Raw genomic sequence first — 285173 nt, forward strand, 5'->3', positions numbered from 1 at the left:
TTCTCAGTACAAAGCTCCTAAGACCGGTTGTTAGCATTGGAGCGTTGTTGTGAGGTGGTCTGTCAGAAAGTGCAGGAGCTCCTTAAAGAGACAGAGACCCAATATTAAGGCGTCGAATTGCAAAGTCAATTTTCAAAATCTTATTTTTGTCATGTGCAGCATTTTGATAACAACTAGTTACGTGATTGTGCTGTAAAATGGCACTATGTGCATGGAAAATACATACTACTGCCCCTTTAAAACAAATGGCAGATTCTCATTGCTGATAGGGTGTGAGCTAATGACATGAATCACACTGACCTATTTTGTGAAAAGACAGAATAGAAGAAAGAGTGGAAGATTAGAAATTTGGAAAGTGTAAAAAGACTCCATCTGAGTGGATGTGAGTCTGTTTCTCCTCAACTTCACACCTACATAGTAGCTTCAAAGGTAAGCCACCATGCTGGTCATACCGGCAGCCAAAGTTGAGCTCTGTTAAGCAGAGATGCTCTCTACACATATAGATGCAAACTTTTCTCCTGCATTCACTCTGCGAAACTCTTACTGTTTGCTTTTTTGATAGACATCGTTGCCCTGATCTGCTGCACGTCCTTGTTGGAACCGGACTTTTGCAAACAGAAAACGGAACCAGGCGCAAGACCCTGTAGGGGTTTTTTTGTTAGCGTGTATTTGTTTGTGAGCCTCACATGACTCAGTGTCTGCTTCTTTTAACTGCCTCTAGAGGTGCATGGATGTGGAGCGTTGCAGTGACTGCTGCAACGCAGCCAAGTTTCTCTTAGTTTCCTTCCAGATCTGAACTCTGTGTGACTCTGATAACATTGAATCGAGAAACAATTTCATGCTCTTGTACTCGGGGTGCTTTTTATGGCTTCAACTGTTCCATTAAGGCGCTTCAGGGTCTGGGAATGGTTTTGTGAAAGGTGTGTGTGCGCGTCTCTTTCTCTCTCTCTCTGCATGCGTGTGTGTGTGTGTGTGTGTGTGTGTGTGTGCGGGTGGGTGGGTGGGTGTGTGGGTGTGTGTGTGTTTTAAGTTAATGCCCTCAGGCTCATCAGCCTTTCAGTTGATACTGCAAAAGGAATCCAAACAGCTCAAGCTCTTTTATTTTTTTGGTTCCCAACCAAAGCCACAGAATGAGATTACCCAGAATGCTTATCATTTCCTGTTTCTGAGGCTGTCATGTCACCAATGGGGTTCAAGGAAATTATTCACACTAACAAATGGACAGAAGACATGGGTGCAAAATATGAGGTATCCTCGTCGTTCAGATTTTATTTTACCTTTATGACATATCAAACATCTAAGCAAAAGTTTTAAAAGTTTTTTTTTTTTTTTTTACTTGGTATTGTAGACACAAATAAAAAAAATATTGTGACCATCACCATGTGTTGCTTACTGATCTTTATATTTCCAGTTAACTCGTCATAAACAAGTTTTACAGAAGAAACGGTTTTACAGTTTCTTCCTCAAAGAAAGAACAACGTGTTTATAGGTCGCCCATAGTTTTGGATTGTTGTTTCGCCGTGTGTCAAAGTGAGCAAGCTTGTCTCATTTGTTTCTGTCTTGGCTTCAAAGTGGTATCCAATCATAGATAGCGTGGGGAAGTAATGTTTGAAATGGTGAGCAGGATTAAATGGGTTTTGAACACGGATGGAATAAAGTATGAACAAAATAACCTTAAGGTTTCTGAAAGGAAGCCATCTTTTGGGTCACTAGCTGCCCACCATCATGATCATTGTTACATTCAGAAGAAAAGTGGGAACCTTAGACTACGAGCTTTGCAGTGAAGAATGGCGGGTGGAAGTAGTGCTTAATCGAAGATAACATATGTTAAAATTTTTCTTATCTTTTTTTAAAACACATGTTGATGGTTTGTAATTTAAAAAAAGAGATTTTTCTAGCCTGATGAAGGGTCTAAAACTGCTTATGCACCAGCACCTCAGCTTCCGAGCTGTCATTTTGACATTAATGAGGGGTTAAAGGTTAAACAATGAGCTCACAGCTTCGACAAGCTGTGACAGTCAGCAGGCCTCTCAGAGTCGACAGAATGGCATCACAGAGGAGGTCATTGTTGTTCTTGGTGACACTTTCTGGGAGAGGTTCCTGTGACTCAGAGAAAATATGCGAGGATAAAACCGAATCAGTCAGTCTGCTTCATTTCATTTCACATTTTGTATTTGTAGGTCTTATTCTTAAACTTGAAACCCCCGTGGATCTTTGGACCAACTAATTCAAATTACGCTCACACTGTGATGAGACTGAAATTGTGCATTAAATGCGTAGGAAACACAGGAGATAACACTTCAAGCAGCTCCACTTCCTGCGCTATCGGATGTTCCGCAAGTTTGGGATTGTGAGGAAGTTACGAATGCCCTGATAGCATCTCACATCTTCAGAACAGAAAGGCTTCAAGTGTTTGTTTTTTCTTTCACTAAGATACCCTTTCAGTATTTATCTTTTCTTGTACCACTCAAAAGAATATCAGCTGTTGGTTCTTCCTTGGTCTCACCCTAACGAGCTTTACTCAGGCTGATTAGGACAGGAGAGACCTCCCAGGCTTCTCTCAGTCACATGAAAGCTGTTAAAATTTGCGTTTTTAGCACACTTTAGCATCTTTTACTGCTATAAGGTGAATAAGTAACAGGCAGCAGAAAACTAAAGCCTAGTAGCAGCTATTGTAAGCTGGTGATAACCAGCTGTTTTTACTGTTCCATCTCGCACACATCTGTTTCAGACCAACAGATTTGCTACAGAAACGAAGGGAATTATTGTTTTTATTTATGTCTGTCTTTTCTACAAACTTGCATTGGCTCCTTTTCATAATAAGACGTAATATACATTGCACAAGAAGGAAAACAAATACTGTAGTTTAGGAAACCCTAGCAGGCTTCATTCTATGTATCATTTCCTTTTAAACCCGCTCTTCCTGTCCGGGGTCATGGAGCGGCCGGAGTCTATCCCAGCTGTCACCAGGCGAAAGATAAACTACCAGCAGACTGCCAGTCCTTCACGAGACCATTTGACCAATCAACAGGACATATTTTATATACTTTCAGGACAGAGGCTCGATGAAGACCCACAGCACCATCTTGTGGTCAACAGTGGCTACAACAGTAACGAGCCACATACCCTGATGCAACCTTTTAAATTCGATGGAAAACACAGCTGCAGTTTTGAGTTCTGTGGAGTTGGTCCTCCACGGGACCTCAAAAGTGAAAGAAAACATACAAATCTAAGTGTCAATATCCACATTTTTGCAATTTCATTTCCAGTTATTGTTTCGTCATTCGGTTCAATAACCGAATGAGAAAATGCAGAGGTGGAGCAGAAAAAACTAAAATAAATGATTGAACAATTGAAGAGGTGTCAATAATTATAATACAAATGAAAAGCTTTGATTAATACAATATAAATAATGTCATATTAAAACATAATGGACATATTCGGAACAAAATGCAGAATGCCCAATTATTTGATTCTTCTTTCTATGAAAATGAGTCAGTTGGGGTGTGTTGGGCATAAAATTTTAATGCATCTTTTCACCTGATAACGCCTTAGAAACCCTCCATAAAATGGATGGACAGAAGGACAGACGGACGGATGGGGTATTAAGATGTTTAAAGATTGATGAGAGTAAATAATACAGAAACTGCAGAGGTTTTATGCAAAATAACTCTAGATTTATTTTTGCTTCACAGAAAACAGAATATCTTAACATTTCTCAGCCATTTATCTGATAAAAACGAAACATGTCATTTTGGCACGTTCTTTCTGTTTCTATGTTCTTAATGCAAAGAGAAAGTGAAGAAAGTGACAGCATAATATGAGTCAGGCACACGAAATCAGAACAAGAAATCCAAAAGAAAAAAAAAATTTAACACAGGTTAAATTTATCATAAAAAAGAAAAATGATTTGGAAAAGTAAACCAGCATTCTGGTCATTTCCTCCAGGCAGCAGAGATTGTGCTTAAACTTCGAGTAAAGGCCAGCAAAGTCTGCATGGAGGAGGCCGGATGTTCCGCAGGCGAGCAGCTGCTCTCAATGTGGGACGGAGGGGCTGACAATTTACTCATGACGGACAGAAACAAATGGACAGGAAGTTAGCTCAAGAACTGTACACGCATTTTTCCGCCCCTCAAAAAGTCACAGCTCACTGTAATTCTGAACTTGTGAATTTACAGTTTGTTTAATTTTATCAGGCTGCTAAATGTGACGATGAACCTTATTTATTTGTTGATTTTTAAAAAACTTTTTTTTTTTCATTTTTGGGGCTCGAATCTTGTATTTACATTTCGTAGTCTCTCGGTGTTACTGTGATTGCAGGATCGGCTGCTTCAGACGCAGCTTGCTGCTTCCAGAGAAGATGGGCGTCTGCTTCTCCATGTGGAATTGGACCAGGTGACCGATGCTCTGGAACACCTGGTCCCGTGTTCGCACCTGATTACACAAAAACAGATGAAAACTCAGAAAACATCAACAGTGCCTCGAAAAATTTTTTATTCCACTTGAAGTATTCATAAAAGAAGATTATCTATTTCATTGTAGTCTAGACCATCCTAAAACATAAATATGTCATCATCTAAACTAAGTATTCCCACAGCATGATGCTGCCCCCACTGTGTTCCACCATGAGAATTGTTTGTTTAGGGCAGGGATGTCAAACTCACTTTCATTTCGGGCCACACAGAGATTATGAATGTCCTCAAAGGGCCTGCGGTGGGGATTTGAGTTTTTCTGTGTTTATTTTAGGTTTTTGTGTCTATTGAGTCTCTGTGTTGTCCTGTCTACCCCTTGATTGTTCCCAGGTGTGTCTTGTTCCCTGATTACCCTCTGTGTATTTATACCCACCTGTGTTTCTTGTTCTTTGTTGGGTCCTTGTCGGATCTCTCCTGTCTTACTTGCTGCCCATTTAGTTTCCAGTTTGCTACCAGTTATTGAGCCTTAGCCTTCTGCTCTTGCTGTGCTGCCTGGATTGTTGGACTTTGTATTTTTTGGTATCGATATTAAAATCATCATTTCACTTCCTAAAGCTGGGTTCGCTGCGTCTGCCTCACCACCTTCACCGAATTTCATGACACCTGCTGTGTCAGAATGTATTAAAAATAGCCTGTTAAACTGTTAAAATATTAAAGCTTTTCTTAAAATTAAATAGTTGAACATATATCTTCACATTAATTCCATTTGGCACTATACAAACTGAATTGATTTGACTGATAAAATAACATCTAAGCCCACAATTGTTATCTTGAAGGGTTATTTATGAGGCTGTCTTAAGGGCCATATAAGTAGCTATGGCGGTCCGGATTTGGCCCATGGTCCTTTAGTTTGACACATGTAGTTTAGGCTAGTGTGGAGTATTAGGTTTCTGCCGCAAATAGAGGTAAAAAAGATAGATCCACATATTTGCTTTGCCCCCTCCATTGCTTGAGGCCAACTTCAAGCAGGACTTTCTTTCGTTTTCTTTCCACAATTTGTCAATCTCATCTGTTATGCAGGAACTGTGGAGTGTGCAGCCAAAGCCTGCCCCGTCTTCAGATTGTCCCACCTGAGTGGTCTCTTCTTATAGCTGCAGCTCCTCCAGATACGATATGATGCTCTCGATTAATGCTCTCCTTGCTGAGCTAAGCTCGTCAGGTTGTGTGGATCGCCTCAACGTTTTAGGTTTGCAACTACAGATCACCTTCCTTTTACTTCACATGTATGGCTTACCTTTTGTCGCTCTGTCACTTAAAATCCAGATAAAATGCAATGAAGTTTATGTCTGTTTCGTGTCAAAATGAGTTCAATTTAAAGAGGTAGGATAACAGCACACTACCTGCCCGTGTGAATCCACCAGCAGTATATGTCGCACAGTGGCGCCCTCCATCCCACTGAGGACGTATTGACCGGAGGCCGAGCTGCTTTCTCTGACCAGGAAATCCCCGCTGCAGGTGAGGAGAGACTCTGCCTTTTCTCTGTCCAGCCTGGAAACGAGGGACATGAAGATGCTGTGAAATAATGGGGAAAAAAAATCTGAAACCTGACAATTTGCTGGTATGATGATTCTCCCCACCTGCCGTGGAACCAGACTTCCTGGTAAATTAAGCTCTGGACTGGGGTGTCGAAGAGGGGAGGGTGTTGTTCTCCACTGTCATCACACTGCACAGAGTCTGGTGGAGACAAAACCAAGAGGAAATACAGGAAAAAAGAGAGCTGAATTTTAATGGTGTGCAGTACATTCCTACAAGATTTACAGGATATTATCAGCTGCAATACACACGTTTCAACTTGCACAAACTCTTCATGTAAAGGAGCTGAAGCTCCTGCTTGGGATTCAAAATAGTGTTTTAAACTAAAGCCAATAATGTCTATATTTTGATGGCCTCATTTTAATGCAGTGAAGTAAGTAGATTCACCACAGAGGAAAAACAGATTTCACTCAGCTCCTGTGTGTCATAGAAGGGCTATCCCGAACAATCGCCTGAAGAAAAAAATGAGGATTTTAAATTTAAACACACAAAATTGAATTTATATCCTTTTTAAGAAGCACATCACTGACAAAAGTTTAGTGTTAGCAGCTGGCGTGAACATATTGGTTCCTGTTTTGACTATGTTTGGACATTTAATCAAATCACACTGGCCTGGGCTTCCCTGTTAAATCTCAAGTGTGCACTCACTTACACACAGCCGTTGTATAAACAGTGATTTATTTCAAGTTGTGAATGAATAATCCTGCAAAACTCTCACTGCTACTATACAAAAAAAATCAAAAATAAATACTATACTAAATTATGAAAAAATATATATTTTAAAGTACACAACAGATTGCACCTTCACATATTAATCAGGCAGTTTAAACAGATCAGACACCAACTGATGTCCACCTGTTAAGTTAATGTCTAAACTAGTTAGTCAAACTCTGCCTTTGACTTTTTAAGTGAATTATTTGCTCCTCAAGTGACCCAATTCCGATTTTTTTTTTTTTACGTAATGCGATCTGTTTCTGATCTTTTCATGACCGTCTGAACAGCACAGGTCGGATTCTTTTCGAATGCGACCCATATCCGTTACGTATCCGATTCAAATGCGGCCTAACGTTCAGGTCGCATTCATCCGAACTGAACGTCACTGATACTGGACAAATCTCACTATTCTGCGCCCTGATACGCGCAAGCGGGACATATAACAACAACCACGACGGACTATAATGAGGATTAAGTTGTTAATATGCAGCTCCGGTCGGACAACAATTTCAAATATGTACGCTTTGCTCCACCGTTAGCCTCCATATTTACTTCCGCAAATACTGAGCACGTCGTCTTTTTATGGTGGCTGGCAGAACACTGAGAACTCTGACGCCATTGCGCCCTCTACTGCGCATGCGGGACACTTTCAGGTCCTTTGCCCGTTCAGACTGCAGAACACATACAGGTCGCATACTGTATGTGTGGCAGTGTGAACGGCCCTGGCAAAAAACATCCGATTTGACAAAATATCGGAATTGGATCACTTCAGTCTGCAGTGTGAACACAGCCTGAGAATAAGATTATTGAGTGTTAAGGAAAATGTTGAAAACGTGTTAGGAAACTTTTCTATGCGTCAGTCCTGTGTAAGCCTACACCGTCCACAGAACTTTCTCTCCTGCAGCCTCATCTCTGACATTCACCTGCAGATGGAGCTGAAGTTTCTTCTCTGACTGAGTAGTCATGGAGCGAAACCGGCCGAGACAAGCAGACCTGCAACAGATGAGTCATGCAAACCAAATGTAATAGATATCTTTGTCAAAGTGTGTGCGTGGGGTGTGTGTGCGTGTGTGTGTGTGTGTGGGGGGGGGTGGGTGTGTGTGTGTGTCCTGCGTGAGCAGCTGTTTATGAACGTAACAAGACCCATGGCCTGTAGGTTAGAGATGTGAGGTCGTGACAGGAAAGTCGCTGATTCAATTCTCACAACGATTGTTGGAAGTGACTGAAGAGCGTCCTCTATTACAAACTAGTGAGAAAGGCATTTCCTGTTCAGTTGTTCTTCCCCAGTGACCCACAGATGGAGTTACGCTGTGCAGGGCCACCCCGAGGTGTACTCGTATAAATGACTGGCTTTAATGAACTAATTCAGAACAATTTGAAAAAGGAAACATTTCTTGACTTATATTTTTCATTCTTAAAGTTTGTTTTAAGAATGAAGTGTTTTAGAAGTGATCGTGTTTCAAATATTACAATCTATTGCTTAAATTGAAGGACAAAACTTTATTTATTTATTTGTTTGTTTGTTTTTTTAACTCAATTGCTGCTGAATAAACTAACCCTAAGGCTTTCAGCTACATCCTGCAGCTTCCATCAGGGAACTGAGTCACTGAGCTGCTCAATTATACAAAAGATATTTATCCCAGATCAATATGTTAAATTACAAATTATCACCAGGACGACAAATGTTTTATTTAGTTTTCAATTATTTAGCTAAGTGAAAAATCTATATCTCCTTACTGCTACTTACAGATTATTAGCTTTTAGTTTTAGACTTACAGCATACATGGTATTAGGAATCAAGTACAGGAGGAAACGGCATCAAAATGAGTCACAAAATGTTAGAAAGAGCAAAATATGACCCAAGACAGTTTTGACTCATGATTGTGTATGGTAAGATAGCTCAACTCAGCACATAACAGATTTTAAAGCACTCTTACCTCCTGAATATCAGGCTCCTGTTTCTTCTCCTCCTTTGACACCTGCTTGCCCTCTTTGCCGCCAACCAGTGAAAAAAAGTTTTTTCCCGTGGTGACGTTATAGTAGTCCGGCTGCTCGGTGACCTCTTCCTTCTGCTTGGTCTTTTGCTCCACTGATGCCTCTTTGGGGCTCCATCTTGGACATATCCTAACCACAGACCTGAATAAAAACCACAACCGTGATGTTCAGATGTTGCCGTGTCTGACAACACGCTGACTCACTAATAACTTTATGACCTTGGGGAGAGGAGCGTTGATGTCTGGCTGAGAAGCTGCCGGAAGCGCGTCTCAAAGGCCAGCCCGATGGTGCTGATAATTTCACCGGCCCGACCTTGGGGACACTCCATGATATGGCACTCTACCCGATAGTGAAAAGGAGACGCATCATTCCCATAATTCAAATATCTGGAGCTTTTTGTGGCCTAAAAAATGAGCCCTACCTCTATTATTAATGACGTCCTTCGCAACGTATGCAATATAGTCTGACATGTCCTGTGAATACATTTAAAGAGGCTAAATTAGTCATAAATAGGAGCATAATTATGACACATTAAAGTCCAACATCTGTAGATGGAGGTAAAGTGTGTAGAGTAAGATTTAAGTTAAAGTTAAGATTTTTGGACCTGACCTGAGTTAGAGTTAGACCAGTGAATCTAAATATTCAGTCTTAGCACAACTCGAGCTCAGCTAATAGATTGACTTTAATCAGGAAAGAAATTTTAATTCAAGCTTTCTGGCCTAATTCTACATTTTAAAAATAATAGCATAAGCAATACAATACATTGTATAAAACCTAGTAAATTTTTTGCATTGCTATTAACCTGAAAATGTTTGTTCATGTGGAATATTCGAAAACAAAAAACATACTGGGTCTCCTCCGGAGGCAAATGAAATGCCCTGCATGGGATGGTTGACAATCATCTGTGGAAGAGAAGGGAGGGACACATAAACAGTTTTTTTATACTGTTGTTAGAAAAAATAAAAATTATATATATATATATATATATATATATATATATATATATATATATACTGTATATATACAGTACAGACCAAAGGTTTGGACGCACCTTCTCATTGAATTCAATGAGAAAGTGTGTCCAAACCTTTGGTCTGTATTGAGTACAGTACACAGTTGTGTCCAAACTTTTGGTCTGTACTGTATATATATATATATATATATATATATATATATATATAGTTCGAGTATCTCAGGGTCTATATATATATATATATATACACTGCTCAAAAAAATTAAGGGAACACTTAAACAACACAATATAACTCCAAGTAAATCAAACTTCTGTGAAATCAAACTGTCCACTTAGGAAGCAACACTGATTGACAATCAATTTCACCTGCTGTTGTGCAAATGGAATAGACAACAGGTGGAAATTATTGGCAATTAGCAAGACACACTCAATAAAGGAGTGGTTCTGCAGTTGGGACCACAGACCACTTCTCAGTACCTATGCTGTCTGGCTGATGTTTTGGTCAGTTTTGAATGTTGGTGGTGCTTTCACACTCGTGGTAGCATGAGACGGACTCCACAACCCACACAAGTGGCTCAGGTAGTGCAGCTCATCCAGGATGGCACATCAATGCGAGCTGTGGCAAGAAGGTTTGCTGTGTCTGTCAGCGTAGTGTCCAGAGGCTGGAGGCGCTACCAGGAGACAAGCCAGTACACCAGGAGAAGTGGAGGAGGCCATAGGAGGGCAACAACCCAGCAGCAGGACCGCTACCTCTGCCTTTGTGCAAGAAGGAACAGGAGGAGCACTGCCAGAGCCCTGCAAAATGACCTCCAGCAGGCCACAAATGTGCATGTGTCTGCACAAACGGTTAGAAACCGACTCCATGAGGATGGTATGAGGGCCCGACATCCACAGATGGGGGTTGTGCTCACAGCCCAACACCGTGCAGGACGCTTGGCATTTGCCAGAGAACACCAGGATTGGCAAATTCGCCACTGGCGCCTTGTGCTCTTCACAGATGAAAGCAGGTTCACACTGAGCACATGTGACAGACATGACAGAGTCTGGAGACGCCGTGGAGAGCGGTCTGCTGCCTGCAACATCCTTCAGCATGACCGGTTTGGCAGTGGGTCAGTAATGGTGTGGGGTGGCATTTCTTTGGAGGGCCGCACAGCCCTCCATGTGCTCACCAGAGGTAGCCTGACTGCCATTAGGTACCGAGATGAGATCCTCAGACCCCTTGTGAGACCATATGCTGGTGCGGTTGGCCCTGGGTTCCTCCTAATGCAGGACAATGCTAGACCTCATGTGGCTGGAGTGTGTCAGCAGTTCCTGCAAGATGAAGGCATTGAAGCTATGGACTGGCCAACCTGTTCCCCAGACCTGAATCCGATTGAGCACATCTGGGACATCATGTCTCGCTCCATCCACCAACGTCACGTTGCACCACAGACTGTCCAGGAGTTGGCGGATGCTTTAGTCCAGGTCTGGGAGGAGATCCCTCAGGAGACCATCCGCCACCTCATCAGGAGCATGCCCAGGCGTTGTAGGGAGGTCATACAGGCACGTGGAGGCCACACACAATACTGAGCCTCATTTTGACTTGTTTTAAGGACATTACATTAAAGTTGGCTCAGCGTGTAGTGTTATTTCACTTTAATTTTGTGTGTGGCTCCAAATCCAGGCCTCCATTGGTTAATAAATTTGATTTCCATTGACGATTTTTGTGTGATTTTGTTGTCAACACATTCAACTTTGTACAGAACAAAGTATTCAATGAGAATATTTCTTTCATTCAGATCTAGGATGTGTTATTTGAGTGTTCCCTTTATTTTTTTGAGCAGTGTGTATATATATAGTTCGAGTATCTCAGGGTATATATATATATATATATACTGTGTATATATACAGTACAGACCAAAAGTTTGGACACACAGTTGTGTCTAAACTTTTGGTCTGTACTGTATATATATATTATATGAGGGAGGTAAGTTGTACCTGTAAGTTGGAGGCTGTGATCAGAGACAAACTGTCTGTGGACACTGTCAGGATGGCTCTGCTCCCAGAAAACTGCATGTTGATCTGACCCAAAACAGCAGAAATCCCTTTACACGGAGGCTGATGACGACAAAAATCCCAGTTACTCCACCGATCAGTCATCTGAATGCTCTCCCTGCTTGTTTATACCGCACTTACCCTCTTAGTTCTCAGCAAAGATTTCACTGAAGTCCTCTCACACAGTCTGCTAATTGCCTCCCTGCACATAAACACAGATATGAAGCATGTAAACAGTCGAGCGCACAAGCACAGAGATACCTTTGTAAAGAAGGGATTCGGTGCGTCCTGTGACTTGTGATGCATGTGACAAAAGGAGAAAAAACACATTAGAAGCAGCCAGTGTACAACAAGCAGGGTTACATTTGTTCCTTATAGTAACTTAGACAGAGGAAGAATACAAATTAATATTTTTATAGTAGTATGTGAAATAAAATCCTACCTTATAAAAAAATAAGAATAATGTTGTATTATATTGCAAATCCACCACTTTTCAGAAGCTAAAATTGCATATGGTTTCAAAACAATTCATTTAGCAGTTGTTTTATTTATCTAAAATTAATATTTTAGGCTGAACAACTCAAACATTTAGTCTTGGTAAAAATACCCCATGGCCCCCCACCCAATAAAAATCAAATTAAAGGATTTAATTCAAGCTCTATTGAACAAAAACAAAGACACCAGATAAAGCCAAGTTGTAAAGGCTTGTTAACATTCAGTGCACCATAAGTTCAAAGTTTATGTCCCAAACCTTTATATGATTTTCTTAAAATTAAACTCACAAAAGTGCATCAAAGCTCCTGTTGTTGGCTGGATGTGTTTACTGATTAAAAATGGCTAAAATTCCCAGCTTCATTCCAAACTCTGGTCAATTGATTCATGCATCATTAGTTTTTCGTTGTTCTGAAAAATATTGTTCTTAATAGAAACTATTTTACCGAAGTTAAAATGATTCATGATCAAGACAAACTCTAAATATAATAGAAAATAGTTCCAAAATTTCAGCAGTGTGTTAAAGGGAGTAAAAAAGAAGGAAGGAATTCAACATTATTGTAGTGAAACACACATGTGCTCTGGTGCACAGTTATAATACTAGACAGTTTATCAACTAACTAAATTATTTGCTAACAAATTGGGAACACTGAGCATGAAAGAATTTAAAGAATCCAGGGGGTAAAAATCTAGTTACATGAGGCATGAACAAGGCCTCTGCACAACGCAAAACTCATCTGGACCTACTTAAGTGGATCGGAGTGATGCCGTAAAGTTTTCCTAGTTGTCTAGCAAATCAAAATCTATCATAATTTGGTAAAACAGTGTTAAATATTTCACTAAACTGCAGACTGAAGAAGGAACAGGGAAATGCTGGGCAATATTTGCACACAGCTTACAAAACAAATATGAAATACCACCCGGCATGTCAGTGGGGGCAGCAGGACTGCACTGCTGCTTTTTGCAGATGATGTGGCGCCTGCTGGCTTCATCGGGTCACGACCTCCAGCTTTTTGTGGAGTGGTGCGCAGCTGAGGATGAAGTGGCCAGGATGAGGACCAGTGCCTCCAAATCAGAGGCATCCTGAGCCGGAAAAGGATAGAGATGGGGACATGGTCCACCCCCCAGTGGGGGAGTTCGAGTATCTCAGGGTCTTGTGCACAAATGAGGGCAAAATGCAGCAGGAGATCGACAGGTGGACTGGTGCTGCGTCTGCAGTGAAGCAGGATCCAACAAGCTTTCATGGCCGACTTGATTTTTGTGTCTGGGCGTGTGTTTGTGTGTGTGTGTGAAAGCGTGTTCCTACCAATGTGTTTGGTAAGAACTCTCAGAAGAAAAGTCCTTAGATGTGTTATTTTATAGGCTAATTTTTCATACAAAATTATGGTCAAGAGAATAAAGATGGTTACATATAACGGGATTCTTGTTTTACTGCAGCAAAAATGTGTTCCCCGAAGAAGTTAAAAAGCTCCATCCGAATGCCCAGATGACTTCTGAGAGCCGATGCTCAGGTCAGAAATGCAAAAGCATAAAAACACACATAACTGTGTAAGCAACTAGGTTGTTTTCCTGGAAGAACATTTATCCTCCTTGAAAACGGGTTTCATGTAATGGATGTGTTCTCCCTCTCCAGCTCGCTTTTTAATAAGACTATGAGAGATCATTAGGAGGAAATTCATCTAATTGGATTTTCTGGCCCATCACTCAGCAGCGCTGTTGTTAACAGAGGTTGCTGTGTGTTGGCATTCTGCACTAGGATGTCAATATCAAATGTTGACGAGAAAGCCCCGGTTTATGAAACATTATACATTTAATTTAATTTCCCCTCTTTGAAAATAAATAATAAGCTACACATGCCCGCTTTGGCAAATGTAACGTCAAGCTTGGAGTGAAAGGGATGTCGCTGCTCTCTTAAACACATGCACAAAATCAGCAAATATATCAATAATGCATTAGACGAATGCTTAAACGTTCCTGTATTTTGGTCTTCAGCTTTCTCTTTTTTTTGATAGCATTTAACTAAGCAGGATAAAGAACTCAAAGTTTTTTTCAAAGTGTCTCCAGTAGACACCGGAGACCAGTAGAACTATATATTGACTTTGTTTTTCTAAATACTCAATTTGAAGAACTGTTGTTTAATTTTCTTTCAAACTACACGATCTTGTGGCGTGCCGTGGTGGCGTAGTGGTTAGCGCGACCCGTATATGGAGGCCTTGAGTCCTCGACGCGGCTGTCGCGGGTTCGACTCCCAGACCCGACGACATTTGCCGCATGTCTTCCCCCCTCTCCTTCCCCATTTCCTGTCAGCCTACTATCATATAAGGGACACTAGAGCCCACAAAAGACCCCCTGGAGGGGTAAAAAAAAACTACACGATCTTTATCTCGTTGCTAGATTTGTTTCTAAAGTACACAAGCATTTCATTAACTGCTGATTTGGAAAAAATATATATCTGACACTTGAATTTAGATACTGTAGGTCTAATGTAAAAATGCAGAACATGTCTGGTGAATTTCCCTGCTTTTCAGCTATTTGTAATCAGACTTTCTGGAATCCTTCAAGCTCTTTTCTCAGAATGATTACTGGTACTTGCAGACCTCACCATGACCTCTTCCTGTCTGTCTATGTGGACAACTCTAAATCACATTACTGACAGAGAAAACATCTTTTCTCCTTTGAGCTTCTCCAACTTCATGGCTGTTGATTATATTGTGCGCATACTTCAAAATCTGCATTATTTGCGTTTGCAAAGCAGGCCTTTGTCCCGAAATTAATACAAACCACCCAAAGCTTAAGTAAGGCAGTTTTTACTTTAAATTTGTACTGCTAAAAAAAGAAAAAACACTTTCAGTGTTGGGGAAACGTTTACCTTCGTCTTCAATTTCAAAATCCTTATGGGCGAGTTACACATTGTTAGACAGGAGGTTGGGATAGATACGGTCACATTTTTTGACGCTTTCCTTGGCAGAATGGCAGAGCTCGATTAAATTCGTTGGCTTCCTGTCATGGTGCCAGCTTTTAAATGTAGTCAATTTCATTTCCAATAGATCGGAGCCAGAAGCTAGTCTGCTTAATCCAAACACGTTTTAATGTGTTTAGGATTACTGTCTTGTTGACAAGCTGCAAACACGTTACCCAAATCCTGTCATCCTCAGACAAAAGTAAATTGTTGAAGAAGTCCAGAAAAAAACCCAGAGGCCGCTGAAAGGGTCCAGTCGATCATAAACTGGAAACGGCTGGAACACCTTTGTTCCCATCAGCAAGCAAACCAAATTTTAGACAGAGACCCAGTTAAATACTCTGACTGTTCTCCAGTGGGATAAAAATAAAGTACAGAATACAATACAGTCCTCCAGAAAGCAGCAAGCTGGAGATGCCTTTAAGCTGAAGAGCATTGTACCAACCAATCCAAAATAAATGGTCCCACATAATAAACTGGTTTGCTGAACTGGTAAAGTCCATTGACTGAAACAGACACTGGAAACTCTACTGGAAATTTGTGGAACAATTTAGAAGCAGAGCCTGCTGTCCCATATCCATCCAGGATAATGACAAGTTTATTGATGAGTGCAAAGACTTTTGATCAAGGAGTAGCTAAAGGGACAATTAACCGGACATTAGAAGGGGCTCCTGTAAGCTGCCCATCTGGAAAGCATTCGCAGCACTTCACTTTTTGCACATTTTGTTGTTACGGCCCTTATTCCAAATTGCACTAAATTCATTCCTTTCTTGGAAACTCACACAAAACTGTGGAAGAAAGTTTTTGAGGGTTTTGAAAATGTACTGAAAATAAAAGAAAGAAAGAGAGAAAGAAAGAAAGAAAGAAAGAAAGAAAGAAAGAGAAAGAAAGAAAGAAAGAAAGAAAGAAAGAAAGAAAGAAAGAAAGAAAGAGAGAAAGAAAGAAAGAAAGAAAGAAAGAAAGAAAGAAAGAAAGAAAGAAAGAAAGAAAGAAAGAAAGAAAGAAAGAAAGAAAGAAATTACGTAGGTATTTACAATCTTTGCCATGGGTGAGTTATCGTACCGTGTGACTTGCATTCTTGTATCAACGTCGAGTGTCCTCATGGACTGGACCACTTCCACGCTACCCATGTACTTCAAAACACAAGCAAATAAACAAAACACAAGTTACTAAGTAGATAGAAACATGATCAAAAACAGCATTAGGCAGAGCTGTTGTGACTTTCTGTCCCATAAATCCACTGTATATATCCACAGTGTCATTAAACAGCGGATTTCACAACTTGATAGTAAATACGTGGAGATGATTGTAGAGGCATTAATGCCACCATGCGACAATTTGCTCACTTTTTGCAGCCCTTCTCCCATTGGTCATGAGTTCGAATAAAACAGGCCCTATAGGCCGGAGCTGGGATGAGTAAATCCATTGATGCAAACCCAGCTCAAATCAATAAGTGTACATGTGGGTGGGGTGAGTGGGCAGAAGTGTGATACGTGTGTGTGTGTGTGTGTGCTTGTTTATAGAGGACAGCCAGACAGTCCGTTCTCTTTTCCACTATCGGTCAGTTCACAAGTCCTGGTCCTAATCACCCACGAGAACACACCTCTGTTTATGGGACAGCATGAGCCCTGCTAATACCAAACACACACACAGACACCCCCACAGACACACACACACGCACGCAAGCAAGCAGAGTTGATCTAGAGAGGAGCAGAGAGCCAGGATGAGTCACTACTGCCTACACAGGAAGCTGTACGTGAGAACTGGAGGGGGGGAACGTATGAAAGTGAGCATGATAGTGTGGAAAGAGCAGAATGAGTCAAGGGTCTGTGTGCTTTCTTTGGCTTTCTTTGTGTCCGATTATCCGAAAACTGTTGATCAAAATCAACACAGACATCCAGAAAACTCAACTGTGCTTCACAAAGAGAATATGTGGTGATGCTTAAACCCAAACATATGGAATGGAAATTCTCCTCAGCATTAGTTGTTGCTAGATTTTGAGTGTGCAGGCATGGAGAGTGGTCAGAAGTGTACCTTCACGTGATGGTGAACTGCTTTGTTCGATGTCCTCACCACTGCACAGTCGTCTACTGTCTTCAAGCGGCAGAGCCCGTCACTTTGCTGCGAGCACGGGGCGCAGGAGAGGCTGGCCATCTGGTGCAGTGTGATGGGACGCCTTGTGGAGAGGAGAGCCGGGTGAATCGGGTCTGGTCCAGAGGAGAAGGACCCACCGAGGGAAGAGCTCCAATCTGCTCTGTCGTCCCGTTTACTGACAGTTCTGATTGTGTTCGCTTGTCCCTTCAGGACTCTCCTCAGGCAGTTTGGACTTTGCAGCCGGATGCTGGCCACACGGGGCATGAAGTTCCTCAGGGTGGATGATCCATGGGGAGATGGAGTCCCGGGATCAAGCTGAGCAAAATCAGAGTCTAGGGAAAGGTCCCTCTTTGAGGGTAGCAATCTTTCAGGGCGATCCTCCAAAGAGGTCAAGGAGTCGTTACGCAGTGGGCTGTATTTGGTGCGTTTCAGCATGCCTGCAGACGATTGAGAAAAGTGTAAAGATGCAAATAAGCAGAAAATGTCTTCTCATTAAATGTCACTGAAAGAGACCCACCTGGTAGAAGTCCTGTCTGTGGTTTGAACTTGAGTATGGTTTGCTCTCGCATAATCAGGGCACTGGAACACTGGCAGAAGGAAGAAAAGAGAGAGCTGATAATATTAATGACAACATTGAGAAAAGCAACAAAGTTCTGATTTTTAGTTTTCCATGCCAATCAGCTGCTCTTTACAAATGTATCCCCGTGTTTGGGGGGAATCATCAGTTCATCAGATGTGATTCCCACCCCACATCACAGCAAATTCAACTCACCCTCACCGGTCTGGGTCTGTCCTGTGTAGATTACAATCCTGTCTGCTCCGCTGCAGTCATGCCGAGTAAAGTCTCATACCTCCAGACTGAACACTTTTACAGTCAGTTTACCGGGCATCCAGGGTTTTCTCTCTGAGGCATGGATCAACTGAGCAGCTTTTATGAATGAAGTCACTTTTTTTTTTATGAATGAGAGACTCTGGCTCAGTTCCTATGTCTCTCTCTATGACGCTGCAGATGAATGTATGAATGAACCAGAGGAGAGATTGACAGACGGACCCTAAGGCACTGTTGCCCCTCCCTCACCGATAAACTACCATCCAATCACAGAAAGGCAGGGTGACTCATGCTCTGCACACACACTCTCTCTCTCTTTTTCTTTTTCTCTCTCCTTCTCTCTTTCTCCCTCTCATGCACACACACACACCTACAGTTATACACTGAAGCAGAGCCAATAGAGTGCATTTGTCCCTCTCTGTTAACATCATTTGCACCTTGGAGATGCTTTTAAAGCGCATTTATTAATGCATTACTAGCTCGGCTTCCTCCCTTCAAAATGCTTCCTATCTGATTTCTGAATGAAATGAACTTTTTACCATCTGCTTTGCAGGAACATGGTCGGGCTGACTTGATCTCTGCGATAAAAAAAAAAAAAAAAAAAAATTGTAGTGTATCCAATGAAGGTATTATTCAAATGACCCGCATGAGCGCACAAACGGAAGGGGATTAAATGAAACATTTGCATTTCCGTGTGATTCAGATCGGAGCGTTATACCCGGCGCCAGTGTTGAGAGTATTTTACATAGAGAGTTTGCTGCCGATTAAAAAGATCCTCACTTCTATTTTTGAACTGTTTTCATGACATTTTACTCGGATGTAAGCAACGCGGCACAGACCTTTATACAGATCAAATGAAAACATGCAAACAAGAGATAAAAAACACACATGAAAACATGCAAATCTTGTAGTGATAATATAATACACTAAATATTAAGAACTTAGTGTAAGTAAAGTGTAAGAACTTTACTTAAACTGTGTAAAAAGATAGACACACTTGTTTTGTTTTTTTTTTGTTTGTTTTTTTCTTACTTTCCGAAGTTAAATCAGACCAAACTTCTCTTGTTTTAGGTCAGATGGAATATATAAAATTGCTTCTATTTGCTACATGTCACAATAATGAAAATATACATATATCACATATTTATTCATTAATGTATTCCAGATCAGAAAAATTACATACAGAAAAAGTACAATGTTAAACAAGGAGGAAAAGTCATGGATGATAATCTTATGGCTTTGGAAATCTCTGACAGGTTAACTGAGACATTTGTGTTAACGGGAGACACACCTGTGGATGTATTGTAAGACTACACCTCAAATACACTGCTTGCTGGTTTGAATCAATGGGAAAGTAAAAAAAGAAGAAGAAGAATATAGAAAATCAGCCACTATCTAAGGAAGATAATTGTGGCGCTGCACAAGTCTGGTTCATCCTTGGAAAAAGATGTCCAGATTCTTGGAGATGCCGCATTCAGCTGTTCAAACACATGTAGACACGATGGGAAGGTCCAACCATCATCATCAGAAAGGGAACGGGTTCGGTGGCCAGATGGATGTGTTAAGTTGAAAAATGAGCAATGAAAAGCTACTCAGCAAGGAAGGAATCCATTGCTACAAAAAAGCATGAAGAAGCAATATTTCAGTTTACAGGCCTTCGTTATTTGGGGGCATGTTCATGCCATTGCTGTTTGGCCATTGCTACATCTGCAGGAAAAAGGGGGACGCTTGTAAGCCTTGAAACAGCATCCCAGCTGTGAAGTATGGGGTGGCATCATCATGTTTTGGGGCTGCTTTGCTCCAGGAGGAACTGGTACACCTCATAAAATAGATGGCATCATGAGGAAAGATCATTATGTGCAAATGTTGAAGCAACATGCTGAGACATCAGCCAGGAAGTTAAAGCTCAGGCGCAAATGTGTCTTCTAAAATAAGACAATAGCTCTCAACATACAGTCAAAGATTTTTGGTATGGCCATCAGGCAGGACAGATCTCGATGCTCTAGACAATTTGTGAGCAGATCTGAAAAGTCGTGTGTGAACGAGGCGGCCTACAAACCTGACTGAGTCACATCAGTTCTGTGAGGAGGAATGGGCCACAACTCCAGTTAAACAGAAGCGTGTGGAAGGAAACCCAGAATGTTTGACCCAAGTCTTACAGTTCAAAGATAATGCTACAATATACTGTAGATATGCATGTAACCATATGATGAAGAGACATTAAGAAATAAATCTCACAACATATTCCTTCTTCCATTATTCTGGTATTTAGCTAATAGAAATAGTTCTGGTAATTCTGCCAAGAAAAACTTTACCCCAAACAGCATTGAAGCAGGTAACACAGGTAAATGTCCCTGTGTTACGCATAACATGCTGTTTATTGAAGGATAGCTTCCATATTCTGAATTTCCCTTTAACCAATTAGGGAAAATAAATTATTAAGTTAATGTGGTTATTATCTACAGCACAAAGTAAACAAGATATGTCCATGTTCAACAAGTAAAATAAAAAAATGCGCCTCAAAAAGCATTGATTTGTGAAATACTTTGTAAAAACATATCTAAATTTAGCTCATCTTAATATGGGATATCCCTCTAATCCTGTAGATTTGGAAAATACAAACAGGAAGCGTCCAGCCATTTACCTTTCGGAAGTAAATGCACTTCAAAAAATACATTTATGACCAATAAAATAGTGGCAATAAATAAAACAGTAACAAAATGTCAAATAGATATTTGTTTTTTGGGGGGGAAAAAACAAACAAAAAAGTAAAAAACATGCATCAATTAATGTGTTTCTGAAAATGTAAAATAAAAAAAATTAACATAAAAACACAAGCATGAACTTTACTGGAAATAAAATGACTGGAGACAATGGGTAAGTTATCGCAATTTAGCTGAAACGTCATTTAGACCTTAAAAGGTGAATACTATTGGAAATAACTGAAGACACAATACAGTAAAATACTTTGTATATACTTTCGATTAATTTTAACAACAAAAAAATAAAGTGTTGCAAGACGACATTTAAATTAACTGTTTCAAAGTAAAACAGTAAGTTCGTATCTTTTTGTATGAAGTTTTGACTGGTAAGTTGTCAGAGCTTTTTCTCCACCTAGTGGTCATTTTGTAAAACTACACTCTGAGTATGTCAACCTCATGCTTAAACTGAGACTAAATTTCTGTTAAAACAGCGGCGAAAACCAATAAAAATATAAAACTTTTATGCAACACAGTAGTTATTTTCCAAGGAAGAATGAGTGTATATATCTTTTAATAGCTGTGCAAATCTGGTGGTGGATATGGCAACTGTGATTACAGGAAGTGGTAGTATTACTTTTGGAAGGTATTGTATGTGTGCAAATCAACTGACTTGCAATTTTAACAATAAATAAATGAATAAAAATCGGAGTTTTCAGTAAAGAGTACACTTCAATCCCACCCAGCATCTTTGGAACCAGGTGAAGACGTCATGAGTCGAAACGCTGGAGAAAGACCTAACTGAAGCTCCGGAGTATTTGTGTTGAAGCTGCAGGCAAAAAAAATGAGGCATCAGTCCAAATAATTTACCTAAACAATATTTTAATGATGTTAATCATCAGTCCATATAGGTTAAGAGTGTTAACATGATTATGAGAAACAGCCTCCAACAGTGTCACACGTGAAGTACAGTCAGAGGGAGACAATTTTAAATATCCATAGAAAGACAACACACTCAAAATAGAATTACTTCATTGAACCGTATTTTTTTGTTTGTTTTGTTTTTCTTTTTTTCCTTCTGTTTTTGTTCACATTAGTTACAAGACTTTAACCGGTACTGTATTTACATAGTGCAAAAGAAGAAAGAAACACACACACACACACACATTAGCTTTCAATTAGCACATCAAAACACTTTGATGGAAGTCATTACACACACTCACACACACACTCGGCGTACCTTTAATTAAACCAGAAATACTTTCATTATTTCAAAGCATGAAGTATACAGATAACCCCCCGGCACAGGGCCTCACACATTGCATTTACATCTCTTAATAGTCTAATTATTGATCAAATACCATTATCAAATTGGATTCCAAGTCTTCACATGTTCAAAGTATTAAATGGCTTTAGAAAAAGGATGATTGCGTTTTTTTTTGTTTTTTTTTTATACAAATCTGAATTTTGGGTTTTCTTTTTATGCCTGTATTTACAGAAATAGGTTCATAAATTTGTGTTAGACTGGAAACTTCTTATCTTTACTGGTGCTTGAAGTTGGGTGAATAAAAAAGAAAAAACTGCTTATTAAATCTGGAATTGCTCCATTGTGATTCATTTCAGTGAAACAGAAATGGATATTAGGGGAACTATCAATGCGTTTCGGTTACCAGTAAACTGGTAATTTCCCAAATTTTCTAGACGGTAAAGTGGGCGTTTATTTACCCAAACACTTGTAAAATACTTTTTTTTTTTAAAATGGAAAAATTAATCTCAAGTGTTCATAATAGAAGAGTTGTGTGGATGACAACCTCTTTCCCGTTGGGGGAAAATAAACACTTAAGAAAACAAATAAGGATCACTTTTCTTTCTCTTTATGAAGCACAGGTCAGGGATTTTACATTTCCAATTCATTGGAAAACCTCTAATACTTTCACACAAGGCAAGATCAATATGACAAATCATTAAATGCTTTAGTAGAACCACCAAGACAAGGTTATATTCACAAATCCTATTTTGCGTCTTAGAAGTAAAGTTATTCAAATAATCTAGGTACTCATTGTTTAGACGTTAAAAACACTCTGTGGAGACTGATGGATGGGAAGGAGGAGCCATTTTGGTTCCAACACAAAAGCCCCCGATCCTTTAGAAGCAGATGACAAAATTGATTAGGTAGTAAATGCAAATCTCTCTATCCCTTGGTAAGCAAAAAAAAAAGAAGAAAAAGAATGAACAGGAGAAAAAAACAAACAAAAGAAACAACGTATTTAATATACAGATAAAGCCAATAAAACAGCAAAGTGAATCGAACGCATGAGTCTGTAAAGCACACACACGCAGACGAAATATATGTAGAGCTGTAAACCTCGTCAGAGCTCTGGATGAAGAAATATTCCCCAAACTCCACGTCGCTCCCAACACTTGCTCCCAGAAAAAGTCTCTATAAAGAGTTCAGCTTCAGAGGTGAAGGGAAAAAAAACAAGTATCAAGTTTCCCCCCCCTCTGGATTCAAGTGTTGCAGGTTCTGGGTTGAATAAGGGAGGGCACCCTTGTTGTAGTGTGAGGAGTAGTTTGGTCTGTGAGCTGGTCAGATCTTCTGCGACGTGTGTGAATGTTGGTCGACGGGTTGATTCCTGAGATAATGCCTGGTGTCAGAGGTCACACACGGAGGAGACGGAGGGATGAAGGACAGACGGGATGAACACTGGAGTGGCTTCAGACTGAGGCTTTCTTAGCTTCCACCTGTTCTTTTTCCTCCACCTTCGGCTCCGTGACGTCTGCCGAGTCCAGGTCGTCTTCGTCGCCGCTCTGCCCCCTCTCCTCTTCGTCCTCCTCCTCGTCCTCTTCCTCCTCCTCTGTACTTTCTTGGCTTTTCCCAAGGTTCAGGTTTTCCAGGGTCTTTGACACCCACGAATCGATGCGACTGCTCAGGGTGGGCACTTCGACAGAAATAGGTTCCGGAGTGTAGTCTTCCTCCTCCTCGTCTTCCTCTTCGGCCTCCTCCAACATCCCAGGGACCAGGGTGGAAGTGGTGGAGGTGATCGAGGAGGTCAGCGGCCCCCTGCAGCTCCCGTCCAACGATCCCGTCTCCGTGCTCTGAGAGGCCAGCTCCAGCCGGTCGTCGGCCCGGACCTCGTCTCTCTCGGCGGGACCCTGCGTCGGGGGGCCCGTCCTGGGCTGGGGGGCAGTGGAGCCTGGAACGACGCTGCTGCTGCTGGTGGTGTTGGTGGTGATGGTGCTGGTGGCTGCTGACGTCTCACTGTTATTACTCTGGGAGGCTGCGGAAGCCGCGGGGCGACACGGCTCCGTCTCTACAGGCTCCGGCGCATCTGATGATTCCATCATGCTCCTCCAGTTCGTCTCTGAAAGAAAAAAAGAAAAGAATTTTGTTCCATTTTTTGTTTTAAATTATTTATGTAGTTTTTAAACAGGAAAAGATTAAAACAAAAATAAATCAGGCCTGGCTCAGCGCAATTGTGGTTTTACAGCAAGTTCCTGTTCTCCAGATACCCAACATCACACTATTATACACTACACACACACACACACACACGACAGGTTACAGAATAGAAGAAAAGCAGCGTTTACGCAATGGACACCTAACGGTGATTACAAAAGAAGGTGTGTAGATGGACTTTATACATTGTGGAATGTTATTCCATGCTTCAGTATAAGCAGAAAAATTGTCTATGGCTGTCACAACATATTTAGAATCAGACATTAAACCGCATAAACCTATTAGAAAAACTGCAAATGTGCTAAACGTCAATGTTACACTCAAGTTTTTAGGATATTTCCCCATTTCTGGCAATAAGAGATGGGACTCCAATTATAATCGCTACAATAACCTCACTGTGTCAGCAGGTGACAAAAGCACACCAACCAATTCAAAGCAAGATGATTGAGAATATGTTCTCCATTTTTGTATCCTCTGTCCGGACCAAAAATAAATGTATTCTTCCTGTCACCTTGTGAAGGAACACATTTCTTTCCTCTATTGGATTAGTTTTGGCTCTTCTGTGTGGATTTGGAAATTCAGAAGAATCTTCATCATTTCAGCATTATTAGTCTGACAGGCTGCTTGCCTGTTCCAGAAAGTTACATTTAAGTCCTTGATTTTTAAGACTTCTATGAATGAAATGTAAGACCAACATGACACATTACCAGATCCATTTGAACATTTTAATTAAAAAAAACATTTTATTGTCATCAATTCTTCATGGGAATGACCGAAAATAAAACTTGAATAAATTAAATTTAAAACCTCGGACGAAAATCTAGTTGTTTTTAAGACCTTTTATGTTCTTAAAATCAGATTTTTCAAATTTTAGCCTGTTTTTTTAAAGACATTTAAAGACCCCACGGCAACCCCGCTCTGACAGAGACTGGGACTTTCTGCAAAACTCTAAATTGTGAACAGACATCTAGCTAAAGAGAAGTCTGCTCTCATTCTTGTCTCTCTAGACAAGAGAAAAAGTTAGCATAAAATTCAAACATAACCCAAAAGCCAGACATGAAACATGAGCTCACCATACTCCTTTTCATTGACCTCTGAGATGGGCTCAGAGAAAATGGAGCAGAAAGAGATGGCGGAGGCAGCTGAGTGGTTGCGTGAGTGGCCCATGTGATGTGGGACCTTCTTGTCATTTTTCAGAGCCTCCTCGGCCTGCTCCTGCTCCAGGGCAGACACCATGTCCTTGTAGGCCTTCCTCGCCTCTTCTGTCAGTGACACCAGACGATTGAAGAGACCCTGAGAGAAAGAAAAAAAGTATGACAAATAAAAAAAAATCATCACAAATAATCTTGTTTCCAGGATTCCTGAAGATTTTTTTTTTTTTTAGTCCAGAATAATATTTCAAGAGAAACTTTGAGAAATGAAGGATTTTAGAGTGATAGCGATGCTCTACCTCGGCCCCAGAGTAGTTAAAAATTCCCACAACGCTAACAGGCACCAGCTTGTTGACGCAGCGTCCAAGTGCTTTCCTGCCCAAGGCAAACACAAACGGGATCTCTTGCTCTCTTGCCATGGCAATCACATTATACAACGCTTCATCCAAACCACCTGCAACACATAAAACAGTTGGAACCTCAAATCGCCTCAATAACAGGGTGCAACAACACAGTAATTTGGCTTAGGAGCATTCGGTATCTATTACACTGCTGGGTTTTAAATCCCTTTGCATGCGACTAATTATTCACACACCTGGTATTAAAATTATTTCATGACTTTTCTAGTCATGATTTTTGGACTAAGAGGGAATTTCTCTCCATAAATATCCACATCATTGCAGCTTAGTTAACATGCAGTCACATTAAAAGGATTTTCTTCTGTTAAAACGGATGAAAATGATCCTCAAATTACTGACTGGATTTATCCCTTTTGCTTGAGCGTCCTACACATCCCGACTCTCACCTTTAGCTTGGATCTTCTCGCAGTTGGGAGAAATGATGACACACTTGATCTTGTGCAGCTTCATGTGCTTGGTGACCTCTCTGAGGCCCATGACCAGCCGACGTTTAGATTTGGCTTTGGTGGGGTCTTTCTGGTAGACCCGCTCCTGGAAGCGAACCAGCTCCTGCAGCAGCAGAGTCACGCTCTCATCGATCTCCTTACTCAGGACTTGGTTACAGTACCTACAATGAGGGGGGAGGGGTGAAAGGTTATAGGTCGTCGTTACGTTAGTGGGAACTACTGATGCCTCAAATAGCACCATAAAGGACGAAGCTGCCTAAGATAATCTCAGTATTTTAGGCCAACATATAATTCAAGAGTCGATCTTTGAACTTTTTAACAAAACAAATATGTTCCTCCAAACTGGTGCCTGGCTGCAGACCCCAGCGGTGCATGAGATCACATTGCATAAGTCAGCTAGGTTTAGCGCTATCTGATCAAGTGTCAAATCTACCGTGGCGGATAAAAGCTCCTGCGTCAAATGAGCAGAGTCATAAAAGGTTTCACTCTAAAGTTAGACAAATTTTCTGTCTGGTTTCCTGTTCAATGAATATCTGTTTATGAAAACATTTTGTGGCATGCTAATCTAACTCTGCACCTGCGTGTGCTAATGAGCCGACTCAGCCAACCAAGTCCACTTTACTTCATGCTGCTTCAATCACACTTTACTGTGACAATAATGTCGATATCTAAATGAATGCGTTTTAAATAAGACGCACTTGTAAATGGAGAACAAGTTATCTGGAAGTCGCATGAAAACGTTAGTTTCCACTAAGACATTTTGAACAAAAGGGTGTAAGAGTTTTTCTTTGGCGATGCAATCACGACTGAAAAGAAGTTTAATGCCATTTTCGTCAATATTCTGAAAACCTATGTAAAATGAAATCAAGAAATCGGAGCTTTATAGTACATATTTATGTTTTGCTACAGGTATCTTCATACACTTTAAATGGCTAATATATGCTAACATTTCATATTGATTTAACATTAACTTTTGTTCATTTTTTTCATAACAAAAGATAATTTTGTTAAACTTTTGTTTGTTAATTACCAAGAGTTTAATTTTTATTTTTTACAATTAACAGAAGTTATTTGTGAAAAAGGTACTAGTTGTCATAGTGACTCTAATAAAGTGCAAAGAGAAACAATAATTTTAGACTTAAGCAAATTAGCTGCTAAAATAGCTTAAGAAACATCCTTCTGCTTTCACGTCAGGCTTTCAAGCCAAACTGTGGTCGACTTTTGCAGCTGGTAAAGAAAGCTCACACAGCTGCTCAAAACAACCTACACAGATAACTGCGTATCTTTGCTGCAATTCATTTTCAGAATGAATTGCCATTTTGAGAAAGAGGAAATGCCTTCAGCCTTATGGTAAAGCACAACAGATAAAATTTTTTTTAAAAAATCAGAAATATTCATCAAAAGGTCAACATGGTGTGATGTGAGGATTCAGCGTCCTGGCATCTGGATCTCAGAGGAGGAGCTTTGGCCACAGAGGCCTTTTGGAGACTTTAAAAGAAAAAGACACAGACAGCTAGAAAGCGGTGGGTTGGGACAAAGGGCCTTTAAGTGAGAGCATGGAGGAACAAAGCTGTGTTTGAGACGTCAGGCATCCAGTTTTACTAAGTGCTAGACATTTGTGCCACACTCTACAATTCTTTATTGTCCTTTCCCACCCATTGCTTCTCACAGCCAAGGTGCTTTTGGAGTGGGACATACATTTGCTGAACCAACAAATTCTGCCCGCCGAGTTATGAATATATCCAGACATCCAAATACCAGAGATTGCTAATAACATTTCCACGTGGGGTCGGAGCGGGCACTCACTCTCTGAAACGTCGGCTGTGGATCTTGGTGATGGCGTTCGAAGCCATCGGGCTGCCGATTCCGGAGCTGGCAGGAGAACCCTGTGACACCGGAGTGATGCTGTACGGGGAGTTCTGGCTGGCCGGGGACAGGGAGCCGTCGCTGGGGACGCTCAAGCCGTTTTCTGTCACACAAACCACCAGCAGAAAACGTTTTATTAAAAACATTTCAACTTAAAAAACTCATGCTAACAGCCCTAGAAAAGAATTAAACATTCCTGAAACCTCTATCGAACTTTCAAACCAATATTAGAGAATTAGATGAGCCTATGGCAATAGTTGTATGTAGTTTTATAATTGCTTAAAATGTGTAACATGCGAGATATTTTAAAGAACCACTTGCAAATAACGATTATTTTAGTAATAGATTAAACTATCAATTATTCTGATGATTAATCAGATTTAAAGAAAGGCACATTCGAGAATTAATTTTTTTATCTAACCACTTGAGCCTTTTTAGACAATCTTAGAAATACATTAAAATATGCAAATGTAGTAAATTCTTCCTAAATAAGAAAAAATATTTTATAATACATCAATCCTTTAGTAAATTTGAACCAGGTGAAGCTAAAACTGCCACTCAATTAATTTTGGCTAAAACCTATTTACAGACAAAGGTTTGTTTTTATTTTTATCTTAAATGCTAAATTATATATTTTTTGTACAGTCTTAGCTTTATTGCTACTCTGACCATGTTGGTTTTTTTCCAGTCTGTATCCTCTAATGATTAATCGACTGCTAAATTAGTTGATATTTCAACAATCGCTGATCACAATTAATCTTTGCAGCCCTAATTCACAATATATTAATCAATTTTTTGGGATTTCTCCAAATTATTCTTTCTATGATCCAGTATCAATGCAGTAAAGTCTGCAGCATTTAGTCGAAGAGCAAGTTCCCACAGAAGGAGAATAATCTGTGTGTTGATGAGCTCACCTTCCTGGGACGCCGGCTCACGTGACAAATCATCGGTAAACTGGAGGCACTCGTCTCCGTGCTCGTCAGGGCCTGCAGAGTCTTGCTCTGCACATGACTTTCCTTTCTTCCCCTCACGCTCTTTTAAGATAATCTAGAAAACGCAAAGGAGGGAAAGGAGAAGACTGTCAACGTACTGTATAATTCCACAAGAAACAAAAACAAAGAAAAACAAGTTTTGATTTCTCTAAGCAGCTGCAGATTGTTAAGTTTAATTTGCTAACTTTTTTAAGGGCAGTAGGGCGTTTCACTTTGGGAATTTCTCTCTCCTTCCCCCTCTTTACTCGCGGTGCAGTGGAATCCAGAGCGTTGTGTGGGGCCGAGAGGGCTTGCTGGTGACCCCTCAACATGGACGGCACACTGGTGGAGCCTGAGCTGTGGAATGGAGTGGTCGTTCCAACTGGGAAGAGCAAGAGACAGGAAACATGCCACCAGTTATTCTAAAATAAGGGCATCATGTGGAAAAATCCAAGATTAAGCCGCTGACTTTCTGTCATGTTTTTATTGAAGTATTTCCTCTGCAAACACAACAAATACCTGTAAAGGATAGTGGCTTTGTATTTGTGAGTTGTCTGGCCTTCATAGCCTGCTGTTGTTTTTCCAAAGCAGCCAACATGTCTCCCAAGTCGAGCTCAACTGAGGTTTTACTCTTCTTCCCCGCTGCTTTGGTGAATGCTTCCTGCAAGAGCACATGCTAAACCAATTAGAGGCCGCAGAGGAACAAAAATATTATTGCACATGCGGCGCTGTGGATCAGAATGTTTTGTCCATACCTGTAATTTCTTCTGCTCCATGCTGATTTCAGAATACTCCTGGGCGGTGGCCAGGGCAGCTGCCAGAGCCTTCTTCCTCTGACTCTTCGCCCTCTTGGGAACGGAGGTAGTGATGGGAATGGGTGTCTGCACAATGTTGATTGGAGAGTTTTCTGGTAGGTCATCCAGCTGCAATGCGCAACCATGATGATCTTAGTCAGAAACACTTTTTTTTTTTGCTACTGAGCAAAGACGTTGGGCACACCAAGTCCAGAGCTCTAACTCCGAAGACGACTCAAAAGCAGAAGGCTTTCTCCAACATGATAAAAAGACTCATCTGAGGCAGTTTTGGTCGATGAGATATTTGACTGTAAACCTACAGATATGTAGAAAGACATTTCTCTCACCAGATTTTTAGGCAGTTTAGGTTGTGTGTGCGTCTGAGCCAGAGCAGGCTCAGGTTTAGTGCTGCGTTGGACAGATCCTCCAGCTGCAAGATCTGGAAACTCATCCTCATCCTAGAAAACACGCGGAGGTCGTATTAGTTTAGTTATTTTTGAAACACGGAGGCTGAAATGTCTTTGTCTTGCTAAAATTCACACAGAAACAGACCAATGCTTCATCTAACCTCAAAGTAAAGCGGCTCTGGAGTGAGATCCCCACCAGTGGCCACTGCTGACTGGACTATTTGCTCTGATTGGTTGGATGTTAAATGTCCGGAGTAACCATTATGGAAATCCTGGTGGGAAAAAAGTAATTCAAGTAAATAAAAGGTTTACCCATCACTACTTGTGGATCTACTCTGGTAAGAAGGGCATGATAGGAAAGGAGCCGATATAAAACTACAGTCATAACCTTCGTTGTTTAATTTAGATGCAGTGTAAAAACTTTACTTGTGGCAAATTTCTCTGTTCAGGAATCTTCCTCTGATCGGCTCGGTGGAACTGGCCATTTCGGTCCCTCCAGTACTTCGGAGTGGCCTGAGATGCTACATTTACCCAGGTACCTGCTGGCAAATAAAAGAAAATGTTAAGGTATAAGAAAAAATACCAATTAGCAGTGATGTATTATTCCTACATTATAAAAAAAAATCTGAGGGACTAAACGTACCTGTCACCACACCAGTTTCCACTCCCTAGGAAAACAAAGACATAAAAGAATTTAATATGATGGTTAAAATAATTTCAGGTGTAATTAAAAAATGTTTATAAGATGATCTGTGGGAATAAAAATATTAAGCTACATGATCTCATGGTTATCAATAGCTATTTTCTAGAATATTTTGTTAAACATCTGCATTTTTAAAGCAAATTTTAAAGCAAGATCTGCCAACGCGGACGTTCGTGTTGTCTTCCTTTGGAGATGACGATACAATGCGTCCTAATCACACACACTCACCTAAAACTCCCTCTCCTATTTGCTTAATTTAATATTTCAATAATCCAGGAGAGTTGTAGATGTTCTCACATGTGTGCCTCAGAACATAAACAGTTTTAAGATTTTTATATTTTGAAGGACGCTTTAAGCACACTGTGTGAAACTTTATTAATGTTAAAAGCTAACAGACAATTTGAGTTATAGGTACATTTAAACTGGTATGATTGCAGTCACATAAAACACAGCAACACACCAGGATGCACTGGGCCAGGTTAAAGGACAGAGGTAAAAAAAAAACAAAAAAAACAAACTAATCAGTTCTGTATAAACGTCTAGATTTTTTTTGATCTTCGGCTAAGCACAGAAAACTCAGCATACCATCGGCGTAGCGGTGTTCTCTGGAGTTCGCTGTGTCACTCCAGTGGCCTGGTTGTGTTTGGGACTACAGTAGCCGCTGTCGCTGTCGATATCTGCCTCGCTGGCACCCTGCTCGTTGTAGCCTTCTGCCGGGTGCGAAGCCCGTCTTCTCTTTGTTCGGTTTTTCCACATCTGTGGACTAACCTGCTCAGAGGCACAACGCCCCGTCACTTCACCTGGGAAGTCTGAGGGGGGGGCGAAAAAAAAAAAGACAAGCATGTATTTCTCATTAAGAGACAGACCCTGAAGACCTGGTCCAACTAAACAAACACTAAGAATGACTAACATTTACAGGGTTTGTGCACTTTTTCCCGCAGAGTAAAATTCAAGCACTTTTCAAGCATTTTCAAGGTAGCTTTCAAACTTTTACACCACAACAGAGAGGTTCAATTCAGTAATATAAGATATAATTTATTACTTTTATTAATAAAATCTTGTGATAGTATTCTATAATGTATGGACGTAGTAAACAAAAGTCTCTCACACACCCTAACTGCTGTAACAATGCCATGATAAATTTAGGCTTTTAATCAAATGTTCGATTGCACTTATCAAGCCCTTTCAAGGACTTTACACAGAAATCAAGCACTTTCCAAACCTTGAAAACACCCAATTGAATTTCAAGAACTTTCAACGATTTCTAGCACCCGTACAAACGCTGCATTCAGAAAACCCCAGCTAAGATAAGCTATTCACATAAGGTCACTCTCCCAGCAGAGACTTGATTGGTGACATCATGCGCTGCACGCATGTTCCCATCTCACACTGGAATCTGAGCGTTCCAGTTCTTCTCGAGGTTAAGCCGAAGCATCGTCAACATCAACAATAACAGTAAGAGCAGTACCAGACACCGCTCTTACTGTTATTGTGTCCTTGGCAGCTGACAGGAAAAGCGCTTTGTCATGATGTGAAAAGCAGCAATCTTTTAATAACCCTGGAATGTGGTCATCGCACGCTTCAATCAGCAAGAGGACTGAAGACTAATCCTGGGCTCACATGAGATTCTCATGAACAGCATGATAACCGTCAGGAAAAATACAACACAGGTAAATCAAGCTTTTATAAGCTGGTTATAAAGTACGGTTATCTGCTCATGTAGTCAGCTTACAGTTAGCTGCTTAACAAATAAGTTAAGATGGCCAACTTTAGCTTTGCATAAACTTTAATAAACAGTTATGGGCAGTGCTCCTTTAGATACCACCCAGTGACTGCCTGTGTTTCCAAACAGCTGAATTTGTCATTTTTCTCACCAAGGGAAATGTGTAATCCCTCCTTCTGCCAGCTGACAGGTAGTGCACAGCAACAGTCTGCATTCTGGACTGAAATGGACTTTGTATGTACTGGACGACATAATTCGAGGTAGGATTTAGTAAGCATTTGCTTTTCCCTACTCCCTTTTGAACCAGATATGAATATTTTGTATGTTTTATTTTTGTGTTTTCGCCTCATTTTATTTCTCTCTGATATTTTACATGTTTGAAATAAATATAGAGAAGTTGAGGTGGCGTGAGATCACGGCGCTGGACTTAATGTGTCCAACCAACATCTCTGCTGCATTAGTGATATTCAAACTAGTATTTACAGCAAAGCCTCCAAAACATAAAAACAGTTTAATTCTAAAATAAGTGTAATTATTGTCGTATTGTTCTTACCAGTCTGTTGAGCTGCGTCCACCAACATAACAGTCTTGGTCCGACCGTCAGGCGTTAATGTGCACACCTCCTTTTGCACGGCAACGTGTCTAGTTGGGGGCCGACGACCTCTTGGAGCCTGGCAAACACCTAAATGTGGCTGCTGGAGGAAGTGAAAAATAGATGTTAACCGTCCGTTAAAGCTACAACAAAATGGCCTCAATGCAGCAACAGAATGAGTGGAAAAACCTTGTTGAAGCTCCACACCTTAGTAAGAACATTCGATCGGGGAATGCCCCTCCCTCTCTGGCCGGCCATCCCATACGTAGGCCCCAGCGGCAGAGGCCTTTCACCGACATCCGCTGACACAGGACTGACCACCCCGGCTTGCACTGGACCGGCGTACGTCCCAGGGAAGGGCTGGTAGAAGCCCATCACAGGAGGGCACGGTGCAGGCATGATCTGGTAGTAAGCGTAGTCATTGGAGACGGGAGGCTGTGGGGAAGACAAGATGGGGTAGGCCAGGTATGGACCTCCAGGGCTGGGGTTAGGCTGCGGCCAGCGAAGCTCCCCTCCATTGTACATAGGATGCTGCCTGTAAAGAAGCAGATGGTGAATGTCCTGTTTTGTGATTTCACTAAAGACGCAAAATTGAATTAACTCAAGTCCAGGCTGAACAAGGCCCAGATTCCTTTAGCCAAAGCGGTTAATATGCATGATGTTTTTATGTGTGGTTTGATCCAAGCATGCACACAGTACAGGCAAATGCTGATAAAGATCAACGTGACATTTCCACAGCCTCAGTCTACTATAGTGGGCATTTCCTTGCATTCAAATAGTGGGAAAGGAAACAAAGAAACGGATGCGTGCAGGATACAGACGATCAGTGTGGACAAAGGAAGCGTCGGTGGAAACATTAGTTTATTTTGGTTCAAAATAAACACCAAAACTGGTGAGGCGTCCAGTTCTAATTAAGGCATTTTGGAGAACAGAGGAATCCGGTGGTTCTGACTAAGTAAGATGTTTAAAAAAATAAGATAATTCTGTTGTGAAACATAACATGCTGGAAACAATGTTCTGCTTTTATAGCAGCAAACCTCATTCTGAGAAAACATTAAATCCAATTGTCTTAGGTCAGCCATTTTAGGGCTTATAGAGTTTGGACATTAAATAATAAAAATGAACTACATGTTCTGGTGCTTTTTCACCCCCACAGTGAAAGCAGCATGGTACCTGTTGGGTTGGTTTTCCTGGACGAATGGGTAGCAGGTGATGAGGTAGCTGGGTATGGGTGCAGCCTCCACCCCTCCGCTGCCTCCCCCTCCTCCGCCGCCGCCGCCCGCCTCGCCAGAGAGACTCATGCTGACCAGTGATCCTTCAAAACCTTTCCTCAGTGGGATAAATGGTTCCACTTCAGGTGAAAGCTTCACATCCTGCACAGACGCAAACGAGCAACCATTACTGCCCCGAGACGAGCGAGGTCGAGTAATCACCAGCTGCCAAGATGCATCTGAGAAACAAACAGCTGTAAACAGCGGAGATCCACTGGTCAAATTGCTGTCGGGATATCGACGAACGGCTTGAAGAGGAGGGCTCTTTTTCGTGGCAGCACCCAACTCTAGAGAGGTTATGGCCTCCCGTCACATTTGCCAGTCATGGGCTAAAGTAATAAACCTCGACAACAAAAGTGAACACCTAATTTACAGTGCTGGGCAAAAGTCTGAAGGCAGCCCTCAAATATTTACACTTGGAGCCTCATTTAGGAATAATTCTTTCAAAACTGGGTCAAGCATTAGATTCCCAAGCTTTCTGGCAGAATTTCAAAGTTCTCAGTCCTTGATTTTTTTATTATTTTAGTAACATACATATTTTGTATTTTTTTTAATAAATATACAAATAATCATTATGTCTGCCAGTCAGTCTAAACTGAAAGACCACCAATCCAGACATTACTAACCTTGGTGGCAAAAGAAATAAAAATGTGTTAAAAATTATTTGATCTTATTTGATAATGGATCAAATAATCATAATATTAATTTATTATTTTATATCTGTCAACCCTGATCAGTGGTGAGGAAATGATCAATTCAGTTTATAAAAAACTTAAAAACAAATTAAAAATATTATGAACAAAAGTAAAGGAAGTCTGAACACCTGAAGAGAGCTGAAAGACCACACAGAACTAGGCTCCTTAAACATTTCAATTAAATAAAATTAAGAAATAAACACTTTGCTCTGTAATTAATATGTGTTTTAAGTCTGTCATTAAAATTTTTTTAGAGACAAGAAAATTGTTTTTCCAAAGTCAGCTTACATAATGCCGCACGTCAGAGATAATCAGTCAACGCACCTTTAGGTTTATAACTTTAGTGTGTCGAGCTGATCAAATCTGGAGGTATATTTACTCTTAGCGATGCCGTCACTTTACAACCCTACTTGTCATTAACCATAAAAAAGTCACATGATACAAGGGTCACAATTTCTTTTTTCCATGACATAATGCTCGTTTTTTTTCCCCATGACGCATCACTGACAAAAGTTCAAACCAAAACTAAAAAACTAAAACAAATGCCTAAAAATAACACTGAAGGGAGGAAATTCTGGCTTTAGTCAGAGCAAATATATTCTTAGAAAACTCTTAGCCAACCTAGATTAATCACATCTACTTTTATCACCAAAAAAAGATATTATTTTATTAGGGGCGAATGAAATACTCTCTAATCTCTAAAATATGACATTGCGAGTGATAAATGCCAACTCTGTAATCATTTTCTTTCTTCTCAGAATCATAAGACCCTGTTTTAGACTGACGTGCTAACTCCAACGTGACATCACCTTTGCTGTAAAAAGTTAATGACCGGTCACAAAAATACTTTGAATGCGCTTCTTAATTATAGTTGTTACTTAGAAAACGGGATCAGCTAATGACAACATTGGCAGGTCGAAGCTTTATAAGAACAAACGCTGGGAAAATGGGCCACAGATTTCTGATTGATCCATCGCTACATTACACTAAGGGTAATTGTAAACATGCATTCAACATGCTCCTAAAACTGAATTACCTCATTAAGAGAAGTTGGTTTGCTTTATATCTGCAATTATTTTTAAACTCTTGCAAAATAAAAAAAAACATCTAATTACACCAACTAATCATTACCTTCGCCAGCGAGGCGAAAAGACCATCAATCCAGATTTTAGTAACCATAGTAGGAAAATGAGCTGCTATTTTTTTCCTTTATCTTTTTAATTAATTTTTATTATTTTTTCCTTTTATCCTTGGAACGTTTTCTCTCTGAGCACTTTAGTTAATGACAAGCCTTTAATTAACAGACATTACAAAGTATTCACTTGATCCGAAACCAACCAAAGCAATGGTTTTGACATCTGGAAGCATCATTTGTTATCTCCTAACACCCTTTGCTCCACGTCGTGGTGGCACTTGTTGTCAAACTGCAATTTGCCATTTTGCAAAGAAAGAAGAGGTGACAGGGTTCAGCGTACAAAGATGTCCCCTCTCTCTGAAGCCGTGGTTGTTGTGGTGGATGAATGGAGTGTCAGTGCAGCCACTGGATGCTGCACAGACAACTATTGTCTCCCACTGCTGGTGTTTGTGGGTGGTTTCTTCACTTTCCCTTAGGTGACTCTGAGACCTCAACCCATCCAGTGAAGATAGAAGTCTACCAGATCACTCAAGAGGCCCAAATTATGTTTAAAAATGGAGATTTCTTTCTTAAACTTCTCAAACCCAACATAGCGGTAATAGTCTTCAAATCTAAAGTGATGTGGCCACAGAGTTTAACAGTGCAGTAGCTCTGGAGTTGTGCGATCTTATGCTGTTGCTGATAGTGTGCCGTTACAGGATTAAGTGTGAGAGGATAAGGCAGGCACTGCATCACGGGATTAGCTAATTATCCAAACGAACGCTGCATGGACTTCTCATGTTAATTCTGAAAAAAACAAAAACAAAATAACACCACCACAGGGGGTAGACAAACATGACCAAAGAGAGATATGTGGAGAAAAACCAGAGGATTCATCTTTCCGTTCCAACCATGGGTGGATCAGTGGGTATGTGTTAGTTAGAGGGAGGGTCGCTGAGAAAAGCTGCGATTGTTAAAAAGGACAATGAGGTCAGACCCAGATGTGCATCCGTTTGGGATGACAGAACCAAGCTAAAACGACCGGGCTTCTCTGAGCTCACTGTTTGTCCAAACATTCTGAAACCATGGGAGAGTATCTGATTCTATACTGGAATTGAGCTATGTGGTTGCCACACAGCATACTACAACTTTGTAGACATTTTTTTTTTTTTTTTTTACAAAAAGAGCTGACATCTACCATGGCATTGTTACAGCAGTTAGGTTTTTAGGGCAGGATTAAATATAAAATAAAGTAGATTACTTCCTTAAGTGCTTAAATCGCCTAGTGCCACAGTATCTATGAGTCCTGTTAGGTTCTTGTAATCCAGGCTGCTTTCTAAGATCATTGTGCCGCAAGTTATTAGGATTTGGAGATTAAAACTCTACATGTCATTACTGTTATGGGTCTTGTTTTTACAAATCTAAGAATCCTTAATCCTAATGTCTGCAGACAACGTCAGAGGTACTAATGTGTTTACTGCTTAATTCACTCAAGTCAGCCATTTATATAAGACGTGAAAGTTCATTTAGCACGACTCGTTTGACCAGCTGTGAGTCATGCAGGACTACTATGTAATGCTTTTAGTGGCAGGCTGAATTGAAGCTTTGGCTTTTAAAAAGGGAGGAAAAATCCGATCGCAACCAAAGTGAACTTTCTGCATAGCTGAGAGCTGCAAAGGAATGACAGACATGCAGAAGAACCAGACATTCCTCTCCTGATGGTCCACGCACTGAAACGTCTCCGCCTCTCATGACAACAACACTCATGCAAACACTCCTTTCTGACTGAAACCTTCCAGATCTGATTTGTCTACATCCAAAAACTGATACAAAAGTGAAGATATATATATATATATATATATATATATATATATATATATATAAAACGAGGTTACACCAAGAGGCAGCCGCGTCTTATGACAGCTGAGAGATATTAAGTTAGCTTCTGCTAGCCAACAACGCTAGCCTGCAACCACGGCGGAATAAAACGCAAAGGAATGCGGTTATAATTATCACTGGTGGTTTGGTGACATAAACCAAACACAGTCCGTGGCTAAATAATAATACGGCGTTGCGGGTTCGTAAGATACATTAATGCCGTTTTTTTAGGTTAGCTTACTTAGCTGTCGCCTGTCTCCAAAACACCTAAACCTCTATCTCTGGGCTAGTATCGAATAAGATTCAAGAGGGCATTTGAACGCAACAAAAAGTGACGACGCAGTTGTTATTAACAACAACAGTGGTTGTTTTTTTTTTGTTGTTTTTTTTGAGGGGGGCAACTGCAAAAAAGTCAAAATTTCGGCCTCGATAACCTAAACTAACGTTGCCCCGTTTCTTTCCACGGGCTAAAGCGTTAGCCATCAAAAACAGAGCAACAATAAACCGTACCTTAATGTCACCAGCGTCCATGTCAGTCACCGACTCCGCCACAGACCGTCATTGATCACTATGCGGACACTGTCAGGACGGAGCCCATTTTAGTTTCTTCATTGTAAATAATATCAACCACTAAAGCCTAAGAGCAACTCGCTGTTCACACGGGCTCCACCGTTAACTGTTGCTGCTGCGTCAGCTGCGAGCGTGAAGCGCCGTCTGGCTACAAAGGGAAAACTGCTGTCGATGAGGAAATGGGAGGGGCTCAGCATCATTTCCCAGCCGGCGAGTCAAAACAGAGAGCCGGAGTTTACGCTTCAATTCAAGATGTATTTGACATGCAGGATTTTAACCTACTAATACACATTGCAACCCGCTTACATTCAACGACAACACTCACACTTTAAGGCAGATATAAACATAACACGGTTGTTTGGATGCCGTGAACTATCTAACATTCTTCAAACTTAATACATTTAGCTTCGTCGTGTCCTATGCAGTACATTTGTCAACGTGTTAATGACGTGTTTATCCACATTCGCACAGACTGGTGTTGCATAACGTTACAAGCACCTTTCTGCGCCAGTAGACGGATACCACCTAACAGATAAATTCCCCCCCTCGCTGTTTGTCACCGCTCCCACCCAAATCATTCGGCGGCTGACTGTGAAGGAATGGACCCAGTTATCTGAAACGGAAGCTGTCAAACTTCGGATCTATATAATCAGAATTATATAAATAATTCAGACCTCGCACCATTTACAGACATTAAGATGTTTCAATTTGTATTGTATTTTCATAAGTACTAAATCACCCATGAAATTTTTAGGTGCTTTCTAAGGTTTTAAGTCTACTTAATACGTAATTTAGCTATGTAGTAAAAGACCGCATAAAAAAAAACACAAATTAGTTTTGTGATGCAAGGAAAAACACAACATGAAGTTAGATATTTAAAATTCTAATTTCAACTACACCTTATTAAGATAAAAATGCTTCAAAAGTGAATATCTCATTCGCAATTCCACATTTATCTTAGGACACATTTTAAACCTTACTGCTACCCGAAAGCAGCTCAGACCTTTTATAGTGCCGAGGGAAATCAAGTTTATTAACAGGCAACAGTATACATTAAAATGTTGTGTACAGACTTTCATACACATTTTAACTTTTTATACAACCAAGATATTTGTCTGCTGCACCTGAAAGACACGGCCAATCAACATTAAAAAAAAAACCCAAAACAACAAAACAAAAAAAAAAAACAGGAGTCTGTGATTTCCTCTCATCAGAACAGAAAGAAACATGTTCCTGGGGTTCATGGAGTCCTCGTGAAACTGATGCATTCTCAAAACCCGAGCTGTGTATCTCGTCTGAGCAGATTTACTCGTAGAAGCACATAAGCATACATTATGGATGTATTCAAACATGCCATTTTCCTTTGTCTCTTTATTCGATATGCCATCATGTGAGCTTGCTAACAATGGCTTGGTTCAAGGAGTTCAGCTGATTTGTCCATTTGTCTAACGCTGTGTAGCGAGCGCCTCCTCTTTTCTGGTAGTCCAGTTCTAGAAGCTGGTTGACCTGGTCGATTCGTCCATGGATCGTGCTGTGGAAAACCAAAGAAAGGGCATTTATTGCGGACACAATTCAAATCTGTGAAATATTTATAATTTAAAGATGAATGTTTAGTTCATTTACAGGCAGGGAGATCAGGTAAACTTATCACAAATACAACAAATGACAAGAAATTAGTTGGCATAAACAAAAGGAAAGTTACATCAAACAGGTGGTTTCACTTCCTACTGTCTCAGTTATTGTTCATTTTTACAAGTGAAACATTACAGCTTGAATATGACGCTGTATGATGATGATGAAAAGGTGTATATGGTCTGTAACACTGCTTGCATAATTAGCACAGATCAATATAACATGCACACGAATGGCAGAAAAGAAAAGAACCTTGTACATAGCATCACACTGACTTCACTGGTTTGCGTTCCCATAATGCATCCTGCTGCAGTGTGTTTCCAGCTAAACTAGTGTGACAAATCTGCAATTTATTTATTTTTCTTCTGAAAGTATTACATTTCAGTCTTTTCTTCCGGTAACTAATGTAATATTTTCTTACCTTAATTCACTGAGCTTCCACTGTACTTGTCTCAAACCCTTTTTGAAAAGGAATGTTTAAAACCTACAAGCAATTAAGCCTTAATTACCGATGAAACAATTCGCATTGCTTAACTCTTACAGGTCAAGGGATTCAAACTATGAGGAAACATTGATATTTACAGGAAAGCAGGTGTTTGTTTTTTTTCTTCTTTTGTTCTTGTTCTCAGCACACAAAGGCCAAACTTACTTATCCAAGATGCACTGCACCAGCAAACTCTCCACGTCGCACACGTCAATGTTTAACTCCTGAAACAACACAGAGCAGACATGTTCTCAAACTGGTTAAAGATGTATGAGTGAACACAGAAAAGCAACACATAAGAGGTTCTACATTGTAGACACTCTATAATGACAGCGACAGGGTAAACAAAACATCAAATATATCATCATAGGAAGACTGCAATTCTGAATTCCTGTATGTAATTTGTAAAAATACACATTTGAGTAAGTAGATCAATCTGAATTCACAAATATTGATTTGGTCAGGTAGCAATAAGTTTGAGCGTCTGACAAAAAATCTGTCAAGTCCTAAAAGTTATGGTGCCAGGAAATAGGCACATATTTTCAGACTCACCTTAGAAATGAAGGGGATGTGTATTCTTGTGTATGGTTTGATGAGTTTGATAAGGACTTGAGTTCTAATGTTACGCAGGAGCTCTGAAATGTCACATAACATCACACATTTTAACGACTGTTCAGGCAAACTTGACTGTGGTCACGTCCTCGACTCACCCTCTATGTGCTCTCTAATGAACGGGTCGTCCATTATGTTACTGTGATTTGTCTTCAAGATTTTCTCAAACTCGGTGATGTCATTGTTCTGGTAGGCGCTGAAAAAGGAAAACAGTCTCAGTTGTTTAAATAATTCCCATGTTTCTGGGATCTCTGGGACCTCAGTTCCCCTCCCCAGCCACCCCGAAGGTCATCAAACATATTGAAAATTATATAAATATTTCTTCTAAACTCTATTCTTGTAATAGCTTTGGGTTTCCATTCTTAGTTTCTTATTTATCTTACTAAATCTTAGATATGTTCTCGGAAAATGAGACTTTACTGACAGTATCTGGTATCTGTGTAAACACTGGAACAAAAGCTTGCAAAAAAGAAAGCAGGAAATGTGTAAAAGCTTCACATTTCTACAAATTCTATCAACTGAGTTGATAAAGAACTGTTCGGTCATTTGCAGTGAATGGTTTTATAAACATTACTGTTCTTGCTAAGGCTAAGCTATAGATGATTTCCACAGAGACAAGAAAAGCTGCTCAAACTGGTTGTACGGTGCTTACAGAAATATTCACATCCCTTACATGTTTTCATGTTTTATCTGATATACCGACATAAAGCAGCAAACACCAAAAGCAGAAGGAAAAGGTGCATGGTTTTATTTTATTAAAGTCTAAAAAAACTGCTGTGCTTTCAACAAATAAGCAATTTCCCCTTGGGTATCAATAAAGTCTATTCTATTCTATTCTATTCATCCCATTAGACTCACATAGGACAACTTTTTATATCATAATTTTTATAGTATCATAATAAAAGGGACTGAGTGCATATATACATCACACTTCATTTGCATATTGATTCTTTGGGAAAATTTGTAAATCTGGTATATTTTTTTTTATATTTCACATTCATCTGTTGCTTTGCATTGAGTCTGTCTTAAAAAGTTCCAATAAATTTGTTAGCTGTAATGTGAGAAACCCAACAATGTGTAAATACTTTTGCAAGGCGATACAAAAGTGGCACGGTGAGCATCTGTCCAAAAGACAAAACCTTTGCATGTGAAACATTGATTCATATTAACTTCTCTTCTGATCATTACAAACATATTTCCTCACCGAACTTGCTTCACTCTTAAAATTTCTTAGAGCAACATGTACAACCAAAGAAGTAAAACTCTTTTACTTCTTCGTGTGAAGAAGTGTGAGTTCGACAGACTCTAAGATCCACATCTACTGTCTGTAATTCTTAAAGCTTGTCTAAATCTCAGTAATTATTCCAAATTTATCCGTAAATATTAACATTTCAGCCCTCTTATTATGGTTATGCGTTCATAGATGGACACTCACCTTACTAAGTTTGTCATAGCTAGGATCTCTGGGTCGTTTTTGTATGGTTTGGCCTTAGGGGGAGAAAAAGAAGTTAAAATTTGCAAAAAGTAAACGTTAAAGTATACTTTATTACCCTGATTAGAATTGTTTCTGCTGGGTTTTAAAACAAATGTGAACTGTATGATCTGGTAGTGCAATCATTCCAGCTCCCACTGGCATTATTTAACTGAAGTTCAACATGCTGTACAAATAAATAAACATAATCTCCACACCTCTTGAGAATCGAAAGGGTTTATCCCCGACTTCATCAGCATGTTGGCCAAGACCAGGTACTTCAGGCACGTCGTCCTTCGTGGGCTTCCGGACTCGTCGTAGTTTTTGAAGGCCTCGAAAAAATCCGTGTGCGCTTTCTCGAACTCGCCCTCTCTTAGATGCATCTTCCCTCCACACTCTGGCAGGGACCAATCGAAGACGAATTATTCCACAAACAGCTTTAGGATCGCAAAGTGTTACGGCGCACGCAGCTCAAATTATTGATCTATTTTTTTTTAAAAAAAGAGAGCAAACCTCTAATAACTCCCATTATGAGAGGGTGAGGGATAGCAGACTTAATGTGAAGCGACTGCTCATAGAGCGCTTTCAGTTTCTTGTTGTTTTTCTGTGCAGTGTACATTTGGATTTCCAAAGCGTAGATCTCCAGCAGCTGTGTGCCTTTTTTCAAGTCATCCTCTCCGTCATCTGTCTGGATTTAAATACAAATACGAACAAATAAAGGAACATCTACTTAATCAGTCAATGTATGAGTCAGACCTGCGTTAAACTAGCCTCTGACCTTAAGAGAAATATTATTTCATGCACAATATTATTTAGATTTATTACCTGACATGACTGGTGAAGTTGCCTAAGTATCTTCTGAAGTTTTCCATACTCTTCTCTCTCCAAGTACAGCTTTCCCAACTAAAGAAATGAAACAAAAAGGAATTGTAAAGGACATTTTACTAGTAATTGGCTGTGTATGACTGAGGATTGATGCTTGTGTACCTTTGTGTTGGTTTTAAACCACAATCTGTCATTTTTTGCATCCTTCAAAGCCTCCAGTGTGGTTTCATAGAACTCCTGCAGCAAGTCCATCTGTGTTCGGAAGGGCAACAATTTAAGATGCACAGCAATTCAAACAGCAAAAACGAGATAGAGTAGGAAAGTGATAAACGTGTATCTGTATATTTTTGTAAAGATTGGCTGCATACAAAATTATTGAGATCTTTGCAAAAGTCAATATGCAAATGTTTTCTCTTTTTAATTTTAGGGAAGGATTAGTTAAATAATAAGTTGGCACGTATCTATCTGCTACTGTAGAAACATACCTGTTTAGAGGTAGAAATGTAGTCCAGAATGGAGTTGATAGACTTTTCTGAGTAGTTCCTGGTAACAGCACTTCGGATGTATGTAAGGAGCTGCTTGTACCTGTTCATCATTTCTGGAAAATTGGTCTATGGTGTTGAGAAAAAAAAAACAAACCCAAAAAAAGACCATGACAACAACCCTGATTTAATGGAAAGGAGTAAAATAATTAAATTAAGCATGCGGTACATGACTTACCAACTTAAAGTTGATTTTTATCATCTGCTTAAGAGCTTTGAAACCCCATTCCCCCTTTTCTCCCTCTAGTTCCAATACCTGTACAGAACAAACATGAAGAAGTCTATGCATATTTTGCTCTAACGACACACGTAAATAACAAATTGCTTTTATGGAGCTCAACTGCACCTTTTGGAAACTGCTAAGTGCTGCTTTGGGATCGTCCTCCTTCAAGGCTTTGGAGTTGTAGTACTGGTTCTCCAAGTCCACATTTGGCTCTGAATTGCTGTCCTCTGAATATTCCTGAGTTTTTAAGAATCAGTATTGATCAGGGTATCAAACTGTTCCCTTCGTGAAGCAGAGGTAAGCATGGTAGGTTCATTGGCTAACGTGCAGTTAGCTAACAACATGACTTCGTAACTTCCCCTAAAATAAATTATCGTAACGCGACGTGTTTTCTCAAGCACCTCTGTCAGTGACAGCGTTAATGCTTCATGATATTTCTCTTATGTCAGCCTTTACTAACAATAACACTAGCGGGGAAGCTAACGTTATTTATATAGTGACAGCTTCACGTTAGCTAAGAGCTAAAGCTAACTAGCCCCGTGCTGTCGGGACTTTGGTAATAGCTCTCAGCGGATAAACGATGTAAATTTAAAAGTCAAACAGGTGATAATAATCTTAATTACCAGGTCGTAATCTTCTTCATCATCGCACATGAAATCATCTTCCATATCAGACATTTTGATGGGGTTTCTTGTCCTTTTTCAGGGACAGTCAGCAGCCGGGGCCTGTGGTATGTTTTGCAGAGAAGTGGTGAGGAGGTGCGGTAAGAAGCAGAGACACACTTTCGGGCATAGATGGCGCTATTGCACCGCCTCAGGTGTCCTCAGATGTTTTTATGTTTTTTTTTCTAACAGCATGTCTTCTCCAGAAACTCATGACCAAACATAACCAAATCAAATCTAACCAATTCGTAAATACATATTTTTGTGTGTCATAGTAATTCATTTAAAAACATACTTAAGAATTAAAAAAAAAAAAGTATCCGTATTTGTTTCTCTATGTCCGTTATGTATTGAATAAACAGTTAATTTATAACTTGGTAATGAAAGTTCTGATTCATTATATGTTAAAATGATGTGATAATTTCAAAATTTATTGAACTTTTCACTATTGATTGTACTTCAATCCATCATTACATAATATATAATCATATAAACATTCATCACTACATTTTAAATAAATACTGGCATTTGATTGGTTAACCTGCACAGCAGTTCGACTGCAGACCAATCAGCTTCTCCATAGCATTGTTGATTACACCGGGTGACATTGATCACTATAAGCGACCAAATACATAAATTCACCATGTATTACTTCATAGGCTAATATTTATCAAATTCTGGTACTTTTTCAGCTCTGAAGGGTAAAGTATTATTTAAAACAATTTGATTAAAATTCACTTTCGAGTTGAATGCCATGTTTTTTTTTGTTGTTTTTTTTTGCTGTGCAACAGCTCAGATGGAAATAATTAGTACTTTTTTCCTTTACCGTAATATTTTCATCTGAGATGCATCTCAGTATGCAGTTCTCCAAAGAACCATATTAACCTTAAAGATGGTTATTGTAAGAGATTAGAATATCAAGGGATCAAAATTAACTTCAGCCAGCATTTTCTTATTAATTTATAAATCACTTATTAATTCGTTATCTTATAAGATATAGCATTTTCTGTCTTTTTTGTTGCAACAACTTCAAATTGTACAATGTTGTACAACTGGTATTAAGAGTACACAGTAAAATTTCCAGATTAAAATGTACTCAATTTGAAAAAAATTTTACTCTAAAAAAGACAACATTTGGTCCCAGTCTAAATAGAGTAAAATTTACTCTCATGGAAGAGTTGAAATTACAGATTAAAATCAACACCATTTAGTGCAAAAATTTTAATCAATGCCAAGAGAATTTACTCCAAGTTGTTTAAAAGAAAAAGTACTCTACCGTATTTTAACTCCAAGTGGAATATAATTTACTCTAAAGAGAATTGCATTCTATTCTAAGTAGAGAAAAATTTTAGTCTAACTAAAAATAAATTTTACACAAAATAGAACATTTTATTCCATATAGTGTAAAATTTACTCCTAATTTAATTTAATTTTAGTCCATATTGTGCAGTTAAACATTTAATTAAATTCTAAAACAGTGCCAAATTTAACTTTATTTCACTCACTAAGCAATTGTTTTATAGCTATAATACACAGCTGAGTTTGTAAGAGTACAATGCAAAGACCAGAAATCAGTATTTGAACAGCCATTTTTATTGTTCACAGGAAACAGTATGGAACAATATAAACATTTGCATCTTCATGACTGTATGACACCTGTAAATCAAAAGCTCTGTAACAGTAAAGCTCTTCTACATAAATAACATGAGGTCCGTCTCTTGTATACAAAACTTGAAAAGCACTGAAATGCTCATTCAGACACACTGTTTGCAGAGCAAATGTAACAAACAGTAACCTCTCATCTTTCACAACAACATTGTAGATCTTATGGAAAACTGGCATTTCACAAAAAACTTCTTTACAAACAACTAAATCTGCACGATACATATTTCCATGATGTTTGGCCCATTTTACATTTAATACCTTGGTGTTGATTGGTAACTGAATCATAGCAAAACAACTATTTAACGCAGCATCCGAGCCCTCAACTCTGCAACCCTTGGATTCACTTTGGTTGTCTCAACATCTATCTCAAAAAGGCGGTCTGCAGAAAGTTGTACACATTGACCAGATTATGATCATATGAAGTGCCGAACACAAAGTGAGCTTTAAAAAGCTCATCAAAACAGGCAAGAGAACCTTGTGATTTACAAGGTATGGCATGTTTGTCAATCACAATGAAGTACTTGTGAATCACGCTCCTCTGAGTCCCTACTGCAAGCAGGTATGGTTGACGGCTTTCTGCGATGCCATCAAGGTGCTCCTGGATGCTGGTTCCTGTCTGTGGCAAAAACAGAATAAAACATGATTAGTCTTGGGTTTCAAAGAAGAGAGGGTTCTAATAGATAAGGCAAATTACTTTTCAGCATCTTTTAAATGTCACTTGAAATTAAATTTAAGACCAACTTCACAAGAAATACAAATAAATAAATATATATATATATAAAAAGGGAAAAATAGAAAATTTTGATCAACATAAATGTTCCCTTTACTGTAACCTTACCTTGACAAACTTCACAAGATGTTCACTGGCTTGTCTGGCTGAGAGTTTTCCTGGTCTCTTGCGCCCAAGAGGTGACGGTGGCAGGAGGTGCACTAGGATCAAAATGGATGACATGTCAATGTCCCATCCTAGAAGAAAAAGTAAAATAAACATAAGTTACCAAAACTTCTTATTTGCAACGATGTTAATACTTCCAGAGTAAGCTTACCAAACACTGAGGGCAGGAGAAGGTGCACTTATTTTGAACCAATTCATATAAAATTCTGTTACAGTAAACACTTTCTTTATAAGTCATTGCAACTTACCATTTTCCTCTTCTGTTGTGCCTTCAGCATTGTCAAGAAGGTTCTTAAGGTCATCAGACTGTGTGAGACCACGACTTTGTTTGAGGAGTTTCTGCTTGTAGACAGTGGGCCACTTCTCCAGGAACTTTGCAGAGATGGCTTCCCCAAACATCAATGTAAAATCTTGCTCAACCTAGATGAAGTGAAGGTTTTAAAAATCATTTTGTTAAACTTTCTCACATCCATCTTAGGATTTAATAAATAAAGCTTGGGAACTTATTGTGCAGTTTGGTTGCAGGATTTACTTGAATTTAGCCAATTACCACAACTAAAACGGAAAAAAAACATATCAGCTCCATACAACTCGATATAAACGGGGTTTATGGACAAAATAGTAAATCAAAAATGTTTTACTGACAACTTACACAGTTTGCATACAAAGCACAACTTTAATTCTTTTTTTTTTTTTAATCGTTGCTCTACGTTCAAGAAAAGTTGCTAGCATAGTCCTCCCGCGCCATTTTCTGGGCGGAATACTGACTCCACATGCTAGCAGAGCTAGCTCCAATAGTACAGCTCGCTCCTCTTTTAAACTCCGTTTCTCAGCTTAAAAATAGCGGCAGCCTTGACTTGTGAAAATAAAATAATGGACGTAGAATTGTACAACACTGATGTTTTTTTCTGCTTACATTGTTGTAAACGGCTAAATTAAGTTAGCTGAAGCACACATGCTAACTAGTTAGCCAACCATGTTAATTCCTCGCTGCACCCTCCTTCCCCCACTACCAAACAGCAGCACGTCATCATAATTAGTGTTAATAATTAAAAAAATCATAAAACCCCACGTAAAATATATCTACAACCCATTTGGGGACTTACCTGGCACACAGCTAATCGTTGCCTCCGTTTCCACTGCAGGATAACAAGATGGTGGAAGAAACGAAACTTAAGGAACTTCAGTGGGCGTGTTCTTGTTTTACTCCGATATAATTTCTTCTATTTTTTTACTCCGATTCTATTGACCAATGGAAATGATTTCACTCTTTAATGTATAAACAGGACTCTTTTAGATGAAAATGATGTTAACTCCGAAAAAATTACTCTCCTATTTTTCCTGTGTAGATTATTTGTTTGCAAACGATCTCAAATTGTCTCTACTGAATACAATTTGAGGGAAAAGAGCTTATGTACAAGCTGCTAAGGTACAGCACAAGGTGTATTCACAGTTGTTGAGAAAATACACTGGTGATTTCCATCACTGTAAATATCCCAGGAACTCCAGCTGTGTGTGTCAGATGTTAGTCAGCCCCATTAATCAGGTTCTTGTCAAAAGGATTTCGTGACTACTCAACGGCGCTGGCTGCCACACAGAGAGACCATTGGCAGCATCACTTCGACAACCTCCCCACCTCTCTCTGGGGTTCGTTCCACATTGGACACTGTGAAAAATTATATTACAAAAAAAGAGTCTGAGTTCCACAACACAGACTTTATGCAATCATCTTTTGTGTAATCAACATGTTTTCTACGTTTGAGGAAAAAAGCAGAAGAAAAGAAAAACCCGATGAGTGCTGGTGAAAAACTCAAGCCTATGATCTGATGCAGTCAGCCTGGCCATAATATTTACAGTCCCCAGACTCAAATCACTAACACCATTAGAAGGGAGGAGGCTGTTTTCACAGACCGAGTAATAACGCTAATCGTTAATAATGTTTAGTATTCTGGGTTCTGTGATTGTGTTTATTCCTGTGCCACAGACAGAGAGTTTTCCTTACCCATATCATCATTCTTGTTTGCCCTGACAGAATTATTATTTACAAAACGGCATCGCTTTGTTGTGTGCCAGCTTCACGTCGAAGTGAGAACAATGGGATTACTCTGGGAAGGTGACGTCTTTGCTTCTTTAGTGACACGATACAGTCTATTTGCACCAATTAGTTGGCTGCGTGAGAAGCTTAATATGAACAATGGTGGCGTGCGCTTTGTCTGTCAACATGTCATTAATTGCACAGCTCAGCGTGAACTTGGAACACAAGAACTGAAGCCTGGAAATCTGTTGGTCTAAGACAGAGACAAATAGGTGATAATTTACTTCAATGTTTGATCACAATGCCCACATAATCCTCCTAAAATTATATGTTATTAGGCTTTTTCCTAAAATCTCATATTGACTGTTATCAGAACGGACTTGTCTACAGAGTGAAAATCCTCAACAAAAAAAAAATGCTTGTCTCAGCTGTGAAGAGGGGAAAACTACAGTATTCAGAGGGAAAGGAGCGATCTTCCTGGCTGGTTTAATACGCCTCCCATTATTACTGTTAGAAGAAAACATAAAGCTGGAACATCTGAAAATCCCCTAATTTGATTAACAGTCTTGGTTTTCGACAGAAATGGACTGATTTGCACAGATGCAGCGAGCTTAAAATGTGAAGGATGGGTTTTATTTATTTATTTAATGTTATTTTTTTGGGGAACTGCTGTTCAGAGATCTGTTGTGAGTCTCACTCAGAATCAAATCCCAGCGAGTGACAAGGAAGCATCAACACATTTCAGAGATTAGTGCAATGCTGCTGAACATATTTACTTCTGAAAATTGGGTGATAAAAGTAAAAATAAAGTTAACTATCCATACCTGTGCATGTAAATCTACTCTGTAAAACAAGAATCAAAAAAACCAACCACCTGACAACAGAAGTCTCTTTTTGCTTCATGCAAAATGATGCAATTTAAAAGCTATTTTGGGCGAAATTAACATTAGCCAAAAAAAAAATATGGAAAATTTATTTGAGAATATTGTGTACATGTAATATTCAATAGTTGTTAAATTGTAACAAAATTCACAACTTTATTCTCTTCTATCTAATAATTTTATGTAGACTTGAGATCAGCCATAGTTCTCATTGGTTGTGTACGATGTCCAGCAAAGAACAATAAGACTGTTAGTTTTAGATGTGCTGTATTATAAAAAAATAGATAAAATTAGAAAAAAATAAGAATTGTGAAATTAATTGAATTCAAGAAAGTTTATTTCCATTTTTATCTTGCTTAGCTACAGTGCTAATGCTGTCGTCAAATTTGCTAGCAAGTTGAGCTTCTTGAGAAGGGAAATGTCCAAAACAAAATGAACTGAAATAAAAGAAATACAAATTGTCTAATTTATATAATTTTTCTAATTGTGAAATAACCCTGGACATCCTCTTGATGAGACTATCATGGAGCGTCTACAGTGAGAGGTTTCTTCAAATTCGCTATAAATTCACTATGGGAGATCTTTCCTGCCCCCAGCCATTGGTATCTACAATAACTCATTGAAGAGTCTTGATTAATGAACTATATAAACATTTAATTTCCCTTCTGGATCAATAAAGTATTTTTGAATTTGAATTTAATTGACCCCATGGATGTTGTTTCACTAATGTTTTATGTCTGCACTATGACCAATTCCTATTTTTTATTTATTTTTTAACATGGGAGAGCAAACCACTTGTTCTCCCATCTTAGTAATCATTCATATTTTACAAAATTTAGTTGAACAAGTATATTTTAAAAATGGTTGGAATTTAACTTTTTTATTTTCAGTTTTTAATCCTAATTTCCCCTCCTAAATATCGATGAAATCGTACCCACATAAAATGCATGCATGTTTTATCAATGCACAATCTGGACAAAACAACTACGCTTACTTTCAAGCAACCATGCAGTTTTGCTAACCCTGGTTGTCCCACTGCCAACTCACTTGTACGTCATTGCTCATACATTAACAGAAAATGCACATGCAGTCAAACAACCTGCAAAGTTGGCAACCTTGCACAACCTTCCCTCAGGCCATCATGGCTGCTTTCACTTTTCCACTAATGCAAGATGCGTGACTAGCCGGGTTGTTTTTTCTCTTGCTATTTTTTTGTTGCTGTTTTCATTTTTACAAGGTATGTTGAAGCGTGTCTCAATTTTATGTAACAGTCTCCTTGATGTGGGGCTGAGGCTCAAAATGAAGTCCAACTTCCAAGGGCTGAAATAGTTGCTCTGGCCGCCCACACGCACTCCCTCTGCATCACACGCAAACATATTTTGGTATGTGAATTGAACGGGTTACGCAAAGTTTGCAGGGATGTCTTGGGAGTCTCCGTGTGTTATAAATGCACACAGAGAGCAGAAATACTATCAACTGAGCAATTTTGCTCTAACTTTGGACAGGCTCATGACACAACACCGTACTGAAGACCATCCAGTACAAACATCAGAGAGACAAAAACAGCATAAACAGAGTTTGACAGGACTGATCTGGACTGAGGTCATCGGGACGTAAAGGTGTATTACTCGACATGTCAGTTTAACTTGTTCCGTCACGAAACAAAATCAAGTCAGTACTGGACTGTTTCTTGGCAAGTGATTGTGATGGGACAAAAATGAAAGGTATTTTTTTTTATTTTACACAATTCAGAAACTCCTCTTACTGTAGTTAATTACATGGTGATCAATCGAGCCGTTTGGAAAAGTGGAAGCCAGAATGGAAGTCGATCATATTATTGAAACAGTTCTTGCACATAATTCTGGAGATGAGTGAAAAATCTAAGTCATCCAAAGTTTTTTTTCTGAACCACTGAGAATTTGCATTCCTGTTCCCCTCAATGGGATGATGGGTAACAAACTTTAAGATTCGTAGTTTGTTCACTACTCTTTTACAGCTATAGGATTAAACAGGCACAATACATTTCGGGTGTGGTTTTTCTAACAAAAGCTCCTCAGATGAACCAAACTCCTTCACAATCAAAGGTATCAACTAAATAAAAATAAATAAATAAAAAAACTGATAATAAGTAAGCAACGAATAGAGCTGACTGAAGACGTCTGAAGGTCTGGCCCGTTGCTGCAGCAAAATCTTCAGGCAAGGTAAATGGTAGTGTGAACCTGCTGAGCCCACGGCGATAAATTCACCTACACTTATCATGCTGCCAACCTGTCAGAGTGAGCAGTGATTTATGTAAAGGTTCTTATAGCCAGGCACAGATGAGCCACTCGTGAAAGAACCTGACAGAGTGGGGGGGAAGCGTCCGCTTGCCATAACTTTTCTTCTCTTGAGTGGCTTGCCTGAGTTCATACATACCATGGTTATATAAATCCCCCACTTTTTTTCAAGAAGCAGATGTGTTATCATTTTCTTCCGATTTTCCCCTGTCCTAAATGAAAATGTTATCGCGCAGCTTTATATGCTGTGTTAATGTTTTTGTTTAGCAACACTGAAAGGAAAATTGCAGATGCACTTTACTGCAAAGATCTTTTCAGAAACCCCCCAAAACATCTGTAAACATTATATTTATCTCACATACTGTGAGTATATTGGCCGTGGAAATATTTTCAGAGCAGTTTCTTTCCAATAAGACAAAGCAGGAACCCATGTAAATTAAATTCTCTTTAGTGATAATTTGATGTGTTGTTTTCTGTAAATTATTTGACACTTTAGAGTAAAAGCAGTGAATATTAAATTTGTAATATTTCTAAAGTAGCAGACATCATCAGCAATGTACAAACACGCAAAGTGTCTGTAGTGACCAAATAGTTTTCAAACAGAGCACTTTGCTCTAAAACTGTGTAATTCATAGAGTGGGGCAGGATAATCAGACCTTTCTCTTTTAGACTCAGCTGCTATATTTTGATTGAAATATTGTCAGGCACCTTTTCTACTTTTAAAACTTGGCTTAAAACATTTATTTTAGATAGATTTTACTGTAGCATTTGACAGTGGCAAAGGTTTCTACTGCTTTTTTAAACGTGTGAATCTTCCAGCGAGGGCTATTGGAGTTAAATGGAAAGACCATCATTTTACCATTATACCAAATACAGCCAGATGTCATTTATGATATTTCTGACAAAAGAGTTAAAACGCTCATCAAAAGACTTCTCCAAGAGAAAAGCAGAACTCACAGGCCACGACGCCAAGACAATTCAAATAGTAGGTAGAGTTTATCCCATGAAACAATAATTTATTAAGTTATCTAAAATGGTCTTTTCGCACACTCACAACACAAAACTCCACTCCTAAAGAAAAAGCATTTTGTAGCTTGTGTAATGTTCGCTGCAGAAGATTTGGATGAACGAGCAAAACACTTGGACACTTGAGCAGACTTTGCATTCAAATCAAAATGATATTTCCAAACACACAGCCTGTGTAACTCCTTACTGGTTTCAGATAAAGAAAGTAGAACCGATACAATGGCGCAGGCAATAATCTCACGTTTAACCAATAAAAAAAAAAATCTGGGGAAACAACTTAAGTGTATATGAAGCAGCCCTGAAACCTTTGCTATTTAAAGACGGTTTGTATGAACTTAGAGCTCAAAATCACACTTATTCCCTGTGTCATTCCAGTTGTTTAACAATGCACACCTTTATTTGGGAACTAATTTGCTTTGATTTCTCTGTATGTGTGTTTAAAATGGAATATTGCTGATCTGGTAAGTGAATTGTATATCAATGACCCATTTAGAAATACTTAAACAAAAAAAATGTTGATGTTTTTAACATGTTTTATTAGTTAAATTATTTGAAAATTTCCTAAAACAAGATAAAAAAAACCCCATATCTATTTGGATGTCCATTGTTCATACTCTATTGCATCGTCAACGCTGTGAATAGAGACTATTGGGGGAGGCACACAAAGTTTTCCAAACACTAACAACACAAATAGTAAGTTTCCATTGCATGAAACCTGGGTAGTTGCTGCGAGATTACCGTATCTCTGCCCTTAGAGTATTACAGGGAACTCAATTACATTTGTAGGAAAGACAATTAAATAGGAGGTCTGTGTACTCCGCATGAAGTGGATTAATGGGCATTTATTGGATTTAGCCTCACATGTCTGTGGACAGCAAGTGGCTTGATGAATGCCTTTGTATTGGTGCAGAGGTCTCTCTTAGTAAGTCATTGTGTTGATGTAAAAGTTTATCTCTCTTTGTTGCACAACCTCCCATGAGACGGATGATCTGCTGTTAATTTCCATTTCCCACACTTGATGAAATCACTGCTCAGATGAGATAAAAAGAAAAAAGCTTGAGCAAAGGTGAAACGCATACCTGTCAACACTCAGACCACTGCTGGAAATGATTCCACTCATTATCATAAACAGAGACGGTAACAGGAAGTTTGATCAGATGTCTGCCAAAACCACGTTTGTTTACCTTTGCATAGGCAGAACTTTCAAAACCTACTAAAGACGAGGGCGTTGTTCACAACCTTTAAGCAAAGGAGCATAGAAAGGAATGAGAGGGATATAGTGGGATGCAAATGTATTTATACCCCTTTATATATATATATATATACTGTATATACAGTACAGACCAAAAGTTTGGACACACCTTCTCATTGAATTCAATGAGAAGGTGTGTCCAAACTTTTGGTCTGTACTGTATATATAGACAACCTGTTTGAGACCTGCTGGCAGAACACATAACCAGACATGCAATAGAATAGTTTGGATCAGCATATTTATGTAAAAGTTCAGACAAAATACATTTATAGACATGATTTTCCAAACAAAACAAGGGGAAAGATTCCTTCAATGTCTGCAACTCCAGTCCTCAAGTGCCATTGCCCTGCAACTTTTGGATGCATCCCTGCTCCAACACATCTGTACCAAATAAATTATTAATAACTAGGTCTTTGCACAACTTGCTGACCTGCCAAGGAGGTAAATTGAGCTTTTTGATTCAGGTGTGTTGGAGCACGTTTGCGTCCAAATGTTGCACAGCAGGCGTACTCAGGGACTGGAGATCCTTGACCTACATGTTCAAAGCTCATCCAAATGCATGCTACCCTTCTTAGACTTTTTCTGGATACATGACACATTGTTGCATGGCTCTTGAAAACCATGCATTAATCTCACGATCTTTGTATTGGTCTCTGTCCCAGGAAATCTAGATAGAATGATTTAAAGTTTGGAGTTGGAAAGTGAAAATGTTGCTTTTGCTAGGTACTTTAAATAGTGATGTAGGATTAGGCTATTTGTTTCTTTTTTTATACTCACAGGACAAAGACTAAAAGACAGATGAAAGCCTTAAAAATGGCACAAGTTGGAGCAAGACCTGAGCTGAAACCTGGAACTAGGGTAGGTGTTAGACCCAAAACTGCATTGCCTGCATTTTGCATGCAGACATTGCAATGTACTCAGACTCTGGTGTCAAATTTTGTGCTCAGTATAATAAAAATCAATAGTAATGCTATTACCACAGTCTATTATTGATTTGAAGTAGACATGGCTCACGTTGCGCTATGACCACACACAAATTGTGGCTGTCTCCCAATTCCTCCATGTTGTAGATTCCCATCCTCAGACAGAGAAATCATAAATTTTCTTCATGAGAAACTTCTCAAGGGCTTGATATATAACATATAATGCAATACTCTCTGTATAGTTCAGCTTTGTCTACATATAAATTGTCAACACTGTGTAAAAGTCTTGCCGCATGTTTACATCAGTATAGTGAAGGCTGCAGATTAGGTTCTCCAATACTTTTGAAATGCATACATTTGAGAAAACACGTGGATGTAAGCCAGACACACACAAAAAATGTGATTGCCCCTTTTATTTTAGTCTGATGTGACCCATAGAAGGAAGAGTTGAAAACTGCAGCATAGTAACTTAATATAGAAGTCCTCAACTACAATCTGTAAAGAGTTAGGAGGCGGCGGAGGAGAAGGGCTTACAAATGGTTCTGGGCATGTTTCCCACAGAGGCGGGAATTCCACCTCACTTCACATGTCGAGTTGTTTGCCTACAAAATGTGGAAGCAAGGCGTGATGCAGGGTCTACATCTATGTCAGTGTGTGTTCAAGTATGCGTGGGGTGTGTGTGTGGGTGGGCGTGTGTGTGCGTGCGTGGTCAAAGGAGACCCTTGGCTGTCGTGACTCTGGCTGGGGTTCGCGGGAGGGAGTCGGGAAGATCCTATCAGGCCCTGGTTTCTGTGGTCGTGATGACATCCAGATAATAGCAAACACGCACACAACACAGACACATAAAAAAACAGCTTTTCTGCTTCATGTCTGCCACCAATGGCCTCTTAAGCACACACACACATACACACCCCAACAAAAGGAACTCCTTCACAGACACACGCACACACACCCCAGTCTGAAAATTACAGCTTAGCATGCAAGCGTTCAACAGATAGGTTTCCTAATGACTGTTGTGTACAGTGCAGAGGGAGTGTGCTGCTTTCCCATTACACATCCATCTAGCAGCCCTCCAGACCCCAGATCACAAGTATGGCTTTCATTTACTTTATGTCTTAACTGGCACAACTGTGACACAAGCAAGTTGCAGGTGGTCAGACCAAAGCACAGTGGAGACTCCTCTGCACTTGCTTTTCTGCATGAGGGAAGGGACTTAGACAAGAGGCAACTATTTGTGAGCAGCAGTATGGTTTTATGGCAAGGAGGAGAACCACAGATGCCATCTTTGTTCAGGAAGAACTTCATCATGTCTTTGTGGCTTTAGAAGAAGCATGTGAGGGAGTGACGAGGAAGGAGCTGTGGTGTAGGGAAATCTGGAGTGGCAGAGAAGTATGTTAGACTGATACAAGACATGCATGAGGACAGCAGGACAGTGGTGAGGTGTGCTGCAGTGACAGATAGACCACAGCGCCCCTTCTTATTTGCTCTGGTGATGGGGTCAGGCAGGAATCTCCATGGACTATGATGTTTACAGACGGCATCATGGTCGTCATGGATCATGGATTTGTGGTGAGAGCAGAGAACAAGTGGAAGGCAACCGGGAGAGTTGGAGGTACGCACTTGAAATACGATGAATACGATGAAGTTAGCCATAACAAGACAGAGTACGTGTGTGAATGAGAGGTTACAAGGGGCGGAGGTCACAATGGTGCACTATCCAGGAAATCGGGGATTGTGGTAGAGAGGTGAAGAAGAGAGTCTAAGTAGGACAGACTGGATGGAGAACAGCTTCAGGAGTGATTTGTGACAAAAGAGTAAAGGCAAAGGTCAAAGGAAAAGTTTACAAGACAGTGGTAAGACCAGCTATGCTGTACGGTTTGGAGACGGTGACACTGACAAAAAAAAAAAAGAAACAGGACACAGAACTAGTAGTGGCAGAGCTGAAGATGCCAAGGTTCTCCTTGCAAGTGATGAGGATGACAATGTCCCATTATACAGGAGGTACAGCACAGGTTGTACAACTGGGAGATAAGAGTTAGTCAGTCAGAGAGGCCAGACTGAGATTGTTTGGACATGTGGGACAGTGGGTTTGGGACAGAAGGATGTTACAGATGCAGCAGCCAGGAAGAAGACAAAGGAAGGTCAAAGGGGAGATATATGGATGTTGTTCAAGGAGACATGGATGTAGCTGCATTGAGGACAGAGAGAAGGCAGAGAATAGGTTTACACTGGAGGCGAATGTGGCAACGGCTGAAAGAAAAAATTCGTTTTAAGAAAAACTTCTGTTCCACCTGCAGAACATTCAAGAACATAATTCCACTGAATCTATGTTTTACAGAAGGCATGATTCTCCTTCAGTGATGTTGTTGATGCCAAGCATCCTTACTGGAACAAATCCTTTTGGATTTGTTACTCCATGTAAGTTTTTTTGGCTTCATCAGACCCAAACACATCTGTTAACATGGTTTTGGTAGATTTTGACTAAAAATGAATGTTGTCTTTGGAAGACCAGAACTCCTGCTCCAAACCCATTCCTTACTCGAGGCATGCAAGGAGAGATTGAGACTGTTGTACATTTCAGATTATTATTATTATTATTACGTTTTCCTATCAAATAGATTTTCTTGTTTTTCTGTTTCATTGAACATTGCAGATGTCACATTAGAAATGGAAAAGGTTTTAAAATGATTTTGTGTGATTTCACTTTTAACGTGACAGAAACCTGGCAATTTGAAACTGCAAACATGTTTAAGATCCATTCTGTAAGAATATGGTATTATTTTTGCATTCAGTATATAGAGTAGGGTTTATAAGCTCAGCACATTAGCGTGCGCCAGAGGTAGACTGTTCAGGATCTCGCATTATAGCTGTCAAGACATGATTAGTTAAAGATGAACTAATTTAATGATCTAATATTTCAAGAATTGTCCTCCATAGCCCAGTTCTTAAAGCCTTACAACACCTTTGATTATCAACTGGGCTCATTTTCTTCTCCTTCTGTTGTATTTGGATACATTCCTTGGGTTTCTGGAGCAGTGGTTCTCATCCTGAGATCGATAGCAGAAGGTGTGCAGGGTTTTCACAGCACAGAGATGCTGACAAAAACTGACTTTATTACATTGTCAAATGTGCAGGTGGAGAGCGGAAGCACCACAAATTCATGATATTTGTGTTTTTTATTGGTCAGAAGAAAATGAGAGAAAACAGATTTTGATCTTTGATGAAACAAACCTATGTGTTTGTGATTAAACACATGAGACCTCACTGCTTTAAGATCAACAACATCGAAAGCCATCTGTAAACCTGAGCAAAATGTCTAAAAGCTGTCAAAAAAAAAACCCCAAAGAAAAGCAAAAAAGCATCAGTATTTGATTAAAGCAATCCTGTGTGACTGTGTGACTGCCTTGCTCAAGAGTGAAATTAAGTAATGTACCCAAAATTCTGTCACAAAGTAATGTTAGACCAATACAAGACCCATGCTACTCTGCAATGAAGACATCGCTCCATGTACAGTTTAATTTTGTTATGCCTTGCTTAAGTGTTCTCACAACCCCTGAAGTGTTACCTAATTTTTAAAAATTGCAATCACATCACAAAATGTATTTTAATAAGATTTTATGTGGTGAATTGTCAGGCTGGGCAGTGAGAGTTTGACGTTTGCCAAACGCCAAAGTAGGGAACAAACACGAAGAAGAAACTGTTCTTCTTCTTCATGACTTCTGTTGTCAGTGAAGACAAAGAAGGTGGAAAATTTGAAATTGTCTTTACTGCATCTAAAGCTTTCTCCAAACATAAAATACTGAGATTTATTCTGTGCAAGATTTGATGAGATACCATCATGCTGTGAGGTAACAGCACTAAATATTACATCACAGAGCTGTTGAGTTGCAAGAAAAATAATAAAAAAAGGTTTATTAAAATCATAATACAGACTTCAAACGCCTATTGCCAACTGAACACATATGTGAACAGAATAGAACAGAGTGTATTCAGTCAACCTTAAAATTATTAACTGGGCGTGCCGTGGTGGCGTAGCGATTAGCGCGACCCATATTTGGAGGCCTTCAGTCCTCTACGCGGCCGTCGCCGGTTCGACTCCCGGACCCGACAATATTTGCCGCATGTCTTCCCCCCTCTCCTTCCCCGTTTCCTGTCAGCCCACTGTCATATACGGGACACTAGAGCCCACAAAAGACCCCCTGGAGGGGTAAAAAAATAAATAAATTTTATACTCCCAGCAGATTCTGATCTGCGGAGGAAGCTGAACCCAAGATTCTGGCTCGGTGTTTCCAAACTGTGAATATTACCGCAAGTCAGCAGAACCATGTTTCTAAAAGCAAAAGAGCTGTTGTGATGATTAACCGTGACAACAAGGCATTATTTTGCATGGGAGCATCATTAAAGAGGAGTGGCAAAAGCAAATAACATGGATTAGCAGTAATTGACATCAACTGATACTGTTCTCCAGGACACGTTACTGTGACATATCATCCCTACCGCCCAGATACTGAACTGTTAGCATGTCATGACAGTCATGACACCATCACACGACAACATCCTTCAGATTTGTTGCAAAACCGACTGGTTCCGTAAATCACCATCCACAACGACTGCAGACACTGGGATGAGTTATGATAACGTTTATTTTTTCAGTGGGGTAAATACAGTATTTTTGAATTGAATTGAATTTAGCAGCAAATGCTTGAACTATAGAGAGAAAAGGGACACTGTCTCTCACAAAGTGATTTTAGAAATGATTAATTTTGATATTTTATGTAATGATTTATGACATCGATGGTGTTATGAGTCATAAATATGGCAATTAACCACGACTTATGGCCTCAGTAAAATATACTATGCCATTTTATTATGATTGATATTAACCACATGGCTCTTATAAGGATCAAAATATCCTCTACCCACTCCTTCCTGCATAACCTCTTTCTAACCTCCTCCTTCCTTAATCGCCTAAGTCGCCCCATGCTGGTGCGCTACTAAAAATGTAGAGGTTTTACGTCCAATAACATAAATTACCGGTTTGTCAGTCCGATATTTTAGTAGCAAATTCAGAATTCATTCTGATTGATCTCCTAGACCACAGGTGTCAAACTCCAGTCCTTGAGGGCCGGTGTCCTGCAGTTTTTAGATGTGCCACAGGTACAAAACACTGGAATGAAATGGCTTAATTACCTCTTCTTTGTGTAGATCAGTTCTCCAGAGCCTTGCTAATGACCTAATTATTCTATTCAGCTGTGGTGCAGCAGAGGCACATCTAAAAGTTGCAGGACAGCGGCCCTTGAGGACTGGAGTTTGACACCCCTGTGACCCCTTAATTATCTATGTTGCCCCTGTAAGTGGTGCTATTTTGGATTTGATCCTGTTAGGTGCAATAGAGCCCAGGATTTATTTATGTCAAACAGATGTTTTAATGCCAGCGATAAATCTAAAATCATCAAAACCCATGACCATTTGCTGGCTATGGTAAACATTAATAACTAAATCATCACTCGGACATAAAAAATGTTTTATTGCACCTAAATGGATAAAAGTCTTAATATCCAGTCGTTACACACACAATTTAGATCCTTAAATATATTAATCACAGGGGATTTAGATCATTATTAACAATGTCATAGGGACCAAAAAAAAAAGTTTAATTTGTGGTCATAAATCCCTTTGTGAGATATGATATAAGTTTATGAAAGACACATCACTAAAAGAGATTTAGATCAACCAAAGTATCGTGCTGAGACGTCTCCAAGTTGTGCAGATGCTGGCCCACCCTCCTGACAGGGATCAGAAAGCTGCCATTAAAATGGATTTGGAAATTCCTGCTGATAATTTCATAAAAAACCAGAGAATAATACATTTGAGAAGTACCAGGGTTTGCAGGAAGAACTCGAACACATGTGGTTGGTGAACTTTTAAAAAAAAATTATTCCGGTAGTAAAAATGATTTATGGCAAACGTCTAAAATTTCTATTTAAAAGTGCAGCCCTTTAAGATAACGAGATAGGAATTTCTGGGCCTTCAGCATGAGCTTCCCATACATCAAACCTGCTTAAAGCGAACAACTGAGTAGCAACGCAGTGCGATTCTCAGCTGCCCGCAAACATTCGATCCTTGAACCGTCAGCATGTTAGGGCACAATGAATTTGCAGTAATCCAGCCTTGAAGGCACACTGTGAAGAAAGGATTAAAAAAGAACACAACCTACCTGCTTCCCAAATACACACACACACACACACACGCACACACACGCAAACAAACATTTGTTGAGGCAAACCAGCTGTAAAGAAATCCTCATCATATCCCATTCACATACTTCCCCTGACACACACACCTATCTTTGTTTCTGCTTCTTTTTCAGAGGGATCAGTCAGCGCCTTGCTGTGAGCCATATGAGAGAGCGATTGATGCTGTCTTCATATGCGTGACCCCTCTTTATGCATGTTCAGTGAGTGCGTGTGGAGGAGACAATGGAGGAGAAAACCCTGTCTGCAGGCCTGTCTTTACCTAATCTGTAGTTGCATGCAAAAAGTGATGTGCCAGACAGCCATGAAGGTACGGCCGCTCCGAGTTACATCACTCGCTCAGGATGCCTTTGTTTCTCTGAAACCAAACACATCTGCACGAGTGACACGGCGAGCTGGCTGTAACTGAGACGTCTCTGGAAGAGGGCACACTGAACTTGTGTGAGTCTCAGTTTCTCCTCTTCTCGCACGATATCTTATCCGTGATACCCCTTCCCTCCCTCTTTACCTCCCTCCTCCTCCATCTTCGTCCTCATCACTCTGTCTCTCTGTGAGGCACACCACGATGATATCCTATACAGTGTGCACTTTTGACCAACTGTCCTGGGTAATGGTTTTCAGACTCTTCAAGGTGGCCTGAATCTGTGCCAGAGCAGAAAATGGAAAGCAAACATGAACCCGTCACCCCTCTGTTCCTATTTAGCTCCAATGTAAACTCATTATTCAGGTTCTTAGAAAATTCTGTCCTGCCTTTTTCATGTCAGACTCCCACCCCTCAGTGACAGCACAAGAAGAGCATGAGGTTCTGTTTGTTTGTCTTCTGCTGAACCTCCTTATGTAATGCAGTCGGCTACAATACGACTGGTAATTAGCTTTAGACGGATCCAAAAATCGGTTTACTTGCGTCGCTGTCAACCGTCCATGTGTGAACCATTTCTGTGCGATGAAGCTGTTGCAGTTATGCAGGTTATGCACACAGCGATGTCGAGCATCTCGTATGAATTATTCTGGGTGGTTCAAAAAGCTTTCATTTCTTCCCACATGATCTCAGTGTGTGGTTCTGCAGAGCCAAGTTTACTCTACCAACCTCCCTTCTTTGGGCCTGTACAATTATTGTGGGCTTTGACCTGCCAAAGACTTGTCAGGCCACTCCACAATTCCTCCTTGTTGTTACCACCAGCACTGAAATTCCGAATTAAATATTATAATAGTAGCATCTTGTCTTTTATCACTTCGGAATTTGATGTGGAAACTGCAAATGACTCAATCGGATAAATTATTCCTGTGAGGTCCTGGTGACCAAGTTACAGGGCTGTGGAAAAGTAGACTCCTCATTCCATATTTCTTTTCTTTTCTTTTTCTTTTTTTTGTCACATTTAAATGCATCAAATCATAAAACTAAATTTAATGCAATAAACAAACTGCAGCTTAGAATAAATTTTTTTTTAACGAAAGCATGATCTCGGTAATATGCGAAAAAGTAATCAACCTCTTGTTCTACCCCTTTGAGTATTTTATATGTCTGGGGTATTTTTGACATCTTTTTCTTTTCTAGAATTGATGTAATTCAGCCATATTGGTAGGTTTTCGAACACGAATGACCCATCTAAAGTTGCGCAACGGCAGCTCAACTCTGGACTTTGAGGTCTCTCTCCAACCTGGATTTTAATTACATATTCCCAGCCATTCGGAGGCATACTAATAGGTGTATTTTGAAACACTATTAGGTTGCTTTTTCTTCAGGATTTTCTTCTAGTGGCAGAAATCACTGTTTGACATTGTTCTGTTTCTGAAATGTTGTGTTACTTTTATGCTATAATCCGCATAATCTAAAACACTTTCGGCTCATCAGACCACAGAATACTTTCCTCAAAGTCACAGCACTCATCAAAATGTTTTGGCAAAAGTGAGATAGGCTTTTGTCTTCTTTTTGCTCTGCTTTGGTTTTTGCCTTGAAACTTTCCCACTGATGCCATTTTGATCCCATCTCTTTATATGAAACATGAACACTGACCTTACCTGAGACAAGTGGGACCTGTAGTGCTTTAGATGTTGTTCTGGGTTGTGTTGTGACCTTTTGGGTCAGCCACTCTAACACTGTCACAGCTGAGCCATGTTTTCTGCATTTGTGGATGTACTGTAGTATCTCACTGAGACTTGGAGTCCCGAAGCCTTAGAAATGGCTTTACAGCCCCAGTCCAGACTAAAAAAATGACAGTGATTTTAGTCCTCGTCCATTCTCGAATTTGTTTAGATCAAGCCAATCGTTTAGTTGATCTAAACCAGTAAACATCCAACATATTTTCTCACTGACAATCATATACTGGATTAAGGTTTATTCATCCAGTCTCCTTGTCCATCTTGGGAGTCTGGAACCGTTGTCATCTTACATGAACACTTACTGATACGCATGGAGGAAACAGTAACTCCACAGAGGAGCCCACCTGCTGAAGCAGATACTTCCACGCTGTGACACAACAGCGTTACTCATTGCAACGCCAGAAGAAATAAGGAATTTATTACCTTTTATGAAAGGTAATAAATGTTGGAGCTGTGTAGATGTTTATCAATGTCTTAAAAATGATTCAGTAACAAACACAAACTCATAAAACGTGTTGGCTCTCTGCTGTGTGAAACAAAATGGAAAAAACTCCTAGCTGAGCGAGATGACGGGAAGGGAGAGAACACATATGGGAAGTAACATAAATGAATATCATCCAGCTGTGAACCAGATGCAGTGACTGACACAAGTATTTATATCTGAAAATAAAGTGGGAGATAGATGACAACGTCTGATTGTTTTTTTAACAATAAATCTGAAACGTGTGGTGTGCATTTGTGTTCAGCTCTCTGAGTCAATAATTTATGCTACCACCTTGTGCTGTGGTTCCAGCTGTTGAACTTCTGAGATATGATTCTACTAAGCTGGAAGCTGACATTTTTGCTCACTCTTCTTCTCAAAACCCTTAAATTTAGTCAGCTGGGATTGAACAGCTTCTGTGAACAGTCATGGACGTAGGCTCTCAATCAGGTTTTCAGTGATAGCCATCATCCTGCTCTTTCATAAAAGCCAGGTTTGTGAGGTTCATGACAAATAGTTGTCCCATCAAAACATTCTCCTACCTGGGCAGTGGACTTCTGCAGCTCCTCCAGAGCTACCATGGGCCTTTTTGACTGCTTTTCTGATTATTCTCCCCCTGCCTGTCCTGTCACTTTATGTCTGTGGTCATGTTTTGGTAGCTTTGCAGTTGTGCTATACCATTTCCATGTTCAGAGAATGGACTGAACAGCACTCTGTAAAATGTTCAAAGGTTGTGATGTTGTTCATTACACTAAACCTGCTTTAAACCCCTCCACAACTTTAGCTCTGTCTTGTCTTCTGTATCCTTTCATCGTCATGATAAACAGTTATATTGGTACTGAGGTTAAATTAAATGCTTGGAGAGGAGCAGCAATGTACTCAAACAGGCCAATTCACTTGGAAAAATATACTTGAGAGCCAAACAGCATTTACAGGAACTGGATTATTATTGGTTTTAAGCTGTACAAAACTGTTTCTACTCTTATTTTCTTCTCCTTTTGGTATCAAATTGAGTCCCAACTACAGTATTTCGATTGTTCTATGTCTCTCTAATCATTTCTTTTAAAATGCTACTCATAGACCCCCATGCCCTCCATTATGAAAGCTCCCATTCGCAAGATTCAATTCTGGGATACAGTGATAGCTTCATCAAAAGTGTTCATAATGACAATCCAGAGGCTCTCTTACAACTGTGCACATTTGTAATGTTACTCTCATATGTCGTCTTACTGCTTTTAAGCTACATTGAAAAGATGAAAATACACAGTAAGTCTTATCATGGTTAGCTCTTTATTTTTTTCACAGGTGTGTCCCTGGAAGAAGGGATAAGAATTGAAATTCCAATATATTAATATTTTTCCAAATACACTGTAGTAGGGATTTACACATTTAGCTGAAAGGATAAACTGGGAATTACAGCCAATAGAGGTTTTTGTTTTCTCTGTGTCTCAGCTGTGTGTGTACTTGTGGGGGTTCGGCATTATCACCTCCAACACCTTCCAACCAAACCCCAGCTATAGGTGTCAGACATCTGTCCCAGTGTTATGAGAGCACGGCCGACGCTCCTGCAATCTTGAGAGGTGACGAGGCCTGTAAATTCGCACCGAGGGGGTGGTCTCTCTGAGGCTGCCCCAGCCTTGGCAGGAACCCTGGTCCCAAATTGAAAACAGTCTTGTTTGGAGTTCATTCTCTGAGTTACTACTGTTCAATTGTCATTTACAAGAGTGTGTGAGATATGGAAATCTCTCACGCAACTCAAGATATGGGCTGAGTAAAAGCACATTGTGAAACATGCCTGTCCGCCTGGTGGGAAGGACTAATCTGTAAACTCATGCTAGCCTTCCATGTGTCCAAGGCTGTGTGTTTAGTGTTTTCATCGTCATAGCACCCAAAACACGGGAACGTTGTCATACTTCTCTAATTAAGTGGACAAAACATTAAGAGCAGGAAATTCAGGTGGTGTTCAAAATGAATCGAGCATTAAAATACCTGTCAGGAAAAGATAGTGAAGGATGAATGCATGTCCCCACTGTAAGTGACCTCAGCCGGTGGCTATTATCTCATTTGTTGAGCTGTGCTTGTCCAGACTGATGAGACCAACAATCATGACAGTTCACTGGAAATAATGCATCACACTGTAATATATTACAAAAAAATATTAAGTTACAGCTCCATAACATTGAGCTCCAATCTCTTGTATGGCTCCTGGTGTACTCAATCCAGAGCCTAGGTAAGGGAAGCATAAAGGAATTGGTCAATCCTATGAGTACAGTGAATTCAACTGGAGAACTATGATACGATGCCACCTGCAAAAACAGTTCAGCTGGGAAACTTCCTGGTTGCTAATTATTTTACAGTCAACTCAAATTAACTTTAACCTTAAGAGACCTAAGTAGTTATAGAAGTGTGGTCCAACTCAACATTTTATATGTACTGGGAAATTGTGTCATTTAAATTCACGTGTAGGGAAATGTAGCTTAGTACTTCTGGTACTGTAGTGTACGAACAGGCAGAATATTGTGATATTTTTGTGACATCAACACTTTTCATGTTTTCTCTACAGTGGCAACATTTGTGATCGGTTTCCATGAGTGATACCTGGTAGAGTTCAATAACATTTAATATGTTGCTTGTTTAGTTTTAGCTCACACAGTGATACCAACAAATTCCACCGCCCAGCCCCAGTGTTTGTTTTTCTACGTTAATTTAGAAATTGTTTTAGCAATTTCACACAAAAATGTTAACTGTGCATCCTTTGTTACTAAACAGAATGGGCTTTTTGTAAATATATAAAGTACTTACTATGACTAATTGTCTTCCACAGATGCGTCAGGTAAACAGAAATACATGTTGTCTTTGTGATTTAGCAGTTTTCTTTGTTGAAGTAGATGCCTGTAACACATCTTGTTTCATTAATCTGGGCAATTCAGACCTTAGCTGTTCAAAAAAGTTATTTCCTTCGACTGAAACAGGGTTTAATGCACACACACACGTCTCTCTGCTCTAGACGACACCTGCTCTCCACACGTGTAACTCGAGATATTCATTTCCGTTCGACTCTCAATTTTGTGACATGACTCAGCTTTACAAGTGACGCAGAACTTTGATGAAACTCCAAGACGTTCGAACATAGAACAGGAAATAACTGTAAGCAGTGTGAGCAAGATAAAAGTCATAAAAGGGGAAAAAAAGACAAGAGGAAAGGATAAAACCCTTGTATAGCTCACGGCCTTGTCATGCCGAAATCTAGTAGCTGATCCCACAAGAAGGATGGAGCAACACAATTTATAAGGGCAATCTGTTAAGTTCTCCATCCAACATAAACTCCAATTCTCCTGCTTTGCTCTGTTTCTCCTACCTCCGCATTTAAAAAGACATCTATCCTTACAATGAGACAGGAGAGGGTGCACAACAGAGGCAACGCTACCTTCGAAATGTCAACAACGGTGCGCTGCCTGTCAAAAGTAAAGCCACACGGACAGATCACGTGTACATGGATGTGCCTCAGCATCTTCTCGTATAAACAAACACAGATTTACTCACATGGCTCTGCGCACATGAAAGATAACCTGCTTGCAAATAAATGTCGGTGATTGTCTCACATGTTGAAACAAACAGATGTAATCTCGATTTTAAAAAAAAATGTTCATCTGGCTCAGAGTTATTAGAAATGTTTGCCAACAAGAGCCTTGCCTGTGTCCGTAGCTGTGTGCTCTCACACCTCAATGAACTTTACAGCTCTCGCTAATAGAGAGTTGTGAAAATAAAACAGATGAAACAAATATTGGCACTTGTTAACTTTAGTCATAACACATGACACAGACATTCCTCTTAGGAGCCAATGGACATTTGAGTGACTCAGTGTTATGGTTATGGCTCTACTAAAGCCAGTAGCTATGAGAAGATTAGGGAGGACTTTGGATCGGCCCGAAGCAAGTTCTTCCCAGTCGGGGTTTAAGTGGACTTTAATTTTTGAGAAGACTTATTCTGATCATGGTTTTCTTCTTGTCTTCTGATTACTTTCACTAAGTGCTACAGCAAATACTAGGGGGAAAAGATTAGATTGCTGTAAATAGAAGGTGGTTCAGCTTGTATACAGGTCTACACCAAATACACATTACACTATAACTCTATGCAGTGTTGTGTCTTTGTCTATCCTTTCTGCATAATGACATAAGTCAGTGGTTCCCAAAGATTTTCTGGGCCCCCCTTTAATAAAATCTCCCCCAAAAAAGAAAACGAAAATCAACTGGGCAAACACATCGTTCAACCAGACATAAACCTATACACATATTTTGTTTTCAAACACCACTGAAGTTTATTTGACACTTCAGGTTCCAACAAAACACACTACAAACCATCTTTACAGTGAAACACTTTTGTGTAACTGTTTTTTTTTTTTTTTCATTCATCCATACTGCTTCCCGTGCAATGCCACTGCGCCCCCCTGTAGGGCGCGCCCCTCACTTTGGGAACCACTGATATAAGTGAATGAAAAGGGGTGGAAAAAATATCAGAAAGTTGAAGTGAATCAGTTGTTGTTCTTGATGGTTGCCCCATCAGCTGTCTGTCTTCAGGTTGTGCTAAACTCGTCATTTTGACTGATGGAGTCAAAAAGTCCCATTTTTATTTGACAATCCTTTGAATGGTAATAATGGCATATAAAATACAACATTTTATTCATCTTAACTAATATTCAAGTCAAACAAACTGAACAGAGAATCAGAAGCAGAATATATGTAACTTTCTTCTCCGCTGTGGATGCTGTAACTTCATATTATAATAAAATAAAAAAATGTAACTTAAATTCTGAACGATTCACCTACTGTGACCTGAACACGCATTCTCACAACTTCCTCCTAGTCCGAAGGGACCTGACTTGTACACTCGCTTGTGTGTAATCTGAGGTCTCAAGTGGGATTGCTGCAGGTGAAAATGTCATGAGGTTTTTTGACTTTTTTCTCAGAAAGATGACTTTCATGGGGGGGGGGGGGGGGGGGGGGTTGGTGATAATCTGGGCACAAATCTATGCTCTGCCAGACTGGAACTACAAACATCACTTCAGCCAAAATTTTTTAATCACAGAACAGTTCTCCTCTTGAAGTGATCAGAAGTTGACAAGACTCCAAACGAGGGGTTTCCTGATCCTGCAAGCACTGGCTCCATCGGGAAGGGATTTATGATTTAGTAACCTATACTCTGTGCATAAAATGACAGTTTTTCATGCTCTTTTGCTAATACTATTAATACATGTTTCAAGGTCTGATGGTCGACTGCCGGATTCTTCAGCTGACCTTTTTTTTTTTTTTTTCCAGAATGCATGACGCAGACAGAACCACAAGGAAAGGGACTGATGCTTAATGTGACTGGGCCTGGTCAGTGTCAGTGAACAGCTCAACTCGACTACTAGTTTTGTGAACCTGTAAATAAAAAAGGACTGCCAGCTCTGATAACACGTTGATCCACCAGGACCATGGCCAGTCTGCCCATGCTATGTCCTGAAAGTATAACATGAGACAGATAATCTGTGAAAAAACTGAGCTCCTCTGCCTTCTCTCTGTGGTCCTACTGCCATCTGTAGAAATATACTGCGCAGCCAGAGATAACCAATTAGCACCCGGTTCTGTTTGACCAGAAGCGATATATTTCTGCAGATGGCAATGGGACCACCGGAAGGAACTAGAGGAACTTGACCTCATATTAGGACCTGACCTGTTAGGACATGGTGCCAGCTTGAGCAAATATGTAAACAACACATCTTTAAGTTACTTACTGCTGCTTTGAGATGAATACAAATAAAGATGGATTAAAGATTTAACACAAATGAGTAATATGTGAACAACCGGGAAGGCTTCAGTGATACAAAATGCATTGATGAATGTCATTAAGCAACTGTTTGGAGGACTAGACAAATTATTTTACAGCAAGACAATTAAAAATATTGCCCCACTTTGCACTGAACATATTTAAAATATTAAGCTCTCTTGTCCACAAAGCTTATCTCAGCTTTTAAAAGAATCCTCCCTCCCTCACATGTTTGTAGATTACTGAGAAGTGAGAACTACATATACAAGTCCCTCAGACAAATCCCACTAGGCAAACTCCAAAAACAACATATAGTTCACTTCTGTCCCAACAAAACCTCCAACCTTTGAACTCTGTCTTGTGCAGCTTCGTGCCAGCTTCATTAAGTCCCCTATTTAACAGCATGAAGCTCCATATTTGCATGCTTTCATGAGGTTAACACACTTGCCGTGTTTGAACCTTCTCCCTGTTATTATCACTGCACCCTGCTGTTTGAAACCCCATCATACTGTTTTCATGTTGAGACCAGAACATAAATCGCTGTACCTACATGAGCCATGATATTTTATTAGCTCGCTATTCATTGGCCTGTTTTTAAAATGGATGGTGTGTGTTAAACCCTTTTGAGTTTTTAAACTGAAATGCAAAAAAAGAAAGAGAGAAAACAACCTGTTCCCCCAGGGAGTGTGAGTGGCCACACAGACAAACACACCCCGAATGTGAAAAGGGCGATCTGTAATGAAACGAGGAAAACAAAAGCTGTGACTGGGACACCCATCTGGAAGTATTTTGAGTTAAAGAGGAAGGTAACTTTAGCTCTGAAATTGGTCGTGACAAGAATCTCATAAAGTACAAGCTGTTATCTGGAATATTAATTTCAGATAATTATTTAAATGCAGCTCTTTTTGGATCACTCTCTGCTGGCTGTGGTCATTATCTCAATTTGTTTACAAGCTCCAGAACTGAAACTTAGCTTATCATCTTATCGTTTCACCTTTAAAAAAAAACTAAAAAAAAAAGTCAACAAAGTGCACAGATAGGAATTTGTAGTTTGCAGATTTGAAAATGTAGGTTGTGTGAATAAGGGACGATAAAAATACACCCAGCCATCCATCCATCCATCTTCTTCCGCTTATCCGGGGTCGGGTCGCAGGGGTAGCAGCTTCAGAAGGGAGGCCCAGACTTCCCTCTCCCCGGCCACTTGTTCCAGCTCCTCTGAGGGAATCCCAAGGCGTTCCAAGGCCAGCCGAGAAACATAGTCCCTCCAGTATGTCCTGGGTCTTCCCCGGGGCCTCCTCTCGGTGGGACGTGCCCGGAACACCTCACCAGGGAGGCGTCCAGGAGGCATCCTGACCAGATGCCCGAGCCACCTCAACTGGCTCCTCTCGAAGTGAAGGAGCAGCGGCTCTACTCTGTCCCTCCCGGATGACTGAGCTTCTCACCCTATCTCTAAGGGAGAGCCCAGCCACCCTACGGAGAAAACCCATTTCGGCCACTTGTATCCGCGATCTCTTTCTTTCAGTCATGACCCAAAGCTCATGACCATAGATGAGGGTGGGAACATAGATCGACCGGTAAATCGAGAGCTTCGCTTTTTGGCTCAGCTCTCTCTTCACCAAGACGGACAGGTACAGCGCCCGCTTGACGGCAGACGCTGCGCCAATCCGCCTGTCGATCTCCCGCTCCCTTCTTCCCCAATTCGTGAACAAGATCCCGAGATACTTGAACTCCTCCACCTGGGGCAGGACACCCCCCCTGACCCGGAGAAGGCACTCTACCCTTTTCCGGCTCAAGACCATGGCCTCGGATTTGGAGGCACTGATCCTCATCCCGGCCGCTTCACACTCGGCTGCGAACCGCTCCAGCGAGAGCTGCAGATCACGATCTGATGAAGCCAAAAGGACCACATCGTCTGCAAAAAGCAGAGATGAGATCCTAAGGCCACCAAATCGGATCCCCTCAACACCTTGGCTGCGCCTAGAAATTCTGTCCATGAAAGTGATGAACAGAATCAGTGACAAAGGGCAGCCCTGGCGGAGTCCAACTCTCACCGGAAACGAGCCCGACTTACTGCCGGCAATGCAGACCAGACTCTGACACCTGTCATACAGGGACCTGACAGCCCGTATCAAAGGGCCCGGTACCCCATACTCCCGGAGAACCCCCCACAGGGCTCCCCGAGGGACACGGTCAAACGCCTTCTCCAAGTCCACAAAACACATGTAGACTGGTTGGGCGAACTCCCATGCACCTTCCAGGACCCTGCCGAGGGTGTAGAGCTGGTCCAGTGTTCCACGATCCGGATGAAAACCAGACTTCTCTTCCTGAATCCAAGGTTCCACTATCCGACGGACCCTCCTCTCCAGGACCCCTGAATAGACCTTGCCAGGGAGGCTTAAGAGTGTGACCCCTCTATAATTAGAGCCCACCCTCTGGTCCCCCTTTTTGAACAGGGGGACCACCACCCCAGTCTGCCAATCCAGGGGAACTGCCCCCGATGTCCATGCGATATTGCAGAGTCGCGTCAGCCAACACAACCCTACAACATCCAGAGCCTTAAGGAACTCCGGGCGGATCTCATCCACCCCCGGAGCCTTGCCACCAAGGAGCTTTTTAACCACCTCGGCGACCTCGTCCCCAGGGATTGGAGAGCCAACCCAGAGTCCCCAGGCTCAGCTTCCTCAATGGAAGGCATGTTGGTGGGATTGAGGAGGTCTTCGAAGTACTCCGCCCACCAGGCCCACAACGTCCCGAGTAGAGGTCAGCAGCACACCATCCCCACTATAAACAGTGTTGGTGCCGTACTGCTTACCCCCCCTGAGACGCCGGATGGTGGACCAGAATCGCCTCGAAGCCGTACGGAAGTCTTTCTCCATGGCCTCTCCAAACTCGTCCCACACCCGAGTTTTTGCCTCAGCAACTACCCGAGCCGCATGCCGCTTCGCCCGCCGGTACCCATCAGCTGCTTCCAGAGTCCCACAGGCCAAAAAGGCCCAATAGGACTCCTTCTTCAGCCTGACGGCATCCCTCACCGAAGGTGTCCACCAACGGGTTCGAGGGTTGCCGGCGCGACAGGCACCGACAACCTTGGGGCCACAGCTCCGATCGGCCGCCTCGACAATGGAGGCACGGAACACGGTCCACTCAGACTCCATGTCCCCTACCTCCCCCGGGACGTGTTCGAAGTTTTGCCGGAGATGGGAGTTAAAGCTCTGCCTCACAGGGGATTCCGCCAGACGTTCCCAGCAGACCCTCACAACACGTTTGGGCCTGCCAGGCCTGATCGGCTTCCTCCCCCACCACCGGAGCCAACTCACCACCAGGTAGTGGTCAGTGGACAGCTCCGCACCTCTCTTCACCCGAGTGTCCAAGACATACGGCCGCAGATCCGATGAAACGATGACAAAGTCGATCATCGAACTGCGGCCTAGGGTGTCTTGGTGCCAAGTGCACATATGGACACCCTTATGCTTGAACATGGTGTTCGTTATGGACAATCCATGACAAGCACAGAAGTCCAACAACAGAACACCGCTCGAGTTCAGATCGGGGGGGCCCTTCCTCGCAACCCCGCCCCTCCAGGTCTCACTGTCATTGCCCACGTGAGCGTTGAAGTCCCCCAGCAGAACAAGGGAGTCCCCAGGAGGAGCACTCTCCAGTACCCCCTCTAAGGACTCCAAAAAGGGTTGGTAATCTGAACTGTCGTTCGGCCCGTAAGCACAAACAACAGTCAGGACCCGTCCCCCCACCCGTAGGCGGAGGGAGGCTACCCTCTTGTTCACCGGGGTAAACCCCAACGTACAGGCGCCGAGATGGGGAGCAACAAGTATGCCCACTCCTGCCCGACGCCTCTCACCTTGGGCAACTCCAGAGTGGAAGTATGTCCAGCCCCTCTCAAAAATACACTTTATTCATAAATGCAGCAAAACATTCTAAGCCTAAAAAAAATAGTAAGTGAAGCAAGAATAAGACAATTCAGTATTTGTCTTGTTAGGGAATCGATCTTGTTGTCCACATTTTTCTTATCAGATTCCCCTCAAGGCATGTTGCATCAGTGAAGCCTTACTGATGCAAGGCTGTTGTTAATGTCTTCCTTTGCTTTTCCAGTCTTTCCAATCTTTCGTATTGCAGTTGGCAGGAATTGGAAGAAATCATTTGTCGATTTAAACTTTAAAACTTTATTTATTTTTTTATTTGAAGTTGATTTTCCCAACACAAATGATTTGACAACCCTCATAAATAATTTGGTAACAGTAAAATCCTACAGTTCATATTAAGATCACATTCACAGTTCTGGATGTCCAAATGCAGCAAAAAGAGTAAGCAGATTACGTACACATATGTGTACACAAAACCACAACTTTTACAGATTCAGTATAAATTATGCTCAGTCTCCAAGTAAATTGTAATCAGACAGGAAGTGGCAGGAACGAAGCCCAAAGTTGAAAAAGTATTTTTCTTTAAAAAATGAGTGAGGGCTACAGAAAAAAATTACAGAGAATAAAAGAAATTTAAAAGTGCTTGTTTCAGAGTCTCCTTTGCTAAAGTAGAACATGTGTTTAAAGACAAACCAGTGTTTTTTTTTTTTTTGTTATTCAAATTGTGATTATGAGTGGTTAAATCTTGCATCCCTAACAATTGTCCCTAGAATAAATGGGATCAGTGTATTCCCCAGACAGAACCACAACACCACTTCACAGGACTCACTGCACTTGTTCCAGGGCACAAAAACTGATGAGCCTCTTCTGTCCCTCAAACGAAGAAAAAAACCCACAAAAACTTCAACCACGATGGACTATTAAACAACTTCAGATACATTTTACTATTTTTTATTTAATATTTATTTCTATTCTAATTTACATTCATTAGAGGTAATAAACTAGCATAAAATCATGGAAAAACGACAACGGGGAGCTTAAGTCACCATTGTTTTGGACGTGAACTTAGCCATACCTGAGTCCTTAGAAACAAGCAAACACACAGGTTCTGTCACGAATTACCTGATAAAATATTTTTTGTCTGAAGTCTCTCAAGTTTGGTTCAGACAATAATATTTACTAGCAGACACCAAGCAACAAGTTTAAATCTCTCACTTCAAACAAGGCAGAGGAACAGGGTACATCCTGTTGCCATGTGTTGAATTTCACAGCACTAACTTAGAGAGTAAGCAGGACCCAGTTAGAGACGGGTACAACTCAGAGTGGGAGGGAAGCCTGTTACCGCAGACAAAACTTCACAATTCTCTGCTGCACAGTGCATAACAAGGGAAGAATGCTTTTGGGCTTTGCACAGGAATTTGTGGACAATTGTTTCCTCCAAACTCAGAACGAAAAAATGAAAATCTTCAAAACTCATGCAGGGAGCCATTCAAGTTCTTCTTTTTTTTTTTTTTTACCTTGTCTGCGCACATGAGTAGAGTCTGTGTTTCTTAGGCTCTGCGGTTATTTATAGTTGGAGTTAATGTTGTGAGGCTCTATCCCGAGAGATCCCCAATTATTGTGGAATTTAGAAAGCAAAAGCTAAACCCAAGCAGTCTAAAGCTGCGCTAAGAATAGAGCGAGGTGATTGTTCGTTCTCCAAACATACATGCAGACATATCGCTGGAAGTCAGGGTAAAGAGCACAGACACAAAGGCTCTTCTCTCTCCAGGAATGCTTTTAAAGCATGGACAGCGGACTGCGTCTCTGAATAATAGTGGAAACTGTAACCAAACTCTGGCTGTGGCTCTAGGTGTCAACATCAAAAGAAAAGCTTTAGACATAAAAGGGGGGTTAAATAGTCTGCAATATTTCTGCCGCACTTGTAGGAAGACCCGTAAATAACTAGACAAACAACTGCTGCTTTTGTTTTTTTTTTGGTTGCAGGTTAGAATTCCAACCAAGTTTATTTTACTAATGTTTTGCATCCAATGACCTAGCAATTCTTGTAATCCTTTAAAGTGGTCTTGAGCAGCAGGCAGTCTAAACATCGTTCAGAGTTTTCGTCTGAACTCTGTTCACTTTTTCCATTCATTTTCTGCGCAGTCTTTGTCCATATCCATACACACAACATAAGTCAAAGGGTTGGAAGCAACTTTGAGTTTCTGTTCACAACCTAAAAATCAAATGGGTTTCATGATTTTGGGAGGTATTCACCTCACTATAAGACTAAATAAATAAAAAGAGAGCTGCCAGGCCTCAACACTGTCAAAAGAACTGTTTGCAAAAGTGTTGTATTTATGAAGTCCAGCAGACAGGACCTGATAAATGTATCGTCTTTCAGTGTTAATAACTCTTTGGGAAATCAATAATCGATGCAAAAATATACTTCTTATTTGTACAAATTATTTCTTTTTTTCCCCACACAGATCTGAAGAGAAAAACAAGACAAATTGGTTGTGTGGCATTCTACTTACAGAAAAATGCCTGGAGGGAATTTTGATGTCTCAATGTTTTGTTGTTCAAAGTTGTTAAATTGGTTTAACAAACAAACACAGAACCAAAATTCCCCAAAAGAATCCTTTAAAAAAATGTCAGGACAGAAAACAGGGGAAGAAAGGCATTTCCAAAAAAACCCCAAAATATGTCTCTCCATGGAAGCAGAGTAAAAAATAAAAAAACACTTTGCCACTCTTAAATAAAGACATAGTCATTATGCACGTACAACATGACATCGTGTAAGTTACTGTTAATTTATGCAAAAAAGCAATTGGCTGACAAATGACAAAGCTAAAAAACTAGAGCTGGTGGTTAGTCTGGAGCTGAAGTCAGAATGTTATCTGAGTTCATGGTGAGCTGGCACGTTTGCGTGTTACACTGCAATCATCCAAACACTCGCAGACTCTCTGCTGGCTTTAACAGCATTCAACATACCATCCAACGATTGGAATCAATTAAAAAGAATGGCAAGAATTTAAAAGTTAACCTCTTTTTGTCACAAGAGCAAAAGACTGACAGATAAAGAAAGAGAGAGGGAGAGAAAGAAAGAGAGAAAAAGAGAGAGAGAGATGGAGGGTGCAGGGAGAGTAAATAAAGAAGGACAGATGGGAATGAAGACATGCAGTCATTGAAATTTAAAGAGTTTTACTCACGCAGGCCTTGTGTGTCTGCCTCATGGCCACTGCACTTCCTATGCTACTGTAAACTCAGACACTGCAGCGGCCTTTGATCCTCCAGCAGCAGGCAGCCATTTAGCCTATAAAGCCAAACTACCTGCAATCACATATTCAAGTAAGTGCAGAGACATCAACACAAGATTCAAGTGCACGTTTTTTTCTGAGCAGGGCACAGACATAAAGCTTGCTTAGCAGTATGTAACTTTTATTTAAAAAAATGTATGTATTTTTTACATGTTTGTTGAAACTGTTATTACGTTGTGACAGCAAGGTATGAGACAGATAATCTGTGAAAAAATCAAGCTCTCAGTGCGATCTAGAAACAACCAATCAGAGCCAGGAGGCGGGTCTTAGTGCTGCCAATCAACCCTCCGCTGCAGCTAACACTCAGCCTGACATGAACATGCTACCTAGTCAGGCTAGGTAGCATGTTCTCGGTTTTCCTGTAAAGGTAAGTTGTTTCTCCGTCATAAGCACATTCAGCAGTGAGTACATAAGACGGATTGACAGTGCTAACACACTGGCTCCGATTGTTTGTTTTTTTCAAATAAAAGTTGCATACTGCACCCTTAAAGAAATGCTTGACAATCTGACTAGTGATATAATAAAACAACAGTAATAAAAATGTCAGCATTTCTTCCAAAATACAAATCACCCTATGACCAAACATCACGAGAAATGCAAACACTGACAAATATTTAGAAGCAGCTGTGGCAGAGATCCAGAGGTAACAACTCAGTAGTTGGGATATGATGCAATAGAAAAAAATGTTTTACAAAACAGCCTTTGACAGAGTCATCAAAATTAGATATGTTTCACTAAACCATCTTTCTAAACAGTCTATTTAACAAAAAAGCTAAATAGACTTTTAGACTTTTTAATTAAATTTTATTAAACTTTTTAGAACTTGCTGGAGTTCTAACTCTAATAAGGCCTTCTGTCTCAAATTAAAGAGTTCATCGATCAGACGAATACCTTAAGAGGCACGAGTGAAGTAGTTCCAAATATTCTAAAGCGTGAGCTCTACAGCAACGCACTGCGTGTTACTTTATTTAATTACCCATAGCAACAAGCACGTTAGATGCGTGTGGAGCAGCTGATGACTGCCAGCCAACCAGCCAGCCAGCCTTTAGGTGTTTTATGGAGATGGATCAGTAACAACTAAAATCTTGGAACATAAAAGCTCTGTAGATTCACACATTATTTGACTCCCCTTTATTCTTCTCATCTCATTTTGTGACTATTAAGTTACATGATTAGGGCTAAAAGCACCAGGTGTGTGTGCATTTTCACTGTCACTGGGCCAAAATCTATACGTTCTTGGCACAAACAGTACAAGAGTTTAGGGGAGGAGACTGTTCAACTTCATGCAAGCGCACATCTTTCCACAGGCATGGATATGACTTAAAAATTGTTACTTTTTTAATACATTTTATTTCACAGAAATCACAGAAAGTAAATAGGCAGAAACTGTCCAATTGCATTTTTTGTTGTACATCTTACAATCATACCATTCATATTGTGTAATTGTATCATTCTGTTCACTGCACCTGCCGTTTAGGAAGCGACTTAAAATGAGAGAAGTTCATTTCCAGCCTCTGTTTCTAACAGAAACACCCTGAAGCTGACATCACAGATTGTGCCTTATCTTCTCCATCTCTGGGAACAAATAAAAGATTGCAGCCATGGATACTTCCCAACACTAGTGCACAAAAACACACGAAAGGCAGATCATTCAACACGAAAACATAAAGTTTGTAAATGAGTTGCTGTTATTCTTTTGAAAAAAGAAATAGCCAATGGCAGCAGTGATCTGGGTGGTTTTGTGGAAGCCCCTCTCTGACACATTTTAGGCTTTTTACGAAAGGACAGAGTGCTACTCCCCATGGTGAAGTCATAAGGCCAAGGCCACTCTCCCACCTGCTCTACCTTGTTTCCCAGCAACTCGGGGTCATTTCAGACTCAAGGGTTAGACCTTTCATCTCAAGTAGCCACCCAAATGGTATGCCAACATAACCAAACACAGATTCCCCAATAAAATGCAGCCAACAGGGACAAATGCAATGCCTTAAGGTCTCACCTGCAACTCTTCCTGCAAGCCTGTCTGCAAGAAGGGGGTCCGGGTTTCAAATTCCAGGCAAGGTCACTCATTTCATGTGGTTCTGGGAATCCTGACTGAGTCTGGCCCCTCTCGTTGAAATAATCTGCCTGTGGGGACTTTACCAGGTGCTTCATGCCCCTGGTCTGTTTCAGAGACCCCTCCAACGTGGGAAACAACCTTTTAGAAAACACTCCCGCTTGATTTGAAGTAAACCAGTCTGAAATATGGAGCATGTGCAACAAGTCATGTTGTGTTATTTCGGTTCAACTGGTGTTTACTTTGCTAATGCACAAGGCCAGAACATGAACTGTCTCTGTGGTGATATAAAGGACAGCTGAACAAGCCGGAGCGACGTGACAGATCAGGGGAGCTGCTGCAGCCGGAGTCCTGACCTTCCCGGTGGCAAGCGCATCTTTATAGGGCGCATATAGACTTTTGAAGTAGGAAGTCTAAGGGAAGTATTCAGAGCAATAAAATGAGACTTTAAATACAAAACACAAAAAAGGTGCGAGGGTGCATGACCTCTAACAAAGAGATGACTACTTCCTCTTAGCAGTCATGTCTTCTGTTTTCCTTTCTCTGGATGAAAACCTGTGAGGCATAACTTCCCACTATTATGATGGATCCGAGCGAGAGCTAAAAGACCTCTTTGATGTTTTCACTCAAGCCGGTAAATCCTCTCACATGATTCAGTGAGCCAAGTCAAAACCACAAATTAATTATGACATCTGAAATGAAAGGAGATAGATTCTGTGAAGCTTTGTAACTTGAGTAAATATCTAAGCCATCCTTTGAGTGAAAGTGAGTCAGATTTATGATATGCAACACAATTTAGAACATTGCTAAGAGAAGTTGTGGAAAATACCCCACGAATGGGTGTGTGTGTCCATGTTTTTACAGTACTTTGGAGCCCGTGCACAGAACAGAGTGGTGTTTTCAAGCGTTTATAGCTCCCTCTCATGTCTGGTGGGCGAGTGGCAGCGCGCGCCAGAGAGAGGGTGTTTCTCCACTGCATCTGAGCCATGGACAGCTGACTGGTTGGGATCTAATTGCTCTCAAGTGAGGTCAGCAGCAGGCATTTATCTAAGCAGGGTGCACGACGGAGGATGCACAGAGTCAGCTTTGCCAGAAGCAGGGGAGCCTAGATGAGGACCGACAGCGTTTCTCACCTCTTGCTTGGCTTTGTTGCATCACTGAGCTGGGTTTACCTGGGTTTAACTGCAGCTTCAGACCTGAGGAGTCTCATCACTGGTGCTGAAAAGCGGCACGCGTCTGACAACGTCCCTCATCGCTCAGAGCGCATGTAAGTTGACGATCCACAGATATTGTTTGTTCAATCTCTCCTCTTGCCGACAGAGGAGAGACTTTATAGTTACGAAGCAATCTGGAGTATTATTTTACTCTGTTGGAGTCATGATTAGCAAAAAGAAAGAAAATCAATGGCAAAATTCTGATTTACTATTTAAAAGACGTTTTTGTAAGAGGCTATTTGTACTACAGTATAGAGTTATACAACTTTAAAACACAAGTGTTTGAATATTTATACATCTATTTGCATTATTCAACACCTATGTGATAAGACATCTTGCAAACTGATCTTTTTTACAGTGACAACCAGTACAGCCATCCCTAATCTGGATTATTACATTGCTTGTTGGACTATTGTTTCAAGGGGATCAAGCAATTGACGAACTCTGTATATATGGACTAGCAAACCTATAAAGTCCCCATTCTGCCAGCTTTCTTTTTTTTTTTTTTTTTTTTTCATGAGACTTCTCACCTTTGAACTCAACCCAGCCTCACAAAGTCTTCCTCCCATCCCTCTAGGAGTCCCTGAAACAAAGACCCGAAGGTTACAAGGCAGGGGTCAGGAGGTCGCCGGGTTGAGGAACAGCGCTCAGCTCTTGAGCTGAGCTTCTCAGCATGTTTCTCATTGATCCCCTCAGCATTGCATTATAATGCGCAAATGGATGCTGACATGGAACCTTCAAAGTCTGCTCTCAGGACTCTACCTGCACGCGATCTTTCTGTTTGGCAGCGTGTGTGTGGTCTACAGTGACTGCACCCCCGAGCAACGCGTTGCCATCATGAACTGCTCTAAACACGAGCGCCACACCAGGAACTATGATTACATGGAGGGAGGAGATGTGCGCATTCGACAGCTGTTCAGCGGCACGCAGTGGTTCCTCACGATTGATGACTCGGGCAACATTACGGGAACTCAAGATCCTACCAACTGCTACAGTAAGGATGTGGTCTCATTTTAATTGCTTGGGCTAATTACAGGTTGTTCTGCTTTTTTATTACATGCAGAAAATGTTTGTTTTAAATGTGAATGAAGATGATTTCAGTCATGTTTTTCTCTTATTATTTTTTACACTTTGTGCAGCACTTTGTGACCCTGGTCTGTGAAAAGCGCTATAGAAATAAAGTTTACTTACTTACTTACTTACTTACTTACTTACTTACTTACTTAACATTTAGTATTTTGAAGATTTACTACTTTGCTTGGCCAGTTTGAAAGAAACAATAAGGAGATGTAATGTGTAGAGTTGACATCACAAAGGACAGAAATAAACTAAAGCAGGTTAAAGCCAAATTCTGGCTATCATGAAGAAAAGTAAAAACAAGCTACAACTAAAATCTCAAATTCAACTACCTTGAAACAAACACGTTTGCTGCTTCATTCAGCTCTTGCCAGCACAACTAAAGAGCGGCACATTTTATTTGGCAGCTTTGACAGCAGCAGTTTAACACGGTTATCTGCTCAAATTACTGCGGTTGAAAATTCATTTTTTTTGACGTTTATGTTTAGGGATGCAACTAAAACTCTCGGTCACAGTGAGGATGCTTTGCGTGGTTATCGTTTCCTGCTATCTGACAGTGTGGCAGAGGGAAAAATGTTGGCTTTAAAAGAAGATGCCTCATGGAAAAGATGTATTGCTCAACAACTGGAAATGAAAGACTGAAGATCTGAGGCACCCACATGTGGCTGGGACTTGCACGCAAAGAGCCAAATAAATGTTGTTTTTTTGTTTTTTTTTTATCAACAATCTTTTGATGATACTAGCTGGGAATTTTTTAAAAAAGTTTAGCGAATACTAGACTTGTTTTCTTGAAACAAGACAAAAACGGTGTTATGGGATTGTGCAGTATATGGACCAAAACAGTCACTTCCACTGAACTTATCTTTTATTCTGTATAATATATTTGATCTTATTTCCTCTTTGAAGTTTTTTTTACTTATACTATAATTTATATTGTTTAAAATAATATATTTTTTACTTATCTTCAAAGCTTTCCATGGCAGTACTAAAACTGATACCGCCATCAAATTATAAAACTATAGGGTAAATGTCTACTGCTATAAAAAAAAAAAATTACTTAAAATGTGCAAATAAATTGTAATGAAATGTACATACAAATGTATTTTGACTTGAAATGGATGCATTTAGTGTTTTCAGATGTGCAAAAAGTCACTGCCCTAACAGGCCCATCATTTTTTCTTTTTCTTCATCCAATAGCATTAAAAACATGCAAAATTTGCCAGCTGAAAGTCATACAAAGAACCGAAAGACATAGGACTAACCAAGAAAATATTGCAGCCCATGTTAAAATGCTATAAATTTTGCTCCTGTTTGCTTTAGAACATGCAAGGGCTTTCAGTGTCAGCGTGACAGAACAACATAATTTTATAAAACCCCACTACAATATCCTGTCCTTGAAAGGCTGTCTGCTGGAATTTTAGCGGCAAAAGCAAATCCGAGCCTCAGCAGCCTTCAGAGAAATCAGGTTTGGGGTTTTTACCCACAAGATTGTTTGCCTCGCCAGAGGCAGCAAGTGATGGCAATTCTGTTTAAGCTGGTGATTGCCTGAGAGGCTCTCTGCTTCAGAGCCAAAATGTTTTAAATGTGTGTATGCATGTCTGTGGAAATGTGCTTCATCTTTTCATGATGCACCAAATGACTGGAACTGATAAAGAACATTAGCTGGCCAGCGGATTGCATTACCAAACATTAAAAGCAGCAACATGTCCCGTTCCTCCCAAATGAAATGATTGTAAAGGAACAAATGAATGACTGACTTTAAACATAACACGAATTCAACATCCGCTGTACCTTTAATCATCATGAGTTCAATCAGCAGATCAGAAAGGCTGGGTGAGAATAATTTGAGCGAAGTAGTCAATTCTCACAATTAGAAGGACAAATTAAAAGAGCAAGCAGAGCGCAAACAACATCTCCAGATTGGGACGCTACCATCTGTTTGTGATCTGGCAAAGATGCATGCATGCTTAATGTCAATCTGAAGAACCTCAGAAGAGTTTTCCATTTTTTTACTCTCTATCTGCTTGTCAAATGAAATAATTTTTTTACATAGAATAATGAAAGTGACACTGAGGCTTTAACTGAACCAAAACTCTGTCATCAGGGCCTTGTTGTTGTTCATGAAATTAATTTGTGTTTATGTAAAAGATAAGAGTTGAATTTTATGGTTTATTCATTCGCTGGAGTCAGTGAGAAGAACAACATAGTAAACCCTACATATTGCTGCATTCAGACAAGTTTTAAGTCTAATTCAACAGATAAATAACCACCACTTTCATCTGCTTATATGTTGTTTTACATGATACTCAGACATGGTCAGAGTAGCCATAAACTGTTAGAGTAGAACCACTTAAACATATTTTTACTAAAGCAAAAGAAAGAAATAGCTGTCCAAGAAGGCTACTCAAATACTGAGTAACTGATCAAAGCATAAATTATTAAATTTTTAAGAATTATGTCAGATGGACAAAAATATAGTTATGTGGAAATTTTGGCTGGATCTTTAGTTGGATTTTAACAAGGTTGGGTAAAAGAAACACTTTCCTAGCTAAATTTCTTTCAATATAAAACCTAGAGCACTGAAACTTATAGCAGGTAACAAATACAGAACAGGGTAAAAAAAACAAAAAACTTCCAAGGACGATTCATGCAGTGTATTATATAATCTGCCGACCTCCAAACTGCACAGCAAACAAAGCTTGTGTATAAACACAATGTTCCACTTTAACCAAAACTGTAGGTGTGTTTCTAGTGGATATTTTGTTAAAATAAGTTTGTTCTCAAGTCACAGTGGATAGAGTATTTGGACATTTTACTCAGTTAAGACTAGAGATATTTCATGATAATATTACTGAAGTAAAAGTAAAAATTACAGTCTTGTAAAACTACTCCCAAAAGCACTTTTTCCCCAAAAAGAAATTACTGAAGTATGTGTAACTAGTCGCTACCCACCTCTGATGATACTGTAGATAAGTAGTAGGACTTTCATTCATTTCCTTCATTTAAAACAACTTACTTGTATCTGATTTTAGCATTTTTATGCACCTCACTTAAAACGGAGCACAAATGTTCTGCTTTGCTACAAATTCGAAAAGCAGAGCTAAACTGTAGCGTGCAAAGCACATGCAAGGAGGCAGTTTTCTCAATCTCACGGGAGAGAAGCTTAATCTGTCTCCCATATGTGCAATGGCATAGGTTGTGGTTTGTCTAATGGCCACCCAGGCAAGTTAACAAGACTTGAACTAAGCCAGAAAGACCACAGACTGATTAATCGCAGGAACCTCCATCTTGTTTTGTTAATGAAGATGAATGTTGAGGTCAGCGTGGAGTTGGAGTGAAAGATGGATGTTGACAGTTCCTTATCTTTTCTGCAGTGTGTCTCATTTCTTTACTGCCTGGCTGTCTGGCAGGTATCCTGGAGATCAGAACGGTGTCCGAGGGGCCCACGCTGGCCATCAAAGCTGTAAAGAGCCAGTATTACATCTGCATGAACAAGGCTGGAAATCTGCAAGCCAAGGTAATACATTTCATTCAGCGTTGAACTAACGTGTCACGGAGGAAGAGTTCTGAAACATCGCAATAAACATTTGATATATTGTCATTGCAGAAGACCTACAGCAAAAACTGCGACTTTAAGGAGGGTTTCCTAGAGAACCACTACAATGCTTACTCCTCTGCAAAGTGGACTGAAAAGGCAATGTTCATAGCGCTAAATCAGAGGGGGCGGCCAATGAGGGGGAAGAGGACCAGGAAGGCAAGCGTAGCTTCTCACTTCATCCCAATGAAATGCTGGGAGGAGGAGAGGAGAGTGGAGTGAAGAAACTAAAGACTTCGTCCCAGACTGTGTGACTCAGGTCACATTTATGTGCATATATCATACCAGACACATGTAGTCTCATTACCAGCATCACTCTCCGCTCTCCTAACGTTCAGTTGTATCAATAACTGAAAAACGAATGTATCATAAGCTACGACAGTCTCCATCATACAAGATACTGAAACTGCAAACATGGACTGAAGTTATTTTGAAGTAAATACTATAAATTGTATTAAAACAGAAGTATTTTCTTACCAAACCATAAAAAAAAATCTCCATGCAGTCTGGACTGTATTCTTTACAAATGATTTGCCACCAAGCTGCCGGATGAGGGGACGTATTTAATCCAATAATAAAATAAAATAAAATAAATAATTACTCAGAGGGGATAGCTGATCTGACCAAAAAGTGCTGAAGCAAGCTGGGCTTGTTTTTACCTTCCACTGCACCAGATACATTCATACAGAGCTGACATAGTGCATGTAGTTAATGAAAATATGAATAAACAGCAAGTCAAGCTTATTGTGATAGGTGTGTGTGGGCGTGTGGGGGTGTGTGTGGGTGTGTGTGTGTGTGTGATTTTCTGCATGGACTCTGGTCAAGTACACTGTAGCTGCTCACTGACTCCCTTTTCATTGTCAATATTTCATCTTAAAACGCTGAAAGGTTTTGCTGCTGCTGAACAAACATCCAGATATATATACAGAGCAAATATCTTAATAAATGAGAATAATCCCTACACTAAAAGACAAGATATTTGTTTTAAAGGGTTTTTCTTTATATTCCTTTTCAGACATTCCTGTTGTGCTGAGTGCCAGCTGGAAAAATACCCACAGATTCAATATTTGGTACTCTAATGTAGGAAATATTACCGGAGTTTTGGCTATAGCATTGCAGCACTTCATCGCCTATGGCCCCCCAGTTCCCTTCTTTGTACAAAGCCAACATGCTGAAGCAAAGCTTCACTACGCATCTTTTTTTCCCCTCCACTAGAGGGTATAATAAACCTCAAAATAAACTCGCATCCCCTCGCTTATGAAACTTCTTAAGTCGACTTGTCAACAAGACGTCAAACTAAAATGGAAACACACAGCTCTCTGTTAGATGTTGCTTTGAACATCTTCACAGCCACTTGTGCTTGGGTTAGACTGCATGTGAACTTTATGAACCGAGTCGTTATCCTGCCATAAACTAAACTGGCGTTAAGACTAAAAAGCTCTGGGGGAACTTGAAGACAGAGGTGTGTGTTGTATACTGTGATGACATTCAGCATTATTTATTCTGTTTATTAACGACAACAAAGACAAATATGGTATTTATTCTCAGCTTTTGCATGTCTGTAATATTCACTATGATATAGTCATACTTAAACAAAGAGGTCTGATCTGTTATTTGCTGTGATTTCAGTGTTATGGTAAAATGACCCCGTTTCACAGCCTAATGTACTCTTTAACTCTGGATTTTGCTTTATCCTGTTGAGAAAACCTATTACCAGTAAAACAAACTCAATGTATCAAATTTAAATGCTTCCTTTGTTCTTCGGATGATTATTTGCATGTTGTAAATAAATTTTGGGGAAAATGCTTGTGTCCCTGGACAACCCTGAGAAAATAACCCAGATTCATCCAATCTGGAAAGAGAGACCTACACGAAATACACCACCAGGGGTATGATTATGAATTTATGATGGAAGATGCATCAACGTTTACTTTATGTACAGCAAAAGTAGAGTCTTGTCGGTGTAAAAAAATAAAATTGCAGACTCACCGGCAGGCTGCCAACACATGCATTTAGTTATTTAAACACAAGAGTGGATTCCCCCCCAAAAAATGCTCACCGACACAGAGAGCACGTTTTGCCAGGGTTCACATCTGGCTTGGAAAACCCCTGACAGATGGAGACAGTGAAATTGAGAGAGCAAGCCTATGAAATACGATTGACCCAAACAACATCTGAGCAAGGTGAGGGCTTCTGCCAAGTCACGCAAAGTTAGTCTTAGCAGATAATTTGTAACATGCTCAAAACGTAAACACATTTCAGGCTCAAGGCCGTGTATTCCCAGTAGGAAGGACATGAGGCTGGAGCCGACCAACAACAGCGAGAACCCTCCGACAGAAAGGATGCAGCACAGTCACACCAGATGCAAATAGTAACAACCTACAATGTGTGAAAGAAAGGCGCTGATTGCATTTGGACATTTTCTTCCTGAAACAGCAATTCTCTTTAATATTTGGATCTATAGTGGATAAATGGGCAGCATGGTGAAACATATTGCTTTGTAAATCCACCTCTGAATAAAAGTGAACTGTTTAACGGTTTGTCTGCACGGTTTTCATTCTGCGTCATTAATGATTAGACGCTGCTTATTTTTTGCCACCAAAACCAAACAATTAGCTCTGAGAAAATGGCGTAATCTCTCTATAATCTATGTGGGTGATGTCACCTTGTTTCAAAACCCAGCATACAGAAATCTGCGTGATTCTTTATTTTTCTGCGTGGGAAAAAAAAAAAAGAAGCACATAGCTACTGTGCAATCTGATGAACCCACTTAGGATGGAAAAACTATTCTATAACAATGATTTAATCTTAATTATGATGCTTCATAACAGCAGGATTGCATTTTTTTTGTGTAAGCATAAACACAGAAAACCACATGTGTCCCATATTAAAGGCTACATGCGCAGACAGGGGCAATGTCTGCAAAACAGTGAGGTCTGCGTCTGGCTGTTAACAACGGAGCCGGGAAGACCCGACAGGAGGGGAGCATAAAAAAACAAAACAAACAAAAAAAAAAGAACAATGAGTAAGGACGAACAGAGAGTAAGGTTGAGAACACACAGCTGAACTTGATACATCTCAGGACCATAAACCTTTCCTTCCCAAAGGAAATCTGTTGCTGGGGTATTCTGTGTTTGCACCCCTTTGCACGGAGACTCCAAAAAAACTTTAGACCAGAGGGAAATACTCTCAGGTCATATTCTCATAACAGAAGACGGGATGAGGACAGAGAACTGGAATAGATATTTGTACTTTCTATTAAGTTAAGTCTGCATTTATGCAGCAGATCTAACTTTTGAAGATCCATCTGTGCATCAATCCATGTATTTTCTCCCTTTTATCTAAGATCAAATTACGTTGACCTGAGACTTAAAGGAGCTGAATTGCCCCACAGGAGTTCGCACTCAGCCATAAACAGCTCCAGTTTGAGTTGAATTTTATGGCCTGAAGAATGCAACAGAACCCTGCCCTTCCCAGAGACACCTTCATATGCCATCCAATCCTGCTAATTAGTATCAAAAACAGCGAACATTGGAATTAAGACCAACTTTGTGTCAAGAATTCAGCTACAGCTTTTGTTTTGGCATTCAGGGACCAGATTGCCCCTGAAAACTACCCAAGTAACTAATACTCCTGCAAAGCCTCCCCAAAAAACCAAAACTCACCCTCCAGAAAACACATGTGGTACGAACAAACACACTTCCATTACATAGATAACAATTCTGCAAAGGTAAAGAACTCAAATTGCTACACTAAGCTTCTCTTTCCTTCTCTGTTTCTCATCGAGTTATAATCTCTCCTTACCTGATAAGACCCTGCATCGTTATCCTGCAGCTGACCTATAGTCTAATGTCGCCTCCTTGACCCTTTGCTCTTTCTATTGTGACAATACATACTTGTTTTTAATATGTGGAAAGCAACAGTGAGAACAGCTTCTGTAGCGAAATTAAAGATGATTGAGGTAATTCCTGATATTATTGGCAAGGCATGTAAAATAGGTAACAACATTAATATTCTTGTCAACAAACTTAATATGATTTGCTAGCATAGATTAACTAGTCACCATTTAGCTGCTATATGGTTGCTACATGGTTACCATAATATCCAGTGTTAAATTCCTTCTCACCTATTGATCTGTTTTGATACGGACACACGGAAATCACAAACTTTGTTTAGTGAAGTCCAGAAAATGGTGTTCATTATGACTGTCATCTACACAACTATCCACAAATTAAATGGTATAAACTCTGATTTTTACATTTGAACTGTGTTATCTTGACCAGGTTTCCCTTGCAAAACAGATCTAGGATCTCAACGGGAGAAAACTGGGTAAGCAGAGGCAGCGAGTTAAGCAATGAACAAAATATAAAGAACCTTTGTGATTAATAAGGTGCTTAAAGACCCTTAGGTTACCCTGGTGGGTTGCATTTGTCATTATGTGTCACTGGTTGCACGAAGCTAATGTTCATTTTCAAGTACAGTACGTTTTTCTTTCATGACCTCATAAAATCCCAGAGAAATGGTTGACTACATTCAGTCGAGTGTCTCTCGTGGGTCACTTCTTTAAAAGCTGAGAAGGTTCGTGGCAAATGAGTAACACATGTCTTTGTACTTAGCAAAGTTACCATAGCCGTAACTAGTCAGCGATCTGTCTGGCTTTTAAATGACTCGTCAATGTTTATGGCTTTTACAAGAATTACTAAGTGTTTTTGTTCCAGTGCAAAAGAACAGAGAAGATGGAGTGGGATATTGAGTCACGCCATCTTTACTCCGTCTTCCAGCAGCGCACACATCTTACCATTGCTGGTGAGGTGAAAAAAGTTAGTAAATCGGTTTTAGATCTCACATGTTGGAATTATTTTCAATATATCTGCAGGTAAACTGCTGTAATCATTGCAAAGAACTGGACGGCATTGTTAAAAATGTAACAACACACTGCAGGACATGAAGGATATAAAGAGGGTGCTTTTATAAAGCAGCAGTAAAATGGGAATAAGTTCAAATTTTATGTCAAAGATAATGAGTCAGATCATGTTTTACAATTTTCAAAACAGAAGTTAAAAGCCTTCTTTTTGTTTCCTATCCCAGTATGGAAAATCCTAGGCTCACTAAAATAATGCTCGGAAACAGCTGTGATAAATTACTTTATCATCATGCCTGAGAGCATGACATGTATGGTAAATTACAGAAACCCTTTTTTTGGAAACAGTTAACTCAAGCAACATCCTTCAAAGGATATTGCTTAAGAGGTGGAAATATATAAAATATTATTGCTGGAACTGTCCAAGAGTTTAACATTCAAACTGAGTGGACTTCAACATAATAAATTCTTGAATTATCTGAAAGCCCTCGAAGATGCCAAACTTATTTCCGATGCAATTTGTAGATGTCGGAATGACCTCACGGTGAAAGTGGAGCATCTGAAGCAGTCTTACTCTTGGCAAGTAAAAAACATGTTTCTGTCATTATTTGTGTCCCATTTAGGTTCGGCTTGTGTTCGTTTCACTTACTTTTGGTCTGATGCTTTTGGTTTGAAAACCAGTGAATGTCTGGTGCTTGGCAAGTAGCTCTTCAAAACGTTATAGACTGTTTTATAAAGCTGTTATGGCAAAAACACCCGACCACAGACTTTGAGCACAGGAAATCCATAAATGTCTGGCAAAGTGAAACAAGCATTTATATACTATAAAGACAAATGGTAAACACAATGGATAATTAATGTTGAGGTACAAGTAAAGAGGGTTTTTTTTTTCTAACATCACAATGGGAATTCACAATTCACATCACAAAATCGCGAAAATTATGGACAACCCTAACCATTCGTGTGAGAAATCCTTTAATCTCCCGTGGCAGCCATTCAACTGTGCAAAACGCTTGTGGGGACCGAGAGTCAAAGCTGGCGCTGCAGTTTCCAAGTTTAAAGAGGAGCAGCCCTCCTCCATGACGTCCTCACTCAGCTCCTTCAGGTGTTTGCTAATTGCCAGGAACACCTGGTGGAACTGCGCATCTGCAGAGCTCGTTATACATGTTACTTCTCAGTGAAACCCTGGTAAAAAAAAAAAACATTGTTAGAGGGTTAATAGAGGAGTGACGTTGTCATGACATCCTCAAGGCGGATTTTCGGAAAGACCAGGACTTTTTTTTAAAGAGACAGAAGCCCAATTTCAAGGCGCTAAATTACTAAGTCATTTTTTAAAAGTCGTATTTGATATACAGGGCATTTTTTAACAACTGAATGTAGCATAGTTGCTTGATTGTGCTGTAAGAATATGCCTGAAAAATACACAATACTGTCCCTTTAAAAGAACAACATGTTTTTAAATGGGTCTAATGTAATATTCTAAATGTCATGTTTTCATTAGCAGTAACTGTAAGTAGAATATCAGCACAATTAAAGGCTTGAAAACATCAGTCTGAGTGTAATAAATAATTAATTCAATGATTAATCATGAGTTACTGAAATAATGAACTTTTAAAATTATTCTAATTAATTGAATGTGACTGTATCCCAGCTTAAATTGAAAAATAGCTTCTTCTGTTGGGAAAAATAGCTTACACACATTTTGCCTTCGCAGCCAAAATGTGTCTAAATTTGCATGTCTCTGGAATAACTCATAGTTTCTTCACTGTATTGCTGCAGATTCAGAAAGTTGTCCCATCCATATGATATTTAACGCAGCTATCACTTTGGTGTTTCAGTGTAAGATGAGCATAAAGATATTCATCCATTACCAGCAAAACAAATCCAACAAGAAAAGAATTGTAAAACTCAAAAATATTTAGCTAAACATTGTTTTATGTACATATTCCCTTATCCACATCAATTCTAAATTAAAGCTGTTAATAATTAGTATTGGTACGTTATTGTTATTGAACAATTTCAATTGATAGATTTCTCAATTAATTTCTTGAAACTGTGAAGTGAGTACTGCAATGTGAGTTTTGTGTTAAAATGAAATGTTAATATATTAAAAACAAAGTGAGCTGGATAGAAAGAAAATAAATATATTAGTTAGGATAGCATAGATGGGATTGTTGAGTTACAGATCCAAAATCTGTGTGGTTAAATAGCTTAGGAAAAGTAAAATATTCCAATATCCCAAACTAATTATACTCTCTAAATCTGTCAGTTTATCAAACCAACTGACATCAGAGTTGTTATTACCTTAGTTAAAGAAATAAACTACATGTGGTAGTTCATTTCCACAAGTAATGGTAGTAATACCATTTGTCAATGTTGTTACTGACTGACAAATGGAGCCTCCCTGCTTTGGTATAACTATTGTGAGGTTTACTAGTTAAAGTTAATTAACTTTGTAGTAACAAAAAGTAGATGTGGTTAAATGCGAAAGAGTTATACATTTCTATTGAAAAAGGAAAAAGTGTTTACTCCATTTTGCATGCCAGATCTCCTTTTAGTCCATTGAGGGCGCTGGGTTAATCGGACTGCTTAGTTGTTGCTTGGCAACAGAGTTCTTGTATCTATTTCCGTGTTGCGACGTAGAATTTCCGGCATGTGGGGAAGACGCGGGCTGCTTACTGGTAGGCAAGCTTGTACTGTTTTGCTTTGCGGGTTTACCTTACCGGGGGATGCCAGCAAATATTATGCGGCAGCTTTTGTTTTGCCCAGAGCTGTCCTTGAATAGCTAAGCCTTTGTGTCTGCTAATGGTTACTGCCTGATGTGTGGGGAAGCTAACTGCAGTTAGCTTCACAGACTCATGTAGCTTCAGTTTGTAATACAAACAGATGTGCAGAAATGGTTGACTACATTCAGTCGAGTGTCTCTCGTGGGTCACTTCTTTAAAAGCTGAGAAGGTTCGTGGCAAATGAGTAACACATGTCTTTGTACTTAGCAAAGTTACCATAACCGTAACTAGTCAGCGATCCGTCTGGCTTTAAATGACTCGCAAATGTTTATGGCTTTTACAAGAATTACTAAGTGTTTTTGTTCCAGTGTTGGTTTGCTTAAAACACTTGTAATCTCAGCCGCTGCAGGCTGGGAACCCCTCACGAAAGCTAATCTTTTGGAAATGCTCTGATTCAAAAGTCTAGGCATCACCATGTGTCCCTCGTTAGACTTGCTTAGGTCCGTTTCTCTTGCTCTGAACACAGCCAGGTAGAGGACAGAAAGTTCACCTGGTTCCAAACTCAACAGACGCCAGGACCAAGAGATAATCCGCGTTATTCACTTCTTCCTGAATGTTGCACATGCTACTAAAATATAAACATTGTGGTAAGTTCTAGTTTGGAAATCTTTTAGTAATAAGAGAAGATTTGTACATCCATACGGACAATTTACAACCTTTCTTTTGCGCTTCGAAAGTGCCACCCTTGAATATATAATCAGAATCCAAGTATACAATTAAGTAATAAATATTTAAAAAGCGTGTACAAATAATTTATTAAATAAGCAATTAACTAAATGTGTTTCTTTGTTTAATTTTGTATTTAATTTTATTTGTTTCTATTCCATAAAAAGCGCTTGTAATTTTTTAAAAATATATCTCTTGTATTTTAATTGTTACTGCAATGAATATAACTGCCAGCCCTACTCATGCGTTAACTAGACAAGTACTATGATCCATTTTCAGTCTAAATAATCTTATTGTGAACTGTAACACAGAAACCACGACATAATTAAGAAAATTTTAAAATAATTATTTATGCTTTAACATCTAATGACATCATATTTTAATTAAATTTTACATTTAATTATTTAATCACTCACTGATTTAAATCATTTTGAATAGCTTGTATTGTAAGTTTTATTTTAGTTATGACACGCCATTATTAGATGAGTATTTATTATATTGTGTAACATTTACTGCGAGCAGTAAATGCCAGTTTCAAGTGTTTAAATGCGACGTTCTGGCTTTGTTTTCAGAAGTTAATAGAAGAAAGTACAGTTTGGCAGGAGGCAGCTCATATGTGTCTCAAGGGAACGTTTTTGGAGTGAAAGAAGATTTTGCCGACAGCATTGCTAATTGTATCATATTTCTTTAACCAGTAACGGCCTGCTCAATTCAACTCATTTGTCTTAAAAAAATAAGAATAATTCTGTTTGGACTTTGTCAAATAACTCCCAGCTGGATAAATGTAATTTTCACGTTATTCTGTCACTCTTTTTTTTTCTTTTTTTTTTTTTTTTAACATCATGCAACTACTAAATCAGTTGATTTTTTTTTTTGTTTTTTTTCCCCTAACATTTAGTGATTGCAAAGTCAGTCTACTCCAATACAAATACATCCAGATCTGAAACAGCAACCATGAGCAGCCTGGACGGATACCAGCGATTTTATTCTAGTTGCCGTGACAAACCTACCGTCACCGGTGATTTATCAGACGTCCACGAGCTCGCCAAGGAGCCTCTCCAGGGGCTGAAATTGGCATCACATGCAGTGCTGGACACAGCCCAGCAAAGAGGCAGGTTGAAGTGCTCTAAATGCGGAGGGTCGAGGATGTTCTTCTGCTACACATGCTGCTCATTAGTGGGTGTCAACATGCAAGAAATTCCCGTAATCAAGGTCAGTAAGGTCCTAAAAAATCCGCTTTGTGTTCTTTCGACAGAGTCCCTCTGGAAAATTTGTTTTAAATGTTTCGCGATGTGATTTGTGATGTGATATTTTTTGATGCGAACTTTCCTGTCGACCTAACTATTTCATATTGCTGTGTTTTGCTCAGCTCCCTGTGAAGATAGACATCATCAAGCATCCGAATGAAACAGACGGGAAGAGCACGGCAGTCCACGCCAAGATTCTTGCACCCAACGACGTCACAATGTATACCTACCCCTGCATTCCTGAGTTTGAAAAAGACAAGGTTAGATGGGTTTCATTAAATCCCGGAAATAGTTTTGGTCTTAAGATGCTATTAGGAATCACTGAGCGTTTAGGCTGAGAGGTAGAGAGCTTACTCTGTAATCTGCAGGAAACTTCAGAGCTGCTACCCTGTGGGGTTCCTGAGAGTACCAGCAGTAGCCATGTACTGTCAGTGGTCATAAATGGATGTGGCTTAATAGGGTTTTTCCATATTTTCTGTAACATTTGCAGTGCATAATAGTTTAAATGCATACAGCTGTTTTTCAGTCATTTTGTTTTTTCTCTATTGATTCCATTCACTTTTTTCTGTTCTCTTGTATTTAATTTCAAACAGCTAGTTTTAGATTTGCCTTTTTAAAGGCTTTTAACTTTATTGTATGCATTTTATTCTCTCCTCCCTCTCTCAGCTGTACTCGTGTTCTAACTTTTTCTCTTTTGCTGCTTCTCAAGTTTAGCTGTGCATAAATCGAGGCACTTCACAGAGATTTTATAAACTCCTTTTTTTGTTGCGTTTTTGTCAACGTGAAAGTGATGCTATTCCACTTGGTGTCTCTGCTTTTGTTTTTTTCCTAGGTAGTGTTGGTGTTCCCAGGCCCAGGGGCTGTTTCAGTTCAAGAAATGATCCAGTGTTTACGTGACGGGAGTAAAAACAGGTCGGGAGACCCCTTTGAGAAACCCTGTCTTAAGAGGATGAAAGGTGAAGCTCACGCTGCCACAAACTCTGCTAAGGACGCACAGTCGGGGACCCCAGATGAAGCTCAGAGCTCAGAGTCAAGAGTGTACCCTTTACAGAGGGTGGTCTTCATCGACAGCACCTGGAACCAGACCAACAAGATCAGCACAGACGAAAGGCTTGAAGGTAGTCGTCAAAGTCGTACTCTTGACATTATGGGAGTATCTTAGGTTACGTTCATGTTTTCATTATTTTTTTTTTCTCTCTAGGTTTGCTCAAGGTGGAACTGAAGTCGAGAAAAACTTGTTTCTGGCGGAGCCAGAGAGGCAAACCGGACACTTACCTGGCTACTATTGAGGCTATCTATTATTTCCTCAAAGACTTCCACCAGCACTGCCTCAGTCAGGAGTACACTGGAGAATATGACAATCTGCTGTTTTTCTACTCCTACCTGCATTCACTGATCAACAGAGCCAAAGCTTCTGCTGGAAAGTCCTGATGAAAGGTGTGTGGAAAGAACGTCGGCTGCATGTGACTGAGTGGGAGTCTAATTAACAGTTAATTTAAAAGCCTGTGTGTATTATTTGATCTGATTTTCCATTGCTTGAACATTTTATGTTATATGGAAGGCTGACATCACTTTGCATAAGAATATGCAATAAAACCCAGATTTCACAATTTAGGCATGTGAGTGTTTGATTCGGTACATTTAAAAAGCGTTGTGGCGATCTGAAAAAAATTTACCAAGTTTTTTTGGTATGTAAAAACACTCATGGATTTGTTATTATGTGAATAGAAACCAATGACGCTTTGTTTTAGTTTACAGGAGCAAAAAATATTGCGTCAGGATTTGAGCGTCAATCATTCCAAGCTCTGATCATCAAGATCAAAATCACTGCAACTTAAGTGATTAACAAGTTCCTTGCTTTACTTTCAGTTACTGATACACAGGTCAAACACTTCAATCACCAAACTTTTATGGGGTTTTTTGAAGATTCAGCAGATTTGGAAGAATGAAACTTGACTTCATTAAATTCTTACTAGTCCAGAAGTTTTTCTTTTTGTGATCGTAAGATTCAGATTGTGAAAAAAAAACTAGATCCACGACTACAAGTGGCTCCAATATACTATCCATTTAGGGGGTCAGGGTTCAGCCTTAGAGCGAGGATGAAGAGCTCAGTCATCCATTGGGAGTCCGGGCACTAGAGCCATTGTGTCCTTCCAGGGCAGACTCAGAAATTAACAGAAGGACTGTGCATCCCTTTTGACCTCTGGAATGCCCTGGAAGAAGTTTGAGTGTTGTAAGGAGCGGTATTTCATCCTGGACCCATGTGCCCGGTGACCTGATTTTGGACAAGTGACAGACAAAAGAAAAACCTTGCTTTCCATCTTTGGTTATTTTTAGATTCACCTGGATCACCCTTTACTGGTTCAGTGTTTTATTGACAGATGTGAAGGGACATATTCAAGCAAATCTCTACATTGAATTCTCAACTAACGTTTTCAGCTGTGGTGGAAAAAGCATCATCTTGTAAGTGTTTTAGGCTAAGCTAATTGATAGCATAAACTTAGAAAGTCTTTCAAGAGAGTGCCAGGTAGAAAGCTCCAGTACCCGAGTCTTTGTACAGGCTGTGACCTCGGTGAAGAAACGTTTGGACTAAAAGATTACCACACTGCTGGCATTGCTTCTCTGATTCATGTAAACGCCTCTTAATCCTGAGCTGAATCGCTGTCACATGCCCAAACAAACCTCATCCTCCTGCCCGACACATAAACAGAAGGCATTAACATGGAAATAATTGTTATTGTCAACCCAGTTATACGTTTTGGTTAAACAATCATTGACATCAGCCAATATCAATGCTAATGTTGAAATATTGTGTTTCCAACCTTTTGTAGAGGTGAGCAAATCAATCAGCCAAACATCAAAGTCGGCCAATTTTCCCTTTGATCTGTGATTGGCCGGCACTGAGCACTGAATACCGAGAAACAGGTTTTTCTTTTTATGTACAATTACTACATCAAAACTAGGAACTCCCACTATGTTTGGCTTGTAAATGCGTTGACCAACTACATGTAAGTTTATGGCCTTTGCTGAGTTTAATTACAATCAGATGAAAGTTAGAAGGATATTTTTGATGGATAAATGAGGATATGATTGTAATTCCTTCATTTTCAAATCTATGAAACATTTTTTTTCTCTCTTATGGTGCTGTAATCCTCAGAAAAGATAAATCTGAATCGGTCAGATGTGATAACAGGAAAATTCTTACTGGTTTTTTGCTTATCTTCAGCATTTTTGGTACCATCATCGGTCATGTGAAGTATGGCAATCTAGTGCAGTTAGACTCAACAACAGCAGCTGGTGACATATATACAGTCAACACCAAAATTATTCATACTTCTCATAAATTACGCATTCTTAAAAACTTCACTAAAAATTTGTATCTTCAAGATTTACGCCAGGATCTCTTGGATCGCACTCAACAAATGGAATGTTGTTTTGTTGTAACGGTACTAAATTTTGCAGATAGCATTTGCACTTAAAAGAAAAACATTTTAGAACATATTTGAATATTTTATTTACAATTCAAAACACATTTGTCCATGAGTTAATGCACTTTATTTTTTAAAGCAAACATATGAATTCTAGCCATCCAGACATGAAAACCAATATTTTACAAGCACATACCCTTGTGTGTGCATTTGTTGACGTTTGCAGCCTCCTGGGATTGCATGATTTTAAATATGACCATGAAATGGCAATGGAAATGTATTATGCTTTATTCTTTGCAGATCCAATAAATCTCTACAAGAGAGATCCTTAAATCATTTCCTGTGAATGTGGATCTAATTTTTACAGAAAAAAAAAAAAGATGAGTTGTAGCTAGTAGTAGACCTCTCTGATCTTTGCCTGCAGTGCATCACACGTTTTCTTGGCATCTCCCAGCAACATTGATGTATTGGGTTTGTAGAAAATGGGGTTGTCCACCGCCGCGTAGCCAACTCCCAATGTACGCTTCATCACTATAACCTGTAGGGAAAACATACATCAAGTCAGTTCTATAAGCAAGACGTTATATATATCCACTAAGAGTTCATAGAATATTCCCGAACAGACCTGTTTGGACTTCCACACTTCCAGCACAGGCATGCCGGCAATTATAGAATTGGGATCTTCTTGTGCAGCAGAATTCACCGTGTCGTTTGCTCCGATGACCAGCGTCAAGTCCGTCTCTATGGGTCACCAACATTCACACTTTTAGTAACGAGATAGATAAAGAATAACGCTCCACTCCCCATCTCACGCTGTCATAAACAAGAACCATGTGTACTAGACAGTGTGCTGGTTGCTAAGAAAACACCAACGGTTGTCCGAATAACATGGCATGTCTGAATATTAACACACACATGCGTGGCAGCTGGAAGTGTAAATGGAAATGTGGACGTGTTTAATACACAAAGGCTGATATTGTTATTTTATCTTATACTGTCCTGCCAAAGTGATAACCGTGCCTCAATAAATACTATGTTTCTGTCTTCGTAATTTATTTTTAAAAGAGTTTGCCTGGAAAGTCGTCATTGATCTCATCCATCTCCAGGACCACGTCATAGGGGACGCCAGCTTCAGCCAGGAGAACATTGAGTTGGCCAGGCATGCGACCAGCCACGGGGTGGATACCAAACCTGTCAGAGACACACAGATCAAAAGTCATCAATCATCCTCCTGCTTTTTCTGAGAATAAAAAAAAAGCCCTCGTCTCTTTCAAATGAGTACATGTAGACCTAAAGAAATATATGGTCACATGTATTTTGCAAACATGCATCATTTGTTTATATTTCCTCTTCTTCCATTATTTTGTCATCCATCTTTGGCATTTTTAGTGCATATATCTGCTATGCAACCTGCTATCGTCAAAAACGTAGCATCCAATCGGACATGTTTTTATTTATTTTTGCCTAGATGTGTACAGATGGAAAGGTACCTGCTACAAACTGTTAACTTTAGAAGACTGAATAGATTTGCATCCTGCACGTTTTTGTAAAAAAAAATACAAACATAACTTTCCTTCGCTCTTACAGTTAATGCACTGCTTTTACTAATCTATCACATCAAATCCCAATAAAATGTTGGTATGTGAAATCTAAACAGCCTTGAAAACCTCTGTGTGAGACCAAGATCACTTTGAAAGATTGGAGGAAAGTTTGACTCCTCGGACAAGCAATAACAAGCTGTCGCTAAACTTGATTAACACCAAGATAATGTTATTTGGAAACTCCGGAGCAAGTACAGAAATAAAATACAGATAAATGAAGTAAACATTGAAAGGATCCAGGAACACAAATTTCTGAGAGTTATTGTTGATGAAACGGTCACTAGGAGAGCGAATGTTAGATATATACAGAATAAAGTATCAAAAAAAATTTTCATACTAACCAAAGCCAAGAAGTTGGTTAAACAGAAAACACTGCACATTCTTTACCGTTCCCTAGTTTTACTCTAGCTCAGTTATTGCGTAGAGACATAAAATTACCTTGCAGTCATTAAACTGTGAAAAAAAGCAACAAGAATTGCCATACAGTTGGCTATCTGGTTAACACAAACTTATTTCTAAATTCTAAATTATTAAAACTTACTGACTTTATAAATTATAGAGTGTGCATCTTATTTAAGGCCCAAAATAAACGCTTACCAGAAAATATTCAAAAACATGGGGTGGGGAGGTAACAGTGCAAAAAAGGTACAAAATTGCTCACCTGACAGTCTTGCCTTGTTCTCTTAACATCTTCACCATGTCTGCTATTGGGTACTGGGCTTTGGCTGCACACAAACCCCAACCTAAACAAAAAAAATAAATGGTTAAAACATGAGTTAGGAAATCTCACTCCTACGCTCTATATTACAAGAGCAAAATTTCTTAGTTCTGGGTTCTTGATACACATCAGCCCTATTGTTCATAGTTGAATAGAAACACAATAGTCCAAAACCGTCAATCATGTGTTCTTTATTAATTTTGCTCTCCTCTCTGTGTTCTTGTCCTTATTCAAATCCCAGCAGTTCAATAAGTCTGAGATCAATCTCTCTGAGAAATTGCAGCGTATGTGTGATGGATACGGGACCCCTGCGTGCAAAGAACCGTTTTGCCTCACCACTGTTTAACCCTGGTGGTCATGTTCCCAACAGAGTTCAGCATAGCCTCTTGTTAAGATTTTCCTGCCTGTTGTTGTTGTTGTTCTGAAGGCAGTCACTCATGACCTGTACGGTAATTCCCCAGACAGCCAGAGCCTTCCGTTTCCTCACTGCCCCCCTTTGTTGTTGACAGCGCATGGACAAGTCTAGAGCCTGGACCTAATAGTTGCTTCGACTTTTCCCTGTTACTGTAATCAAACCAGCGTGTTGGACCACACAGCTGTCCTCGCGTTGGTCCAGGGCCATTAGGCAACAACAGCAAGATGCGTTTCCAAGATTTTCAGAATGGTTGCTCTAGCTCAGGCTGCTAAACAACAACTTATTTGTCAGATAGATCTGGCTTTTCTTTTGTTAAGAAGAAGAAGAAGAAGAAAAAACATGATCTGGTAATTATCTCAACAATCATTTTTTTTATGTTGGTTGACAGATGATTCCAGGATCAACTACTAAGTGCACTGCTCCCTCTTGTGGTGCCTGATGTTTTCTTTTGTTGTCTCAAATGAATTAATCACCGCCATCAGTTACAGTCGCTGACATTTCCAAAGGATTCCAGGTTTTTTCATTACTGCCGTTTAGATGCATCTTTTGGCAAAGCGGTCAGTCTAAACCTTTTTTGTGTCAGGTAAATGAAACAAAAGACAGATGTTATTACAGAGCCAGACTGTCTGAGCAGAGCGGAGAATTCACTCTGTTCGGTCATGATATCATCCCACGCTGCAGCTGTGCCCCACCTGAAGAAAGATCAAAGTTAGACGTTGGTGTTTCCCAAAAGTCCTTGTCTTTTTTTGGAGTCTCTCTCTTTTTTTTTCTTTTCTTTTATTTTGGAACGTTGCAATGTGGTTACATCTGTTTTGAGCAAATTTTTCAACAAAAACGTCCAAAAGAAGCAGAAACACTCCCACACGGGGACATGCGATACTTCTGAACTCGTTCAAAAAGAGTTTTATGAATATTCTTGTTTTGGTGCCACATGCTATGACGGTGTTTGATGCTGAGTTTTGGCATTATTTTTAATGTTTGTTCATAAAGTTTGTGTAACAGTGTGTCCACGATCTGTTTAGAAAACAGACTAAATGTTACAACAGAATAAATGGCGAGTTATTCCCAGGGTACTCATCAAGGATTTCATAATTAAAACATGTGTAGCTTTTTTTATTTGCAGATTTATTGGTATCCAAATCGTTCCATGAGTGGAACTGTGAATTTCTGTATGATCAACTGGAACAAAGTGTTTTGCCCTGATTGCGATTGTAGGCCTTAATCTGTACGTAACAGAAAAACAAACCAGCATACAGAGAAAAGATGAAATCCCCTCCACAGTTACTCTCACTCCTGTTGAAGATGTGCAGAGATTTAAAAGAAATCATAATTTTAATTGCAGTGATGTAATCTTCCACTGATTTTATTCTAGTACAGTGGGGAAAAAACACAAAAACAACAATGTCACACTCAATAATTAGTGTAAAATAACTTTCACTGAAGCATTTTAAATTATAACCTCAAATATTTAATTTAATTTGAATGTATTAAATCTTTTGCTTAATATTTCATGAGTTATTGTTTTCCCTGGGGTGTAAAGTTTCTTTTAGCCTTTGGCTTACTGGGCAAGGACCAATGTTTATCCTGCCACCATGAAGAGTGAGATGTAAACATTTTGCTGTAAGGGAACTGCAGCAAAGAGTGGCATCTGGGGTCTCCAAGTCTCCATGACAACCATTAGACAGCATCCACAAACCAACTAGTTTAGGAAAAGTAGGAAAAAATATTTCCTGTCCTACCATCACAAAGGAAAAAATGGAGGTTATACTAAATGGAGCTGTTTGTCTTGTTAGGATGTGATCAAGATTGAGATTTTGATGAGTATATGAAAGACAGCCTAACACCCACGAGTACGTACAGAGGAGGATCTGTCATGCTGTGGGACCTTGTTATCCTCCAACGTGTTGGAGTGCAATACCAGGAGGCTGTGAAGTTGACCGAGAATGGGTAATCACAGTTTTTATTTTCCTTTTTTAATGTGTAATGATTCAAAACAAAAGGTCAAATCAACGTATAAGTGATATATCAGACACAAAATCAACTTTCTTCGCCTGCCGCCTCAGTTCTAAATACCATGGAAAACCTGCTGTGTGAGCTGAAGAGAGGAGATCATGAGATCATTCAGGAATCTGGATGTTCTGGACAAAATGTGCGAAATGAGAATGGTGAAAAATCCTTCTCTTTGTTTGATCCAACTTTGTGAAATGGAGAAAACTAATTGCTGCTCTAAGAGAGCGGAGAGTACAAAAACAGAAGGCAATAATTGTGAAATTTCTTACTTTGTTAAAAGCAATTATTTCTTAACACAGGAATTTTTCAATGCACTAAAAACTTTTTTTTGTTTTTTAAGATTTTCAGTGCGAGATCAAATAAAATAAAAAAAAGCATGAGTATTTGAATGTTTTTACACATGTAGTGCCAATACTTGAGGATACGAATGTGTTATCTTTGCAACCATGTAGAAGCAGAGATGTAAAAAAATAGTTTAAAAAGCAAAAAAACTGAGGCTGTTTTTTATTTAATTCTGTTGGAGTATGCTGTAATCATAACGTACTGGATAATCAACACTCAGAAATACTGCATTTTGGTTTTAAAGTCTACCTGGTGTGATGATGACGGTGTTGGCTTCTTTGATTATGTCAATAGTTTGCTCCACATTGACCTCGGTGTGGGTGCCGACGATCTCCATGGGCTTCCCACCTAACGTGGAGGTGGTGCCGTACCCTCCCAGGATCACGTTGGGCAACGAGCGGTTCATGGCCTTGGAGGAACGAAGGAACTCCGTCTCAGATTCTTATCACAAGCGTAGCCTAAACAAAACACATCTACTCACCACGCACATGATGTACGAAAGGATGGCCCCAGAGGAGCCGATCAGGGCTCCCACGATCGTCATGAGGTTGTTGTCTAGCAAAAAGCCCTCAGCGCAGAGCGCCCATCCTGAGTAGCTGTTCAGCACAGTGATGACCACCGGCATGTCAGCCCCACCGATAGCTGCTGTGAGTGTTACACCCTGGAAGAACATGGAAACGGTGTGCAAACTTCTGTGCTACTCAGTTTCGGTAAAAGCTCTTTGCAGTTTCAACGTACTTGGCATCTAACAAAGTGCAGCGTCAAATTTCATCAGCTAAAATGTAACCGAATCCAGACCGGTTTTTGGAACTTTTTTTCTGAAAATGTGTTTCCACAAAGCTGAAACTTTGCTGCCTCATGTTTGCTGCTCAGATGTTGCTGTAACTCTCACCATGACAGCTGAAAGCCCGGACACCCCCATCAGGCAGCCCATCCCGGTGCCGTAGCTGGAGCTGAGCATAAAGGGCACCATGCCTCCCATGGATGCCGCCATCAGACCGGCGTTCAACATGTGTCGACCAGGCAACAGCAGGGGGGCGGAGTCCAGCATGCCTACAGGCAAAGAACAATTATTTTCAAAAGCCAGAAATGATTGTCAATCGTTTGTAGGGATAATTGACAACATAAAACACAGAGCGTAATTAGTTTCAAGCGCCCCTTTGGAGATCCAGATGTCTCTGCGGGGGCATCTATTACAATCTGTTACAAGACAACAACTAATCCTGCAACCACAGCCACTGCCCTGTGGTCAACAAATCACTTCTTACCATAATGTTTCTCATGTGTTCCCCTTGATCAGTTCACACAACAGTTTAAATAAAAGACTGCTGATAACTGCACGCAAAGCCCCAACCCTGACCTGGACCCCACAGAGGATTTGGCTTTAACCACTAGGAGACAATCAATGCAAGTGGATATATAAAGCTTTTCGGTTTCGGTGTCTTCTAAAGGTACTCGCTTGAACTTTCTCATCTTTTGTTAGTTTACAACTACAAACTGGTGTTTATATGGAACAATGTGACAGACCAATACAAAATGAAACATAACTGCATTATTTTTGCAAGGCATTGTATCTAGCTAGCAGAGCAGAACCTCGGTTTTAGAGTTTCATAAACTTCTAAGCTTGAGACCCAAAATAACAAAGGCCATCATGGCAAAACCATCCTTAAAAACATTATTTATAACGTTTTTAATGTAATTTCTGGTTAAATAATGTGCAGTTTAAATTTAACCTAAGCTCTGAAGGCAAGCTCAGGACCCCCCACAAAGTGTTTCTCAACCCAAAAGGTCTCCAATGCATTTGAATGTTGGAGAAGCTGAACGTAGTTTTGGTTAGCAGCTCCAACCTTGCAGCTTTCCGTAGGCCACCAGAGATCCGCTGAAGGTGACGCCTCCGATGTAGGTGCCCAGGTAGGCCACTGTCTTCAGGACACCAGCTGCAGGGTGAGTTTCCAGGTGAGGGAACTCAATCATGTACTCGGCGACGCAGGTGAGGACAGCCGCGAGTCCCACCAGGCTGTGGAAGGCTGCCACCAGCTGTGGCAAGTCCGTGATTTCAATACGCTTGGCGATGGTGAGGCCTGTGGTCGAGATGTGACATCAGTAAATTGCTACTGTATTTGAAAGCGACAAAGAGCCAAATGTTATTAAGCAAACACCTGTTTTCTGCTACTAAGCCAAACTCAGCAAAGTAATCAGTTGGGTTTGCTGAAAAGAGATGCAGCTATAGCACTGATGCATATGCATGTATGGTAAATTAAAGGGGCGGTATTGCTTTCCAGCACATGGTGCCATTTTATAGCATAATCAATTAAGTATGTTACCTTCAGTGGCTATAAAAATGCTACATATACCAAATATGACTTAAAAGAAATTTGACTTGGCAATTTAGCGCCTTGAAATTGGGCCTCTGTCGCTTTAAAAACTCCTGCTCTTTCCAACACTCCGCCTTGAGGAACGTCATCACAACGTCACTCCTCTATTAACCCGTTAATGATTTTTTTTTTCACAAGCTTTACAGCTCATATAATAGCTTGATACTTCAGGTAGTATTGACTTGAATATCATTACCTGGAAAAATCAAGGAAATACCGTGATACAACTCCTTTTGATGTTATTTATTATAACATAATGTAAAGCTCAAAAGAGCCAATTTTACATAATAACGCCCCCTTGACGATCAATAACTGTCTTACTGAACGCTAAAACTAAAAGATGAAATCTTTCATAAAGACTCAAGTAGAGATTTGCAAAATTAACAAGATATATACTGATAGATATCTAAACTGCGCTTCAAAAACCAATACCCATTGCTTTCTTCACACAGCATGTTTCTATGTGGTCTAGATAATGGAGAACAATACTATATTAGACAGTGCTAAAAAGAGAATAATCAATGCCAGAGACAGGACTTTCCAGCATCGCAGTGATGTGTTAGAGCTACAACACAGAGATAGCATTAAAAACACATACCAAGGGTCCCCCCAGTGGCCATAGCTAACGACATCTGAGACAGCAGCTCTGGCGACGGCTTGAGGGCACCGATGGTGGCAGCAAGGCCCCCTGCTACTCCCATCATGCCCAGGGCGTTCCCCAATCGAGATGTGCGCTGGGCGGAGAGGCCTGCCAACGCCCCGACGCAACACAAGCCTGAGCCCAGGTATATCATCTGAGGGAATTAAAGAAATTGAAAAAAACTAAGTCACGTCATAAAAAAAGCAACGACCAAAATAAGTATACCTATTTCCGTAAAGTTGTTTAAGACTTTACGGAAGACTAAGTAGATCAGAGAATCTCCCATCACCTGCTCTATGCTGTACCCAGCAGCCAGTGAAGCTCCGTATCCTCCAACGAAAGCAGCCCCAGGCAACAAGTAAAGGTAGTTGTATTCAGGAGGGTCAGTGGGACGTTTGAACATGTCCAGCATTCTCTGGGTGATGAGGAAACCACCTGCACAGGCACAGCAAAAACAAAGCAAAAAAAAACATAGTAGGCATTTAGCTGCACAGCTAATAAATCACATTCTCCTCTGTTGTGTGCGTGACGACTATCAGACCGGCGATGTTGATGGATGAAACAAAGGCGGCGGCCAGGGCGAGAGTCTCAGGAAGGCTGGAGGGTGTGAGACCTCCACCCATCAGCACCAGACCTCCTACCGCCGTCAGGCCTGAGAGGCGGAACGGGCAGCATGAATAACAGCAGCAAAGAACCACACAAAGCGCCAGACTGTACACTGACCCCCTGACCTGAGATGGCGTTGGTGACAGACATGAGAGGCGAGTGCAGAGCGGGGGTCACCCCCCACACGGTGTGGTATCCCACAATCCCAGCCAAACCGAACGTTGTGACCATCTGAGTGAAAGCTGCGTTTGGGGAGATGATGCCCAGAGCCAGACAGGTGGACACACCTGATATTAAGACAAACAGCAGAGAAGCATCATTGACATATGAGCATCTTCACAGCTTTTCTTAAGGTAGGATCCCTCAATCTGCGCTCTTTAGATAGATTTATTACCCAAAACAGAAGAAAGTGTGGCTGCTGAGTTACCATGTCATTCATTTTCAATCTTTCTTTGATATATCCTCATACTATTCTGTAGAGCTACTGAGGTTTTAAACATTAACAGCTCTAAAGCTCTTGTAAAGTGCCTGTAAAAAACCCCAAAGAAAACGCAAGTACAGGATTAAGAATCAGGCCTCATCCAGACAAAAAACATGCATGTTCTGTTCAGTTTTTATAGATATCCCAAGGGCAAATTTGTTTACAGCAGGCATCATTTATAAAAGCCACAAAAAAACATCCACTGCTAGTACAGGACAACTACAAAGAGAAATAATGGATCATCTCAAATCATAGCACGTAATAGACAAAAATAACAAGAATATAAAATGTGTATTATTTTAACAAACCTAAAAAGTTGTCTAGTCTGGGTATTGCAGTATAAACCAGGGAGATTAAAGTCAGCAATGGCAGGAATAAAAGAAACCCTACCACACCAGGTTCTGATCTTGGAGATCCTAAAGCGGCGGCCAGATGGAAGAAGATGAAACTCGCTCTAACGTGGATGTTGTGCATTGTTAACGATCAGTTCTCACACGCTTGGAGTGTATTCTGGAGCTGGGCTTGCTTCACTCCAATTACCTTGCTTGCCACATTAGTGAGCCTCATCAACCAGTTTTTACTAGACAGGGTAAGGAAACCAAACAGAGCCACGCAACAATAAAAATGGAACAGAATCAATAAAACACTGATAAAACAGTCACTAATAAATTAGAAACTTTAAAAGAACCCAGTTTACTTAAAAAAAAAATCAAATAAAAAATGGCGCTGCTGGATCTAATTACACCCTGCATCCATTTTTGATTAAAAGCTCAGCTTATTATCAATAAGAGTTTATACTCAATTACGATTTCAGCTTCCAGGTTGTGAATGACAGTGATGCTAGACAGGGATTTATGAAAGTCAGTGAACATATCTTTAGTTTTGGATGCATTAATTGCACCATGTTGTAAAGTCCTCTACGACGGCACTATTCTCAGTTTCACTGTCGTTTAAAAGAGTTATAACAGGGTCATCAGCAAATTTCAAAGTTCGTCTGTTCTCATGCGTGCTCCTACAGGAACTGCACAAAGAATGAACAGCACTGAAGAAAGGACACCACCCTGCAAATAGGAAGGTTAAGGGTGACAACCCGCCATTAGTTTTCACACATTGTGACAGATCTGACAGAGAGCCTAACAACCAGCCTACAAGATTTGGATTCAGATGAAACACTGACAAAAGTTCATTCGCAAGAAGATAGAGCTGGATAGTATTAAATGCACATGGAAAATCAATAAACAACAGCCTTGGGTGTGTGTTAGGGACCTCCAGATGCTCCACTAAAAGGTTTATCAAAAACAGAGTTGCGTCCTGCACACTCCCGCCTGGTGAGCGAACTGAAGAGGACCTAAAGTGGCCAGCAGCCTGTTTCAGAACGCCCTGTTTCTTTATCCTCTCAAAGCCTTCATCACCGAGGAGGTGAGGGCTACTGGTCTGAAGTCACTGAGGACCTCAGGGTTCTTATATTTTTGCAACAGTAACAATTGTGGCATGTTTCCACACTTTACAATCTGCTGCTGAAGAGGCTGATTAGAAATCATTTTCAAAATTTTACTAAGTTGGAGAGCACAGTGCTCTGTCATTTCTGAAAGTGCAAGAATACGCAAAATACTACGGTAGCTATGTTACTGTTTTAGGAGCATGCACATGGTGCTGGCATGGTGGAGGTACAATATAATCATTTTTAAAAATTACATTTGCATACCCCTTCCCTTCGTCTCTGTTTGTGGTGTATTCTGATACACTATTACAGCACCACATATAGTATTTTTGTGTGGATGAGGATAATCCTACAAATAACCCCATGTTTCCGATGAACATTTTAAATAAATAGATCAGGAAAAACACAGTTTTCTGAGCAACTTTGTTTTTCTTTGTCTCTTAATGTGAGAAACAAACATAAGGCTAATTTTTTAAATGTTGTATTGGGACTAAGGCTACACTACTCTGCTAGAGCTATGGTACATTTCTAACCAAAACTAGAGATGTAAAAGAAACATTTGATGACACGCTGATAAATATCTTGAGCATATGTGTGCATGTAAAATGTTAACCTTTTTATTTATGTTTAGAACATAACGTCCTGAACGTATCTCTTCTGTCTGACAGGAAAGCGATTCACTCCAATGACTCCCATGGCAGAACAGAAATTCTTTTAAAAACTGAGAGTTTTTTATTGTCATACATTCTTCTTTTTCTATTTCTGTAAAAAGGCAAAAAAAAAATTAACCATTATTCCAATTAAAATCTGTAAAGAGGACCAACACCATCAAACTCATGCCAAGTGGCACGAGTTTGCACGCCTCCAACAAAAAGACTGACAGTCGACAAAAACATCCATTTGAGTAGGAATTTAGATTTGTAACGTCAACGATTGTCACTTTGTGTCTGACCTGCAGTGTAGACCCCGGCAGAGGTCAATGTGCGGTTAAAAGGGGAAACTATTGCAGCTTTTTCAGCCTCCAACTCTGCCACAGTTTTCTGTTTCACGGGGGCCGGCGGAGTCGTTTTAGGCAGTGGAGACGGGAACATGTTGTGACCTTCCTGTTCAGGCGGGGGGGGAAACACACAAATATACCCTAGTGAGCACAAGTAAAAGATCCATGAGGTGTACATGTTAGACAGAGAATTCAATATTTGTGTGATTTGCATTTTGGAACATCTGGACTGGATGGTGGGAGTCCTGCAGCAGGAGATTACACTAAGCAAACAGCACTCATTGACCAGTTAGCAAGGGTTTTGAAGATTAATTTACTTTAGAAAGACTTGAATTATGCGTCGGTCCACCAGCAATAAGTCAATATGCCCTACTGAGCTTGCATGATTTCACTGCTATAGACATCGTGTCCAAACCAAAATTCCTGAAAATGTTTCCAGTTTGAGCCTTACCCAGCTGGAACTGGGGTTTTTTTTGGTCCTGGAGCTTGACTTGACAAGATGTGATAGCTCATGCTGAGAGGGAGCGGAGGACGCCAGCAGAGACTTTAACAGCAAATCAAAACCAACCTTCATCACAAGAGTCCCACGGATGACATGGTCGATTGTTCCATAGTCAAATTCCTCGCGGGGCTCGTAGTGGAAGTACTCCTTGTCTGGACTGATGGCTTTCAGCAGCTTCAGGACATTGTTGGAGTACAGAGTGCTGGCCTGTGTGGGCATGCGGCTGGGCAGGTCGGTGTAACCTATGTGAGTGACTCCCTGGTTTAAACAGAAAACGTTATTAATCTGTGAATTTTCCTCTGGGGTGAACAGGTTGGGGAACATTTTTATTGCTGTATTTTAAAACACAGACAGAAACCTGACCTTGTAGACATACAGATCTCCTGGCTTGGTGGTCTCTATGTTTCCTCCAGTTTCTGCAGCCAGGTCCACCACCACAGAGCCGTCCCTCATTGACTCGACAAACTCCGTCTTAATTAACACGGGAGCCTTTTTTCCTGCATGATCGGAGACAAACAAAAAATTGTAAACTAAGCTGAATTTGAACCAAACTATTTTAAGCAGATTTGGACTAAACTGAAAGTTTGGGACTTGAAACGAAATGGGCTGACACAGTTAGTTCCCATTTTTGAAGCAGAACCCCAAAAAAAAAGAACACCAAAACAAGGACTTTTGGCAAATAAAGGCATCCGTTAGAATGGCCAAGTCAAAGTCCGGACACTAAATCCACCCGAGAAATTTTTTGTAAGCCCTTGAATACGTCTGTTTATGAATGCTTTTCATCCAATAAGACTGAAGTTAGAGATATTCTCCAAAGAAAAAAGCCTAAATTTTCAGTCCAATATGTGCAAAGCCAGTGGAGACAAACTGTACCCTGCAGCTGTAAATATGGTGAAAGGTAATTCTCCAAAGTACTGACTTGGAGAATCAAGAGAACCTGCAAACACAAATGCAGGCCACATATTTTAGATTTTGATTTGCAGAAAAGATTCATAAATATGTATCCTTTTTCTTTCGAGAGATACACATGCTTTTGCAGTGTACTGTAAGTAGCTCTTTCGACATACTCTTCACCAGTAAGCATCAGAGCTCAGTATGTTATCTCCGAACGGAGCTTTGCGAGTTGTTTATTAGCAAATTAGTTCATCCATCTTCCTGACATGCAGATCCCTGTAATCCATCTTGCAAAGTTTTGCTCATGCAGGAACTTTAGCACGGATGTTGGGGACCTCCAAAGATTGAATTAACTTCAAGTCAGATACCATGTTTGGATAAAACCGTGTGAAAATAAAGGCCTTAGATCAGCATGTTAGCCTTGAAATCCATCAGCAAAATCAGCAACAACTCATTTCCTTTTTTTTTCTTCTTCTTCTTTGACCATCAACTTAAAAAAAACACACACTGGATGTATGCACGCTTCCGAACAAGAAACAGCAGGCCATTTATCTTAACTTTAAACACCTGAAGATAAAGAAAAGTGGTTGAAGGTTTCATTGTTACCGACCTGGGATCAGGGCAGTGCTGATGACGATGTCGACATCTTTACACTGCTTGGCGAACAGGGCCATCTCAGCCTCAATGAACTCCTTTGACATCTCCTTGGCGTAACCTCCGACCCCTTCGCCAGCCTCTTTGATGTCTACTTCCAAAGGCTCTGCCCCAAATGACTTGAACTGCTCAAGTGCTGCTGGCCTGACAGGAAACAAACAGTCAGCTTTTCGTCAAGCTCACTAACCTTCATCACCGAGTCTGCCAGTCTGAAACACAAGGCGTCTTTTTCGTTTCATCTCATACCTGGTGTCAAAGCCTCTCACTATGGCTCCCATTGACTTGGCTGCCCCTGCTGCTGCTAAACCAGCCACCCCACCTCCAATAACCAGGACCTGAGCACAGCAGAAACATCAAGAGAAGAATCAGTCCACAGTTTTTAACGTGTCCGTAAAAAGAAAACGCTAAAGTTGGACTTAAGCCTCTCATTATAGAAAAAAATGTAAAAAACATTCAGTTGAGGGTTACCTTAGCTGGAGGGACTTTTCCTGCAGCTGTGATTTGACCAGTGAAGAACCGGCCAAAGTGGTTGGCAGCCAGAACTACAGCTTTGTATCTGCCAAAATAACACGTTTAACAAAACCACATTCTTTGTTGCCGAAAGCAAGTTTTCTTATGTTTACAGTATATGACAGAAAGAATGAGTCTATTCCTATTGATATCAAATAAGATATGACACAGTGTCTAATTTAATGCTTTTGCAATTATTATTTGCAGGTCATGTAAATTTGCTGTCGACATACATAAAAACTAAAGCTGCAGAATTAAAATAAGTAATTACAATCTTGACTTCTGTGTATTCAGAATTAGGCAGTTTATTTTAGGCCTGATTTTTAAAAAAGTGCACCGTTTTCATTTATTAGGGGTACCTATAAGTGTACCTCTGTAAACTGATTATAATTGGAATGCTTTCTGTTTTTATGAAAACAAAAGCAACTTTCAGGGTGTCCATATCTGTTGATATTTATATTTGCACTGCCACTGCTGAGCACAGGTCTTGCAACTAAGATATAGGCCGTATATATTGGTATTCATAGAACTTTTTGACTGCTTCTATGCCAAACTTTAACAACTCATTATAATGAAAATAAAATATTTGTGATAAACTGATCGTCATTTCATAACAACACATGTCCATCTGACTGAAGGGATTAGTAATTTGTATCTCAGGGTGTTAAGATGAAATGTATAAAATAAGTTGCTCCTAATTTTACATTTATTTATTCTCAATTAGTGAATATTTATCAAGTTCAGATGGATGGATGGATGCTCTCATCTGAGCACATGACACACATCATCAGGCAGTGATACCAGTTGCCTAACAACAGTGTTATTACCTCTTATCTGCGTGTTTGTCTGTACATACGTGAATCTCCATGTTTATCTAGATATTTCTTTACCCAGCGATGTTGGCCATGGAGCTGAGAGCGTCGCATCCCTGGGCGATGGTAACTCTGGGCACCTGGTCCATGGCCAGCACGGTGCTCTGCCTCTCTGACAGCTTCTTCATCAGGTCTGGATTCTGTGCCGGATAGATGAAGCTCACCAAAGTGGACTTGGGTTTCAGGAGGTCTGCTTCACCCAAACTGGGAGCTCGAACCTGGAAAAGAAAGGGAATAAATGAGAGGTAGTGTAGATTACAATATTTCATATAGCTAAGGGACGATGTTAAGAGGAATAGAAGGGGCATGTGAAACCTTGAGGACCAAATCTGAGCCGAGAGCTCCCTTGACGTCGGTGATGGTAGCCCCTGCATCCTTGTACTGCTGGTCAGAGAACTTGGCTTCATCTCCAGCTCCGCTCTCCACTTGCACCTTGAAGCCCTGCTTGACCAGAGCCTGAACCCCGGCGGGTGACAGCGCCACCCGACGTTCATTCAAAACTGTTTCTTTAGGAACTCCAACCACTAAATCTTTGTAGGGCACACCTAAATGAACACACAGGGAGTGAGAGTTAGGCCCGCCTTTCTTCAGAGGATCTCAAAAGGCATTTTCAGATGAATATTTAAAGTTGTGATCCTAATATTACAAGTTTGCATGCTCTGGCTTTAGAGAGCCAGCGTGAGTCTGCAGCTGACATTGTGTGGCCGGGGAACAATATCATGTTGCACATTTCTTTGTCCATACATGGCTTGGTGACCTCGCCACCATGGTGACATAAGTAGCAGGTGATTGGCTCTGATCCACTATGCTCACAGAGAGGCCTTCGCTCCTACAGAGACACTCAGAATTTCAACTTTAAAGCTTTCAGTAACCCCTAAAACCGCCACAAACACTCTTTGGTGTCTCCACAGTGACGTTACAGCAAACACATGCATCTCTCCAGGAAACCTGTCAGGCAGCAGCGAGGATTCAACATGTCACCTTTAACTGACCTACATGTTAGCAGCGCCCACAAGTCAGCGAGTGAAACAACTGCCTGCTTTCCCTATTTTGGGAACATCTCAGTGTTCTGAAAGCATTTTATGATCTAAATAGTTTTCCACTTCTCTGGGCCACAAAAAGGCAACTTTGAGCTTTGGAACCTTAAACTGGAGATGGGAAAAATCTAAATCAAGAGAGACTGTGTCTGAGCAGTATAGTTCCTACCTCTGGAAGCCTTTTGGTCCCATAACACAGGAAAAGTCCTAAAATGCCTCCTCCCAAGTATTTTCTGATGAACCCTCCTCTGGGACAAAACCAGGCAGGAGCTGGAGATGCAGCGCAGGAGAGTTGACATGGCTCCCTCAAACACAAACAAGCAGATAGATTATTCTGTGTTAAGACTGCTTCTTCATCTGGTGTCAGACACCAGAGGACATCTTGATTCCCTCCAGAAGGTCCCAATTCCCCCAGTTACACACTCAGGCCGTCTGTGCTGCAAGGCCTACAGACAGCAGAGTGACATTTCAACTCTGCAGGACACAACACACACACACACACACACACATTCACTCACTCGCTCTCTCTCTCTCAAGGCCTAGGGTTGATTACATGCAACGTTCCAGTTCGCGAGATCTGGAATTGTGACGACAGAGAGACGCAAGGGCTCAGTGGGGTCATGGAGACAGTTGAGTAAAAACGCATGACTCCATTCACAATTTAAAATGGGAAAATGATATTCTGATATTTTATAACAATGTGTAATTTATTGTGGGGATTCAACTTGTTCTGAAAACGGTTTTCCTCAGCAATGCAAAGTTTTCACTTTGTCCGTAATTGAATTAAACTATTATTTGGTTTCTGAAAATGAGAAATGAGAAGGTCAGTATTCTCAGGAAGCAACAACATTACATCTGACCAGCCAAGTAGTATATAAAATTCATTGCTTTATGTAGTTAAAAGATGCCTCAACAGGCTAGAAATCCAGTAAAATCATCAACAGTTGACACCACGACTCATTAATAATTATAATGTAAACATGTACCACGCATACTTCCTCTCAATTTGATATTTGCATATGACATTAGCTTTACATTTCAAAGTTCAACACACAATTATCTAGATTCAATGTATTTTCTTTTCTGTGCACTAGATGGCAACAAAGTGCTAGAGAACAAAAACTTAAACTCAGAATGTGTTGGACTACAATAACTTTTTCCTTTCACATCAAGCTGTATATAAACACAAAAATATATTATATTATATTATATTATATTATATTATATTATATTATATTATATTATATTATATTTATTTTTCCGTCTTTTGTAAGACCTGTAGTGGAGTTATTATTTTGCTTGGTTTGCTATTATGTTGAGTACACTAATGAACTCTTATCTTAAAAGAGTGGTGTATTATTATTTGGAAATCTGAATAGCTATTTGTTTTCCTTCATCAAACATAACTGCAATTTAGATTCCACGTTCCATCTATTTGAAAACTTACATGAAATACAGAATAGAAGACCAGATTTGCTTGTGTAGTTTATATATATGCAGTTATATAATTTGGGGTCTTTTCAATAAGGATCTCTGAAAGAGAGCCACAGTTTTACTAAACAAGTAATTAATTTAATACATATTTAATACATACATATTAAGTCACTAATGACTTAGTTTCGCTAAAAATGCATATAGTTAGTTTCAATTCATCTTTTTTCACCATGAATTTTTGTTTATCGTTCAAAACAAAAATTTTCAATACATTTATTTCAGAGTCAATGCTCATGTTTTCAGTTACAGTTATATTTTTCAAGCCAATATTTATTTTCAGTCTTCTTTTTAGCCTCATAATATATGCCCGATATAACTAGCTCGTACAAAATAGCGGTGGGTCGACTTCGCTGAAACGATGTTTGAGCTTGTGCGGTAGCCGTAGAATCCCTGCACGCGCGTTTTTAACAGGTGAAACGCCGACCGACGTAACACGCATTAAAAGGTTTTTGTTGGCCATCTCTTTTTAACAGCCACCACGCCAATTTTGTAAACACATTACAGCTCAGCTAATGTAATAATCGCTTTAGCTTATTAAATGTAGCAGCCATTTTCTTATTTAAGACGCAGCTGGTTGGTGTACAGCGTTACCTAGTATGTGAGTTTAATTCAGCTTCTACTTAACACTAATGGATGCTGTTAAATGAAGTTTTTGTGGTATATAAGCTAAGTGCGCGCTGCATGTGAGGCTCTGTTTAAATCTCGCTGTCAATGTGTCATTATCGGGTTTTAATGGACAATGGAGTCTCTTAGGCTGCTATCGGTGGATTCCTCTGACCGGGGTTCTCAGAGATGCAGGCTGGGCCCGGGTCTGATGTCGTCGTTGGGTCTAAGACTGGGCTCCCCTCTGCTGGTGTCTCTTCCCGGGGGAAGCTGCCTGTGCACCGCCTGGCCCCGTCCCGACCTGGCGGAGGGCTTCCTGCAGATGGACCTGAAATGTTTCACTCCCAGCTTGGTTTCTGGGCTCCCCGCACACCTGAGCTTGGACACGGCTCAGCTCAGTCCCGCACCCTGCACCAAACTGAAGAGTGTTAAAGTAACTGTGGTGGTCCGGAGTCTTGATTTTAAGAAAAACACAAACTCTAGCCTTGTTCATGAGCTTGTGAAGGACATGCTGGCGGGTGTTTATGCCCATAAAGAGTTTGTAATAAACCTGGAGGATTTTAATATAGATATCAGATATGTTGCTGTTCACGGCATCAGTCCAAAGTCTGCAGCTGCTGGAGTCATCACCTCTAAAACTGGTTTGGAGATAGCTGAGATCCAGACAGTCCAGCATTACAAGAGTCGACTGCAGGACCAGCACACACCCCCGCTGGGAGGACTGGACGAGGTCAGTTTCTACTTGCTGTTATCACACCTGTGGTACTAATCTACAGGGTTGACTCCAACATGTGTGCTTTTCTTCTACTGCAGGTGAGTGCATCCCTGAGAGAGATGCTGCAGCTGCCCCTCCTGTATCCCAACACCCTGACCTCGCTGGGGATGTCCTGCCCCAGAGGTGTGCTCCTGGTGGGGCCTCCTGGAGTTGGGAAGACCGTGTTGGTCCGCAGGGTGGTCATGGAGGTGGGAGCCAGCCTGGTGGTGGTCAGAGGACCAGAGGTAGGAGCTGCTATACACATTTTCATTTTTAGTGAGTAATTTTGTGAAGTCAGTGACTGGGAAACGTTTTAATTGGAAATGACTTGGTTGTCGTTTTGGTTCTCAAAAACGTTTCAAGAGATACAAATCAAATATCCTGCATTTTCTGTTTGTCTGTTTCAAGACAAAGTAAATGGCTAAACTATTATGTTGTCAAAGAATAACTATTCCTGAGCGAGTCTTCAAAATAAACTCAACTCAACTGTACAGGTGTATTTCAGTTTCTTTCATGTTTTATGAAAATAATAAAAACAAAACTAACTAAAAGCTGCTTCTTTCATTTTCTCATTACATCCCTTCATTCTGATTTGTCAAATATAGTTTGAGTCAAACGCCACTTTCTATATTCACCTCATCCGATATCAAATAGATTATAGTTTTACTTGTGGTGTTTTTTGAAATGATAACAGTAAAAAGGTGAATATTCCTTGTAATGAGCACTAGAAGACTACAAATAAATTTAGCTGGTATGACTTTCCTGTTTTCTCTGATGTTTTTGTCCCAAATCATTTTTAAATAAATGTTTATAGACAACATGAATCAATGGCATTCAAGGTTATTGGTTGTGAGAATAGCATGAGATCAACATGTGGTGCATAAGTGCAGCTGAGTAACCGCAGCGGTCTCCTTTGTCAGGTTGTCGGGTCACGGCCGGGTGAGAGCGAGGAGACGCTGCGGGCTGTGTTTGAGCGTGCCCGGTCTGCAGCAGAAGAGGGCCCCTGCGTGTTGTTTTTGGACGAGCTGGACTCTCTGTTTCCAAAGAGAAGCGGCTCCTTGGCGCCGGAGAACCGGCTGGTGGCTCAGCTTCTCACGCTGATGGATGGGATGAGTCGGTCCGACCGCTTCCTCATCGTAGGAGCCACCAACAGGCCGGACAGTTTAGACCCGGCGCTGCGTAGGCCTGGGAGGTTTGACAAAGAGGTGCAGCGTTTTATTTGATATAGCCCTGTATGTAGTGTGAACGACAGCTGCTACATGCAAAGCAAAACCAGTAAACCTTGTGTTTGTCCTCTTTAAAAGGTGATCATCGGTGCGCCAACACTGCTGCAGAGAAAGGCCATCCTGTCTGTTCTGTGTGAGAGAATGCCCGTGGGCCCCACCGTGAGCATTGCAGAGCTTGCTCAGATAACGACAGGATACGTCGGAGCAGACCTGAGTGCACTGTGCAGGGAGGCTGCCATGCACGCTTTGAGGGAGAACGTAAAGGTAGATGCAGAGAAAATAAGTGATCATTTTTAAATTTATTATTTGCCCAGATATAATAGTTGCAGCTTACCGGCAACGGCTTTAGTGACACTGAGCACAGCAGCAAACCTAAAACAGAGTGGCTGAAAATGAAAAGAATCAATTTACTGGAACGGTCCAGTCAATGTCCAGACCTCAGCAGTGGCTGAAATCTTACGGTGGTACCGTAAGAGAGCAGTGCAAACACAAATGCATGTAAAACTCACTAAACTGAAGGAATGTTTTGAAGAAACCTAAACAACTTTGCAACACTGTGAGAGAGTGATGAAGTCAGACCGACACTGACTACTAAGAATTATTGCTGTGAAAGCTCTTGAATCGTGGGACATAGTTTGTAGGACCTTGTTATGTGCAGACAAAACGTCAAATCTTTGTTTTTATCCAACTTGTTTTGGATCAGGACCAGTTTATGAGTTTAGTGTTCTGTGATTCATTGACATTGTTGCCTGCAGGGTTCAGGGGAGCAGGTGGTGGATATGAAGCACTTCCAAGAGGCCCTGAAGTTGGTGGGCCCATCCTGCCTGAGAGGCAGCCTGGGCAGGACGGAGATCTCCCCGGTGCTTTGGGAGCAAATCGGAGGCCTGGAGGAAGTCAAAACCAAACTAAGACAGGTAGGGTGATAACAATTTTTTTTTAAAATCATAATCTATTTATTACTTCTTTATTACTAACCGTATGGCTGTGACTGGAGGGCTTAGCAATCATAGTGCCACAAGCATAAATATTGTTCTTGAAATAGGCTTATTCAGGATGCTACTTACTTATATAAATGTGATTTATATCACTACACTGCACAAAGTATGTGTATTTAATCATATTTAAATTTACTGATATTTATTGATGCACGTCACTTGTAGAACAGTGGAGAAAATAGAAAAACTAACATTCCGGATCACACTGTTGGTTTTTTGTTTATTTACCATCAATAACTGAAATTTATGATTAGAATAAACCAAAAATCTTATTATGATAAGAAATTTCATCCATCCATCCATTTTTTAACACCCTTGGCCCTAGTGGGGTCGTAAGGGTTGCTGGTGCCTATCTCCAGCTAACGTTCTGGGTGAGAGGCGGGGTCACCCTGGACAGGTCGCCAGTCTGTCGCAGGGCAACACAGAGACATACAGGACAAACAACCATGCACACACACACTCACACCTAGGGAGAATTTAGAGAGACCAATTAACCTGACAGTCATGTTTTTGGACTGTGGGAGGAAACCGGAGAACCCGGAGAGAACCCACGCATGCACAGGGAGAACATGCAAACTCCATGCAGAAAGACCCTGGCCAGGAATTGAACCCAGGATCGCCACTGTGCAGCCCTGATAAGAAATGTATTATGGTAAATTGATATGATAAACAATATGATAAATTTCCACCACTAAGGCTGACTGAGCAGTGGGGCTGGATTTCTAGAGCTAAAAAGGAAAAGTATGATGGCATGTTTCCATGCAAAGCATAGCTAAGTGATTTTTCTCTTTAATTCTCTACCACAGAGCATTGAGTGGCCTATGAGACACCCTGAGGCATTTGTCCGTCTGGGGTTGTGTCGGCCGCGCGGCGTCCTCCTGTACGGACCTCCAGGATGTGCAAAGACGACGCTTGTCAAAGCTGCTGCCACCTCGTCCCGCTGTGCCTTCCTGTCCGTCAGCGGCGCCGACCTGTACTCTCCGTACGTCGGAGACTCTGAGAAAGCTTTAGCTCAGGTACCTTCTATTAGTTTTCTGAAATACGCAGAGACCAGATCATTTTTATTTCTTCTTTGTTGCGTCTTTCAAACCATTGCATCTGTCTTTTCACGTGCAGCTGTTCCGGCAGGCCCGCGCCTGCGCTCCCTGCGTTCTGTTCCTCGACGAGATCGACTCGTTGATCGGGTCGCGGTCCGACGTCGGGACCCCTAACAGCGTGCAGACCCGGCTGCTCTCTGTGCTGCTGAATGAGATGGACGGGATCGGCCTGAAGACGGTGGAGAGGAGGGGAGCAGATAAGGTTCTGCAGGCAGAGGGAGTGGAGCAGAGTCGCACAGATGACGAGGTCACATGTTGCTGACATCACACAACTTCTCATCTTCACACCCTGACTTTAATAATAAGCTGGGGTTTTTTTTAAATTTCTTTTAACAGCTGGACTGTCAGGAGGTTTGTAACAAAGATGTGATGGTTGTAGCTGCCACAAACAGACCCAGCTGTATCGACAGCGCCCTCCTCCGACCCGGCAGGCTGGACCACATCATTTACGTTCCACCCCCTGATCTGCAGGTTTGATTTTACTTTGTAGAGTGCTTATTCTACATTACGTTGTTAAATTTAATCATAGTTATGCATCGTTTTTTTTTTTCTCTAAAGGCCATTTCAAACTCTCTGTCTTTGGACTTAGGCTGTTTTAACATAAAGCAGCAAAGAGAGAGAGAATAATTTTTACACAGTAATGCATAACAGCAACTGAGTCTTTTAATGTTAAGTCTCGTGGTGCATTGATTTTTGTTGCCCATGTTAAGGCTCGACTCGCCATCCTAAAAGTTTGCACAAAGTCTATGCCTGTGGATTCACACGTCTGTCTGGAGGAGCTGGCTTCGAAGACAAAGCTTTACTCTGGAGCTGACCTGGAAAACCTGTGTAAGGAAGTAAGTGTGTCCAAAGTGGTTTGTTGACAATTAACAAACATACCAACAAAGATATATTTATATATGTAATTTTTTATTTTTATTTTTTTTTTGCTTTTTAGGCTGCTCTGCTGGCATTGCTGGAGGAGAACATGGAAGCTTCATCCATCCAGCAGACACATTTCCTTCGTTCCATCAGCAGAATGAGTCCTTCTCTCACTGCTCAGCAGATTAGTTCATATTTAATACCTCACCAGTGATGTATTTTTATACAAAATATCAGTTTTAAAATAAATGTTATGTAACTTCTATTGTCTGTTTTTTTTTTATCTCATAAGCTTGCCAATGACATGATTTAGGCTATTTTTAACAATCATATGTTCAACTGTATTTCAGCTTTAAAGTCTGACCACTGGAGCATCTATAATTATCAAATAGATGTTTTGTCCTTCAGCTATACATTACAATACAGAAAGAACCATATACTTTCCATTTACCTCATAAATCCTCTCTCTCAGCCCTACATTTCTTTTAGAAAACCAAATGGTCCATCCAGATTATGACAACTGTGATGCCTTAGTAAATTTATTTATAATGAAAATAAGTTACATTAATAAGTTGGAAAATAAGTTCATGGGTAGCAAATAGTATCATTAAATTCATGCTATGAAAGGTTAAAATGATTTGGGTACGTCTGGGCGTTTTGATCTAAATAATACCATAATTTTCAAAGTGGGTATTTGTATTAGATCAATGCTGTTGTGATGAGCTTCATACTTTTGTTTGGTTTCTCTTCTATGTGTTTAGTAAATTACTTGAATTTCCTCAAGAAATGCAAGAATTGTAATGGCAAATATCAATACATTTTCAATTTGAGAATACGTTTTCATACATTTGTACTGTTTGCACTCAAAAAGTTTGTTTTCTTCTGAATACAATCGGTTTAAGCGGTATCAGCGATAACCTATATATTATTTACTTTGTATCGGATTTGGTCAAATTGTATTTCTAGAAATATGACCGAGTGAGCGCTGTTGTCAGCAAACTGTCTTTGAAATGTTCTCCGGTAACCTTGACAACGAGAATTTAGGCAGTTAGGAGAAAGTAAACGCTCACGAGCTCTTATCTGAAAGCTTTGTATTTTGGAAAACTTTCTTCTAGTAAGTATTTACCTGTTTGGGTTGCCCTCACGCAGGTGTGGTTTTTTTGTGATTGATGATGTGTGCAACAGTGTACATATTTTTTTTTGAGTACGTAGCTTTAGGATGTGCTTATTAGCTAGTCGTATTTTTCCTTTTTTGCTGTATTTCAGTTACAAAAAACGTTTATAAAGTATTTTCAGTTAAGAAAAGCAAATCTATGGAGACCTTATTATCCGGTAGCTATGGGGCGCTGTAAAGTTACACAGTAAAAAAAAAAAAAAAAAAAAAAAAAAAAGCAATAATTTTGCTGTACTTAACTAGTCATAATGAAAACAACGTGCCTGTTCAAGTCCGCCATCACCGGAGTTTTGAGACACAAAAACCCGAGCTTTTATTTTGATATTTCACTTCCGCTTACCGATAAGCCAATTTGCATATTAGCTAAGTATTTAGCTAGCAACCTGAATATGTTAAATATTTGTTAGTTTGAAAACATTGTTGGTTTGGAAAATAAGTATTTACTTTGGAACTAAGTGCATAGCTTGCGAATTAAATATTTAGTTTGCAACTTTTACAATTATAAATGTTGGAATGGCTTGCTGAAATATTAACACCCACATTTTTTTCTCTAACAGGCCAAAAACAGCAAATTATTGCTGTTAATTTTTTATTGTGTGACTTTACAAACGGCATTCTATAGTTGGCTGACGCATGTTGTAAGGAAAGTACATAACCCAGCAAGTGAAAACCAGGCTATTTTCTCTATAGGTGTTTTGAGTATTTTGACAAAATGTCCGGATTCTTCCAGTTGTTGATGAAGAAGAAGGAGGTAAGATGTTTGCTTTTTACACTTTTGGCAAGGCTCGAACTGCTTGATCAGGTGTGGTTGGAATGTTTCTTGTTTCAGTTGATTCCTATTGTGGGATTCATGGCTTTTGCTGCAACAGGATCATCATCAGTTGCCATCTATTTTCTGTTCCACAAGAATGATGTGATGTGAGTTGTTTTTTTAAACTCTTTTTGATGGAATTTTGTCAATTAGAGCTGAATCATTATAGTCTACTGTTTAAATTTGCTGTGTAGTTTGAACAGGACTTCAAATCCAGAACCTTGGGAACGAGTGGACCCATCAAAACCTCAAAAGGTGTATTTCAATTTTTGTTAACAAGCATTGCCTTCCACCCAATTTCTGATATGTGCTGCCTCACTGTCACTGTGACATCAGAGTCAGTCCTCCAAATATTTATGGTAAAAGTGGTAAATACCTTAAATGAAGTGTCTTTTTTTTCCTAACATTTTGCTGCAGTTTGTCACCATCAATCAGAAGTGGGAACCAGTGGAGACTCTGGAAATGGTGAAGTCCATGACCAAATAAGAAAGAGGCGCAAGCATGATTTCTGAAGTTGTTTTTTGTTATTTTTGGCTGACCACAGCTTGAGAGCTGATTATTATTATTATTTTTTTTACTTTAACTGTTAATTTTACTGTCAGATGCCTCAAATATAATAAAATATGTGTTGCTGTCTGAATATAAAAAGATATAACCCCCGACTATTGCGCAGTATATTTTCAATAAAGCCGAGCTTTTATGTGGCTTAGAGGAGAGGATGGTTTCTGTCTTCATATAATTCTCTCATGACTAAAGCTAAAGTTACAACTCTGGTCAGAAGTTTCTATATACGTTAGTCATCATAATCCAGAGTATAGTTTGTTCTTTGGTTTTTCCGTTTAAACACAAAACCTGGGGGGAAATTGCATTGTTGTTTTGTTTTTCCATTCTTCATGTTTGTATCCATGAGGAGTTTGCAATAAACCTGAAGGATTTTAATACACAAGCTGGTGGTGCCCTGTCCCAGAGGTGTGGGACCTCCTGGAGTCGGGAACTCCGTGTTGGTTCACAGGGTGGTCATGGAGGTAGGAGCATTTTTATTTTTACTGATTCATTTTTTCAAGTCAGCGATTGGGACACGTTTTCCAGTCACTGACTTAAAAAAATATATATTAAATGATTGTGCTGGTTAGACATCGTTGTTATTTTAGTAGTCAAAAGGGTTTCAAGAGATGTGAAACAAATATCCTGTATTTCATGACAAAAGAAATGACTAACCTCTTATGTTCAAAAATAATTATTCCTGAGTGAGTCTTTAAAAATCACAAGAGATCTGTACAGATATATTTGAGTTTCTTTCATGTTTTTTGAAAGTAAATGAAATAACTAAAGCTCAAGAAGTTTTTCTTTAAGTATTTTATTTTCTCATTACATCGCTTCATTCTGATGTGTCAGAATCTAGTTTAAAAACTCTACTTTCTATATTCGTTGTATCTGATATAAGAGATTATAGTTTAAATTGTTACTTGAAATGAAAACAATAGAAAGCTGAAGTCTACTAATGAACTTAGCCGGTGTGATTTTCATATGTCTGCTAATGTTCACTTACCGGTGTATCCCTGAGTAACAGCAGTGTTCTCCTATGTCAGGCTATAAACAAATCAGTTTTAAAATAAATGTTACTTTTATGTAACTTTTATTGTGTCATTTTGTTGTCTCATAGCATTTGCCATGACATGATTTTTGCTGTTTTTAACAATCGTCTGTAGAGCTACTGTATCTTTCAGCTTTCAAGTGTGGCCACTAGAGGGCCCTGCACACTGGTATTTTGTATCTATCATGACCAAATAGATGCTTTGCCCTTCAGTTGTACATTACAATAGAGGAAGCATCATGCGTCTACGTGCCTGTCACCTCGTAAACCCTCCCGCCCCATCCTACATCTGTTTGTCTCCTGCTGTGCAGGACTCAGAGACTTCAGGAAGCTCTAAAGCAGCAGGTAAGACATGTTGCACTGAGCTGCCTTTGGGACATCGCCTCTTCCTTTAGGAAAGTAGAGACTCAGACTGAGGATGTAAACAACAACAAGTGAAAACCAAACTATTTTCTCTGCAGGTGTTCGGAGTATTTTGGAAACATGTCTGGATTCATCCAGTTGTTGAAGAAGAGGAAGGAGGTAAGATGTTTGCTTTTTACTCATTTTATTTGTGCAGTCGGGCTGCTTCTAGTGACGATCAGATGTGGTTGTTATGCTTCTTGTGTGTCTGTTTCAGCTGATCCCTCTGGTGGGATTCATGGCGTTCGCAGCAACAGGAGCCACATCTGCTTCCCTCTACTTTCTGTTCACCAAATCCGATGTGATGTGAGTTTTTCTCTCTTTTTTTTAACTCGCGTTTGATTAAATTACATCAACTAGAGCTGAAAGAGTATAATCTGTTGTTTTAATTTGCTGCACAGTTTGAACAAGACTAAAAACCCAGAACCATGGGAAAGACTGGACCCATCAAAGCCCCAAAAGGTGTGTTTTAATTTTATTTATGCTTTATAAGATTCTATCGGCTGTATTCATTTTCATAAGGATTTCAGTTCTCTTTATTGCGGCGTGTAAACAAGCGCTGCCTTCTACCCTGCTGCTGATAGATAGTGCTGAGTCACTATCACTTGTACCAAACGTCTTCTGTGACATCAGAGCCAAAAGATACCTATAACAAAGGCTCTCCTCTCTTTTTTTCTTTCTGTAACATTTTGCTGCAGCTAATCACCATCAATCAGCAATGGAAACCAGTGGAAACTCTGGAAATGGTGAAGTCCATGACCAAATAAAGAAAGAAGAGCAAGTATCATCTCTGAAGATGTAGAGTCTTGACTACTTGCCAGGCCCCCTCATCAGTCTAGCAGAATCCTTTCTGCACAAACTAGGACGCTTTGACACTCAGTGTGCGGAAATGCTTCTGCTCAACTGGTGGGGTTTCACCCTGCTCTGTAGCGGCAACACAAGGACATCTATCCACATCGACAGAAAAAGAAATGTCTGAGATTAGGTCGGGTCATTTGTTTTTGTTTTTTTGGCTAACCAGAGGGGGAGAGAGGAATTTTTACTTTATCAGCTGTGGTTCGTCTTAACTGTCAGATACCTTCAATATGAATGTTCATTGCTGTCTAAATATAAAAAAAACACAAACCCAGAGTACTGTACTGCATATTGTCAATAAAGCTGAGCTTTTATGTGGCTTAGAAGACCAGATGGTTTCTGTTTTCATGTAATGCACTCGTGATTAAAGCTAAAGTTACAGCTCTGGTCAGAAGTTACTATGAAGTAGTTCTCGACAGGAATGTTATTTTAATTTGGGGAATTATGATTTATGCTGTTCTGTTCATGTTGAACTCATTAAACAACTAAAGAAATTTTAAAAATGCACAACTTTGAATTCTTTGCTGAATTTGTCTTGGCAATTCGGTGTTAACATTATATTTACGGCTTCAAACAAATGCATACAACCTATTCAATATTTAATTAAATGCCCCTTAGAAAGTTGAAGAGAAATGTGAGCTTCGTAGCCATCAACAGAATTCTGTCAGAATATTTAATAGTCTTATCAGAATTGGTCGATTTCGTTTGAATTGAGTTATAGTCGACAAACTGTCAATATGACTAAGGAGATAACTTCACTCATTATGCTGTTAGGCAGTGGAACAACCCTGCAGCATAATGCTACCACTACCACACTTTACGATGTTCAGGGATAAAACTCTCACCTGACCTTGACGCTGGTGGCTGGTGCCTCTACCTGCTCTACAGCATGAAGGAAACTATCATGTGATGAGTCATAAATTTGAAATGGGGAACTACAATGACAAATGACAGAGGGATTGAAGATTAAGTATGCCACAGTAAGCAATAAGTCAATCGCATGATAAATTAAATGAGCATAATGATTTTCATTTGGACAACAGTCACTAGGAGACGCTGCCCTTTAATATACTTGAAAAAGCCAGGATTTTGAGAAACACTCCAAACATTTGACACCTAGTACGAAATAATGACTTTGCACTACCTGCCACCTTTGGCTGGTTTTCCTGTCTAAGCTAAATGATTATTTCAAATGCAGTTTTGGTTACAAAGACTTCATAATCCATTTTAATTACTGTTCTTTATATTGTTTCATTATTTTATTTTGAATATTTCAAATGTTTTTCAGTTCCGGTGTTACAATTATTTAGAAATTAAAAGTTTTTCTTAATCTTTGAATATGCTTGCATTAACGAGCCCTTATCGTTGTTGTTATTATTGTTATTATGTACATTGAAAGTGTTGTCAAAACGACTTTTTTTTTTATGCGGTTTGAATAAGGGCAATTTCTGAGACAGTTTATTGTCTTGCAAAATGTGTTTTCCTGACTAAACACTTCCCAGGGGTTCTGCACTTCAGTTCTTGTAAAGCATGAAATGTCCTGGACAGACAGAACTTTGTTGTTGTGCTTGTCCTGGCCAAAAGCTTTGACCAATTTTCTTTCATATTAGGGTTAAAACATGTTCACAGTAGGGCGTTCTAACAGGAAATTGATCCCAAGCAGCGCTCAAAACTGGTTTTGCAATAAAGCAGGCCAACATTAAGCTTCAGGAAAGTTGATTGCCCTGCACTCAGCCTTATTGAAAATTTGTAGTTTATGCCTGAAACCCCGAACCAACCTCTTTGAATTAACTCTAGCACTTTCAATAGAAAGAGAGGTCAAATATCCAGCAAAAATTATGCAATGGGTTTTTTGTGGCTACCAAAAGTACTGGGACATTACTTTTTAACCACATTTTAGCAAAGGTGCATGTATATATTCACGGGTGGCAGTTTAGTTCTGATTCTGCAGACAGTCGATATGTTCAAGCCTGTTCACCATAGGTTTTTGGTTGTATGACTTCTCAACAAATGCCTCAGATTAATATCCATACTCATGATGACTGCATGTAAACTGTGGGAGTTACAGTACACACAAACCCTTCTGCTGTGTCTTAGTTCAGAAATGTTAAACTTCCGTGAAGGGGTGCAGCCTTTTCCGCTTCAGTCACAGTGACTCATCAAAAACAGGAAAAAGTATGGGTGTTACCCACAGCTGGATGTTTTTCCTTAATAAAACATGGAAGCCGACAGCAACACAGCACGTTTTAATATAAACAGATAAAAATATTTCCTCAAACAGCCTTTGTAATTAAACAGTTGAATGTACAAGTGTCTTTGTGAAGGACACCTGTTGTCCAAAACAGAAAATCAAAATGAACCTGTTTACCCAAAACAGTGGACGTGAACACTTGGTTATTTTTTTAATCAGTCATGCATCTCCTGCAGAGGTATCGTAAATACTTGCATGCATCTGAAAGGATTCCTCGACTGATGTTTGCTACTAGTAAACAATAGCAAAAAAAAAGCATGCCTACTTTTTTTTTTTTAGGGGAAATGTGACTGAAGGTAGATTTGTTGCTTAAAGTGGCAGCATCAACAAACAGCTTCGACACATCTGGCTCTGGTGAGTGATAGATCCAAATATATCAGTGGCCATTTAAGAGGCGTGATCAATACAGTCCTGCAGAAAAAAATTCCCACTGTGTTCAGGAATAAATAACTGGAAACTCATTTTCCTTTTCTTTTTTTTTGGACTAATTCCAGCAGTTGTTTCCTCAGAGCAACATTCTTTGCCCTTTTACAGATGCTTTGTGAGGTTAAACTAGCCGTATGCCAGTTAAAGCCTCAGAGTGATGGTGCACACGTGATAACATTCAACTATTCCTTCAAGAGTTTGTGACCATAAATAGGTTTTGAAACTGGATGCCACACAAGCCTGTGAGTCGGTTTGCTCTGAAAGGGACTAAAACACAAGCAATTTTCACCCTTTTATTTATTTTTATGCTGTTTGTGTAAGGGCAAATACATTCGAGGAGTTTAATCGCGTTTAGCCTGACATGGCAAGAACATGTCAGGTTGACGGAGTATATGAAAAACTAAATCATAAATGACAATTACAGAAACTCTTAAAGGGAGAAAACATGGCCTAAAAAGGGTAGGGTAGGGTTAGGTTAAGGGTTAGGGTTAGCAGGGAATTTGACACAAGAGACTGGAAAGAAGAAAAAAAAGATGAGCACTGTCAGAGTGGTTTTTCAGCATTACTATATCCAATACACAGCTGAACATTTTACATTACCACAGACAAGCAGGCAAACACAACAGGTTGAAGTGTGGGGGACTGGGCTGGGAGCAGGGGGCTGGGCAGGGGGCGTGGTACGCATTCTTATGTTCTTGTCCCTGCACCCTTGCTGGTTTGGCAAGTGCTGGAGGTGTGTGGATGGCTCCAGGGTTGTCCAGCGGCCATGACCTTGGTGTGGTGCTGTTTGTGAGGTTTGGTTGGACCATGACCCAAAGAGGTGCGTACTTAGGTGCCGGGTGTTGCTTTCTGCTGTTCTCACTATTCTAGCAACGTTGTCATCTTGAGATATCCTTTATGTAAAAAAACTCTGCCTTAGTATATGTAATGTGCATGGCAGACTAATTCCTATAAATATCTAATCCAAAACTACAATCAAATTAAGTTTGCAAAATGTTTTCTTTCTAAAGAAGTCCTGCTTTTGCAACAAGTCATTGACTTTACAGCAATCCCTCAAATAACCTGAGCTTGCATGTGGCCACAGAGATTGCGTCGAGTTGTGTACTTTGCAGCGTCTCTCAGCAAGCACATCAACAAGCAGCAAGAAAACACTCCCACTTGTTTTTAGGAAAAGTCGAGCTGCTCCCAGATTAACTGATGGAAACTTATTTTTATCTTGTTCACATCTGAGGCACAGAACCTCCCTCTGCAGGAATGACCTACATACATAACTGGGATTTAGGCAGTGAGTTTCCTTGCAAATAAAGGTAGGGATCATGCTAAAAATAAAAAAATAAAAACTTAATGCAAAATTTAATATTGGCAGAAAGCACGTTGCAAAAAATTGTACCACATTTATATGTGGCAGGGCATTTTTTTTATTTTAGTGGATAGAACAAATAATGCTCACCTGTCTTCTTTTTTTTTAAGTCTTCATTTTTCATCTTCCTGTCGTCCTCCAATCATACATGCAGGTAAATGTGTGCTCTCTGTGTTTGAGCTCTTATTTGTTTAGATTGAACAAACTGAAGTTAAATTAAGCTGAAAATGAATAAGACTTAATAGAAAATTGGTTCTATATGCAAATTAGTTTCAAATGTGGATTGCTGTTGAAAGTAATATTTATCAAGTTTGATGTTTATTTGGCTAAGTCACACGGCACTACGAGAGAAAATCTTATATTTTTCTGTTCCAACTTATCTTTCTTTGGGCTTGTATGTTAGAATCGTTTCTAGAGTGAAGTATTCAAAAACGAGATTATTGGAATTTCAGTAGAAAAGTACATTTTGAATTACTCTAAAGAAAAAATATAAAGTATAAGTTTATCCCCTTCCTTAGTCCAAGTTTATTTGTACATCACCATTTCAGCAAAAAGGCAATTCACAGTGCAATAAGCAATAAGCATTACATTTAGTCAAATGTCATCAACAAAATCTTTAATACACATCAAATATATTGATCAGTGTTTCATTTACTACTAATCAGAGGCAACTCTAAATAGGTGGGCTCTGTTTGGTTCTGCTTAGAAAAAACTACTTCAAAAATAAGTTTATGCATTTAGATTTTATTCTGATAGTTTACAGTTCCTTTTAAATAACATGAAATTAACAAAGCAAATTTCTTATTATTTAAATCTAGTGAGTTGTTTGTGCACGATTCAAGTGTTAAGCTCTCCATTGAAGATTGAAATATACCACCGGACCAATGTTATGTCTATTGTGACCTCTTTAAAAAATTATATTACATATATGATATGTGGATAAATCAGAGTTTTTTCCTACTTTTAAAAGAAAATAATGCAAAAAATGTCGTTTTGCCAGCGATGTCTGTACTGCTTAGTTAGTGACAGCAAAAAGGGTGAAAGAATCAACTCTCTGACTCGTCTGAATGATTATGTTGAAAAAGTGAGAATGGATATTTGCTCCGATTGGTTTGTTTTCAAGATCAATACCAAACACAAGAACTAAACACTGACGGTTACTTTGATTCTTCTGTCACAGATCTCCATATTTCATTCAGACGACAGTGGTTAGCAGGAAATGGTGCCAGTAAGGCAGGCTGTAAAGTAATAACCGCCACCCAGGAAGAAAAGCTAAGCAACTAATCTGCTTAGTTTATGGCTGGATGGGCAAACAGAGCTCGCATTATGTTTCAGAGAGGCAGTCCTCCCAACGCTCATATCAGAGAGCGAATAATCAGAAAGTGCCTGTGATAGAAAGTGGACCTTGGCTGTGTCTGGCATCCACAGCCTGTAGTCCAGCTGGATATCCATGACGCTGAGCGGGTGTCTCATGACTTATTAAACAAAAGGAGACCATGCAAAGAGAAAAAGGTGGAGCTTTTATTTCCTGCTCTGCAACCAGGAAGTGTTTCTCCTTTTCTGATTCCACTTGCATTAGAGATGCTGCTGTCTTAGTGTCACCCCCACACAATTGTCCACCTTTTTTTGCCCTGTCATGCTGCCTCATGAGTGATGGCTTTGGGTAGACAAGCTCAGACTTGCCCAGGCATCTGCATGGCTGCAAGGCTACGATGGCTCCTAATGCGAAAACAAGCCTCAGACACAGAGAGCTTTACTGCTGTCACAGTTTCATCTATCGAGCTATGTTCGACAGACAAGTTATTTACGGAAACAATGAGACAGGAAGGGCTCGGCGCTGCAGTCGTGTGCCTTGAAATATGTGTACGTGACATTATTGCACACACACATGACACCACAGGTCATGTGACCAGCGAGTGAAAAACATTAACTTTAGCTGTAATTGAATATCAAACATGAAACTTCCTCACCTGTTTGTTCACGTCATATTATTGAGTGTTATTTTGTGCTGCTCGATGGAGCCTACTCAGACAGAATAAAAGCAAGTTGTGTGTTAGATGAGGCAGAAAGGCAGAGGAGACGGAGGGAAACTGTTTCCTTCTCCTAAAACAAAGAGTTTACCGCTGTTTGAAAATTTTATAGCACTTATGTTGCCTGGAAGCTGACACTGTCTTGTCAATTATAAACTTTTTTATATATTTACACATTAACTTTGATTGGTGGGTAATGTTGCAGCTATCAAAGGATAATTCTTTCATGTAGTCTGATGTACTCTTCAAGTATATTCATATTACTTAGAGAAATCACAAAGTTTCTCTAATTCATAGGCCTTTCGATACTTGACTACCTGCACTTGCACTGACCAGCCACACACCTTTAAAAATACGAGGTTGAAGACACTTTTTTCCTTCAGGACTGCCTTACATTTCCATGGAACAGTATCAGCAAACTTTCCTCAGAGACCTTGGGCCTCGTTGACAGGAGAACATCAAGTTGTTGCTACAAATTTCTCCGCCACAGATCCATGATGCAAAGGTCTTGTTCTACCACTTCCCAAAGGTGCTTCATATAACTAGGATCTGCTGACCTTGAAATGCCATCGTAGCAATTTCAATTGTAGCCTCGGTTTCCTGTTAAAAGCAAAGAGGTGTGGCACCTGCTGCTGTAATCCACCTGCTTCAAAGTTGACATGAGTTCAGAGATTATATTTTGCATACCTTGGTTGTTGCCTCATCTCAAACCATTCTCATTCTACTGATGAAAATAATATAATCTTCTACTGCTGCTGAAAGAGGGTTTGGCATGAAAATGTACATAGTCCCACCAGTTTCTCAAATACTTAGACCAGGTCGTCTGCTGAATTTCCTACCCTACACCACACTGATGCACAGATTGACCTCCGTGTTTCTAGTCCCTGCCATCTGATTGGCTGATTTGTTTGTGTTAATGAGAAAGTACAGGTACGCCTGTTAATGAGAACAGGTGTACCTAATAAAGAGCCGGTGAATGTATATTTTATTACTCGCTCAAAGCCGATTTTGCTTCCTGCACTTAATCGCATTTCGGCTTCAAGCATTGTCATTTATAAAACCAGCACATGCGCGACCCCTAGTGTTGGAAAAATTAACCACAAGTTTAAAAAAAAAAAAACAATCAAATGCTTTCATCCAAGCCTGATCAGATTTGCTGTAGTCACTTTTGAGTAAAATATGAGTAGAATACATAAACAACCACAGTTTATACAAAATGCAGTTTTGTAAGACATTTTACAGACTTTTTATGAACTTTTTTTATGGATGTAAAACAGTTCATGTCCCCTCAACCAACTAATGGTTGTGCTATCCTTTACAATAACCGTTTAATCTCTGAGCCTCAAACTTTCAGATATGTCTTTCATTGAGACCCACTTTTCTTAACAACGTTGTTTGATATTAACCACAACCACCCACTTCTCTGGGTTGGAGGGGAGGAGGGTGTCCTGCCCCAAGTGGAGGAGTTTAAGTATCTTGGGATCTAGTTCACGAATGAGGGAAAGACGGAGTGGGAGAGACGGATTGGCGCAGCGTCTGCAATGAAGTGGGTGCTGTACCGGTCTGTCGTGGTGAAGAGAGAGCTGAGTCAAAAAGCGAAGCTCTCAATTTACAGGTCGATCTAAGTTCCTGCTCTATGGTCATGACCAAAAGAACGAGGTCACGGATACAAGCGGCTTGCACTGACCAGCCACACACCTTTAAAAATACGAGTTAGAAGACACTTTTTCTTCAGAACTGCCTTACATTTCCATAGAACAGTATCAGCAAACTGACACTGTTCCATGGTTTTCTCCACAGGGTGTCTGGGCTCTACCTTAGAGATAGGGTGAGAAGCTCGGTCATCCAGGAGGGACTCAGAGTAGAGTCGCTGCTCCTTCATGTCAAGAGGAGCCATTTGAGGTGGCTCGGGCATCTGGTTAAATGCCACCTAGATGTCTGGAGAGAAAAAAAAGACCTGTTGAGACCCAGGACACGCTGGAGAGACGATGTTTCTCAGCTGGCCTGGGAACGCCTTGGGATTCCCCCAGAGGAGCTGAAACAAGTGGCTGGGGAGAGGGAAGTCTGGGCCTCCCTTCTGAAGCTGCTACCCCCGCAACCCGACCCCGAATAAGCGGAGGGATGGATGAATGAATGGATGAATGCAGGGCCGGCCCAAGCCTCCATGGGGCCCTAAGTGAAACTTGGGTTTGGGTCCCTCTAGTTCTGGTAATAATGTGGACTGGCTGCAATCAGCAATCTGATCATTAGATCATTCACACACCTGCTATAAACTTATTGCATCTCTGGCAGTGCTGTTTACATTGTATACATAATAAGATATATTTATTGGCCAACTGATTTATCGACCAGTTAATTTCTGGGCGCCAATTTCCTTAATTTTGGGGGATTGTGATCGGCTGATACTTACACATGAAGCCCATCTTATCCACTGATCTTATCTTCGTCAGCAAAGGTTTAAAATCAGCCTCTGTCCTCTTCTGCTCCACAGTGAGAGGTTTGACTGACAGACCGGCCCACCTGGTCAGGTCTGCATGTTTACAGTTAACAATATTCATCCCAATGTTGCCAACTCAGCGACTTTCTTGCTATATTTAGCGACATTTCAGACAAAAAAAATTCATATCAGCCAATATTAAAATCGGCAGGTCAGGCTCTTTGTAGATCCGGGGATCGGCCAGAAAACTGAAATCGGTGCAGTTCTACACACATATTCATGACATTCTTTGATTAAATTAATTTTTCTTAAGCGTAACTAAAATAGCTAAACATTTAATTTATACCAGGTGAGTCTTTCTCACCTGAGAATGTGGATTGGAACTGGGCTGATTTTATGCCTTCAAATGATTTTAACAGAAGTTTCACATAACTTAGAAGTTGATGTAAAAATAATGTTTGTTTTAGCCACAAAATGATTTTGCTCAGCAGCAAACAACAAATCCCCAACTACAGCATAGAGTAGCTCATCGATGTAGCAGCTTTGTAGCCTGACATAAAAACATTTTGCTAGACAATGTCAAACATTGAGAAGTTTTAATTATTCTTATCAAACGTTATCAAACACGGCGTTTTTTAGCCAAAATACCTCAGAAATACACAGAGATGAGAATCAACTCATTTAAAGTTTAAACTCAGTTTCACACAAACACAAAGACGCTAGCATAAATGTTTGGCTGTTGAATTGGACCGTTCAAGTTAATTTTCTATTAGCAGCTTTACAAATCTTTTACATTACTTTATACATTACATTACACTATCAAGGCACATGGTGACCTCCCCACTCTAATACATTTTATTTATTTAAGGATAATAGCTCTCATTGTTATTTTCTTGCTTTGTAACCCTTTCTAGATTGATAATGACTTTCTAGTTTATGTGTTCCTCAATAAATTTAGTCTGAGGTATGATGTGTAGCTTATTGAGATATTTGAGCCTACTTCAAACAGGTTCTATATACGTAATTTCTTATTCCTACAGGTCCGGCCTTTCTCGGGCTTGGGTGTCATCTCTGCAGACCCCACACATACAGGACACTATCTGTTCACACTTCAGCCACACAATACCGTTTGCATAAACCGGCTGTCACTGATGGATATATATCATTTCATTTTTAATTTGTTGTGTCCTCTGCCTCTCTGTATATAAATACACATATTAAATGTGTATATGTTAAGAGAGTGTGTAGAGTCAAGTCCCTTGCTTGAGTGAACAAATCTGAACAATGAAGCTGATTCTATTAGATTTGACATTCTGAAACACTTGGCTGCTGCTTTACTTTATTATAACACAGTACAACAAACACAACTGAAAACTTTATTTAACCAAAACTGTGGTCCAGTTTTTCATACTATTTTTGGGGGGAGTGGAGATTTAGGTTTCCCCCTCTTACATCGTCTCAACTCTTCAGAAAACGCCATTAATAACAAATTCAGTGCATGTCATTGCTTTTGCTCTGAACACTAAAACTGATCTGCACTTATATCCTCATGCTGTCTGTCAATGATATCAGTCTTATTGATCATTAGCACTCTTAATACTGTATAGTCAGTAAATTATTAGGTTATGCAAGTGGAGCAACCATGATGTTACTTTTGAAATATTTGGAATATTCACCATTGATTTTCTTTACAGAGAGAAATCTGCCTGGTAACAGACTTCAGGTGGACACATTTGATGAGGTGTAATGCTGACAAAATAGAAATGATAAAAAAGTGAGGGGCTGATACACAAGTCTCATAACCCATGAAAAGGTTTAGCTTGCATGCAGTGATTCCAAAATCAAATCAAAATTGCTGATTTCCACTCTATTACATTAAAATCATAGCATCCAGCTTCAACACATTAGAATGAAGAAACACCTTTTAATAACCAAACATCATTTGAAACAAAGCAAAATACTTTAATACAAATAAAAATCACCCGTTGCAGTAGGCTTTAATGGTGAATTAAGGTCAAGTTTTCAGATTATTCTCAGCATAAGAGATCATTTTCCACCCAATGAGAGCAATGCAAGCATAGGGCATTAGGTCCCCCAGAGGCTGCAGTTCTCCTCCAATTAGAAATGCGCATCCGTTGTCATTCCACTGACTGCACTTAGGCACCGCCATTTTTCCCCGTCCTTGTCTCTATACTTCAGCTCTTGCAATGGCACCGAGCAGCGCCAAGACATCCCAGCCCCTCCGTGTGCGCTCATCCCTGCCTCCACTGGAACGGACCGCGTATGTCAATGAAACAGAGACTCTCAGACGCTGGGCTGCTGACACTGTGCACAGTTCCGTACTGTCCTCTGTCTGTGGCTCTGGACCTGCACCGTGCATCTGGTGAGGCCGTAGGTGTGAAGCAGCAGGTGGCGTGCCTTCGCCTGGACGTCTTCCCAGTTGTTGGCACTAGAGGGAGCTGTGAACACAGGGGTGTATATGATCAAAGTTAGCTCAGATGTGGATTTTAAGTTTCAAGAAAGTGATTTTAAAATAGTCCGTCTTCTGCAGAGAAAAATATCTCATACTAGATTACCAGGTTAAGTGAAAATCTTTAGAGTCCAAGAGGTTAGATAAGTCAACGTTGCATTCCAAGCTAATTATAGTTTCATTTTTGAGAACAGAGTATAAGGAGTCTCACACAGATTCATTCCCTCACTTTATTTCTAGCTTATCCAGACCAAATGACAAGAATAGTCATGCCACAGTTTGTTTTAACATATAAAAGATTTCCCTCCTAAACAACATATCTAACAATAGCTGACTCCACCGAATACCTTCGCAACAAAAACAACTGTTACCACTGGAGGTATTCTGATGAGTCAGTTGTTGTACAGAGAGATAAGCTGGAACAAACGAAAAGCCTGTTCTTGTTAAAGTTTCATTCTGGTCGATCCAGCATGTGCCGTCTGTACAACAAGAATCATTTTCACTCCTTCATAAGGCTGACATCTACTTGAGTAAGCAAGATGGGGCTAAAAACGTTCTGCTGCACGATGGGAGAAATAGAGCACTTACTGTCTTTTTTTTAAGGATAATAGTGGAAAACTAAATTACTTTAAAGTTGAATCAGGATCTACCAAAGCAAGACTAGAGGATTATGAATGGTTATGTTCCCAAGTACCTCATGTACAAAGACCTGAGTGTGTTTCCAAGTCAAAAGCAGCTTGTACTTAAATCGAGAACATAGTGAACACAGACAAATCCAGATGTATGAAATGTTGTGAATCCAAATTAATTTTCTTTTATACAGTGTCATGAAAATTTCCCCAAACTCCAAAGGTTTTCAAATTTCTGTCACACTTAAAAGATTTGAGAATATAATAGAGCATCAAACATATTTATTAGGGGGGAATATATTTTCACAAGACTGTACATCTTAACCAGAGTGGAAGTGAGGGAACACAAGACCATCCACAGCCGTACACACAGATCCAAAAGGATTGGCTTTGGTACAGCAACTCATTTACTATAATGGCCAGTCATTAATGCTTCGAATATTTTCTTCACCACTTTGTGTGTGCTTTAATATCCACAGCATACACATATATGTGCACTTGTAGCTGCGTACAATAAAAGTTTTCACACCATCACCAGTCAAACCAGTCAAGTTTTGCCAATAGAAACAAAATTATGAATAAGGCAGCCAGTGAGTTGGTACAGAGATGAAGGAACAGCGCCCTCTGCCGTCCAATCTGCAGCTAATGGAAAACTTTGAAGTGTTCATCTAAAATACATTCAAATGCAAATTGTAAAGCGCTTTAAGTGTTGGAGAGTACGTGTCTTTCATCCATGAACCTGCTCGTTGTTGGATGAGACAGTGGAGGGACTTTTCATGACATGAAATAAGGAACATCAGATGGTCTGTTAATGGCTGAAGTTTACAGGGTTTTCTAAAGCAGTGTTTCCCAACCCTGGTCCTCAAGGCACACTGCCCTGCATGTTTTAGGTATTTCCTTGCTTCCGTCCAGCTGATTTCAATTGATGACCGATTAACAGGCGTTTGTTGAACTGCAATCAGTTACATTAAAGCAGGGAAACCTCAAAAACATGTAGGACAGTGTGCCTTGAGGACCAGGGTTGGGAAACACTGTTCTAAAGTGTTACATCTGATAACAGCATGTATCAGCACACTAAGCACCATTCCTGTTGTAAAGTCTAAATATGCGTAGTTATTAAACCAAAGGCCAAAGATAAGAACAAACTCCAGAGGCCACACTGACACATGGCACAAAGCCTTTTGTCCTTTCAGGTCACCGACACTTCATCTACTGCCAAATCAGCAACCAATCTACATCAAGCCGATAAAGGAAAAATGTTAATAAATTTACATCAGAATCTGATTATACTCAGTACATATGCTGAGGAGATCTTTCCATTCTAGGTTACGTTTTCAATTTAAACAAAGGACTTTGATCTGGCATGCTGAAAAGTAACGCATGTTAAACTGGAGCTGAATTGCCTGAAATCTTTCCATTTCATCCCATCTTTATTGTAGATACTCACTGAGCTGCAAGTGCACCAGCGCTGCGGTCTTGTCAGCCGTCAAAGCCCAAACATTCAGCTCGTCGACAGACTGGACGTCCTCCAGCTTCAGGAGGTCCTCTTTGATTCGCTGAGTGTCCAAATGTCTGGGAACACCTGGAGGACGGGAAAATGGTCACCAGAGCTCCCGCTGTAACATATTCATAAAAGCTAACCAAAGTAAGCTCAGGGAAAATGAACCTGGACTGACCTTCCAGTACAATGACTGTTGTGTCTCGAATAATGCGGACTGTGGTGAAGAGGACCAGAACTGAGAAAATGTAGGTGCAGATGGGGTCCGCCAGCTTCAGCTCCGGCTGTGAAGTCAAGACATTTGCGTTGAGTAAAATCTGTTGTTTTGCAACTCACTGTTATCAATCTTTACATGCAGGTAAAGCTCAGCAAGAATGTCATCAAAAACTGAATTTAAATAATTTATTAATTTAAGAAAAACTTCCTTAACATACAGTGATATAGTTGTACCGCCGGTATCTGTTAATTTTGATGATTATGGAGAATAGCAAATTAAATCCACTCAATTTTCTGAGAAACTGACATTTCTGCAAGTTTGAATGAGTGGCATTTAGGACTTTAAGAGGATTTTAGGACTGGCGTAAATTCAAGGCCTACACAAATTACCATAAAACGATCTAAGAACTTCAAAGCTTATGTGTTACATGTTTTTTGACAAGTGCCATGCAACTCTTGGACTTAGCTTGCCGGTAATACAACAGGCTTCAAACTGATTATTGAAGAAACCTTTACTTGGTGTGAAAATCTGTTTTCCTGATACACCGATGTAAACTTTTCTGTGATAAAATACCTGGCAGAGGATGTTATAAAAACCTTATATTTATTCATTTACTAGGAATGTCAAATTCAAATTTATGGAGGGTTCAACATAAAAAAATGCCTAGGCTGCACATCAAACTGAATATTTTGTTTTTCAGAAACAAAGAGACATGTTTTAAAGATGTTTTACGTCAAAGTATTAACTTTTTAATATTTTTCCAGAATTCAGAACAAGGTTTTTACTGCTTGAGTTTAAAACATGACATCAAAAATCTAATTATTATTTGTGTCAAATATAAATATTAAATTATTATATCTATTATGTAGAGCAGCAAAAGCAGTGCAAAGGCCTTTTTGTGACTTGAATGTCTGTTTTATTATTATTCCGAGAAACATTTGTTACTTACCCTTAGTCATTTCTAATAATAGCTGTTTTATTGAACATTGTTTTATAGAGTCATATTTATATATAACTCTATAAAAGTCATGTTTATATTTATATATGACTCTATAAAACACTATAAAGCTCCATGTTGTTTTTCAACCCTCATGTTATGCTACGGGCCAAACTGACCCATTTTGAAGTTCAAAATGTTTTGAAAATAGTTGAAAATTTTTTTTCTGCGTGAAACTTTTTCCTTTTGTCTTACTAGGTATAATCTACATATAAAATGAAAATGGTTCATTTTACACATTAGCATCAAAATTGTTTTAGCTATTTTATTCTTTAGGTTTACAAGCCATCTGATGACGAGCATGACTTGTGTGAAATGTGCAAAGTTCATTTGCACATTTCACACTGTGATGACATGTCCCTCATATGCCGTGGAGATGACAAAACTAAAGCATCTAGGTCATTTCCATCTATTAATTTTGTGGCATTTCTGATTTTATTCATTGCGTGGTGTTTCCTATCACAACACGGTGACATTATTTGTGGGCTGTGAAGATACACAAACATACATGCACTGTGTTTATGTTCCTGATATCTTATTTTGTTGTTTGGTTCATTTCTGGTTCAAAAACAGTGGTTGAATAAAGCTTACTTTCAATACAAATCTTCATGACTCATTGGTCTTGATTTTTAATCAGCAGGTCAATTTGACCGAGAACAGAACAGGTGTCTCCAGTTCAAATATAGAGATCACTCCTTGAAAAAAAATTCTAAATTGAATATAAAAGAAAATATATTTTAAAAAATTATAATATATATATATATATAACAATTTCAAGATAACCATTGCTTTTTGTGTGTAGGTTTTTTTCAGTGGACATAAAAAATGTAGTTGTTTTTTTTTTTTAGAAAAAAACGAGTAAATCGTCATCATTGATCCTTTATCTGTGAGAAATAAAAAAACACCAGTGCACAAATATTGACTGAAATGGTCAGTATTGGAGTTAATAGTCAGATACAAAAATGTTTTGAAGAATTCTTTTTGGTTTCTGAACAACATTCGACGGGTCAAATTGATCCGGAAACATTATTGATGTTCCTCAGAAATAAACATAACATGAGGGTAAAGATTTTTTTTTGGCACTAGTTGCCTTTGTTGAACAGTACATGGGAGGAGAGCGAAAAGGAAGACTGATACGAGGAGTTACATTTCATGTGGAGGTTAGGCCGTCACATTTCACATTTGCTCTGTGCATGAATCGTGCTTAATTAAACTAATGCACTAAAACCTGTTTTAGTTTACAATAAAAGCAGGAAGATGCATGCAGGCGTGTTATGACTTGTTTGGTTTTGGGTTCATCAACCACAACGCTGCTTGAATGCTGTTTGAGCAATATGTAAACAGGGACAGATGGATTAACAAAGAGGCTACAAACTAGGGCAACGCGCTGTTGCTTCATGAATGATGGATTGCACCATAATGTTGAAAACAGGCTAATTTCTGTGTGCTCAGTATTGTTACCCTAACTTTGCTATAAGAAAAGAAGTGAAAAAAATCTGCAAAAGATTTTACATTATCTGAACTATTACTTCAGGAGGAATATTGGAACTGGTCATTTCACCTTGAAGCGGACGACATAAGCAGCTATGAGCACGCCAACGCTCTGGAGGAGATCTCCCAAAGCGTGGATGAAGGCCGCTCTAACGGCGAGGCTGCCGCTGGGCCTCTGCTGACCTGAACCGGCCGGGTGTGAACCTGAGGGAGCAGCCGGACCGTGGGAATGACCATGACCATGACCGTGACCATGACCGTGACTATGACCGTGACTATGACCGTGACCATGAGAGTGGAGATGGCCGCCTTGGTTTAACAGAAAACCCATTCTGAAAAGACAAAAAGACATTAAATCACACATCTGACCAAATCACTAAAGCGCCACAGTCGATCCTGTAGACTTCAGGTAACATTAACTTACAGATCAACACCTGAAGTCTGTGCAGTAAAGGCAGCAGCACTTTGGACTGAACTTACACATTTTTTCTGTATCTTATAGGTTTCTTTTTTTTTTTTTTTTGTAAAAATGGCCATGCTTACATAAGATTAACCGCCACCCCTACAGCTGCAGTGATGAGCATGACATCCCCGTCTATGTCAAAGTCCTGATGCACAGTCCTCAGGACGGCCTCGTACAGCAGGAAGCCCGTCAGGATGTAGATGAGCAGCACACTGAGGACCGCCGACACCACCTCTACAACAACCACACACAATCAGACGCCAGCTCAGAGACACACGCTTACTAAAACCATATTACACTTGTCTTTTAACAATGTTACAGTAACGGGTAAAAAAAAAAAAAAGCAGAAATCCAGTTGCAACTTTCTCTTGCAACTCAATCTCACACAATGGCTTTTGATCTGCAACTGTACCATCCAGCTTAATTTGTGCGTTTAATAATAATAATAATAATTTTCTAAAAATATATAAAATTGTTTCTGAATTTTTCCATATTTTTCTCACATTTCTCATCTTTTTTTTTTTCCTTCGAGGAAATTAAACAGAAAACTGCTGTTGTACCACAAAAAAAATAAAAAAATAAAGAAATTATGGTGTAGTAATGTGAAACACATAAAAAATCTCACCTTTACAATACTTCTAAAGAAATAATCGTGTTTTAAATTACTAAAACATTAAAAAGATACAGTACATCTGATGCAAAAACAATAAGTGCCTTATAATTTTTTTAAAATCTTTTCTTCTGCAAGAACCGAGTTCTAAAATGAAGAAGCGATGTAATGAACTAAGATCCAGTTTAATGAGAGGCAGACAGAAAATCAAGTTGGACTCTTTTATCTTCAGCAGCTTCTTCATTTGTAGCTGCTGGTTTCATTTTCCTGTTTTGTTTAAATCGTATTGACTGTGTTAACAAAGGCATAAATATAAAGGCAACTCTTTCAAAGAAGTTTCTGAAGCGTTTTCTCTCATTTTAAAATGTTTTTGTGCCTTTAAGAATTTATTTTACTGCTGACGATTGAAATTAGGAGGCTATGATTATGAGTTTGTGTGAGAAATGAATTTTTATAACTATTTTCCCAATAGGCCTGTCACGATAGCAAATTTTGCTCAACGATTAATTGTCTCAAAAATTATTAAACGATAAACGATAATATTGTTTGAAGACCTTTTTCCACTGATTTAATGGAAATGACATAATAATGCATGCGATTTCCTGCCAAAGTTAGATACACTTTATTTTCAAAAGAACACTTAACACTGGAGCTGATAAACAAAATAAACAAAACAACCAAAAACAAAAATAAAATGGATTCTCAGTTTCCATTAACAAAAAACTCACTTGAAAAAAAAAACTAAACAACATAAAAGTAAAAGTGGAAATAAATACTGCATTCAACCAAAAGATTATGAAGTGTGTATATTATGTTGCCCTTCAGTAATAATTAGATTTAAATAGAGAAGATGGGCACATCGACTACCTGATGCAATATTTCACACTACACGATTTTTTGCTCCTATTTTTCCCCTTACAACAATCTTAGATCGTTGGTCTTTCTAAGATTGTGTGGTGTGTTACGGTAGATCGTCGTTGCCGCTCAGATCCAAATCAGGGGTTTTTTCCCCGACTGGGAGCTTAACGCAGCCTATTGAATGTGACAGGCAGCCAATTAGAAAGCGAGGATTCTCCTCAGCGCTTTCTGAGGGGAAATTACGGAGGGGAATCCCAAACAGCTGACACGACGCAACACAGTCCAGTGAACATTGGAGATGATATGTGGAAACAACATTAATGTTTATTCAACATGCAAAGAATATAGAAATGACAAGAGGAGGAGTTGGAGCGAAATTGCTACCGCAGTTGATAAACCCGGTAACTTTTCAGCTGTTCTTCGTTAACGTGACGTAAATAGGTTATAATGATTTTCATTCAGTCAGGACTTTACGCTGAAACTAGCCACATGCATTGCAGGTAGATTGTAGTAAAGCATTGATTAATGTCTGGTTTTAAAATTAGTTCACTGGACTTGTAGCCATTATTTTGTGCCCATTGTTGGACACCACATGGCAGGAACGAACCCGATCGAACCGTTATACCTAGGATTTCTGTCGGGTCATGTGTGATCTGTCAGGTTTTGAAAATGGGCCGACAATCGGCCGACAGCTCTAAGATCGTGTAGTGTGCGCTGGGCTTTACACTGAGGAAATGAGGAAGGGAGGATCAGTGGAGAGCACCGGAGTTGAGCCTTTTTTTATTCAGTGTCATTAACAGAAAGAGAAAAAGGCCGGAAGAGACGATAATGCCGATAATTAAAATGACGTCGATAGTTTTAATTTATCGTACGATTAATTGATTTACCGTTTATCGCGATGGCCTATTTCCCAATATTAATAAAGTCTTTATAGTGTTTATACAGCCCCAATCATTCAGCCAGTGTGTTGGCCTCCATGCAATAAAAGAGATTGGATTCTTATCTCCTTTGAGCACACTTGAAAATACACTTCTCCAAATGATTACTCAGCAGGAAAAGCAACATGAAATGCCACAGCGGGAACAGCTACAAAGCGAAAGTGACAGAAAAAAACAAAAAAAAAACAAAAACAAAAGCAGAGCAGCTTAGCTGCCTCTGCAACTCACCAAGGCGATGTAGTCCAAAGGTGAATCTCTTGGTGGGCGGCTTGGTGGAGAGCCACAGGGCCAGCAGAGAAAACAAGATACCAACCACATCTGCTAGCAAGTGCACAGCATCAGTCATTATTGCTAAACTGTTCGACACGTAACCACCTGGGAAAAAAATGGAGGAAAATGAGAGCAATTAGAGTGAAAAATGCTTAAGACTGGCCATCTAAAAATCATTTGTAAATGCTAACTTGAAACTTGGAAATCCCAGCTAACTGAGATTGGTGCTGTTCAGTGTAATGGGAATTATTTTAAAGATTTTCACACTAAACAGTGAAAATAGGGCAAAAACTAATAAAATAATGCAGAATAGATTAAATCTAACAAATGAGAAACATTGGTGATACTGTTAAATGCTAGTTAGGTTGAATTTAGTAAAGAAGCACTGGAGGATAATAAGAAGGTGGTGGCCAGTAGGGGATAAAAGAAAGGATTTACACAGAGGCAAGACACAATAGAAAGGAAAGAAAACATAAAGAACGAGAGGGAGAATGGACAAAAGAAGTAAGGTCAAGAAGAAGGAAGAAGAGTAAAGAAGGACAGGTAAAAGAAGATGAGGAAGAAAGGAAATAAGGTCAGAAGGGGTTAGGACTGAAGTGTTGAGGACAGAAAGGAAAGTAGAAGGACACAACAAAGGACAGCTAACAGGACAAAAGGAAATTTGAAGGAAGTATAAAAATGGAGCGAGGACAGGGAGGGAGTTCCTGCATGGGGACCCGTCAAATACACACTCTGTACTGAAGTTAAAACAAGACTGCCACTACTGCATGGTGAGACAATTTCAGATCTGATTTATACAACAAATTAAAGTTCAAACTCCCGCATGAGACAGCTGTATGGTCTTCTTTCATAGAGGTTAATGTTTGATGAAGATACTGAAGGCGGCTTTCACAGCTAGTTTATTAGTTGGTGAAAAAGAAAACAAACACTAGATTAATTTCAAAGGCTGCTTACGGGAGATTTATCCCTTTAATAGTTTGGTCTTCCAGGAAGAAATCAGCGTTTGGCCAGCAGCAATAAAAAAAAAAAACTCCAGTAACTCCAGGCAGCCCCGTCATAATTACTGCATAACAGATTGATACAAATTATTTCAGCAGAGAGCAAGAAGAACAAGATAAATGTTACGGAGATAATGTTCTCTTCTTGCTGCATCTCTGCCCTCAGCCCTGTGGTTTAAAGGACATCTGTGGGCAAGGGGGAAAGTATGGGGGACTCTTTAGATATTTAAAACTTTTTAGGGACACACTTGGAGACAAAGCAATCTTTTTTTGCACAGTAACCAGCATTATGTGAATATTGAAGAGTTCCAATATAATACTTTTGGTATGCTTATTATTCAGGCATTAGAAAACGCACTAGAGCCAAACATTTTCCATTTCAAACATTTAACTGCTACAACTAAAAGTTTGTGTAATCGTATCCAGTTCCCAGGAAGCCAAAATATAAATAAATAGGAAGAATAACAGCGTTATTTCTCTATTTAAAAAGCATCATCACAAGAGCAAAACTACTGAAATATCTAGCTTCTTGTATGCTGGTGCATTAGGCAAAAATAAAATGAATTACTGAGTGTTAAAAAAATGTAATGAACTTGACGGTCTTTGAAGTCAGAATATTTCCAGCATGTATGAAAAACTCTTCTACTTTGGCACAATTATTTAAAGGGGCAGTGTTATGCGTTTTCCAGGCACATAGTGCCATTTTATAGCACAACCAAATAACTATGTGAATTTCAGTTGTTAAAAAAGTGATATATATATATATATATATATACAGTACAGACCAAAAGTTTGGACACACCTTTCTAATTCAATGGGTTTTCTTTATTTTCATGACTATTTATAAGGCAAGAAATCCCATTTATTAACCTGACAGGGCACACCTATGAAGTGAAAACCATTTCAGGTGACTACCTCTTGAAGCTCATCAAGAAAATGCAGAGTGTGTGCAAAGCAGTAATCACAGCAAAAGGTGGCTACTTTGAAGAAACTAGAATATAAGGGGTATTTTCAGTTGTTTTACACTTTTTTGTTTAGTGCATATTTCCACATGTGTTATTCATAGTTTTGATGCCTTCAGTGTGAATCTACAATGTCAATAGTCATGAAAATAAAGGAAACTCACTGAATTAAAAGGTGTGTCCAAACTTTTGGTCTGTACTGTATATATATTAGCCCTTTAGCAATGTTTAGCAATGTTTAGCAAACATTGCTAAACATTTCTACCAGCGCTGCGCTGAGAAGCTGAGCTAGTCTAATGAGCTCAGCTTCATCACCAGGTGTTTGCTAATTGCTGCTGGCTAGTCTGAAGGAGCTGAGTTGCAGAGGAAGGATTTCTCAAACACGCATGAAAGAATCAAGGCAACACTCCAGGTATGTTTTTGATGAGGGAATAACATTTTAACATGATGTACAGCTCACACATGATGCCGGCTGAAGGGTTGATGGCTGCTTGCATGTCACGTCCAGGCATATTAAGTCATATTATGTCTATGTAATTGGAAACAGTGAGAACAGATGATGCATCTGCTTCGCGAGGGAGTGTCTCGTTTCACAGTGGGATATTTTAACTACTAAGGGATGAGTGGGAGGGGTAGGGCTTGGGGCAGCACTGGTGAATGTGATTCACAGTGGGGCCAGCTGCTACTCTTAAGGCAGTTCACTTTCAACTGGGTGCATTTTCATATCTAGAGTTTGTTTAGTTAAAGAAATAAACTTGAAGGATTTGCATACAAAAAGGAGGTGGTTAAGCATGCATACAGAAATTGTTCAAGTATAAAAAGAAAAAAAGAATAATAATAATGTTTGGATCTTTTAGTCATTTACATTGAAAGCCACCTTCCCATTGTGGTTCTTACCTATAATTTCCCCCGTCATGAACAGCAAGTACAGTATAGCTGCAACGATGAGCCTCTTCATCACCCTCCTGTGTCTGATCCTCTCCCTCTTCTTGTTGCAGTTGTCACATGGGTCCATGTTCAAACCAGGGCTGCCCAGAGTGGACGAGGAGTCCAGCAGGGAGTCATCATCATCTTCTTCATCTCCTCCACCACCAGGCGGGACCACCACGGTGCTCACCGCCACCCCGTTGGACGGAGCCCCGGCCGAGTAGTCGGACATCTCTCCGGAGACGACCACCTTCAGCTTGTTGAACTTGGGGGCCTCGTCATCTTCCACCAGCTCGTCGGAGAAGTCAAAGGGAGCCGAGTCGCTCAGGCTCCAGTCGCTGCGATCCCTCCTGAAGGCGGACCGCACCTTGCCGAAGAGCTTACCTCCTGACATGTTAAGTGATTACCGGGGCTCAGTGTGTCGATAGCTCTGTGTTTAAGTCCCTGTCCTCTTGGGCAATCATTCACATCTTTATAATGGAGCGCGATGGTAAAGCTGGACGTCTACTCCGACCTGTCAACAAGGAAAGTGATGTCAAACACAGACAGAGAGGAGTTTCATGTTTGTACAACTGAGTAGTTCAAACAAACAAACTAAAAAAAACCAAAAAAAACAGTCGCTGTTTACTAAACTTCAATAATTTTTTATTTTAATCTTCTTTGTGCCTTTAACGCCTTCACCTGAGCAGAGAAAGTTCACCTGCCCTCATAAAAGCAGCACCGGCCAAACAGTGACAAGCTAGCAAGCAGATGTTAGCTTTCCTGTCACTTTCGGACTGAAGGGCAGCTCTTGTAATGTGACAATTTGTTAACAAACACTCGAGAAATACTTACTGATAGAGAGTTTTCAGCAGGACCCACTTACTCCGCTGTCACGACAGTAACTGAGTAAACAACGCCAGAGCCGTGGCACCACCTTAGCTCCGCAAGGAAACACGGGGAACTTTGCTTCTGTTCGGTTGATGATAGTCATGGGATTTCCGGCTCTTTCCTGGGATCCATATCAATTGGCTAGGTTCACCGGAAATAATTGTTATCGTGCAGAGTGGAATTCCCCATTAGAGGTTAGTTTCCTCACGATTATGCTTCTTTAAAATTGTAACACAGCGCGTTTCTAGACTTTTAAGCCACTGAAAGTGTTTTTACGCTTCAAGTCTGATGCTCAGAGTTCTCCAACTTCCGAAACAATTTAGGACAAATTTGCTTCCATATTGCGTAGATAACCTACAGCTATTATTATTAATTATTCATTATTATTATTATTATTATTATTATTATTATTATTATTCACAAATAAGATTTTGGGGGGTATTTTGAACATGTTTTGTAGGGCAGGAATTCTTTGGTTTAATTGATTTTGGGAAATGATTTCAGATGATTTTATTACCATAAAAACAGGACTAGTTACACATTTTCAGAAGAGAAAAATGAGTTAGAAAGGAAAGACCCATCACATGAGTCGGTTCCAATCGTTCCTGTAAACGAGTCGGCAAAGGGAGCCGGCTCCGTCGCGTTGGCACCTTCGGAACGTGATCACGTGATGACGCAAAGGTCACATGATGTTGTCTCATGCTACAACAAATCGAAAATATCCGGATTTGTCTTTTTTTTTTCCTGAGTGCCTAACACACAACCCAACCGAACCGACAGCTGCTGTCCAGCCGAAGCCTAAACAGGTAACTCCCTGGCTAAGATAGTTTTCAGTGAAGCCTCTGGTTCAGTGATGACCAAGGATTGTCGTGTTCCTGCCATTTAAAGAAGCTCAATGAGCTAGCTGCTCTTCCTCTGCACAGTCAGGAGACACTGCATTCCTCTGTGACTCATATGCAGGCGTTTAACTTGTTATTTCCATCAGATAGAGGCGTCGCATCCGACCGCTCGACGCTACTCGGTTGGCGGGTCAACCGAGTAGCTGCAGATGGAGGTAGAGGGGATGGAAGATGAAGGACCGTCGTCCCAGAATGAACTTCCAGGTACATGAACAGTGAAAACATGTCTCTGCACAATCTGTGTCTGTCCATTGTCAATCAATCAATCAATCAATCAATCAATCAATCAATCAAATTTTATTTGTATAGCACATTTCAGCAGCAAGGCATTTCAAAGTGCTTTACATCATATCAAACACAGAAACACAATGCAACATAGAATCAACAATCAAAACATGACATTAAGTCAGGTTCCATCAATACATTTGTAATTGATTAAGTTTCAAATACAATCCTAAACAGGTGAGTTTTTAGTTGAGTTTGCATCCATAAAAGGTTTACCTGTTGCAATCCTACTGCTATTTTTATTCCCACTCACAATCACACAGTTTAAAACGATGTAGACAGCATTTTGGATGGTCCAAGCCTGCGTGCCTCTGCGCAGTGAAACACAATTGCAGCTTTATTTAAAAGCACAAAGCAGTTTGCTTGCACGAGTGGAGAGGAAAGCTTCAGGAAGACGGCGGGTATTTTTTCAGGTTTCCATGTGTTTGGTTTGTTTAAAGCAAACACTGAGCTACATTCCAAGGAAGATTACAACTACAAGAGACCTGCTTCAGAACAAACTAATACCCCTGTTGCCCAAATCCCTGCTCAGATTTGAGTTTCCTGTATTTCAGCGTCTGACATTTGCAAATAAACATTAAGTTAACCCTGATGTAGTTTGAAGGTAATAGATTTGCCCTGATCTGATTGAGGCTATAGAATTGCAATGCTTTGTAAAAGTATTCAAAGTGCTCAGTTTTCTTCACATCCTTCCACATGTTTGTTTCTCTGCTCTTAACAGCTTGTGGCAAACTGTGAACAAGGATTCTTGGGACTTTCTTTCACCAAAAAACTACCTCTCTGTCTATTTTCCATTAAGATCAGACCAATTGAGTTCACCACCAACAGCTGCTCTGTCAACAGCATCTCCCACCTGAGCTGTGGATCTCTGAAGGTCCCCCAGAGTTACCACGGGGCAGCTGGATTTATATTAAAATCAAATCACACACACAAGTGGAATTGATTTCATGTGTTAAGAGTAAAGAATTCTCAATAATAATAATAATGCATGCCATGCTTTTCAATTGTCCATTTGTCAAAAATATAGAATGTTATATATCGTTTCCTTCCGCTTTAGTTATACACCACTTTGTGTTGGTGCAGTACAACAAGTCATAGAGTTTGTGGTTATAAATATGGAAGTGATAAAGGAATATTTTATTCATTATATTGCAGATAACAAAACACCTCTCCACTTTTTGATTAAGAACAGACAAAGACAACTTTATCAGATCACACGTTCAGAACACTTGTGAATTTATGTTATGGATCTCTTTTGTTGTGTCACGGATATGCCGCTCATGTAGAAAACGTTTCAATTGTGGTGGATAACGGAGAAAGAATCTTATTGGATAATTTTTTTTTTTTCCAAAAGAAGAACTCTAAATAAATGTTTTAAAATTGCTTTAGCATCAACTGCATAGTCTAATATTTAATTTTATTAAAAATGTGTTAAATTCTCCTGTTAAAGCAAAATATTAGTAAAAGGATTCCTTTCGGATTGTAAGAATGTCAGTGCTTTTGTGACCATCTAAAACTCACTAACTGTCTGTATGACTGTACGTCTTTATGATGTTTGAGCTCTCTGACCTTGCTTGACAGATCTCCGGGCAACGCAGCAGCAGCAGCCGGCGGATCTGCAAAGCTCCACGCCTGCAGAGAACGTCTGTGTGAATCAGAAAGCAGTGGACAAACTCACCGAGGGTTTCCTCTCCCACTACCTACCAGATCTACAGAACTCTAAACGAGCCCTGCAGGAGCTCACGTGCGTCTCTGCATTTTCTGTGTTTCGACGTATGCGCTCCTGTTCGTAGTGCAGAGAAAAAGTATTTGCCGCCTCACAGATTTCGTTTGTTTTTTTCTTTACATATGTTTAAGTCATCCAACATTTTTAGCTAACGGGCAAAGACGACCCGAGTAAATTAAAACAACGCTTTTCAAATTCTGTCTTCATTTATTCAGGGATTGAAGCTGTCCAAAAAAAAAGGTGTACTTTTGGCTTTGCAACTTTTTTCTGTTACATGACACAGTAGACGCTTCTGGTTCTCGCACGTCAATACATTTGAGCCCATCCAGTCTGTTTTAAATAGAAATTGCAAGCAAGTGAGCTAAATCAGGAGCAAAAACAATCCGTTTTCATGACGCAGCAAGATTCTGCTGCTTTTATTCCTGGAAGGAAATCGAATTGAACAGGTGTCAGATGGACTAGCGTGTTCACACAGAAGAAATGAGAAAGGATGGATCAAAATTGTATTGTTAAGAGTAAAAAAAAAGAAAAAAATGACCCCAAAGTGATAATTGTAGCAATGAAGCACTGCTGTAATGTGTCGAATGGCCTTCTGTGGACCTTCTGGATATTGAAGCCAAACAGAAGCTAGCCTGAGGAGTCAAAAGGGGAACAGATGTGAAAGAACAGCTAAAGAAAAATCTGTCAATGCTGCAGTGAAACAGAACAAGAATATGCAAAACATGTTTTGATGTGCACAGCATTCAGTTGTCTTGATTGGCAATTTGCATAGATATCATGTTTCACAGGAAACAAACATGAGTCATTCAAAACATAAACAACAGGGCACATGGGTGGATCAGCTTTCTGTTATTGGTGCTTATTAGTTTCTGTGCGAAGTGATGAAACTATAAATATAATATGTCACATTAAAACATGTTGATTTTCTATTCTCTTTATTGCTCTAGATTTTTTCTAAAGAAAAAAAAAGACTCAGTACTTCAGTAAGATCAATCTGCTGTAAATCCCCTTTCAACTCAACCCAGAAATTTTCATTTCTTCTTTTTCAGCCATTTCTTGTTCTTTGGGGCTTTTTCCGCTTTAGCTGTTAATAGATGGTTTCACACTTAGTTCTTATCCCCCTCTGAAACACGACATGTTCATGGTAGGCTAAAGCATTCCCAAACCATGACACCTCTTACACCATGCTTTTCATTTCCCTCTAAAAGAACCTCATGGTTTGGGTTCAGTGAACTTGTCCTCGTTTCGTCGTACCCTATTTTCTGTACACTGCAGCGGCTGATTTCAATTTATCTTTTTTTTTTTTGTGACCTCCTTATGTTGCTTGGCAGACATAGAAGCCTATTTCTATTTTAATCTCACCCTACTGAACACTCTCACTAGCTCTCATCCAGTCATCAAAATTTGGCACATCTGGTCACTTTTTTATGCTTCTGACAATTTTAATGACAAACTTCTCTTGCTTCTCCTCTGAATGTTACATTTCTAAACGATTCTGTGTTTGTTTTCTATTTCCAACCAGACAAAATCAGCTGATACTGTTGGACACACTGGATCAAGAAGTCACCAAGTTCAGAGAGTGCAACACCTTGCTGGACCTCAACTCGCTGGTGTGTTTAGACTTCAAAAAAAATATTCTCGCCTGCGTTACTCTCGCTTTGATCTTTTTCTGGACTCCGTGGATCAGAACGGAGGACTAACCCGGTCTGTCTTCTTCAGTTTACAGAAGCCAAAATTTACCAGAACAAGCTGGTGAACATAAGAAAGGAGATGATCATGCTTCATGAAAAGACAACTAAACTAAAGGTACCTGTCGCAGCGAAAAGAGATCTAAAAGTGCGTTGATGGCATGTTGGGTAAGTGTTTGGTGTTGTTGGATTTCAGAAAAGAGCTCTGAAGCTGCAGCAGCAGAAGCAGAAGGAGCTGCTGGAGAAGGAGCAGCAGCGTGAGCGGGAGCTGGAGAGGGAGAGGCAGCTCATCGCCAAACCGGCTAAAAGGACGTAGAGAACCCGACGATGTTAAAGAACCGCTCTATGGGGCTTGCATGTCTTACTCTGTTTACTACATATCTCCGATCAATGACACAAACCTGTAACCATTTTCTAAAGTGCTCATTGGATAATCGGACAGGCAGCGCGTGGTTTCAATACAGATCTTGTGAAAAACTGTGGAGGAACTTGGAGAAGCTCCTCTGCATCCTGCTTAGAGTCAGTTTTGCAATGGAGGGCTTTTATTTCCAAATTTATCTAGACTATATACACACTATATATGTACATAAATTAAGTTGTTAACATGGCAACCTGGTGACCACGTCGTGCCACTTTAAGCTGCGGTTCTCTAAAAGTGTGCTCTTGAGATTTTTGATTTTACTTTCCTCGTCATTTCCATTTTAAACATGTTGCAGCCGACTTCCTCTTGTTCGGCCTTGTTTGTTACAGTTCCGGTTCGTTTAGACTCGCTCTGAGTGTTCGGGCAGATTTAGCTGTGCATCTATTTGCTTTAGTTGTATGACGTGTCGATATAAACACTCATATGCCTGGCTTGAATAGCCTGTTCTCTAAATTTCCCCCCCTTTTTTTTTTTTAGAGACATTTATGGATTCTTAAGTGAAAGTCCCTTCATATTCTCAAAAACCTAGAAGGAAATGAAAAGGAAATTCCTCAGGGAGATTTCTGTTATAAAATTTGTTTGGGGTGCCAACATTTAGGAGAATGGTGTTTTTTATTTCTTAATATATCAGTACATTACTGAAAGGTTGGATGTGTCAAAAAATAAAAAACTACATCATTGTGCTGCAATGAAAGGTAGGTTTATCTTAATACTTTTACAGCTGTTTATCAGTATGGATTCATGTTTTGGCCTTTCTACATTTACTAAAAAGCCTAACTTCTATGGTATTTTGTGGAAAATATTTACACTCCCTGCTGAATTTACTGCTTCTCCAGCAAGAGAAACCATTTTGAACAGACCAAGAAGTTTAAATATAAAACAGTATTCACCGAGGTGATTGGAAAAGTTGTCCTCCGTTCAGTTCAGACCTCCTTAAATCTGCGGCACACTTTGGAAAATGGTTTCCTTAATAAAACACTTAATGTGGTGCATAGTAAATAGAAATAGTAAAAAGCTTGCAGAACCTTGATTTCGGTTGTTCCTGTCTGATTTAGCCAAGGACACCATAAACCAAAGACCTGAACTACGTCATCAAAATGCTGTTTGACTTCTGACGATGCGCATGTTTGTAAAGCAGAACAAATCATCCTCTGACTCTTTGACAGATAATAATCTAGGAGAACTTCTGCATCTGCTGTGTTTTGTCAAAGTGTTGTTTAATATGCGTTGTAATATGGGCCGTCAGCCCCGTTAGTGTTGAATGGAACAAAAGAAGTATGCTGTGTAAATCTTTTTTTCTTTCCTGCTCTAATTCAGATTGCGGGTTGTGTACTATGATAATAGATGGTAAAATGTACCAAACTGTAAACGTCACTTCCAAATCTCCGTGACATATATAATTTTTTTTGTAAAGGCCTTCTATGCACTAGTTTTGTTTGAAATTCTAGGGTTTGTAGAGTTGATAATAAAAGCAACATAATCACTGGTTTGGTGAGATTTTTCTCTTATTGCTGAATAATTTACGGTGTTTGTCAATAATAGAAGTTAAATCATCAAAAATCTTTTTTCAGTTATTCGTTCTGAGAGAAGTAGCTCATGTTATAGTTTCATTAAACACAGATTGATATATTTTAAGCGTACATGTAATGAAAACCCCAAATTCGGTTTGCAGAAAATGACAATATTGCATAAAGAACTGCACTAACTCTAGTTTATAGACCTAGTGGACCAACACCAGCGGATCACCCCCAATAATCACATTGTATGGAAAGTCAACGCTGGACCTCAAGCAGCTCCTTCAGACTGAGACTTTTATTTGTAAGCAGAATGAAAATTATGCTTTCGTCTGAAAATAACGTGTTAAATATAGCCGGGTCTTTTCTCCTCCGCCCAGGTAAGACACTTTTGACTGTGTTCTGGATGTGCATGTGTGATGATTCTTGAACCTCTGACTCCAGCTGCAGTCTTCTTAACCTCCCCTCTTGAATTGGATTTATTTCATCATCCTTTTCGACTTTTGTCATCCATATTACTTGTGCACATTTTTTCTGGCAAACATCCGCAGTCAATTTTCCATTCACATGTTTAACTAAGCAGTTTCCCCCATGGTCGTGTTTGCCATAACACAACCAAAACCTAATATTTCGGGTTTTGCCGGTCTCAAGGAATATTTAAGTGTCTGAGAAGTTATTTTTATTTTTTTTAATAGGAGCTGTAATGATAATTTTCGCCCACTAGATGGCAGCAGAGAACAGCTCCTCTCATTAAACAAACGCGCTCGTTAAGCGGAAGCGAATTTCGCACTGCCAGGCAACGCACGGTTATAACTTACGTTTGACCGTATTCCCTTTACATGTAGCGCTTTATCAAACTAACTTGTTTCTTATTGGGTGTTTTTTTTTAACATGTAAACACAGGTAAAAATTGACCAGCCGCAAAACTGGAGTTTGTTGACAGAGAAAGTAGGTTACATTCCTCTCAGTCTCGGTCCTAACACCAACCCCGTGTGTGCCACACCCACTTCCCTTTCACATAAATCTCCAATTTTATCCTCAGCTACTACAGCAGGAAGTTGAGTCAAAGCCCACAAGACTCTGACTCTAACTGCCCCCGCTTGGTTTGTCTTGGACTGTAGCACAGGGTGGACATTAATGGTGAATTCTGAGGTCGGGGCAATTTGGCATCTCACTAACAAAAGGAATGAGTAAAAGACACAGATTTGAGGGTAACTTTACAAACTTTTTTTTTTTATGTTGTTGAAACTAAAACATTACAGCGGTTTAGGAAACGTGAGATTTTGTGACAAAAACAATCAGTGGAAGTTAGCTACAGCTAGAGTATGTTACACGTAGAACTGCTGTGTTTTTAGTCTGTTTTATTTCAGAAATTTGGTGAATTGAGTTCATTAAATTTGGACTCTTAACATTTTGTCTAAATAACAACATGATACAATTTAAACATCACAGAAGCCAAATGAGCCCTCACCAGTCATCCAACTTGCATTGCACCAAATTTTGAGATTTCCTCCCTGCCCCAGCTGGTGGTCATTGATTATTATGAAGGGAGGTTCCTATTGAAAATTTACACTAAACCTGGTGAAGTCCCTGCAGGTTCAAACACCTGGACCACCAGCGTTACCCTAGATCTGGCCGTTGACGACCCAAATCTAGGCTCTTCTAAAGCCATAGAAGAGCCTAGATTTGTGGGCTCTTTGAGGTCCCTATGAACAAATATCACTGTGGTCTTGGTCAGGTCACTTCTGGCCTCAGTGTCATCTAGGATGAGCTAGAGATGGAGGTCTGATTTTTTCCTCCTGGAGCTTTTACTCCAGGATAGGAATGAATCCAATCCAGAACCAATAGAGTTGTTCTGATAACTTTTGGGTCAGTCGAAATTAGAAGGTTCATAATCGGACCAAAAGAAACATTTTTTCTTCTCAATTTAAGTCTTCCTCAAACTTTATTTACTCCTTAAATTTTTCAAATAAAAGTCAATTAAAAAACAACAGTGAAATAACAGTGATTTGGAATTATTTTAATGCAACATTTGTATAAAAAAGAACAATAAAAACAATCAGCTGGACAAAAGATTTACTCAGTTTGGATTTAAAGCCAGCAAGATGCTTCAGTGACCTTGTGGGACTCATGTGTACCTTCCTCCTGCTCTAGTTTTGTAAATGTTTAGAGGCTGAGGAGATTCATAGCAGTAGTTTTGTAACAGAAGGATGTTTTACTTACCTTGTTTGGCAGATGACTTTCAGCTCCTAAGCAGTTTGTTTCATGATGTGCCAATGTGACATTTTGGCACCGCACTTATGTAACTGAACCACCTGAACAATAACTTGACAACCTTGCCCTTGTACTTACACAATGCGGTATGACCCAGACGAAATGGGCAAAGCCTGCAAACTGCTGTTTCATGCATCTGTCCTCTCTGCACTTACTGATGCAACCCAATAACACCTTGATAATTGTCAAACAGAATCTGTTCTGTTAAACTAATCAGATTATTTCAAACGGACTCTGTTCGTCCAGCAGATGGAGGCATTAAAGCTTCTTGGGGGAGACGGCTCACAGGCACATTGTTTTCAGAGGCAAGGCCAGTGTTGTCTCTGAGCGTTTGGTAGGAGAGTTGTCTCTACTTTTAGAAAGTTACCCGTCAGGGAAAACACAGCCTCCCCTCACCAAAGCCGCAGGCGAGTCACAGAGACACGGAGCAGAAGAAACAGATGATGTTGTAGCCTTCCAGTCTGAGTAAACAGTGATTCAGATGGGTGAGGAGTGGGAGGCTGTGGTCTGCTGGAGACTGGCAGCTCCAGGCCTCTCCCAGACCCTCCACAACAGGATATGGTCCTCGGGGCCCACACTAAGAACAGATGCGTGGTATTATTATTCTCTCCAGGTTTTACTATTGGTTTGAGTGGTGGACGTTGAGCACGGTCTGTCACATGTGAAAGGTTTGGCCTGCAGTGCTGGAAAACACATCACTGTGGTGTTTTTGTCCAAAGCGACGGTGAATTAGGTGAATTTTCCCTTCTCCACCATGCCTTATGTAACGGTTCAGATTCAGATCAGGATGAGTGGGTAGTGTGGCAATGAAGACGTTTGTAATTAGGCTTCTGTGACGCAGCAGATGGTACAGAACAGCTATTTAAACACTTCACCACGTAACCAAAGCAACTTTCCAAAGCAGTAATTTTACATTTGAATTCAGAAAGATATTTTCTCCCTCACTTACGGAATAACCGAATAACCTACAGCGATTGGAAAAACTAAACCTTGCAACTTCCATATTGATAAAGGAAGTAGCAGCCATTTGCTGTACTGATCATCAGCAAATGAGATCACATCTATAAAAGAAGATGTTTTGGAAACTTGGTGATTTGGAGCGTGCCAGTGTTGATTGCATAATGGTATTGAGAAAAGGCAGCCATGAACTCAGACGTGCAATTTTTTTTCTGACATCATTCTTGGGAGGGTTGTAGGAGCATTTCCAAACGACTTGAAATCCATCATTTTAAAAATTATTATTCTCAAAAAGAAAAAAAAACAAACATTTGAAATGGCTGCACATCTTCCCAGGGGTGAATTTCCTGGTATATTCATCCCAAAGTTAGACCAAGCAGTGTACATACCACATGCCCCACCCTGAAAAAAAACAAGAACAACAAAGACATGCATTTTGGGCTCCAAAATCAATTGTACAATTGAGAGCAAGCGTGGCTTTTTCTGATAGGTTGCCAGATGAAAAACTGCAATGAAAACAATGCCAGGCTCTGGAAAACTACAGTAGTTGTGAATTAACCACAAGACATTAAAACTGTGTTTTTACATTTTTTTAGACCAAAGTAAAAATGTAAAACCATAAGACACATTTTACATGTTTTTAACATGCGACACATTTAAATGGAAAAAAATACATATTGCAATGGGGCATTAAAGTCCAGAATTTGCCATAATCTAAATCAATTTTTTTGGTGAATTTAAGTTATATTCACCAAAGAAATTGCCTTAAATTCCAACTGGGCGGTGGCCCATGCGGTGCCCTGTCCATAAGAAAGGGCAGCGGCATAAAATGGTCACAGCCCCTTTGGAAGTCCTAAGGTTTAACTTCTTGGCTGAAGTGTTGAACCGTTGTTTCAATGTTTTCATAAAAATCAATCTTCTCGTGATGCAACAGATTTTGAGAAGTGCAGCAAGATATCCACATAACATGATGCTGCCACCGCTCCATGGGCGGTGTCCAGACAGCATCCTGACAAGGGTTCTACCTCTTTTTAAATTTTTTTAAAAAAGTTTATATTTGTTTTAGGTTGGTTCCCATGAAATGAAGTGAACCCAGCTTGTGGAAGTCCCAAGTTCCCGTTTTTTTAATCTTACCTGATTTCTTTAAAACATTTTTTATAATGCCACAGAGTATAGTGTGTTAGAGAGGTGTGCCTGGGATTCCCCCCCTGCGCCCCCGTTGTTCTGTCTTCGATTATCTCGAGTGTTGTGAATTGACAGGTTTTCAAAGCCATCGCATCTTCATCTTGGTTTGGCCTGATTTCATGTCAGACAGCGCAAGAACAAAATGTTGCGTGGCCTTTTAGGCAGTAAATGTAAACCTCTGCTTTCAGCGTTGATCGGTCATTGCTTTTGTGAGATACAACAGCAAATATCGTGCAGCCAAAAAGCATAAAGTGCAAAGGTGGCCCCCGTGACTGTAGGTCGCGCCGCAGTTCCTCTGCTGCCAGTTCTACATGCCATTATTGCTATTTTGAATCTGAATGAATACCTTCTTTCAGAAAGTCAAGGCTGCAACAACAACAACAGCACTGCAGCGTGGCCAGTTTAATATCTAACACCATATTGGGGCCACGCAGCGTGCTGTTGTGTCTGCGCTGCGGTCAAAATCTCCCCAGACTGTGTCCGCTCAGAATAAACACAGACGGAGTGGGTGAACCGCAGCAGATGTTTTTACTCCAGCCTCGCACAGGTGAAGTGTTGAGACCTGCTCAGCTCACTGCCAAGGAGGTTCGCAGAGACTCACACTTTCAAAACAAGTCCCTGCAGAAATGTTTATTTGTCACGAAACATTTTTATGGGTGGAAAAGAAAAAAGAGGCTCCTGTAAGACTGCTGTAAAAGGGATAAATATAGGATAAACTGGTAGGCTGCAAATGAGAAGTTGTGGCTGAGTGGGTGGTTTGACCGAATAAATGAGCTCTGTCCCTGTTGTTTTCTCTGGTTGGAATTATGTTAAAGGGTACACTGGGATACTGTTAGCAGGACAGAGATATTGTTTTGAGACAGACGGCCGCAGAGTTGCAGTCACCTCTGCTGCCAGGATGGTTAGTGGTTGCAGGGCTGTGTCCTGTCTGACCTGCGTGAGGTGGAGATGTGATAATCCAAACCGTAACTGTATGGAGTTAGAGGTCTGAGGCCAGGATTTATAGGGTTGTTTAGATGCTCTATTTGAGTGAGCCGCAGCGCAGACGGTTGCTTCCTCTGCTTTTTGGATAGACCGAGGGGAAGTGCATTGCAGATGGGCGCAAATCAGACACACGCACGCATACACACACACCCCCACACACCCCCACACACACACACCCCCACAGGCAGGAGGAAAGACAGCAAACAAGATCCAGTCAGGGCCAGTACTCATCACCCACAGTGTGGTGGTTGGTGTGGACCAGAAAAATGCAGGGATTGTCATTGTCCACTCATGCAAAAAAAAAAAAAAAGTTCCTTTATTAAGATTTGAATTTGAGCCCAATGAGTTTCATTCTTTTTGTAAACAAGCCACTTCATAGTTTTTTAAAAAAAGAAACATTTTCAGGCAATAATTCGTGTGCAATGTCATCAGGAAGGTAAGACGAAGTAAAAGTGAATCATCAGGTTTCCTTTTCCCCTGCAGCAGTCACTGTTATATAACTACTAATCTCATGTGCCCAAGTCTAGACTGTCAAGCTTCCACACTTCAAGTAACACCCATTTTATAATGACTTAGCTGCTGCTTGAGGAAAATTAACCCTCCACCCCATAAATGTTCAGAGGTGGTGTTAATTCTGGAGTTGGCGCTTTACAAGTAGCTATTAAGCTTTGACTTATATGAGGATGTGGCTACAAATGAAATCTAAAACAGAGCAACAAAGAGAACAACAAGATATTAGCTTGAAGCACAAATTAAAAACTTGCAGCTTTAAACTTTTCTTCTTTTTTTTTTTTGGTTCGAGCTCCAAAAGTGCAAGTTAGGCAGATATTTTGAGCTTGGAACCAAAGTAGGCTTTCCGAGAAAGATTCACCTATTCATTACGTGTGAGGCCATTTTGATGCAAAGCAAACATGGCTGCACACTTTTTCTTTGGGTTATGTAACCCTCTAATCTTCTGATGAGATTGAGGGCACTCTTTAATCAACATTTATTTATAAAGCGTTCACCGTACCCAAAGTGTGCTTCACAGTGAAAAGAAAACAGAAGTAAACAAAGCACTCACTCAAAACCGGAAGGACAATAAAGCATATATTAAAGCCAATAAAAACATGTATGAATAGGGAAGATGCATAATCAGCACGTACAAAATGTGCTGGAAAATACTGGAAACAAATTCCAGTATTTATACCTCAATCTTGGTATTTTGACTACAAGAGTTAAGTTGATTTTACAAGCTGCAAAGAAAGCTTTGTTTTGTGTTTTTTGGGGGGGGGGGGTTTACAATAAGAAGTACTTTTTTATTCCAGACCTTTTTTTTTTTTTTTTTTTTTAAATAAACAAGTTCTTTCCAACAATGTACTATAAATCTGATGCTTGTGCACAATTAAAAAAAGAACAATGTGAACTTTAACCGTAAAAACTAAAACCGCAGAGTTTGAAAAACCTAACGTTTGAGTTACTGCCAAAACTTTGGGACACCAGAGGACAAAAAAAAAGAGCCAGGATAAATTTAGAAAAACTTACGTATGAAGTAAATACGTACCTCAAGATACACAGGATAGAAATATACGGTAATTGGAATTCTATCTTAATACAAAAGTTTTTAAGAAAAGGCCCTGGGTTGCCAAATACAAATTTCGAAATGTTTATTTATCAGCATACTGTTCCCATCATTTTTATGTGTGGTATTATCCAGAAGTTATAAATTGATAAAAATAGTTGACGGGTTGTTGATGCCTTTGTGCTTCTGGCTTAAATACAAAAGCCCAGTGTGGTTTTTGCTGCTACTGAGTTACAGTCTGTCTCAAGTCATGCTGCCAGAGAAACCATTTCTACTGTGCTGTGGTGTGTGAATAATAGAGCGCACGCGTGTGTGTGCTTGTTTGTCAGACATCCACACATGCATGCAAAAATCTGAAGACTCAAAAGACATGTCAGACGGAAAGCTCTAAAAATATCAGCTTGCCTTAAACAGCATGGGGCTAGGATAAATAGAACCTTCACTGCACTGAGGAAATGACCTCAAATATAGGCCAGCGGACGCTTTCCAACAAACAGTATGCAGACCTCTGACCCACTTCCATACATGCCTGTCTGCATTACATAATGTGTCTTCATGGCAGCACCAGGAAAGGGAAAAGTGAAATTAATTTGACTCTGAGGGACACGCCCACTGTCCACATAGTTCTGGATTTCTGTGGAAGTTCAACTTAGATTTGCAACTTAGATTACTACAACTGCAAATACCGTTAGACATAAGTCAAGAAAATTGATGCAGCTGGCAAAGATAACGCAATATCCTTAAAGTTTTAACTAAAATCTTCAAATAGCATTTTGTAGCAAAAAAAATAAAATAAAATCTTACACTGGCTATTAAAGTCATGTCAATCTAGTCAAAGTTATTGAAACTTGGGGCGTGCCGTGGTGGCGTTGGGGATAGCGTGACCCATGTTTGGAGGCCTTGAGTCCTCGTCGCAGGTTCGACTCCCGGACCCGACGATATTTACTGCATGTCTTCCCCCCTCTCCTTTCCTGTCAGCCTACTTTCATATAAGGGACACTGGAGCCCACAAAAGACCCCCTGGAGGGGTAAAAAAAAATTATTGAAACTTTTGCAGAACTAAAGGGAGCCGTATTTGATCGTATCCTCAGGGACTACAGGACAAAACGAGCCTTTATGGATAACTCTGGCAAGTGCACTGTCCCTTTTGAAATAAATGAAACTTCCACTAATCCCATTCTGCACCATTTGAAGTCCAAGTAAATGAGTTTGCAAAAAGAAAAAAAAGTCTAAAGCCTCAAACTGGTCAATAATATCTGATAGGATTGATATGCTATTGGCAAGTGAAGCCTCATGATGGGTATCAGTTCAAAACCAAATAACTATGGTTTGTTACCCCCAGTAGAATTTGACTAGTCAATATCAGCAGCACACACATTTTACTCATTTCTGCAATTACATAATTTTTTAATCTGCTACAAGTGCAGTCAGGGAAATATGCCCCACCCGCCTTCGCCCCCCACGTCTGAATTCGAGTGTGCTCCACTTCTAGTCACGAGGCTGACTCATGACGTCACTTATCACCCGCGCCAGCTGCGGCACAGAGCGAGATACATCATGTTCTCACGGTGACCCCGCTGACCTCGGACCAGGCAACTTTTAGGGGCCTCGGATGAGAGATTTTGTCATTTCAGATCTTTGAGAACAAACCGTTTCAGGTAGAAGAAGAAAAAGAAACACTACAAAGTTTTGGCAGAAGAATCATTTATTGATACATGCAGCATAGTGCAATCATCTCTTGAACATTTCCATTATCTCTCTTAGGAGTGTAGGCGACAACAAAGCAATAAATACAAAAAGATGAAAAGTCATGCCAACATTGTATGATGTAAAACTTTGTGTATAAAAAAAACAAAAACAAAAAAATAATCTTGACAGTTAAAAACTGCCAGGCAAAAAATAAAATTATTAAGGCAAGACGGTCGTCTGGTTGCGCTTTGAGTACATGATTTCCTTAGCCGATCAGTTGACCTGAAACAGAACAACAAATCAGCAACTCATGTGGATTATGCGACTTCACGTCAGACAGTCAAACGATTTTAGTACCTTTGTTTAGAGAGAGTTCTGGATTTTGTTCAAGATGTCACCATAGACGACGTTGTACAGCTGCTCCTTAGTCATGGTTCCATCTAGCTGCACTGTAAAGAAACACAGACAGTATTATATACTGGCACATCCACAGGCCGTCCAATCTTTTCAATGAAACCATACTTACAGACATCAACACCTGATTCTTCCATCATTTGTGTGTGTTTCTCATACATGGGCCAGACGTGGCCGTCGAACAGGCCAGGTGGGTCAGGCACCTTGTAGTTCCTCGAGCTGCACAGATAATAAAAAAAAAAAAAAAAAAATTCTAAACAAGCTCAAAATGATAAAGAACAGACTTCAAAACCGGTTTATGGCGGAGAACTTACCACCTCCTCTTTTTGCATTCTTCATAGGGGATGGACATAAAGTAACGCTGGTTAAACACGTCAATCAAAGGCCTGCAGACACAGAAGCCAATTAGTATTTCTAAGCAAAGGTCAAGCTAATTATTTTAGGCGCATTTAGTTGAGGACTTACTGATAGGTGTAAAGCAGAAAGCCCTCCACAATAAGGATGTGAGTCTCCTCGTCCTTGCTGTGATCAGACTTCGGCATAATCTCAGTGTCCAGGGTGTTATTAACGCCATGAGACTTTTCAAACTTCACTGGATTGTCCAGCCATGCGTAGATGGTGCTCATCATGGCGTCCATGTCCAGGGCAGTGATGACTAAACAGAAAGGCAGGTGGGAAGGAAAAGAGAGGTGTATGGAAAAATAGCAGAGTGAGTAAAGCCAATATTTGAGGTTTTTAATTTTTTTTTGGTTTTGGTTCTTTCTTTTTTTTAAAAAAATTGCATGCAGGTTACAAATGAGACAGCGTTACAGTTTTAAGCAAAAACACACAGAAGCGCCCACAAAAAGAACACCCTTTCATAAAAACCCAGGCTTACCATCATACTGCTTAAAGCCATCTTCACCAACTTCAATCTGATCTTGGGGCTGAAACATACATTGATAAGATGTACCCAGGTACATTCTGCTAGGCCTACACTATGCTATATGGAAGTTGAATAGTTTATACTGCATCTACGAATGCAAGTGGGCAAGGATAGACAAACCATTGACTTGCGTTACTCAGACTGATCCCTTAGGTTGACTAGAAGCTACAAAAATCCAAGAGGCATTTGTGGGAACGGTACTCACCTTGAAGAAGTCATCCTGGTGTACCACACAGCAGTTGGGAAGGGCCTGGATCAGCCGCTTGGTGAGGGTGGTCTTCCCTCCGTTGGTAACGCTGCGTGCGATAGAGGTGAAAATAAGACATTTATATAAAATATAGCAAAGATGCATTTTGTAAAAAAAAAAAAAAAATTAAAAGAGAATCATTTGCAGTATATTGTAAAATAAAGCGTCCATGTCATAGAACTTCGTAAGCAAAAGCATCCCAGGAAATGGATGAGTCAATGAAGCGGATGAGCCATCTGTTACTTTGTTATAACAGCTAGCTTCTGTTTACAAATGAAAAGAGAACAAAAAAAATCATGCTTAGCTGTTGGGTTAGCAATACATTTCACGAAAAATACATCCAACATAAAAACATAAGTTCAGTATTTCATCGGATGCAATGACTTCGCAGTCCCACGTGCACCGTCCTTTTAAGGCCTCGCTAGCCTAGCCTAGCATCTTGACTCACCCGCCAATGCCGATGATGTACTTCATGATGTGGGATGGTAAAAGCTTGAGTCAGTCGTTCAGAGTCGATAAAAACCGGGTCAGCGGCACAATGATTTGACGGGAAGAAAGCTTAAAAGAGAAAGGCTGCAGCAGGAAACGTCAACTACTCGATTCCTCCATGGTACTTGAGTTTAGAGAGTAGGGTAAGAGCTGAGACGAGCTGTCACTCGGACCGCGGTCTTCCACCGAGAGAGAACCTCCTTGTTCCGTTGCTTCCACACATACTGAAAAAGGTCTCGCGATTGGATATTTAAACACTTCGAGGTTTGCCGAGTAACCAATCACGAGCGAGTGTTCTCGTAGGTCACACTGGCTCCGCCCACCAAAAAACCACAGCTCGGTTTAAGGGAGGAAAAAGAAAACGGAATAACACAAATATAGATGAATACTTTAAAAAAATAAAAATAAAAGGAAAAACAATAAACTCGTGTTTTTTTTGACATCTTAATTCTTTCTGAAGTTTTCGTTCATGTTTAGTAGATGCAGAAGAGGCTGGAGGAGCTGGGAAATAAGTTAAGTGCTTTTGAAAGAGAGGAATCCAGCCAGTCTCATTAAATGCTTCTGCAATGTCTTTCCAACAAGGCAAAACATCTATAAAGACAATGTCTTCACTGTTTTTAGAAAGAAGGAAAAATAACAGATACACAAAGTTGACAGATTCTTGACTGTTACTTTGAAATTGTTACACTTACTTGAATAGATTAAAGACAGCGGACACCTTCGAAATGGTAAAACCTAATATGTGTAACTACTTAAAATAAATTAAATAGAAGTTATTGAGTGTTCACAGAGTATATCAACATATACAGTCATTGGAAGAAGTACATTATTTATTTATTTATTTATTTGTTATTTTCTAGTGTTCTTGCATCAAGTCATAATAAATGTGATTCAATTCAGTTCAAAAATACATTATTAATCCCAAATATAAATTTTACCAGATTTTTTTTACCTGACAAGATAGGTCCTCTATACATCTGTACATCGTCTTAATCTAAGAAAGCACCATTTTTCCATTGTAGCTTTGTCTTGTAATGACAGTGTGTATGTTTAGTGAGTTTATACCATAGAGGACAGATTGAAATAAGTATTTTTAATCTGGGAAAGACCAGATCCTTTTATTGCATCTTGGCATAACCAAGAATTGAAATAACATGTAAAATATCTTATGAATTATTTTCTTATCACATCCTTTTAATGAGCATGACTTGAAAGAAGGGGATTAGAAGTGGAGATATTTTCCTTCATCACTTATCAGCTTAAATAACACCTCTTAGAATACTGTATTTTATTTTAATGGTTGCACTTAACAATTTTGCAATCAAAATGAAGACAAAGTTCACCAAGATCCCAGACTTAAAATTCATTTGATTGCCCCAAAATGAGTTAATCAAGAGGACTTTAGATGTTATAGGGTGCTAATCATGCTCCTGAATGGTCTGATTTGGTTCTGACTGACAAATCTCAAACTAAATCCGGTGCATCACATGAGCTGACCAAAGATAAGTGAATCAGTCTGCAGTAAACGTTTCCATCATCAGTAAGTCATAAGAAGCCTTTTCTTCTAAATCACTGTCTTCTTTCTAAACCACCATGACAGGATGAGTATCGTCACCTTTGCCAATGTGACTGAGTGGTTCTTGGTAGTTAGAGGTTAACAAGTGGAGTTAATTCAGATTTTCACGCATATGTTAAAGATGCAAATTTACAAGGCTGCGTATTTGTCTTTCAATGAATTTGCATAGAGCCCCTGCCACTCATGCTCCCAGACGCAACTCCTTGCAGCAAGTAATTTACCATACTGTACGCTGACCTTGATTTGACAGTTTATCCAACTTCCTGGAAGACTCACATGCTTCACGTTGGTTTTATCCTTTAAGCATTACCAGCGCTTTTTCATACACGTTTACTGTGTGCATTACTATTAATATTGACAGAAAATATTAATTAATATTAATATTCCAAATTTATCTGGGTGCCATTATCAAAATCCACTGCAAGGATTGAAAACTGTGATGTTTTTCATCACATCATTTCATTTGTAAATACAATACATTAAAAAGTCAACGCATGATCCATTCTACTTCTGTATCCAACCAGATCTTGCCAGCGGAGCCTCACAAAGGCATTCAGGCTTCAAGCTTTTTCCTAGTTTGTCTTATTGCAGCCACAAGCTTCGATGTTTTCATTTGGGATTCCATGCAATTGATCAACACAAAGTAGTAAACAGTTGTGAAGTGGGAAGAAAACTATTCAAATAGTTGCAATATTTTCACAAATATCTGAAAAGTGTGGCAGTATTTAGCCTCCTTTACACTGACACTCCTAAATAAAACCCAGTGCAAACAATTGTCTTCAGAAGCTGCTGACTTAGGGAACAGATTCCACATGTATGTGTTATAACCTCAGTATTAATCCAGTGTAAAGGCATAACTGCGTACTGTTCAACCAATCATCTGCTGGCAAGACTGCAAACCTACCAAGACTTGGCAAGGGGAGCCGACAAGAAGTCCTTCGAGCAGGTGGCAGCATCATGCTGTGGACTAATCAGACTCGACAAGAAGACGGATAAAACTAAATGCAGGGAAATCCTGGAAGAAGACCTTTTAGAAACTTCAAAAGATGGAAACTACGTTTTAGAAACTGGTCTGGGAACATGAAGAGCGTTTCTTTTGTGCGTCACGGTTGTTACTGCGCTAATCTAATCGGTGAGGACATGATCTCTAAATGGCTAAACTGTGACGCAACTTTACGTGAGTTTTTCACCGTTATTGATTTTCTGTCAGTGTTGTTGTATGCAGCGATGATCATAGCTGCCACCTCCAAACCGTCTGTGAGTAAGACGGAAGTTGGGACCACAAATGTTTTCATTCCTAGAAAACCTTGAACTTATTAAACAAAATACCAATCATTTTATTGCTGAAATCGTACTCTGGATCAAACAGGCAAAGGTTTGGAAATAATGTGTAATAAACCGCAACACGTCTTTATGAGCATCATGTACAAGATGCCAGACACAAAACAAATAAGCGTCTCTCAACACATTCCTGTTGCTGTCGTGTTTGCTTCACCGGCATGCAGCTTACTGCTCTCTCTTTTGTAAGGAAACTTCCAGTCCCATGACACAGTTTCCTGAGGTTACACCAAAATGCTGCCTATAGGCAGGGGTTTACACCCTCAGCAGCCCTCAACTATGAAGACGAAGGGGCCAAATGTGGGATTCAGCTCAGCCTGTAGGATTTCTTTTTACAGTTTTGCACACTTTCATTCTGACAATCTGAAGCAGACTGAGTCTGGAGCTTAGAGGTATATTGGTTTAATTATCCTGAAAGGTTTAAAAATGTATTTCATCTCTGACTACAAAGTTGGACACCAACTCCTCTGCAATAATTTGCATGAATCAAGTTTTTCTTTGTAGAGGTAGACCACCTAAAAATTTTGTACAGTATCTAAAAGATGTGTTGTGTTGGTACTTGGTAGCCTTTTGAATGTAAAGTTTCTGAGATACAGTTGAATTTTATCAAACAAAGCAACGCTTAATTGTTGTTTGAATTGAATCTGAAAGAAAAAGGAGAAATATGAGATGCGTGTTATACTGCATCCAGGGGCTTGTTCAGCAGGTTTTGTCACACAATTCCTGTTCACGTCAGCGTGATACACATTTGCCTCTCTGCGTTCAGTGTGGCAAGTCTCTGTGTCACTGTGATGGACTGGTGACCAGTCCAGGATGGACACCATCCCCCAAGAAGGTAGGCAGCATACTCCATCTCCAATACGCCCAACCCTGCATGGAGTATTAAAAATGTAGCTTTGCAGAAACGTTCATGCTTACTTAAAATGCAGACACATTTTACATTCAGTAAAATTCAGCGCAAAAAAATCCCCAGCGGCATGTCAAATTGTTTTGAAACACGTGAAGCATCATGCTGCAGGCTCTAATATGTCTCAGCAAAATGGATAACGCCGTGCTTGTGTTTGATAAGGAAATGATTGCACGGGATGAACATCACCAACCATGTAAGACAAAAAAGGTTTTATATGTACCCATTAAGTTGTTACAGGCTATTTCTCCTTTGATCTGCTTAGGGGACTTTAATTAATTGATTTTGTAAGAGTGAAATCATACACAGTGTATATGTTTCCCATTTCTGTGTTTCCCAAGAAATTGTGTGAGTTATGGACAAACATCCATATAAATGAGATGACACACTTATACAGTTTCAATGTCTTTCACTATCTTTTCCTTAAACTCCAGGCGCCGTGAAGCCACAAGACATTTGTCCAAAGACGTTTCCTCAGTCCTCTCTCAATGGTTTGCTAAAGCTTCATGTGAGACTTTAACAAATCTTTCTGTTCTGTGCCAACAGAGCTACGTGTTTTCCAGCTGCTGTTATATAAGATGTAACTGCTATGTTTGAGAGTGGTACAGCTCTGTGAGTAATCAGCTTTGATTTGTTTTGAAGGGACACATTTTTTGAAATACCAAATTAGTGTCATGCTGGACTCGCCCTGATATAAATGCCTCATAAACTTGAGGAATTTGGCATGTTATGTAAAATTACTTCGTTATAGCCCAAATTTAGCAGCCTTGAAACTTAAAAAAAAAAAAAAAAAAAGTAAACTTGTGGTTTAGGCCAATTTAATTCAGTTCAGTTTATTTCAGTGGTGCTAATTCACAACAAACATAAATGAAATCACTTTTACAAGAAAAACAGAACCACGACATAGAACTATCCAATCTAATAACATACAGTAGATAGATTAAAATCTATTTATTCCAGCTGGACAAGACCTGGCAGTCAAATTTACTAATTATGCCTGGAAGTAAAAAGTTTTCTATGTAGGGAAATCCAGCCGACTGCATTGAGATGTTGACTAATTAAACATGAATGTAACCTTTCACTTATAAAGACTGTAGAGTTTTTAAATGGGTGAGCCATCTTGAAGATTTCTACCTGCTTTGGACTTTCTTCAGCTTCTGTTTTTGTCTAATTCTTCTCCAACATCTGACCGCCATCTGCTGGCTGCTGTGTGAGGTTTTCCTTTTTATGATCACTCTCAATGTCAGTCTAATGGAGAACACGTTGTTTAAAATAAGTTTGGAGGTTTTCTAAATAAAAATTGAAGAAACATTTGCTCTTAAAGTCTATTTTACACACAAGTAGGAAGGAAATGTAATATTTAGAACGTCATGAGAGCAACATTAAAACAGCAGATGAACCCAAAATATAAGCAGCAATCAGTCAAAATCTTGTAGCTCAATGAAAGGGAGAATAAGAGAGTTTTGGGAGGATATTTACACCAAAATAGGGATCATATCAATTAAATGGACGGACCTTGGAAAACAGCTATATGGATTGAATATTGAATCAAAAGGCATTAAGCAAAAGCTTTTGTACAATGACAATAAAACTATGCAATCAAATATGTTGGCAAATACAAACACAATTTTACATATCAGTTAAGTAGGAAATATGAACAATTTGGCAACACAGTCAGCAAAAGGTTCAATTGACAGAGTTCAAAGGAGAGGTGGTGATTTCAGAAATGCTGAAATCCCCTGCAGTGTACATGAAGGGATGATAACAAAACCTATCCAGTAGCAAGAACATACTGGACTTAATACATAGAGAACAAATTGATCATGTAACATTGTGGTTGTGTAACAACCAAGAAAATAAACACAAGCAGCAGTACTCCATGGAGATTTAGACAACATAGGGTTCTTCTTCTAAAACAATGTTCATTCCGCTTATATGGTAAATTGCTGCTTCGTGTTGGACTGGATCGTGAACGCACCACCTGCGGGCATTAACACTTTTTATTGACAGTAACCTAACACACTTACAGCTTAAATAAATGCAAACAAACATACGCGCACACTGTATTCTGTTCATAAGACCAGTTAGTCATAAGAACTAAATTTGTCAAGCCTTTACTTAATTTGTAATTTGTTTGTTTTCTAACCTGCACTCCTGGCCAGAAGGTGGAGCTACTGCGCCGTTCAGCTACTTGCCGACCAATGTTGAATGAAAAGAGGAGGAGGAGGAGGAAGAAGAAGAACAGAAGCAGACGAGGACAACAACTTTTGGAAAAGATGGAAGACACTCAACCTCGACAAGTAATGAAATATGCTTGCAGTTATAGATTTGTACCTCAAGAGTAGCATGCTTCACTCCCGAGTTAGCCTCAGTCAGTGGCTAGATACATATTACTCCAATAAAGATGCATTTGTACCAAGTCGTGGTCGCTTATTGTACTGCTAGCTCCTCAACGTGTTACCTAACTACTGTAAATGTGGATTGTTCGTGTCTTTCTGAAGCTTTACTGCGTTTAATTTGCGCAGACCTCTGCATCCTAAATAACATGCGTGGAGTATGGGGTTCTGTTTTTTGCCGTCCAGGCATTTCGCATTTCATTCAAAGCACTTGTGGGTCACCAGGTTTTGCTAATTGCAAATGTAGACGCATCATTTTGAATTGAAGTTTTTCCGCTTTTCGTTTTCTTTTTTTAAGCTTCATGTAACCATCCAGAGAGGAATGGCCTTCCCTATTCTGGAGAAATGCATGACCTGCTGCTTCCCAGGCCTGTATCACTGTCCCTTTTGCACACCGGCCTTCTTCAAGCCTGCGAAGCGCTCCAAAGTCATGCTCCATTTAGAGTATCACCTGAAAAGAGCCTGTCATGTTGGAGGTAATCTACTTTTTTTTCTTTTCAAGGGAGTAAATGAACCGATTTTACAGTACTTTATCAACACTCTCCTTTGGCTGGTCTGTTTTTCAGAGTACACAATCCATAAATGTGGACTGGACTGCGCCAAACGACCACATTACCATTGTCTGTACTGCATAGCCATGCTGGGAAGCAAGCACGATTTCAACAAACACATCGAGTTCTGCCAAGAGATGCAAAAGAACCAAGACGACCCACAGGATGGAGCTTCGTTAGTCAACAGAGCCAAAATACTGACTGATGGAGAGAAAGCTGTTCCCTCATTTTTCATGGTAAGAAAACTGATGGACATTTAACCTCGTCACCAAACGCTCCGGCTACTTCTGATTAATCTGTTGGACTCCTAAGATGTTGCATTCAATGTTTGTCAGTATCACTTCATAAAAGAAACTGGGGGGAAAAACAGAGTAATATGAAGGATGGTTGTAGATAATTCCTGACTACAAAAGCGAATGCTGTTTAATAAAAAGGACTCATTAGGAAATTGTTACAGTCTTTTAATTTTGGTGTCAATGTCTCTGCAGGAGACCCATGACAGCGAGAGTGAAGACATGGCTCTGGATTCTCTGAGCAGAGCGGAGCAGGAAGGGCGCAGCAGCTTGTCGGGCACGGCGATCGGCGAAGATGCTGCGGAGAAAGAGGGACCGTTTGGTCAGCTGGCCGTGACCAAACGGGACAAAATGTTGCAAGTGAACTTGGAGAAACCTCAGGACTGTGACGAGTTCTACTTCATGAACCTGGTGAAAATGTTCAAAAAGTTGAGTCCCGCAAAGAAGACCGAGGTCAGGATGAAAATCGAGAGGGTTCTGTTTGAAGCAGAGTTCGTGTAGAAGTTTGACGTCGTTGACCTCGAGAATAAGACATGGGTTAGCTTCATCACTGCACATGATTGGAGTTATTGGATCTGTTATACTGGATATTTTTGCTCCTAACAGTGTTTTTTTATTGGCCCAGGCTACTCCCTCCTAAACATTTTGCTGTCAAAAAACCAGTTAGTCACTGGAGTACTTGCTGAGGCTCATTTTGGTAGCAAAACCTGCAAAATTTCCCCAGTCAAGGCAAAAACTCTTAACTACTTCCATGTGCAAACACTTTACGGCACTACATATGCTGCCAAAGCGAGATTTGCATTTCACAGCCTTTTCAAATTTCATATCACTTTAGGCTTATGAAAACATCAAGATTGTAATGCTTCGAATGGGAATAACTTCAAAATACACAAGGGCTTCGAAACCTGGCAGCATCCAGGGTGGAGGGAGATTTTCTTACACTAAGCACCTCTTTGCACTGCAAAGCGGTTAGAGATCATTCCTTTTTTTTTCCAAGCGTAAAATGTCACATTGTGAGAGGTGAAAGCTGTCATAACAAGAGATATAAGTCCTGTACTGTTCACTGCAGAGAGATGGTCCTTAATTGAATATTTGTTCACCAGAGACTGAAGATTGACCCTCAGATGCTCAGTTGCAGGACAAATCTATTACTGCTGTTCTTTTAACGGCTGCACCAGTTATTATCAAGCGGCTGTTTGTCCAATCTGAATGTTTCTCATTTAAAGTAACTTCCTATCATGACTCAACTCAGACCATGTTTAATGTTTTTATGTTGAACGGTAACCTTAGGTGTTTCTCTGTGTCACTGCTGCATGTCAAAGATTGTATTGACTTAAAAAAGGTTAAACAATGGATTTATTCATGATTCTAAAAATCTTTTCATACCATAAAGATGTGTGAATTTATTTTTTACGTTTCATTTAATGATTTTTTTTTTTATTTTTTAGATTTGTATATATGGATTTGCTTTTTTTTTTTTTTTTGGAATTGACTTACAAAATTAGAAAAATCTGCAGAACATCAAGTCTAACTCTTTATACACATATAGAGGGGTGATTAACGTTCTGCACAGTGAAACGTGCATTAAACACATGCAGGACTGACTTAATTTCTGTTAAGATTAGTTCATTTTGAGGTTGGTTTTGAGGCAATGAATGTAAAAGAAGATGCAAGTGAAACTCCTAAAATAAATGGCTAAGTTTCAGAGTTGCTTTTTGGTGATGAGCCCCTTACACTGCGGAGATCCTAAGGAAGCAGCCTCCACCACTCCATGGTGTTTTACTCTGGATGCCCTTCTTGACGCATCGCAATTCATTATCCCCAGGAAGGAATTGGATTCTTCAAATTGTCAGGCAATGACAGTCTGGTGACACATTTCAAAACACATGCACAGCACACACTGAAGAGATTTTGTTGTACATTTATTAACAATCTTAGTTCCAGGCCAACAAGGAGTTAAAAAAAATAACAAAACTGAACAATATTTTTTTGTTGTCTTTGAATATTTTCAATATATTTCATGTTTGTTGTACAAATCAAATTAAAGCAGTGACAAACAGAAAATTATGTAAATGACATAAAAACCATCAATTGCGAAACCAGTCCAGCTATCTAATGTTGGATATTCTCTTTTTCTGGGGCAAAAATACCAAAATAATACTCGCCCTGTGTTTCACAAGTCCTCACATATTTTTGCAAGTTTTGCATAAGTCGGAGATCGCCAAAATGGAGCCTAGCATTTGTTCTCTGGATACTGTTAAAAACCATGTTAAATCCTTTCAGGCTGTAAACTACCCAAATGAAAGACATTTATATATATATACATATACATATATATATACTTATATATATACACAGTCCATAGCTATTAAAATTAGAACTAATCAAATAAGTGCTTTGTAATTCATCAAAGGCTGGAATGACAATTAATGTAGCCATGTAAACATAAAAAAGTCACTAATGAGAAAGTGCTATAAGTGTTAATGTCCAAACTACTCGGGAGATGTCGTCTCCGCAGAGCGTCAAGATGAGATCCACGTTCCGAGGAAGAAACGGACGAGGAAAGATCAGCGGTTTAGTCATCGCAGCCCAGCAGCTCCATGCGTAGAGTGATGCGCTCGTGCCATTCCCAGGGAACGACTCGGACGTACTGAGCGTAGAACGGCGGCTCGAACACGTTCTTCTTGTGAGTGTTGTTGTCGATGTTTCCCTGGAAAATCTGCAGATAAGAGTTCAAACCGAACTTTTAAGCATAAAGCCAAAATAACTGCTCCGGTGTTGAGGTAAACACTTGAGGCAGCACAAGTATTATGATCAACCTGAAACAGAAGTTTCATAAAAGTTAAATACTTATCAGACTGAGCAGCAACGTCTGTCTAAATTCACAACCAGAGAGGTGTTTTGGAAGACAAGATTGAAATTCAGAAGTCAGAAAAGAACACCTACAATATTTATCTAAATTTAACTATATTTACAGTCATAGCAATAATAAAAAAGCTCAAAGCAGCTGAAACAGTATGCTTTTTTCCTATTTCTTTACACATATTTGCCAGAGGTGCCAATATTAATTTACAGAACAAAAAGAAAAAACATTTCAAGTATTTTTGCATGTATGACCTGATCACTGCCGGTGTTTCCGTCTTTAACGATACTCCAAGACTCTCCGTCATTGCTGTAAGCAACTTTAAACTCTGAAACAAACTGCACCACCCCAAAGTCCTTCGCACCCTGAGTGATGATGCCTGTGAGCTGTTTTGTGTTACCGAGATCCACCTAAGGAGCGAGCAGGAGAAAAAAGAAAACACAGTAAGATTTTTCCGATTAAACTGGATTCAAAGACACCGATCATCAATCCAACATCGATCGCTGGATTTTTTTTATTTTACCTGGATCCACTCGGAGCGATTGTTTTGAGCGGGAGACCAGGCGTTCGTCTTCCCCGCCTTGTCCAGCCGGGCGAACTGAGGGTGCCACGTGAAGGTATCGATCCCCCACGTGCGGTAAGTGCTAGAGGCTGAAAGCTGATCGTCTGAGATGAGTCGAGATTTCATTCCCAGGGGCTCGGAGCAACCTGCCGTGTTTGAATAAACTGTGAATCCGAAGCAAAACGAAAAGAAAGAAAAAGAAAGGGGGGTTGGGAAAACAAAGTGAAAGAGCAGAAAAGAGAGGGAAGAGAAAGTGAATACACCCAGAAGAAAAGAAGAATCAACTTTATCCAGCTTTTAAAGGACCCGCCGCAGATGATTTCAACCAATTTGACACCATGCCGTTATTAAAAAAAAAAAGCAGCAATCGAAAGAGGTAAAGAGAGAGTAGCAAAACGCAGGTAATGAAAAGAACAAAATTACTAAAACCCGTTTACATTAACTCTGTTTTCCCGGAAAGCAGTTTTACACCATCTTCAAAGGGCCACATTTTACAAAGCAGATCAAATTAATTATTGAAATATGTAGCCGTTTCCTGCTTGTTTACCATTTAACTCACAGCCCACCAGCTCCATGCGCAGGGTGCAGGCCTTGCGACAGACGACGGGGACGATGCGTATGTACTGCGCCACGATAGGAGGGTCAAAAAGGTTGGTCTTAGTGCTGTCGTTGTCAACATTCCCCACAAAAACCTGCAGCCCACAAACACAAGGAGGAATAGAAAGAATTGAGTTCACTGAAGGAAATGAGAAATGAAAGGTAGTTTTGTTAAACAAAGTCACCACCTGACCTTGTCTCTTCGCATGCCGTCTCCTTTGTAAGTGACGTAGCTGATTCCATCCAGGCTGCTGGCCACTTTGTAGGCCTTGATGTACTCTGCCGCGCCCAGGCGGCTGGCTCCCTGGGTGATGATGCCCGTCAGACGCATCTTCTTCTGCATGTTAATCTGAAGACAAAACAGTGATTGCACTGAAGGCTCATTGTCTCATGCCTAAAAGCCTTCACCTTCACTTGTCTCAACCTCAATCCAGGGGTTCCTGTCATGGCTGGCTGACGTCCAGGCATTAACAATGCCTTGGTTGTTGAGTCGGGCCAACTCGGGGCCCCAGCGCTGCAAACCCAGAACACCATAGTGCACAGAGGACGCAGAGATCTGGGACTCCGCAATGGCTCCTCCTTCCATACCCAGCAGGGTAATGCAACCTAGGATGAAAACATCAACTTAGCTTCACAAATTATATTTCTCTTCCTCAGAGCTTATGCTTGATTAATATATATTTTTTTTTATGCAGAAAGTGTAACTGGTGAGCATACGTAGCTGGCACTGCTTCCCGACATACGGTGACGGGCATTGGCAGGTGTAGTCCCCGTCGAGATCCCGACAGGTTCCTCCATTTCTACAGGGATCTTTGGCACAGTCATTCACATCTGGGGAAAAAAAAACACAGCAAGAAAATATTCAACACAGAAAAACTGTGATAATTGTCAGAGATCTGATGCAGTGAGTTGTTAGGACACATCATCATCATCATCATCCCCCATAATTACAACTGGAATAAGTGATGTCGGGAGTCATTTCCAAAACTAACATGAAAGTAAATTGGTAAATGAGATGTTTAGGGGTTTTGAACCATCACACAGGAGTTCAGCCCCAGCTGAAACACAGCATGTCTGCAGCATGTCTCCACAAGATGGCACTCTTACACGGCAAATAAGGCAACCAGAGGAGCAATGACGCCATGAAACTCTCTGTAGACACTTCATTATGGTGGCGCTGGAGGCTGTTGTTTACATCTTCTTCTTACCCGGTGGTGGGTAAACAAACAGGTGTTCTGGTCACATGTTTCAGGAAAGCAGCTCACAGGCCAGAACAACCCAAACAACCCTTGATACAGACAGATGGGTCAGTGGCACATGGGTGACTTCAGCCAAGACAGAAAGATTACGCTGACCTGGAAGCCTGAATGTCTGGACTGAGAACCCAGTCCAACCGAACCAGGTCGTTGTACCTCTTGTTGTTCACAAATGGATCTGCTCCAAACTAAAACGACCCGCTGAATCACAGTCTACTGAATCTGTTAAATGATGCATGCAGGCATGTTTTATGAAGGTAAAGTTACTGTCTGCTTATGCTTCATGTCTTGAACTCTACTTCTACTGGTTGTTTATGCCAACCAAGGTTGGCAAGTAATTCTCACAAAAAGATACGTGAGTAACTGTGGTTGTTGGATCATTGGCTGAACTTGAGTCTTCCAACAGCACAAAACGCTAACTATTATTTTTGTTTTGATCATTTCCTAGTAACAGTAGTCATGGCAATGGAACAATAAACAATGCGTGAAGTACAAAGAGCTGGAACTGTTTATTTTCTTACTGTAAAAATGTATCCTAAGGCAAAAAAACAACAACAACAACAAAAAAAAAACTGTGTAGTAAGAAATTAAAAAGGTTTATTCAACTGTTATTAATTCAAGCTGGAGAAATCCAGTCTGTTCTCTACAACATTGTCCAGCCTTTACTTTAAAGTTGATTGTTTATTAATAAACCCTACATTCTGTATGAGTCTTAATTTCTAGATGAATCAACACTGGAACTCACAAGATTGGGCTAATGTGGCCAATTAAACAGTGCAAAGACAGATATTAACTTTAAAATAAAATTCCTTCGCTAAAAAAGTGAAAAGTATGTGGCAGTAACACTGCAAATTTGACATTTCTTTTTATCGCCATGGGGCAGTTCATTTGATCCAACGGGTTGGATGGTAACCAGGATGTAAAACTGCAAAGTCCTGGTCTACGTGTTTTGTAGCTCAGTGTGGTATTCTGGGAGAGCCCTGCAGAGGATAGTGAGGGGAGCTGAGGTCATCAGAGTGTCCCTGCCCTCTGTCTAGATCTATTTCAAAGAAACCTCGTCAGACACTCCTCACAACCCATCTACAAACTTTCTGAACCACTGCCAGGCAAATGTTACAGCAACACCAGAAAATAACAACTGTTTCTTCTATGCTCTTACTTATGCAATAGAATAAAAGTCCAATGACATATTTTATTCATGTTGCTGGCAAAGGTCTACCAATATTAAAACCTAATATTAACTGTAACTGCCCCCATTCACTGAGGATGGAGGATTTCAGAGGATTTCAAACTAAAGCAGACAACATGTTGATGTAATGTCAGGTGACTCTGTTTTGGTCTTATTCCTGTAAATGCTAAGACGATTGGTCACAATTTAGAAACAAATACGTGAGTAGCTGCGACATCACTGGCTCAGGGCAGCTTACATGTATTACAACTGATCTGGGTGAGAAACAGACACCAAAATAGGTTAGCGTATGGTGCCTATTTATATCCCTTAAACCTATTCACGTTTCATTACAACAACACACCCTGGCAAGACCTTTAGGGTGTATTTCCAACAGGTTTGCACATCTAGTGTCTGACATTTCTGCCTGCTGCTCTTTCCAAAATAGCTCCAGATGAATTAGACTGAATGGGAGGTTATTCCAATAAACTGTACTATTGCAGCTCTGACTGTATGTTCAGGGTTGCTATTCTGCTCAAAACTGAATCTCCCTCAACTCATTTGCAGCCTCTAACAAATTTACTTCTATTACTGTTCTGTATTTAGCTACATCCTTCTTCCCTGACCCTGCAGAAAAACCAATAAACACACCCTGCCGAAGCCTTTACCATGTTATATGATGTGTTTAGATTGTTCTTTTACTTTAAAACTTTGAGTGCTGTTTTGAATGATAGCTAGGGGAAAAGGGTTATTATTTTTATTTTCTTTTAGGAGTTCAACAGTCTTGCCCCACTCTGCCATAAAGTCCAGATTCATGGAAAACATGACTAACAGTTTTTCCTCTGCAGACTCTCCCAACTGAGCTGCGGATCCCTGCAGCTGCTTTCATTGTTATTATTTAACCTTTTTCTGGGTATTAGAATAAAGCGGATAACACTAAAAATGACCAAAAATGCTTAAGTTTCAAGTCCACGCTATGATTTGATCTTTTCAGGTTAGATGGGACAGGTTTGACCAGTTCAAACAAGGTTGCTTTGCAATCTCTTCGGTCAGACGAGGAGCAATTGTTGGTCAGATAGTGGGCTTTGTGGGAGGCTCATTCACTAAAGTATCTCATCAGTAAAGCAACAGAACCTCTGGAAAAAATAAAGTATAAATAGTTCTACAGTTTTGAGTATTTTCTTGAGTTTTTCCTTCGTGTGTGTTTTCAAAGTATCCCTTTTTTTTTGCAAAAATAAAACACCTGTTTCTACTGTAATTGCATGCCAAGATGGTAATTGAAATTCTTCATGTGTTTGGGTCAAGCTTCAGCACAAATAGATGAAGTGTTGACCCTGAGAGGAGGACATCTGAATGCTAAGAGACTTAGAGTGGGCTTTCACTGATTAGCCAAACAAAAACACCACAGATTCCACTGAATGAGACCCTTTCATGCATCTCCTGAGCAGGCACATCTCTTTCACTGCTGACGTTGTGCTAGCACCCCGTGAAGATCTCATTGAACGCCAACGTGCAGCCTTCGTTTCATACTGCACTATTTTTTTTTTTTTTTACACCAAAAGTTAATATTCATTTCACTTGCATAACAAGTTTTTCTTTTTTTATTAGAAGTGCTATTCAGTGTATTCCTAAAAAAAAAAAAGAGATGTTCCATGCCAGTACCAGGTAGTTAAAAAGAAACCCTTCAATTACCGGTATCTTAAATGAAAGCAAAAACCAACTCAGGAGTTGTAATGCCGATCTAAAGTAGCGAGCAAAGGAAAGGCAGCTGCAACTTACTAATCTGGCAGTGCGCTCCTTCAAAGCCGGGCTGGCACTTGCAAATGTATTCGTTGAAAACATCCCCTCGTCTGGTCGGAGCGATGACCTCGCAGGAGCCGTCGTTCCTACACGGGTTAGGACTGCACGGTCCTGGAGGAAGTAGAACGGGCAAAATCTCTCAAGTCTTTTGCCACACATATCTTCACGAGCAGAACTTGCCTTCTCTACTCTACCTGTCTCCGTCAGGTTACAGGTGTCCCCACCAAAGCCGTCGGCACAGATGCAGATGAAAGGATCCTCTCCTACTCCCGTCACGCACGTCGCTCCATTGTGGCAGGCGTTCACCTCGCAGTAGTCGCCTGAACACGAGAAGGAGAACGGACAATCTGAGGATTAGTGCTGACAGAGAAAACATTTAGCAAACGATGATAAAGTAAAGAATGACAACATGTGCTGCTGCGAGTTTCTAGTTTTGGTGCATTTATTAAAGAGAAACAAATGTGACGTTTTACGACTTAATACTATAATTCTACTGCTTGCATGATGTTCTTGCTTTGAAGTTGCCATCTTCTAAGTTTGCTGTAACTTGTCCGCATAACCACAACAACAACAACAAAAAGCTCCAGGACCAGAACTTTGAATGTTAAGAAATTGTGTCTGACTCACTTAATAATACAGAAACATCTCAAATAAGCCACAAGTGTTTCTATTCTTAGAAATACTTTTTAAGCAACCTCACCTGATCTCAAATTGGCCAAAAGGGGACAATTTGGCCATCGTCACATCCATGACGATGGACTGAGTAAAAGTTTTGACGTGCCAATTGTGGTTAATTTATGTGAAACGCATAATGAAAGAAGACAATAAAAAAAGCACTGATAACATAATTTTCTGTCATGGGGAGTGTTTAATTAAATACTATTAGCAGAGGCAACACAATGCCATGTGCAACAGAACAGTCACTGCAAAACAGGGTTATGCTGTTTTTTAAAACTAAAAGCAAAATGATTACAGAGTTGAAATCTTTAGCTGATTTCTGTCATCAGGCAATTTCTCGATTCATCTCTACATTTTTTTAACCTGTAAGTGTTTTGATTCTGACATCCTTTCACTGAAGTTCAGACTAAGTAATATACAAACAGTCAGAAACGTCTTTAGTCACAAAGTTTGTGCACACACACACAGACACACACGCGCCTACACACAAGGAATTTGACTTGCAGTGATTGGTCACTTCATTTATATTTCCTTGAAATTACAATACTGATACAGAAACAAGGTTGTCCTGATCTGTGGCCTGATGTGCTTTTTTTTTTTTTTTTTGCAAAAAAAAACAGTGGATGTGATTTTTCCGCTATTATGGAAAAATTGCATGCGCGCACTAAAAAGGCAAGAAAAACATTTCAAAGCTCGACACTTTGACAGAGTCTACAAGACACCACAAAGACCCAGTAGTTTCAACTGATTAAAAAAAAATACCCACAAAATGTGTAGACAGGTAAGGATAAATAATCATAACTTTCAAATATTTGAATATTTGTAAATACTTTAGTTCGCCGCTGTGAACCCGTCAGAGACAACCGACTACGTTTATCCTCAGGATTAGGATCTAGTGGGATTAGTTGGGTTGGAAGAAGCATGCCGTTCTTCCAGGACTCTGAGCAGTTACACAACATTTCAGTGCAGCGGCTCAGGAGAAGCTGAGGATACACCTGTACAACATGCGGCTGACGAGCAAGTGTGCATTTGAGAACATGACGGCGAAAGAGGTCAATTCTTCGAGTAAGCCAAAGCACGCGGTGGCTGCAAAGCTGACTAGCACATTGTAATTCCTTCAGGTCAGCGGCACATCCGCAGGCTGGCCAGAAGTTAGGTGAGTGGGACAGCTGGCGCCTGCTTGTTGCAGACAGGAGCACATATGGTGTTATTTCCTGCACCATCTGCACAACCTCCAACACCAGAAAGCAGTCACAGAAACGTAAACACTACAAAATAAAATAGAAAAACAGGAAACATATTTTGGTTTGCGCATATCTTTGCCAGTGGAAAGTGTCTTGGGTCACTCTTTATTTGTTTCTATTTAGCATACAAACGGTTAGATGTTCTTTCTAATGCTACTTCTGCAGTGCTCTTCAGGGTTTTTCTTGAACTTCTTTGGCTGCTGAATACAACAAATACCAGTGTTGAACCTACATGACACCTTATCAATGGGCCGATTTAAATTAGACCTTCAAAATGCTTTGTTATTATCACATAAGGGAAATGTGTCCTAACACCAAAAACACCAAAACAACACAGTTTGACAAAATAAAGCTGATTAGCGGAAACCTTTAACGTGTTGGTGCCATCTTTATGCTGTCGACATGACTTTGAAACCTCTCTTACTGTCAGATAGTTTTGCTTGTGTTTGGTCTACTCCATTTGTTCTCTTTCATGATTCATTGAAACCATACTGATCAATATGTCATTATGTTCAGATGTAGGGACTGGGCAAAAAAAAAAAAAAAAAAAAAAAAAAAAAGAGTTTAAAGAAAAACCTCTCAATGTCAAAATAACAACAAAAATCTGAAGAAATACTTATTGTGGGCTTTTCTTGAAAGATCACAAGTTTAGTAGCAGAACGTGACTCAATGTTTGCACAGCATTGTGTAGCCTGCAGTGTAATGCGACTGGCGCATAATACAAACCACGCATAATCCAGTGCAAGCCTTTATTTAACTAACCGGTTTCTGACAGAAAAAAAGAAAAGAAAAACCTCTGCACAAAATAGACCATAGTAATAACAGTGGCGCTTGTAATAACAGAGTTAAGTCACATTTAATGATCCTTCTTTCATGACAATAATAACCTGGTAGCTAAAGGAAGGCTTTAACTTGTGTATCAATTATAATCTAGTCACATTCAGCAAAACAACTGAAAAAACTATTGTTTCTCATTCATTAATTCCATATACTAGTACCTTGGCTTATAGGCTACAAAACAGGAAGCAAACAGACTCCTAAGCCGATTTTTAATTATCATCATTTTTACTCTACTGTATTTAAAAAATTACATCTCAACGGGAAAAGGAGCACGTTCCCATGGGGGGAAAAGAGCTCTGATGGAGTCTACATTTAGTTGCAGAAAGGTTCCTATGAGCCAACACCCAAAAGTTATAAAATCTTACGAGAAGTTTTGAAGACAGTAAATCTGATGTGAGACGTGCCGTTTCAGATTTATAGAGAAGACTTACCTCTGGCTGAACAAAGCAGCAGAAGGAAGGATCCTAAAGCCGCTGTAGTTATATTACCTGTAGCTTTCATAATTGTTTTTCCCCCCCTTACTATGTTTGTTCCGAGGAGTTTTGTTGGGTCACAGCTGCGCGTCACCCTGAATTCAACAAGCGCTGCTTTAAAGTGCTGTCGGAAATATCAGCATTCGGACGGACTAGCCACTCCAGAGAGAGAGAGAGAGAGCTGGGATCTTTTTGCTGATTGGCTAATTCCCGATAGAGTTGACGTCATTGCGACGTTGCGCTGGGAGCTTGGAAGACGATGTTTTGCTCATTATTTTCAACGTTATTTCTGTTTAAGAAATTCTTTAAAAAAAAAAAAAAAAAAGGGAATCCTAAAGAATGACAGAATAATTTCTCTGCAACATGTGATTATAAATTGCAATCACTGACACCATACTGACCCCCTTCACAGGTACATGTTAATAATGGGGTTTTTTTAAGAATGTGAGTTTAAAGATGAATGTGGCTTCGGTGCATTGTAACATTTATTTATGTATTTATTTATGAAAATGGTGGACCTTCCACTGTTTCTTTCAGGTTTCCATTCAGATCTATCAAAGCGTAATGGGCAGCATCTGGATTAAAACGGACACCTCTGTTCTCATCCTTTACCCTCAGCAGAGAGCAGTCCCCTCTGACGGTCACTTAGGGGAAACCTGATCTTACCTTCTCAGTTTGAGACTGGGTTGAAACTTGAATTTTGATAAAACTTTCATTGAAATGACTTACTTAATCACTACTTAGCAACAGAACAGTACAGAGTTAAAAACTGAGCCAATTCTTTTATTGCATTACTGCTTAGAAATAAAATTTGCGGCAAAAAATGTTTAAACTACACATATTTAGACAATGTATTGTTTTTTTTGTGTTCTCTTGACATAATAGGGGTGCAATTATTACAAAAATGGTATAAGAAATGTATGAAGGAAAAAAAATCAAATGAAAAAAATGTGGTAGTTCTAAAATGATACATATTTAATTTCTTAATTAAAAAAAAACATATTTAAGCTTTCAAAGTAAACATAAAACAAATATACATCTGTTTGAGTCCTAAGGGTCATATGAGTGAGTTTTTTCTAGGGACACGCTGGAGAGTAAGAGTAAGTTTTCTCGATTCACTCATAATCTGCTACATGCTTTGATAAATATAATTTGCAACCAAAAATACACCCAAGGTAATTTTAAGTTAATAAGGACTCTTTCTTTTTTTTACATTTATAAAAAGTGACTTGCCCAAAAAGAGATCTGAATTAAAATGAAGGTCTATAAAACTGGTTGTACTTTAAAACATGCACAACTCTATACCTCCCTGGTTTGTGAAATTACTTAACTACAAAGACTTTAAAAAATCCATATGCCATGTTTAAATGGGTATGGAATTGTTTGTTTATGCCTATGGAAACACACACATGACACAAAATGGCAAATGGATATGACATGGAGGAATTGGGAAACTAAACCACTTTTTTCCTAATGGTTTCATGACTTTTCAACATCATTCACACACTGGCTTTGTCTTCTGTACTCCCCGTGTCATGATGGCAGTAGGGTTTTGGTTTTAGCGTGTATCCCAGAGGGCCAATGCCCCCAAAGACTATTCCTCTGAGAACTGTGCGTGAGTAGCACACATAGGCATTAAAAAGTCAGACGAATCGTCAGAAAGTGTACTAATAAATTATCATTCACCATCCCCGCCACCAACCTCCACACTTGTGGAAAATTTTGAAAAAGGGAAACAGTGAAGTACTTCCACCTAATCCCTGTGGGAAAACTCAGCTTTTGAGTGCTGCCAACAGAGCTGGAATAGAACAGAACCCAGCCTGTATTATTTCTAAGGCCTCTTCTTTCTTTAGTCAGGAGCACTAATTAGATGACTGCTAAAAAAATCCATCCCAAAAATGCACTTGTATTTAAATGAGCTGGAAACAAAATAGGTAAATATAATCTTTAAATTAAGTAAAACTGTGCAAGTAGTACTTATTGACATTTTATATGTGCAGAGCCCTTAGCAAAATTTGATTTAGGAGCCGGGTTCTGGTTGAGACCGCACCCACCAGCTCAAACTCATTTATTTACATTTATTTGCAGGATAAGAGAGGATTGAATGAGACTGGAACACTGACATCAGAAGAAATCACTAAATTATCTACATTAAAATAAATAACTATCAAATGTTTCCCCCAAATTGCATCTATTTGTTTTAAAAGTATGCATTTTGAGATGTGTATTTTGGATGTGACGTTATGTGCTCAGGCTAGCCTTAATGCTATACAGGCTACCTGAGGTCATTTATTGCTTGGTCTGTCATATGAATCATAGACAATGCAGCATTCCCACCGATTCGGAGCAGATCACCAATAATAAATTGTCCATTAGAATGCCAATTAATTTGGCATGCTGTAATGCCAATTAAGATTTTCCAACTGATTGTTGATGGGTTTTTTTTATTTTATTTATTTATTATTATTATTATTATTATTTAAAATGTCAATGAGAACAGATTTTTCAGAATTTAAACTCCTTGCTGGGAAATTTGTGTGTTATGTTCTTTTAGAAAAAAAAAGTTGCTGATTCAATAAAAATTAAATAAAATCTGAAACTTAAACTTCAATGTAAGCCACTTGTTTAACTCTGTCGCCATCATGTGGATGTTATGTCGAAGTTGCAACACTGACTTCTGTCAAATAAATAGACTTATTCCCCCAAATAAATATTAAGATGTTATATGATCTCAAAAATACACACAATTAAATTAAATAATAATAAAAAGCAACATTAAACCTTATACAACTACAATACCGTGAGTGAAAAATAATAACCAAAGTAACATTTGACGTTGCCGTGTAAGATGTACAGTGAAATATACTCTAAACACTCACTGAGGACTCGCTCTTAATGTCACATTAACAAGAGTAACTGATAATAAACGCTACATATGCAAATTAGGCGAAGGTGCAAACTTATGTAACTGCGTCAGAACTCACGTTTCCCACACGTGCTGCAAATTGTATCGCACGTTTATCAAACGCAAAGAAAAAAATACTCGAAACACGAATTTAGATATTTTACCTTTAGCAGCAGCATTTGTTACAGAAGAAATCCTTGCCAGCCTCTGACAAACTGACAAAAGTAACTCCAGTGTTTAGAAGGTATCTTTAAAACCCCGTAAAATCAGTTGTGTTACGTCATCCGTACGCGTGAACCAATGAGAACTCGGATATGCAAATGAGCAGATTGTTCTAGGAAGTGGGCTGTCAGAGCTGTGGCGCTACGCTACTTCAGCTGGCGTGTCTAGCCCTGTTTTTCTTTTACCGTTTTTGTTCTCCTTTCACCAGTGGGCATGGTACGCATCAGACTGCTGTGCTTCAGACACCACAAGCATATAAGAAGGCCACTAACGGTTTAACAGCCTGCCGCCATAAGCAGCGAGGAGTCAACCCATTTCCCCCCGGCGGAGGTGAGTGAAACAGAGGATGCTTTTGCTCCTGGTGGACTGCTAAGTGAGGCTGCTGTGTTTAACCTTTCATTATAAAACTTGATCATAGTCGGGATTTGTACCGTTAACTACTTGCTGACTGTGCACACGTTAAAACTACGGTTTAAGAAAAACGTAGAGCGGATCGGGCCGCGGTCACTAAGGGGGTGAAGTTGCTACGGGAAAAAAATACTTGGTGTGGTTGGGAAGCTAACACAACAGCATGGCTGGAAGGTGCAGCTAGACTTACTTATTTTCAACAAATTACTGATTTGCAGTTCTGTTAACTTTCTAACATATCTGCCGTTGTGTATGGATGATTAATGGGAAACCTGCTGGGTGATCCCACTGTCAGAGTCGTGACAAACGAGGAAGAGCTGAGCAAAGAGCAGCTTCTCAGAGGCTGATACAAAGTGCAATTTACTACTCATTAAACTTTATAACTCACACCACTTGTTCTTATTTTCTTATTAATTTATTTGTGTTTTATTATCCTCTAAAGCTGCTCTCCCTCTTCACCCATTCAAATACTTCTTACATTTTTATCTAGCTGTTCCTCTTATTCTTAAATATTTATTAATTAATTGGAATGTCAAAATAATTCCAAATAGTGTATGGCGTAATACAAATAGAATGCATAATAACAAGTAAGCCATGAAAATCAAGATTGATTTATTAGCAATATAAAAATACAACAATGTCACAACAAGCTGATCATGCATGCTCCAGTTAGACCTTTACTGGCCAGCACTGGTTTCTGGTGTTCCCTGAGGTCTGGCTTTTGTTCTTAAAGTTTTAAGGAATATAATCTCCAATGGGGGACAATTTACTGCAGGTCCTTGGAGAGAGGTTGTAGTTTTTAGTATAACAGAAAATTAAGGAATCGGTGAGGGGATCGCAAACTCCTTCCCATTCCTGTTTCAGTAAATTCAAATAAATAATAAAAAGTTCAGTGGGTTAATGCCTTTAATGATCAGAAATAGTGGCAGGTCTTGTTGAGATTCCCTTTTAAGGAATAAAAAACAATAAATTTTTTCAGAATTTAATCTGCTGATTACCAATCAGAGAGTGTCATGGCCATGTCTGATATCACGCTGAGTGATTGTTGCATTTTGACAAGTTGTAGCTGTGCTAAATCTAATTGAAATTGATTCAGAACAGACATACTTTCAAAAATCGAGATTTAAAAATAGAGCATTCTTGTGCTTACTGTTGTCATATTACAGGTAAAACATATTATAGGTAATATTATCCTAAAATAAAAAAAGGTGTCAAGTAAGGAAATCACTGTGGTAATGAATTTGAATGTACCTGAATTATTATCACTGAAAAAAAAATGGAAATAAACTGTAAAGCAGTTTCTTAGTTTAGGTTTTCATGTGGTTATTTAATGAAACAAATTTCGTATCCCTGTGGTTAATTCTGGCACCACCAGTGTTTAGAGCTGAGTGTAAACCCATTACCTCTACGAGACTAAGGCTGACTGAGGTTATGTGAAGTGTTGTATGTAAGAAATGGGTTTAAGCTGACGTTGCTGCTCAAAAATGCACAAAATAAACACCATTAAATGGATCAAAAGTCAGAATGAACATTGGCGTTTCTTGCTTTTGCACAGGAGTTATTTATTTGTTTAGAAATAATTGAAATGAGTTTTCTTCCTAGGTATGACCGCATCACTGTGAGTTGAAGGGACGTCGACTCTTCAAACGTTTTCAACCTCCAAGTCAAATTTCACTGGAGAGAAATTTTAGTGTAAACTGTAAGTAAAGCAACTTTTTTCAGCATTGAATTTTTTTGTCCTCTTACTAAATTACTCTGAGCAACAATGATAGCGACTGCCAGTTCCTGTCACTGGTTTGTGTGCTGTACCGCAACTTCCTTCTCTTCTGTGGTATTTTTGTACTTTTTGCAGTTCCTGTTGTTTTCTTTTCCTATAAACAGCTCAGATGACTGTTTATACTTTGATCGTGTATTAAGGTAAACCACACAGGATGTTGGTGTCAATCTTCTGTCTTTGTGCTGCATGTTTTTTTTGGGGGGGGGGGTTTGCCAAGTAGAGCCAGCTCCTTTGTCTTCTCTGTGACTAGTTGACGTTTTGGTGGAGATTAATGTAATCATAGTTGATTACTAAATCTTATCTTACTGAGATACCCTCACTGTGTTTTCTTGTAGATCTTTTCCTGACCGGCACAAGCACTTGTATCAAGGTTAGTCTGAGATAATTAACACATGTTTGATGGATTTCTTTTCTTAATCTTATCTCTAATTGATTCACTATAAGCTCCAGCCTCACTAGTAGATCATTTAATGTGTACGCAAATGACCTTCTTGCTGGATTTTACGCTACAGAGAATGATAAGCGTCATACATGCCTCCGTTTTGGTTTTTCAGCGTAATCATGAGCGCCCACGAGTCGGACCTGCACACCATCTCCCCGGAGATGCCGGCCATGTTTGACGGCGTGAAGCTGGCGGCCGTTGCCACGGTGCTCTACATCATCGTCCGCTGCTTGAATCTGAAGAGTTCCACCGCAGCACCGGACCTCACCTACCAGGACACGGCACTCAACCGCTTCCTGCTCAAGTCCTGCTCTCAGCTGTCCAAAGAGTGAGTGTTTTGAGTCGGTCAATGTGGGCGTTTCCAGGGAAACGGTGCTGCTTTTTGGCGATCTGGCGGTGTGGCGTAGGTAGCACTTTGCGTGGCGCCTGTCCCGACCGTCTATGCTGCCTGTCTGCACCAGAGATGTTGCTCCAACATTATTTAATTTAAAGCATTGGATCATGTTTTTGGGTTAATTCTGATAGTATATTGGGTTTATGAATAGACTAGCTCAGTGCACTGTGTAGACATTTAAATTTATGACAAACTAAACTTGTCTGACGCAAAGCGTTGGTCCGAGGAAATGTTTCTGCTCTTCCAGCAGACCTGGAATTTATTAAAAGCTTAACTTTCCATTGTTCAAATAAAACAAAATTTCTCTTCCTAACTTATTCCATCTGCATTTGCCCTGCTTTTTTAAAGCTCAGTGGGAACTTTGGCATCAACAAGGGGATCCTCTTTAAGCACACAGGAGTATCTGCTTATATAACCGACTGTTGCTCAGCTCTTTGCCGTTCTGCTATGGGGTCAGTGAGTCATAAGGCATCAGCATTGTTTACACTTGAGTCCAGTCTGTTATCATTTCCTCCTGAATGACCACATTTTGCCTGAAACACAGTCTGTAGGTCCTTTGTTCAGAGAGTTTGCCAGTATCCTGAAACTTGTCCTTCTGGTTTGTGTTACAAAGTCCCGTTTCTGTCTCATAATGCCCGTCCGTGTTGTTGTGTAACAGATTGATTCCCCAGAGAGAGGAATGAAGGGGTGATGTAAGGTTAACAGAGTCATCAGGATTTTTGTTTGCCTCTGTTTGAGAATGTATTTATCCAGACACACAATACAAATAATTATTTTATTAACTGCTATGAGTTTTTCCTAAAGACTTTAAGGAATATTTGTTTTGTCTGATGCCTCCCGGTGAGGAATAATTTATTTGAATTGGGGGATATCAACGATTTTGCAGATGGTTTTGTCTTTGACATTAAAGCAAAAATGTTGTCTAACGCAGCTAAAAGTGCACCTACAAGTTGTTGAATTAAAAAAAGGAAATGAACTTACTAGTTCCTTAGAGAAATCATGTGTACTAGTTTCACAAGATATAGCCATCATTGCAAGATCAGTGTGTACAGGAGCACAAATGCAATATTTAGTAGGATATAATATTTCAAGTAACATTAATTAACTCTCTCCTTGCAAATAAATAATATATTCGGTCAGTCGGATAGACTCTCACTGGCCTTGATGCCCATACCTGATATACAGCTGAATTGAATTTCCTTAAGCTCAAGGAAAGTGTTTGTGAAATCATAGTGGAAACGTAAGAGAGGAGGTATTAAAACACACGTAATCACAAAACATATCATCATAGCAGCATTTATACTACAATATGGCCGTTGCTTTCTTTCCTAATATTACCTGAATGTTATTGAAGGTAAAAAAAAATGTTCTGTAATTCAAGTCTTTCCTCTTTGATGTTTCTTTTTTCTTTTGTTTTTACTAAATTGGGGAAGTTTGCCTCTTGCTTAGCTTCAGATGTTTGTCTCCCAAAACCACAGTGACATATCTGTTACCCAACAGCTGTGAAGGACACTGGCTCATTCTCTGTATGTGAAGGTGGCTCGTTCGGTTCTAGGAGGCCCATACATCGAAACAGACTGATTCAGTCGGTCCATTTAACTGAAAAATAGCCTTTTAATCTGGGCAGCTTGAGTCACAACGGGTTCATATCTGTGTTATTTCCACATTCCACACAGAATGTTTTCTACTGGTAATCTCTGCTAATCTGACTGCACATCTCTCTGTCAACGGGAGGGCAAACGAGGTCGTCTGTCCGTCCACAGTCTAGCTCAGAATCTTCCGGAAAGTGAAGATAATCTTTAACTGCAGTTGCAGAGCATTGGTGGCAGTAATTACATTATCAGCAGGCTGGGAGTGGTCCTGTCTTATGCAACATCTTTTCTGGGCTGAGTTATTGTCACAGTCAGAGTGGAACAAGTACAAGGTGGAAGGGCTTGTGTAACTGCTGATCTTACCAAACCCTTCACGCCATGCAGCCACCTGAGTTATGGTGGATATGCTGTATGCATTTTGACCAAAGTGCAGCGCTGCTTTACCTTCACAGTGCTGTAACTCTATGCCTCGTCTCATCGCCTCTCAGATTGCTAACTGGCCTCTGTGACATTCAGAGCATCCGTTATGGACTTTTTGTGACAGATTATGTGAGAACAGATCGCTTTTGACTCTTGTAGCAAATTGGCTGCAAGTAATTGTTTCCAAACGGATATGAATCTGTCTTTGATTAAACTTTTGAGACATTAAGGACCTGTTGGATAAATGGTTTTACATCAAATGATTAATACATAACATGTATAGCTGCATTAACAACATAATGATATGTTTCAAGTGTTTTTTCCTACTTAATTTGATGAATTTGGCTTATAGCTAGTGGAAACTCCAAATTCAATTTCTCAACTACAGCATCAATTACACCAGGTTTGTGTTTCCTTTTAAAATAATATTAAATTAAATCTTATGTAATGGTCTGCTCCACCATGGAAAAGACTGACGACAGTCATGCAGCAGGTGGTCACTGACTGAAAGTTGAGTGGAAGAACAAAAATGTGGTAGAAAATGAAACTGTTCTATTCAACAATTTGGGATAGATTCATTTGAAATGCATCACTAAATCAAGTGTGCAATAAATATAAATACTTTGACTTCCTTTTTAAAAAAAAAAATAAAAATACTGATATAAATCCTCTAATTTTATTGAAATTTATTGAGTTGTATGCTAAAGCGAACAGTGATTTGATAGCTAAAAGAGAAACAGCTTTAAGGACTGAATGTGAAAATTGTAATAATTTTTGAAGTTGGAGTAAGATGGTGATTCATGAATATACACAAAACGCTAAAAGTAGTGTTATGTAAGTGTTTCACTCCTACAATAACACCTACGCGAGTGCCATTTAGCATGCCAAACGCAACATAGCATAACATGGCAACAAACTAACATGAAACATGGATGATTGGCTTCAACAGCTGTCTGTAAGACTCTGCAATAGGAAAATGACTTGGGATCTTTTTTGAGGTTCATGTCTGTCATTACCCAGCATGCTGTCTTCTTGCTTCATTTGCAGCACATTAGGGAGAGCTCATGTTTCCATATCAGATCAAATTGCCCACTGTTAGTTGTTTTTTTTTTCAGGTACATCCCGCCATTGCTGTGGGGTAAAAGCGGTCACCTCCAAACGGCGCTGTATGGTAAACTGGGTCGGGTGAGCTCGCCTCACCCTTGTGGAATCAGGAAGTATTTGCCCATGCAGGATGGAGCCACGGCAACCTTTGACCTCTTTGAGCCTCTGGGGGACCATCAAACAGGAGGTGATGCATTATTATCAAGATCTGATTTTAGGAAATAATATTATTACGTTTTTTTTTATCGATATTTGGCAAGAAAAAATAGGTGAACTCTTGAATTTGTTTGGGTGGGATTTTCTATAATAATTCAACATACAATATGATTTTTTTCCTAATTTATTTTTCAATTAGAGATAAATACCGTGGTAAACCGAAATACTGATTATGACTTGTAAATGCTGAACACAGCCAAAGGGTTAATGCTACCAAGTCAACCTTTGGATGTAATAAATAGTTTATCCTCCCTTAGCAAAGATTATCACAAGCAAATACTTGTTGTAGCTGCAGATCAGAGATGTTCCTGGTTAGGCCTGGTTAGGTAATAATGTTTTTCTGGACGATAAATTGTGCCAGTGGTTATTGTGATAAACGAAAAATAATGTTTCTCATTGAATTCAATGAGAAAGTGTGTCCAAACTTTTGGTCTTTTGGTCTGTACTGTAAATTGCCTTAGTTCTGTCACTTCCATCAGACGAAAAGCGTGAACAGTTCTCCGCAGGTCAAACTTCAGCAGCTTTTACTTTCTCACTTTTGTTTATTACTTAGGAAACTGCAATTTAGAAATCCCCTGACTCAGATTCCAATATATTATTATTATCTTGGGGTTCACACACATTTTCTTTTATGCTTCAATGATTTATTTTAAATTAAACAGTGCCACAGTCACCTACTTTTTCTTGATTATAATTTGGGGTCCACCGATTGCAGTTTTCTGGCCAATCACAATCTTTAAAAAGGCAGAACCTCCTATTTTGATTTTGGCCAATCCTCTACTTTTTTTTGTCTGAGAAGTCATTAAATATAACAACAAAGTCACAAAGTTGATAACAGTGGGTTGAAGTGGGATGCGAAGGTAAATAAGATTGATTTCACTTGTATCGGCCAATTACCCAAAATTAAGGAAATCGTGGTAGATTTATCGGTACACCCCTAATTTTAAGCTTATTTGATTCTGGCACATGACAATGACACAAGAAAAGCTCAGAAATTTTACCTCATGTCAACGAACTGTAATCACATCTGTTTAAACTGTAATTCTAGTGCTGCTACTTCTGTCTAGTTTTTTCATGCCACACCTATTGAGTGTTTGTCTATCCTGGACGATGGAACTGCACTGATCTTCCTGAGGTTCACCCCGTTTTGTTGTTCCTTTCAAAGTTACTCCTTAATTACAACTAGAGTGGTCAGCCCAACTGGGACAAAGACTTGCGTTGAGGAAATGTTGTAAATTATTTGAAGTATTATGTTGTGGATAACTTGTAGACTCCATCTAAGAAGAAGAAAACAAAACGATCTTGACGTGTGATACTAAGAACAATGAGATAAACTTATTTTATCAGAACCCACTCATGCAAATTGGAGTTTCCTTCAGGGTTTTGAGTGTTATTCATCTTTAAATCCAACATAATCTCACTTTGATGACAGCCGTGTTAATGGTGGCTTTGTTTCTTTGAGGGATTCATGTGCACCACGTCAATTTTCTGAGATTTCTCAGATACTACTAGGTATTTGTGAAAGTTTCTTCTTCATTTGGTCTAAATGTTATAGTCATTTGAAATAAAAGCTGTATTTGACAAACCAACCATACACTTGGACTGGCTGCAGAGTTTTGCTCTACTGATTTACAGTGATGACCTTTTGCTTGGAGAGCGCCACACTCTCCTTTCTTTTCATTGCTTACATTTCTCTCACTTGCACATATCTTTCTTCGACCCGTTTACCCATTTCACCAGACGACATCACCATGGTGATATGTCCTGGTATTGGTAACCATAGCGAGAAGCACTACATCCGGACCTTCGTGGACTACGCCCAGAAAGACGGATACAGGTGTGCCGTGCTGAACCACCTGGGTGCTCTTCCCAACATCGAGCTCACGTCTCCACGCATGTTCACTTATGGTGAGAACGAAGAGCTTCTTACAGTCCGCTTATTTGTGATGTTAAACCCTGAGAGGAATCAGATTTTTTATTTTTTGGTCTTAACCACTCCTCTTATTTTGGGTCAGAAATTAAATTCTGAAGAACAATAACATTGCTTTATTATTTTTAGTCCTTTCTCATATCAAAGACTTGTTCGGATTTAGATATGTGCTACACTTCATGCCATTATTGGTACATTATTTGAAGCTAAAACATGTAACTCAAGAGCAGTATGTGAAAAAAGAAATAGATTCCTGCAAGTGCAGAAATAGAAATTAAATACATTTGTTCAGAGAGCCTATAGGAATATTAGTGTGGTACCTTGAGCTAAGGGCACCTTGAGCTAGAAGTGCTGAGCAGAAAATAATGTGGTTCGCTGCTGAAGCGTGACCGCATTTATTGATCAGTAACTCTATAGTCGCTCTCTTCCAGGGTGCACTTGGGAGTTTGCAGCAATGGTTGGCTACATTAAGAGGGCATATCCTCAGACCCAGCTGATCGTTGTGGGCTTCAGTCTGGGTGGGAACATCGTTTGCAAGTTCCTGGGTGAGAACAGGGTGAACCAGGAGCGAGTGCTGTGCTGCGTGAGCGTCTGTCAGGGCTACAGCGCTCTCAGGTGGGTCTCAGGCCTCTTGTCTGCTGATTGAATGAATTGTTTCATCAAAGCCATTTTGAAACACCAGCACTTCCACATTCCCAGGTTCAGGATGATTTCAAGAATACCACAGAAGCTTGCATAATATAGTCACATGTGCAGGCATGTAGTCAGCTGTTTAATCTGTCAAATCTCCTATCATCATCATGATCATCATAATTAGTACATTCTTTCATCCTGAAGTTCATCTCTGACACGTTTCTTGACTTGAGCTGTTTCTGTGGTCAACCATGCACACCAAAAGAACCACAGAACCGGAACAGTTCATGCTCTGCAGTTTCAGCTGCTTTTAGTGTGGATGGGTTCTGTGTTATCAAAACATACACTGTGAATATGCTCTAAGTACTGAGGATGCTGGGTATTTGTTCTTTGTGTGCTCACGTCTTGAAAAAGGACGTTTACATTTATTAATTTTCAATGCCTCTTCAGACCTAATTGCTGCATATTTCTCATTTTCTCTTAGGGCTCAGGAAACATTCCTACAGTGGGATCAGTTCAGACGGTTCTACAATTTCCTCATGGCAGACAACATGAAGAAAATTATCCTGTCACACAGGTGTGGTAGCTGCAGTATATTCACTTTTCTCTGTACTGAAAAGTTATTTGCTGGTAATCTAATACCAGCAAATAACTAGTACTGTGTTGTTGATTTGACATGAACTATTTAAGGTTTGTGCCTTTTTAAAACTCTGGTTAAGCCTTTTGGATACAACTCATTGTAATAATGCCAATTCCTAGTGGATGTGATTTAGAAATTTGATAGTAAGTAGAAGTACAAAATATATCCATCTTGACTCGCAATGAAATTGTTTTTTCACCTTTTAAACTACAGGCACAGTCTGTTTGGGGAAAGCTTACTGAAAAAGTTTGAAGCAGATCTCAATCGACTGTACATAGCAACATCCCTCACGCAGATTGACGACAACATCATGAGGTGTGGATAACAGCTTACTTCCTGTTCAGGGACGTTACTGGGTGTCTTGTTGTGACGCTCGTTTCTTTTCGTGTTTCAACAGAAAGTTCCACGGCTACAGCTCTCTCAAAGAGTACTATGAAAAGGAGAGCTGTGTACATTATATCCACAATGTAAGAACCGCTCCAGTAATTCCCTGTTTTTCCCTTCTGTCTGTTTTTGTATTTGTGTTTTATGTGTGGAAATTTGTGCTATAACCTACAGGTGGATGTGCCACTGCTGCTGGTAAACGCTGCAGACGACCCTCTGGTTCATGACTCGCTGCTTGCTATCCCTCGCACATTAGCAGGTAACTTTCAAATAACTAGTCTACTACAACATAAGCTAAAGTCCATGAAGACATGGATGAACGGCCATGGATGTTCTGAATCTATTGGGTTGAGTCCTCATCTTAAACTGATTTAAAAACACCTTTATGATGAATTAAAGTAGAGACTGAGACAATTTTTCTCGTCCAACATCACTATCACTTACATACGGTACTGAACTTTGTGAAAAGCCTTCTTAGAAGAGTTGGAGCCGTTAACGGCTGCAAGTCATCCTGTCAAGTAAATATATCTTCTATAATTGGTCTCAGTTACACTAGCAATGGGGAATATTGAAATCGATATAATAATTCATTATTTGCAGACAAATTATTTTCATTTCTAAGTACAAATTAGATTAGACCTTTCTCTAGTTAAGCAGTTGCGTGCTGAGGTTTATTTGGTAGCTCCAGACGAACAAATCGCAGCAGTATCAAGGTGAACGACGGAGAAGTCACAAAGTGAGGCACAATGTTGTCCTCAAGCCATTTTAAATTCACAGAACGTGTTGGGCCTGTCTGACAGACGGCTGCTGTTGATTCCTTAAATAAGTTTTTAAAGAAACATTTTTGCAGCTCCACATTTGTTGGGAGGGTCAGGGTGGAGCATCCAGTCTAAGTAATGGTTTCTGATGTGTAGTCATTCTTGACGTAAAGACTGACTGGCTGTACTTTCCATCAACTTTCAATTTGTTTAGTCTGTTCTATATTTACCATTACCAAATTCTTGAGTATTTTAGAAATGGAAAATTCTCCATGCAGGAGAATAGACATAGACATAGACTCCTGCATTTACTGAGAGGAGTTGCTCTTTAAACTCAGAGGCAAGTGGAATATCTGGTGTTTGCCCATAGATGTGAAAGTGTTTCTGACTCACAGCTAGCGGGTAGAGGTTGACCAGCAATACTCGTCGGGAACAACATGCCCATATGTTCAGTTCTTCTTTTTTTAAAACCGTGAGCTGTTCTCCAGAGCATGTTGTTCCCACCTGTGACGCGGTGTCTGGTGAGCTGGTGTGTCGAAGGTCTTGGAGAGAGCGTGTGTTTGTCCACGAGTCGCTCAGCAACTGTCATGCTGAGTGGTGAAAGCCCAGTGGGATCTTAATCACTATTCATCCACAGCACGCTACCCCACTAACCCAGATAAGGACAGGAGAATGAAAGAAAACCAGGCTAGTTCTTTTCATGAGACCACTCTGGCCGGTTGTCAACAGCTGCATCTCTCTGCAACTAACAGAAAGAGATTAATGGTTGTTTCAGAGTGTGCGTAAGGGATACTTTAAATATATGTCTGAACATATAAAGCTAGCATGAAAACACTGTTTGGTATTGATAGAATGTAATAAAATCGAAATAACCACCTTAGGAGAAACTCCCTCTTTATGTAGAGCAACCTGCCACTAACATTTACATCATTTACCCCAAATTGTGAACATATCAAGAATAACCTTGATGGATTCAAGGATTCTTATTAGAAAAAGACAAACACACAAACTTCTATGTGAGAAGCATGTACTTTTAAGATGTCTACCATTTAAAACGCTAGTCCTTATGCAGAAGAGGACATTTTATTAATTTATTCCCTTTTAAAGGTTTAGTTGTAGAGTACCCTAACCTTTCTGTGTACTTGTATTAATTTGCTTAGTCCAATTTTTTTATTTACTATCAAATGACTTCAATAAACTTGATTTAGTAATGTCAATAAACACCCTGCTCTTGTTAAAAAAAAAAAATCCACAGAAGTCTGCACAACACAACTCTTGACCCATTTGTTTGTTGAAGATGGACAGGTAGAGGTGTCCAATGGTGTATTGTGAAAACCAAACAAACGTCCGAAATCGACAGCCTGTGAGTCCTGTTAGTCAAGGCAAACCTTCTTAGCTGGTTTATTTAAAAAATTGCTTCAAGACAAAAAGTGCGCTGGCTGTTCTGGAATACAATTTCTATTCAAGCTGAACACAGGGCAAACATGGCCGCGCTTTCAGTCAGAGACATAGAATCGTCCCCGATGGTGGTGATGAAACACGTAGAGGTCTTAACGTCTGCTCTGTGTCGTCCTCTAGCAAAGAAGCCGAACGTGATCTTCGCCCTGACGCTTCACGGAGGCCACCTGGGCTTCTTCGAGGGCGACGTGCTTTTCCCTCAGCCCCTCACCTGGATGGACAAAGTGATCGTGGGCTACGCCAACGCTATGTGCCAGTGGGAGAAACAGAAAGCGCCCTGCCAAGCCACCCACCTCACCGGAAGCTCCTGCGTAGAGGCAAAAGCCTAAGCCTCTGTAACTCTCTCTCTCTTTCTCATTCTTGACTTAAACATCTCACACTTTGCAGCGCCACGGTTCCAACACGGCACTGAGAAGACACTTTAAACTGCTCTTTGTCTCTGCCTTCTCCTCTGGTGCTACTCACCACTTCCAGACACACACACACGCCTTTTACACCCATTTGAACCCACCATCACCTTACATGGTGTGGACAACAATAACAACCACAGAAAAAAGAAACAAACTGCCTTCACTTCAGAGCTGGAACCTTTTGTCACTCTCCATACAAACAGCGGTGACGCTCGGGTTAATGGATGCATAGACCAAATATAATAAAAGATCAAAGTTGAGCTGACTTTAATTGGAAAGAAATGCCAGTATGACATAGGTGGGGGGTTTTTTAACCAATGAGAAACAAGCACATAAGAAGTCATAGAAAGTAAGGTCAGTGCGACTGCCGGTGCCTATTTACTGCACCCATAAGAAGCTCACTGCTTATCACCGCCAAGCCCATAGAGCCTACTTTGCTGTATTTGTAGTGTGTGTGTGTGTGTGTGAGAGCTGGGAGATGTTAAGAGTACATCTGCATGTGTCTGGGTCACCAACGATGGGTCGTAGAGTCTTTTTTGTTTTAAGCAAATTATCCTTTCATGGGCTGTTGTTGTTTTTTTTCGATGACCTATTGTTTGTTGTGCAGTAGAAAAAAAAAAAGAATTACCCTGGGATTTTTCTGCATCATTTGCAGCTCATAACAGCCTCCGGCTGCTCATGTTTGTTGTTTAAAATCGAACTTTAGCGTTTTCTCTGCAAACATGACCGGGAGCAAACCACAAGATGAGAAGAAACCCACATTCCCTCACGCACATTCTACCACTTTAATTCAGTGTACTTTGCACCCCGAATGCCACGATGTTTTGCGGATGTGTGAGTATTGCGTTTAGTAACGGTTTAGCTGTCCTTTGACAAATATGAAGAGTTAAAGGGATGATAACAAGCGGTTGCATGACTCACTGTGCTCCCCAGAAAGTGTCTCTTGAGCCCTCTTACTTCCTGTTACCTTTGATCAGCTGCAGGTTCAGCAGTCGGACTCTGATTACGACCAAACGATGTAGAAAAACACAAACTGATCCAATGAGGTGCAGAAGTTTTGTTGTTGTTGTTGTTGTTTTTTTTTTTACTTCTGTGAGCTGTGAGGTTTGGTGAGTAGGAGGGCTAAAGATACCCAGGCTGAACCAAACTTTTACTTTATTGGATTGCGATTGCCCTGTGTGTATATTCAGGAGGAGGCTGCTTCTCAGAAGGAAAATAGCTTTCAGTTCTTTTTTGAGTATTTTTTTTTTCTTTCAGCCGACGTATTTAAGAGCTTATTGTATTTATTTATGTTTTCTTTCCACCACCATACTGTGTTTAAAGTGTTGGAAGCGCCACAGCACGATGTCAAAATCAAATTGTAAGTGCTGGGACTTGTGGATCTGTCACAACCAGGATCTGTGTTCAAAGTTAACACAAACCTTGTTGTAAGGGCTCAGGAAGCTTCTGTCAGCGCTTCATCCAGACTGGGAACCCTGTGGTTGAAAAGCTGCTGCTGAACACTGTGACGACGAGACACATGGGTGGTTTGAAATGATGATGTGAATGACAACAGTGCCTTTTGTTAAGCTGTAAGAATCAAAACCGGTCCATGCCAAACTTCATTTTATTTACTCAGGTAAACTGAGCTGCTAGAATAACACGTATGGTTAAATAAAAGTTTATATTTTGAGCCTTTAACTTTTTAATTCTCTGTAGACAGTGTGTAGTTTAGCTTTTTCTCTTCATTGCTTTAATAGTCTTGACTAAAATTGGCTGTGATCAAGCGCTGAGCTCATCTGTAAGTCTATACATTTCCACAAAGTATATATATTCAGAACAGATGTTATAAATTCCAGATAGTAATCTCCCACTATGATGATTAGACCCAACTTTCAGTGAGGAGAAAACTGAAAGAGAGATTGACCAGAATCAGAACGTATTCAACTAGACAAATCTCCAATATCTTTACTTTTTCTAATGTGTACTCAGCCACATCAGTTGTTCTTTGCCTCTAATGGCACTGTTGCCATCTGCTGTCAGGGAGATGTAACTACAACTCCCAGACTTTTAATACCTATCGTCTTCTCATCCACCCACAGTCTTGCTGCATGGTTTCACCTGTCCACAGCTCTCGTTTCTTACTAAGCAGACGTTATTTTGGGGTTCTTCAGGCTCACTGAAGGGTACTAACCCAGATTCTGCACTAAAAGCCATTTGGTATTCTTGTCAAGGCCTCTCTCTCCAACTTTGCACAAAACTACATGCTTGGATGTATTATTTAGATCTTTTTGTGTACATTATTTTTCTTGTTTTGTATTTCCATTTTGTCTCTATTTCTTTTGTTAGTTGCTTGGTAAACGCAGCAGAGTTTGCGTCTTGTGTAAATGGGAGAATACTGTGTCATTTCAATACCTCTGATCGTCAATTACCAAAAATTTAAGAACAAAAAAAGGTGAATTAGATGGACTTTTTTTTTTTTTAAAGGGACCAGTAATATAAATATCATGGCAATAACCAGTCAGGGATGTTTTTTTTTTTCTTTTTTTGACACTATTGAGATTTTAAAAGGGGCAAAACTATTATACCAAACATGCCGTAGACTTTGGGGTAATTTTGTAATAAGTTGTGGAATCTAAAAAGTTCTGATGTAAGATATTTATCCTAACGCCAGTGCTTCAGGCGTCAGGATTCTGCACTCATATTAACTTGCTTGCAAACAAACACATCATTTATCCCCGATTGCTTTAAATATATAAAAACACAAACAATCGCTAGGCTGTATGATGGTTGCTCATTGTGTTCCTTTAAACACTTTTCCTTTCTTTCTTTATTAAAAAGTCATTCAGCCTAAAACACATGGGTAAGAACATACAGGTATCTTTATGCAGCTTTAATTTAGTTTTTTTTTTTTTTGAGTATGGTATAAGGAGTGTGGTGACAGCTTGAAGGGACCTGCACAGTCACACAACACGGTGTACTCTAAGACTGAACACTGGCTATTTTGTTTTGGTTTTTTAAAAAGAAAACCAGTGGAGTGTGTGATCTAATTGTGAGGAAACATGGTTATTGTGTTCTTAAATAAATTATTTTCTCAAATGAAGAAAGATCTTTCTTTCATTTTGTTTCCTCAGCATATTGTGTGAAATGAGGTCTAACACACTTAGATTAATGTTTCAGAAAGAAGAAAATAAAAAGCCCTTAGTCTGAGGAAAGTGGATCAAAGGACTGAGAAATAATTAGGTTTTTATAAAGCAGTGATCATTGAAAAAGAAAGTATTTTCAGATTTATTAGTTGAATAATTGAGTTACTGATATGATTAATTGTGGAGTGGTATAATTTACTACAGTGCTAATGAGAGCTATGGTTATCTTCTGTAAAAAAAGAGTAAAACTGTATAAAGCTTCACAAATATTTCTTTCTAAGAGCATAAAAAAAAGTCCAGGAATTTGATTTTGAATTCCAGGAAACTAAATTCATTCAGATTCCACTTATCGACACAGTCTTTAGGAGAAACGTATGCATTTCTATATTTAATACATTTAGTAGAAGTAGTTCCAGTCAAAAAACTCATGGTAGAAATTTAGCCTGAGGTGACGCATGGGGAAGAAATGTGGCTCATCAATGTGGGTCAGGATAGACTAAACATGGTTAATGGCAAAATAATAAAGAAAACAAACTCTTTTGGTGTAAACTGGGTTTATTGCTACACTCAAGTTAAATGAAATATGAGGTTAACAGATTTAAACAACCTAACATTTACAGAACTACTGACGTGTCTTGCAGCAAATATTTTTTTTCCAGCTCAATGCAAGAAAAAACAACAAAGGAGGAAAGAAGTTTGCTTAAGTGAAAACATGGCTGCTGATAAATGGAAATTTTCTGAAGGCACCACACTGATCTAAGGCAAATCCACTCCCTTGTTATTAGGAATAATATTCATAAAGTCCAACTGATTATTGTAAAGCACAAAAATCTGAAAGACGGCAACTTCTGCACTCAGGATTAATTTTACCCAGGTTTAGCCTTATGCATCCGACATTTAAGGCAGACAAAATCAAACCAAATTTATCTGATTGTTTGAATCATAATGCCACCATGCAGCGTTCCTTCCCCCACTCAACAACATATAATAATATCGGTGCCTTGCAGTATAAACAAAACGTAAGAATTATTCTCTATGATATCTAGGCGTCATTTCCCCTCTATTTATACATTAATCTTATCTGCAGACTGACCTCTGCTTCTTTTATGCTCTCATATGCTTCAGTTAAAAAACGTGGGAATGTTCTTTCAGAGAGCAGTGTCTTCGGAGCCAAAGAGTTGGGTTGCGATGCCTTGATAGTCGGCCACTGGGGCTTTTCCATCGAAATCTGACGGCAGGATGTCTGCATCAAATTCTTTAAAGTAGCCGTCCAGCTCTTCACCGTGAACAAAGACCTGCGGAGCATCAAGGGAAGTGTTAAACAATCCTTAAACGAATTTAGTAAACCCACTGAGTAAAGAGCAGGTTTGTGTGTCTTTGTTCGTACCCTTTCCAGCAGCTTGGCCTTCATGAAGGGTTTGACCACGTTGTAGGTCGTGGTGAAGTACCAGGGCTGGTGGATAACATGGACTGCCTTGAAGCGCGCAGGAAAGGAGTCCTGCAGAGAAACGCACAACGCAGGCAGACAGCTGACACACAGCTGACACACAGCTTTCAGGTCAAACTCTACGATGGCTTCGGCCCTTTAAAGGCTGACAGCAGCAGTCAAAGAGCAATCTAGACTTTGAAAATCATGCTTCTTATTGGATGGTTTGGACAAAATACCCAAATAAAAATAAACAATCTTATTTACTAATAACTTACATCTAAGACAAAATGTCAGTGCCTAGTTGAAATGTACTTATTCCAGTAAATGTAAATGTAATTGAACTTAAAAAAATGAAAAAAGTAATTAAATCATGAAAATCCACCAAAACCAAGTGACCTGCATCTCCAGAGTTTCTCATTGATACTCATATTTTCACCACATTTATTGACATTTGATATTTTTTCCACTGTATTTGAGAATGTTGCTTTATTTTACTCAACCAACTCATTTTGTTTCACTCCCACCCAAGTGATAATGCTGCAGATACTCATTTTCTTTGGTTCCACATTTGGCAAGACTCAATATCTTCAATGTTAGAATGTAAAAAAAAAAAAAAGCTTCTCTCCCTTATGATGCAATGTTGATTTTTTACAAGATACAAGTGTTTGTGATTTGCTACCAGATTGTAAACAGATACCTATTTAGCTGCTAAATATGTCATTCTGGTAAATAAATGAGACATTTACGCTCTGATATGTGATTTCTCCCTTTGCAGAGATCTTACACGAAATGTTCAAGGACTGTAGGGGATTTCTTTTGTTCTTGGGAACAAAAGGTTGTTGTCAATCAGCGTGCGGCTGGAAGTATTTAGTATAAACCATCTTTTTTATTATTTCTAATATTTTGGAATTTGAACTCAAAGACTATTTTTGCTACTTGCTTCTTGTGGTACTTAAATTCTCCACCAGAGGGCCTCTTGGCTAAAGAGGGACATAAATTAGAAGCATGTGAATAAAAAGAGACACTTCTTTGTTCTATAGGATCATTCCTCCCCCCTCTAGGTGTGTTCTGACCTGCAGCATGTCCACCATCTTTTTGAGCTCAGCGGTCTTTATTCCCGAGGCATGCTGCATGGTGAAGCCTTTAAAGTTCTCAATCAGGACAAATCCGTTGATCTGAGTCTCCTCGTTTTCAAGCAGCTTCTCCAGGATCACGCAATATGCTCTCAGCACCTGCAACACATTGCAAAGAGTTTGCTTCAAGCTCCTGAGTTCTTGCAGGAGGTTTCTGTGAGAGGGAGGTGCGTCCATGCAGCCACCTCATCAAAGGTGATCTCCTCCAGGTCCCAGCTGTCGATGTTGAAGAGCAGAACCACATGGCCATATTTGTCTCTGCTGGGCAGAACCACTGGGTAGCCTGCCTCGATGGTGCTGCGGACCGCCTCGGGGGTGAGGTTCTCAAACAACTCGGGATAATCCTTCCTGAAGCGCACATAGCCTGGAGGAGACACCCAGCACAGAAAGTACGGACCAAAGGTTTTTTACCCCTGCTGGATCATTATTATGTGTTTTATTTATTTATTTTTATTCATTAAATAAATGATCTTTTATAGAACTCTGACTGTCTCGAAGTCGAGAATTATTATTTTTTTAAATTTGGCTTTTGAACTAATATACATCCTTTTTGTGCCATTGACTTCCATTCCATATAATTCTTTGTTTCCGACTTCAAAATGCATTTTCAGCGGCACAAACATGCAGAAGGAGTATAGATTACTTCACAAGTCATAGACAAAGCCTTCCAGGAATTAAATGACTAATTTCTACCCAAAATGGAAAAGAGAACTTGCAATAATGATAAATCAGCAATTCATAGTGTGCAGCCTGGACACTACTTGCACAATAAAACTGACGAAAAAAAGCTTTTTGTTTTTACTTTTGGTGCTTAGAACCTGACACAAAAACAATACTGTCTCATAGCCAATACTGTTTTTTTTTATTGAGGCACCAATTATCAACAGAAATCTATTTGTTTAGGTAACTAACCCTACAGAGAAAGCTCGCTGTTTACAACTTGCTCTCATCCAAACAAACCCCAATTGTTCACCAATGGTATTTTGTGTTTCTTTCATTTCTATGTGTTGTTTTGGGGGTAGAAGTCTTAAAACCTATGGTTAAACTAAAACAAAATTATAAAAATGTGATCATTGCACAGTGGAAGAGTCTGTGTGTGTTTTTAAGTGCATGGATCTGAACCAGAAGGCGTCCTCCTGTCGAATCAAAGTGTCTTCTGCTTTATCATCTTGTCCGATCTCCAACATTTCCCGCTCAGCTCAGGCACGCCGCGGTTCCCAGCACATCACTGAGGGCCAGCAAGCAGAATCAACTTGTTGTCCAATTTGGACACAAAGGAGGGCTTTGTCAGGGGAGACTGTAAAGGCTCCCAATTAATGAATATGTGACCCACTGTTTCAGAGACGCATAAAACGAGGAAACAAAAGACGGACTTAATTACTGAAGCTTTTGAAAGTTACATGCGGGAGCTGAACTAAATCATATACAGCTGAATCCAGTTATTTACATCCACTGTAGATAGAGAAATACAACATTTTTTTTCTTTTCTTACTTTTGGAAAAGTTCTGTCTAATTAGCTGGTTTATTACTTTCTTCAAATTCAGAAGTTGCACCCAACTTAAATCGAGGTCGTGTGAAGTTATCATTGGTAATCATACACTATGTATTACTACTAGCTTTTTGGAAAAGTGAGTTCATACTGGGAGTGGTGGGAAGCTAACTGGACAGTCATACATTGCTTCAATCTGCATCATCTACTTCTTTCGTTGATCGACTGATGGTGAGCCTATATATGGATAATTTCCAAACAACACTGAGACCGTGTACTCGAATATACTTATTTCACTGCTGATGCAAAATCCAAGGGTTTACTCTGTTCTTTGCAGCACTAGGGGCCACTGCTGAGTCTGAGGAGTGAATCAACCGGAAGATTCAACCAGCGTATCTTTACGTAGGAACGCAGATGTTGTTCAGCCGAACCAAAAGGCAGGAAATGTAACAACGGCCTGTTTGAGCGGCATTAAATAGCTAAAGTCAGATAAAGAACAAAACATTTGTCTGTCTTTCCACTACGGATTTTATAATTACCTCACAGATCCTCAAATTTTCAAAACCTGAACTAACCCTTTGACCTTTTGGCTAATTTTTTGAGATGCTGCTTCACTTTTTTCACATAATGGTCTTTTATCATAGCGTCATCTATTTTGTGAAGTGCACTAGACCCAAAACTCTGACACAACATTACGCTTCCACTTCTGTATTTCGCAGTCAGGATGCTAGACCAGCAAAACACAGAACACGAGTTCAAAAATTATTATTATTTATTTTTCCCTGAGTGTGTTTGCAAACTGAATTTAGTCTTTTTAGAGGAATGGCTTCCTTCTTTCAGCCCGTCTCCACACAGAGCTGATTTCTCTGTGTTAAGATGGCTTCAGCCACCGTCTTCACACTGGATGAGATATTAGATTAGATATATCTGGAATTCAAACAAACAAACATGAATTTTTAAGGTCCACAATGTTTTCCTTTAATGATTTCTTTGGATTTTTGACAAAAGCAAGATGCGCGTACAGGTTTGGCTTAATTCAACTTCAATGCTGTGAAATAAAGTCAGAAGTTTCCAAAATCGCTTATCTTTAAAGATATAATAACGTAAGAGTGCACAAACTTTTGACTTTGAAGAAAGCCTGGAAAATGTCTCTCTTTATCCTATGTTTTATAAGAAAAAGTTCAGTTTGGTGTAATGTGAGACAGTGAAGAAAGAGAGCTATGGCTTTTGCTTTCAACCACTGCAGCGAATAGCCCAGCAGATTGTTGCTGTCTCCGTCTCTCACCCTTCATGAGCTCATGGGCTCTGGTGACGTCAAACTTTCGTGCTCGGAGAAAGCGAACCAGCAGCGAGTCCGGTTTGTCCCCGAAGCGGTCCAGCACCAGTTTGGCCAGGTCGTCTCCCTCTGACGCCCTCTCCTTCATCATGAGCCGCAGATCTTTCAGGGATGACCCTCGTCTTTCATTCGTCTCATGCAGCTCATCCTTCGCCTAAAAAAACATAAAACAACACTCAAAATGTAATTTTAAAAAAAATAAATCAGCAGCCTCACTTCAGATGTTTTACCTTTTGGACAGTGTGGCCAGGAAGTTTGTGGCACGGTCCAAACACCGGCCCGTGGTCCTTCACTGTCAGGTGCTCCAGCTTTGACCTCATGGCCTGCTCCTCCTCGGACACCATACGGAAAGTTCCAGTCTGCACCAACAAGAGTCTGCTGCTTTAGATTAACACCTTCGGATTAAAACCAACAGCGACTACTCAAACTAGACCACCCTAAGCTGAAGAACATCAGTGGGGTCCATTTCACACAAGCAGCAGCAAGCGCGAGGGGTCAGACGTTCAAAAAGAAATGCTTTTCAAACGTTGAACAGAGCCTGGTTATTGGTAAAGACAAGCAGCAGCACTGAGGTGTGTAAAGTAGTTAAACTTACAGCAGCCATGGTCGCAGCGTCTCACAGCGCCAACACTGTCACTGCAAAAAACAGAAGAATAGGCAGAGACAGAGACAGAGACAGAGTCCGAAGCTTTTCTTTTCTTTAAAAAAAAAAAAGAAAAATTGGTCACAGATGAATCAATCTCCTCACTGATCCACCCCAGAACCAAAGACTAAACTCTACGACAACACAAACAGATGAAGCAAAATGTTTTCTTAGAGAATGTTTTTAACTCAACAACACACTTTCGAATGACTTGGCAACACAAAACATTTCTTTCATGGATATTCAGAAATATTAGTCTTGGCTCTAGCGAATCTTAACCTGCGTCTACTGTACACATTTGAACAAAGATCCATAATTTATTCTGTTTTTCCCTGTGGATGGATGAATAAATGGATGTTTTAATTTTTTTTAAAAGAGTAAAAAAACTCAGTTATACACCTTTATTATAAAATACATACAACTGCGACTATGGTGGCACCTGTGTTGTTTAAGGTTGATTAAAGATAATTAAAGTCATCTTAAAAAACACATATATATTCGGTACAGCTGAAACCAGGATCTTTACAATAATGCTCCGCATCGTCTCTCCTTTCACACGTATTTCTATAGTTTTTAAATATCATTGCAACCTCAAGTATCAAACAAATATGAATTGCAAATAAATTACATATTTATTTCCTAGAAGCCCCGCCTGCCTTTTTCAAACATTAAATTTGCGTAGAAGTATTCCTTTTTTTTATTATCAATAAATAACACTAAACAACTCTGTTGCAACATTTGTCTGTATCTGCTGATCTGTTTTAGTCTGTTGTTCTACAAAAAAAATAAAGAAATCTGAGCAGCCTTACCTTGTGCAAACAGGATGAGAATCCCACAGAGAGTGGCAGAGGACAGGAGCAGGGAGAGGACGGCCAGAGGGGTGGGAGTTCCTGAAAACGCCACTCAGAGACGGATTAATCTGGACAGATTACAGCGAGTAGCTAATCAACATGATGCAGCCCGAGAAGGAGAAGATGCTGGGTTATGATTTGAATTTCTACCACTTTCCAGTCTTTCAATTTGTTTTTACTCTTTTGTTTGCCACCTTTTTTTTGTTTTACTATTACTTTATTTTGTAATTTTCTAATCTGTTTCTTATTTCCCCAGATGATCTGTAAACCGTCTATAGTTTTGCTTTCTTGCTACTATTTTGTCACTCTGTGGTTTTTAGTCCCTTACTTTTTGCTTGCTTATTCCACTTTTACACGACATACCGTTATTTAAGTGTTTTAATTTTGAAAACACAGAATAAAGGCGAGAATAAAGCACAAAACTGCATACCTAGACACAATGTCTACAAAGATGGTACAATCGGATGACAAGATTCTCATTTCATTCCAGGACAAGGGATTTTACAGACACCATCCACCTACAGAGTTTTAAATAAAAAATATTCAGCAAACACCAAGCAAACATACACTGTTGTGCTCACATGGCCCAGGTTAAATTAGTCAGATATTTGAAAAAATATTATATTTTGTGTATATTTTTATTACAATTTTGTGCTTTATCCATAGGACCTGTTTCGTCCCTCTTCTCAAGAATAACTGGAATATGTCTATACAACTGAGCACATTGGTTTAGTTCAACAGTGTTTTTTTAATCAACTATGATTTATACATTGACTGTAACACTTCCTCCTAAGCATCATATAAAATGTGTTGTTTTTTTTTTCTCTCTCCACCGTGTAAGTCTGGAAGCCAACCAGCACATGTGATGCGAAGCCCGGGTTCTGTCTCAACTCTTCTGGGCCCGTTTGGCCGTCATGTGAACAAGACGACCCACTATGCAGAAATTATGCTTTTAATTTCCCATAAAGCATTTCTGTGCACATTCCTTGCAGTCCTTCTCAGATGTGGGAAGGGGTAACAGGGGGCAGCTCTTGTTTTCTGTCCCAGATTATGGATTACTTTCCCATGATCGCGCAGCATCAGACTCCCTGGCCTCTGAAGTACCAGCCGCTAGCCGCAGCAACAAGGATTTAAAAAATTACTCACTTTGGGAGTTTTAGTTTGTTGTAGACCTTTTCTGTTTTCAGCTGAAAATAACTTTCACTGACTATTGTAATCTTCATGCTGCCAAGTCAAATTTGACTTGGGAAATATTTTCATTGAGTTTGGTCAAACCTTTACTTATATTACAGTAAATTTTAATGATATCCTTGTGTTTTATCTAAAGTCATCCAACCAGAAAATAAAAACTTAGCTTCTATGTATATTTGTCTTGCTACTTTTGTTTTGCCCACTAGGTGTCCTCGCACTTCATCCCCTGACTCAGTCTTTCAGTTTACTCTTTTCCGCGCTGTTGGTTGTTTTCAAAGTCTTTTTATAGTCAGAAATACTTCATAGACAAACACAATTGTTCAAATTTTGCACATTGTAATTGATTTTTGTATTCTCCCCTACAGGAACAAAAAGCTTCTCCACAGGGAGAAAAAAAACCCTATTTGCACATAACTTTTAAAGTCAAGAGAAAAACAACATTTGGTCAGACTTTGAACAACATGGGTTTTCAAAAACATGTTCCCTTTGCCTTTCAGGGCTTCCGTAGTGCAACATGTTCTGGTCCACTGAACCGGCGTATATTAACTGAGATTAATCAAGACCCGCTAAAATCATTGTATTTTAAACAGACTATTAAATGATAATCTGCTTCTAGCCTAATTAAAGGTAGAACAGAGTTAAACCTGCAGTGAAATTGCACCTCTTCATTAGTAAAGACGGATTCTTTGGAGATTTAATTCCCAGTTTTCATCAGATCACATCAAATCAAATTTTATTTGTATAGCACATTTCAGCAGCAAGGCATTTCAAAGTGCTTTACATCATTACAAACACAGAAACACAATGCAACATAGAATCAATAATCAAAACACAGCATTAAGTCAGGTTCCATCAATAAATTTGTAATTGATTACGTTTCAAATACAATCCTAAACAGGTGGGTTTTTAGTCGAGATTTAAAGGAAGTCAGTGTTTCAGCTGATTTACAGTTTTCTGGAAGTTTGTTCCAAATTTGTGGTGCATAGATGCTGAATGCTGCTTCTCCTCGTTTGGTTCTGGTTCTGGGGATGCAGAGCAGAACCAGAACCAGAAGACCTGAGAGGTCTGGAAGGTTGATACAACAACAGCAGATCTTTAATGTATTGTGGTGCTGAGCTGTTCAGTGATTTATAAACTAACAACAGTATTTTAAAGTCTATTCTTTGAGCTACAGGGAGCCAGTGGAGGGACTTTAAAACTGGTGTTATTCATGTCAGCAAAGACTGACATTTATAAAATGAAGAAATGTGTCCCATTAAAATTTGTTTCATCAGTCTCCGTTGATGTTTTTTTTGTCTCTTCTCACAACATAATGTACAGTAACATAGTAAAGATTGCCACAGCAACATGTGGCACAACATGTCAACACTAGCAGGAAGCAACGTGTTTCAGCTCTGAGAGCAATATGTGAGAATACAATCAAGTCCTGTTGCTAAGACGAGGTTAATGAGCGGGACAAACAAATGAAGCGCCTATCCCCCACCACAGCTGAGCGCTCCATCGTCCAGCTCTACACACTGAGGACTCTGTCTTGTCAAACTGGCACATTTACTGTGCTTTTGTCCCCCTACAAGCATTCCTCATTAGTGGATGTTTATGGATGACCTCCTATTACCTCTCAGCAGCAAACAGGGGTTAACAAGGTCTCCAAATGCCACATCAGACACGTCTTCCCCATCTGGGATACAGCTCTGGTCCTGGAATGATGAATCTTCTGGATGTTGTACAGTACATCATCTGAAGACTCATACACAGACCTGTGTGGCTGCAATAAACTCATGTTTATTTTGATCAAACTGTTAAGGATGAAAAGGGAGGTAAATTAAATCTCCAAAACTCACTGAGCAAAAAGTGGCATCTACCTTGAGAAGCATTTTGTGCACTTTGAAGCACGTGAGTTTGGAAATGTGCCTATATATGTGTCTATATATATATATATATATATATATATATATATATATATATATATATATATATATATATATATATATATATATACTGTATATGTATGTATATATACAGTACAGACCAAAAGTTTGGACACACCTTTTAATTCAATGAGTTTCCTTTATTTTCATGACTATTGACATTGTAGATTCACACTGAAGGCATCAAAACTATGAATAACACATGTGGAAATATGCACTAAACAAAAAAGTGTAAAACAACTGAAAATACCCCTTATATTCTAGTTTCTTCAAAGTAGCAACCTTTTGCTGTGATCACTGCTTTGCACACACTCTGCATTTTCTTGATGAGCTTCAAGAGGTAGTCACCTGAAATGGTTTTCACTTCATAGGTGTGCCCTGTCAGGTTAATAAGTGGGATTTCTTGCCTTATAGTCATGAAAATAAAGAAAACCCATTGAATTAGAAGGTGTGTCCAAACGTTTGGTTTGTACTGTATATGTATACATTGTGTAGCACATGATATTGACATTGTATGGTCTATATGTCTCCATAACTATTGTTATTTCAATTATTTCCTCTCATACTGTCCCAAACATAAACATGCAAAACAACTCTACATAACACCAATGGGTCTTTAGCTGGAACTGTATTTCTCTGTCATGCAACCGTTTTGGAGTGCATGGCATTATGAACCCCTAAAAAAAAAACTAGATGTTCAATGTCTTCCAGCAGGTCCAGAACATAAGTTTCAATAAACACAGAAAAGGTTCACCAGACACAAAATTAACCAGTGTGGGTAAGTGTGGAGTTTACACTCTATCAAGATTTTTATCTTTAAGAGCTTTTGCATTGATAAACCAATAAAAAAAAGCTCCTATTTGTGGTTAAAAGAACAACAAAAAAACTGTCCCCATAAGTCCAAAAAGGTTTTATTTTTTATTTTTTTTACTGTATGTGCTGTTTATATTGTTGAATGTTTACAAACTGTTTTAAAAACATAAGAGGTCAAAATACTTATTAGAAGCTGAATATGCAAACCACTTAAAATAACATAACTGACATAATTCAGTCAGGTATATGTGATGCATTTTTCTTAAAAGGAAAGAAATTTAGTCAGAGAAGCAACAGCCCCACCTGGTGGCCGCAGTAATCATTTAGTTGACCAAACCGGTCCATTCAAACCTTGAGAAAAGAAAAATGCAGGTAAATCAAGCTGAACTTTCATCGAAGACGTCCAAACAAAATCAAAACTATATTAATATTAGTGAAATATAACAACTAAAGTATGAAAAAAATACACTTTGTACCACTTTTAGTGTCATAATCTCTTTACTTTGATCAGGGTTATAAATCCTTTAAAAGATGAACAACGATAAGGCACAATCTCAATTAAACAGGCAGTCATACACAGTCTTTGTTTTTAACAGGTTTTCACACTACAAAGCAAAAGATGAGTCAAACTGATGGTTGGTAAACAAAAAGCAGGAGTGAAAACTGTGGACGCCATTTATTTGAAATATAATAAGTAAAGAAAAATAAAAATAAAAATAACAGTCTGCAGGTTTAGGTGGCATCAACATTTCTGCAGACAGATTTCTGTCGTGTGCACATTCACCACAATGAGGAAACAATCAGAAACATGACTAACTAAAATAGGGAATATGGTGACAGATTGTCGCTAGAGACTTTTACTTCTCGGTCAGTAAACAAGTATTGCTCAACATTAAGGCTTCACATCGTGATCTACAAATATTTAAAGCTCGTCTAGTCTTGCAAAAAATGGAAACTCTCACTTTTTAAGCAGGTTTTTCTGTGTGAATTTTAGAATCACGGAATTATTAAGAAAAACAGTCGGTGCAAAAACGATACTCAGGTTTGGTAAAAGTCATAAAAGGCTTGCATTTAGAGGACATTTTTAAGGCGGACAGTGACCCAAGGAGAAACAAGGAGTGCAACTTAAGAAAACCCAACAACATAACAACAAACAGTGCAGTTCAAACTGGGAGCCGTCAAACTTCCTCTTTGACTTGGAGAGAAAACGTAAACATTTCACATACTGTATGGAGAATCACTGAGACGCTGGATTCATGACATCCCTGACTTCAAACGCTGTCCTTTGTTTCCAGCTGCTTTTAACACTGCAAAAGAGTCAATTTGATGCAGGTCTGAAGCCTTAAAAAAAAATAGAAGAAAAAAAGCAATAAACCGACTTGTGTTCTCTTTATCGCAGGCATGCAAGTGGTTTCTCTGTAGGTAAAATCATCTTAAAACGACATATAAGCATCATTTGATCTCCTTCACCATAAACATTCAACAGTACATTTATCGCATTACGAGCATGTTGTGAAAGTTGTTACATCTTAAAAATGTCCAGAGTTCAGTGTAACAATATTGCGGCAATATTTGTTTAAAAATGCAGAGAGTCTCTGAGATAAAGTGACCAACGGGCTTGTGGAAAGCGGGAGTCGGAGGCACGAAGCGCAGAAGCTCGCATCACCCCCCCACAGACGCTCGGCTCAGCCTAGGAACGTCAGGGCGGCCATGATGGTGAAGCCCAGCAGGATGAAGAACACCTTGAGCACCTGGTTCCCGGCCGAGTTGAGCTCGTGCGGCAAGATTTCCATGAAGGTGATGTAGATGAAGGTCCCTGCGGCGAGCCCCTCCAGGATGGCCTGGATCAGAGCGCCGGCCGCCAGCTGCGCCTCCATCACGCTGATGCCGATGCCGATGCCCAGGGGTGACATCAGGGCGAACACGCCGATGTACGCGGCGATCCAAATCGGCTGAACGGCGCTCTGCACCAGCTTCACGGACAGGCTGAACACTATGATGCTCTTGTGGACCAGAATGGCGATGCAGATCTCCATCACCTGCAAAACCAAGAAAAGTTCTGGTCATTTCTGTACCTTTGCATCAGTGTTGAGCTTAAGCAAAACTGTTAGGGATTCTTGTAATGTGATGGAAACCCTGGAAGGCACTTTGGCACATTCCAGGCATCCAAATAGTTTTGCATAAGGTGTTTTGCATTACAGCCAAGTTGCAAATACAGAGCCCTCCGCACTTCTCAGCACCTCGGGTAAAATTGCGAGAATGATGATGGCCAACACCTACAGGCGATATTGGAGAAGAGGGGGGAAAGAAACACGCAGATGTATCGAGAACAGAGTTGTGACAAAAACTCATGGAAAGCGACACATTTTCCAGACTCAAATGTCTAAATTTTACCGACAACTTGTAGAATCTTCTGGATGTTTGAGTACAGAGTCTTTTGTTTTCACAGCACAGGGGTAGTCCAGTCGTTCAAAGACTTTTAGCTTCCACAAAACAACGGGTGAAGAGACGCATGACCCCTAGTGTGAGCTTGATTATGCAAGAATTTAAAGAAGGGAACAAAACAAGCACAAATGTGTAAACAGACAAGTCACACAGGTTAAAAAACAGCTATCCCCGATACTGACCAAATGCATGTCCGCTTCTGAATTTGAGGAAAGTTACACAAAAAGAAAATCTAAAAAATGTTCAACATATTTTCTGGAATCTAGCAAACAGAAACAATTTAATAACTATAACTAAGTTAGAACAACAAAAGTTTGGTCTGATTTAACACGAACGTGTTTATGTATTTTTATTCAGAATATTTGGTTTCAACTGTAAAGTGAACAACGAGGTCTGAAATTTTTATCTGCACATATTTATCCAGACCAGCACAACTGGAATAGTGTGATAGGAAAACATAGCAACAGGCAAGAGATGGAAAACTACCCAACACTGTTTATCAAGCTGCTCCACTGGTACACACATGATGCTTTGTTCATTTATGCAACTAAATGCACATTGCAGACAGGTAAAAAAAAAAAAAAAATCTTTTATTGCAGCAGCATAAACTCACACTAAAAACTTCCAAATAAATCTAACCTTTAACTTATCATTTTCAGTGAGAAGAAAACTTCTGTGTTCAGCTTTCAACCAATTATTGGCACAATTATTGACCCCATTGCTGTCGATGCTCTGTACAAACCTCCTTTGACCAAATGGGCAATATTTCGTCTTCTCCTTTAGCGTTTCACGAGGGCTGAGCATACAGAAAAAGGGATCTTTGACCATTCCTCTTAACGTTATCTCTCTAGATGGTCCAGAGTCCTTGGCTCTTTCCACAGGTTTTCTCTTCAGCTCACACACTACATAAGAATCAGGCCTAAAGACACTGGCCATCAGAGGAGGTGAGCAATTTATCTGATGATTTAGTCATATGTTGTAAACCAGTTTATGATTTAAGACGTGATGAAGACCTATTTTCAAACTTGCGGTAGAGCCCACCATGTTTTCTTCAAAATCTCCACGTATCTTAAAAGATTCTGCAATGCCACTAACTCAAGCGTTCTCTTGACAAAATATGTCGGCAGGAACTATTGTTCTGAGTGGAGATTTGGGCAAGTTAAGGTGAGCTTGCTTGTGTTAATTTTCCCGCTTATTGCTTCCCTTCAGTGGCATGTTCTCAATTTTGGCTTTTCCCATTTTGAAGAGTGAGTAAAAAAAAAAAATAGAGGACAACATCATGTCATAGTTATACCCCAGAGACAGGGCTGCACAATATATGGCAAATCTATCATTATCGCACCATCACTGCACACAAAACACATATTGTGAAGAACTGCCTGCTTATGCTCAGACGAATAAGGAGTTATGGATTACTAATTCACTGATATGGATCAGTTTAATAGAGGAAAGCAGTAATGAACACAATGCTTCAGTTTGGTAGCTTGTCAGCAGGGCCAGTCCAAGGTTATATAGGGCTGTGAGGAGAACTGAATTTGGGGCCCATCGTCATGTTCAGGACATCAACACCAACAGTGTTTCAGCAAAAATGTGGTGGTATCTGGGGATGGGGGCGGAGCTTAAAGCAGTCAAGGATAATTGGTTATTATTTTCTGAGATGTGATTATGGACAAATTGAAGCTCAAATAGAAAACTTCAGATTGTGAAGTGTACCAAATAAACTTTACAAATTCTTTAAAATATTAAAATCTTTTAATTTACTGATGCTGAAACCATCAAAGTCTGGTCTGGGCAGTGGGTTAGTTTGTATATGCCTTGGGCCGGCTCTGGTTATCCACAAACTAAAACCTGAGCATTGAGGCAATTCCAGTCTTGTCATGTCATGTCACTGCGATCTACTGCCATTCAATGCATTCTCAAGCTTTAAACTGAAAGTTTCCACTAAATATATCTCACTTTTCTGTAGGTGTGATTCCAAATTTGACTGGAAAAGCTTTCTCATTTTTTTTTTCTAACAACAAAAGTAAAAGCTCTGTAATGCTGCAAACAGAAAGCAATACAAAGCAACATGACACCTTAAGAGGAACAAGAAGAACCCTCTCCGTCTTCTCACCTTAGAGTCGGTGCTCTGCAGGCCAATAGCAAGCCCCTCAAAAACCGAATGGAGCGAGAGGGAGAGGAAAAGCATGAAGGAGCGAAAGGGGGAGTGAGCCTGGAAGTCGACGTGGACGTGGTGGCCGCTGTTCTCCAGGTCGGGCGCCGTCACGGCCCCGCTGTGGCTGTTCTCTGACAGCAGCGGCGCCCTCTCGCCGTGGTGAGCTCCTCTCAACTGACGGAAGCTCAGGACCATTTTCTCCAGGATGAGGACCGTGAAGAAACCCGCGGCCATGATGAACTCTGGCAGGGGGAAGCTGGTCTGTTGAAGATTGATGCAGAGGTGAGAGGATCAGGCTGGTGAAGTCAGGCAAAACTGTTTTTGTGACAACTTGGTAAATAATAACAAAAAAACCCCCCTACTGATTACATCAATGCTTCCCTTTGGCTTCTTTTGTTTATTCAAGCCTTTCACTTACTAAAGTGTTCACTCACCTTATAAAACAGACACATATTTACTCGTTTTGTAAAGTTTTGGATCTAGCATTTGAAATTGCAACAGTAAATATACATAAAAATTTGAAATAATTGTTACTCCTGGTCCTGCTTTAATTGGGACACACCTCCAACTTCTGAGCATCCATCTCTGCGCTGATGTCTGACAGGTAATCCGGGACGATGTCGAGCAAACATGCTGCCAGGAAAACGCCGCCGGCAAAGCAGCTGATTAGGCTCAGAACGGTCCGGTGAGCTTCTGCGAACCCAAAGAAGACGTCTCGTAAGCTTGAGGATTGAACAGGACAACAGAAATCCTGTCGTACAGCGGATATGAAATAATGTCACATGTGCAACTATTAAAAGATGGCGGTTGGGTGTGTAAATTACAAAAAAAGAACACAATAAATCGTTTCAAAACGTTTTCTTTCTGTATTTTTTTTAAATGTTGATATGTATTTAAAAAAAAAAAAAGAGTTCCAATAAGCTGGGTGCATACATGTTCACACCCTTAAGCTGCTTTGCTGAGTCAGCATTCAGGCTTACTATAGACACGACTCCATGGCTGGTTGTTGAAACTGATCCCTACGTTTTAATTTTTGGTTTAATTTTTCTTTTACAAAGAACAGACAACATAAAACAGTCTGGTTGAAAGAAGTAGTAATGTAGAGTTGAAACCAGATATTTACATACGCCGAATAAAAAGACACACACACACATTTTTTTCCCCTCAGTATCTGAAATTTAATCAGACTAGGCTTTTCTTGTTTTAACTTTGTTAGAATTACAAAAAAATATATTCCTATTTGCTAAGTGCCAGAAAACGTAGCGAGACCCATTTATTAGTGATTTTTTTTCTGTAGCTTTCCTCAAATTCAAAAGTTCAATAGAAATAATCCTGGTGATTCTAACTAAGCTAAAACAAAGAAAGTATGTTTGTGCCTTTATTCGGTGAATGCACAGCAGCAGTGATATCACACACACTCATTTTGTACCAATATTGCCCTTTAGTCTATTTTTTTAAACCACACTTGGTAGAACGCATCCCCATGTCACCCTCTCTTGTTTCCTGTGCCAAGGAACTCATGTTTGATTCAACCAACCAACATTATGGCTCAGTTGTCTTGCAATCAGAAGGTTGTGAGTTCAATTCCAGCTTCGTCCACAACTTGTCAAAGTGCCCTTGGGCGAGGCACTTAGCCCCAATTTGCCTACTGATCCGTTTTAGTGCTGGAAGGGCAGCTGGCTGAATGAGGATTTGAGTTGGTTGTCCCAAAAAATAAGTAAGTAAATAAAATGAAGCAAATGCTGCAACTAAATTAAAAATATATATTTGTGTGACAAGGTGAACACCGATGCAGAGAGCAGATTCTTTCAGTCTTTTCTCCTCAAGCCGATTTGTTTGCTGCTCGGCTGAATTGTACGTGATAAATTTGACGTTAAAAGGCAGGAAAAGATTAAAAGTATTTGTCATGATCTATCATTTTTGCACAGATGTACAGTGTACAGTTTGTGAATAAATGCAACAGCTGGCAGTTAAATTAATTTTAAAAAATTAATGTTTAATCCCAAACAGGAAGTACCTAAAGAAATTCTGAGTGTCTTGTGATCGTAGCCAACAGTAGAGGTCCAGATGACTCACACCCAGATGTTTCAGCACACACGGATGTAATGGAGAGAAATGATACTTTCACTTCCATATGAGAAGGTTCGCCATCCTTTCGGCTCGTTTTGAGTCTTTAGCAACAAATAAAATGTAATCATGTGATGAGGAGGTTCTGAGCTTCAGGCTTCATCCTCATCAGGTGATTCCTGCCAGAGCTGAGAGGGAAGATGGAGGACTAAGATAGTTTTCTTTTTTTTTTTTTTTTTAAATGCCCACAATCAACACCAAACTCATTAAATCGTTACCACTGAAAAACGCCAGGAAGAGGTGCATTGTTTTGTTGATTGAGCAAGTTCAAAGGTCGATTCTCGTTCTGTTCATTATTGCCTTAATTCTGCTCTTTAATCTCTGAATCAAACACACCCCTTGTCAGAGGAAATAAACTCATCAGTGGCCGATTACCTTTGCAACACGAGGCGGAAGTCAAAACATGTGACACAAAACGAATCGCGTTCCAGGATGAGCGCAATGATTCATCAGAGGTGGAGCGTTTTTTTCCCCCCCCACACGGAATTTCATTCAAATTTTTTTCAATTCAAGCTTCACCTCTTTTCCAGCTGATACCTCTAAATAGTAATAAAAAGTTGAGATGCTGGAAATAAACATTACCCTCCGTTTTGCCTATCGGCGTTAGCGTTGTGGAAAAAAATGGGTAAATTAGTAACAATAAAATGTGTTTTTAAGGCATCAGGAGCGGTGATTAGCTGAGATATGAGAGCAATGTCTTCTTAAAACCGCCGATATATATTTCAAATGAAGCTTTCCTCACTAAACACAAATAAACAGTTAAAACAGCACATTAAATTAAAAATGTAGAGCACACACCTGTTCCGTTTGTGTCTCTGAACCATCTGACTTTAGCGGGGATGAATCCAAACAGAAGCGTCAGGAGCAACAAGCCGATCAAAGCTCCGATTTTCACCTGCAGCAGATACTCCATGGTCAGGACGAGCTTTCACAGTGGGAGTCAGGAGTGGGGCAGAAACTGTACAAACATCGGAGTGTCTATCAAGCCATAAAACAGGCTGATAACATCGCGGTCCGATGAGGAGCGACCCACTGAAGCAAAACAGCCGTAGTGTTGTTATTTAGAAACTGAGCCTACTGCTGGTACGGTGGCCGAAGGCGACCAATGCATGCGGTTTCGAGAAAGATGAGCCGTCATGTGGCTTTGATTAGATTAGATTGTATCGTGGTGTAAATAAGTGGTTTTGATTCGCTATTAAGGGTCACAGTTACTTTTTAACACATTTAAATCTTGAGAATGTTTTCTGTTAACTGGGTCGTGACATGCAGACTTCTGCAGCAAGTTGTTTTTGACTTACTATGTTGCATTGTGTTTCTGTGTTTGTAATGATGTAAAGCACTTTGAAATGCCTTGCTGCTGAAATGTGCTATACAAATAAAATTTGATTGATTGATTGATTGATTGATTGATTGATTACTGCAAACACAAGATTGTATTAGGATTGCTTACACGCTGAAAAATTATGAAAAAAAAACAAACAAATAAAAATCCACAATTAGTAAGACAATCTGACCAGTTATAAGCCTAAACCAGCATCACTTGTTACAGTAAATTTCAAAAATACTAAACATATGGATTCAAACAGAGCATTTCGCTATAATGAATTAATTTTTCTACACTTATGAACTCTTTTTTCTTTGCTGCTGTGTTAATTTTACACCAGATATAACAAGATGCAAACCTTCCAAAAGTTCCATGTTTGACTTTTCAGTGTACAAAATCCATCCATCCATCCATCCATCCATCCATCAATCCATCCATTTTCTGTTCACCCTTTGTCCCTAATGGGGTCGGGAGGGTCGCTGGTGCCTATCTCCAGCTAGTGTACAAAATATGTTTTCAAAAGTTTTAGGCATATATTAGATGGGACTTAAAATATACATATCTTTTTTGTCAGAAGTGTTTTTGGTGTTGGAACTTTCCCTCAGACTTCCTCATGGAGTGATTTTGGTAGGAAGGCCACTCCTGAGACTGTTTGATGTTTTTGTCTATATGTGGATAATATTTGGAATAAAGCGAAACACTTTGGTTCATTCCCAAGGCCTGAGAAACAGTCTTGTTACATGATAGATGTCAATGACTTTGTAATCCAGTGGGACATAATGTGTTGCTTTTGAGATCATTCAAACGACTTCATGTCTCCAGTCAGGTTCTGTTTAAATGGCTTATTGATTCTACAGGTCTGCTTTTGATCAAACACCTCTCGTTATCTTTCTATGAAATGCATTTAATCTGTTCATTTGTGATTTTACAAAGTAGTGCATTACTTTATCACATAGGACCAGATTGTGCCTATTACACTGATTAAAGGTCCCAGAAAAAAAAAAAAAAAGTTCTTAGTAGAACTTTGAGAAACAATACTGAAAATTACTGTATCTCTTTAAAGTAAAATATAAACACGTCCAGACTCAGAAAAAAATGTTCTGTGTAACTAGCGATTCAGAAGTTCTGGTTTCACTTCAAATTGTTTAAAATAAACTTGCATTCTGCTGCATTATTAATGCAGACCTGTTATACAGTATCATCAGATTAAACAATCCAAACAGTAACAAACTACATTTTCCATCTGTAGCTAAACTTGGTATCTTTCACAAGAATAAACAAAAAGCATTCTCTATTATGCTGTGCAGAAGTAAAATAGTTCCCGGTTTGCGAAAGTAATCACACCCCAAAAAGTCCTAGGAGTCTTTTTAGCAGTCGGCTGTAAATCATGACACAGGAAACACAGGAATGTGTCCTGCTTAGATAAACCTAAACTGAACGTTTGACCTATACATTCAAAGTTATGTGGAGTAGAAAACTAACACAAGTACATCAACTGAAACGCAGTCCCCACTGTGAAACCCTGTGGAGACAGCACCATGCTGTGTGGATCATTTTCTTTATTAAGGCCAGAAACCTCTTCAGAGTAACATGTTAGAAGCTGTAAGAAACTAGTTTGGAGGTTCGCCTTCCAGCAGCACAATGGCACTAAACACACAGCCAGAGGAACAATTAAATAGTTGAGATAAAAGCGCATTCACGTGTTAGAATGGCCAAAAGTCCAGACCAGAGTCCAACTGAGAATCTTAAAGTTGATGCTCACAGATACTCTCCACCTAATCTGACTGACCTCTCCAAAACAGAAATTAAGGAAAAGATTCTGTTTGAAAAAAAAAAGTGAAAGCCCCTTGAAGTGCACAGTGTTAAAGCGGTTCAAAAGACATAAATTGCTCTCCCTCCTTCATCACTGACAAATACACCTTCCGATCAGCAGGTGGCAGCATCACTTCATGTTCTCGTAGCCGCACTCGCCTCTTGCAACGACATATTCATGCGCCGGAAATGTTTCCTTCTCCGAAGCCCTGAGTGCTGATGTGTTTCTAAGGGATTTTACTCGACAGAAACCTCAGGGTTTGATTATTTTATGCCGGTAGAATAGCGAGGAGACGCGGCGGCCGGAGCGAGGTCCATGACAGAGACGACGCGGTGGAGGAGATCCTCAGCAGAGACGAGCAGAGGGAATGGCGGTGAGGGACGCAGACAGTTTGATCTGAAAGCAGTGACTGAAGCTGGGACCGTGGTTCATATCCGCATGAACTCACTGTAGTCACTATAGTTAGTCCTTCTGACATAATGAAAGCATCGCAGGCGACGGAAACGTCATAACAGAACGTTTTAGTTTCTTTTTCAGGTTCAGCCCAGAACAGGAAGTTCTGTGTCTGGCTCAGGAAACAGTTTGCTTTTGGTGCCCATTTAAGTCTTTCCACGTTTTTTTAAAAATCATTTTAATTTTTTGTTTTTTTTACAAACAACCCATTTATGGTCTATTTAGACTTTTAAAAAGGCATCTAAATGTAAACACGAACCAGTTTTTTATCCGTTTTTTTTATATCAAAGATGCAAATTTAAATGTTATTCCTTGTTACTCCTGATACTCTCTCCACTTGTTGTTCCCTTAGAGCACAGGCGGCCGCTGTCCTGCAACTTTTAGATGTGCCTCTGCTGCACCACAGCTGAATAAAATAATTAGGTCATTAGCAAGACCCTGGAGGACTTGAGGTAATTTAGCCATTTCATTCCAGTGTTTTGTGCCTGTGGCACATCTAAAAACTGCAGGACAGCGGCCCTTGAGGACTGGAGGTTGACACCTCTGCCTTACAGCTGCAATTAGGATTACACACAGGTTTCAGTCTTTTTGCTGATCAGGAGAGCTCTGAAGGTTACTGCAATATAAATGCATGGCACACTCACTTTTCAGATTTCTATTTGCAAAAAAGAAAGAAAGATCTTGTAGAATTTTCATTCTCTGTTAGTCTGTCACGTAAAATTAAGTAAAAATAAATTGAAGTTTGTGTTTGTAAAATGACAAAATGTGAAGTCGTGTAAGACACTGTAGACTTTGGTTTGCAGAAGGTGTCATTAGGCTGCTAAGATTATTCACATATTTAAATCAGCTGGTTTGGAGCAGAGACACATCTGAAAAGTCCAGGAAAGTGTCCATTCATGACCACTATCATCATCTTGTGCTGTAGGATAAAACACACAATGTACAGTAGATCATGCTGTGAGTGCACCGAGGCTCTGTGCCAAAAGAAATCCTTTAAGTTGTATGTTTGCAGCAACAAAGTAACTGAGTTACTTAGGTGGAAACTTTCAAAATCTCATAATAACAGGCCGCTTTGATAAATGTTCATTACTATTCAGTCATTGAGTTAATTGATTCTGTAAAATGAAGAAAGGAAGAACATAATGTGATTTCCTTTTTTTTCTCTTTTACAATTCAAAGGTTTTTTAGAACATGATTTAATGGACAACCACTAATTTAAATGTAAGGAAATGCATTTCATTGACTGCAACTCTAAAAAGCTTCAGCTCAAATAATGCTGTTAGAGAAATTGGTGGAGAAAACAGCGTTTCCTTCAGAAAGCAGGCAGTCTGTGATTAAAGCGATTATTTTGCATTTGTTGTTTGTTAAGATGGCTTGACTTTGTTTTGTTCAGATTGGGAGCTGCTCCTCATTGCTCACCAAGCTCTCTGTGTTTCCTCCTGAAGCCCAAAGGTAAAGTTGGAACAAAAGGAAAGAAGCAGATCTATGAGGAGAACGAGGCGACGCTCAAGTTCTACACCAGAGTCATCCTGGGAGCCAATGTAAGATGGACGCACACATTCATTTTGGCCTTTCTTCGGAAAAGATTTTATTAATTGATGTCATTTTTAGACTTGGCTTTGTTTTGCAATTGTCAAAAAAAAAAAAAGGTAGATTATTAGTGCCGCAATCAAAGTTCAGATCGATTCAAGACTCCTTTCATACTCTTTTTACAAGCCAAAACATAAGTTAGGCAATAAAATAAATAAATCAGTTTTGGCAAAAATGACTTATGCCATTATATTGGGACGGCGACGGTATGAAAAACTAGCTGATGTTAGTCAAACTGCACGTTTGAAGAAACGAGATGGTTAAAGCTCCTTTAGTTTTCTGTTGGTGTTCTTTTTTTTTGCGCCAGGAAATATTTCCGAATGAGAAGAAAAGGGTAGAAACTAGAAAGCTTCTCTCTGCCTGCTGAGCGGCAGTGCACAGCAACAGGTAGGGTAGAAGCAGTTCAATGTTAGTGTGTGCTCCGTACAGCCAGAGGAAGACCCCGATCACATTCTGGCATCTTATTAAAAAACTGTTTAAGCCAGAAGATTGCTATGAGAAAATATTCGTGGTATCCTCTGGTGCTGTTATCTGAGTGCCTAAATTAAAGGAGCAATTTTCCTGGGTTAGATAAAAATGGGTTCAAAACGCTCTGTTTGGGGGACCTTCAGGTTCCATGTGATATGTAAGGTTTTACCAGATCACAAAAATACTAAAAAGAAATAAAAGAGAAAAGAAATCTGTTTTAATTTTGATAAATTAAGTTGATTCCTGTTTAAGTCTGTTGCAGCGTTTTCTACAAGATAATAGTTTTTTCTATCCATTATATAAAACACTTGTTGCACTAATCTAAACAATAAAAGATCATTTCCAGTTCATCACGTGACTGGGTTTCTTACTTTTGAATACCTGTAAGTGGAAAAGTCGGCTTTGAAGCAGAAATTTACAATAATTATTTGAGGACAGTGAATGGTTACATATGAAGTTCCTCGCATTGATTGGATGACTCATTTACGAATCATGGCGACGATCACACATTCTGCCCTGTCAGAGGTCTTCAATAGAAAACTATCACTACATGTTTAATGAGAACAAAAACATTGCTCAGTTTTTGACAAGTTCCCCACAACTAATCAAATTTCTCCCGCAGGCAATATATGCCGCTGTGAATTTTTTAGTTTTCTACAGTTCCTCCACCTTTTGGACCTGGGTGAGTTAATTCAAGCTTCTCCTAAACTGTCAGAGCACATCTTGTCATATTTCGTGGGCCTGAACTTGTCACACCCACACACGCTTCCCGAAGCTGCTGCTGCTGTTCGCGCTCGCCGTGTACGTTGGGAGCTACCGCTCCATGTCGGCCATGGCCAAGCCTGCGTTTGCTGAGGACGGGAGTCTGCTGGATGGAGGAATAGACCTAAACATGGAGCAGGGAATGGCAGAGTAAGTTTGATTTAATATAGTAGATAAATTACAGTGTTGGTGTTTGTGAGATGATCATTTCTGCTGTTGTTTTTGTTTTAGGCACCTAAAAGATGTAATCTTGCTCACTGCCATCGTTCAAGTACTCAGCACCCTCTCTGCTTATTTCTGGTACCTTTGGCTGCTGGTAAGAACATTTTCCAGAAGATGTCTAGACAATTCTTACCATTTCTGATGCTTTATACCCTGATAACATCTTTGTGTGCGTTCCAGGCCCCTGCTCGGGCTCTTCACCTGCTTTGGGTGAACTTTTTGGGCCCCTGGTTTATGGCGGAAAACCCCTCAGCACCAGAGGAGGTGAATGAGAAAAAGCAGAGAAGGCAAGAGCGCAGACAGGTGAAGCGGTTCTGATGCTGCGGAGCGGACTGAGCAGTATTTTTATACACACACACACAATCTAATATACAGAAAGCGGGGAACTCGTAAGTTATTCAGGAAGACATATTTTTGTTATTACGTTAAATCCAGTTGAAATCTGATACAGTGGAATCTTGTTTTCCGTGTTTGTTTTCTTTCCGCTTTCTCCCGTAATCACATTTTCTCCCTAAATTATGAAATGAAATGTTCCCTATTTAGATGATGCCTCCGTCCAAATCGCATTTGTCTTCATGAAAAGATTTACGAGTTTAGCTCTTGCAGAATGCTTTCATGCCACCACCCCCTGCTGATCTTATTTTTTTTGTTCCACACAAAAAAACTTTTGTAATGTCATGTTTTTGATTTTAGTTTTCTTTTTTTTTTTTTTTTAAGTCCTTTGTAACAATCTATGTATTGTCACAAAATCAAACTCAAAAGCCTTAATAAGAGAATGGGAACAACTTTGCAATAAAAGGTGTCCATGTGTGTTTGTGAGTTTTATATGACAGAAACGCTGCTTTCCGGCAAAACGCCAAGATGAAGTAAAACTGCAGCGGCTTTTTTTTTTTTTTTTATGTTTCTCTAAAAAGGTTAAAATTGTTTCTAGTCAAAGAGTTCTCCAACATGAGTTCACATATTTCAGACAATATTTATGAATAAACACAATAGCCCATAAACAAAGTTATTAAATCCTAAAAACAAGAAAAAGTGTTTTCATTCCAGTGTGTACATATAAAGGACACTTTTTCTTTTAGATTAAACTAGAGGAACTATTATTCTTGTACATATACGCATTTCCTATTTCATATAAATTTGTTGCTTAGAAACCGAATCTACAAAAGCTTTTCAGTGACCAGTACATCCAGTTCTTTGAAGAGATTATGGTCAAACCTGAGGCAGGAGCAACACACCCAACCATCCACCTCAATGTGGTTCAATAAAATAGATTTTCCCTCTTTTGTATGATAATCTCCTCTTTGAAGAGTTCAAATATAATGTACAATAACAAAAGGTAAAACAAAAGCGCACCTCTTTCAGTTCTAGTTTTTTTCTGAAGTTCCTTAAGTTCCATAAATGCAGCTGGAAAAGTACACAAATAAGTTCCACAATCATGTTCTTTGTTAAGCAAAAATGAAGTGCAAACAGAAGAAAATAACTACTTTTTGCACATAACCAGACTCCGTCAGTTTTCGGCATCCTTGTGGAGGAGATTTTGCTCCACTTTTCTTTACAATGAGTCGCTGAGGTTTTCAAACTTTTCATTTTTCCAAAGTTCCCTGAATGTCCCGCAGCAGGATTCCCGTCTGCTTTACGTTTAAACGGAGAATCTTTACGCCGTCCTGCGTCAGATTAGCTGCTGTGCTTGGGGTTCGTTGTCATGGTAACGAGCCGCCCGCCCAGGTTGAGCCTTCGGCCAGATGGCGTAACCTTTGACCCCATAGAAAATGAAGGCATTCAGTGGAGTTCATGCCTGCCTCGGTGACCACTGACCATGAAATATACTCTGATGGCTAATTGACAACATTTGATTTGAAATGGGGCCACACCTCACACACACTGCTTCTTTGTGCGACGTCATGGAGAAATAAAAACAAACCAGCCACGGTGTCGAAGAGAGGATTGTGGAGCTCCTTCGGTCGGGTTTTATCCTGGATTACAATTTCCAGATGTCTATCGTGTGAACTGTGATAATCAACATCGAAGCAAAGAAACAAGCAACAAGAAGATGATGGTTTTACCAACATGGACTGAAAGACCACTCAGAGAGGAAGAAGCAATTACTCCTAAACAAGCCAGGTTCCACTTTGCTAGTGGGGACAAATCCTGTGGTTTGACAAAAGGCTGGCAGCATCATGTCGTGGGGTTATTTTGCTAAAGGAAGGGTTGGTGCATGAAGAAAATCCTGAGATACTGAAGCAACATATCAAGATATCAGCCGGGAACAGGAAGCTTAGCCACAGTTGGGTCTTCAAAACTGGCAATCACCCAAAACATACTGCCAAGTTAGATGTTAAGTTACTTAAAGACAACAAAATTAATGTTTCAGTTCTCAGTCTGATGGAGAAAAAAAAAACACACAAAAAAAACCTTGAGGCAGAGCTGAAAGTGAACCCACAAACCTGACCCAGTTGCACCAGTTTTTTCAGCGAAAATGGGCCAAAATTCCAGGAAATGAACACGAGAAGAAGAAATCATGCAGCTTACAAAGCAATTCTGTACAACCACTAATGAATGGTATGCAAACTTCTGAATCTGAAGGAAGTTAAACATTCTCTTAAAAAAAATTCTCTCATTATTTAGACATTTAGGAGGTAATGTCGGCAAAGTAACCTAACCCGAGCAGGAAAGAGTTTCTCTGGTTTAATGTGGGAAATCCAGAAAACAAAAAAAGGTTATGTTTGTACAGTTTGTGCAAATATCAGGTTTCAGTTGTAGCTATTAATAAACATCAATTACGATTCATAAATTCAGTTTTGTTGAAGTGCGAGGCCGGGGGAAATGGTTTCGGATTGCCTGAGAATCTCCTCTGATTGTTCTCAGCTGCGGCTCTGCGGCTCTGTTAGGTTGGAGAGATTTTTGGTTTTCAGTACAGCGTGACGCGATTTGATTTATTCTCCAAAAAAAAATCTTCTGCTGATTGTTCGTCAATAGTCGAATCAGCAATAATCTCCCACTTGCCATTAAGCTTGAAGCGCTGCGGCCTCCTGAATGAGCAGACAGCTTTAGTGGGTTTTCCACCCGGCGTGCAGGCAAACACTGTCAGAAATGATTATTAATTGGAGCGTCACGTTAATGGCAGTAGCTGCAACACTTCAAAACATAAGTCAATACTCAGCGGCTCTTGAAACTGCTCGCCCATTTAGGATTAGTCGCTGGGACTGACAGATAAATGCGCAGATGACAGCCTAATCCCTAAATACTGAAGAAATGTTAAACCTCTCAGTGCAGCTTCCGTTTTCGCCCAGTGACTTTAGCCTTATCCTCGAGGCAAAGCGCTGTCTAGTAGGCTCCTCTGAGTTGCTCTGTGTATCCACTGTTGACAAAGTGAATTGAGTGATTAAGCCGCAGCTCCAAAGAGAGCCAGTGGGCCGGTAAAGCTCCGGTCTACTCCCAATAAAACTTCAAATTTGCTCAACAAGCTAAAACCTGCTGTGTTTTTTTTAGCGCCGAGTCTGTCACGGTGTGAGGACAAAACGAAAACCTTTACTTTTATCTAGTGCAGAAATCTAAGCAGATCCCCTTTCTACTAACTCTATACATTTACGCCCATATTCCCTAAAGAGCTCCCAAAATGCCTTCTCCTTGTTTTCCTGCGTCTTTCCCTCCTTCGTCCCAGCCTTGCGGTCCTATACTGTCTCTATTATAGGGTTATAAACAAAGTAACCAAAATTAGAGCAGGTCTGCATCCAGTTGTCAGGGCCAATCCCAGATGTGGGCTTTGAGATGGACCATGCTGCAGTGTAATTTAGACCTGGGGCCACTCACTTGCATGTAACCCCCCCCCCCTGCACACACAAAACCCCCCTCCGTGTTCAGGAAAAGGCATGTGCAGCAATGTTGCTGTTTATGTCAACTGCCCTCCGAAGTATTTCTTAAAATAATGCGCTTCACGGAGAAATCTCTCTGTTGCTTCCAGCTTAAGAGTGCGAGGGCGAGGTCTTTGTTTACAGTGGCAATAAAACCCGGTTCATCATGACAACATGAAATGAGGGAGTTGGAGTTGCATTCCTTTTTCCCTCCTTAGTGTACGAAACTTGGGGAGAAAAAAAAAAAAACCCAACAAGAGAGCTTTAGGTTTGACTTTATAAGTAAAAATGAATGCGGGCACGCTGAGAATCATCTGGGCTGAGATTAAAAGAAGATACTTGGAACAATTGAAATAGATTTCTTTGTCTGGGTCCAACAAAGCGCAAATATTCCCTTTGCGGATCCCCTTGGACTTTGCTGAGTCAGACAAAACAGGAAATTGGAGGGCATTTGGGAGACAGTCGAGCCTTTGACCTTTGAACCCCCAGCACTCCCAGTCTTTGAAGTCCAGAGGGAGAATCATAAGCAATTGCATGCAACGCCGAGAGTGTTCTCTTGAATGTTCGGCCCGTGCTGTGTAAACAGAATCGGAGCATCTCAGAGTGTGTTTGGAAGAGCCGTGGGTGCACTCCATCATCTGGACTCTGTTTCGGGCCTTGTTTTGTCTAAAGCGACCCACACACTGCGCGCCGTTTGGGTCGTAGTGAAGCGGCACTCGTGCACAAACCGGTGTCTTCGATTCAAGAGAGCCCTTTAAAGACCAAAACCCAGCAGATGGGGATCCACTTCTCCTCACTATTTCTAGAATCGCCATCATCCGGCTCAAAGATGACACCGGCCTGCCAGCGTTCACAGCTCCGGCCGGAGCCTTAAAAGGAAGCTGTCAAGAATTCCTGCAGCATTTGACTCCTGAGTGTGGGTGGGTGAGTGTGTGTGTGCCTGCTTGTTTAACTCTTGTATAGAGGACGTGCATCTGTTTGCAGTCCCTCTGTGGCAACCTGCCTCCTTGTGAGAAAAAAACCCCCAAAAAACTGAACAAGCCTCTTAAGTTTTAAGGTGAGAGCTTTGTTTAGAGAGACGCAGGTCATTTTTATGGCCACAGTTATGTCTGGAGGGAATTTACTGAAGTCAGCGTAATGTCCTGTGAAGTGATGGTGGCAAACGCTCCACCCTCTTAGGGATTAGGGGATTGTCACCTCTGCTAAATGTCTCACTTCGTCCCGCTGCCAGGCTGTCACCTGCTCCTGCTTGTCACCACCGCAAAACTGAATTCAGATCAATAAAACCACAAAACGACACTTTTGAACCTCAACATGCATGCCACAGTTAAACACCAGGCGCTGCCTTTAGCCTTTCGAAATCATAAATTCTTCTGTAAATATGGAACCGCGGCGTGCATAATGATGAGTTTAATGTTGGCGTGTAAACACCTAGTTGAAAACGATCTATTCCTGTTTAAGTGCTGCTGGTTAAAATGTCTGCTACTGTCCAAGGGAGGCGAATATGAGGTGACGCAATCCCAAAAGGCCGTAAAGGTGTAAATCATATCTAGTGCATCTTTTATGTTTCATAGTGAGCTAAAAATGAATAGATTACACTCTTTGAGAAAGTTCGCCAAGTTTGTTATTAGCTAGTTTGGTTTCTTTGAGCCATCTTTCATAGAGATAAAAGTGACGAGCAGCTTAAAATAAACTACAGTTGGCAGAGTCAGGGTTAACTTAAACACGTACTTCCTATTATAATGTAGATGAAATTGTGGCCAATATAATTGGAATTTTTGTTCAGAAATAGTGAAAACTTTTCTTTACAAGTGGATGTTAGTAGCTTAGTAACCATTACAAATGTGCAAAAGTCTTTGTGGATATTCGGCTGAAAAAAAGCAAAATTCCACTGAACAAGAAATGAAATTAAAATCACGATTCTTCACGCTCTAAGTCATTAAAAATAATGGCAGCGACTAGTGGCGGTTTCTGATGTAGGCGCTCTGGTGGATAGGACCGCCTCCGGCAGCGACAGTTGTAAGCAATACTTTCGAATGACAGAACTTTTTATGAACTGTGGGATGCTGTGAGAGCCCTGGTGGAGCCAGCCTCACATTGTCCAAAAACAAAAAAAAAAAAGACTATCGTCCTCCGACTACTTCCTGTTGTCTCCTTTGTAGTGCTTACCAGTAGTAACATCCGGCCATTGATCACATGACTCGGGTGATGCAAAAAAAGTGTTACAAATACAATTTTCTATTTCGACACAGATGGAAAACATCTCATTCATCTAACAAATTTTGTCAAAAAAAAGTTCTTTCAAAGTTAGCATGTTTCCGTTAAGCAAATGTATTTCTGTGAGTTCAATTTGTGCAATTTTAGGTTCGATGGAAACGCAACTAATGAATTCAAAGTCTGCAGCATATAGTAAGTGTTTACATAAATATTGATCCATTTTAAAGTTACTGACCAAATTAAAACAGAGATCATCAGTATTCCTGTTGCAATTACAACATGAGGGCAAAAAAAAACACTCCCAGAACCTAACAAGAAAAAGATTACAGAAAAGTATCAGTCAGGAGTAGGGAACAAAAAATGGTTCTCCACTCACAGGACATCACAGAAATTTTAGCTAAATCCATCATTAAGAAATGGAACCGGCCTACACAAAAAGCATTGTGATTGCCACTTAAACACGTACCACTTGAAGAGACCACATGCAGCAGCTGTTGTCCTGGTTCTTCATCAGACATCTGCAGGGGGAAGTGACACACTGCTGCAAAAAGCTAACCTGATGGGACAAGAATGTAACTTTTTTGTCCGTCAGACAGCACGTTTGGAAAACACTGAGCACTGCTCGTCGCCACAAATGTCACCAAAAATTAAGACGGTGGCATCCTCATGGTGTGAGGATCTTTCAAAGCAGCAAGTCCTGAAAGGACTGAGAGATGGGGGACCTTATATATGAGTGCAGGAACTATCCAGTGACTTTCAGATGCATCCCTGCTTCAACATATTACAATTAAAAAGCTGGGCTCCTTCAGATTGAGGTTGAATTTAGGAATTTCTTTCTGCAAGTCAGCCGCACCACTGTGCAGCCTACCAGAGAATTAGAACTTTATTTGACTCATATTAGCGATCTTTGCATCACTTCATCCGTCTTCTGCTGTTCCCTTCTCACTTTTTAAATCGTCCACTGATTTGATGCAAAATACAACTTGTCCTCGATCAGGAAATGATTTAGTTTCAAAAGCCACACAGCAATCCTCCCTCCAATCATTTGTTTTTATTTTTTTTTGTGTGTGTGTGGTTTACTTTTTAGCTGTTTGAAGTTTCATTGGGCAAAAAAAATAATAAAAGTGAGTCAGTGGATGACTGCAGGCTTCAGTAGTGCGAGTGGCGCCAGAGCCTGCATGACTCCCACTGAGCCAGGATCAGTGACGGACAGTCTCCATCGCAGCGGGTTCCCTTCCTCTTCCTTTGTTTTCGACCCGCTTCCTTCCACGTTTTCTTCAGTTCTGCTCCCCCCCATTGAAGTCTAAACAAACTACAATGCTGTGAAAGTAAACAAATGCACAAATATCATGTCACACAACGTTGGCACTCACCCAACTGGGACCCAGTTTATGAGGACCCTAAAGGGTGCATGATTCTGATACATTCCCAGGAAGGGAAAACATGACACGGGGATATGGTGTATGAATGTGGGACGTGACTGAGATACAGTAAAATAGGTGTGTGTGTAGGTGTGTGTGTGTGTGTTTCTTTAATTGAGTTAGCAAAACCAGAGTCTGTGCTTCATCCGAGAGATGATAACTTTATGTAACTGTGATTGTTATAAAACATTAGAATTAGATGTTTATTTTAGGTCGATGAGTGTCATATTTTAAATCTTGCGCGAAAACAGCTTTCAGAATATTTGTCTAATTATTCACAAAGTGAATTCTTGAGATTTATTTATATTTTTAGTTTTTTTTTTGTTCCTTTACCAGATAAGATCACGTAAAAGTGACATACAGCAAATCAAAACCAATGAAGCCCAAACTGCAAGAACATAAATATACAGTCTGATTCAAAATAACATAATTAAAAATAAAATACAATATAAAACAACAAATTAAACATTACTTGTATGTTCATGTTATTTTTGTAGATTTGCCATATAAACAGAAAGACAGCAGTAAAGCGGTATTGGACGGAGTAAATACATCAACTTGTATTTTCTGGAATGTCGGCTTTGTCTGTGTTTCCAAGCTGCTTTTGCGTTTGCCTTGCTGTTTGCTTTCATTCACAACACACCCAAATATGGGCAATAGACAAACAAGAGAAGATAGCAGGAAGTGGCATGCAACACAGCTCATCAGGAGGCCCCATCTGCACACAGCCAAGCAAACATGTTTTCCAGCAGCGTCTCCAACCATCGACTTGATAAGGGAGGCTATCGTTGAGCTTCACAATGTCCATTAAGTCTAACAGGATATACAATCAAGAGGAATCTAGCAAATAATCTCCACTGGATGAGTTCAGTAGAGAAATCTGATCCTTCCGATGATAATAATTTCCTGATGGAACATGAGCAAGTCATTTTAATGCTCTGTGTGAAAACACAACAATAAGTCTGCATCGCATGCCGTCGCATGCGACAGACTTTGTCACGAACATCCCAAATGTTTTCAGTCAGAATCAAATGCCGAGTTGACTCAGCATCAAGCAGTCAGCTGCATGTCAATGAGTCCTTGAACGCGTCTTTATGTAATAAGAGTTTCCAAATTTGTGCCCCGTGATCGCGCTTTTCCACCATTTGAGCCCTCCCATCCCCACCCACCTCATGCTATTACAGCACATGTATAATGGAAGTGTAGATTAATGGTTAATTTCCAGGAAACTTGTGTGTTCTGTCGCAAAGTGCTTTCCATTAATTAGGGACTCTGTTTCTCAGAACCGAGTGCAGCGAGGAGACGAGTGATTAATGACCCAACTAGTGCAGTCAGCAGCCCATTCAGACCCAGTGGCGAGCGCAAGAGTCAAAGCAGCAAAGACAGAGCAAGAAAAATAAATAATGTGGGCACCGGCAAAAAAAAAAAAAAAAAAAAAGGTATGGGATTTCATTGAAAGGTTAGACGGGTTCAGTTTCAAAGCCAAGAGAGGTTTGATGTGTCTCCTCTGGTGCCAGAGTCCAGCAGACGTTGATATCTGTGTTTAGAGCAGAGAAATGTTATCGAGGAAACTTCAGGGCCTTGACTTTCACTTTATACAGGTGAGAAGTTTGTTCAGTTGAAGGTAAATAGCCTCTTAATGAGAGGCTTTCAACTTGATGAAGATCAGCACCCTTACATCTACTTTGTTATTGTATGGAAAGGTCATACAACACCGTACCTCCAGGTGGATATTAGTTTACATGAGCATAAATTTTCAACATAATTTTCCCTCTTGAGTAACAATGTGTCTTGTTTTTATTTTATTTTGTTTCATTTTTTGCTACTATTTTTCCATCGGTTTGCTGTTTTATTGAAGAAACTATGAAAATGTGATAATTTAGCTGCGATGACATTTCTGCTATTGGAATAAATTGCAGCAATAAATTAGCAATAAAAGGTTGCACTATTAGGTGCGTTATTACGTTACTAATAATGCACACTAGTGCAGTAATTCCCAATTTGGTGCCATTTTGTGTCTTTTCCACATCCGTCTTAATTCTGCCAATGTTTCCGGATGTATTTGAACTCACCACTGAAAATGAAACTTAACGTCCAGCCTGGCTGTGGCTGCAAATTTTACTTTACAAATTTCACAGCCAGCTGTGAAACAACTGGCAACATCAACACTCATTTTCATCGTTCAGACATGCATGCTTGTAGGTCAATTTATTAGGTACACCTCGCAAGCACAGGGTCAGACTCCTTTTCGTCGTCAGAACTGCACTAATTCATCTCAGCTTAGGTAGAGAGCTGAAAAATTCCTTACAGGTTGTGGCCCACATTGACATGACAGCCATGATGATTCCCACCAAACTCCAAAGGTCCAAAGTTGCTCCATTTGGACTGAGCTCTGGGTGTGGATGGGGTCCCGAGAGGAGGTTTGACAAGCTTAGTCTCTCCAGGAACGCTTAGTTAGCTTATCCTGAGCTAGAATGCTCAGCGTTTTCAGTTCCAGCAGAGCTGATAATCAATCTGGAGTATCTGAACCTTTGGGTTAAGCTCATTCACTGGCCCAGTGTGAAGCCATCACCATTAGAGTCCAGATACACTGAAGGACCATGACACCTGTTGGAAAAAGAAAAGCTACGATACCGCTGGAGCAGAAATTAGTTATCAAGAATATGCAACCATATATTCTATAAAAAGTAAGATGGTATCAGCAGAAAGAGGAAAGAGAGAGGGGATGTTTGGGGTTAAATGCCAGTATGACTGAATGTGAAAACTGGAATGCACTTCTCCAGTTATTCACCATTTTTCTGCATTTACAGTCATTGCACAGATTAGACTAGAGTGGTGGACCGAACCAAACTATTCACAGTTCTTGGACTCGACTGATGCTTTTAAAAAGCAACTTAAGATATTCGTTTTTGAACAAACATTTTAGGCTCTCTGGAACCTGGGCTGCTAATTTTATGTTGTTTTGATGAATCTCTTAAACGTCTTTCGTTTTATTGCTTTTTTTTTTTTTTTTTACTATTTTTTCTCTGAAGCACTTTGTGATTGCTGCCTGGATATATAAATAAAATGAACTTGCTTGCTAAGTGAAATATTAGTTAGTGTATATTGTGTTAAATATGTAAATGCAGACTTTAGCTCTGCTAAAATGTCAATATAGTTATAACTTATAAAATGTATTATTTTTCACAGACCAGTAAAGCACTGAAATGATTTAAACCCACTGAAGAACACATTTTTAACACATTGGTCCAAATCACACGTTCTCCTCCAACAGTCAAGGGACTGCAGACGTGAATTAGCTTTTGCTATAAACTGGTACAGAGCATCAAATGGTGACATTTATGTTTGAGTTGGACAATTGTCCCTTTTTGAATAAAGTTTATCATCATGCTCTGCAGCAGCCCTGTGCTGCTTCTATTCTCTGCAGAACGAGTTAAAAAAAAGAAGAAGAAAATTAAGACTCACTCGACGAAGCAACGTTTTACTGCTCTTATCTGACAAAAGTCAGTCGGTATAGTCTTCTGCTGCTGTAGCCCATCTGCCTCCAGTATTCCCATGTTGTGCATTCTGAGATACAATCCTGCATACCTCGGTTGCAATGAGTGTTTATTTAAAATGCGGTTGCCCTTCTAACGTTTTAAACGCCTCTGACATTCAGCAATATGCTATTTCCCTCTTTTCCCTATTTTGTATAATTCTCAGTGAACGATAAAAATGTAAATACCAGCAGGTCAGTAGTTTCTGAAATACTCAGACCACATCTGTCACAAACAACCATGTTCAAAGTCACCTAAATCCTCTGATGCTCTCGGTGAATCTAAAAAGTGTGTTCACCACTTTTAGATGCCTAAATACCCTGAATTGCTGCCACAGGCTGATTTGCTATATGCATTAACTAGCAAATTATCAGGTATGATAAAGTAGACAGTCTTTATATGCTAATTTACTATATTCCAGTGGGTTTTTTTTTCCAAGCCTGTTCCTTTTATTTAAATGCTGGCTAGTCCCTTTTAGCTGGGAAGAGGCAGAGAGAGATAAATGAGGTAGCTGGGTAATGTCAGTGACTGTTGGCAGTGATTGTGTGCAGGGATTCCTACAGACATCAGATTAAGAGGGCAGCCTGGCCTGACTCCAAAGGTCTGGTCCGGCATTATCTCCAGCACCCCGGACTGTTTTCATAACGGGGCCTCCCAGTCTCTCCAGTGCTGCTCTGTAAGTGGCTGGGAGTGGGCAGCTGGAGTTTGTGCGGGCCTGAATGTTTATGTATGCATGCATGCGTGTGTGAGAGCAGAATAAACTGCCGCCTTGGCGGGGCAGCACGCTGTCTGCCATGTCTCTGGTGCAGCAGAGCCATTAGGGAGCGATGAAGCCGATGACATGTAGTTCCTGTGACGGGCCGCCATGGACCCAGACTCCTCTGCTGCTGCTGCTGCCGCCGGTGGTTCTGGGAGCCCACAGGTCTGCCGCTGGACAGACACAGAGACGCAGGGACGGCGTTTATTTTGGGAGGTGGTTTGGTGCCGGACACCCTGTCTACTCTCCCACCAACCTTTAACACCACCGCCGCCAACACACCTCTTCCCACGCTCTTAACAATCACACACCGACAAAAGCAACCACCATGCTTTTATTTTGCTAATGCTGTCAAAGTAATGGCCACTGATGGTCTGGGTCAGATTATTTTAAAGACTCCGATTTTTGTGTCCTCATTGTCAACAACTGAGAAAGCCCACTCACGCGTCACCATGGCACCGTCCACCGTTCAAAAACATCTACATCCTTAAGATCCTGTCAAAGTTGTGTAAAAAAAAAGAGTCTTAATACGTTGTGACCTAAAGGCTTTTTTCCCGTCTTCTTAACAAAGCCCTTATCTGCATTACCACTCCAAACTTAATTATGGGCAGTTCATAAACTTTTACTGAGACTTTAACTTTGATCAGATGAAGCTGACATTGAGTTTTACAGGAGCAAAACTCCAGAGGAGTTCAGTATAAAACAAAGGATGAAGGTGTGGGGAAGTATGCATCTCTCACTGGTAAGTGTGGTGGGAAATCTCTGCTGCTGTGGGAATTGTTTCTTTTCCAAACACCCAGAGCTTACGCGAATGCATGAACGTCCAAAAAAATGCCATAAGACTTAAAATAACAAAAGGCTGCCAGCCTTTACCAGACGCTTTCAGCAGATTACTAATCCAAAGCATATTTCCATCAACAAGTCAAATAATCAATCTTCTTCAATCCCCCTCCAGGATTCATACTCAGGACTATTTTCCTGCAAAGTAGCTGTGTTCAACTATGGAGTTTCTCACGTCACGTTTATTTTGTTCCGTTTTTCTTTTTTACAACATTAACATATAGCTCCGCTTCACAAAGAGCGGTGCTCATTACGACCACTTTTATAACAACATTTCTAATTTACGACACATTGGCCTTTTTTTTTTTTTTTTAAAACGGAGCGGACAACTTGTGCTCTGAATGCGAATCCAGGAAGCAGTCGTTGCTGCCAATGTTGTTATTTTTAATTGTACCACAGCGTAATCGGTCATACTTCGTATCAGAAAAGTGTGAGAAAATAGAGCATTATGTTGTCTTTTTGGTATTTTTTGGTATCTATAATCCCAGTTTGAGAAATCATATTGCCATGCTTTCTGTTTCGCAACGTGCTTCGTCATAAAATAGTTCACAATCTTTTGCTGCTTTGTTCATTGAGTAAAATACAGTCATATTTGCTCCAATGAGGCTCGTTTGTCAAAATAAAAGTGCCTTTTAAAAATAACTTTTAAACAGGTACTACATTTTTGATCTCATATAGCTGTAAGGGTAAAATCATCACTGGCTTGAAATCATCACTGTGTTTCATTCATCTGTATAATGGGTCTCACTTACTGAAAATAAACTTCATGAAAAAGGCGAGGGATCAATTTGGAACCACACAGGAGGACCTAATCTCAAAGGTAGCCATGGTAACACACTTTGCCATCACCACTTATGCACAACTGGTTTTGGTTCTGGACAAAACTCTCCAAAACCTGGAAGAGCTGAAGGAGAACTGGCTGGACGAGTGGGCCACATCTCTACTTGAATGTCCTATTAGGCTCTTTGGATTGCTTTGTGTGTGAATTATGCAAAATAAATAAATTTGCTTTGCCAGTTGGGCTCCAAGTTATTCATACCTCCAGTCGATTTAGACTCAAGTTTATTTCCTTTCAACTATCTGTTTATATTAACATTTTATTTAAAAATGGCAGATTGAAAATTATTCATATAATCCTCAGTCAGCAGAAAACTTCACTGGCATCGTAAATTACTTTTAGCATGTTCCCATTGATATTTTGACTATTTATTTTTGGAGATTAGCTTCACAAATTATCTATCAGATTTAAATCAGGAATCTGACTGTGTCACTCCAAGATGTTAATGTTGCTTCCCGTCTGAATAAGCATGTTTGTCAAATTAAAAGATTACTTTAAACCTGAATACTTTTGCGCTAACTCTACGCTTGTGCCCAAAATAACAAAAGTGAGAAAGCTCTTCCTCCCCCGTATGGACATATGGATGGTAATCTATATTTTGTAAGGATTAACTCTCACAAATACTGAATTCCTTGGTGTATTAATACATTTTGAGATCTATAAATGAAATTTCTGGTGTCCGCTCTGACCTCAGTGTGATCTCTGTAGACACTGAAACACGCAGCTCTGGAGAAAGCTCGTCCCACACGCTTCTCCTTTGCCTCTCTGCATCTCAGCATCTGATTGAGTTACACGGGGGAGCACATTTTGAACAGGTGCCCAGTGAAGCCACACTCTCCAACACACCCTCTCCCATTGTAACTTGACCCTCCCTCCCACAGCCCTGGAACCTCACATAGTCGCAGATCGCACACAGCACGTATGCATGATATGGAGTAAAGGCTTTTGACACGAGGTCTAGATGGTCTCCCCTGTCCACACATGCTGACCCCCAACCTTCTCCGCCGGCCGGAGGCTGGTGGAGAAGATCTGTGGGAGCAGTCATGTTGGCACAGAAACACGCCGTGAACTTGCTGGTTGAAATCCTATAACCCCCAGTTTAAATCCAGGTTTCTTATCCTTACCATTAGCAGCAATCTGAGGTCGAGAGTCCGACACAGGAACTTCTCAACATGTGCAGAAGGGGGGACCGAGGACTGGACCTCCTAACCTGTGACACCAGACGACTCACTTTAGCAGATTCCTCGTGTGACGGCATCGAATAAGTGCTGATGATGTCCCATTTTTAGATTATTGCATTATTGAGCACATAAAAAAAAAAATTTTGGATGAACTTTCCCTTTAAAGCTTGCAATAAAACATTGTATTTGTTGTGTTTTATATGTATAAAAAAGCTCTCATCTTGTTGTTTTTTTTTAATCTATTTCTTCTTTTTTCTTTTTTTTTTATTTGCACAGCAGCTGGAAACCGGTCTCAGCAAGAAGGACTTTGGTTTGAATCCCAGGCTCGGGTCTTTTAGCATGGAGTTTGCATGTTTTAATCTCTTCATGTTAAATAAAAAATATTACTTAATATTTAAGCAGTTAGTCATTATTTCAGCTTGACTCATTCAGAACTGTTCGGATCGTTTCCATAGCAACGATCAGAAGCAAGACCTTGCCCCAGAAGTCCAGTGAGTTCGCATCTCTGAAATCTACCTGGAATCCACCTGGAATCTACCTTTAATCCCCCGGTGGCTCCTGTCAGCCCGCCGATGCTTTGGGGACATTTTGATTCATTTCATTGTGGCATGTTTGGCTTTTTGCTGCGGTTCTAATTATTGCCACAGTTTTTTCCTCTGATGTTTATTTTGTGAACTCTAAATGCTCTGGGCCGAATCTTCCTTTAACACTTGAGGTTCTGCAATAACTTCTATTTACAGCCGCGAACCTCCAGCCCAGATCCCGTCAGCAGAGGCTTTAACCCGCCTGGTAGAAACGTTAAGGAGAAGCAGAGCGAACAGACAGCAGGTGGTACCAGGTGGTACCAGGTGGTACTGGGGCTTTGATCTGCGTTGCGACTCGCGGTGACAGTCGGTACCGTGTCTTATATCAGGATGTCTGATATAAAGACAGATATTCTTTATATATATACACCTGTTTATAATTACACATTATTAAACAGGGTCCAATTGTGTACATACAAATATATGCCATTTATGTATGCATTCAAATGCGTTTGCTTACAGTTTTCTTGAGTTCTCTAGGGATTTGATGTGATGTTTAGCTGCCGAGCACTTCCACGGTGAGCTCAGCAGAGCGGGATGTTGCGTCTTTAAGAGTTAAGAAACTTGAAACCGTGTTTGCGCAACAATCAGAGCAGCTCCGAGCCGCCAAAGTGTCTAGACTGGCACATGATGGCGGGAATCAACCAATGGCTCCAGAGCTTTCCTCTGGGGCCCGGAGAGAGAGAGAGAGAGAGAGAGAGAGAGAGAGAGAGAGAGAGAGTCAAAGCAGACAGAGACACACGGAAGTCACGGTGGCTGGAGTTCCAAAGTAAAAGCACGATGTTCGTGTTTTATCGCTATACCCTAGAAGGAAACTGAAAATGATTAATCTCCTCATGTTTATGCTTAACACGTGACTTGTAGGAAGCAATTGTCAGGACAAATTGAATGACGGTGGCAAACTAATTAGAGCACTACATTTTTTCATTGTCTGTCTCTGCTTGAAACGAGACATTTTTATTCATTTCTAGGTCGATGTGAAGGGGATGAGTTGTAATCCAAAAATCAAGGTCAAATAATATTTCCTAGGGTTACCTCTACTCCCTCAAGCACCAATATCAATGACTAGCCTGACTGCAAATGCACAACAACCCTAATAGTACAACCCTGACCCATATAGTTACTTAAAGTTTGTACACACTGATCTGATTTTGGGTACTTATGGTTCCCAAATGGTTTTACTTGTATTTATTTATTTATTTATTTTTGGTGTTTAGTTGTTTGTATTTAGTTCCAGTGTCTGGGCCCAATTATTAGTAACTCTTCGCCCTCAGCACAGCCCTTATGGGGCCCATACAGACTTATCTACTTGACGCATCAGTCAAAGATATATTTGACTTATATATTTGTCACAAGTGGGCCACTCTGTCCCTTAGAACATCTTAGAGACAAAGAATAAAGGTTAAGGTGAAATGAGAAATGTATATTATAAAGGGAAATATATTTAAATTTCTACTAGCTCTTCTCTATTTTCTTTTCTTTTTTTTTTAGTTCGTTGTTTCAGTGGATTATGTGGTAAATCTATTAGAAAGGGGGAAAAAAAAAACCGAAATATTTTTGATAATTGTTCTGTAAACCGCTTTACTTTGAAAATAAAATCGAGAGAACTTGCCTTCATTCCGTCTGGCTTGATTACTGGCCATACGCAGCAGCACGTTTGCTTGTGCTCGAGCGTGTTTGTGTGTGTGTGTCCTTGAGTGGATGTGTGTGTGCGCGCGCGCGTGTGTGTGCATGAGTCTACGTCCGAAAAAGACTTGCAGGGGAGTGGAGAGTGGAGTAATTCCAGCTCTCTTAGAACCAACTTCTCTGCACGGAACCCGTCCGGTAGTTTGGCACCGGAGCGCCCGGACGTCTCTGCGGTGTCCCGGGACAGTGGCAAAGAAGTTGCGGCGTCCGGCGACTTTTAGGAACGGGATTTCCAGGGCTGTGAGGATTTGTTTAAGGAGTGAAGGAGGAGAGTTTTTTTATTTATTTATTTTTATTTTTTTGCAACTCAATGCAAAGCTCTAGAAAACTTTGGGTGCTTGTTTCTGAAGGTGTTTGTTACTGATGTAAACTGATGCTGTCTGACTATGTTTTGCGGACTGTGCGCTAGATCACCGGAGAGTTGGAGAGTTGAAGGTTTTGTCTGGCGGCTGGCGAAAGTTTTGGCTTAATTGGATCGGCGACAGCAGTTGACTGTGCAGTGACTGTGTGAAAGCCTTCTTCGGAAAGCCGACGATGTTCAGCGTCTGAGTTGAACTTTCGGATGCTGCAGGAGAGCAGGGAAACCGCGACCACCGGCTGCGCAAGTGGTGCGCACCGTGCTCCAACTCCCAGTCTTTGGAAGCAAACGTAAATCGATGCGGCATCCCCAGAGAGGCGGACGGGACCGACGGGACTCATCCAAAACTGTCTAGGTTTGTCGTATGTTCAAGTCGAAACGCTCCGGTCTTGTTCGGCGACTCTGGAGAAGCCGTCTGGTCACCGAGAGCGACGGGCGGGATGGAGGCAGACGAGGCGAGGCGGGACGGCACGGTCACTCGGGAAGGCTCCACAGACACGAGCAGAGGTCGGTGACACGCAGTGACGCGGCGCCGGGACTCTCCGCAGAGGCTGGAGACATGACGGAGACCATTGAGAGGAACGAAGAGGAGCAATCCGACGACGACCGGGGTGTCATGTGCGTCGCGGGGCGCAGGAGCCCCTTGCCGGAGCAGGAGGGCGACGGGAGGACTGTGACGTGCTGTTTGTTTGGGGAGTGGGATCTTAGACCACGGAGCTCCTACTGGGCCCTGAGGAAAGACGCGGGGATCCCCTGCCAGTGCGCACCCAGGCGCACCGGGCTAGAGGAGGACTTAGCGAGTACCGCTCACGCTTTTTTGAAAAGACTCAAAGACAGATCTCTTGATGCTCTGGTGAAGGCTGTGGAGACCAAAGGAGGGGTGCCAGGCGAGTGCGTCGCCGTGCCGAGAACCGAGCTGCGGCTCGGCGGACACCACGTCTCCCCCCAGTATCTGTTGTGTCGGCTGTTTCGCTGGAGCGACCTGCCGCTGTCAGCCCGACTCAAGGCGCTGTGCCACTGCCAGAGCTTCGGCTCCGGAGACGGCGCAAAGGTGTGCTGCAACCCCTATCACTACAGCCGGCTGTGCGGGCCAGGTGAGGAGGACACCAAAACTGGGGGAGGTGTATTCACATGGTGGGGGAAGGTGAGGGGGGGTAAGTGGATCAAAAAGACAGGTTGCAAATGATCAAACAGCAGCAAACATATTCGGGCATCACGGATCAGAGAGGTCTCCGTGAGTCGCCCCGCAGGTGCAATTCTAGGTGGAGGTCCTGGTTAAAAAAAAAAAAGAAAATAAAGTTGATTGTGAAAGGGGTTTCACAAATTTAATTATACTTTAATCCACTTGAAGACTGATGATGACTCAGAGTATAAACGATTGCATGAATTAAATGGGTATTTCCAACAAATGAGCTTTGTTTGCCTGCGGCCTGCAGGAGTTATTGTTTGAAGTGTCAGTCAAGAGAGAAAAATAATAATAATAATAATAATCGAGTTATTGCCAGCGAATATTTCTAAAGGGTTTAATCCAATCATGTTGTTGATTTAAAAAATGAAAAAAGTCAGAAATTACACTTTCTCTTATGTTTTATTGCTTTTCGTATAATAATAATAATAAAAACAACTTTTAATCTCTCAGCTTTTACTTGGGCTCCTCTGGACATCCCAAACACATTTCTAAACTACATTTTTCCCTTTTCCTTTTTTTTTTTTTTGAAAAACTTTGCCTCCTTCCTACACAGTCCCAGCGCTCGCTCTCAGGTTGCACTTCGGCTCTTTTTGCTTTGACAAGGAGGTCCTCCTCTTGTTATTTAGGTGAAGGAGTGCCGATAATATACAGTTTGCATAGCCCTGGCGCCAGACTGACTCGCTGGGTATCTGACAGACTGAGGACTCCAGCAATTACTGGCTCTGCTCTTAAAGGGGCCGCAGCCACAAACCCAGGTCCACTTTGTACTGAAGGGACTCTCCCAGCAACAGCAGCTATTTTACTTATGATTTCCGAGCTTCCTTTGAGAGAGTCTGAATGGTATAAAAATGTTAGCTGTGCTGTAGTAAAAGAGATAAATGCAGGAAAAGCACAGCAATAAAGGCGATGAATCGTGTCTGGTTAAAAACAATAAGACATATAGAAGATTTTGATGTTTAACAGGAAAAAACAAATAGAATATGAAAGACTTGCTTTTAGCATATGGGGTTGAAGACATAAAACTCAGCTGGCTACCTTAGTCATTTTCAAGTACCACAATCTTGAAAATGTGTAAGCTGGTGATGGTCGTTTGGTCCTTTGCAGTTCTGGTTGTTTTGCACAACAGATCATTTAAAGTAATTTTCTATACTGTGATCTTTGCCTGCTGTTAGGAAGTGCAGTCATATGATTCCAGTAAGTCGTACCTGCCAGCATTTCACAAGGGTCGACACGGGCCTAAACGGGAATTTGAACCCTAATAAGTTGGAATCGAATGTAATGCAATTGTAATATGCAATAATCATATACAAACAAATTAAATTATTGATGAGATATGAACATTTTATGGCAATTCATCCATTATTCATGGACCAAAAATACACTCCTCTGCCTTGGTTTAAGTATGGGCCCTAATCGTTCTTTACGCATATTGAAGTAGAAAGAAATGAAAGTAAGTAAGTAGGAATGTAGTAAGGATGTGAATCGGCAAAGGGGCAAACTGACCTGCAGTCTTTAAAATGTTGGACTTTTCAGTTTGCTGTGGCATATCATGAAAGCAAAAGAAAAACGAAGAAGAAGCTGAAAAAAACATCCTAGCTGTTGGTTCTGCTTGATTTGTTGGAGGATATTGTTTATTTGTGCGTTTTAGTTTTGCTCTCAGTATCTCAGCTGTTGGTACTGTAATGTTTGAAGTTGAGAAATACAGGGGGCACAAAAGTCCCTAAAAGCCCTGATAGCGAGTGTGAAAGTACGGTTTTCCACCAAGCAAAACAAGAAAATCTAATATGGCCGCCTTTGAGATAAAGCTCAGTAAACGCTGCAGTAATAAGTTGTCATAGCTTAAAAAAACCTTTCATACAAACAGCATTATATTACTTTATCTAGTGAACATGTTTCTGTAGTGCTTTGAGGCACTTAAAGCTGAAATGTATGTCGTTATTAACTTACATTGCTAATAGCAGTTAGCTTGGTTGCTAAGATTATTCGTCTAGAAGCAGGCATTCCCAGGTCCAAGTCCAGAAGCGTATTTTCTCTGTTGAATCTGGTTCAGTTCAGTTTGTGCTGGGAGCTTTACTAATTTTCCTTCATATATTTCTCTTTTGAATAGTTTGCTTAAGAAAAAGATCAGTGTGCTTGAATTGCTCATGTTTTTTGTGTAAGTGCTCATTAGCTCTTCTTCACAGTTCACTTCTTTGCTTCAGCTATCCAAATAATTAAACCGAAATTTCCTTTAAGTACCACTAAATATTCAAGTTATACACAATTTCACCGCTGAAATGGTCGGGCAGCTACACTGCTGACCTCTTCTTCACCGTAAATGAATACATTTTTACTTCTATTTTACAGTGTCTGTGTACCATAACTCCGTTTTTTGTTGTGCTTTCAGAATCACCTCCTCCTCCATATTCTCAGTCCCGTTCAGATGAACACAAGCTACTGGGTAAGTTTGGTGAAAATGGCCTACCACACAGCAAACTGGTGAACTAGCAGCAACGTGTTGTCACCGCCATATTTGTAGTGTGGAAACACGGATTACTGTTGAAAAGCTGCTGCCGTTGAAAGTGACACCCAGTTATTAAGAGGAGAGACGGTTTGAGCAAGAATAGTGTGCTCTCCGGGAAACTCTCGGCGCAATCCCACAGAGGGCTAAACTTAAAATATGTAAATTAGCTCAATGTTTGGGAATCTGTGATATTTTACCACACATACCTGCATTGTTTCTTAATTTATTTTTGTCACTGCGGACAAAAAAAAATCTATTTCCAGGGGAGCGTTTACCTCCTGGCACTTTTTTCCTCTTAAAAATGTTACAGGAAAGAAAAATAATCTGGATCTCATGTTTCTTTTGTGTTTTTTTGTTTTTTTTTTGTAAACACAACAGACTCAGCTCTGTCTTACACTGAAACTGCAGCCCCCCTCCTTCCCAGTCCGCCCCACATTATGCCAAGAGACTACACAGGTGAGTCACCTGCATTTTTTTCCCCCCACAGAAGTATTTAGACGCATTTGGTCAGAGGGGATGTTTTCGATGCCAAAGTTACATCTTTGCAGAGGTTTTCCTCACAGTGCGGCAAAGAAAAGTTTCTGTTGTGTTGCAGAAGGCAGACGCACACACTCATTAATGCAAACGTACATAACATGTCCCCTTCCTGGATGTTTGCACAAGGGGGTAAATTATATTTACTGGCGTTATCGTGTTGTGCTCCCCCCCCCCATCTTCAAAGGCTGCGGGGACAACCCAAAAGGCCCACTGCATAAAGCTCCTATTGTGAGAGTGGCATGGAGGGCTTGGTGGGGGTCTGGGGGTCTCACTATCTAGATGCCGCAGCAGTGTAGCATTTCTCTCTCTCTCTCCTTCCTCGTCTATGCTTTCTCCACGGCAAAATATTTCACCGGGACGAAGCTGCAACAAGATCCCCGTGCATACTCCCAATCCCTTTTGCCTCTCTAGCCACCCATCCCCCCCTTTCCCTCTTTCTTCCCTCAAATCCCTTCATTCCTCTCTGCAATTGAGCAGTGGAAAGAGGCTGGCACTTTGGGGGCGGGATGAGAGGGGGGAGCCGAGCCGCTCTGATGAGGCGGCGGTGTAGAGTTTTGTGTGCGAGAGTATATGTGGAAAGAAGATGGGTGGGTGGGGGGTAGCTGAGGACTGAGTTGGGACAGGAAACAGCCCCCTCTAGATGATGAAACTGGAGCTTTATTTGTTTACTTGCTGGGGTCGGGTGGAGAGGTCCTTGTAGCGTTAGAAGAAACCCACAAACCCACTCAATCAAGCCTCCCTGGGCTCACTTGTGGACGGTGTTGAAAGGTGAATGGGCACCTAGAAAGCCTGCGCAGTGTCGTCACTGCATGGCGCGGCCGTCTGAAGGACAGTCAGAGGGAGGTCTTTTCACTTGGTTAGGCATAGAAGTTCATACGTCAAAAGTTTATTTTTTTCTGCATCAACAGTTTTGTTGGGGGTGTTTCTGCATGAAAAATACATTGAGATTCAACGCCTCTAATGAGATATACATTTTTAAGTTTTACCTGAAATGCTGTACAGTCTGGACAAGTTTTAAATCACTCCCAATTTATTTATGGTTTCCTTTTAAGCAGCAATGCGTTCTAAAAGTGGCCATGACTAAGTGTCCTCTAAACTTTAGAAGTTTTTTTATTTTTTATTTTTTACCTGTAGATGTCTGTGGCAGCTTGTAGCGCAGAGCATCCATGAACACAGAAGAAGAAGTGAACTAAATGACTATCTGCTGAAAATGAACAGTGTGCACATGGTGCGTCTTTAAGAGTTAGGACAAATAGTCATGCAAAAGCTTGAAACAGGACCTGAGCGTTGCATCATTCTTCAGCTGATCTTGCAAAAGTTTCAGCTACTACGTCTTGGTGAATCACGTTGTTAATGCTAAAGTCATATTTGTTTTTAAAAGTTAGTTGAAATATTGGGTTATTTTCCACATATCTAGCTAAATAAATGTAAGACGTTTGTCTGTTGCTTGCTGCTGGTAGTAAAGAACCAAAATACATCATTTAAAATCTACTTTTTTCTAGACTGTCTGATCGTGCAAAGCGAGCGATATTACTGGTTTATCCATTGAGTTTTTCCACTTTGCCAGTTCATAATGTCTTTCCACACCATGCATTGCCTTTGAACTTTAGTTTCATAAGAATGAACAAATCATTTCATTATGTCCATGGAGCCAAGGTGTTTTTATAAGCTTATTTTTTTGTTGTACTTAAGTATTTTTATGACCTATCAGGAAGAAAATAATTTGAATTTTTTTGCATATTTTCTTCTGAGGACTTTATCTTCCATCCAATTCAGATTCATTTGGATTTCCATTTGGGCCATTAAACTCTTTTGAAATTCGGAAGATTGTGACTAAACAAAACAAATCTTCTGTTTGTGGAGGCTGTGTTTTGGAGTAATTTAACCACATTTTCTTACAGCAGACCATTGCAGCTCATAAGAATGTCTTAGTATCACTTGGTTGTTAGAACTGATATGAAACGTCCGACTGGTGGGTGCAAATTTACACATAGTCATCATAAGTTGTGGATAAAGTGACTAAAACCACAAAAGTAGCGTGAAATGACCAGAACCCGTTAACGCTAAATTGTAAAGGGCTTGTACTTGTGTAGCGCTTTATCAAGTTCAGAGGACTCCAAAGTGCTTTAGACTATGTTCAGTCATTCACCCATTCACACACACATTCACACGCTGATGGTAGCAAGCTACGGGATTGTAGGCACAGTTGTCCTGCGGCAGCCTGACAGAAGCGACTGCAACAACAACATAAAATTGAGCAACAATTTAAGACATTCAGTCTTAAACAGCCTCACTTTGTTGATGTCCGAGGCATGTTTAAATAAAAAAGGAAAAGTGGGAATACACTGAAAGCAGCCCTAAATCTGTACCGTCAAAATGAACAAGTCCAGCATCAGATTGTGATTTTAAGATTTCTTCAAATGGATTAGTAGGAAAAGGCACAACCCCACCAGGATGTTGAATTTAAAATGGCTATAAATTATGTTTTAGACAAGACATGGTGCTTGTATTACGTCTGTCTCTGCGTGTGGGGGTGCGTGTGTGTGTGTGTGTGGTCTTTGAACCGCTGACCCCCACACCAGAATACTGGAGCCGAGAACCAGAAATCAAGCCAAGAGTGTAAGTAGGAGCGAGACTTAGGTAAACAGAGGGAGCCAAGAAATCTGCATGTGTCTTTTGTTGTTCCCTTTGACAGGCTGTATGAATCTTATTAGGAGCCAGAGCCGGTCAAATAACAGGAAATACACTGAACGCGCAGCACAAACCAACATGCATGGAAGAGATGACTGTCGCTATTTTAACAAAAGCCTTAATCTCAGACAGATGCTTCGAGAGAGTTACTGAATCTTTTATTGTGGAGGTAATCCTCATGTGTGTCACCTTAAGTCTCCAATATTTTCTTAGAACAAAAACAAGCTCTGAATAAGCGCTGTGGCACCTCGGCATCAGTCTTATACCTTTAAAATCAGCCAGCTTAGCCTTAAAAAGAGGCACAGCAGGGTGTGGTTCATACATACCTTTGCCCTTGCCTCCTTTATCGTTCGATCAGTTAGCATTCCCTTTAAACCACAGGCCTGCTATGACATGGGAAAAATTGGAAGTTTAGTATGTTCATATCTGCGTGCGACTCCCAGCAAAATGCGTGATTCAGCTGCTTATTTTCAGTTTGTGTGCGAGTATGTGTGTTTGTGTGACGGGGGAGAGACGGCGAGGAATTTCTGTGTGACACGGTGATAAGATCGTCTCAGTGTGCTCACATAGGGGCCCTATCCTAACAAAACCCTCACACACACTCTCACACACGTTCTCCCATCACGCAATGAGCTGGGTGGGATGAATGGAGGAGCTTTTTTACCTTCACGGTGGACGTCTAGGCGAGAGCCGCTTGTCTTCTGGGCGTTGGGCTGTGTTTAAAAAGGCTTCTCTTGCCGTTTCTCAAATTACAATGCCTGTCTCCCGTATTTAAATTTAGTGTCTCTTTTGATGTGGTATGCAAATTACTGAAATGAGGGATGAAAATGGTTGGACTCACAATAATCTCAAGCATTGCTCGTGAAATCGTTCCATTTGGCACGACTGTTAGTGAGAAAGGTGGATATGGTTCATAGCAAATGCCAAATGTTATGTCAAAAAGAAAATAAAACTCATGTATGATGGTTAGTGCAGTGGCTCACATTAATCAGAGAATAATGAAGTGTCATAAATAAGCCATTTCCATTACTACTGTAATTTATTATTAGTAGGTTTGACATGTTAAATTCATCTGATACTAAATCAAGATAACTTTTTTCCTCTTTGATGTAAAATTGAGCCCAACTTTCTCAATATAAGTGCCACATAAATGCACATCCATCCATCCATTCATTATCTAACATGTTTATCCTTGTGGAGTATCAATTAGGCTAGTCATTTACCCTTCTTTTGCATGAAGATATACAAGACAAGGTGAAAAGTATGTTTTGTTGGCGATACTCTAAATATTAGGCATTTCACTAACAAGTTTACAGCTTGAGGTTGTGTAAAAACGTAGTTTATTATCGCCTTTATCACCTCCTTCTAAGTGTAAGTCAGCCATGTTGGCTGTTGAAGTTGGAACTTGTGAGCAGGATTGTGATTAGATAAGTCACTTGGAATGTGAGGTGATGCCTGTGTATAGTTATGATAAGTAAATGGTACAGAAATAACTCCCTGGAACTCATTATTTACTTCTATGTAAGAAGATTTACTAGTTCTGCCACCTATATCAGTGTATAATCTCGTTCACTGCTTTGAATACATGGACAAACACTGGATTCATTGTAACATCACCATTACACGAGGAAATATAAAGCATAGCAAGTTTCGAAGTAAGACAACATCCTTACTGGATTGGAGCAAGTGGGAAATAGGATTCAGCTTTGTTGTTTTATTGTACATAGTGTTACTATAAACAATTTATTGGTTTTTTATCTCCATTTATAAACATAAAAAGATTTATTTTATGTTATTGAGGTATTTTTTTAAACTTCTGAAGTTGTTTTTTGCTGTTGCATTTAGCAAAGTTTCGATCACAAGGTGGTAGCCTAAAAGTCCTCTGTGTTTAGTGCTTCCAGTGCGTCAAATCCAGTGGGACCAATCCACAAAATGCTGCACTTGCATCCGTATCCGGCCAAAAAACCCACAGGTTTCTGTGTGGAGTTCCTCAGAAATATCTTATTAAGACCTTAAAGAAAGACCGGACTCGATTTTCTTCCTTTTTTTTTTTTAACTAGTTCAGTGTTAGCTATGTCCTATGTATGCAGCGTTTTTTGCCCGTTGGTTGCATTTATTGACATAATACAAGTTAAATGAGTTTGTAGACTTTAAAGCACACTGTCAAGTTAAGATTTGGAGAGGTTTCTTTTATATTTCGTGGAGTCAGCCGTGGCTGTGATCCACTTTGAAATATAAAATTTACATTTTTGGGCCATCCTTCTGTCTAATGATCCAATCCATGTGTTGAAGAAATGAAAAATAATATTTACAACACTATTTATGAGTGTAGAATAACATTACATTTTTAATATTTTAATTACCTTGCACAGGCTACAGATGTAAACAGAAATAAATCATTGCATCTACATGGGATCAGTTTTTCAAAGCGGTCTACAACCTAAAAGAGAAATGTGAAGTCTCTGACATCTTCCCCCTGTCCTCATAAGCTTCAGACTGATCCACCTTCAGGTTTGCCATCAGGTTTGGGTTGTTCAACATGTGGAAACAAGTAAAGCTATGATACTTAGAGGACATTAGTGTGGCCTGGATGAACTGAGGTGAGGCTGGAGCGCTGCTCCCAGTCTGCCCTCGGTAATCATATTTTGGGGGCTTGTTTGCTTTAGCAGAGCGAGGTATCAGCCAAACATCCTGTCTCGAAGCCCTGTCTGCACTCACTGCAGCATTAACCCCATGAATTGGGCCTTTGACTGATGTGGCATGGCCCAGGAATGTTGGGAAATGGGGAAGGTGGGATTAGGAGTGGGGCCTTGAAGTGAAAGAGGTGTGGTAGGGGGGTACCTGGGGGTCTGACTCTGGAGAGTGACATCAGATATATGTATGAACATACTGCATTAACTCTTAGGAAACACACTAAACTGCACTGACATTCCTGGTCGAGGGCGGGTTTGGGAGTTTGACTGAAGCTGAGCTGCGCTCAAGAGTTTGGTTCAGTAAGTGTGAAGCTCTCCGGGTCAGTGAAGGTGAACGTAGTTAAACAAGGTTCTGTAAATTATCTACTGAGGCTTGTGATTTAAAAAAAAAAAATGGCTGACAGAACTTTAAGACACATTAAAGGAAATCTGATTAAAGAGTAATTCAGGATCTTAAGACGTAGAAGGGAATCAACGTGTTAGTGTTTCCAGGGAGAATCGCTTGTCGATGAACCTCCAAACTGTTTTCTGGCAGGCGTACAACACTTGGTCTTATGCCTGACTGAGACACATTAGGCTATGGAATTTAACAACAAGCACTGGCCCATTAACCATTTGCCATTTCCTCAAATATTTTCCATCACTGTACTTTTACTCTAAAGGAAGGACAAACACAACCGAGGATGCGGCACACAAGTTGCTCCAAAATCAGCAATGTCGCATTTTCCTCACCAACAGTTATATATATATATATACAGCCAAACACCAAGATTTTGATTTCATTAGCATGGTAAAAAGGTTAACTATGCTAACCTTTTAATAGTTGTGCTTAGGCACTGCCAACACTTTATCAAAGCCCTGTTCGCATTCCTGTATGAGGGAATTTGGCAACACGTGATTTTTTTCTGCTGCGTTTCCCTTCACATCCAGAAAACATTACTTTTTACAGTTTCTGAAGTGAAGTTTATTTTCAAATATCCTTTTTTAATTTGTTCGTGTGAACCTAACACCCTCTTCCACACATGTCCACTGTGTTCTAGCTTGCTAGGAAACATAATAACAGTTTTAAGAGATACTCAACTTTCTTTTTATGTCTTGCCAGATTTGATCTATTAAATATCGATTTTGAGAATAATATTGTGAACTGTTAAGTGGAAAACAAGAAGCAAATCCTTGGGGAAACTCGTTAACTACGCTCTGCATCTTCCCCTACTACTTATTTTTCTAATATGAAGATCCTCAGATGAAGTGTGTGAAACGTCCGATGATTTTGCGACAAATCACATAATTTAGTCATTCATTTTTGCTACCCGATCGCAAAGGACTCAGTACTCAAGATTAAAATGGTTGTTATTGTCCTCAAGTCTAAAAATACTTCAATTCGGGTTTGGATTCAAATTTTTCTGAGAGACGAAGAAGGCGAAGGTGGGCATAAGTGTTTGCTTTAGGTTTAACATTATAAATGTAAAACCAGGCATTTATAAGGTTAATATTTTAATTACCTCATTCTAATTATTTTGGCATGTGTATCCACATTCTCCCCCTGGAGTTGCACTTTGTGGTAAATGTTAACATTGTAAAAGACTGTTTTAAATGCAATGCTTGGTCACATTCACACTGTGCATGACAATAAGGCATTTTGCTGCCACTTTATTGGGTACACCTGTTTATTGCTTCATTCCACAAGCGGTGAACTCGCCAAACGCATGACAGCAACTCGGTGTATTTAGGCATCAAATTCGGGTAAACAAAACCAGTTCAAGTTCAATTCCAGGACTAGAACAGGAAAGAAAATGGATTTAGGAGACTGTTTACATCGGTTGGTTGTTGGTGCCAGACGGGCTGGTCTGAGGATTTTACAAAATATTGATCTTCTAGGATATTCACACACAACCATCTTGGGTTTTCAGAAAATGGTCCAAAACAGAGAAAATATCCGGTGAGCAACAGTTGTGTGGATAATTAGTTTGTTAACGTCAGAGGTCAGAGAAGAATGGGGAGACTCGTTGGAGGTTGAAAGACAACAGTGACACAAATAACTTGCTTCAGCCAAGGCACGTGGAATGTCAACCTTCAGCAAACAACACAAACCTTGGAGCAGAAGACCAGCAAACACAGGCTAAAATTCACAATTTAGTCAATAACAATCTGGGAAAATGTTGCATGGTTTGATGAGTCTTGATTTCAGGTCAGAAGATCAGAATCAGGCATAAGAAACAGGGAAGAATTGAGGCATCCTACAATGACCCAAACGGTTCTGGTTGGTGGCGGTGGTGTGATGGTCTGGGGTATATTTAGCTCCTAAGTACCAGTTGAGCATAATTTAACATGTTGCTTACCATTTTCATAAGCACAGTGTACCACAGTCAATGATCCATAAAAGGTCATTTCTTTTTCTTGTGCTTCCTTTTTCTTAGCTTCCTTTACTTGTGACAATACTGCTCTCATTACTGGATAAACATTAAAATAAACATTAAAATCGATCCATAGATGGCAGCATCCGTTGTTACTTCTGCGAACGGAGCGCTGCTGTGTGACGTTGAAGTTCTTCTGCGCTTGCGGGTCACTTTGGCGTCGTAAACTGCTCAAACAGAAGTCTCACTGTGGTCTAATTCAATCAGTCGTATGAATGACCATGAAAAATAAATGGGTTTAAGCAAGAAATTGAAATTGAGCATCAAGTCATGCTATGTGATTGACGCCTAAGGCCTGGATCAAGAAGGGCTACAACTGTGACATTAACAAAAAATTGATAGAATAAGCCTTAATCATGTTTAATGTACCTACCTCATCATGCCACTGATCAGGTTAGTTTATCATTTCCAAATTTCTCTGGCAACCATTGAATGGGTTGGGGTGGTGTCATCATTCTCTAAATTGAGTCACTTAAGTCATTTGGCTATTGGAGAGATTTACACAGATAAATCTCATGTCTTTTTCTTGTACCTCTGGAAGTAACCACGATGTTTAAAGTTTGAGATCTTTCAAACTGGATGGTAAATCAAGTGCCGTTCAGTCACAGCTCGGTCACCTTTCTACAAGTTTGAACGTGATGAACAGTTTGCGTGACAAAGAGGTCTTATCTGTTTCTTATTGCAAATGTTTTATTGCAGTCAGAGTGTTGAGTATGGTTGATTTTAACAAGGACAAACATATCCACAGACTTCTGCAGCCTTAGATGTCCAATCAGAGAGCGAACAGAGGAGAGGTTGCAGCGTCATCACTGATTATGATGGGAGCTTAGTCAATGTTCTTCTCTCCTTTACCTTTAGATGCTATACAATTCTTACAATAGGAAGAAGAACGGATAGAAAGTAAACAAGCTTCTCTCTATTTTGCTCTGCTGTCTACAGTTGTTCTGAAAGCAAAAAATATGCCAAAATGTGGGCCGGCACAAGCGTTAATACATGTGGTTCCGATTTTTCCAGCACTGAAAACAGAGCACGAATGTTATTCGGTCAAACACAGTGAGATTGCAATCAGAACTTCCCCAGAAATGTGATAATGCTACCCACTCAGACAAGACGCCAGCATTATCAGATTCCTTTACATCAATGAAAAGCAGGGCAAGTCAGAGGAAGAGGAGTATGGTACTATTGCTATTTGATTCCTCGTGTTTTTGCCTCCACTACTACTCTAATACTGTAAAATGTGAATGGATCAAGCTATTTGAAGTTGTAATGCCGATTAAATTTTATAGCATTTATCTCCATTGAGGAAAACAGATTTAGTTGCATTTCACCCTAATACTTCCATCGCACTATTGCGTGTCTGTTCAATGGCATAGGAAGACACGATGTCCGACAGGAATCAGCGTTCACAGCATCAACTCACTATGCATCTATCTCTGTTTTCACAGTCTGATCATGACTTTTGGGACAAAGTTTATGAATACTGCAGCTTATGCCAACACATGTAGTCTGATTAGACGCTACTAGGACTTCTATAATGCAGCAGGTATCCAATAATAATATTACTTCACCCTCTGCACAGTGTCAATGCATCACTTACCTCGGCATGCTGGATACCTAAAACTCAAAATGAAACTCACAAGATGGCCAACCATCTGATTCACTGGTCTAATTATTATTAGAACATGTGACATTTCTGGTGATCTTTCAGTATGGAAAAATAACTAAAATGTGACAGTGACATCTCAGCAAAAATATTATTATAAAGGCAGAAAAAAAAAAACAGAAGAAATTCCACACATTTGATCCTAGCGGAAGGACACCATTCAAAGTTGGAGCACATTGAAACCGACGCGCTTGCTTCAAAGTCGTGACAGCGTTCGATGTTTCACCGAGCCCCCATTTATTTTATTTTCAATACATCGGAAGATGGGAAGCGCTGTGACAGCAGCCCGAGATCAAAAAAGAAAAACAGGCTTTTATTGTTAATTCACAGCAGGAAATACAACATTCAGCACACTCTGTGTTTGTCTTGTACTGACCTATTTATTGCCATGTTCTCTTATTTAAGTCCAGTTTTCTATTAGTTTGACCTGTTTTCGTTTTATTTCTTCTGATCAGCACATTTGCCATATGAAGCACAGAATATTTATTGCTGCTGTCAGCTGCCCACTCTCCTTTGCTGCCTTCGCCTCTCTTGTCCTCCCTCTTTACGTCTCTGTGAGTCGCATTTCTCCTCCCTCTCCCTGGGTCCATGTTGTCAGGCAATCACCATTTAAAATAAGGTTTAAATTACAGGACTGGCTGTGGCTTTCCCTCAGAGTTTTTGCCAACTCGCAATTTGGCTTTTAATGGAAGCCTGCCATGCTGCAGAACCTAAAGATTCTTTGCAGATGTCGACAGACTCTGAGTTTATAAATCCCCCTAACCTCCTGCTCCCCCCCCCCAAAAAAATAAATCTATGAATGCAGCAAAGCATTTGAGCAAAAAGGTTAATGACCTTTTTATCACCGCTTCGGAACTTATTCGTCTAAAAAGCACATTAACAGTTTTTAGTCCTCTTAAAGACATCTCAAAAGGTCAAATGTTTGCTTTTAGGGCCGGGTTGTAAAAACATGTTTAAAAGTTCGTTCTGACCTGCGTCTCCTGGCGTCTCCTGGCGTTGCGCCTTGCGTCTTTCAGTCCGCGCTCGTGCACCGCCGGATCGTTTATCCAAATAACGTTTGCGGAGGAATTTCTTAATTCGTCATTCACAGCGGAACAAATGCATGTAGTCCACCAATAAATGAGTGTAATTATGTTGTGAGGAGTGAAGGCCATATAGTGGGACCACGTGAGGCTCAATGAGAGACTTGTCAACTTGACCCTTGTGACTCTCGGAGCGGGGGGGAGGAAGTGTTGAGGAAAAGGGCCTGTCCAGGAATGTGTTGGGAGGGGAGACTTGTCAACTAGCAGGCTCTCCCCTAGTCTCAGTCAGCAATCGGGTCTCTACAAATCATCCTTCTTGCACTTTTGTTGCGCAAAATCAATACTACATTCGTAGATTCTCCGCATGCATCTTAAGAACTGCTGATTCTCAACAGGAACAAACATGTCTCTGGATTAAATGAGTAGGCGTCCCGTGTTTAGCATGTTTGCATATGCAACAGAAGAACAAATGACAAGAGTTTGCAGAATTAATCTCCAAAGTACCACCTGACTTTGGATGTGATGGATGTCAATAAACATGACATGACAGCAGGGTTGTCAAGGATGCAGTTGTGCATGCGTTCAAGCCGCGGCATTCCTTCAGGGCGAGTTGTTTGAAGTCGCAGCAGAAACGCAGGAAGCTTGTCACTTTCTCTCTTCCTTCTGGAGGAGCTTTCTGCTTCTAAGATCTGCCCAGGAATTTCACAGCGACTTTCCCTGCAGCTCGGCCGCCTTCCAGGCTCAGGGAACTCGTCCGACTCGCCGTGTATTTCTGAGCGCAGAAACGTCATTAGTTGCATTCTGTTCCATTACTAGGCCCACTTTGCCATGAAAAGCAAGAGAGTGGGGGGAGAGGGGGGAAGCAAGCGTGCAAGAATGTGCGTGTGTGTTGGTGCGTGTGAGAGCCTGGGTTGTGCTCAACTGTAAAGGCCTCGTCTGGCGATAAGGCAGCTCACTGATGGCAGAGATAGTCGAGACGCCAGCTTAAATGTGGCTTGCTGGTTTGAAGTTGCCCTCTAATGATAGTTGTCTCAAACAACACAGAATCTACCATTTCTCTCCAGGCAGGGGAGAGTTTTTCTCTCTCCCTTTTTCGTTATGTTTTTTCTACTCTTTGAGTTTTCCACAGCAAACGCGGCGACATAGGATGATAACAAAACATCCCGACTCCTGACAATGGTCAGTGGCTAAATCCTATCCTTCGCTCCTGTACCCCCCATCTCCCTCACACGCCCCTTCATTCTCCCCCTCTCCCACTTCTTTCAGCGCAGTGGAAGAGTCTAATAACTGGAGGGGAATCTAATCCTTGGCACTGGATGAAAGACGAGGGTCTCCCTCCCTCCCTCTCTTTCTCACAGTCTCTTTCTCTCTTCATTTTTTCCGTGGATGCTGGTTATGCTTGGCAGGTTCTCTCTCCCTCTTTCACCCGGTCCACCTCTTCTTTTTTTTTCTCCCTTTTTCTCCCCCTCCTCTTTTTCTCCTGTTTTCCTCCCAGACTCTCTACCTCTATTGGTTGGTGACATTATGAAGAAATTCAGATAGAAAGCTGCAGGTCAAATAAATGAGTAAGTTCAACGTTTAGTTTTCAAGATTCAAAATATTTGACCACATGTGTCAAACTCGAGGTGTGAGGGCCAGATGCGGCACGCCATAGATTCTTATGTGGGCCTCTAAACTTTAGCAGGACACCTAAATAGAACAATTGTGCGCTTAAATATTATTTTATCACTCAAATGAAATCGGTTTTTTCAAAGTACATCATTGTGAAATGATTAATACTAATTAATTTAAATAAGAATGCAGATATAGATGTTTAATAATATTCTAAGAGTTTGTTAATGAGCTTCATCAGTACATTCTGGCACAAACGTTTTTTAGGAACATTAGTGATCATGATAAGGCCAAAAATGAAAATGAGTTTGACACTGTTGTAGATGGATCTCACATCACAGAGTGTAGAAATAAATACATAAATCCTTTTGAAGATTAACCATGTTGACATGATTTCAAAACCTCCGTCCATCAGGGATTGCTGCTTTAATAAGACCTTATGATGAGGTGCCAGTGAGAAAGTCGGAGAAAACCAAGTTTTCTTCAGCCGGATTTAGTGTTAAGTAGCCGTCCCCCCTCCCACACCTGTTGCTGAGAGCGCTCAGTCAACTGCTTGTAGACAAGGAAATATTTAGTTTAAAAGCAAACAGGCACAAAGTACATTTTCTAGAAATATTTTTGGTCACGGAAAACACCCACCCTTATTTATGCCGTTGTTGCTCAATGGAACAACAGTATAATGCAGTATTTTCACTTCAACCTATTAGAGGTGACAGTGGGCTGGTCACTGAGAAGAGGAGAAGGAAAATTAAGTATTTTCCTATTCGGAAGTGAGTTCATGAGTTTTGCTGTGCTGCAGGCTGACCAGATGGTTAAAAAAAATGCTGTAAGCATGTTTACCTTTAAACCACTATCAGTCCGATGTATCTGATTTTCAGTCTATAAATTTGTAAAAAACAAACAAAACAAAAAAATGTATATATATACTATATTGGCTTTTGAATTAGTTGAACTGTAGATGTCTTCATTTTATACAGACATGGGCAACCCTGAGGCAATAAGTGTTCATTCACAAAGCAATTGGGCTAAATTATATAATCTGTGGACCGTTGTAAAGTAGACTGTGACCGATCTAAATAGTTCATATGGTTGTGTATTTTTTATTTTCTATCATCAGCAACATACAAAAACGTATTCACCGATATGTAAAAAAAAAGAAAAACGTGTATTACAAATTTTGATTTGCATTACATAAACCCGTGTTTGCCTTGGAGACTTCATGCTGCATTAACCAAGTTGAATTTCTCGTAACTCAAATGTTTTTCTTTGAGTTATTGAACAAAATTGCTTATAATTAAAAACAAAACTTGCTTAACGATCAAAGTTTTAACCCAAACTGTATTTAATGTCTTTTGTACCAATGGATTTGGTGTGGAGGTATAATCAGGTCGGTAAAGCATGCATCAGACTGTCAAAGTAGAAAACTCTTCCAAATGACAAATAAGACTTTTTTATTACTTAAACTGCATTGTACCGTTAGTTTTACATACAGTAGACAGTTTTTTAGGTCATTTCGCCTGAGCAGCACGTAGCCCTTAGATGTGGAACCAGAGCTCCACAAGTACCATGATATTCTCTGGATCACATCTTCTCTTCTTCATGTCCCATCCTCGTGTTGTTTTCTTGGTCCCAGTATACCACAAACTCTTTAAATTGAGACAGAACTCATCATTGTAGGTAATAGCTGTGGAGTGTTATATATAGAGCGCAGAGATTACCCTGTTGTTATTTTGGAAGCACTGCCTGCATCGTACTCAATTAAAATGTTGTGGAAAACGGGACTCACCACTGACTCCTGTGGGAAGCTCAACACATGCCGACTTTGGTCTTATTAAAACCACATAAAACTGGAGGACGCAGTCTCTTAATGCTTTGAATTAACTGTGAATTAAATGAAAAAAAAAGACCATTTTGTAAAGCTAAACTCTTTTCATTTTCAGTTTTTGCACACAGTAGAAAAATGCTAAAGCAACTATTTTTACTCTGCCTGTTCATTCGTGATCCTTGTGGAAGAAATGTGAGGAAATCAAGGAGGAAAGGTGAGCGTTCGCGATGTTTGAAGTCCAGATTTCAAGTGTCTGCGTGGAACCGGCAGGAGACTGACTGTCTGTCTTGTGAACTTCGGATGCTAGCGTCTCTAACCTCTAAAGTCTTCTCAGTCCTTTTAAGTAGATGACTGTTGTTCAGTGTTATAGTCATTTTATATATTTAATTAACCCTATTTGTTTGTGTGACGCCGGTGTGAAGCGCAGTGGACGCCTCAGTGAGATTGGCACTAAGAGACAGCGATTTTGAAGTGAAATAACAAAGGCTACTTATCTAATTGGTAAACAGAGCTCTTAAATAGTGGTCGGCCTAAATGCTTGCAGGACGCTGTAATTGCTGCCAGCCCTGTAGTTCAGATGCAGGCGTGCACGCTCACAGCACAGTCACCCACGGCTTTCTTTTTTTCTTTTTTTTCCCCCTCTCCTCTCCCCTCTGCCCCAGCCCCACCTCGACTTCCTCCACTCAAACATAAATACGCTGATAACCTCAGGTCTGAACCCCTCTTTAAAAATGCCATTGAAGAAGTCGCTTGCCCCTCCCGCCTGCTGTTCCTCTCTCCCTCCCTCGCCGTTCTCACACGAGCTTGTCATACCTTTAGTTGGATGATAGCCAGGCTGAGCGTGATGACACTGAGGCCGGTGCCAGAAACATTAAGCATGTCTTGCTGTTCTTCTGGGGTTGTCAAACACTGATGCACATCATGATTTAGAGCTTTGAACTTCTCACCGTAGAAGACCGAGAGAAGCTTTGTGCCCCTTTTAATTTCTTCATGCTTTTTTTTTTTTTTTAATGCAAAAGGTGTTTCCAAGCTCTTAAAGCTCGTTTTAATACATTTCCAGGCTTTCTGAAAGGTTTCCTTTGGACTTGAATGCTTTTCTTAGATTCATTTCCTGTTCTATTGTGCTTAAAACATGATCAAAGTGAATGAAAATAGCAACCAGCGAACATCGAACAGGACCTGAGTAATGCATGTTTCTTCTTTCCAAACAAAAACAAAATTATCCACCAAACTATCAATCCATAGCGCTGTCAATGGTTTCAAAAAAACTCTGAGAAACACAAGACTTCATTTATTTTTCGTTCGTGACTTTAGTCCTGCAGCTTTGAAGTCCCAAATGGCTCCCTCACCTGAGGCACGGCATTTGCAAAACGAGATATTTAGCTTGTTATCGAGTCATAAACTGAAAAATTAGGTAAAAACTCTTGAATTGTTTCACATGTCAGGGTCTAATTGTTGACTTCCTGTTGAAGCATGCATCTTTTAAAAAAAAAAAAAAAAGCTTTAAAAAATCAGTTTGTTCTCTGTTTTCTTTGGGCATTAATTTGATCATGAGCTCATAAAGTCTCCCTGTGTTTCCCCAGACATGTTTGTGTTGCCTTATTACAGGGAAGAGCGCGGCTTGTAAAAGTGTGTGTGAGTCCTTGTGTGGGTGTGGGTGTGTGAGAGAGCTGCTAGCTGAGCAGCCTGCTCTCTTGTTGGAGAGCTGTAAAACCTCCAGACTGCAGGAGTTGCCAGCCTGGAATTCACTAATGACACACGTGGGCCTCAGATGAGAAGAGCAATTTTTTGCGCGGGGTGTTTGTGTGTTTGCACTGGTGCCGTTTGAATCAGAAGGCTCGGCCTGTACGAGAGTGTGTGTGCGTGGGGAAGGGGTGTGTGTGTGAGAGAGAGAGAGAGAGCGACCCCTTGTCTCCCAGCGATCACCCCCACAAGAGCCCCTACGTTTTACGCTCAGACCTGCTGAAACGAACCCAGTCCCGTCTCGGTCCCGGTTTCACCTAAAAGCAGCGCGTTAATGAGAGAGCAGCCATCATCTGGCTCTTCGCGGGTGAAGAGGGGGTGTTATGTGAAAGGAATGGGGCCACAGGCACATGGGTCTTTAAATCCTCTGTGTCAATAGAGTCTCTGGAGCAAAATAATGGCATCACTCTGTGTGGGAGTTAATGTGAGCTGATAGCATGAGGGCCGGGGGGTCAGGGGTTCATGGGCTTATGCTAGGTTGACAGAGAGCTGAATGCTTTCGACCCCCCAACTTTCCTCTTCTGCCGCTCTAAATCTCCTCTTTTACCTCTGGACCCGAGGAAGGCTTGTGGAGGGTGATGGTGAGGGATGTCAGAGGAGGAGATGGGGGGACGATGGAGGGGAAACCTGCTTTTTCAAATCGAGACAGACAGGTTACAAATTGAAGTGAAACTTTTGACTGAGCGCAGAAGAAAACCGCATGTCTTTGACCTTCCAGCTCTCAGTTGGTCTGTTGTTCAAAATTTTGCCATATGGGTTTTGCAGAGGAGAAAGATCATTGGCCAAGACGGACCTAATTATGGCGATCAGTTTGTGGACTTTTGTGTTAAGTACACAAAAGTTTTTCTTGTTTCTAATAATAATAAGAATCTCCCGAATCCCTGCACACATACATATATTAGCCTTTCAGAAAAAAGGCAGATCCTAATCTGGAACATAATTAATTAATCAAGATATAGTTAATTACATCTGAAGGACAGGAAACTGCTGATGGAAAACAAACCTCAGGAAATTACCTGCTTTGAAAATGAATCAGTTGTTCTGCCCCCCGTTATGTCGCCCCCTTAAGGTCATGATAAATACTGCAGATTGAAAGGACGTTTGGGATCTAGAAACTAGATTCATCATTGAATTACACAATATCTGAGTGTTGGAATGTCTGGAATGTGCAGATCTGGATTAGTATTGAAAATAAAAGTTTCAGTATGGAAATATTTGTGAATTTTCTGGCTTTATTACATGGTATTAAAAGTGTTTTTAATATTGACATATATACAAACATGTTTTATGTCAATGCCTAATAATCATCAATAGAGACAATAAATAAATACATGGAAATTCAAAAATCTAAAGCTTAGATCCACCTGCAAACCTGTGGTTTTGCTACCAAACAGAGCATTGAAAAGACGGATTTTTATTTTTTGTTCACAAATTAGGTAAAGAATTTGCTTTAGCGTAATATAATAGGTCTGTTATATGTTTTAAATATCTAAGTTAATATAAGAACAGCAAACATGGCTTTGCCATATTGTTGAAATCGAAGGTTACATCAGCAAGTCATGATTTCCACAAAGAGTAATTAGAAAGTAAAAAGCCAACTGGATTTAATTTCCCTTTGGGCTCAATAAAGTATTTTTGAATTTTAGTTTTAAATTTGGATTTTGTGCTTTAATATTGTTAAAGAACAGCGACAGAAAAAATATGAAATTTTGAAAAGATGTGAATAAAGTTTGATTACGGCCAGGCTGGTAAAGACATTGCAGCGGATATTGTTTCATATTTAGGTTTCTATATATGACGTGATATAAAAAGCTGAGAACTATCAGCTCAGCCTCACTGGGAACCTGTGAAAGCTCTGTAGTGTGGCGTTTCTTTCTTTACATTAAAATGTTCATTTTAGAATCAATAATTTAGCAATTTTACATTTTTTAAATTTCGTCTGAGGGAAGGATTAGGAATTTATTTCGGTAAAACATCTACACAGAACTTCATTTTTTCAAGAATATATTCTTGCCTATTTGTTGTGTGAAATTAACAACTTATAAGATAAAAGCATGTTTTGATTTTTTTTTCTTCATGCTGCTTTTTGTTTAAATATTTTGATCTGTGGGCTCTGCTACTTTTAGAGAAGTGTCTCCACTTCAATGAATAAATGAATTAACGCAGAACTCGACATGCAGAGAAAGTAATGAAATTCATTTGGGTTGCGGTGAACCAGCTCTAAAAGCTGCAGGACAAACCGGCCCCTGAGAGCTGAATTTGGGGGCCACTGTTTTAAGTGACCTATATCTTTCACTCTTTATAACAAATGGGTTCTCGTATTCCTCACGATTCGAAATAAATAAGCAGAGTGTGTTACATTTTCTATATGCACACACACATGCACCAACTTTGCTACCGAAGCTTTGCCAGTGAAACCTCTGCTACAGTGACCTGCTGATGCCTATGTTCTCTCTCCCATCTCTGTTTTCCCGTCAGACACTGGTACCTCCATCGGCTCCTCCACCTACGGCGGACACCGCTCTCACTGGTGCAGCGTCGCCTACTGGGAGCAGCGGACCCGCGTCGGCCGCCTGTACCCGGCCTACGAGCCCTCACTCAATATCTTCTACGACCTACCTCAGGGCACGGGCCTCTGCCTCGGCCAGCTCCATGCCAACACCTACCACAGCCGCCGCGAGGACCCGGGCAGCCACGCCGCATCGGACCCTTACCGGCACCACAGCCACGGAAGAGGAGGAAGATCGGGAGGGAACAGCGGCGGCGGCGGCGGCAACGTACAACAGATTCGCAGTAAAATCGGTTTCGGCATCGTGCTGAGCCGCGAGGCCGACGGCGTGTGGGTCTACAACCGCAGCCAGCACCCGGTGTTCGTCCACTCGCCCACTCTGGACCTGCCGAGCGCTCGTGGGCTGAGCGTGAGGAGGGTGATGCCTGGTTTCTCCCTCAAGGTGTTTGACTATGAGTGTTCTAGCTGGATGACGGAGCACGGCGTGAAGCCAGAGACTCAGGAAGGGCCCTGGGACCCCCACAGCATCCGGATCAGTTTCGCTAAGGGTTGGGGCCCCTGCTACTCCAGACAGTTCATCACCTCCTGCCCCTGCTGGCTGGAGGTGCTGCTCAACACCCACAGATAGCACACCGACACACCCCGACTCACAGGAAGCCACCGGACTCACTACCCCAATTGTAATCTACCTAGATTTAATATAAATTTATATATTATATAAAATATATTTTACATGTAAATACTTGAGTCATTTTTACGATGCAATTATTTATGTTTAGTGTAATGTGTATATTGTCAACATACACTAAAATAAAAAGGAACAAGAATATGCACTTTGATTCTATATATGCATTACAGCCTTTCAGTGTCTTGTTTTTTCAAACCTAAACTGTAAAAGTAACAAACTTGGCTTATGTTCTCAATATTTTTCAATTCCATTAAAATATTTGCATCACACAAACACGCACACACACACCCACACCCCCACACGCACACACACACACACACACAATGTCAATAAAGTATTTGTATTAAATGAATGCGTCTGTGGTGGTTCAAAAGTTTTAATTGAGCTAAAATATTCCATATTATATTATATTATATTATATTATATTATATTATATTATATTATATTATATTATATTATATTATATTATATTATATTATATTATATTATTGTTCAAAAACCTTGAGCCAAGCCTGAAACAACTGCTATGTTGTTATTATGAAGTGATAATTACCTCAGCTCATTTCACTGTTTCATATTATTTCAGTTAACTAATTGAAGGTCACAACCAAGTATCTAAAAGTTTTTATATTATTACTGAGTGGTTTTCTTCTCACATGTCAAAGAGTTATGTTTTACTTTTTTCCTCCAAAAGCAAACAATTTCAGACTAAAAGATTCGCAGATTTTGTAATAGATCAGATATTTCGATGTTATTTCCCTCTCACTTTGTAAATTTGAACTCCTGCCGTTGGATTAGGAAACACATCTGGCTGGAAGTGGTTGTCCCCCCCCCCCCAGCCCCCAGAAGCACTTTACATTGATTTAATGTAATTAAGGAAGAGAAAAAGTCCCAATCATGCCAGAGTTCAACAGAGAGACTCGATGCAAGCCATCGGTGTGTCTGCACTTAACATAGACTTTAAAAAACTGAAATAAAAACGCGTTTTGTTCTCAATTCCTTAGTTGAATCAATAAAGTAACTCAACTGACAGACAGAAAATTATACTGAAGTATTTAAGTGATTACCAAAGAGCCACTAAAAGAGCACTTCCCTTTCAGCTGATGGCTCTCTCAGGTCCTTGTTTCTGATTTTTACTGCATTTCTTTCTGATTCCTTAAAGAAACCACCTCGAGATACACCAGGCGTTTTTTTCTGATGTGGACAGCTTTGTGAACTTGACACTTCTTTTTTTCGTGCACTTACACACTTTCCTCATCCTTTTTTTCAGGCACGCACTGCACAATCTGCGAGCATCGTCAGAAATAGGGACTGGGCAGGAAACTACTATGAAAGCAATCAAAAGAGCAAAGAAAAACACAAAGACCTCTGGAAAGCCTGGAGAAATATTGATCATAAACACCTTAAAGCAATACAAGGAAGCTTGACTCTTAAGTAGCAAAGCATTAATAAATTATTATTTCCTCAAAGGCTAAAAACGGGGAGAAATGCAGCTTTGCATTTTTGTTCAACTTGGGACGAACACATCATGGCAATATTTTAAGCATCATACATGTAAAGAAGAAACATTTCCCCTTATGATCTCGCTGCACACGTCCTCTGTTAGCATACCAACCCCCCAAAAACTACCAGACTCCTTCGTTGTTTTTTTTTTTTTAAACATACCGGGGGAAAAAATAGGTTATCTGGTTCAATCAGTTCTAACCACCGTGCAGCTTACTGTCACTCCACACACATGCAAAGCAAAATGAAAGAATGCAAACTCATTTACTGTGTGGATTTATAAAGCAAAGCCACATCATGAAAAGCTTTGCAGGGCTGCTAACAAATCCCAAAATGCTTTTGTTTTAACGAGGACCTTCAGGCACGGCCGTGATGTGTTGCAGATAGGAATTTTACAGTTAAGCTAAAATGTTAGCAGACATTTTGGGCTCTTTAGCACAAGAGCAACGTGCATGTTTTATTCTGCTAGAAGGAAAAGAACAAACACTGTTCTTCTTACGTTGCGTTCTATTTAAAATCTTTTTCGAAATCTATAATCAAGCTTTAACTATCATCTTGGCTTTAAAAGCACTAGTGGCGATGGAAAACAGTGAAAGGAAGGCGTCTCGGTGCCAGTGGTAAGGAAATAAAGCGCATAACTAAGAGATTACACAACAAACCACAGCATGGCGCTCAGGCGCGTACCCGCTGCAGCAGAAAGCTTTCTGTTCATAGCCTGATGGCATCCTGACAACACAATCATTTATGGAAACTCGCATTTGAGCAGAAAGAACGAGATTAAAAAGGTAATGTAAGCAGGAAAAGGAAAGAAAACTCAGGACATGAGTCCAAGGAGAAAAGGAGCTGTAAGGCTTCCTGGGTTCAAGCAGTCAGACATTTTTTTGTTTTGACCCTGAATCTCTGCGGGCTCCCTGCTCCAACCTGTAATTAGCCTCAGCCTAAAAAGCTACGAGAGTTTGATTACAAACTTGCAGCACTCCTGAGGAAAACTAATTAAGCATTTCAGTGTTCAAAAATCTTTCCAGGGGCTACCATATACTTACATTCAGAGCTTAAAATAGGGCTGCCGGCTCAAGAGGAACAGAGGCTAATTCAACAAATAAGCATCGACTTTGATTTAGACTCTTATTTGCATAGCTAGATTTAATCTTTTCAAAAGTTTCTGGGGCATTCCCATACCCCCACTCACTGAAGAAAATTCCAATGTATATTTCAATCCAGTCTCCTCTTTGCTCTTCCAGGAAAAGTGTGGGATTTGTGGTTTGGATACAGTAAAAGGATTCAGCGGAGGGGCCTGGGGTGGGTGAGCGGCCGCTGGCAGGACTTGTCTAGAACTTACCGCGTTTCCATGCCACCCTGTTTTCTTTTCACCTGGGTCCCTTTTCCGATCCTAATTGTGTTTTTTTTTTTTTGCTTTATTCGGATTTACGGTCACGCAGGAGAAGAAATGGATCCCAGGCTCCGAGCGGTGGAGAAGGCTCTCTGGCTCTTGTCCTGGGCGCTGCGGTGGCTGCCGACCTCACAGTGACCTTAAGGAAAACTGCTTAATCCTGCCACTGGCTCTTGAACTCCACCCCTTCACTGTATAATTATCCCTACACAGCTTATGGCATTGTAATTATCTTAATGAGCGTATGAGACTTTTAAAATTAATGGAAAACCATTTTGTGTGTTTTTTTGTCACAAATAAGGTGAGTTATTGCTCTGAAGCGGCCATTTTAATCAATAATGATTAGCTTGTGTTTTTCTGGCGCTAATTTTCACCTTCATGTGGAGTGGTTTATATCCTGTGGGCTGAGGCCACCACAACGGTCTGCAAATTAAAGAGAGTGTGATGCGGGCTTTCCCCTTATTTTCGGTGTTAAATTATAATTTGTGCGTCGAAACGTTCTAAGAGGAGTCACGTTTTCAAGCAGTGCTTGTTATTTTCTATCTAATTTTCCTGTTTTTCCTCCATTACCCATGAAAACTCACCACACATCACCAGTCCATCCTGTTTGCAATCTTTTAGGCGCACAGGCAGGCCAGAGTCAACAGCCGTGGGACGTCGGCAGGTCGTAAGTCCGTGCAGGTCATCACAAAGACACCCGAGTCAGCACTGGTAAGTGTAATTTGGAGTCAAGATGCCTTCAGTTCAAAGGAGGAGAACCGCACAGCGTCACCTTCCTAAAATAACGGCACAGGTCATTTTTGGCCAAAAGATGATTTGGGCAAAGAAAATGACATGGTCCATTATTTTAGAAAGGTGAGTATATGCTTTTGACTAAAACACTAGATGGATGTCTTGATTACAAGATGGAAATATTGTCTTACAGGGACAAAAATAAGCTAAATTGCTGGTCAACCAGCAGGTGATTTCTGGTATTTTTCTGTCATGTCAAACGTTACTTTACAACATTGTATCCCAATACAAAACAATATGATATGATACAATATGCCGTGCACGCATAAAATATTAAATAAGACATATAATGCAACGTGATTAATTATAATATATCAAAACACATATCAATCCAATGGTTAGGGTTGTGATGAGGCCTCGTGCCACGAGATCTGAAAATTTCTGGTTCGTCACGAAAGGGTCTGGAAACATTTAGCTGCTAAATCATCAGTTTGACTTTACTAGGAGACGTGAGCTTTGAGGACACCCCAGCTGCGTTTAAGTAGTTTCTATGGCCACTCCGTCCGTACCCAGTAGAAACTATAGGCGGCAGGAGAGTCACAGACGACTCAAATTTAGACATGCCCTGCAACTAACATGAGTATTATCCATAGGCACCTGCCGAACCGCCACAGCCACACCACTGAAAGATTAAAAAAAATTAAAAAGTGGAAGAAGTACAGCAATTATAAGATGTTTTTGCTGTACTTACCTGGTGTCTAAGTGGCTCTCCGTTGACCTTTCTGCCCAAGCTGGTCTCGGTGTATCGCTGGTCATGCAGCACATCTCCATTTGCAGTGACTGACCAAGAATGCCAGATTGTTGTATACTAGCTTGGACATTTCCACCACAAACTCATGGAAATACATTTAGGAAAGGATGGAGCAAAAGTGTCTCGTTTCAAGAGTCTCCAGATGAAAACCTCTCCTCTCCAAAATAGAATGTATCAGCACAACTGAGGTTTGCCACATTTCACCTGAATGAGCCACGAGAGAGCAGGAACAATGTCATATGAACAGAAAGCTTGAAGATGCTTGGTCATATGCATAGTGCAATGGTTGATGAAAAACAAACATGGCATTTCAGCACAAACTTCTTGCAGTGTGAAGGTGGAAGTGTGATGATTAGAGTCATGAAGCTAGGTGTTATCTCCTCTGCATGCCAAAGTTTTGTTGAGTCAAATTTGAGGTCATCAGTTCAACAACTAAAGCTTTAGCTAAGTTTGGTGAACAAGGAAATGTTCAGCTGCACCAAAAGTCTTATCACAAGGATTTACTTTTTCAAACAAAGCTTTTCCATTGGGTTTCATCTCTGTTTGATCAGTGATCATGTGGAGTCTGTCGTGTGTTATTGTACACAAGCTGGCAGAGGGTGTACTTTCTTTTTGCTATGTGGCAGTTCTTGCATAAAGGGCGTCCTGGGTGAGTCTGGGTGAGACCTTCCTTCTGCAACAAGCCTAATCTGCAAAACAATTAACTGAATAGAAACACAAAGACATAAAACTTTTACTGCTCTCACATTAATTGATCTAGAGAGGCTAACAGTTTTTAAGCTTGTCTGGATCTAAAATTATAGTCTTATAAATCTTAAACTGGGGTTTCAGTTATATGAGTTTGAGCAGGGAAGTTTAGATTTTGAATTACAGATTGACAAATCCAGTCCAGACTCCTTAAAAACAGGAACAATTATGTTTAACTAGGCTGCACCATCAGGCATGAGAGGTACACAGCAACATTTTCTTACAGTACTGACTGAACATAAAAAGAAACAACATAGCAGAGTCAGTAAGTGGGCAGTTTAAGATAACTTTGTATTTATTACCATTTTTTCACTGTTTTGATGCCCCCTACACTGTGGCGCCCTGAGCAGCAACTGCGTATTGAGAACCTCTGCTGCTTTACATACAAACCTAATCTAAAAAAAAAAAAACCTGTCGGTAAATATCTACGGAAGCCAATTAGTACCAAACCATGAGGCAGTGCTGATGATGCAGCACAAATGACAGAAATAAAGACAGAAACACTCCTCACTGTTGTTCTTCCTCCTCCTCCTCATCATCTTGACAGTGTTTTGTCACTTTGCTTCTCAGAGCAGACAGGGATCAATACCTCAGCTGTTAGTGAGATCTCTAGTGTGTGAAACCACAGCCAGCTCGAGCATCTACTCACTGCTCTGTGGCTGGTTTTACGTCAGTATTTATTATTGTCATCTTCACAACCAGGCGGCCATGACAGACAAGGCCTGAAGAGTTTCTCACAGCTTGCAAACCAGGAAATAAACAGTTGTCCATCAAGCAAACACTCATCTATATATAGTTAAGCGACATTTCATTCACCACCCAGTGCCTCGGAGCACAGTGCCATCTTTTTACCAGTGTTTCCAAGTCAAAACATAGCACTAATAATTAATGTAATCAATGTAATTTGTCTACAAATTTAATAGAAACTGTGATATACGGTGGACAGGCCTTAACCTTGCAATAACATGACAAAGGGCATCTGTCTTTATCGTCAACACTCTATGCCTTATTTTTAGCTTAAAAAGTTTGTTTTATAAAACTGAGCTTACACTAACCTTTGACCTCCAGCTGAAATGCAGAGTAACATATCCCAGATTGCTGCACACTGCAGATCAGCTGAAAAAAAGGCTCCTAGATTTTTTTTTACTAACTTACAAGGAAGAAAAATGTTGAAATAAATTTGGGGGGATAAGATCCGACCGAAAACTGAAGAAGCGCCGCCCGTCACTCTTATTCATGTAACGCTACGACGGTTGTCAGCTTCCGAGCAGCATCTCTGTTGACTGGGAACCTGAGCAGATAGCCTAACTAACTAACCTGCTGGGTATGCTTTGACGAGTTGAACAAAACATCTATCCGGTGTCTTGAGCAATACGCTCTTGAAAACAATTCAATTAAGCTGGTATTTATTCTGAATTCTGTGTCATAATCAAAATAATGTTGTAGACATCATTTCATATTCAGTCCTACGTTTAGTTTTTTATTGTAAATGAAAGGGATATTACTCTTAGTGTTTTTTATTTTTCTGTAAATATCACAAAGCCATGAGAACCTCATGAAGGCCTGCCATAAGACTTGCAATGCAGAAGAACCGGGAATTTGTGAGCTTCGTTATTCGGATGCTTGTTTGCAGCGACAGACCCAGAGCTCACATACTACTGAAGACAAGGCCAGAATCCATCTATCTCCCTCCTACCATCACTAGTGAACAAGACAAAGTCACCGAAGCTCCCCTGCTGGAGCTAAAGACTCTTATATTAGAATCGTCACCATCTTGGAAAAACTCCCAACTAACATGCATTTTGCAGTAAAGTCCTCAAAGGATGAAATCTTCCAGTCATTTTCTCCGCTTCCCAAAACATCCTCTTCATGAGGCTGCGTTTACGACAACAGCTTCTTCAGTCAGAGGCTTCTTCAAAAACCGCTGTAACACAGACTGCTGCAGGATACCATCCCTGCCCACAGCCATCAGCGTTTGCAACAACTCTTTGAAGAAAATTGGATGAGTTACAACCACATTTAATTTCCCCTTGAGGGAAACGAGCAAAGGGGTTTTTGAATTTGAATGGAACCGAGTTCGGTTTTGTAAAGTACGCTTCTGATTTCTGTAGATCCTATTCTGTTGTTATGAAAGAGCTAAGTGGATCCTGGAGTTTGTAATTTTACCTGATGAGTGATGAATGGAGATGTTTGTATGTTTTTCTTTCTTAAAAAAAAAAAAAAAAAGTCATGTTTCACTCACTTCATCATTTGTAAGCCGACCCTGATGTTTACACAGGGGGTTGTTTGTGATATATCTAACGTTTAATGCATGAAATTAGGGTTAACTAATTACAAACCCGCTTGTTTGCGACTCGCGAAACGAAGTAGCAATTTTAGCAGGGTTGTCGCCTCCTGCGACCTCATTAATTCATGGAAACGTGCAATATCATGACAAAACACCATCGTTATGGCTTCCAGGGAGCCGGCTTGGGTTTCGCTGGAGACCATTTTCTGTCTGCATTAAGCTGTTAGGAGGAAACTCAGCACTGTACACATCTCAGGCTCGCCCTTTCAGCAAATGACTGAGGTGCTGTTTATTTTCCAGCCTGTCTTTGTTTTGTTACTTTAAGCACCATGTCTGTCAGCCGTAGTGTAATTATATGGAGACAGAGGCGCAGGAGGGGAGGGGGCATGGAGACAGCCTTCCTTTTCAGTGGCTGTGAGCCACAACCAGTGCAGCCTGAAGCTGCTTGCCTTTTTGAAAAGCAGCCAAGAGACTCTTCAGCTCCCATTAAACCCTTTAGATCACCCAAAGAGTTTTCTTTTCTTCTAATTCACCTCGCAGTTTTCATAAGAACTGATCTGAACTGAGGGGAAGAGGATAAACTGCACATGGCAAACACAAGAGCTATAGCCGGCGTGTGATTTATGAGAGGAATCAAGCTTTTGCGCGAAGCTTGGCTTCATAATTACCTGTCAGGTCTTAAATTGTCCATCACTGAACTTTTTAATAACTTGTGAAACATTTACAAACATTTCTAGCAATTATGCAGATCCGCCTTAAGGCACGTTAGTCCAGTCCGGCTCCAACACACTGCCAGTCTCGGAAAAAAAAAAAAAAAAAAAAAAAAAAAACGCCCAACCACAAAAATGAGAGATGGTATCTACTGCACATCAAGCAGCTGTTGATAATGACTGCCGCTAGAAAAGAGAGCTGTGAGCTGCACTGCTGCGTCTGACGCTGAGAACTATGGAGTACTGAATCACTGTAAATAAATGGATTTGTTCAAATAGAAAATATCATTTTGTTAGATGAGAGATTATGAATGTGTTTGCTGCATGAAATACGATTTCAAAGCAGTTTTACAAGGATCTGGACTGACAGAATGTGCACCACTGCTGTAAATGGCAGCTGCTGATCATCAAATGCACTCGATTAACTCATCACCAACAAGTGTGACTTCCTCTATGAAAGCAGGAGCTTAGGCATTTTGCTGATGTGGAACATAATTTATGAGTTTGTTAAATTGTAAATCAGGTCCGTGGAAAGCTTCACATACCGCACTCACACCTCTCACATCATTTTATAACCACAAAGTTCAATGAATATCGTTGGTATTTTGTAACTTTAGACCAAAACTTGATACAAGATGAGACAGACGCATATTTTCGCTGGATTTAGGTCTCGGCTTTGAGAGGCTAATTCTAACCCGGCAGTATGTTTTGGGTCATTGTCCTGCTGCTTTCTTGTAAAGTTAAAATGAGCCTCTTGGTTGCTTCTCTGATTACGAAATTAAATTTTGCACAGCTTTGATCTATTCACTTATCACTTGTTGTCTGAAAAAGGCAGCTATTTTCACTTAATTTCATGTAGGGGTATCAGAGTAGAATGCATGCCATATGTTTTTCAAATAATATATATATTTATATACATTGAAAAGTATTGTTTCAATATGACAAAATGTCCAAAACGTCAAGAGGTTGCAACACTTCTCCAAGCCATTGTCTCTTCTGAAATGCACACATAACTTAAAAACAAAAACGTCAAACTTTGACTAGCAGATAAAATTAGAGAGATGCATTTGATCAATCTGCAGGACAGCTCTGCAGGGCATCATTGGACTAATGTCCATCAAAGATGAAAAACTTCCCCTCTCATCTCGTAAAAACGCGCTTGGTGTACAGACTTGTAAGCTTTGAGGAAGTGGCAGTTGCTGGTGGTGCCTCCTGTTCTGTCTGCCAGGGTGAACATGGCACACAACGCGATGGGGACAGACTCAACTAGCTTTTTTAAAAAAACTTTTCCATTTTCCATGTAGTTCAGTAAACTTATGTCTCCTTTAAAACCTTTTTTTTTTTTCAAACAGTTGTTTGAGACACTTGCGACGCTTTCTACATGAAGCTTTCTAAATTACCCTGCCAAGTCAAAGCGTTGTGAAGTTTAGTGGAGCGTAGCCGATGGCTCATTCCTTCAGATGATTCCTGTCAGTTTAAAATGCTGCACAAGTAATTCAAGGCTGTGGACCCAGATCAGTGCATGGTATTTAGATATCCAAAACAACATCTAAAGTACTGTATTCCTCGCTGTATTGCCTCAGCAAAGGTCCAGATTCATAAATCAACGATAAAAAAAAAAGAGCATAGAAAAAAATAGCATCCAAGTAAATTTTATTATTTTGAAAGGGACAATGTACATGACAGTGCCAAAGCAAAAGAACAAACCAAAACACATAAAATATTTTGTGGACTGCCAAGACAAAAGAATGAGTTTTTAAAATATGTAAGCTTAGCCGCATCAGGCTGACACAGCACTTCAGAAAAAGGCCATCAAATCAGCAGCTGAACATGGTGGTGATAGTGTGGCTACATTGCTGGTAACTGCAGGATTCCACCGACTTGCCGTAGTTGATTGGATGAGGAACTCTGCTTTCTGGCAGAAACAGTTTGTGTCCTCAAGCTCACTTAGAAACACCTGAAAGTTCACCCCATAATGGCCCAAATTAATAGATACAGAAAGAAAGACTCTGAGGGTTTTACTTAAAAGTCGTAATGTAAGTCTGACTGAGATGCTGCGGCATGACGTTAATGCTCAACAGAATGACTTTTTCCTTTGATATATAAAGTCATCAGCTGAAAACTACATTCTGATCTTACTCAGGTTGTGCTTGTCTGATGACAATTTTCTGAAACATGTAAGTTTCACGTGTTAGCTCAGGTGTTAGCTCAAGCGTTGAGCTGCTTGAGCTAACACCTGTGGTTCTGACCTCTGCTTTAGTTGCAGCTTGACTCTCAATGTTGTTTTTAAGCTGCCAGTGACACTAAGAGCAACTGTTCCTCTGAAGGAAAGACCAACAGCAGTGTTTAGAGGATCCTCCAGTGGCCACCCAGAAAACAAAAACAGCACTTTATGCTTGTCATTTTTCTCTGAAACGAGCTGACTGGACGACAAACTGAGCGTACATCTGAGGCTGGAGAACCAAGACGGGGCGGACACTCCTCAACTATCCCCCAGCAAGAGGAAACCCGAGCAGGGTCAGTACCGCTCTGGGATCGACCGCACTGGCATCCACCAGAGTCAAAACCTCATTCTGGAAGTTTGGAAAGCAGAGCGGAGTGACAGCATTTCCTGCGTCCATTTGGAGTCCCACAATATGGAAAACATTTCAGCCTCTGTAAGGAGAAAAGTCAAGTCATGCGCTGGTTAGGTTGTGGTTGCTCGCGGTGATATTTTTGGGTAAATCGGAGTTTGAGAAAAGGAAGCCTTTTATCTATAAACAAAAACAAACTGAACACGGGAGGGGCTGCCGGTTTGAAACTTGATTGTGTGGCCTGAGGAGTAGAATTGTTCTTTGTCAAATAAATGGCATTTAGATTTCTGTGAAAAAGAAAAGAAAAAAAAAAAAACCTCAAACATTCTCTGTGTTTCTGGAGAAAAAGAAAAGAGCTGCAGCTGTTGTCTGGGTGGCGGGGCTCTGCACCAGCATAACCAGGCTTGATATTTACACGGACCACTGCCGAACTGCTATTTAAACGCTGTATGTTGTATACATTTCAGTGGTTTGCAAAAACTGTAGCTACACCTATTTAAAAATATCCCGGGAGAACAAACAGAACATGTGAACTCTAAGCTTTTGTTTAACCTCTGAATCAGTCCTGATCCTCCGTGAGAACGATGGATAAACTAGACTAAACATTTCATCAGCCGCATATGAAGGTCTTGCAAAGTATTTGTGCTTTTTTTCCACAGGGATATTCAGTCAAAAAGCTCCTGGTGACTCTGGAGGAGCTGCACAGATCCACAACTCAGGTGGGAGAATCTGAAACCAGGACATGTTTCGGTATTGCACTCCTCAAATCTGGATGTTATGGAAGTGTGGCCAGAAGAAAGCCTCTGTTGAACGAAACCCCTTTGAAATTCTCAGAAGGTGGTGGTGGTGGTGGCGGCATCATCCTGTGGGAATGTTTGTCTTTAACAAGAACCGAGAAGCTGTTCAGAGTCAATGGGAAGAACGGATGCAGCTACTCACAGGTTAGCACCACAAGAAAATGTATCAGAGGCCGGGAAAAATATGAGACTTGGGTGGAGGTTTACCTTCCAGCAGGAAAAGGACCCGACACAGCCAGAAATACCCTGGAGTTGTTCAAATCTGAGTAAGGCCTAATCAAAGCACAGATTCAAAATGTTCTCCATTCAGTCTGACCGAGCTCGAGCCATTTAGCAAAGCAGAATGGGCAACATTTTCAGTATGTGAATGTGTGAAGCTGATAGACGGTTCTGTCATGGTTGTAGCAATAAAAACCCAAATGCAGATGAACACTATGGTGAAAAATGGAGAAGTTTAATTAAAATTAACAACTTAAGAGGAGCAAATATGGATAAGGCAGGGCATGGAAGCAGACTGACGGAGCCAGAGACAAACACTGGACGTCCAGGAACCTATCTACCGAAGGGCGAGATTGTTAACAAGAAGCAGAAGCATTTTCTGCTTCTGCTTCTTCACTTCACACACTTAATAACTGTGTGAAGTGTTTATTTTTGGTTGACCTATCAAACAAAAATAAAATAAATAAAAAACTCGAGAGGGTACTTATATCTTTGCAAGTATAGATGCAACACATGCAGTGCTAAAATATCTGAACTGCATATTCTCCTTTGCTGTCGTGTTTTCTAGTTTGTGTAAACTACATGGTCAGGCGATGCCAAAGTGTTCCCCATTCTCCAGGATTTTTTTTATTTTTATTTTTTATTTTTTACTGTTTTCACACAAAAAAAACCCCAGATTAAGCCACGACCTTCATATTTGTCTGGCAAGAGAAAAAGGGGGGGAAATGTCAAGCGTTATAGTGCGGTGTGAATGACTCAACAGCAATTAGCTTGATTTTGCTGCGTCTCAGTAATTTTGTCCAGAGGTTTATCACATGGCAATTAGACTGGAAGAGACACATTTTCATGGTGATAAATTCATTTTCCCACAAGATGCTTGACTGAAAGGAGACCTATTATGCTTCCTTGAACAACTTACTATAGGTCCATGGGTTGCACAAAATATGTGCATTGCATTCTTTTTGCACAAAATCATTCTGAGATAATGAGATAGTAGTCTGCTCAGTTCCGCCCATTTTCAGCTAATTTCAGAATGAAAGTGTTTCAGTGCGTCTTGTCGCTTCAAATCCAAATGAGCCGCTGCTGGCCACGCTCCCCAATGCAACGTTTCGTCTACAACCGTACATATTTGACTCAGCAGCAGCAGTTTCTGAATGGTGAGTCAACAACAAAACACTCGTTGTTGACTTGTTTTTCAAACACCAAAAAAAAAAAAGAGAAAAACCATTATTGCCAGAACACGCCTGTGTTGTTGTTTTTAAAGCGCTTAGTTTGTTTCTGGACGCAACAGAGACCCAAATGGAAGGAAGAAAACGTACAAAAAGTGATCTTTACAAAATAGGTCTCCGTTAAGGGAAGTCATGAAAACAGTATACCGACATTTTTTTCTCTTACTTTTCCTGCTTAAAACTTTAAGCATGTTTCATAAATTCCTTATACGCAACAAATACACACGATTTAGAGCCTTTGACTGTGCATGCAGTCATGGGTAAACCTCAGCAATAACTTCAAGTCTTTTATCTGAGTTTATCAGTTTTTCACATCATTGTGGGCTGGTTGTGGTCCACTCTGCTCTAAAATATTATTCTTTTCAGGTGTTCATTTCCGCATAGGTCTTAGTTTACAGATGATTTAATCCAATTAAGGTGTGGACTTTAAATGGACCATTGTGGCACCTTGGCTTTTTTTGTTTTCACTCATTCTGGTAAAGATTTTCTGCTCTGTTTTGGATCAATGTGCTGCCAATGATCCAGTTTGAACTGAGCTTCGGCTGTTGGTAAGAAGACGACCCATTTGACTCTAGATTACTTTGGTAAACAGCAGATTTCATGGTCAACAAGTGCTGATATGGTGTGTGTCTTGCTTTCTCCACGAATGATTCCCTGCATTAACATTACAAACCTAAGTTGTGCTGCCATATTACTCATACATAGAAGAGGCTTTCTCATGGCAAATCTTTGAACAGTGCGGTCATTAACTTTGACTTTTGACATGCCATCTAAGATGGAGCTCTGTTTTTTCATTTTTGTTTTTTTATAGTTTCCCAGGTCATCTGTGGTCAGAAGAGAGAACACCAATTGAAGCTCAAAACCAAAAAAAAAAAATTTCACGACAACTTTGGCAAAGAGAAAGATGACATTGGCAGAATCAGAACCCGGGTTGAAATGTTTGAAAGTTGTGAGCAAGCTTTCTCTCTGTAGGAGACTGGACCTCATATTCTGGGAATAGTCTTGCAACCCTTCCCAGATTAGAGAACAATAGTTCTCTAACCATCTCATAAGGCGTTTCTGATGCTTTCCCATTTTGGCATTTTATTAAACAACTTTTGTCCCCTTTGCTTGACATGGAGAACTATTTGCCAACCAGAATGGATTCAAAGTACTGCAGTATTAGCTTTAAAACAGATCTGTCACACACAAGCAGTGGGAGTTTTCACTTTTTGCATATTTCCAGACGTCGATGGGGAAATCCATCCACATTAGCATGAAAAGCGCTTCAAAACTCAATCAAACAATGAAAAGACAATTGACAAGTGAGGACAACCTCTTTCTTTGCTGTAAAAGACCACATGCTTGATCCCTGCGACTTTATTTGGCGACATGATTAAACAGCCCCTTGACATAAAACGTGCAGGCTATCATTAGAAAACCCCAAACTATTGGAGACGTTAAACGTGACTCTTTCATCTTTCTTCCTTTCTTCTTTTCTTTCTCTCTTTTACACACGCAGACATTATTCCTCATATCAAAGCGCTTTATTGAACTTTGGCGGTGCTGGCTGAGGCCACAAAGCCTCATTGTCCGACCTCATCTCTTACCAGTCTGGAGCGCACAGCCATTTCTCATCCCGCGCCTTTTGTCTCTGGTGTGAGGTGTTAAAAACAAAAATAAAAGGGTGGACCCGAGAGGTCTCGTCTCTGTATCACAAAAGCAGCGTTTCGAGGACAGTTCACTGAGGCATCATGTTTGAAATAAAAGAGCTGATTTTCCCCTCCTTCATCGTTTTGTTAAGAGACAACAAAACTCTCTCGTTTTTCTGCAGCAGTAACCAGATAGTTTTTTGTTTGTTTTTTTTTTCAATTGAGTATGGCTGTTGAAGAGCAGCAGCGAGGGGAAACAGCTGGATCTGAGTTCAGCTTCATGCTGTCAAAGGGAATTAATGGGAAGTTGTTTTTTTTTTTTCTTCTTCTTCTTCTTCTTCCTGTCAGTCGAGCTGGGACTGAGGTGAGAAAAAATGTGACGGCTTGTCAGTGTGGCGATGTTGCAGGTACCAGCCTGAGCCCTGAAGGGAACATTATCACGTCTGCTGATGTTCTGAAGATAGCAGAAGATGTTGTCAGCGCAGGCCCTGCAGTGCTGCTGTCGGCCTTTACGTTTACCTTAGGACCTCCCACCCATCCCCCCACAGCCCCTCCATTACTGCGCTCTTTGCTCTGTCATGTTTTTCATGCTTTTTAATTCTGCTGCCCTGGAAAGTCCAGAAAACCTAGACAACCTTGACACTTTGCCAAGTTTTTAAAATTAACAACCTGCAAACCACATAAGTGGGTTTACATTACGCCTAAAGAATGAAGAGATGTTGTCCATATGACAGATATTATTTCAGTTTTTGTGTGTAATTTGAAATATGAATCCTGCCTATAGCCTATATAGGAAAACTTTTTGCGCCACAGGTCTGAAATGGTCTAACATAGCCCGATAATCTTCTTTATTTTTTTTTATGTTTTTTGAAAGAATTGGCACAATGATTGATTTTACTTAAAATGTCCTGAACACTTGACACGAAGTGGCTAAAGTGAAATAATTCTGACCGAAAGAGAAAATTTTGTTTTGTGTTTTTCAAACTTTCAGGGGTTCAGTTTTTGTGACCAAAAGTTACATTATTTTTAAATCACTTAATTGAAATGTGTCTTAATGGGTGGAATGGTTCTCACTATATCTGAAACCCTTTATCTTTCTACTTACAACCTGCTAGTAAATAGTCAGCTAACTTCATTTCGGTATAGTTATAAACACTGGAACTGTTGTGAAAAAAATCACTCTTGAAATACCAAGTGACTGGTCTAAAAAGGTTAAGGTTATAATTTAGGCTTAAAATAATTTGATGTCTTCGCATACTTTTGAGGCTTAAAACATAAAACGTTTGTCCTTCCATGCGATGAATGCCTTGCACAACTGAACTAGAAAGAAAAACTATTATAAAGATAAAGATTATTGGAAGAAACAGGGTTGTGCAATGGAAGTATTTGACTTGTATCTCCCAAAACCACAATGTGTTATCGTCCGATGAATTCAAACTTTAACTCAGTTCCCACATATGTTTGGCTCTCTACATTACAGTGAGGATATGACAGTCACAGTGAATATAGTAGTGGCAGCAGGCTACTTGCGTTTACTTTTCTTCAGATGGAGGACGGTTTTGGTCTTCTGAGGAACTAGCTAGTTTTGGTAAAAAAAAAAAAAAGTGAATTCAAGCAAGCATTATCAAAATAAGTAAAACAATACCAACAAAATACAATAAATATAAGAACTAAATCTGCCAGGAAACAGCATCACTGTGGACAAGGGGAGGATTTCTCTCGTCTGTAACTGGAC

The 285173-nt window shown here is 40.0% G+C and overlaps 19 protein-coding genes and 1 long non-coding RNA gene across 30 annotated transcripts; 10 read left to right on the forward strand and 10 right to left on the reverse strand.

Annotated features, from left to right (window-relative positions):
- Window positions 1-3917: 3917 nt before the first annotated feature.
- LOC116719254 (SHC-transforming protein 3) lies at window positions 3918-18279 on the reverse strand. 2 transcript variants are annotated; one of them, XM_032561738.1, is made up of 14 exons: window positions 18045-18279; window positions 17784-17853; window positions 17207-17703; window positions 16235-16305; window positions 11863-11923; window positions 11665-11784; window positions 9563-9616; window positions 9136-9187; window positions 8933-9053; window positions 8657-8855; window positions 7643-7712; window positions 6050-6146; window positions 5813-5960; window positions 3918-4434 (listed from the first exon to the last, which is right to left on the reverse strand). In XM_032561738.1, the coding sequence occupies exons 2-14, from the start codon at window positions 17833-17835 to the stop codon at window positions 4306-4308; spliced, it is 1671 nt and encodes a 556-aa protein (XP_032417629.1). In that variant the 5' UTR covers window positions 17836-17853; window positions 18045-18279; the 3' UTR covers window positions 3918-4305. The 2 variants fall into 2 exon arrangements, with proteins under 2 accessions (XP_032417629.1, XP_032417628.1); XM_032561737.1 differs by having other exon boundaries at window positions 18039-18279.
- A 3377-nt stretch (window positions 18280-21656) lies between these two features.
- On the reverse strand, window positions 21657-39008 carry secisbp2l (SECIS binding protein 2-like). 3 transcript variants are annotated; one of them, XM_032560385.1, is made up of 18 exons: window positions 38792-39008; window positions 34497-34696; window positions 33531-33858; window positions 33285-33423; window positions 31594-31817; window positions 30949-30973; window positions 30732-30847; window positions 30467-30577; window positions 30246-30356; window positions 29860-30027; window positions 29624-29765; window positions 29311-29486; window positions 29048-29180; window positions 28074-28236; window positions 26208-26428; window positions 25702-25856; window positions 25325-25544; window positions 21657-24156 (listed from the first exon to the last, which is right to left on the reverse strand). In XM_032560385.1, exons 1-18 carry the CDS (start codon window positions 38810-38812, stop codon window positions 23510-23512), a joined length of 3300 nt encoding a protein of 1099 aa, XP_032416276.1. In that variant the 5' UTR covers window positions 38813-39008; the 3' UTR covers window positions 21657-23509. The 3 variants fall into 3 exon arrangements, with proteins under 3 accessions (XP_032416276.1, XP_032416277.1, XP_032416275.1); XM_032560386.1 differs by having other exon boundaries at window positions 30732-30844; window positions 33285-33426; XM_032560384.1 differs by having other exon boundaries at window positions 33285-33426.
- An 847-nt stretch (window positions 39009-39855) lies between these two features.
- cops2 (COP9 signalosome subunit 2) lies at window positions 39856-45422 on the reverse strand. The gene is made up of 13 exons (XM_032561276.1): window positions 45264-45422; window positions 44764-44877; window positions 44596-44673; window positions 44361-44486; window positions 44038-44127; window positions 43876-43953; window positions 43564-43738; window positions 43269-43447; window positions 43015-43067; window positions 41678-41775; window positions 41520-41602; window positions 41133-41191; window positions 39856-40382 (listed from the first exon to the last, which is right to left on the reverse strand). Exons 1-13 carry the CDS (start codon window positions 45315-45317, stop codon window positions 40238-40240), a joined length of 1332 nt encoding a protein of 443 aa, XP_032417167.1. The 5' UTR covers window positions 45318-45422; the 3' UTR covers window positions 39856-40237.
- Window positions 45423-81074: 35652 nt separating this feature from the next.
- On the forward strand, window positions 81075-87757 carry fgf7 (fibroblast growth factor 7). Of its 2 annotated transcripts, none has more exons than XM_032561497.1 (4): window positions 81075-81392; window positions 81698-82333; window positions 85827-85933; window positions 86024-87757. In XM_032561497.1, the coding sequence occupies exons 2-4, from the start codon at window positions 82048-82050 to the stop codon at window positions 86231-86233; spliced, it is 603 nt and encodes a 200-aa protein (XP_032417388.1). In that variant the 5' UTR covers window positions 81075-81392; window positions 81698-82047; the 3' UTR covers window positions 86234-87757. The 2 variants fall into 2 exon arrangements, with proteins under 2 accessions (XP_032417388.1, XP_032417387.1); XM_032561496.1 differs by having other exon boundaries at window positions 81917-82333.
- A 5702-nt stretch (window positions 87758-93459) lies between these two features.
- dtwd1 (DTW motif tRNA-uridine aminocarboxypropyltransferase 1) lies at window positions 93460-97185 on the forward strand. Of its 3 annotated transcripts, XM_032560338.1 has the most exons (6): window positions 93460-93553; window positions 94129-94245; window positions 95223-95536; window positions 95694-95831; window positions 96404-96689; window positions 96773-97185. In XM_032560338.1, the coding sequence occupies exons 2-6, from the start codon at window positions 94212-94214 to the stop codon at window positions 97000-97002; spliced, it is 1002 nt and encodes a 333-aa protein (XP_032416229.1). In that variant the 5' UTR covers window positions 93460-93553; window positions 94129-94211; the 3' UTR covers window positions 97003-97185. The 3 variants fall into 3 exon arrangements, with proteins under 3 accessions (XP_032416229.1, XP_032416230.1, XP_032416228.1); XM_032560339.1 differs by lacking the exon at window positions 94129-94245 and having other exon boundaries at window positions 93503-93553; XM_032560337.1 differs by lacking the exon at window positions 93460-93553 and having other exon boundaries at window positions 93561-94245.
- A 1922-nt stretch (window positions 97186-99107) lies between these two features.
- nnt2 (nicotinamide nucleotide transhydrogenase 2) lies at window positions 99108-115626 on the reverse strand. Its single transcript, XM_032560335.1, has 21 exons — window positions 115264-115626; window positions 114373-114602; window positions 114076-114275; window positions 113144-113231; window positions 112922-113010; window positions 112632-112819; window positions 111491-111624; window positions 111194-111385; window positions 110581-110731; window positions 107832-107993; window positions 107642-107752; window positions 107390-107535; window positions 107059-107254; window positions 105933-106166; window positions 104978-105138; window positions 104567-104746; window positions 104335-104494; window positions 101262-101343; window positions 100072-100190; window positions 99625-99740; window positions 99108-99537 (listed from the first exon to the last, which is right to left on the reverse strand). The coding sequence occupies exons 1-21, from the start codon at window positions 115391-115393 to the stop codon at window positions 99391-99393; spliced, it is 3216 nt and encodes a 1071-aa protein (XP_032416226.1). The 5' UTR covers window positions 115394-115626; the 3' UTR covers window positions 99108-99390.
- Window positions 115627-117006: 1380 nt separating this feature from the next.
- Window positions 117007-122389, forward strand: afg2b (AFG2 AAA ATPase homolog B). The gene is made up of 10 exons (XM_032560336.1): window positions 117007-117921; window positions 118005-118190; window positions 118866-119150; window positions 119250-119435; window positions 119927-120085; window positions 120973-121182; window positions 121283-121510; window positions 121600-121734; window positions 121974-122099; window positions 122201-122389. The coding sequence occupies exons 1-10, from the start codon at window positions 117328-117330 to the stop codon at window positions 122336-122338; spliced, it is 2247 nt and encodes a 748-aa protein (XP_032416227.1). The 5' UTR covers window positions 117007-117327; the 3' UTR covers window positions 122339-122389.
- Window positions 122390-123643: 1254 nt separating this feature from the next.
- Window positions 123644-124820, forward strand: LOC116718432 (normal mucosa of esophagus-specific gene 1 protein-like). Its single transcript, XM_032560342.1, has 4 exons — window positions 123644-124049; window positions 124128-124216; window positions 124304-124364; window positions 124527-124820. Exons 1-4 carry the CDS (start codon window positions 124011-124013, stop codon window positions 124593-124595), a joined length of 258 nt encoding a protein of 85 aa, XP_032416233.1. The 5' UTR covers window positions 123644-124010; the 3' UTR covers window positions 124596-124820.
- Window positions 124821-125906: 1086 nt separating this feature from the next.
- LOC116718431 (normal mucosa of esophagus-specific gene 1 protein-like) lies at window positions 125907-127341 on the forward strand. Its single transcript, XM_032560340.1, has 5 exons — window positions 125907-126048; window positions 126165-126225; window positions 126323-126411; window positions 126507-126567; window positions 126804-127341. Exons 2-5 carry the CDS (start codon window positions 126187-126189, stop codon window positions 126870-126872), a joined length of 258 nt encoding a protein of 85 aa, XP_032416231.1. The 5' UTR covers window positions 125907-126048; window positions 126165-126186; the 3' UTR covers window positions 126873-127341.
- Window positions 127342-132496: 5155 nt separating this feature from the next.
- Window positions 132497-133850, reverse strand: LOC116718319 (uncharacterized). Its single transcript, XR_004338912.1, has 2 exons — window positions 133715-133850; window positions 132497-133627 (listed from the first exon to the last, which is right to left on the reverse strand). It is a non-coding gene; the product is annotated as an uncharacterized LOC116718319 (long non-coding RNA).
- A 2936-nt stretch (window positions 133851-136786) lies between these two features.
- On the reverse strand, window positions 136787-149768 carry slc30a4 (solute carrier family 30 member 4). The gene is made up of 8 exons (XM_032561411.1): window positions 149627-149768; window positions 148763-149306; window positions 145864-146010; window positions 143310-143463; window positions 142837-143098; window positions 140240-140345; window positions 140011-140145; window positions 136787-137923 (listed from the first exon to the last, which is right to left on the reverse strand). The coding sequence occupies exons 2-8, from the start codon at window positions 149184-149186 to the stop codon at window positions 137769-137771; spliced, it is 1383 nt and encodes a 460-aa protein (XP_032417302.1). The 5' UTR covers window positions 149187-149306; window positions 149627-149768; the 3' UTR covers window positions 136787-137768.
- A 562-nt stretch (window positions 149769-150330) lies between these two features.
- bloc1s6 (biogenesis of lysosomal organelles complex-1, subunit 6, pallidin) lies at window positions 150331-156167 on the forward strand. Its single transcript, XM_032561253.1, has 6 exons — window positions 150331-150468; window positions 150648-150765; window positions 152428-152590; window positions 154095-154182; window positions 154292-154378; window positions 154457-156167. Exons 2-6 carry the CDS (start codon window positions 150711-150713, stop codon window positions 154574-154576), a joined length of 513 nt encoding a protein of 170 aa, XP_032417144.1. The 5' UTR covers window positions 150331-150468; window positions 150648-150710; the 3' UTR covers window positions 154577-156167.
- Window positions 156168-164843: 8676 nt separating this feature from the next.
- mibp2 (muscle-specific beta 1 integrin binding protein 2) lies at window positions 164844-167149 on the reverse strand. Its single transcript, XM_032560870.1, has 8 exons — window positions 166880-167149; window positions 166390-166480; window positions 166137-166185; window positions 165725-165914; window positions 165574-165645; window positions 165372-165478; window positions 165203-165294; window positions 164844-165127 (listed from the first exon to the last, which is right to left on the reverse strand). The coding sequence occupies exons 1-7, from the start codon at window positions 166903-166905 to the stop codon at window positions 165209-165211; spliced, it is 621 nt and encodes a 206-aa protein (XP_032416761.1). The 5' UTR covers window positions 166906-167149; the 3' UTR covers window positions 164844-165127; window positions 165203-165208.
- A 5725-nt stretch (window positions 167150-172874) lies between these two features.
- LOC116718676 (uncharacterized) lies at window positions 172875-175686 on the forward strand. The gene is made up of 4 exons (XM_032560869.1): window positions 172875-173041; window positions 173436-173613; window positions 173704-173924; window positions 174177-175686. The coding sequence occupies exons 1-4, from the start codon at window positions 172943-172945 to the stop codon at window positions 174480-174482; spliced, it is 804 nt and encodes a 267-aa protein (XP_032416760.1). The 5' UTR covers window positions 172875-172942; the 3' UTR covers window positions 174483-175686.
- Window positions 175687-175886: 200 nt separating this feature from the next.
- Window positions 175887-185602, reverse strand: LOC116718673 (EGF-like repeat and discoidin I-like domain-containing protein 3). Of its 2 annotated transcripts, none has more exons than XM_032560866.1 (10): window positions 185421-185602; window positions 182422-182547; window positions 182207-182338; window positions 178721-178834; window positions 178428-178609; window positions 178197-178352; window positions 177954-178098; window positions 177368-177552; window positions 177099-177254; window positions 175887-176700 (listed from the first exon to the last, which is right to left on the reverse strand). In XM_032560866.1, exons 1-10 carry the CDS (start codon window positions 185488-185490, stop codon window positions 176557-176559), a joined length of 1410 nt encoding a protein of 469 aa, XP_032416757.1. In that variant the 5' UTR covers window positions 185491-185602; the 3' UTR covers window positions 175887-176556. The 2 variants fall into 2 exon arrangements, with proteins under 2 accessions (XP_032416757.1, XP_032416756.1); XM_032560865.1 differs by having other exon boundaries at window positions 177368-177570.
- A 3090-nt stretch (window positions 185603-188692) lies between these two features.
- Window positions 188693-204237, forward strand: LOC116718674 (monoacylglycerol lipase ABHD2-like). The gene is made up of 12 exons (XM_032560867.1): window positions 188693-188919; window positions 190600-190696; window positions 191110-191144; window positions 191329-191544; window positions 194738-194913; window positions 196683-196850; window positions 197304-197487; window positions 197990-198082; window positions 198359-198460; window positions 198543-198612; window positions 198704-198788; window positions 200866-204237. Exons 4-12 carry the CDS (start codon window positions 191336-191338, stop codon window positions 201072-201074), a joined length of 1296 nt encoding a protein of 431 aa, XP_032416758.1. The 5' UTR covers window positions 188693-188919; window positions 190600-190696; window positions 191110-191144; window positions 191329-191335; the 3' UTR covers window positions 201075-204237.
- Window positions 204238-204817: 580 nt separating this feature from the next.
- rlbp1a (retinaldehyde binding protein 1a) lies at window positions 204818-211198 on the reverse strand. Its single transcript, XM_032560868.1, has 8 exons — window positions 211120-211198; window positions 210263-210303; window positions 209898-210026; window positions 209617-209821; window positions 207028-207206; window positions 206783-206941; window positions 205668-205778; window positions 204818-205575 (listed from the first exon to the last, which is right to left on the reverse strand). Exons 2-8 carry the CDS (start codon window positions 210269-210271, stop codon window positions 205429-205431), a joined length of 939 nt encoding a protein of 312 aa, XP_032416759.1. The 5' UTR covers window positions 210272-210303; window positions 211120-211198; the 3' UTR covers window positions 204818-205428.
- A 4374-nt stretch (window positions 211199-215572) lies between these two features.
- On the reverse strand, window positions 215573-222900 carry slc39a1 (solute carrier family 39 member 1). Its single transcript, XM_032561346.1, has 4 exons — window positions 222619-222900; window positions 220256-220386; window positions 219652-219954; window positions 215573-217132 (listed from the first exon to the last, which is right to left on the reverse strand). Exons 1-4 carry the CDS (start codon window positions 222731-222733, stop codon window positions 216779-216781), a joined length of 903 nt encoding a protein of 300 aa, XP_032417237.1. The 5' UTR covers window positions 222734-222900; the 3' UTR covers window positions 215573-216778.
- Window positions 222901-225112: 2212 nt separating this feature from the next.
- Window positions 225113-229262, forward strand: tmem208 (transmembrane protein 208). Its single transcript, XM_032561438.1, has 6 exons — window positions 225113-225330; window positions 226856-226951; window positions 228091-228150; window positions 228244-228380; window positions 228462-228546; window positions 228633-229262. The coding sequence occupies exons 1-6, from the start codon at window positions 225325-225327 to the stop codon at window positions 228768-228770; spliced, it is 522 nt and encodes a 173-aa protein (XP_032417329.1). The 5' UTR covers window positions 225113-225324; the 3' UTR covers window positions 228771-229262.
- Window positions 229263-245407: 16145 nt separating this feature from the next.
- LOC116719011 (mothers against decapentaplegic homolog 6-like) lies at window positions 245408-268973 on the forward strand. Of its 4 annotated transcripts, none has more exons than XM_032561350.1 (4): window positions 245409-246875; window positions 249297-249350; window positions 249792-249869; window positions 268091-268973. In XM_032561350.1, exons 1-4 carry the CDS (start codon window positions 246086-246088, stop codon window positions 268747-268749), a joined length of 1581 nt encoding a protein of 526 aa, XP_032417241.1. In that variant the 5' UTR covers window positions 245409-246085; the 3' UTR covers window positions 268750-268973. The 4 variants fall into 4 exon arrangements, with proteins under 4 accessions (XP_032417243.1, XP_032417241.1, XP_032417245.1 ...); XM_032561351.1 differs by having other exon boundaries at window positions 245410-246815; XM_032561352.1 differs by lacking the exon at window positions 249792-249869 and having other exon boundaries at window positions 245408-246875.
- Window positions 268974-285173: the final 16200 nt, after the last annotated feature.

Source organism: Xiphophorus hellerii, chromosome 4, assembly GCF_003331165.1.
Source record: "Xiphophorus hellerii strain 12219 chromosome 4, Xiphophorus_hellerii-4.1, whole genome shotgun sequence".
Lineage (NCBI taxonomy): Eukaryota > Metazoa > Chordata > Actinopteri > Cyprinodontiformes > Poeciliidae > Xiphophorus > Xiphophorus hellerii.

Coding starts and splice junctions, on each gene's coding strand:
- cops2 (XM_032561276.1), bottom strand. CDS start 45,317: ATGTCTGATATGGAAGATGATTTCATGTGCGATGATGAAGAAGATTAC. Junction 44,674..44,763: donor CACTTAGCAGTTTCCAAAAG/GTGCAGTTGAGC, acceptor TGTTCTGTACAG/GTATTGGAACTAGAGGGAGA. Junction 41,603..41,677: donor CATTAGAGAGCACATAGAGG/GTGAGTCGAGGA, acceptor GTGACATTTCAG/AGCTCCTGCGTAACATTAGA.
- tmem208 (XM_032561438.1), top strand. Junction 228,151..228,243: donor CCTCCACCTTTTGGACCTGG/GTGAGTTAATTC, acceptor CGCTTCCCGAAG/CTGCTGCTGCTGTTCGCGCT. Junction 228,547..228,632: donor TCTGGTACCTTTGGCTGCTG/GTAAGAACATTT, acceptor TGTGCGTTCCAG/GCCCCTGCTCGGGCTCTTCA.
- mibp2 (XM_032560870.1), bottom strand. CDS start 166,905: ATGAAGTACATCATCGGCATTGGCGG. Junction 166,481..166,879: donor TACATCATCGGCATTGGCGG/GTGAGTCAAGAT, acceptor TATCGCACGCAG/CGTTACCAACGGAGGGAAGA. Junction 165,646..165,724: donor TTTCTGCTTTACACCTATCA/GTAAGTCCTCAA, acceptor CTGTGTCTGCAG/GCCTTTGATTGACGTGTTTA.
- LOC116718673 (XM_032560865.1), bottom strand. CDS start 185,490: ATGAAAGCTACAGGTAATATAACTACAGCGGCTTTAGGATCCTTCCTT. Junction 182,339..182,421: donor CTGTAACCTGACGGAGACAG/GTAGAGTAGAGA, acceptor TACTTCCTCCAG/GACCGTGCAGTCCTAACCCG. Junction 178,099..178,196: donor ACGGCATGCGAAGAGACAAG/GTCAGGTGGTGA, acceptor TGTGGGCTGCAG/GTTTTTGTGGGGAATGTTGA.
- LOC116719254 (XM_032561738.1), bottom strand. CDS start 17,835: ATGCGAGAGCAAACCATACTCAAGTTCAAACCACAGACAGGACTTCTA. Junction 17,704..17,783: donor ACAGACAGGACTTCTACCAG/GTGGGTCTCTTT, acceptor AATCGTCTGCAG/GCATGCTGAAACGCACCAAA. Junction 8,856..8,932: donor TCAACGCTCCTCTCCCCAAG/GTCATAAAGTTA, acceptor GTTTTTATTCAG/GTCTGTGGTTAGGATATGTC.
- LOC116718676 (XM_032560869.1), top strand. CDS start 172,943: ATGTTGAATGAAAAGAGGAGGAGGAGGAGGAAGAAGAAGAACAGAAGC. Junction 173,042..173,435: donor AAGACACTCAACCTCGACAA/GTAATGAAATAT, acceptor TCTTTTTTTAAG/CTTCATGTAACCATCCAGAG. Junction 173,614..173,703: donor AAGAGCCTGTCATGTTGGAG/GTAATCTACTTT, acceptor TCTGTTTTTCAG/AGTACACAATCCATAAATGT.
- dtwd1 (XM_032560338.1), top strand. CDS start 94,212: ATGTTGCACATGCTACTAAAATATAAACATTGTG. Junction 94,246..95,222: donor ACTAAAATATAAACATTGTG/GTAAGTTCTAGT, acceptor CCTAACATTTAG/TGATTGCAAAGTCAGTCTAC. Junction 96,690..96,772: donor CACAGACGAAAGGCTTGAAG/GTAGTCGTCAAA, acceptor TTTTCTCTCTAG/GTTTGCTCAAGGTGGAACTG.
- nnt2 (XM_032560335.1), bottom strand. CDS start 115,393: ATGTCAACTCTCCTGCGCTGCATCTCCAGCTCCTGCCTGGTTTTGTCC. Junction 111,625..112,631: donor CAGCACTGCCCTGATCCCAG/GTCGGTAACAAT, acceptor CCGATCATGCAG/GAAAAAAGGCTCCCGTGTTA. Junction 99,741..100,071: donor GATCAATGACGACTTTCCAG/GCAAACTCTTTT, acceptor GGTGACCCATAG/AGACGGACTTGACGCTGGTC.
- LOC116718432 (XM_032560342.1), top strand. CDS start 124,011: ATGTCCGGATTCTTCCAGTTGTTGATGAAGAAGAAGGAG. Junction 124,050..124,127: donor TGTTGATGAAGAAGAAGGAG/GTAAGATGTTTG, acceptor TTCTTGTTTCAG/TTGATTCCTATTGTGGGATT. Junction 124,365..124,526: donor ACCCATCAAAACCTCAAAAG/GTGTATTTCAAT, acceptor ATTTTGCTGCAG/TTTGTCACCATCAATCAGAA.
- rlbp1a (XM_032560868.1), bottom strand. Junction 207,207..209,616: donor AGCCCATGAGCTCATGAAGG/GTGAGAGACGGA, acceptor TGTCTCCTCCAG/GCTATGTGCGCTTCAGGAAG. Junction 206,942..207,027: donor AGGAGATCACCTTTGATGAG/GTGGCTGCATGG, acceptor AATGTGTTGCAG/GTGCTGAGAGCATATTGCGT.
- secisbp2l (XM_032560384.1), bottom strand. CDS start 38,812: ATGGACGCTGGTGACATTAAG. Junction 28,237..29,047: donor TGAGCCGGCGTCCCAGGAAG/GTGAGCTCATCA, acceptor TTTGTGTGACAG/AAAACGGCTTGAGCGTCCCC. Junction 24,157..25,324: donor GGTCAATGAAAAGGAGTATG/GTGAGCTCATGT, acceptor TTTTTCTTTCAG/AGACGAACTGGAGGAGCATG.
- LOC116718431 (XM_032560340.1), top strand. CDS start 126,187: ATGTCTGGATTCATCCAGTTGTTGAAGAAGAGGAAGGAG. Junction 126,412..126,506: donor TTCACCAAATCCGATGTGAT/GTGAGTTTTTCT, acceptor TTTGCTGCACAG/TTTGAACAAGACTAAAAACC. Junction 126,568..126,803: donor ACCCATCAAAGCCCCAAAAG/GTGTGTTTTAAT, acceptor ATTTTGCTGCAG/CTAATCACCATCAATCAGCA.
- bloc1s6 (XM_032561253.1), top strand. CDS start 150,711: ATGGAGGTAGAGGGGATGGAAGATGAAGGACCGTCGTCCCAGAATGAA. Junction 150,766..152,427: donor GTCCCAGAATGAACTTCCAG/GTACATGAACAG, acceptor CTTGCTTGACAG/ATCTCCGGGCAACGCAGCAG. Junction 154,183..154,291: donor TGCTGGACCTCAACTCGCTG/GTGTGTTTAGAC, acceptor TGTCTTCTTCAG/TTTACAGAAGCCAAAATTTA.
- fgf7 (XM_032561497.1), top strand. CDS start 82,048: ATGCGCAAATGGATGCTGACATGGAACCTTCAAAGTCTGCTCTCAGGA. Junction 82,334..85,826: donor AGATCCTACCAACTGCTACA/GTAAGGATGTGG, acceptor GCTGTCTGGCAG/GTATCCTGGAGATCAGAACG. Junction 85,934..86,023: donor CTGGAAATCTGCAAGCCAAG/GTAATACATTTC, acceptor TTGTCATTGCAG/AAGACCTACAGCAAAAACTG.
- afg2b (XM_032560336.1), top strand. CDS start 117,328: ATGGAGTCTCTTAGGCTGCTATCGGTGGATTCCTCTGACCGGGGTTCT. Junction 121,735..121,973: donor TTCCACCCCCTGATCTGCAG/GTTTGATTTTAC, acceptor GCCCATGTTAAG/GCTCGACTCGCCATCCTAAA. Junction 122,100..122,200: donor TGGAAAACCTGTGTAAGGAA/GTAAGTGTGTCC, acceptor TTTGCTTTTTAG/GCTGCTCTGCTGGCATTGCT.
- LOC116718674 (XM_032560867.1), top strand. CDS start 191,336: ATGAGCGCCCACGAGTCGGACCTGCACACCATCTCCCCGGAGATGCCG. Junction 197,488..197,989: donor CAGGGCTACAGCGCTCTCAG/GTGGGTCTCAGG, acceptor ATTTTCTCTTAG/GGCTCAGGAAACATTCCTAC. Junction 198,461..198,542: donor ATTGACGACAACATCATGAG/GTGTGGATAACA, acceptor GTGTTTCAACAG/AAAGTTCCACGGCTACAGCT.
- LOC116719011 (XM_032561350.1), top strand. CDS start 246,086: ATGTTCAAGTCGAAACGCTCCGGTCTTGTTCGGCGACTCTGGAGAAGC. Junction 246,876..249,296: donor GTGGGGGAAGGTGAGGGGGG/GTAAGTGGATCA, acceptor TTGTGCTTTCAG/AATCACCTCCTCCTCCATAT. Junction 249,351..249,791: donor AGATGAACACAAGCTACTGG/GTAAGTTTGGTG, acceptor TAAACACAACAG/ACTCAGCTCTGTCTTACACT.
- slc39a1 (XM_032561346.1), bottom strand. CDS start 222,733: ATGGAGTATCTGCTGCAGGTGAAAATCGGAGCTTTGATCGGCTTGTTG. Junction 220,387..222,618: donor CAGAGACACAAACGGAACAG/GTGTGTGCTCTA, acceptor TTGGGTTCGCAG/AAGCTCACCGGACCGTTCTG. Junction 219,955..220,255: donor TGGATGCTCAGAAGTTGGAG/GTGTGTCCCAAT, acceptor AATCTTCAACAG/ACCAGCTTCCCCCTGCCAGA.
- slc30a4 (XM_032561411.1), bottom strand. CDS start 149,186: ATGTCAGGAGGTAAGCTCTTCGGCAAGGTGCGGTCCGCCTTCAGGAGG. Junction 143,464..145,863: donor CTTTGGACTACATCGCCTTG/GTGAGTTGCAGA, acceptor TGGTTGTTGTAG/AGGTGGTGTCGGCGGTCCTC. Junction 143,099..143,309: donor GGGGTGGCGGTTAATCTTAT/GTAAGCATGGCC, acceptor TTGTCTTTTCAG/AATGGGTTTTCTGTTAAACC.